This window comes from Dermacentor silvarum, chromosome 4 (genome assembly GCF_013339745.2).
Source record: "Dermacentor silvarum isolate Dsil-2018 chromosome 4, BIME_Dsil_1.4, whole genome shotgun sequence".
NCBI classification, from domain to species: Eukaryota; Metazoa; Arthropoda; class Arachnida; order Ixodida; family Ixodidae; genus Dermacentor; species Dermacentor silvarum.
The window spans coordinates 704,560-911,918 of NC_051157.2; the positions used below are offsets into that span (position 1 = coordinate 704,560).

The following is a 207,359-nucleotide window of genomic DNA, read 5'->3' on the forward strand; positions in this document are numbered from 1 at the left end:
GTTTCGTAAACGTCAATTTGACGTTGCGTGACGTTGCGCTGGGCCGCCATTGCACAGATTTTCCGCCATAATTTGTGGTGCGACGAGCCGCGCGAATTATGGTAATGAGCGGCCATATGCAGTGTCAGTCGAGAGGCATGGGCATGCGTATCGCCGCATTTTCCCTGTCATTTGGAGCCATGAAAATATTTTGTTCACAAGGCGTGCTCATAGCATTTGCATCGCTCTCGGGTGGTGTTGGCATTTGTGTTTTGAACCATAATTTCTATTAAAAACACGTTTATTTGAAATAATATTGGTGGAAACTACAAACTTTCTGCGACGTTTCGCACTTTTCACTATTGTGTTTGTATACATGGCTTGCACTGACGTCACTTCCGCCAATGCTGGGTTAGGTTTCCGCCATACCGGAGCACCCGGAGCACCACCATATGGCACCACGCTGTTAGTCGTATGCGAATGGCACTGTTTTGCAATGGCTATTTGCGCAGTTGTTGGGTGTTGCAACCGCAGTAATAAAAGCAGCTCGAGGAAGGAGTCGGCAAACACGAACCTTTTTCGGCTTCCGAAGGTTGTGGAATGGCAAGACGAACGAACGAAAGCACTTAGCTCGAAGCGGCGCAGCCTGTGGCTTGCGCGTATCAAGCGTGCTGATCTCAAGGGCGATCTCCCAAACATTCGAGTGTGCGGCGCCCACTTCGTAACAGCTAAGCCTGCGCAATATTACATAATGCGCACTTAACGCTGCACTAGAATCACATTTGTTTGCATTTGTAGGAAGACCGTCCAAGCTCTGTGAAGAAACGAACCCGGACTGGGCGCCAACGCTTTTGGTAGGCTACAAAGCAAATAATGAAGGCACTGCGTGCTACGAGCGTGCTGCAAGGCGATGGTTTAAACGAACGACTCCCGAGGTCGACGCGGTGACCGCTGCACCGGCAAGAGCTTTTGGAGTCGGCGCAACGCCACCCGAAAACCGCTACGACGACGGTGACGACGACCGCACATACACAGACAGCCCGTTGAAAACTGTTGAAATCAAAACATACATGTAAACAATGCAGAAATATCGATCCAAATAAAGCATGGAAAGTACGCACATCATTCTCCCAGCCACAAAACACTCGCGCAAGCTGCATATCCTGTTTGAAAATTTTCAGACCCTAGCACATAAACTCCGCTTTTGCGTGATTGTTAAATGGACAGTATCAGTCCGTTTCTTCTCTGCACCAAGCTCCAATCTTGCGTGTCTCCTGCACGCACCACCTAACCAGGGAATGCCTCTGAATGTTATAAACAAAATGCGGCATAGAAAACGGGGGCTGCAGCCTACATCTCCTAGTAGGAACACCTTTTCTCCTTGCAGCCACTTCGCCGACAGTGTTTTCACCCAACCGCTTGTGAAGTAGTTGTGGGATTCAAGCGATTTATAAGCCTTCATTTCCTCCAGTGTCGCGAAGCTTGAAGAGAAAACTAGGCAGTTTACAATGCATCCGTGCGAGACCTCGGGGAAAGCGCTAACGTCCATCGTCGTATCCGCACTCAGTCGCAACGTGTACGGGTCCACATCGTCGCACAGTTTCACTTTTTCTTGATATCGTGCACGCGCTGAACCGATCAGTCCTGCGTAAAATGCCTCGTTAAACGCAGGCATACTGTAAACGGGTGGCATTTCTCGCGAGGAGCGGTGAAATCCGCTTAGAAAACACAGTGCGACCGCATAAGCGCACGCGATCAGATGCGAAGGCGGCGCGCGCGGTGCTCCGGCATGGCGCGGACGCAGCGGCGCGGGCGGACGTGACGTCACGTGCAAGCCATGTATTGTAATCAATATTAATGACTTTTCGCGTCATCAAAGGCTATGACAACGGTGACTTTTTAATTTACAAAAAGAAATGTACGCAAGACGGCGCCTTGAAGTTTCCTCTCGTAAAGCCCCTATATTTATATCCTCTCGTGGTGCGAGTAAGCAGCGAAGTGCACAAGAGATGGCAGTGCCAGCGTTTGCGTCACTCAAGCGGATACCTGTGGCGCGCGCAACGCTATCGATGATATTCCGTCGCTTCTCAGCCAGACGAGTCGGGCTGAGTCACTTGCGGATCACGAGATAGCGATAACGCGGCCTAGAGCGTGCGCTGATCATCACTGGCAGGTCGCGTATATTGTCTCAAGGTAGGAAGCAAGCGCGTGGGCGCCAATATACGATGACTCATTCCGTTTCCCGAGGACACGCATCCTAGCTAATGAAGCAGACGATGCTTGTGCGCATGCAGACGACGGAAGCGAGAAACGATTTGGATGGGATAATCGTACGCTTTGAGCTAGCTGCTTTATTTTTACTGGGGAGGAAAACTATTTTGCTTTATCAAGAACGCTAGGTTTAATGCGTACATTACAGTTTCTTAGGCGAAACGTCAAATTTGCTTCACGTTACGAAAGCAAAACGGGGCCATCAGCGCCATTTTGTAAGCGTCGCGCCTACGTCACGCCTCGAAGAAAATGGCGGAATGTCCAGAATAGCGGCTCTAGTCATAGCCTCCTATATATTCTATGCCTGCCGGATTATCGGCGATCCCATTGATAGCGGCCGTCGTCGGAACTATGGCGGTGGCGCCACTTACGTAGGGTAGTCGCGTGCGAGCTTTTTACGTTTTTGGTGCTCATAGGTGACAAAAAATACGTGAAAGTAAATAAAAACTGTGTAAATACTTATATATCTTAGTGTTGTAATAATATAGCAATATAGAGCGGTCGTCGGCAAAACTTGGGATGGGGGCGCCACTTACGTAGGGGTCTAAGGTGCGCTTTTTGAAAGTTTTTGAAAGTAAACTTCGCATTTTCGACGGTATCGCTGCAAGTAAAAAACTTAGGGAAAGCAGCGAAACATTCACAGCGACGTTTCGAATTCTGCGGCTTCCAAAAAAGAAATCGTCTGCTACCACCGCAACCGCCGATTTAAACCTTTGTTATGACAAGAGTGTGAACAACTTTCGTCGTCTGCTACTGCTATCATGCGGCAGTTGCGACATCCCCATCACGAGGTTTGCCGCTCCCTTCAATATGCTGATTCCTACCCTACGTAGGTGGCGCCGCCATAGACGACGGCCTTTTCGGGCTCATCCGGCAGGCATAGATTATATAGGAGGCTATGCTCTAGTTCACTATAGCCAGCATGGAGGAAGGAAACCTTCCTCCATAATAGCCAGGCTAAACTAGAGTGTACTAGAATAGGCTAAACTAGAGTGTACTAGATAATGGTCGAGTGGGCCGAACGGCGCTCTCCCGCTGAGGCGCCGCGTGTGGAAAAATTTTGCGAGGGCGCTGCGAGCGAACTGGATTGGGGCGGAGACGCGCTCCGCGGCATATTCAACGCACTTTCGCTGCGGGCGCCGAGGCCGATTGCGCATAGTACGCTCTTAAAATAGTGCTTTATTTCAACTGCAAATTTATGTTTACACCATCTTGCCAAACATATATATTTGAGGGATGGATTATACAATGCGTCGTCTTCAGTTTTGCTGTCGTTGTCAAGCGCGTCGTCTGCTAGCGAGCGCGCGTTCGCTACGCGGACGCTGGCGGCGCCCAGTTTTTCTCGCAGAACGTCTGTGTAGTACATTTGTTTTTATGTTTTAGGTGCTTTGGTGCGCTCATGACTCTTGACGGCGGGTACCAAAGGTAGTTTCAGTCAAGTGAACCATTGTTTTTAACACTGTCTTCTAAAAGCAACTGGCATCTCTGCAACATGAAGCTACGTACGAAAATTTTATTATTGATAGCGTGTCATTTTAAGCGCGCTTCTTGTCGGTGGATATTGATCAGGAACAATGATCGAAGAAAACAATATTAAAGTGAAATAAACCAGGTTTATTAGCTGCGTGGCGCGAAGAATGACCGATGTATTTCTACGTAATTAAATCAAAGGGTACATTGAGAATGGTACAAATGGTACAGTGAGAACTCCCGACCGTGCACGTTTGCATACGAAACACACGTATTAGTGAATACTGCACATAAAACTCTCATTCGCAGAAATATTATTCATAGCAGGCAATTAAAACTATATATATATATATATATATATATATATATATATATATATATATGTATATATATCTATATATATATATATATATATGAAAGTGTTATTGATATGCTGTACGACGCCGAACAGTCGTTTCCGTACGAATGTAACGCATAACCGCACTATTGCAGTCTCAAAGGTGAGAGACCGATGCAAGTGCGGACTGTTATTCCGAATGATTGTGCTGCCGGAGAGTTGTGGCTGTTGCGCAGAGGCGCAGTTCCTGAGAAAATTAACGCAGGGGTGTTAATAAGTCCGGCTAATAAGCTGCTAATAAGCCATGCTAATGAGTGTAATAAGCTGTCATTCAATATAAACGCCCCCTTTTGGGGCAGCCTGTAAATCTGCTAACTTGATTCAGGCAAGGAAAACTTTTTTTTTTTTGACAGTCTCACCATCTTTGCAACCCATTAAAACTGGGTGCCCCATGTGGTACCACACTTATCTTCTTGAACGAACGCAGCAGATCTGCACATATCTGTACGTGCATGTGAGGTATGCCGTTTCTCTAATTGCTTCATTATTGTGGTTATGATAGTGCGTCGAATAACTGAAAGCAGCCGTTTATAATATACAAGCTGCTTAGTTGAGCGGACAGACATTTGGGAATGGCATTACATTTATGTATGAAATATAGGATAAGCGTAACATGTTTTTCTCGGAAATCAGACTCGAGAATAATTTATTTTGTTTACACTCCTAGCAAAAAGACGAAGAACGCAGCCACCTGTCTTTTTTTGTTTAGTTCAAACAAATTTGTGGGTTTTACGTGGCAAAAACACGATATGAGTATGAGGCACCTGGTTTAGATTTCCCCACCTGGGGCTTTTTAACGTGCACCTAAATAGAAGTACACGAGTGTTTTCCATTTGTTCCCATCGAATTCCGCGACGGATTGAACCCGCGAGCTCCAGTTGAGCAGCGCAACGCCGTATATCCACTATACCGGGTGTTCGAAATTTAGGTTTAGGGGATTTTTAAAAATCTCCTGTGGCAGTTAGCACAATTCTCATTGATGAGCTGGGTTATTCGAAGAGGCGGACATTAGTAGCACGAGAATCGAAACACCTATTCAACTTATTAACAAAATTGATTAATGAACTTCTTAGTTAATTACTTTACGACACATATTGCAATTTACTAATTGTAGCCGGTGAGGTTGCAAGACGCATCCACTTGAAATTAATTTCCAGAATGACACCGACCGCGATAAATGACCCCGTACCCATTACTCCGCATTCTGTTACGCGAGTAAGGCGGAAACTTGAATAGAATGTTGCGCTGCAGTTTTTTTTTTTTTTTTTTCAATAACAATGCTTGCCGTAAATCTGAGTACCCGCCGCGGGGGCTCAGTTAGCTAAGGCGTTGCGCTGCTGAGGACGAGTTCGCGGAATCGAATCCCGGCCGCGGCGGCCGCATTTCAATGGAGGCGAAATGCAAGAAGCACGTGTGCTTGCGTTGTAGTGGACGTTAATGAACCCCAGGTGGTCAAAATTAATCCGGAGCCCTGCACTACGGCATGCCTTATAATCAGAACTGGTTTTGGCACGTAAAAAACCCCAAAAGAAGAAAGAAATCTGAGTACAAGGTGCCGGATGGGGCAGATATGCTTTACTTGTTTGAAGCGGCAAGCAGGAAGGTTACATATGTTTCTCCGTTTGCGTTCCGCAAGACCTACTGATGGAAAACTATATGCGGAACAATACACACGAGAGATACATGCTGCTTGAAGAACGAGAAAAATATTTGTTCTCCAAAGCTAGGAACCGTACAATAACATAGTAGAATGAAAGCCGACACTGCGGCCGCAATGCACGGGCAATCACCGAGCGACATTAAAAAATAAAATGAAGAGAAAGAAAGGCATTTGTTCTTAAGACATATATACATGTCATATTCGATTATGAACACCATTTGAGAGGTCTGAACGCAAATACCAGCGCGCGAAGTAGCGCGATTGACCCTGCCGAGCAGTACCGCCAGCAGTTTCCAACGGCGCGACCTTGATGCGGCCCAATCCAGTTCGATCGCAGCGCCGCCATAGTATTTTTCCACGTCGGGCGCCTCACTGCAAAGCATGCGCCGCCCCAGCCGCTCGTCCCACTCGACCATATTCTAGTACACTCTAGCTAAACTAGTACACTCTAGCCAGGCACTACACTTGCCTACACGAGCCTGCACGAAGTGTAGTTTAAAAAAAAAATAGCCAAGTCTAGTCCAAGCTTGAGCCGGCTTCCTTTTCCGTCATAGAGGAAGCAAAACTGTTTTCGGTGTACTTTCGGTTAGGCACCTCACAAGTTCACAACAATGGGAAAACAAAGCTCACTCAAAATATCCTCTGCGCCACTGTACCTCTGCTACGCCTCTGCTGATTGCCGCCGCACGAAACTGAGCCCGTTGCCGCGGATGATATTTGTCGTGCATGCGTAAAATAAAAGTAAGCAGAACGAGAGTCATGGCTATACGGCGTGTCATGAGCGTCGCTGCCTCAATATTCGTTTTTGTTTTTGTTATTTACACTGCTGCCCGATTTGCAAGTTTCTTGTCTTGGAGTTACAGCAGTTCTCGTACTGCCGCGATCCAAATGTCTCACAGTAAGTATTTTATGTTGTATTTTGCTACAGATTGTAATGCTCATTTTAAAACACGTGCCACCCGAAATAATCCATGCGCTATGAGTGAACGTAACGTCTAACTGGAGCGCAAAAACGTGTGCAATGAACACCATGGGGTTCAGAGAAATTTTGCAATAATTCGTAGCTTTAGCAACGCCACTTAACGATTTCCTCACGGAAATTACGTTAACGCAGTCGTTAACATGAGAGTCGCATGGCAACTTCAGTAAAAATGTATTCGTATAAAATGAAACTACGTCATTATGACTAACATCAATGTATTAAACAGAGAACTCGATGGCTAATTGTATGAAACGAAGGCGCTATGTTTTACAACGAATGCAAAAAACAAAAAAATATATAAAAAAGGTGCCACAGTGCATTACCGCGTCGCGTAGTGCCGTTTAATAGGACATGCATCTATACAAAAGCGTCTTGGAAGCATGACTACGCTTTCCATCGTATTTCCAGTGTAGATCAAATAAATAAAATTAAAGCCAAGACAATTTAGTCCATTGCTGTCTTCATTTTTCAGCTGCAGGAAAACATTTCTATAGTTATCCTTTTGTCACACGGCCACTTCCGCAGATTGAGCAAAGAAGCCAATCGCGACCGAGGAATTCAATCCGGATCGGGCTTGATCGCGATCAAAAGTGCTCCATGTGACACCCGCATTACAAATACGTTGTCAGCAATATGGAGAAGAACAAAGCGCATATGCAAATAACATGATTCTTGCAATGCTCTGAATCGGCGCTTATTAAATGCGGATTGTAAAATTCCGCTAGAATAAACCATCAAGGAAGTGATAGCTTTCCAGTTACCCTTCAGCATTTCTCAAATGGAGAGTGTGTCATGAGTGTGTGGCGTGAGCGTCGCCTTTCTCACCTCCTATGTACGTTATGTGAGCGCCTGCGCCAACCAATCAGGCGCCTTCCCCTCCTCTGCGCCTCCTACTTCACTCTTTACTCTTCTCCTCACTCCTGCTACCCTCTGTCGTGTTAGATCGCAGTTCACCTGCACCAACCAGTTAAAGAAATCCAAGTCCTTGGATTAACATTTTTTTTCGATCTGGTCGTGAAACCTGTCAAATATTTTTCGTAATGCCATATATGTTTAAACAGGAAAACACAGAGAAACAAATTCTGTGCTGTCTCCCTGTCTGTGTTTTTCCTGTGTTCATGTTTCCGTACATAGTGCGCGAAGAAAAATATGAACAGATGTCATATAATGGACATATAACATATTGGCTTACATGTAGTCCCAATAACTGTTTTACACAATTACGAATGTGCTGGTTGCCAGCTCTGTTCTCTATGCAGTGGAACAACAAATATGCCCCTTCAAGAGCACTTCTTTATAAAAGCAAAACTTTCTGTGCCTTCTTTCCCATGGTTTGGCATGTCTGCTCAGTTGGTTTCTCGCTGAGTAAACCGACTCTATCCTGGAGATAGCGAGTGCGAGACTGAAATGTGCTGTTGCGTGGCTCTTGTGGCGGGAATATCCTTGTCATGGCGAGCTCAATCGCTACATGGAAAAACACTGTGCAGAATATTATGTAGCATTTTAGTAACTGCTTCATGATTGGAGCATTCGTTTCACATAGACTGGAAGATGTGCGTTGGATCTGGATAACATTTTAAAATTAATTTATTGAGCAACTATTGTATCAGGAGTGTGTTAGGGAAACGTTTGCTGCCCTCAGAAACTGTGTCTGTTAAAAAGCAAGTCACTGCGCGCACATGTTTGGTCAATGTTATAAGTAATTGGACAGAAACCTCATGTAGTAGCAGTTTCTCATGTAAATAACTGAAGCACTTATTGATGTTTGTTTGAATGCACTGTTTTTTGCGCTCTGTCCTCCAACACCGCTACAGGAAAGTTTACGCCATTCATTGTATGGTGACTTAGTCGCCTGCCCTGGCAGGCGACTAAGTCAACGATGCTGTGCCATGTCGCAGCGGCTTTGGGCGACACACTAAGCTTTTCCATAGGAGTTTCGAGACCAGAAAAAAACATTATCAAAGGACTCTGCTATCGCATTAAAAGTAGAGCCAACTGATAACAGGCAATATACATATACCCGAAGAACATTGTGTTTGTTATGCACACAGTGTCGTCCTTGCTCGCCGCAGTATTCTGCCTGTTGTGTTCCATGTAAGTGCACACATTCACCGCATTCCTCTCTCTCTATCTCTTGGCCCAGCATGTTTTTGACCAAGTGATGGAGAGAAATGTGGTGAATGTATCCCCGCTGATGTCAAATTGACATCTCTCACCCATTCTTCGTAGAATGGGCGGAAGAAAACACAGAAGTAGGTGCTGCTTTAATGTCTATTTATAAATTTGTGTCTACAAAATAAATTCTGGTAGTCACGAGCCTACCAGGAGGCCCAGACTGGTAGGCTCTCTCTTCCTTGTATTTCCCTTTCCCCAGTGTAGGGTAGCCAACCAGACACTTTTCTGGTGCCTTCTCTCTTCTTTCTCTCTTGCCTCTTGTGGCTTCCAAAACCCATGCACACATGCTACCGCTCTAAAAGTCTGTGTCACGCATAAAACCCGGCACGAACTGCCAATGAAAAAGCTCACTCTTACATTGTTGCCGGGGCACAAGTTTAATCTCCAGTAGCGGGTTTTCTTCGCTTCAGAATTAAAGGTGGCCTGACAATGGAAATGACTGCCCAGTGTGTCACCTCTCTCTTTAAATGCACCAGAATGCAACCAATGCAAACTTATAACATGGTGTTCAAGGGGTCACAAAAATGTTTCGACCGTTGTACACTAATGCATTAATTTGGTGAAAAATTATTTTACAGACATGAATCTATAAGTGGACTTAACAGCAACGCCTCACCATGTGTTCTTTTTTCTTTTCGCACATTCTATGAAAAATGGGTGAGTTTTGTCAATCAGAAATCAGCAGGGATACGTATTCTTAATGCTATATGTTTATTGTTTATTTGTTCATTTGCATGGTACTTTTTCTAGTATTCACTTAAGTTTGAAGGTGTTGAAATTAGAAACTGCTATATCGACTTACAGAAAAATGCTATATACCGAATCTGCCTTTTTGACAAGGACGTGCTCCTACTGATTCGTCTGCTTTGGTGAAAAACAAACAAGGCATATTACCTTGCGGCTAGCCACATTGGTTCTAGTGCCGTTGGTTACTATGAGTGCGGATTGTCAAAACCGTGGTGGCGTTGACACAATGTATGTATATGGGCGCTGCGACATGCCATGCCATAAGCTGGAAGGAGTTGGGATTACAGAAGCGCAACCGTTAGTGGTGGCACACATTTTCATTCCTGTGAAGTGCATATCCCTTGCTGTATGACAAGCTTTGGTATTGTGCTTTGTCTAGGCTTGCACAAGCTGTATCCAGATGCATTACCTAAGCGTCATCACTTGCACTGAACAGAAGGCAATGAACGCTCTCAAACGTCACGAGCACTGGCTCAAACAATGAATGATAATACAATTGAAGTAGAAAACGCACTGTCAAATATGGCCCATGGGCAACCTTCTAATGACTACCACCAAGAAGATGGTACTTAAAAGAATGTGTAAAAGATTAAGAATCATCTTACATATTCAACAGCAATTCATTGTAGCTGCGTGATTAAAAAAAAACAAAAAACTTCTGTCCAGAAAAATTAATGCTCTAATGAAATTGACATCATGTTGGTCTCCATCTCGTTGCGTCCAGACGCCGCTCTCTTCTTATTTGTCTGTCACGTAACAATATAAAGGAAAAACATTCTATTTCATAAATTCGAATCATAAAACTATGCAGTTGCGATATCAAACATATTAGCGAGAAAGCTCGACAATTGGGAAACAGTGCTTGCAAAGAAAAATCTATTGATGTTTACAACTAAACCACTCTCCATGTGGCTGCTTGCTTCCTCCGCAATGGAAGTATTGTGTACTTGCCCAGCCACACAATGTCAGTGAGCGTCGGTCACCATGCCTTCATCTCAATACTACGTTGTCACAATGCCACACGCCTTTCCGCATAGATGGCATGTACACGCCACGCTCAAGAGCATGTTGTTGTGTGCCTTCAGTACTTTTGTTATAGATATGTTAGACACCATGAGTTACCCATGGGGAGGGCTTATGCGGCCCCCTCCAACTCTCTCTCTCCTCGCTTGCCTCCTTACTTAGATGTGGTTTCCCATTCTCCACTCCTTCAGGGCACGGTTGAGGTTGGTGAGATATATACAGCACCTCTCGCCCGTGTACGATGCCGGGCAGTACAGTGAAAGCTCGTTAATTCGGCCCCCGTTAATTCGGAAATTCGGATAATTCGGCCTGCTAATTCCCTCCCTTCAAAAATGTACATATGTCTATGGCAGCGAACTCTCGTTAAATCGGCACGAAATTACGCGTGCACCGCTTAATTCGGACTGGAGACAGGCCAATACCGGCGCTGAAGTGAGTTTTTGGAGTTTTGGAGCGCAGAAATCAGTACTGGCACGTACACACTAGCCGCAAAACGCGCGCGGCGCGCCGCCGGCGGCCAAAACGCAGCTGCGGCAGGGCGGCCACACCAACCGGCGGCGCGCCGCTGCGGCAATCACGTGACAGACTAGACTCTTCCCCCCCTCAACGTTGCCCCCCTTCTCGAACTAACCGCGTTGTCATGGCAATCGTGGAGCTCTTAGGTGCCTAGGGACATAATCGCTTAGGGACTTTTGAGGCACTGGTCTCCGCTGAGCGTGGCTCTCTTATCTCCGGGACCGGGCGCAGTGACCTTGCCAAGCGCAGCTCCTACGTGCGTAGGGAGCGAATCGTTTAGGGCGCGTTGAATATCTGGCGGTGTCTGGGCCACGCCGGCCGCGCTGTAGCGTTTGTTCAGGGCCGTTTATAGTCCGACGTAACGCGAGCGTGCACGCTACGTCACGTTGGCGGAAACGAACCTCTCAACGTAACCGGCGGCTTCCGACGCGGCCCGATGGGCACGGCTCCTGACCCATTCGCGCGTTGGTCGCGCAGAATGCGCCAACCCACAATGCATTTAGCGCGAAGAAATAAAGGCGCCCACTCCACTTCGCCGATGGTCGCAGACAGCCCTTCAAAGCGGCGCGCGGGCTTGTGATCATATTGCGCATGCTCCGAAGATAACAGCCGACGCGCGCGCGTCGGAAGAGATGGCGTTTCGGCTGGCGCAGCGTGGCTGGCCGCGAACGATGCTGACCTGCGCGCCGATAACGTCGGACTAGAAACGAGCGGTCGGGCGGGTCCGCATGACACCAGTTTCCCGCGCGCACGTCAGGGAAGCGGACTGCTCTCATTGGTCTCCTTCATGCGCGGCACGCGGCAAACCGCAAGAAATCGGTCCTGGAGCGATCCCTTCTGCGGCTAGAAAAACCCGTTTCGCGGCTGCTTTCACGGCGCGCGCGTCTTGGCACGCCGCGACGTGAGCCGAAAGAGACGCGGCGCGCGCCTCGGCGCACGTCGCGGCACGCTTGCACTGGACGGGTTGGCGCATGTGCGAAAAGTCGACCTTGCCGCCCAGCTTTCGACGAAAAAACAAACAACCATCACGGACTTCTTTACGAAGTGAAGGTATGGAATAAAAGCCTTGTTCATATGCATATTTTGTTGTCCATTCGATAATTCGGCATTCGGATAATTCGGACATTTTTTTTACTCCCTTGAGATCCGAATTAACGAGGTTTGACTTATATGCGCATGATGCGCTGTGGGCCATGCTTTCTTTTTGTTTGGCTGGTCCTTCAGTCGCTGCATCCAAAGTGTGTTGCTTTCTTTGCATTCCTTTCTACCATACCAAAAAACATTGTTGCGGCGCAAGGACATGTTGTAACATGGTCAGACTTCAAATTTGTTATTTTTCTTCTTTGGTGGCAGCCCATCACTCACCCCCGAACAAAATTTCTGGCTATGCCACTGCCAGTGATGCCCTTGCCTGATGGTTGGTACTGCTGTGCGCAGGTACTGCCGTACCTGTTCTAAATGGAATTTGTTGACTTTGCCCATCCTGCCAAATTTAGAGAACAGAAAAGGCTGTTCTCATTCACAGTTTAGATGTGCAGCTGAAATAGCTAAATTAGCCCAAACAAACATGTGCAGCTGTTGTGGATCAAAAAGGAATTCACTCAAGCCAATGCCAGTGTGCAGCTGTGCACTCGGAGCATGTACGTTCATTTGCTTTCCACCACTTTACTAGCGAACATATTGCTGACCATGAGAGCGTGCCATTATTGATGAAAAAAAGTGGATTAGAGCGCTCTTTAAAGCATGTACTTACATTCACATGTCAACAACAATTACCCTGTATTGTGCATTTAATGACAGTCCATTCTGCTACTGCATAGAAACCTGGACTGTAGCATGTTGTCTGATTTATTTCAGTTCATGCACAGTACTGTTACTCTAGCTCAGTCCCCCTGGCACTATACTTAGCTCACTGAATATGGTCCTGGCATTCTGATGTATCAGCTAGTATGAAAGCCAAATCTTCTTTATGTCATAAACCACAGACAACTTAGTAACTCAACAAATACCCAGTTTTCGTTTGATACAATTTTCTTGTACCAAAGATGTATTTGAATTGTGGTAATCAAAGAGTTTGTTTTGCAAGTGTTAAACTTTGGAACACATTACTTACAACACTTAAAAACTTGTCTTTCAAATCTATGCACTGCAATTATACGGGGTGTTTTCTTAAATGAAAATTGTGAAAACACAATTTTCAAGATCACCCATGGCATATATAGCACAATTCTACGTATTGAGCTAGATCACTCTTAGAGCCGGATATGTTTTACTCAAGAAATCAAGATGAAAATTTGACTAATAAACAACATCCAACTAATTAACTTTCAAACTAATTTATGGCACGTATTGCAATGTATTAATTGTAGCCGATTAGTTGTGAAGTCATAATTAACCATTTGGAATGCCTTCTGAGGATAGCAGCAAGATATGCGGTCCCAAAGTTTACGACGAAATGCATTGGAGTTGCAATAATTTTTGAGCTTCAATGCATAAAAAGGCATTTGTTAAAGTGAGGTGAACAGCAGTGCATTCTAGCGCAAGTTTGACTGTGCTTTTCTTAAAACTGGTGCTAGTTTCAAAATTTGTTCCAAGTAGATGTGCCCTGTGAAATCACTGGCTTCAATTCCTGTATTGTTATACGTGCACCAACGTAATGTGTGCTAACATAATTAGTTAGAAATTTTATTAGTGAAATTTTGTTCATTATTCAATTATGCATCTGATTTTCAGTCTAAGTAATGTCTGCGTCTTTCAATAATCCAGCTCAATAAATAGATCTGTGTAATATGCCACAGGCGATTTTTTAAAATTCTGCTAATGAGAAAATAAAGCACATGGTATATTGCTTTAGTGACTTTCTGTAAAACAGCTTTTTTGTTGTTTGATGATTATAAAAAGTGGTAACCCACATGATTCATCTGTCATAGCTATTGCATAACTTTCTTTATAGAGTTTATCATGTATATACGAGTGTTTTTTATTTAGTCTTATTTTCTTTTCCAACTTGCATACCACCTGTTGCATGTCTTCACAAGAGGTCCTACTGCCAGTCTGGGATGTTATTCTGTATTTATATGAAATAAACATTGTAATTAGGAACAAACCAATGCAGCAAAGCTGCTTGAGCACGTGGACTGTGTGCTGCAGCTGTTCTCTGTATGAGTGCATGTGTGGAATGGGTTCTGAAAATCTGCAGGGAGACAGGGGGGGAGGAGTGAGAAAAAAGTCCAGCGAGGTTAACAATAGTGTGGGAAGGGATTACCTTTTGCAAAGAAATAAGATGCAGCAGCATCTGGCAAAAGGTATATAGCATATTTTCCAGTGTATAAGTCATTCTTTTTCTGAATTTTTTGTCGGTGCGTCTGATAGAACGACTTATATACGTTTGTCTTTCGGAAAAACTGCCATCAAAATCGGATTGTATGCTATGGCCTTGCGAAGTGCACTGGGTTGACCTCCTCTGCCACTTAATTGCTATGGGTTCTGTGCACGCTATGGAGGTACCGGGTTCTTCTCGTGATTGAGTTGCTGAGCGCCGTGCGAGAAGGACGGAGCAGCAGCGAAAGTGGCGGCAGGCCGACCGCAAGTCAACCGACCCCGAAGTAGGCACATCTGCAGACCGCTTTCAAGATCCGTGCAGACTCGCGTTCACGAAGTGAAATTTCACTGTAATTGTTTTAAATCGCTTACCGAATGAACAGGTGCATCTTATACACCGGTGCGACTTATATACGTTTTTTTCCAGAAAAACTGCCGTTTTGAGGTGAGATATTCGTTTTGAGGCGACTTATACAAAGGTGTGAGTTATAGACCGGAAAATACGCTACTACCTTCCATGCTATGGCTTGCCGGTCCTGTGCTCAAGTATGTATATCTACATTGGTTACCATACAAATACATTTTTGGGCCTGCCAAAGCCACAAAGGGCTTGAGGGGCAGTGCCTGGCATTGGTGGTCACAAAATGTACAATAAAACATTCAACAGCAGTCAGTCGAGAAAGAAAAACACACATGTAGCAAAGAAAGAAAAGAAGGCAAATGCTGTAAAACATGTGCACGAGTATACATGTTCAGTGATTGCACTTATTGTAGGCTCCTTCAATGCAATTCTGGAGCGCTTGCCGATTGACTGCAAGGCAGGCCGTCTGAGTCACGAGGTGAGAGTTACCGGCAGTGAGACTTTTGTCAGCCTCATCTTCGCACTATATCACCACACTCTGCTAGAGTAAAAAATAATAAACAAAAAGTTACAGAATGCTGGTAGTTATCTCTTCATGCTGTAGAAGTGCAGTGCATAAACTTCATTCTGAGAACACAGCAATGAGAAAAGAAATTCATAGAAAAAGGTTTCTATTTTTCCAGAACTAAATGGGGGAGGGGGTGCATATTTTTGTGATAAGTATTGTAGGGAAAAAATACAGAGTGAAAACAAATGAAGGTGGAGATGATACACCAAGTACAAAAACTTTGCAGGATTGAAATTTATGAAAAAAAGTTTATCTAAAATTTGGTACATTTAAAAAATATCCATGCTTGCATTGCTGTAAATTATTTATTCATAAGGCATATTTGTAGCCTATGAACACCACAGCAGTATGAAGTCTAGATTACAACAAGAAGCATGAAGCTTTAAGGAATCAAAGAAAGATTAAGGAGTTAAGAATGAATTTGCTCAACAGCACACTAGCAACCCAGTGAAAACACTTCATCCACAGGACATCCGAATTGTGTCCCAAAGATTGTGCACCGTTTTGGAAACAAATTGCACAGCCGTTGATGTCTAGTTTTGAATATCCTTCCACAGACATCCCAAGGATATCGCATAATGGACCTTTTTTGGCGTAAACATGAATATGTGTATGCCAAAAAAAGCTCCGAGTTTCCTCTAACAGAATTATTTTTTTGCAAGTTCGAATTACAATGTCAATGTTCTGACACAATTTACTTTGGAAACTTCAGTTAGTTCAATGAGCCACTTTGACGTGGTGGGAGGCCTAGAAGAATGAGGAGTATACTGCACTTTCGCTCAGGTGCACATGATGTATATGAAATGAATGATTGGACGACATCTCGTCTGGTTGGGGAGTAGATTTGTATTAGAAAGACAGTTAACCAAAATGGTGGTGTCATTTCGGCTTCCATGCCTTGTTCACGCTGAAGATGTATATGTTCTTGATGCAGGGGGGCTCTGCCTTCTGTCACACGTGTGCTGCGAATGTAAAGGACATTATAGCAAGCACTGAGCTAAAGGCCCTTGCACATAATGTATGCTGCATGTGCCCCTGATGTCACTCATGGACATGCAAAGGATGTTCGCAGGACATGGAAAGTGCAGCTAAACGATTGTGTGAGGCACATATTCAACACATGCCTAGGATACCCATGTCCTGACAGTAGATGTCTATAGGATATCCATAGAACGTCATTGTTGTAACTCGGGATGAAGCTTATAATTAGCCTATTTAAGGCGAACTGGCAAATGGCATGCCATTGTGGGAGTCAAATCGGCAGCTGACATCATGGAAAAATCGGTTATGCCAGTGAAAAACCGCCCAGGTGGCAACCCCCCCCCCCCCCCAAAAAAAAAAAAAAAGTCCTGATAAGGCACTCGGGTCAAACTGCAAGTACGAAAAAAATGAGGCCACGAGACAGTGATGTGCCAAAGAGCTTTATGCAACATGAGGAGAAATGTCAATGCTGTGAAGACAGTATTCAAGCACTTGTTTGCTGTAATGCACTGTCATAAAATTTCGTAGGAGTGCATTGCCTGAGAAATACTCTATATCTATAAAATGGCAAATATTGTTTCAGTGACCCTATAAGGAAACTATTAAGCATTCATGCTTATGAATATAGAGCATTTACATGAACTAGCTTACATGAGAGCCACACAAAAAAGCAGAAAAATACCATTCAAGAAAACGGTCAGGCAAGAAGACACAATCTGTCCAGTGCTATTTCTGCATGCCTAGTAGAAGTAGTCACACTATTAAACTGGGAAAGATTAGGGGTGAGGGGTGAATAACGAATATCTCACCAACCTGCAGTTTGCAGATGACATTGTCTTGTTCAGCAACACTGGAGATGACTTGCAACAATTGATTGAGCACTTTAGCCAGAAAATTGTAAGGGTGACAAAGGTAACAAATGTGATAACAAAGGTGACAAAGGTAATCTTCAATAGCCTGGCAAGAGAAAGAAAATTTATCATTGGGGCAGTCAGCCTTTAGTATCTGTGCAAGAGTATGTTTATTTAGGTCAGTTACACACAGACAAAGGAATGTTCCAGAAGAACAAAAATAAGTTTCAGTGCATACAGAATGCGTTACCAAGGCACGACCAGCAGCTTACCGCTATCCTTGAAAGGAAAAGTGTATAATCATTGCATTCTGCCAGTACTAACATATGGGGCACAAGTTTGAAGGTTAATAAGGAAGCTTGAGATGAAGTTAAGGACTGTGCAATGAGCGATGGAACAAAAGTGCAGCAGAGCCCATCTCATGATGACTGTCAACAGTAATGCGTTAGGATTTCAATAAATATAGCGACACAACGTATTGCCACCATCGAAATGAGGCCTGCACTGCAGCCGGACTCATCTTTCGCGCTTACCTAATAACACTCGGTGCCATCTAGCGTCACCATCACGAAGCCGGCCTCTGAAATGCATGGCACGCCGGTGCAGTGTGAGCACTGTGGCAACCATGCTCTCTGGACACGGTGCGCCATTTAGAGGCAGTCTGCACGTGGCCTCAGAGAAGCATGGCGCACCTGCAAACGCTGTTCCTTCCTCCTGGGAGATTGCGCTGACCCGCAAGAGCAGTGACAGCTGATCCAGCGGGGTGGCATGAGGGCCCTCAACTAAGGGCTCCATCCTACACCCCTCGCTTGCCACACACTCGGTAACCCAAGTTGGCGAGAGGTTCATTGAAGAGCGGAACGTACCGAGTGCATTCATGGGGCAGCTCGCTAAAGCGAAAGGTGTACATTGAAAAGCGGCACACACCCAGTGTATTTGTGGCACAGCCTGCTAATGCTTTGGGCTGCTGTCCATGAGGATCCCTTGTGACGTGGGTCTGCTCAGCATGGGAGAAAATTAAAGATCTTTTTCATCATTGTAGAGTAGCTCGTTCCCAGTGGCACATGCCTGGTTACCCAAGTTGGCGTGACGTTCATTGAAGAGCGGCACATACATACTGGCACGTACCCAGTATTTCAAGTATTCCAGTGCCGTTTGTACAGTGACCCATGTCGGCTTGAAAGAGGTGCGCTGAAGAGTGGCACGTATTTACACACTGCCACATGCTCAGTGACCCAAGTCGGTCCGATGATTGGATTTGAACCCTTTTACCTCAGCAGAGCAGCCTGATGCACTACCCATTCCACCACTGACTACCCAGTGACCTAGGTAGGCAGGAAAATGTAGATACAAACATAGATAGATATATACAAAGATAGATAGCCCCCGGAAAGTGTGTCAAGTACTCCAAGATTGCTAACACATTAAAAAGTGTCATATGTAATGTTAGGAGACGGGAAGACAGCAGTGTGGGTTACAAAGCAAACGAGGGTAGCGGATGTTCTAGTTGAAATTAACAGGGGGAAATGGAGCTTGGCAGAGGGCAGATAACCAGTGGTCTAGTAGAGTTTATCAATACTTACCAAGGAAAGGGACGTACAGTTGAGAATGGGGTCAGCTGGCTCAAGACAGGGGTAATTGTTGATTGCTGAGAAAGGCCTTGCATGGTCCTGCAGTGGATATAAATTGGCTGATGATGATGACAAAAGCCTATCTGAGATGTTGCAGTCATGAAAATGCTAGCCAGTTAGGCTGACCCTGCCCAATGCACTTGGAAGGCTCACGTCTGTAGTTTGCAGCCAGCAGCAGAGGCATGCTGCATTCACGCAGATTGGCCTGGTGAGCTGATCATGAGTTGGGCTTGTGTGGCGTGAGCATCCTTTCTGCAAAAATGGCCACAGGTCAGAGACTATCAAATTAGCATAGATTCGTTACCATTGCTTGTATTTACCATGGCACAGTTTCTTCACTCGTGAGTGCATTTGTGGCCCTTCCCAACTGATGCAGGCCCCCTTATGTGCACGCTGTGGGACGTTGGCCTTGCACTGCAGTTCTGCTTCCAGCACAGTGTTCTTTGCTGGCCAAAAGTGTGCAGAGCGTTGGAAAGCGTCTGTGGAGTTCTCTCGAGAAGTGTTTACTTGCTCGCCAGCTGCCTGTCACTAAAGGTAACAATGTCGGTGGTGGTCCACAGCCGGGTGTACAGAACAACACAGTTTCAGCTCCTGATTCTGCTGTGGCTGCCAGTGGACAGTCACATTCTGTGGGCCATCGAGGAAGGTTCTCCGCTCTGGTGGACACTTCCTGCCACCCATGGTGTCTGCTGGGCTGTCATCTACATTGGCTGCGTCATCACAGACCTTGGTGAACTGGCTGGAATCAAACAGGTAAAGCTGCACTGTATACTTCATTCATGTGTCCCGCACTCTTTTTCAGTTACAGAATAGTTCGATTCAGGTTTAGTGAGTGCACGACTGGCAAAGGCGACGACGTACTCATCGAAGCCAGCCTTACTCTGAGCGAGAACGACACCAAGGCCGACACTACTGCCATACGTGTGAATTTATGTTGGAGCGCTTGGGTCGAAATGGCGCAGGATTGGGGGAGATGTCAAGAGACGACGCAGCTTCGTGAATGCGGCATCGCAATCCAGTGACCAGGTCGAAAGGTTGTGGTCACCGCCAAGAAGCTGCGTTAAAGGTGCTATTATGATGGCAAAATTGCGGATGAAATGGCGGAAGTATGACGCTAACCCAATGAAGCTGCGCAGGTCTTTCAAGGCCTTTGGTCATGGAAACTGGTCAATAGCTTGTAGTTTCGCCAGATCAAGGAGTACACCTTCTTTCGACACAACATGGCCAAGGATGACCAGCTGCCGGGCAGCGAAGCGACACTTCTTCAAGTTAAGCTGAAGGCCAGCATCGGCGACGCATTTGAGAACGCGTTCAAGTTGAAGTAAGTGGGAAGGAAAGTCCGGTGAAAAGATAACGATGTCGTCCAGATAACACAGGCATATCTGCCATTTGAGGCGGCGCAAGATTTTGTCCATCATTTTTTCAAATGTGGCAGGCACGTTACGCAGGCCAAATGGCATCACGGTGAATTCAAATAAACCGTCAGGTGCGATGAAGGCCGTTTTTGGATGGTCTGACTCAGCCACTGGCACTTGCCTGTATCCGGATCGTAAGTCTAAAGATGAGAATTCGGCGCCTTGGAGGCAGTCTAGCGTGTCGTCAATGCGGGGTAGTCGATAAACGTCCTTGCTGGTGATCTTATTGAGGCGCCATGAGTCCACACAAAAGCGAATTGTGCCATCTTTGTTTTTGACAAGCACTACAGGAGAAGCCCAGGGACCGTGCGAAGGTTGTATGACACTGCGTTGGAGCATGTCTCCATGCTCAGCGATGACGCCACGCTCTGTGGCGGATACACGATACGGCCTCTGGCGTAAAGGCGCATGGTTGCCAGTGTCGATGTGATGGACAACAGTGGAAGTACGGCCTAAGCAAGATGGTTGTAGGTCGAATGATGTGCGAAAGCGGTCAAGGAGATCGACGATCTGGGCATGCTGACTTGGAGTGAGATTGGGATCAATACATCGGGAAAACGTTGGGTCACACGGCGGCGGCGGAGGAGAAACTTGAAGGGCCATAGCGTCAACCTGAGGAGAAGCCGGGTCGTCAGGCACATCATAAAGGAAGCTTGGCTCGATTGCATCAGCATAACCAAGACACTCATTGTGGAGCAGGCTAGCAGGGCAAGGAAACAGGTTCAACACATAAAGTGCGCTGGAACCTTGTCAAATGGCAAGAAGGGCAAAAGAAAGCAAGAAGGGATGACGGCGCGCAACAAGTTTAGACGGTGTGCCAAGAACTGTGAAGTCGGAAAACCCAACGCAGGAAACGGGTACAAGTGCGGCAGAGTATGGAGGAATCTCGGTGTTGGCGATGATGAACACACGACCAGAAGTGTCATCAGTATCTTCAAAAACGTTGGTGCCGAATGGTGACAGAGCGGGTTCAGCACGGGCACAATCTATAACGGCATGATGAGATGACAGAAAGTCCATTCCTAAAATCATGTCATGGGAGCAGCAGGGCAGAATAGTGAACTCAACACAGTATAAAGTGCCGCTTATAACAACACGCATGGTACACTTCCCTAAGGGTTCAATCGGCGCAGCACTTGCTGTGCGTAATGAAATGGCAGAATAGGGCGTCTCAACTTTTCTTAGTTGAAGACGAAGCTAGTTCGAAATCACTGATATTGATGCTCCCGTGTCTACAAGCGCATGAACGGCAATGTCTTCTGCATAAACTTCAAGGACGTTCGCAGGAAATAAATTAGGTCTTGAGGAGTTAGTTGATATCGCAGTTCTTGCCTCCGGAACTGCGTTCCTTAGTTTTCCTCTCGGATAGCTTCAGGGCGACGGACAAGCGGCGACAGAGAATGCCGACGGGGTGACGGAGACCGACGGGTATTGAAGGTTTGGGAAGCAGGAGGTGAGGCTGAGCGGCAGTAGCGGAACGGAACGGAGAGTCGAAACCGTTGCTTGGTGCCCTCGGAGAATCCAAAGGATACCATCTGCGCCGGTGCTAAACCGTGCTACATGCCCAGGCAGGCCGCACGAATAACAGATAGGGCAGTTGTCATGGGTGCACAGTGGATTGAGAACAGCGGGCTGAGACTGATGGAGATATTGGCGAGGTGGGCGCACGGGCTGCTGTGGCGGCCAGTAGCTGCTTGTAGGTGCATATGTTGCAGCTACTTGCGGAGGTGAGGGAAAGGCGCTGGTAGGTCTGGATTGAACAGCTGCAGATGGAGGCCTTGGATTCACGACAACAGCAGCGTACGTAAGTGGAACAGGCGTAGGAGGCCGTTGATGAGCAAGTGGTACGGCGTTAGCAACGTGTTCTTGTATCACCTGTGGAGATGGGTTTGCACAAGGCTTACCCTACGAGCGACGGTCAGAAAAGGGTACGACAGGGATTGTTCGGAGATCCAGGTTTGCAACACCTTCCACCAAATGTCATGAAGCAGTTGGGGAAGTCAGCATTCGTGACTAGAATGATAAAGCAACGAGAGGTAGCACAGCCGATCGAGCACCGAAACAAGGTCTCTCTCTCTCATAGCCACATCCCCACTGCTCCTTATTTCACAGTACAAAAGAAATAAATGCATAAATGATGTGCTGAATTATTGTTGCAACTACCTCTGTGATATGTTGAGGCTTGATCTTTAGGTGCTAAGTAAAACTCCTGAAAGAGGATCTTAAAACTGCATTGAAGCTATGCATAGAAGAAAGTACCCACTTCAAATAAATGAAATAGACATGTGCTGAATGAGTTCTGCTAGGTGGAACAAGTTTAATGTAAGATATCCTGGTTTCAAAATTCTTTTCAGCCAGACAGTCGCAGAATATCTGTAAACAAAGCCATTCATGAGCTGTGTGGCTGGGAGTCTGTATATGCACTGTGCCATGACAAGCTATATCTGGCAAGTCATGCCAGTCACTGTAGTGGCATCATTTAATTCCACCAGTGTGGTTTTCAGCTCCCATTTCAAGAAAGTTTGTTGCAGCAGATAAGTGCTCCCTAAATGTGCAAATTCATTTTCTATATTCAAAGTATACTTCTGACATTTCCTATATGTTCAGCACATCTAAACATTTTAAACTTAGAATTATTCAGTTACTTTTACGGTGTCCGAGCAAACCACTCAGTGCCAAAACTTCGAAAATATTTTTGATTCAGGATCCAAGTCAACTATTTCCTGCCTAGTGTACCTAAAAAGCACCTAGGCTGATAAACAATGCTATCAAAAGCAGTGATGCAGTGACGACACAGATGCACGAGTCAAAGCAACAAAATAGTAACAGCAATACTATTTTTCAGTTCAAATGCGGTTCGAATTCAGGCAAATTTATGAACTATCATTTTGAATACTATTCGATGCTCTGCCTGCAACACATCATATTGATGAGAAGATCGTGTGCTTTTTTTTTTTTTTCTTACTCAACAAAGACGTGAATGTTTATCCTTGAACACTGCTCCTGCCAATTACTGTAGTGACATAGGAAGAAAAATAAATGTGGGTGTTTGTAAGATAATAAAATGTAAAATGCAGCAGACCCAACGAGTTGAAATTTTCACTGTGACTAAATGTACAGAGAGCACACACGCACGCATGCACACACACACACACACACACACTATACCGAGCCTCTGTTTGGAATATTTCACTTCAAAAACTGAAACCAAACCGTGGAGTGGTGCATTTGTCATGCCTCTAGCAGACACCTATGAGTGACACAGCATTTACACCTCACCACACTCGAGCATGAAGCAAGCGTCCTTATCAACACACGATTTCACTGAATTGGTGTGGTATCGCATGCTGGCTTCTTTTGAGCTCAGCGCATGGGCTAATTGCGCCTGCTCAAAAGTGTCAGTCATCTTACCAAAGGTCATGATTAATATGCTGTGGCCACATTGATGCGCCCCTCAGCGTCCTAAATGTGAAAAGAAAAAGACTTCAAGGCACTGCTGCTGCGTCAGGTCGCAACAAAGTGGCTGTGAGCAGCTGAGCAAATGTGCACGTATAGGGGGAAAGATAAATGGCAAGCGTGGTCTGACGCGGCGTCCTGCTCGGCTAGCGAGCTGCCCAGCTAGCAAGCTGCCTCCAGGTGAAAAGTGAGTGCTAGCGACACTACTGCCCTGTTGCCTTTTCCCTAGTATTTTCCAAGTTGAGATTTCAAGATAGCTGGAGCCCAGTGAAAACACACATGGATTGACACCATGGGCGGAAATAAATTTCGACTTAACTAATTTTTCGAGATATCAGAGTTTGAGTTAACAATAGAGGGTTTACTGTGCCTTCTGTTGATCTCAAAAATGACACAGTGCTAGGTAGCATAAACCCATCTAGAAGACGTCTACATTTGAGCTTGTTCAAGCCAAGATGTTGTCTACAATCCGACTTGTACAAGCTGAGCAAATAGCCCTAGAACTCTACAAGCGTTCCTGTAGCCAAGCTAATGCTCCCTCCGTATTCATCTTGGGGAAGTCTTGGCAAGCTGTTAGTTAGACTATGTGTAGAACTTACGTATGAAGGCTTATTTTGCTTACCCAAGAAAATATGCAATCTGCACTGAAAAAACAAAAACTAATGTATACGTAATCGTGTAGGAGTCATGAGGGTGGTAGAAAACTAGGTGGGGTGATGAAGTTAGGAAATTTGCAAGCGCAAGTTGGAATCAACTAGCACAAGACAGAGATCGCAGGGAGAGGCCTTCGTCCTGCAGTGGGCAGAAATGTAGGCTGATGATGATGATGATGATGTAATTGTGCAATTATGAAGATCGCTGGTACTGGTATGCTTTTCTTGGATCCGGTGGTGTGATCCAGGATTTCTAGGAAATGTACTATCGACCAAAAAAGTTTATGGACCACGGGATCTCAGAAAACGCTAAATATCCAAGCAGCCTTTAAAAGTAGCTAATAAAACCTTACATCACAATGTTGTTCGCATATACCAGTAGAGGCTGGAAATGAGAATGCCAGGCTGCATTTTGAGGCTGTGGAGATATTCGGTTTTATGTCAGATCCTGTGGTCCGTAAACTTTTTGGGCCGATAGTACGTGTTGAATATGACTGGCTTTAACTTGAAAATTAAAACACAGCAAAAGCTACTAATCTGAAAGAAGTTGTGTATTATGTGCTGAATGCATGCTTTTGCAAAGGCACACATTATTAAAAGCAGCTGCATAGATTCCACAATTTGTAATAAAATCTGTCAAGGTATAACATGTTCGGAACGCCGTTGTATGACATGTATAAATATGGCAGCCATGTCACCAAAATGACATTGTATTCTAAAAGAGCCAAGGACTGGACATTTGGGAACTTCTACTGAGCCACAACAGCCCCAATATGAAAAGACTGCGATGATTCCTACACCATGATGTCATAGATCTGCTCAAGCTTCCTATGGGTAAATGTGAACTAGTTGTATTCTGAAAAAGCCATGTCGTGAGTGTTTACTGAACCACAACAGCCAAAATATGAAAAAAATGCTTTGTAATTTGTGACGCTGCACTGGCATACATGGGGGTTTCGGTGCGAAAGACAAAAATTATAGTACTTTGACCATCATTTTGCCTTCTAATAATCAACCTACTATCACAAAAACAATGGAAGTAGTTTTCCAACAATACTTTATTAATCTAGTCTCATTCTGTTTTTCACTTCAGTGTCGCTACGCACCCCTTGTGTCACCTTGGTGGTACATCCAATCTAGGGCCTCGGCCAAGAGTGTGCTCATACCAGTATCACATATACTACACAGTGAACCAAGTTGTCTACCACGCTGCAAGACCAGCTTCGTGGCCCAAGCTATAGCATGGGTCACTGGATATGCGATAGACTGCATACCGCAAACTGGATAAAGTTCCCAAAGTAAAAATGTGAAAACACTTTTTGAACCTCAGTTATTGATACTAGCTCTGCATCATAAACTCTGGCACTTGATATACTCCAGCCCCTTTGTTCTTGTACAACTACATCCAGCTGATGTCTCTCTTCTTTCTAGGTTTGGTACAGTGCAGAAAGCAGCAGGTACACCAGCTCAAAGTCATGGCAATTGGAGCACTTGCTGCAGCACATGAGGCATCCTAGCTTTGTGGCACTGAGTGTCATTCTCTGGTTTTACCCTCTGATGACCTTGGACCGGGCTGTTCTGGCACTTACTTTCACACTCTACCCTTTTGGCTGGTTCAAGGCTCAAGTGAAAGATTACGAATATTGCCACTGCTTCTGGAGATCCAAGCTGGCGGACCTGTTTCCCAAAGCTGCGTCACAGTGAAGCAGCTTTGTGGCTTCACTACGACTGTGGCTTTAAACCTTGAAGCCATTTTGTTGTAAGAACAGTTATCCTGCATCAAGTGATCATCATTTAGGTTGGTAGCAGAATGCTTGTAGGTGGCAACACAAATTTTATTGTTGCTTTCACGTGGACATTAGCCACTGTTGCTAGCTCCTACAACTTTAGCCATTGTACAGGACATGATTTGTGCACAAATCTCTGCATTATGTATGTAGTGTTATCCTTAGCTCCACACTGCCATTTGTATATTCCACATCAACCAAGCTTCCCCAGCTTTATTTATTAATTCTAAAACACACCTTTTCACAGCAGCTATATATCATTCTGGTGAGGCTGTGCCGATTTAGTTGTCTCTCTTGCAGTAAACATGCTGCACACATGACGAATTCTTATGATATGGGGAATTTTGTTCTTAAAAAAAGAGTAAAAGTGATACATTTCTCAATGAACTGCTTCCGACAGTTTTCTTTTGCGAGATATTCTGTTGGCACTACCAAGTGTGTATCACTGTCTTCGCGATAATTACAGCTGCCTAGATGTAAATGTTGTAGGAGTTTAGTGCATTTTATATAGGCCGTTACAAGGTCTTTGTACGAGTACATGCATCTCAATGGCTCTGCAGTAGTACGATCATGTGATTGACGCATGGCTTGGATGACTGACATGGCTAGCTTGTCGGCACATGTAGGACAGGAGTTGGTGGCCAAACATTTGTCTAAACCACAGCGGATGTACAGGTATGCAGAAAGCCCTACCAACAAAGCATGAATACTGCCTTCTTGTGTACTAACCAAATGAACACCGATAATTTTACCACATTTGTTTCACTGAAGTGCGAGCTGCTGGCTGTACCGTGTTGCACCTTTCACTTTGCATATCCAATAGCATAATAGTAGTCCATGATAGTATGGGCTAGTTAGCATGATTACCAACTAGCCCGATCCAACATGTGGCATCATAGTTCAATCAATCAATCAATCAATTGTTATTGCTTCTGATGCATTAATGACATGTTATTTTTATACGCCACATATAAGCAGTTGTGAGCCTAATCAATTTAATAAACATGTACGCATATTATAAAAATACATTTCCAGCATAGGTCGGCTCACTCAGTCACACCAATTTCAAAGGCGTGCTGATGAGAGTGCTGATGAGAGCGAGTGGACGTGAGTATGAATGTCACTGAGTACCTCTGAGTGTGAGTAGGCGTGAGTGTGAGCGTGAGTGAGTACCTGTGAGTGTGAATAGGCAACATGAGTGAGTGCCGGCACGTGTGTGAATGTTAGTGCTGGTGAGTGTGTGTGGACATGAGTATGAACATGAGTGAGTGCCGGTGAGTGTTAGCAGACATCAATATGAACCTGTGAATGTGAGTAGACATAGTTATAAACGGGAGTGAGTGTGAGTAGATGCGAGTATGAGCCTGTGAATGCGAGTAGACGTGTGAGTATGAGTAGACGTGGGTATAAACGGGAGTGAGTGTCGGTGAGTGGACTTATGAATGTGAATGAGTTCCTATATCAGCATAAACGTGAGTGACCGTCGTTGAGTGTGAATGTGAATGAGCACCTGTTGGTTTTAGTAGATGGGAGCATGAACAAGAAATGAAGAATATGAAGGAGCAGAATTTTAGACAGGCTTATTTCCCAAGTTCAAAGGTAGGCGTAGAATGCAAAAGACAATGCATGTCTTTCGGACTGTTTCCTTCTCCGTAAGAAGAGTTCCCTTGACATTTTTAAGCGAAAGCGACCGCACGTTGGATTTGGAAGATGTATAGAGACCATGAAGTGGGCGTACCACTTAAAGCTAGAGCTTATCATTCTATCATCATTGTGTTATGCTGTTCGTGGGGCTTCTCCCACCCAGCTTAAAGGGACTGCAGGGAGGCTTGGTTGGGAACAGCGTTCCTAACCCGGACTAGCTGGAGTCAATGGACGGCTTTCGCAATTTCCCGTGTGGCTCCAAAAATTCCATTGAGCAGACATTGCACAAAGCGGTGCCTCCTCTCGTATCTGCTCTGCGGCTGTATGTTGTGAAGTGCTAGCGTACATGACATATACGCTCGTCATATGTGCGCATACATTGTTCGCTGTTCTCACTCACTTTACTAGTCCCCACATGATGCTGTATAGCCATCCCAGGGGCAAGAGTGCATGGTCTCTGCAATGCATGTAAATTCTACTAGACGTCTTATGTGCCCGTAGAGCCTAAACAAGAAGGATGAATGTGAAAACTGTTCTCTACCATTGTCTATTCATCCTTTGTCAATGTCAGTGTTATTAGTGTAGCCTGTACAATATACTGTCTATGCTGAATGCCACTGACATTACTCAACGTATAAACATATAAGCGAGTGAAGAAGCCATAGCATTGCACTGTAGCGATAGAAGCGCTAAACACGCGATGATCACACTACTTGGCAGCTGAGCAAAGCTTACGTGCATCAGGAGATAGTGTAAAACACATGAATACACATGAATGGAAACACATAAAAACACATGAATCTGTAACCAGAACTAAGTCATAAGTGAAAAAAAAAATATGAATAAATAAAAAATTTACAACACATTATCATATGGCAGAGAATGCAGAAAATGCCATTGCACTCTTAATACAGCACTTTATTCACTGAGGACTGTATGTATACTCTTGTGGCGGCAGTGTGTGCGTGAGTGTCCGACACTTTGTGGTAAGTTATCAAAGTAAGAATGGGTGACTAAGTAGCCTTACAGTCAGTCACTTCCACTACCTCCTACCCTTTTAGCTCAATCCGACTGAAGGGCATGCACACTCTCATCAGGCTATGCACGCACGTCTCAATGCTCATTCACATAGAAAACAAGAGAAAGAAGGTGGGGGGGTGTCAAGCATAATAGCACGCAGCGAGGACAAGTGATGGCATAGGTCGGCGCACTCATCGGTACACTCACTCACACTCTTTTCAAAGGCGTGAGTTTGAGTGGATGTGAGTATAAATGTGAGCAAGTAGATCTGTGTGCGTGAGTAGGCACGAGTGTGAATGTGAGTGAGTATGAACGTGAGTGAGTAGGCGTGAGTGTGAACATGAGAGCGCCTGTGAGAGCGAACATGAACGTGATTATGAATGCGAGTGCGAAGCCTGGAAGAAGTGATTGTGAGTGAGTATAAGGGAGTGTTCACTTATACTGCCGACCTGTGTTGTCAGAATTTAACAATGGCCTAGCTTGCACAAAACGCAATGAATGTATTTGGCTGCATCTTGCAGAGCGGAACTCGGGCAAATTGACGATTTTCTTGTACATCATATAAAGCATCAAACCTTGACATACTGAAAGTAAAGCACACGGGCAGAGGGAATACTATGTGATGCGTGCCGTGTACTCTTCGTCTGCATGAGTTTTTGCGCCTTACTTTCAGTACATATTGTACCAAGAAGGCTGAATTTTTACCCTTATCAAACCTTGAGGTCACCACATTGTAAGAATAGTTATTTGTCATCAAGTGATCATGTAAGCGGGTCACACAGTGCAGTAGCGCACCCAGGATTTCTGCCAGGGGGGGGGGGTTGACAGTTTGCCAATACCATCTAAACAGCACTAATTTCGATTTCTTCACAGGAAATTGTCAAAAAAATGCGCTTTTTGCGAGTGTGCAGGCGATTGTGCGTCTTACATCTTATTTACAGTACTCAAATGCGTAAGGAAAGAAAAGGGGTTAAACAAAAGGGGGTTTTAAGTCGGCCTCAGGGGGGGGTTACAACCCCCGAATCCCCCCCCCCCCCCCCCGTCGGTGCGCCACTGACACAGTGCTAACAAACCTTTCACACTTAGCATTGTACCTTGGCATGGAGAAATCACTTTCAGGTCAACCGATTTAATGAAGTTCTTGATATCAATGCTGTCCCATTAAAGAAATTATGTCAAGGTACCTGCTACATCCTTCTCTGTAGCAAGAAAAGTCCATATCTTTTCTTGCCCAAACACCATTCTCTGTACAATTTAATTTTAAAATAAAACTGCGTTAATGAAATGCAGCGAACTTGAGTGTTCTGCAAGAAGAAACAAAAATTACCTCTGGGCATCCTCACATTCACTCGGGTGAATGGCTGTGCCTAGCACAATGTAATTTCGTCAGCGATTGCTGTTCACTTTATCACTGTAAGAGCATTTTTGTCATTCATCTAGCAGCTACATCATTGTTTTGCCATTCCAACTGTGAAGCACTGTTGTGAGCATGTTTGGCACTGTAGTGCAAAGAAAAGTGAGACTAAAAAAGTATGCAGTCACTTTAGCATATGCTAAAGAGGATGAAGGCGAAAGCCTGCGTGCTCACAAGATATTCATTAAATTACTTGACATTCTCATTCGAATGCGTTGTTACTTCCTATTACTTGTTTTCTCCCACCAAAGGTTGTGGGTTCGAGTGCCTTAATTAACTCTACCTTTAATAACTTCGCCCTAATTAACACCAACGGTCGTAGGTTCGACTCCCACCAAAGGTCAAGGGCTCAACTCCCACCAACAGTTGTGGGTTCGAGTGCCTTAATTAACTCTATCTTTCTTAAGGTGCGTCATGCCACACGGTGGCACCATGAATTTTGGTGCCATAACGCTGGACATTGGATTTTTCTACCCATGAGCCATCTAAGGCCTTAATAAAGTCTTGCTGATCAGCCTTTACTGAATTTTTGTATGGCAACAGGCATATGGGCGTCAAGCCCTCACACAAACCATGTGTGCAAGTGAGGAACTGCACCATTGCGCTCGGTTACATTAGGGAGTGAAATCACCTCAAAGATGTCTTGACTTCGTCAACTGAACATAAACCAGACATGTCATGATGCTTCACTGACCACACTAAAAAGCTCAGTGTCACCATATTATGGCTTGTCAAGACCACTGTGTATGAAGGAAGGTGTTCCAATGGCGCGGCGCCGCAGTGGGAAGAGGATGTCAAATAATGTTCGACACCGCTAGGGGGCAGCACCTGTTTTAGTGGCCTGTCGGTTTGTTGGTTTTTCTAGAGTGAACTATACTATATAGATAGGGGTAGTGCAAAACTCAGGGAAATTTTTGCGCGCAGCAAGGTGGTTCCACTGCGCCTTTCACCTGAGGCCGCATCCCCGCCGCGCGCATTCGGACAGGCCGCAATGTGTTTTCTGCTTGGAGTTGCACGTGCAAAAAATATGGTTTTGTTGGTGACGTGTACTGAACATAGCGCTGAGTTATGAGATGAAGAGACCTCGGCAAAAGAACTATTTCTTTACGCCTGGTTGTAAGACTGGGTACAGCAGAGTGAAAGATGCCTCGAAGTTATATCTGTTCAGTGTGCTCGAGGATGAAGAAATGCGCCCGACGTGGGAGCGGAATCTATATACCGTAAGGATAAGCCGCTGGAAGTCACTGACGCCGTGTGCGAGCTTCATTTTGAAGGAAAATATATACCGAGAGATTATGTACACACAATCGAAGGCAAAGACGTGCGTACACCACGCGGAAAGCCCTCTCTCTCTCAACAGATGCAGTGCCCAGAATTTTGCCTTATCTCCCCATGTACCTTTCGAAAACTCCGTGGCGCGAATGGCCCACGAGGAAGAGGGCTGCCTTGCATCTCCATGGCGACCATACAAAAGAAATGTCGCAGTTTCGCCCGAAAGGCGAAGCATCGATTGCGATAGCAACTTAGTAGAGAGCTATTCGGAGTAGGGATAGTAGTTTTATCGGTTGCATAAACTTGGACACATTGGCTTACTAACTGAATTAACAATTGTGGTGTAAGCACGCACAAGCAAACATGAATAGATCACACGGAAAGACCGCAGCCAACGCCTGTCAAAACGCTGGCAGCAAGCGCATAGTTCGCGCAGTCTATCGCTTCAACGAAAACTGAGCGGCGAATGCACAGCGCATACAAAGACCAGAGCCGTGTGGCGATAAGAGACGGTGCGGGTGATCGACACTGCCGGGCAAAGCGCAGAGAAGTTGTTGGCAGAAGAGAAGAGACTGAGCAGGATGAGCATGATATATAATGGAAAGGGGGACAAAGCCGACATAAACAACTACCGTCCCATAACAGTGACGTCAGTGGTTTACAGGGTGGTGATGCAGATTATAAAGGACAGACTGCACTTGCAGGCATGGGTGGAGAGCGAGGAGGTGCTGGGGGAACTACAAAATGGGTTCCGGAAACGAAGAAGGTTAGAAGATAATCTGTTCTCATTGACGCAGTGTATTGAAATAGCAGAAAAGGAACACAGGCCCCTATGGCTGGCATTTCTGGATATCAAGGGAGCCTATGACAGTGTAATCCAAAAAGATTTATGGGACATACTGGGCACTCTAAATGTGGAAGGTGGAGTAAGTAATCTTTTAAAAGATATCTATAAAAGTAACAAGGTGCTTATAAAATGGGAAAACAAGGTATCTGGTCCTATAGAGATACAGCAGGGGCTTAGGCAGGGGTGCCCTCTGTCACCTCTGTTCATGCATGCTGTATTTACAAGGATTAGAGAAAAAATTGGAGAGGAGCGGACTTGGCTTCAACCTTTTCTTTTATTGCGATAGCAATTATATGGACACTCCAAAGCAGATTTCTGCCGTCGGCGTCGCCGTGAGGTTCCGTATGACGTCAATAGAGATGAAATCGTCGCCGCGCGCCGCCGAACGCTGTATGTGCGAGTGAAAGGGCGCGAGGGACACGCGCTTTCACGGGGAGTGAAGTACGGCGGAGAACAAACGCGCGTTCTGCGCCGTGCTCCCTTAAAGGCTGCAGAAGTAGGCGTCTCTTTCCTCCTTTACAATCACCATATATGTAGAGCAAACGCGCCTTCTTCCGACGCGCGAAAGGCCGTGGGGGGGGGGGGGGGGAAGGGAAGGGAGGCGACGTTTAGCTGCGGCACCAAGTGCCTATTTATATCAAAGGTTCCAGCAAGTCACCAACGCCGCACACATTTTGTGCGAACGCGGGCAAAACGCCGACGGCGTCGACAACAGTTCTGCGTGTTGCTGGTGCTGCTGCATGTCCAAGTTTATACAGCTGATAAAGCTACTAGAGAGCTTTAGAATAGGGGCCCCAAAGAAATAGCGTCGACACCACTGCGCATGCGCGAGACGCTAACTGCGTTTGCGTTTTGCGTCGGGCACGCTATTTAGCGGGAGCCCCAAAAGCAGCCCCAAAATTTGTTTTGCGTCAACAAACATGGCGGCACCCATCGAAGCGGCGGCTCTCCGAGTACCAAACTCGGATTGATTCGTGGTAACGCGTGAAGTTCCTAAGCTAGGAGAAGTGTCTGCAGTTATCGCTTTCTCTAAACTAACGTGTGTAATGAAGATTGATTCATTAGACGCCGCTGATTCTGAATTCGATTGTCGATTCCATGGCTCGTAGGCCTAACCACGGCCGGGCTCGACTGGCGCGCGCGCGGCGCGCTCGCTTCTTCACCCGTCGGGGAAACAATGGGAGAGTTTCTCAGCACGTTTCGCCACCCGTCGGCCATAGAGAAAGCGTCGGCGGTAGGGGCGCTGCGACCCTGACCCTGCTGACCCTGCTGCCGAAAAGGAAATGAAATGGTGGGAATTCACCAAGGATTGAAGCAAGGATGCCCTCTGTCACCATTGTTGTTCACGCTTTACGCCAAGGGCATAGAAAGACGACTGGAAAACAGCGAATTAGGTTTTGATTTATCCTACATGCGTAATGGACAAATGGTGCAACAGAAGATCCCTGGACTGATGTACGCAGACGACATTGTGCTACTAGCGGACAATAAAAAAGATTTACAGATACTTGCGAATATCTGTGGGAACGCAGCGACAAATCTAGGCCTTAAGTTTAGCACAGAGAAATCAGGGATTATGATCTTTAATGAGCACACGAGTAACTTCGTGGTGTCAATTCAACAGCAAGTAATACCCATAGTGAAGCAATATAAGTACCTCGGCGTACACATAAACGAAGGAAAGAATTACTCAAGCAACCACCAAGATAATCTGAAAATAAAGGGGAAGCGGAATGCAGCATTAATGAAACACAGAGCACTGTGGGGCCACAATAAGTATGAGGTGGTGCGTGGAATCTGGAAAGGAGTAATGGTGCCAGCGCTAACATTCGCAAATGCCATTATATGCTTAAAATCGGATATATTGGCGGGTTTGGAAGTTAACCAAAGATCAGTAGGCCGGTTGGCTTTGGGAGCACACGGTAATACGACAAATGAGGCAGTGCATGGAGACATGGGTTGGGCCTCTTTTGAAGTCAGAGAAGCACAAAGCAAAATTAGTTTTGAAGAAAGGCTCAGGAACATGGATGAAAATAAATGGGCGGCTAAAGTGCACAAGTATCTCTACATGAAAAGCGTGGACACAGAATGGAGGAAGAGGTCAAGGAAGTTGGCAACCAAGTACAGGATAATCGAAACTGTAAATAGACAACCAGGGGTCATCAGAAAGAAAGTGAGAGAAATAGAGACCGTGAATTGGATGCAAAGAATGGAAACGAAAAGGACAATGGAGATTTACAAGAATGAGAAGAAAGAAATTAGAAGGGAAAATCTGTACGATAACACAAAGGGTAGTGCCTTGCTATTTGAGGCTCGAGCCGGTTGCCTAAGGACGAAAACATATCGGAACAAATATTCGGAATTAGATGAGACATGTGTATGCTGCAGTAAAGATCCAGAGACCACTCAGCACATCCTAATGGAATGCGACGGGATCCACCCAGCGAGAACCGTAGGTAACGTGCAACTCCCAGAAGCGCTTGGGTTTAAAGTGGAAGGAAACATAAACAGATCAGCCGTAGAGATCAGCAAGAGACGATTAGAGTACTGGTGGAAAAAAAGTAGGGAAAAGATGGATGCGACCTGATCTCTTAAAATCATAGGCAGCGGTACAAGGTAAATTTTTGAAAAAGAAAAATAATGATAGGTATACAAAAATGCAAGATAAAGAACATGTATAGTATACCTGATTAAATCAAGCAGGCTAGGTGACTATTTGTCGCCGCCCCGTTTCAAAGGGGATGCCAATAAATCATCATCATCATCATCATCATGCTCCGCGTACATGCGCTTGCCTTCGCGCTCGTACGATCGTTTTCCCGCGCATTTTATTCGGTGCTCTGTCAGTGTCGTTCAGTACATATGAAGTAATTTGTGGGCTCCGCGCCCAGAAGGACACTAATAAAGTTCTTCATTCATCCATCCATCCATCCATCCATCCATCCATCCATCCTGTAGACGGTCGTACAGCCTTTAGTACGCGCGGCCACAGCCAAGACTTGGCGCCGTTCATTGCAGATCGGTATATAACTGCTGTGTGATGGTGTATTGCTGTCTTCCGTATTGCAAGTCGCGTTCCGGGAAAACACCCGGTGTTTCTTTTCACCAGTTCTCAAGCAATGAGTTTCAAGCCCGAGTTTTTAGCGCTTTTGGACAACATATTTGGACAAGATAGCATCAACTAATAAAGGGGAATTATAAGATGGACATAACAAAGATCATAGCCTTCTCCTCCGGATGCGCTACTCGGCAAATACATAATTTCACTATAACTCCTTTTTCGTCACGCAGCAACTCTTTTAAGTATTCTTTTTTTACGCGCACAGTAGTGGACTAGAACCAGCTAAAAAATGACGTCGTCTCTGCGCCAACATTAACTTCTTTTTTATCATGTTTACAGTGACATTATTTCGTTTGTGCCATGTTTGCAGTGACAGTGTTTTACTTCTTTAGAGTAACGTTGCGTGTGACCAACCTGTACGCTTTGTATTTATTCAAATAACAGTTTTCTTTATTACCGTGTGCATTTTCTGTACATAACAATGTATTCGTTATGCTTGTACCACCCTGCTAAAATCACCGCATGGTGATTGCAGTATTTATAAAATAAAAATAAATAAATAATAGCGTTTTTTTTCTGTTTTTTTTTTTTTCGATAGAGCCTCCGAACACCTGCCACGCAGGAATGAACTAGAAGTACTCGAAAGAGCAGCCCAGCCCTATTTACAACGCGCTCCCATCTTGAGCTGCCCTGAAGGTGTTGACAACAATCATGCGATACGATCCGCAAATCTAATTACCGAGAAGTTTCTGAGAATACTCCTTGTAAATCAGTCAAACCAACTGACTGAAGAAAACAACAAGCCTTCGGCCTATATGTACACAAGCCGCCAAGGAAACCCTTCAGATTGTAATTGTGAATAAGACACATTTGTGAGCTACTGTGCCCGCAAGAGTTTTCGCCTGAAAGTATGGCAACCATTGTAAGTGCCATATACGAGCAATAAATATTTATTTTCTTTCCTCGAAATGCATTTGATGGCGGAGAGCTATTCTCCCGGCGCATGCATCCCCAGTGAAATTAAAGAAGCTTGATGTATTATACAGTTACACTGCATCCATTTATAAGAAGCCTAGATGAACCATTTACGAGTTCTCTACAATTAGGCGACTTGTTCTTGAATGCACGGTGAGGTAAGAAGCGCGCCCGACCCAATATTCCAGCGTTACGCGCCTGCATAGATCGGCTGGGAGCAGCTGAGCAAGGATGGATGGATGGATGGATGGATGGATGAGGCTGAACCCTTTAAATCGGGCGGTGGCATACGCCACCTAGCCATGGCTGTGATGATGATGATGATGATTTATTGGCATCCCCTTTGAAACGGGGCGGCGACAAATAGTCACCTAGCCTGCTTGATTTATTCAGGTATACTATACATGTTCTTTATCTAGCATTTTTGTATACCTCTCATTATTATTTTTCTTATTCAAAAATTTACCTTGTGTCGCTGCCTAGCTATGATTTTAAGAGATCAGGTCGTATCCATCTTTTCCCTGCTTTTTTTCCACCAGTACTCCAATCGTCTCTTGCTGATCTCTACGGCTGATCTGTTTATGTTTCCTTCCACTTTGAAACCAAGCGCTTCTGGGAGTTGCACGTTACCTACGGTTCTCGCTGGGTGGATCCCGTCGCATTCCATCAGGATGTGCTATTGGGTGGGGTCGCAGCGCCCCCCTCCAAGCAGCGGCGATAGGCATGAACTAGCCCCGATGCGAAGGCCGTAAGAAGAGAAGTACAGTGTACTAGAATAGGGGCAGTATAGAATGCAAAGAGGTGTGAATTCCTCGTGACAATTGCCACTGCTATCAGAAAACGCTGTTCCCACGTTTCTTCCGAATTTACCACAGTGCGTGACGAAGACGACACCGAAGCCCAGGAACAAAAGGAAAAGGTGTGAAAGGGGCGAAGCACCAGCGAAGAAAAGCCGAAGCGCACTAGACAGTAGCTATTCGGAGTTTTCACCGGCTGCTCCCGTCGCTTCCGGGATCATTCTTTATTTCGTTATAAATAAACATTGTTATTGCATAAATGTACACCCGTGAGCAAAAGTATACGGACCAGGGACTGCGCGATAAAGCTGATTTGTTTTCAACTGCCTGCGAATGCAACTTGAAATTGAGGACTGCAGTCCAAACTTGGCATTGCGAGCTTTAAAGTGTACTCGTCAATTTCAGTTTATGCATGTTAATTACGAATAAATTGAGTTTTTTCGGCGACCCTGTGGTCTGTATATACTTTTGCTCACGGGTGTACCTGGTATTTTCATCCTTTCGATTTCATGTCGCACGAAAGCTGTAATACATAAATAACCAGCTAACCAGCTTAAATTGTGCAGCAGTGATACCTAAATATTTAATTTCGTGAATAGATGGGGCAACGTGAAAATGTCTAAGGCGCTGCACGCCTTACCTGTGAAAAAAAAAAAAAAAAAAAAAAAAACGAAGTGATGGTTAAATTCGGCGCGGCGGTGCTGGAAACGCGGATGCGTGGTCGTTGTGGCGAAACCACACTGACCATTTTATCGATCGGCTGCAGAAAAAACTCGAGTGCCTCTTGCTACCGTGACTGCAGCGGCTGTATATCAAGCCTTTAGCAGAACAGCATGAATAGCAAGGATAGTTCATCCGTGCCTCCGGCTCAAAACATCGCCAACCCTCTGTAGATCAGCCGCAACAATAGTAATTTATTTCACTGCATACTGCGAAGGTGCACCATAAGAACTTTCGTGCGCTGCACGTCGTGCATTTTACTTTTATACGGCGAAAACAGCAGCACGCGATAGCTGTTTTACCGCGACGTGAAGGAAAGTTTCAGGTGACGCTGCGAACCGCGCCACCTTTACGCCACCTGTCGGCGGCGACACGAAGTGCGTCAAGCTCTGCCGCGTTGTGAGCGCACTACAACTCTTCTAGTATAAGAGAAGCGAGCGCGCGCGCCAGTCGAGCCCGGCCGTGGCCTAACGTGGATTAGCTTGGCTGGTGAATGGGGTGAATGCACGTCAAGTTGGTTACTCAAAATTAGGGGCAATAAATCGCTTGCTGCTGACAGAATAACATCTTAATTGCAATTAAACGCAAAACCACGAAAGTCAAAATTACTCTTCCTATCATAAAATAAAGTAGGTATAGTTTATTTTAATATTTAGAATAGTTTTTCTTTGACACCGTAGTGGCGCTGCAAGCGCAAGACGCTATTCGCAAACGCAAAGCCCTATTCTAAAACTCGTCACTCTTGCATGCCCCAACGCTAACACCCGCAAAGCTCTTTGGGGCCCCAAACTTTTGGGGCCCCTATTCTAAAACTCTCTGCTATCACTACTCCGTATAGCTCTCTACAAATTTGCTATCGCAATTGATGCTTCGCCTTTCAGGTGAAACTGCGACTTTTTTCAAGCAAGGAGAATGGATTAAACAGTCATTACCAGGACTGATGTACGCGGATGACATTGTACTTATGGCTGACAGCAAGGAAGACTTGCAGAGATTAATGGACATCTGTGGTAAAGAGGGAGATAGCTTAGGTTTGAAGTTTAGTAAAGAAAAATCGGCAGTCATGATTTTAATGATAATCAGGGCAGCGAGCATAGGATACAGGAGGTTACGCTGGAGGTGGTGGATCAGTACAAATATCTTGGAGTGTGAATAAACAATGGGGCTGAGTACCTAACGGAACATGAAAAATATGTAACGGCTAAAGGTAGCAGAAATGCAGCTGTGATGAAAAATAGGGCACTGTGGAATTACAATAGGTACGAAGTGGTGAGAGGGATTTGGAAAGGGGTGATGGTCCCTAGTTTGACTTTCGGCAATGCGGTCCTGAGATCAGAGGTTCGAGCAAGGTTGGAAGTTAAGCAGCGAGGGGAAGGCAGACTTGCTCTGGGAGCACACGGAAATACACCAAATCAGGGGGTACAGGGTGACATGGGATGGACGTCATTCGAGGGCAGGGAAGCCAGCAGCAAGATAGAATTTGAGGAGCGATTGAGAGAAATGGCAGAAAAGCGGTGGGCAAGGAGAGTTTTCAGTTATTTGTACATGAGGAATGTTGATACAAAATGGAGGAAGCTGACCAGAAAACTGTCAATCAAATATTTGGACTGCAGGAGGGGTGCAAACCAGGAAACAGCGGTTAAGAAAAAGGTTAAGGAAACAGAGAGGGGTCTGTGGAAAACAGGGATGCAGACGAAATTAGCACTGGGAACATACAGAAGTTTCAAGCACGAAATTGCTAAAGAAAATATCTATGATAATTCTAGGGGAAGCTCTTTGTTGTTTGAAGCCAGGACGGGAGTATTGCGGACTAAGATGAACCGAGTCAAGTACCAAGGTATAGACACACTGGAGTTTGAGGTATAGTAGCGGCGCCTGGTGGCGGCGAAAAACGTCATCTGGGTAGTACCAGCTTGCATGGATAGTATTGAGCCCTGGCTTTGGCGAAGTACGTTTCTAGCCCGCGTTTTGCGTCGATTCGCACTTTTTTCTGCCCTGTTTCGAATGCGAAAAGGCTCGTCACTTCTCACAGACCATGGCGACCAGGCTGCGAGCTGGCCGCAGCCTATAGTTTTACGAAAACGGACTCTCCGTGTGCCGTGGGACGTAATGCTGGAAGCAGAAGACATCGGCGACGCCGATCCGGAGAGACCTGGCTCACCCTCCAAAAAGCGTCTCCGTCGTTACTGCTGCGTCGTGGGCTGCCATGAACAAGAAGGCCTGAATCCCAACATCTGATTCTACCGTTTTCCTTCAAGGCTTCACGCTGCGGAGCGTCGGGCGCGCTGGATAACTGCAGTTCGTCGCGCTGCGTAAGCGAAATGGAAGACCGACATAGCAGCAGGCATGGCTGGTGATTCACGATTCGAGACCCGGCCACAGCGACAATTAACAATTCGACCGGTGCGAAGTGGTGAAGTGACCAGGTGTGTGCAAATGACCACAAATTGTCGGGCTGATTCGGTGACAATTCACTACCCCACTACGATCAGCACAGGTTAGAGAGTTGAATGTGCTCATCCTTGACCTCAAGCCAGCACGTTGAGGCAGCACAGCAAGGTAGTATTGATTATAGCACATCTATGTTCGAGCGCTGTCATTAAAAGCTACATCAAGCGAGCAGTGCACGAGCACGCGCTGCAGCGCGATTGGCACGTACGTACGTTACTGCATGCGAGCTTATTTATCAATTGCTAGACAGATGGCCGCTACTACAGCGCAGGCATAACTACTTGTCTAGCGGCATGCAGTCAACAAAGATTTCGACCCGCCGTTTCGCGGCATGTCGAAAGACCGCTGCCGTCGCGGCGCGTACCGTCGTGCGCTCGAGCAGTTCCGTACACATGTCTGCTTATCGCTGCTGTGAATTCATTTATAGAAAGCACTTCCTCGCGTTTGTGCGCCTGAATCTAGCAGCGTGCAAACCTTACCTGAAGTTCAACTTCGCACGTGCGTGACTCGCTTCACTTGCGATTGACAACGCGCGAAAACTTCGCCGCTTATTTCTTGAACGGCGTACACGTGTTCGGCGTTGCATAATTTCTTGCCTTTACGCAGCATGCCACCCATGGAAAAATCTTCGGCGCCCGATATTCGCTGCAAGCCGTGGTACAACACAACCGAAAGTGGCGGGTCCATATTGTAAACGTGCTTCCCGAAGCAGACGACCGAGCTTCGTACTACCCAGTTTCGAATTGAGGGCGCTTTTTAGCACCATTTTTGCAGCGCCCCCTGGGCAACGCAAGAGCCCCATAGACACGTACGTTGCGCGGTGCGTGTGGAGAAGAGGAGGAAACGGCTGAACACCGCATACTTTTCTGTAAAGGGCTTAACCCTACAGTGCAAAGCAACAGGGCTGATTTTTTCTGGGCATTGGGGTTTAGGGACAGTGAAGGCAAAATAGACTTCAAGCGGGTAGAAATAACCAAACGGAGGTTATCTGAGTGGTGGCTAAAATCAAGGCAGGGGTGAAATTTCACCCACCACAAAGCACAAAATATGTTAATAGCCATGGCTAGGTGGCGTATGCCACCGCCCGATATAAAGGTTTCAGCCTCATCCATCCATCCATCCACATGTGTTCCTTGGCCTTCGCTATCACCTCTCTAATCGGCTTTCCCGGAAGCGCGCTAACCTGGGGCTCTAAGCCGCTATTCTGGACATTCCGCCATTTTCTTCGAGGCGTGACGTAGGCGCGACGCTTACAAAATGGCGCTGATGGCCCCGTTTTGCTTTCGTAACGTGACGCAAATTTGACGTTTCGCCTAAGAAACTGTAATGTAGACATTGAACATAGCGTGGTTGATAAAGCAAAACAGTTTTCCTTCCCAGTAAAAATAAAGCAGCTAGCTCAAAGCGTACGATTATTCCATCAAAATCGTTTCTCGCTTCCGTCGTCTGCATGCGCGCTGGCTGTCGTCTGCTTCATTAGCTAGGATGCGTGTCCTCGGGAAACGGAATGAGTCATCGTATATTGGCGCCCACGCGCTTGCTTTCTACCTTGAGACAACATACGCGACCTGCCAGTGATGATCAGCGCACGCTCTAGGCCGCGTTATCGCTATCTCGTGATCCGCAAGTGACTCAGCCCGACTCGTCTGGCTGAGAAGCGACCGAATATCATCGATAGCGTTGCGCGCGCCACAGGTATCCGCTTGAGTGACGCAAACGCTGGCAATGCCATCTCTTGTGCACTTCGCTGCTTACTCGCACCGCGAGAGGAAACTTCAAGGCGCCGTCTTGCGTACATTTCTTTTTGTAAATTGAAAAGTCACCGTTGTCATAGCCTTTGATGACGCGAAAAGTCATTAATATTGATTACAATACAAACACAATAGTGAAAAGTGCGAAATGTCACAGAAAGTTTGCTAGTTTCCACCAATATTATTTCAAATAAACGTGTTTTTAATAGAAATGATGGTTCAAAATACAAATGCCAACACCACCCGAGAGCGATTCAAATGCTATGAGCACGCGTTGTGAACAAAAGATTTTCATGGCCCCAAATGACAGGGAAAATGCGGCGATACGCATGCCTCTAGACTGACACTGCATATGGTCGCTCATTACCATAATTCGCGCGGCTCGTCGCACCACAAATTATGGCGGAAAATCTGTGCAATGGCGGCCCAGCGCAACGTCACGCAACGTCAGATTGACGTTTACGAAACGGCCCTTCCTGTGACGCTCTTCACGGGATATTCTTTCAGCCAATCAACAACTGACATGCCGGCTATCTTGGAACACCACCACATATTCGCGAAATTGCAGATGCATTGCACGAGCTTCTGCACGCTACCGTCCACTTTCTTTTTAAAGCGCTAAAGTCGCAATATAGGTGCCAAGGACCACAAAAAGTATTAGTCGATAAAACTTGCAGCTCCACGTCACGCTTCGTCATTCTGACGAAAACGCAAATTGCATTTTGCAAAACTTCCGTTTCCCGGCACAAATTTCGAAACACGTGACCTCTGGACAGCCAATGAGACAGCCAAGATGGCGGATAATGGCGGCCGTGCAGGCGCCATGCGTGTCCAGAATAGAGCCCTATTCTGGACACGCATGGCGGCTCCACGGCCGCCATTATCCGCCATCTTGGCTATCTCATTGGCTGTCCAGAGGTCACGTGTTTTTAAATTTGTGCCGGGAAACGGAAGTTTTGCAAAATGCAATTTTGCGTTTTCGTCAGAATGACGAAACGTGACGTGAAGCTGCAAGTTTTATCGACTAATACTTTTTTGTGGTCCTTGGCACCTATATTGCGACTTTAGCGCTTTAAAAAGAAAGTGGACGGTAGCGTGCAGAAGCTCGTGCAATGCATCTGCAATTTCGCGAATTTGTGGTGGCGTTCCAAGATAGCCGGCATGTCAGCTTGTTCATTGGCTGAAGGAATATCCCCTGAGGAGCGTCACAGGAAGGGCCGTTTCGTAAACGTCAATTTGACGTTGCGTGACGTTGCGCTGGGCCGCCATTGCAGAGATTTTCCGCCATAATTTGTGGTGCGACGAGCTATAGTGCCTAGAATATACTTACTTATAGTATATTCTAGGCACTATAGACGAGCCGCGCGAATTATGGTAATGAGCGGCCATATGCAATGACAGTGGAGAGGCATGCGTATCGCCGCATTTTCGCTGTCATTTGAAGCCATAAAAATATTTTCTTCACAACGCGTGTTCATAGCATTTGCATCACTCTCGGGTGGTGTTGGCATTTGTGTTTTGCACCATCATTTTTATTAAAAACACGTTTATTTGAAATAACATCGGTTGAAACTAGCAAACTTTCTGCGACATGTATCACTTTTCACTATTGCGTTTGTATTATAATCAATATTAATGACTTTTCGCGTCATCAAAGGCTATGACAACGGTGACTTTTTAATTTACAAAAAGAAATGTACGCAAGACGGCGCCTTGAAGTTTCCTCTCGCGGTGCGAGTAAGCAGCGAAGTGCACAAGAGATGGCAGTGCCGGCGTTTGCGTCGCTCAAGCGGGTACCTGTGGCGCGCGCAACGCTATCGATGATATTCGGCCGCTTCTCAGCCAGACAAGTCGGGCTGAGTCACTTGCGGATCACGAGATAACGATAACGCGGCCTAGAGCGTGCGCTGATCATCACTGGCAGTTCGCGTATGTTGTCTCAAGGTAGAAAGCAAGCGCGTGGGCGCCAATACACGATGACTCATTCCGTTTCCCAAGGACACGCATCCTAGCTAATGAAGCAGACGACAGCCTGCGCGCATGCAGACGATGGAAGCGAGAAACGATTTTGATGGAATAATCGTACGCTTTGAGCTAGCTGCTTTATTTTTACTGGGGAGGAAAACTGTTTTCCTTTATCAACCGTGCACGCTATGTTCAATGCCTACATTACAGTTTCTTAGGCGAAACGTCAAATTTGCGTCACGTTACGAAAGTTAATCGGGGTTATCGGCGCCATTTTGTAAGCGTCGCGCGTACGTCACGCTTCGAAGAAAATGGCGGAATGTCCAGAATAGCGGCTCTGGACTCGATCGCCTGCACCTACCCTCTCTGTTATCGCCGGTTCTACTTTACGCCATGTTGGAATCCCCAACAAAGACAACTCGACGCTTTTCTTCCCCCGCACCGCCGAAAGCTGCCCCCGAGGTCACAATGCCCTCCTCTCCTTTCTTATACTTGCCCTTGGCTTTGTTTTCTTCCGCAGCCGCGTCAGTGGTATCCCCTTCGTGACTATCACCAGAGTCCTTCCATGTTCTGCTATCACTGACGTTTCCGCCACTGCTTCCCGACGCTTCCCGGCGTGGCGGGTTAGGCTGTCTCTGCACTCGCATCGGAGCTAAATAAAGGGACCTTAATCGGAGCCAGCTCCGTTCGCGGTGCTCGCCTCGATGCGTTCACCATTGCTTTGCGGAATGGTGGCCCTCAGCTGCATTTCTGCGTTAGCTAGCTTTTCTTCTACCTCCTTCCTCTGCTTTTGCTCGCTTTTAAGTTACTTTTCTAGCTGGCGCCCCCGCGGGCGCCCCCACGTACCAACGTTTTTAGATTACTTTAGTCTAATCTAAAAACCCTATCCTGTAAGAACCTAATCTAAAAACGTTGCCACGTACTGCGCCCCTTGCGGCACCGGTAGGGTGGCTAGCACCGGCGCTACTCTACCGGCGCCATAGAATAAAGAACCAATGGGTGGATAGCAAAATATCGGTTGTCGCAAGGGATAGTGGGGTACGGCGTATTCTGCTACAACTTTTGGTTCGAGACTACGACGCCGTCTATGCCTCCGTCACTTCATGCCCATGCTTCACGCGCTTTGTCTTTTATATAACTGCGGAACTTTGGTGAAAAACCACGATATAACCACCGCTGGGCAATTCCAAAACTTTTACTCTGCCAACAACCGCGCTCGTCGCTCGCCGCACCGTCTCTTATCTCCACTTCAGTTTCCGTTGAAGCGATAGACCGTACGTACCTTCGCCGCTGCGGCGTATCCGCTTGCTGCCAGACTTTTGACGGTCGTTGTCTGCAGTCATTCAGTGTGATATATTCATGTTTGTTCGCGCTCACACCACGCTTATTCATTCAGTTAGTAATAGTCGGGCCACATTTTCCAACGCACGCTACACATGCAATGCTGCCCGGATCGGCAGTGCAGAGCTACAGATGTGTCCCTTCGCACGCGCTGCCCACGGGAAGCGCTTCTCATCAACACCACCGTTTCACACGCGCCTTCTCGTGGTCATCGAGTCTCTCTTCATGTCGGTCTACTTACGCCGCAGCACACCTGCTTACTTAATCAGCTCATGTTTACTACAATTCATATTGCTACCAAAGCCGCTCACCTTACTTCGTATGACATTGCTGTGTTGCTATCGCATTCATTGCTTCGCCCTTAGGGCGAAACTGTGACATTTTTTTTTTTTTTCGCCTCAGAGCCATGTCGAAAGTCCTCTGCGCAGCCGCAGTCGCCGGCGGCGGCGGCGGCGCGCGCCCGGCCTGAAAGCTTCAACCACTGATCTCCACTATAATTTGCTGGATGCCGCATCGCCGCTCACCGCGGCGGGCGCAAGTGAAGTCACCGGAAGTTGGGAGACGACCGGCGGCTTGTCCCGGAAGGAGGTGTCTGCTGCCTTTACCAGTGCGCGTTTTAAGGGGATCAAGCTGCGTTAGAATGGTTTTTTTTTTTTCTGTCAGGAACATGCCGTTTTGCCAGTCTGAGCCTGTATTCTTGTAATTTTATTTACTTAAAACAATAATATTGATGACCAGCGTTCGAGTGTCCATCATTCACAATAGCGACGCGATCGGCGCGTGATTCCAGCTTTCGAAAGCAGCTGCATAGAATTACGTGAAACATGGCATCACATCAGGAACTTTCGATTGCAGTAGGGATGTCTCAGGATCGATCGCGATTGGGCTCGCGCAAAACGGCCAACCACATTCGAGAAATTCGTTCCCGATCACGCTTGAACGCGATCGAATATGCTCGTCTACTTATGCGCCAGCAAGGAAACATTTTCCATATTGGATATGTGCTCTAAATTCCGCTTTGCTGTTTTCAGACGGAGTTTATGTATGCTCGTGACTGATATAGCCAGTTTACAGTGCATGGTGTTATAACTCCTCACTGATGTCCTTCCTTTAACACATAGCAAACACGGAGTGGTGAATAACAAAAAGTTTGGTGAAGAAAACTCATGCGCATTTATTTCAAATCATATGTTAACTCTATTAACGGTGCAAGGATATGGTACAAAGGATGCAGGCTATTGCACAAAACATCTTGTTTACTATTTAAAAAAAAAAGCCGGCAGATCCCACGCCATGTGGGAATCGATGTTATGCGAAGCAGTGTGCGGGGAGCCTACAACGTTTCGACCATGAGAGCACCAAGACGTAGGCGGCTCTTTCATGACCTACATGACACGCATGTCATGAGTCCTCGGGAGTCCCTTTAGCTACACCTAAGAGACCTTAAGGCGAAAGCCATAGTCATGCTTATGACTATGACTTCGGCCATCAAGCTTTAGCCTTTTCCTTCACTTAGTACCACATCCGAACCCATTCCGTTGGTTTTTGAGTGTTGATTTTTTTTCGCTGAGTCGTCATTTTTGCTGAGCCATGCTCATGGCTGACTTCTACCAGCCCCCTTTAGTGTTTCCTTCACTTAGTACCCACGTCCGAACCCGTTTCAGTGGTTTTTGAGTGTTATTCTTTTCGCTGGGTCATTGTCATGACCTACATGACACGCATGTCATGACATTTGTGTCATGACCTATCACTTATGTTCGTCATACACTCCTGTCCTACTATGCCGATTTCGGTACCGACCAAGTTAACGAAACGACCATGAGGGCACCAAGACGTAGTCGGCTGTTTCATGACCTACATGACACGCATGCCATGACATCATTTATGTTTGTCATATAATCTTGTCATAGTATGCAAACTTTGGTACATACCAAGTTAACGAAACGACCATGAGAGCACAAAGACGTATGCAGCTAGATAGACAGATAGATACTGTAAAAGTAGCAAATGTTCACCAAGGAATGCCTCGCATTTAAAAAAAAAAAATTCTGGAATCTTTCTTTGTGCACACACTTCAGCAATGCTGATGACTACTGGTTGTGAAAAAGAATGTTAAAATGAATTGAATATCGTAGGGACAGCATCAGGTCATAGCCGCGTTCGTGCTCGCGTGCGGTCGAAGCACGACTCCGCGAAGTGGTCGCTACAAAGGCTGCTTCCCGGTGATGGCCTCCACTTGTCTCGCCTTAAGTTTGCAACCCATCGACTGCAAAAATCTCTCCGAGACCACGGGAACCTCTGCATAAAATGAACCAACTTGTAGTGCCTGTGGTTTGCAGTGTTGGGATGCACGCCGAAATGCCAGCGGTACAGCCTTGGTTTTACGCAACGCACAATGCAAATTACACTGATTTGAAAAATGCTTACGCGTGAAACATTTTTCCAAAAGACTTCTCCGGCCTGCGTGTGCAATTCACGGCACAACAAGCAGGCATTTTTGGGCAGAAAAAGAAAACACGTCGAGCGCATGCGAGCTGCAGAGCGATGCGAAGCCGCAAACGGCCGACTTCCGGGACAAGGCCTATCACTTCCGGTAGCTTCAGTTGCGCGCGCTCGAAGCGCCATCCAGCCCCCTATAGTACAGATCAGTGGCTTCAACGTGTACTTTCTAGGTGCGCCACCGTCGACTTGGCTTTCGCAAGCAAAAAGTAAAGAAAAAAAGCAAGCGCTTTAGGAGAGGAGGCGGCGGAGGAAAGAGTAGATGGCGGTACTTTTCTTATATAGGCTCCCTTCAATGGTCAGGCGGCGCAGCGATCGGCTCAGCCATCAGCGCCGCCGTGTCAGTTCCGCGAAACACCGAGGCGGCCACTTCTACGAAGGCATGCTTCTGCGGCGCTCGTTTGAAACAAGTCGGGCGTTCAAAACTGTGGTTTTTAAGGCAATTGAAAACATTGAGGCCCATTTTCGACCACCGACACTCGAGAAAGGACGTCAACTTTACGAAAACAACCATATATATCGTGTCAAAAAAGTAAACCGGACGGACATCGCAGCAAAGTTCTTGTCACACCAAATAAAGCACGTTCACGACGTCGAACTCAAAGTAAGTTAACAAATAAATAATTTATTCCGCTTAAGTGGGCAAATACGGCCGTAAACGTTTTTCAACTATCATTTGTAGCTTCAGTATACTTCGAGTGTGCCTTGTTCATCACATTTGTCGAGGTTTTGGCGAGTGGGAAGGTCACTTGAATGATTATGGAGCTTTTTTCTCCGTTGACAAAGTACCTCGAACATAGTCTGGTGTTGTCATTCGCGCTCCAGTGTGAGAGGTCATCACTGCTGAAACATAACAGAGAGCAATCAGCTGACACTCAACACCAAGACTGAATAAATGTGTGCTAGCGTGCGCGAGAGAAGTGCTAATTTGCGAATACTCGATGTGTGCTGCGGTGCACTCCAGCCTTAGTTCTGTTCTAAACGCGAGAGAACATCGGCATGAATGAGCCCGTTTTCAGCAGTCGCGTCTTGATCCAGGCGCAGAAAGGAGCTGCACGTTAACTTATTAATGCACAACAAGAACTACAGTGCGTACAAAGGCCCAACGCGGAGTGCTTACGAAGCTAGATTTGACACATAACAACGACTGCGCATTTGTTTCGGAGTGAGAATAGCTCAACAATTATCCAAACCAATTTACAAGAGCGGGAATCAGATCACGCGTGTTTATGCAGTTGTCGCTTTATTGTGCGTTTTCACGGATGCTGCCTTGTGTTTTTTTTTCTTTTTGTCCTTTTTTAAAGTTTGCGTTTGCGTCTTAGTTCATCAGAAATTCGCAAGAGCGACTCTTGACGGGCCGAACCGCGACGATCCACCTTCAGCCGCCGGGTTTCTCCCCACAGTCTTGAAGGGAAGCGGCACAATTTGATGCCGACATCCCCTTCACGGTTGTCAAAATACCTAAAACAGCAGTATATGCGCATGTTCTTTTTGTTCACACTTCTTACGGAGGAGCTGCCGAGTGGTCGCGGTGAATCCATTGAAAAATTGGAAAAGGAAGCTTTTAGGCGCGCCTGAGCGCAGTACGGACCAAGGTGAAATGGCAGTGAGGGCCTACTCGCGGGTGCTCACCGCCGCTGCTAGGTGGCGCGACATGTACAGCCAAACTGCATTGCAGGGTGCCTATAGGGACTTTATCCGCGAGCGATTCAAAGGGCCATGCTCAGCGTTCGTTCGCCAGTGCTCATGCTTCTCTTCCCAAGTGTTTTGCTCACGTTCAAGCCTTGATCAGCGCCTGCAGATACGGTGCAGTTCCTTACGGTACATATACGTTTACCTGCTACAACTTGCACGCCACTTTTGTTTTGGCGGGCCCGTGCTGGCACGAAGTTTAGACTCGAATATATTTGCATGCACGGTATGTAGCAGAACGTTCTTTTGTGATCTGGGAGGTAAAGGTGGAGTTTCACATAATTGGTTGAATGATTACAGAAATTCTAGCTGCGTGTGGCCTTTAAGATGGCAACAGCGTGCTGCATTGCGTAGTATATACTGGGTCTTAGCTCTCTTGGCTTCTCCTCTGCGTAGCCTCCAGCACGCTAGCAGGCAGGAAAATAGTCTTGCATTGGTGTGGTAACTTCACTTATAGTTGGAGGATTGGAAAACTTTTTGCGGCATGAGATTCGTGAGGCGACGTCCTTTAATACAGTGAGGCCATTCTATGATTAGTTAAGTGTTTACGGTCTCTTTAGGAAGAGAATGGTTTTATATACATGTACAATACCGCAGGGATATTGTAAGAGACACTCGGAAGGAGCAGTTGCCGGCCTTGATTGTCAGGCTAAGCCCACCTGTTGCTACAACTCACCAACACCACTACTTAAATAAAAGTAGCATACTCCTGTAAGAGATTTGTCTGCAAACCATCTAACCGCTAATGACCTACTACAAGTCGTGTGTGGATCAAACCATTTGTCAGTTTAATTTCACTCTACAGTAGCTTTTTCATATCATATCTGGAACATAATTCTGAACGTCATCGTACAGCATAAGATTTTGAGAGAAAGTATTGCTTAAATTTATAAAGTAAATGTGGCCGAGGTAAAACAACGGCACATATGTTGCTATTTGAAATACCGAATCGCACACCTTTATTGTAAATCAAGTGTGGCTTATTCTCTTTTTTCTTCACTGTTGTATTACAGAGCGAACTTCTGTGGGCGGCCAGCGGTATCCAAGAGGGAAGGGACCTGTATTGCTGTGGTTACTGCAGCTACGTATTATATTCTGTGGTCACTTTTTCTACTGTATTAAAAATTTTGTAAAATAATTCTGCATGTCCTTTAATTTATTAGTCAATAAAGCTGCTTTCTCACAAGGTCAGGTAATTTTTTTCTGCATGTTGTTATGCTCATTTGCTTTGGATGTGTATTGCACATTTGATATATGTTAAACAATTTTATGCAAGTTATTATAAATAATATAATGTAATGCTTCAATTTAATTTTCAGTTCTATGTAGTAACATGTGTACTATGAAGCTAGCATACGGATGCATGGTATGCGGAAGAAGTGGCCAATAATTTTGCTTACCACGTCACTGTAGAATGACAATGTATAAATGCTGCTTTAAAGAAGGTATAAAAGCTAGCCTGCATATTGTTTCTGAAGCCATTATACGTTATGACTTCGGAAACAATATGCAGGCTTTTATAGCTTAATTAATAATTTTGTTAGACGTCCCCAGAATTCTGTTATAATTTATAACAGAATTCTGGGAACGTCTAATAAAATTCCTAACTTGTTCTTGTCAAGATGTTTTATAAAAGCCTGCATAATGTTTCCAAAGTCATTATTACAGAATTCTGGGAACGTCTAATACAATTCTTGAAGTTGTTCTTGTCGAGATGTTTATTAGCCAACTTTTAGGGTAACGTTAGCAGGGCTTACTGAAGTACCTGTAGACGTCCACGGCCAGAAAATGTCTTGACCAGGAGAGCTATTAGACTTTTGAATTATCCGTTCAAGACATCTTTTAGACATCAAATAGCTGCTTGTGTGTTTCGTGGGACGGGCCGTCGCGCGAACAGATCGCTTGTTCTTGTCGCTAGATCGCTCGGTTCTGGAAATCTAGAATTTGTCGCTCGGAAGTGCTATGAGCGACTAGCCAATAGCGCGAAGTCGGAACTGGATATACATCAGTCAAGTACTACCGATTGTCGCACGGAACGAGCAAACGACTAGATTTTGATACGTGTAAGGATAATAACATCGTGCAAGACTTTAGAAATATTAATGCTACTCTTTAGACTAAAACACATCAACTTAAATTAATAAAGCACGCGTAACGCCAGTTTCGGCGAGTATTTGCTGCCTTCATACCGGCAACACCGGGGCGACGTCGCTCGTCTCGTCGCTCGCATGCGGTAGGACTTGTAGGCGACGAGTGAACGCGACAGACATCTCCATCGCGTCGCTTGTCGCTAGACGCATGTATTTTTATGTGGCAGGCATTTCATGCCCTAACGTGTTTGTGTCGCGTCAAATAGTCATAACGTTTATCAAGCGCAAACGTTTGTCGAGCGGATATAAACGTTTGTTGACTTAGTAGTTTTTAATAAGTGGTATGTCAACCTAATAAGTGGCTGTTGGTAACGCGTCCCATAACAAACGGTACAGTCGATCGCTTCGTCCGCTGTTTTGTCTGCAGCGGTGCCCAGCGCGCGCCATGTCGTCGGCTGCTGTGCCTTCGCAGTCTCCCGTTTTTTGTCAAGAGACGCATGTCGTGTATAACTGCAGAGAGAGAGCACTGATTTAAGTATCTCAAAAGTGCACGAATTATTTTGACGTTACCTCTCCTCGCTCTTTCGTGCAGCCTCAGTTGCCTTTTCGTTGTACCGGAATGAAGACGGCACATAATCAATGTGCTGAGGATCCTTGCTGGGTGCACCTGTGTGTATATTTACCTGATTGTTAAAAAGGGGTTATTTGAACTAGAACGTTAGTAGACGAAGTTATTCGCCAAAACACTTGCCTGTGGCAAAATGATCTTCACATATTCTGGCTCCTACGTTCGGTACCCACAGCTCGCCGTTCACGGTCGCTCGTTTGACGGCAACTGCCCATTTACGTTTGTGCGCTTCATTCCATGGAAAACGAAACACTTTTTTTTTTTTCCTTTCACGGAAGAGTTCGAGCGCCCCAATGCCGAGCAGCCAACCATAATCACGTTGCTGAAGCGTGTTTTCTTCGCGAGCAGCGGGAAATCGCACTGTAGAAACTGCTGGCAAGGCTGAACGAAGTAACAGAAGCGCTAACCCGCGAACCGGAAGTCGCTAGCTGACGACATCGTCATTTTGCTATCCACCTATTGGGGGCCGGTTTCCGCGGCCGCTTTTCACACCTCCCAATTCTAGCCACGCTATCTTGAGGTCGAATTTTCCTGATTAACGAAAAAACACTCTATCACTGTCGTATTTATTCATTCACTTTTATATTACTTTGAGTAAAACGCTGAAGAAATAAACATCGTCATCATCCTTGGTGTCATTACATTATTATAATTATTCGACATTTTATTTGCTGTTGGATTCTTCTTGCTAAAGCAAGGAAATTGCATATTATGCAAAGTGCTTGCTCCCCCCCCCCTCCCCCCCGGCAGAGATCCTGGGTGCGCTACTGAGGTGAGTACGCGAAAATATACTTTAGCCTTTGTATTTTAGTGGGCAAAGACCATGTGCAGCTAGAAATGTTTTATTCCTAAATTTCTAGCAGCAAGCTATACGAATGCATTTTGCTTTCATAAAAATAAAATATAAGCTGTAATATCTTTGACATCGTTTTTTTTCCCCCACGACCATACGGTTACGTAGTACGCCCGTCAAAACATTGTTTGTCTGCAATGACGTCTTCACACCAATATGTGAAAGAATTAAGTGCTTTGCGCCCCAGTACAGCAGTGGCTACGTTTCCTGCGATTAAAGAGTGCAGATTTTCTGTGCCCCGAAAAACAAAATGTTGTATTTAGAATACAGAGGAATGATGCATCCGATGCCTGAACATCATCTTCTTTATTTAGTGTCCCCGCGCCACCATCCTCATCTTCTTTCCTATACAACATTTTCCCGGTCAAAAAAAAAAAAAAAAAAAAAAAAAAAAAAAAAAAAAAGAAAAAAAACTATCGCTTGCGTAACGCATAGTCCCTGAACTTCAATGGAGTTCTTTTAACTCGTGCGCTCTTCCGTGGGGGTTGGCCGGTCATTCTGTCCTGCAGTGAAGACGGCTGAGTACTTGAGTCACTGCTGGCTTGTGCTGCTATTTCTTGCCGTGACGTAGATGGACAGTCAGCATGTTTTTCACTCACAGGAAATGCACTACCTTGAAGAGACTCGTCAGGTAGTGGTACAGTCCATTCTAGAATACCAGGTCGATTGCCTGTGAACTTCTCCGCAGCTTCAGGGTGCATCGCTTGAAATTTGGAAGCGTTCCACACTCGACCGTCATCCAAAAGAAATGAAGCTGGCCCTCGTTGCTCAATAATCTGCTTCGGTTTCGAAAAGCGCGAAGATATTTTCCCGTGAACTGACGACTTTCTCACGCGGACGTAGTCGCCGACGGCAAAGTGTCTTGTCCGGGCTCCGCGACGGCAGTCTGTGTAAAGTTTGGAAGATGCTTGGTTTTGTCTGACACGTTGGCGCAGCCATTTCATCGCTTGTGCTGGATTTTCGTGAAATGAAGAATCCGGTAATCCAACAATGCTTAAGCGTGTTCGTGGCAGTCGTCCGTGCAGCAAAACGGCGGGTGCAACTCCCGTTGTGGCGTGAGGTGTGCAGCGGTAGACCCCCAAATAGTCTGTCACGGCGACACGGATATCACGCCGCTCGTATACTGCCACCTGGACAACAGATTTGAGGACTCTGTTGAACCTTTCTACAAGCCTGTTTGCTTGCGGGTGATAAACAGAAGAAAAGCAATGGCGTATGCCACGTTCCTGAAGGAATTCTTCAAATTCAGCCGAGCTGAACTGCGGTCCGTGGTCGGAAACTATTTCACTCGGGTAGCCTTCACGAGAAAACACTTGTAGCAGAAAGTTCTTGACTGTCGCCGTAGAAACTTGTCTTGAAAAGAAAACTTCTGGCCATTTGCAGTGATAATCAATAAGCGTCACTGCATAACGGCATTTGATGGGAGCTTGCTCAAATGGGCCAATAATATCAATGGCAATCTTCTCCCAAGGGTTGTCAGGGAAAGCTACTGGTTGCATAGGTGCTACGGTTGGCCGTGCTGATTTGTCACATGACTGGCAAACAACACATGTTTTAACCAGTTGTTCCACGTGGTTATCCATTCGAGGCCACCAGTACAACTCTCGCAAACGGCTTTTCGTACGACTGATCCCCGGGTGTGATTCGTGTGCGACTTCCATCAAACGACGAGTAAGGGTACCTGGAACTACGATCCTGTCACCACGGTAAAGCAAGTCGTGTACAATGGATAGTTCTGCACGTACATGAAAATATGGCATTAGCTCCGCTTCCAGAGATTTTTTATCCGGCCAAGAGGACAAAACAAAGTCCATGACTTTTGCGATTGTACTGTCAGATGCACTCTCCGCTTGTAATTCTGCAATGGTTAACATCGGAGAAAGAAGGCAAACAAACTCATCTTCGGCAACCTCATTGGTTTCTCCTTGCAAAGGCAGTCGAGAGAGCGCATCAGCCACCACATTATCGCTTCCCTTACGGTACTCTACGGTGTAGTTGTAACAAAGAAGTCGCGCTGACCAACGTGAAATTCGCAATGGCCGATGTCCAACACCTTTGGTTGACAGCAAGGTGACAAGAGCACTGTGGTCGGTTCGCAAGACAAAGGGGCGACCCCAAAGGTACACGTGCCAATGTTCACAGGCCCAAACACATGCTAAGGCCTCACGTTCGCCTGCAGAGTACTTCCTCTCTTGTGGGCTCAAGGTACGGGAGGCAAAGGCAACCGTCTGTAGAATTCCCTTGTTATCTTGTTGCAGCACAGCGCCCAGTCCATACCCGGAGGCATCGGTCGTGACGATGGCGGGTAGGTTCAGGTCAAAGAAATGTAGAACCTTGCAAGTTGTCAGCAGTGATTTCAAACGAACGAAACTCTCTTCGGCAGCTGGCGTCCAAGCAAATGGCTCGTTGCCTCGAAGCAATGCCCGTAAAGGTTCCACAACATCCGAAAAATGGGGAACGAACTTGGAATAAAATCCCGCCAGACCAAGCAGGGAACGAAGTTCATTGATGTTTGAAGGCGCCGGAGCTTCTTTCATCGCTTGGATAGATGACGCTAGTGGAAAGAGTCCTTTGCCGTTCACAACATGTCCCAGAAACGTTAGTTCCGTGACGTCGAAAACGCACTTCTGGTTGAGTTTCAGGCCCGCTTTAGAAAGTCGTTGCAAAACGATGCGAAGATTTGAAAGATGGTCTTCTCGAGAACGACCATATACGATAATGTCGTCGATGTAGAAAAGTACACCTTTGCACCCTTTCAGTATGAGATGCATCATCTTTTGAAATGCTGATGGGGCTGAAGCCAAGCCGAAACATACTCTCTTAAAACGAAAAAGCCCGTCGTGCGTGATGAAGGTAGTCAGATCACGACTCTCAGGATCGAGCTCTAGTTGATGGTAGGCAGACGCCAAATCCAGTTTCGAGAATCGCTTGGCGCCAGCTAAGCTGTGCAGCAGCTCGTCTGTCTGTGGTAGTGGAAAGCTGTCAACAATTATAGCTTTATTGGGCTCTCGCAGATCAACACACATTCGTATTGAACCATCCTTCTTGCGAACAACCACTATAGGAGAAACCCACTGAGAGGCGTCAACGCGCTCGATTATGTCTTGGGCTTCAAGTTTCTGCAATTCAGCCGACACTTGTTCCCGAAGGGTAAACGGCAGCCGTCGTAGCTTGCTGGCAACGGGTGGCACGGAATCACGAACCTTAACTTTGTGTTTGAATCCTTTGGCAAGTCCGAGCTGTTTGTCAAAGAGGTGTTCATACTCTGAACGTAGCTCAGCTGGTAATGTAGGAGTGCTGGAGGCTAATGCAAGGCACTGAAGCGATTTACCTTCAATATTCATCTGTAGTGCCGCAATGGCGTCTAAGCCCAGTACAGTGGTGCCTTCAGATACCACATACAGAAGAATACAAGCAGTTCTGTCTTGGAACGCAGCTGAAGCGACAAAACATCCTCGAACTCTTATCTTGGACTTGGAGTAGTCGAAAAGCTGCACTGAGGTAGGTTTCAAAGGGTAAGAGCTTGCAAAAAACTGGTGATAGAGTTCTTCAGTCAGGATAGTGACAGAAGATCCCGTATCAACTAGAAACGAGATAGGGTGACCTTCCACAGCGACGGATGCGTAAATGCCATGCTTGTTTCCATTGACAACACAAACTGTTTTTCCGCTACTCTGGGAGCTAGCGTCGTCGTCGTCATCAACTTGTCGAACTTCAGCTGAATATCCAGACGACCTACACATAAAATCTAAGTGGCCAATCTTCTCGCAGCGACGACATCTGCGCTTGCGGGCCTTACATGCAGGACTGTTTGCAAGATGATCAGTCGCTCCACAACGATAGCAAGCTCGAAGGTTCGTGGCACCTTGTACGGGATGCTCAGATGCTTTGGCTTTGCACTTATTACAAGTTGTGCGTTCATTTGGTTGCTCAGAAGACCGAGAAGAGCTTTGCGCGGTTTTAACGTGATGAACTGAAGCCTCGTCGCAAAATTCCTTAGCATGACTCACGGCTTCTTCGTACTGATTAGCAATTGTTATAGCTCGTGAGAGCGTCAGTGATGAGCCCTCAAAAAGTAACCGCTCACGTAAATGATGATTCGTCGTTTTCGAGACAAACTGATCTCGTAGCATCTCATCAGCGAGGCTTCCGAAATTACAGTCTGCAATGAGGATTTGTAAAGCAGAGACGTATTCTTCCGCTGTCTCACCTGCATGCTGAGCACGGCGACTGATCGAAACGTTGTCGAGCCACGATGACGTTGACTGAACGCTTGAAATGATCCGAAAGCAGGGCGATTGCAGAGTCATATGCGTCATTCGTCGACCCGGTGTCACCTGTGCTCGAAGGACTAGTAGCGGGAGCAGAGCCAGACTGCAAGTCCGCTGGCTTCAGTGTAGAGAAGATCCGCTGCCCCTCCAGACCAAGGCATGTGAGCAGGATAGCTTTTCGGCGTTCGGCTGGAAGCTCTGAAGCTCCAGAAGCCACCATGTACGTCTGAAAGGCCTGCTTCCACTGGTCCCATGGGACAGCCGGATGACCAGGCGAAGGCAGGAAAGGCGGTGGCGGTTGCAATCCCGGAATGCTCATTGTGGTGATGCAGCAGGAATCACCAGGACTGTTGCACTTGCATGGGTTGAAATCTCGTCGCCAATATGTTGTATTTAGAATACAGAGGAATGATGCATCCGATGCCTGAACATCATCTTCTTTATTTAGTGTCCCCGCGCCACCATCCTCATCTTCTTTCCTATACAACACAAAATATTACTACAACTGTGAAAAAAGGCCATAATTCAACCAGCGGACTATGTCTGCGAAAAAAACTTGTGCCTTTTTCTTAACCAAGACGTGGACTGCTGGGCACAATGGTGTTGTGCTAGCAAGTGCCATCCGGTAAGTACATCTTTCAAAAGAGGTGTACTAGTTGCGGAAATATTTATTAACTGCAGAAGTTGCCTTTCGCAACAGCCTGCAACGAAAGAACCAAAGGACTCCGTAGAAATGTCTTAACTCAAGCGAGGCCTCCTCGATGTTCTACTCCTCTTGTTAGATCAGTCACACACCATAGCTAACAATGTGCTTGCGAGTTCTCAATTGACAACACCGAAGTCTGTCTTGTGAAAGTGGCATTAATCTGTCGCGTTCTGAATTCGAATTCCTTTTTTTTTTTAATCTCTCCCAATAATCGTCGCTTTGGTGTCGCAACTCAAATGAACTGCAAGGGGCGCTGCGAAAACTGGCCGCGTCTGGCTACACTGTGCAACATGGCGGCTATACGGAGGTCCTCCCGTCGCCGCAACCGCTGTGTTGGATGTACAGTACACTGTAGTTTGATGATTTTCATGCAGTGTGATGCAAGTTTGCACTGTTTTGTGGAAGGAAAGCGGGTAGCTTACGCCGACCAAGTCATTTTAGCCGATCTGAGAGAGGCACAGTGGGTAATGAGGCTGAAATGGTCGCACGGTGTGTGCAAACATCTGGCGTGACAGCGGACCCGCACGAGATTCTGATGAAAATCACCGATGTATTCTTGAACCCATTGGTCGTGGAACCGAAGTACTCGTGCACTGTAGGATTGTCGGAAAAGTACAAGCACGTTTCTGCTGCTTTGATTCACTGTGAAGGCGTGGATAGATAGTCCGGCGTTTCAAGCGTGCGAGACAGCGGCCGGCGAAGTTGGATACGTCACGCTGGCCTCGCCAGGATTGCCGAAGTCTTACAACCTGCTCAGTTTGGCACGCTTAACATGGCCCGCAGCAGCGCACCGACTTGCTCGATCAGCTGTTGCCGCTGTATACATGCGGACAAATGCGCAGCCGGCGCGCATGCACTTTCTCATTGTTGTTCGTTCGGCGAAGGCGCAAACTCTGCACGCTCTTTTCAGACCAGAGAGCAAGCGAACCTAAAATCAAGCTTTGCATTTTCTCGCGAGCATGCATATACTAATCCGTGGCGAACCTTTCCCGCTACTTTTGCGTTCCTGTTATCTATTTTACATTCAAGATTTGCGCAACGTGACTGCTGCTTTGCTTAGCTGTAGTTATTGCAGTAGTTGGCGCATTGTTTCTCTCGTAGAGAACAAAACGATAAATAAGAAACCGAAGATTTGCTTACTACAATAAAAACACATTTGCACACCATGTACAGGTATGGCTTGTGCTGCGTGGCCTGACCATGACTGATTACTCATCCCCGCTTTCTACGAACGTGTCTCTTATGGCTGCTGTGTAAACTAATGAAATAAAACAAATGTTTCTGTGTAAATTAATGTTAACTAAGCTACTGCATTATGAATCTAATTAATTTTCCATGTTATTCTATAATTGACGTATCCTGCACTTTAAGTGGCCAAAACTGTGTCCGCCTATGAACTGCCAATTTCCTTCATACACTGATAAGGGATACAATTGCTTTGATAATTACGCACTTTCAGATAAGCGCATGCTAATTTGAACTAGTTACACGGGTAGCATGTCCATGTTGCAATGAAGGCGTACCGCTATGCCACCCCATAGTTATTTTGCACGCTGGCACGTACATATTGTGCTCACATAGAACAATTTATTGACGTTACCCGGGAGTACCTGAAACTCCGATGTACCGATTTTCGCTGATGTACCATACGTGGTAGTTCCACGTTGTGCGCCGCATGTATCCGATATAAAAGCTTTAATCAAGGAAAGCTTGAGTACCGCGGCGACATTCGCATCATAAACTGCATTACCACACCGGCTATCACATGAAACTGCATGTTGCAGCACGCATACGCTGAACGTTATCGCGATGGCAGTAACAACCTCAACGCAAACTTCCTGAAGTTCGCTGTAGCACTTTATTGCAAACGTAGTACCAGCAACAAGGTCGCGTTCTCTTCACACAAATAACAAACCGACCCTCGCCTGAAAACAAAAAAAAGAACTTTCTCGAGCAAGATGTTGAGAACACAACTATTGCCGTTGTTGCAGCTTATGATAAGATTCGCAATCCATGTGGCTCTTCGGCGCCGCAAAACTGCAAAACGCAGCATAATTCCACGGCCGTGCGGAGTTACGTAGATGGTGGCTCCATCGTATCGTACTAGAAGCGCACCCGATCGCAGTACGAAGGCTACGGACGGAGCGTCTGCTCCGGCGCTCGCCGCTACGTGTCGCATGAATTGCTGGAGTCGCGACACACTCACCGACATTCAATAATAAAATATACTGGCAGTCGGAAGTCGCCACAGAATAAAGGAGTTTCGAAATCATGAAACGATTATTGAAATGTGATGCTTGCCCTGAACTCCAGCTCAAAACATTTAGGTAAACATAAAGTGCCATATGTGCGCAAAAAAGACTGACATGCCAGAGAGGGTCAAAATCCATGTTAACACTCACTAAATGCCAACAATAGGTGTGTAAGATGCTTCTATTGTGACTGATTTCCTGCACAAAGCTTTTGAATAAGCACAAAAGTGACGTGCACGACGAGCACGCTCCCATTGATGCCCCAGCAAAAACAGCCGACAGGCCGCCAAGACATGTGCTGCCCCTTGTGGCAGGGCTTGGCATAACTGAACATTTGTTGGACGCGTCGCACGTGCTTACCTGTCCTCCTTACACAGTGGTCAAGACTCTTAGTTTTTGTATAGGTTTTGAGACCTGTGGTCAACCCAGCTGCCGCAACCACTAAATGCGCCATGCAAAATGTATCACTAAAGCATTCAATGGCAACAGATTTTTTAAAGGGGCCCTAAAACACCTTTTGAACATTGTAAGAGAACATTCAATCTGTACAAGAGGCTTCTGTGAACATGTGAGCCAAATATTGCACTGTATGCAGCAGGGAATTTAAAATTTCGTGTAGAAAACAGTGAAAGATCGCTTGCTCTCACTTCCGCAGTGTTGTCATGCAGCATCATTGCAAGCATCTGGACCCACCAACAGCTATTGGCTGATTTCGGGATTGCAAGAATAGCAATGCGTAATTGCTAATCTTGAGTTAAATAAATGAGACATACGTGTCTGCAATCTCAAAAAGACAAGAAATACTTTCATGTTTGCGCTGCCAGTGTACGCAAGATCTAATCTGCCAGCGGAGAGCGAAAATGCTCCGCGCTGGATCGTACCGGAAGTCTGCGCACATACGTCACAAAAATCGACTTTCGCTCTGCATGTTTCCATGGCCACCAAGATCGCCGTCCCCCAGCAAGCAGAAGTGACGTATGCTTCTCGTCCTCTTTCCGCCCGAATCCGCGCCTCGGCAGCTGAGAGCGATCCGGCGCGGAGCGAGTTGGTCCGAAACGACCAGTGGAAAGCGTGAACCCACTCCAGCTCGACCAGTGAAATTCAGATTCGCAGCCGTGGAACAAAAGATCCTGCTCCAGATCGACCAGTAAAAAACTCCATAAGCACGACCACCACAGGGTACCACGATGAGCCATTTTGCCATACTTTCATCACCAAGACACTCAACTTTGGCTGCAGGGCTTTGCCCCCTTGGCTTCTTCCCTGTGTAGCTTCCAGCTTGCCATTCTTTACAGCGGAGACAAAAAGAAAGCAGTGTATCAGTGCGATAATTCCACTTATACTTGAAGGATTTGGCTGCATGAAATTCGCGAGATGACATCCTATAATAGTGAGACCATTATATGATTATTTATGGTGTTTTTCACTGGTAGATCTGGAGCGGCCGCCGAAATCCTGGAGCGAGTGCTCGCAATTCACCAACCCTAATCTGCCAGCGGAAAGCGAAAATGCTCCGCGCTGGATCGTACCGGAAGTCTGCGCACACACGTCACAAAAATCGACTTCTGCTCTGCCAGCGCCTTGGCTCTGCATGTTTTCATGGCCACCAAAATCGCCATCCCCCATCAAGGGGAAGTGACGTATGCTTCTCGTCCTATTTCCGCCCGAATCCGCGCCTCGACAGCGGAGCAAGCGATCCGGCGCGGAGCGATCGAGTTGATCCGAAACGACCAGTGGAAAGCGCGAATCCGCTCCAGCTCGACCAGTGAAATTCGGATTCGCAGCCGTGGAGCAAATAATCCTGCTCCAGATCGACCAGTGAAAAACGCCATTAGATAAGCGTTTCAGGGCCCCTTTAAAATTAGCCTTTATCCTATGTGATGCTCCTTTTTTGCTACTTTTCTTTCAGTACGCGAGTGGCCATCACAGTCCATTTTCTATTTAATAATGATTCACTAACTTTTCCATTAGTTTTTTTTTTTTTTTGGCAGCATTGCCATGGTGGTACTGGAGATGGACGCCACAACGGCAAAAGCAATTCATGTGATTTTAAAAATGCCATCCGCTGTTGAGATATACGTTGACAAAAATTCACCTTCTTTCACTCCCGAAGGCGTGCAAACAGAGCTGGAAGGTCAGATAGTACAGTATAGACCACTTATAATGTTACCGTTTATAGTGCAGAACTGGCTACAAGGCGGCCTTTTCTGACTCCCGTCTACCCTCCCATAGAACTCTATGTATACGCATACCGCTTACAGTACAGCCGCGCGAGACGAAATACCAATTATAATGCGGCTTCCGCGGGAAAATCTCGCCGACAAGGGAGGTAGCGAGCACGCTTCACGCTTCGATCTCAACGAGGTGCGCCCACCGATGGGAGAGAGATCAACGAGGGCGATGCGGAGGAGGAGCATGAGACGTGGAGCACGAGTCCAAAGGCGATAAAACCGTCGCCGCGCGCCGTATGTGCGAATGAAAGCGCTCGGGGGACGTGCGCCTTCACGGAGAGCGAACGCACAGCGAAGACTTCCGTCGCGCGAAAGACCCTGGGGGTATGGGAGCGAGGGGCGACGCTGTGCTGTGGCACCAATTGCGTATCTTGCAACCGGGCACAAAGGTAACTGGCGACGCAATCTCCCACGCGAAAGGAGCAAAGCGGGAATGAATGAATGAATAAAAAACTTTATTGAATAAAAAGAAAAGGCAAGGGAGCGGGAAGGGTGGGTCCCTAGTCCAGCTAGGACTCCAGTGGCCGTTGCCGTACGCTCAGCCTGGTCTAAGAGACCCTTCTGGTCAGCTCGAGCGAGGACGGCCTCCCAAGGCTCCATGAGTGAGGCCAGTTTCAGGGGCGAGGAAATGTTCGGTGGCCTACATATTGTAACGTAGATCGAAGACGGAGTCTTAGAAAATAGATGCTTCTCTTTAATGGCGGGCCAGAAGAAGAACGTGCAGCCTACGCGCTTCGTCGTCTTTCACGGCGCCGACCTTGGCGCGCGCCGTCCCGCTGTGCGTGAGCCCCACATCATTGTGTCAATTGCCCCCCGTGCGGAAAGCGACCGTCTCGGTCGCGTCAAAAAGTTCTTTCAGCCATGACAAGAAATGGAGTTCCTCAGGTGCATCTGGGCGTTCACGTACGCGCATGGTATGGTTTCATGCGTACTACATGAACAACTTCAGCGCGAGGACGACGACGGAGCGAACCGGGGTCGGAACTGCAGGGGACGACTTCGTAAGTTACGTCGCTGAGGCGGCGTGTAACCTTGTAGGGACCGAAATACCGGCGGAGCAACTTTTCCGAGAGTCCACGGCGACGGATGGGCGTCCAGACCCACACGCAGTCACCGGTATTGTAATGGACGTCGCGGCGACCCTGGTTGTATCGAAGGGTGTCGGTATGCTGTTGGCTCCGGATACGATGCCGAGCAAGCTGGCGGGCTTCTTCGGCTCTTTGTACGAACTCTTCCACGTGTTCGCTGGTCGGGCTATTATCATCCACAGGTAGCATGGCGTCAAGTGTTGACGTGACGTGGCGCCCGTATACAAGTTCGAACGGCGTAAACTGTGTAGTCTCCTGTACAGCAGTGTTATACGCGAAGGTGACATAGGATAAAATCTCGTCCCACATTTTGTGCTCTACGTCGACATACATGGAGAGCATATCAGCCAGCGTTCTGTTCAGACGTTCCGTTAATCCATTGGTTTGAGGGTGATAGGCAGTGCTCTTGCGGTGAGAGCTATGTGTTAGCTGGAGAACGTCCTGCATAAGTTCGGCTGTAAATGCTGTACCGCGATCCGTGATGACAGCAGAAGGTGCACCATGTCGCAGGACGATGTGGTGAACGAAGAACTTGGCCACTTCATACGAGTTTGCTTGCGGAATAGCTTTTGTTTCGGCGTACCGGGTTAAGTAGTCGGTAGCGACGACTATCCATCTGTTGCGCGAAGAGGTCACTGGGAATGGCCCAAGTAGATCCATTCCTATTTGTTGGAACGGTGCTTGAGGAGGGTCCACAGGGTGGAGAAAGCCAGCCGGTTTAAAGGGCGGTTTCTTGCGGCGCTGACAATCGCGGCAGGTCTTCACGTAGCGTTGAACAGAAGAAAAAAAACCGGGGCCAGTAATACTTCTGTCGTATCCTTGCTAATGTCTTAGCGAATCCCAGGTGTCCCGTGCATGGCTCATCATGGCAGGCTTGCAAAATGTCTTGGCGCAGCGCCGACGGCACGACAAGGAGGTACGTATTTGGACCGCTTCCGCAGTTTTTCCTGTAAAGGACGTTGTTGCGCAAACAGTACGATGATAAGCCGCGGACGAGCGAGCGAGGTAAAACACCTTCAACTCCTTGAAGGTGCTCGATCAGCGGCAGCAGCTCAGGGTCAGCGCACTGGTGCTCAGCCATCTTTACGGCGTCGACAACGCCGACAAATGGCAAGTCATAGTCAGGGTCCGACGATGTCGTAGGGAGCGGTGCGCGGGACAAACAGTCAGCGTCACTGTGCTTCCTTCCAGATCGGTAGACAACGGTAACGTCGTACTCTTGTAAGCGCAGGCTCCAACGGGCTAGTCTGCCTGAAGGATCCTTGAGGTTGGCAAGCCAGCACAGGGCGTGGTGATCGCTGACAGCCTTAAAGGGTCTACCGTACAAGTAGGGTCGGAATTTACTAATTGCCCACACAACCGCTAAGCATTCTTTTTCAGTGGTTGAGTAGTTTTTCTCAGCCTTGGTGAGACTGCGGCTTGCATAAGCAATAGTACGTCCCGCACCATCTTGCCACTGCACAAGAACTGCGCCGAGACCCGCATTGCTGGCGTCAGTATGGATTTCTGTGTCTGCGTCTTCGTCGAAATGTGCAAGTATTGGGGCAGCTTGCAAACGCTGGCGCAATTCATTGAACGACTGCTGCTGCTCGTCCGCCCAAATGAAAGGCACATCGTCGCGTGTAAGCCGTGTGAGAGGCTCAGCAATTCTCGAGAATCCCTCGACAAAGCGTCTATAATAGGCGCACAAACCAAGGAAGCGTTGGACAGCCTTCTTGTCTGTGGGTGGTGAAAACTCGGCGACGGCAGCTAACTTGTCGGGGTCTGGTCGGACGCCTTTAGGACCAACGACATGGCCGAGAAATTTGAGCTCTTGGAACCCAAAGTAGCATTTTTCGGGCTTGATGGTGAGGTCGGCAGTACGGATCGCAGCGAGGACGCTCTCGAGTCGTGCGAGGTGCTCGTCGAACGTGCTCGAGAACACGACGACGTCGTCCAAGTATACGAGGCAGGTTTGCCATTTGAGTTCAGCAAGCACGGTATCCATCATCCGCTGAAAGGTGGCAGGTGCGGAACAGAGACCGAAGGGGAGAACTTTGAACTAATAAAGGCCGTCAGGTGTCACAAACGCTGTTTTTTCACGATCCTGTTCATCAACTTCGATTTGCCAATATCCGGATTTAAGATCCAACGAAGAAAAGAACTTGGCATGTTGTAGACGATCCAATGCGTCGTCGATGCGTGGCAGTGGATAAACATCGCGCTTGGTGACACGGTTCAACTTTCTGTAATCTACACAGAAGCGTAACGCGTTGTCTTTCTTTCTGACTAACACTACAGGGGAGGCCCACGGGCTTGTGGACGGCTGGATCACGTCGTCTTGGAGCATCTCTTTCACCTGCTGCTTGATCGCTTCCCTTTCCACTGGAGACACTCTGTAAGGATGCTGGCGAACAGGACGTGCGGATTCATCCGTAATAATGCGGTGCTTTGTGATGGACGTACGCCGTACTTTGGACGACGTTGAAAAACAGTCGGCAAACTCGTTCACGAGACTCAGTAGTCGGTCTTTCTGATGGTTTGGCAGCGTAGCGTTAACGTGAATCCGTTCTTTTAGGCTGGGTAACTCAGATTGCTGAGACGATGCGATTTCCAATGTGCCAATGTCAGTAACATGAATGATTTCTCGAAGAAATGCGATTGTCGTTCCTCGTGGTACATGCCGATACTCGTTGCTAAAGTTTGTTAGCAAAACGACTGAACATTTGTTTTGCACCTCAAGAAGTCCTCTGGCTATGCAAATGTGGCGCTCAAGAAGCAGGGGGATGTTTGCCTCAGCAATTCCTTCGGCGACGTCCTCCATGTCGCATCGCACAAGGGTAAGCACACTGCTCTTGGGTGGCAACGTGACGTGATCGTCTGCAACGCGTAGCGCGATGTCATGGTCGTTGTCATTACTGTGCGCTATGGCTTGCGTAGTAGCGAAACTGACTCTTGCAGGTCGATGATAGCGCCGTTCGCCTGAAGGAAATCCATGCCGAGTATAAGGTCCTTTGAACATTCAGAAAGAATGACGAAGTCGCCGATGTACGTGAAGCCTCGAATGTTGACTCGTGCCGTGCACCGGCCCATTGGGGTTAAGAGGTGCCCTCCCGCAGTACGAATCTGAGTTCCGGCCCATTGCGTCGAAACTTTGTTCAGCATACGTGCGAGATTCTGGCTGATGACAGACGTGTCCGCACCCGTGTCGATTAACGCCGTGACTTCGTGGTCATCTATGGTAACTGATACGTCGCAAGATACTGACACCGAACTGCACCGATTTCTCTGCGTCTCAATTGCGTCATATCGCGGTCGTCGTAGTGGAGGATCTTCAGCGTTCGCAACGTCAGCGACCTCACCTCCGCAGGTCGCTGGACTCAGTTTTCCCGGGAAGCAGGGCTGGGTGAGCGACGCCTTGTTGCACTCGGCGTGAAGAGGGGGCTGGAAGACCTGTTTCGGGCGGGTGACGGTGACCGGGTGTCATGGAATCGTGGGGCAAACGAGGTCCTGGCGTCCGCGAGGTAGGCTTCAATCTCTAGGGGGCGTTCGCCATTTCGTGGGCACGGGGCGTTCAGTGAAAATCCACGGAGCCCAGCTCGGCGGTAAGGACATGCCCTGTAGAGGTGGTCGGCTTCACCGCAATGAAAACACAAGGGCCTCCGGTCTGCAGTGCGCCATACGTCGCTCTTGCGGGGTGGTCGCGCTTCAGCCATGAATGGCGTGCGGCGAGGCCTGAAGTCGCCAGTTGCTTGTTCCACGGCGCGCACTCCATGGAAGTCCGGCACGTCGCTCACACCGTGAAAAGTCGGCGACAACGAACTTCGCGCAACTTCCGCATACGACATGCGGGGCTGTGGCTGCCGTATCTCGGGCTGTGGTGTCTCGCTTCGCTCTGGGACTTGGACTGCCTGCCTGATTTCCTCTCGGATGACCTCAGCCAGAGCAAGTCGCGGTACCGATGCCGGAGCCACCCGAAGCTTCTGGAGCTCTTCTCGAACAACAAGCCGAATGAGCTCCCGCAAGGCGTCGGTATTGTCAACAGGTATAGTGAGATGGTCACGTGATAGGGTCGACACGTCGCGGTTGTACTGCCTTGTTCGCTGCTGCAGTGCCTTTTCCATTGATATGGCTTCCGCGAGAAACTCTGCAACGGTCCTTGGTGGGTTGCGTATCAGGCCTCCAAATAGCTCTTGCTTGACACCACGCATTAAGTTCCTGAGCTTCTTTTCTTCCGGCATGGACGGATCCGCGCGTCGGAAAAGTCGGCACATATCCTCGACAAACATTGTGACGCTTTCGTTCGGCCGCTGTACTCTCGCCTGAATTGCAGATTCAGCTCGCTCCTTGCGATCGAGGCTGGCATATGTGCTGATTAGCTGCCGTCGGAATTCGTCCCATGTTGATAGGGCCGCCTCACGGTTCTCAAACCATGTCCGCGCATAGTCCTCGAGGGCAAAGTAGGCGTTGCGTAGCTTGCGCTCCGGAGTCCAGCCGTTGAATTCTGCGACACGCTCAAAGTGATCGAGCCAGTCCTCAACATCCTCGAAGGTGTCCCCATGGAAGGATTTGGGGATTAGCGGCTGATTAAGGACGACCTCGGTCGGTGCAGTGGAGGAAGAAGACGGAACTGATGTACTCATCGTTCTGACTCGGTTGGGTAGAGGCTCGTGCTCCGGTGGCAGTCCTTGAAGTCGACGGCTTGTCCGTACGTGAACAGGAGTCAGCTCGACCGGACTTCGTACTGGGCTTGTAGGCGGGGTTCGATCTGGGAGTGGTAGCATGTACCCAGCACCTCCACCAGAAAAATGTAACGTAGATCGAAGACGGAGTCTTGGAAAATAGATGCTTCTCTTTGATGATGATGATGATGATGATGATGATGATGATGATCACAGCACAAATGGCACATACCCACCGTGGGGGATCGGCCAAGAATTGGGCGGTTTGGAGAAAATGGATTTAAATAAAATTAGAAAAAGATAAAAAGAAAGAAAAAAGGAAGATGAATTCTGCTTGGTCTTCTAATTACTTATTATAATTGACTATTTTAGGAAGGCAGTCGATTCGAATTAATGATAAAGTTTTGCATTGCAGTGCAAACATTCTGGTGGCTGTACCCCAATGTGGAAGCTCCAAACGAAAGCAAGACGGTAGCGTTCATACTGAGGCCAAGTTTGTTTACAGGGTCCTCAAGCACCCTTTTCCTTACTGAGGAGAATCGTCGGCAAGCAAGGAGAAAATGATCAATAGTTTCTGGTTCGCCGCACTGTATACACAAAGGAGATGCCGCCAAACCAGCCCTGTGTGTATAGAAATTTAGTGTCGGGATGCGGCAACGTATCCTGGTTAGTGTAATCTCTAATTTTCGTGTTGGGCAGAATTTACGATTCCAAGGGAATAGTAGATGGTGGTAGTCAGAATGCGAAGCCATACTAGAATTATATATCTCATTCATCATTGTTAATCTCCTAAACCTAGCGGCAGTGATATAGGCGGTTGGGGGAACGGCAGGTACTAAAGGACCCCCTAGGGAAGCCTTCGCTAATGAATCTGCACACTCATTCAAAGGCAAACCTTTGTGCCCGGGCACCCAAATTAAGCGAAGCAAACTCAAATGAGACGGAGCTAACAGATGTAACTCTTGCAAAATTTTTGAGTCACTACGCGTTGTAAGCGACGAACATAGAGAGAGTGAGTCGGTGATAATAGCAACTGATGAATGAGAGGGGTTCAACTTCCGTAATGCTAAAACCACAGCTAAGAATTCCGCTGTGTAGATAGGAGTAAAATCTGGAAGTCTAATCGAATAGGACCAATCTAGCGAATGAGAAAAAATTCCTACACCTGCCTTTTCGTGGTTCTGTGATGCATCTGTAGCTATTATAGCATTGGTCTGAATATGACACAAGTGATCATCCAGCATGGCATTGAGAATTCGTGAAGATAAAAGTTTTGCATTATTTGGGTAGATGTTATCAAAAATTATTTCTAGAGAGAGGGTAGCAGACTTTGTAGGAGTTATAGAGCTTAACATTCAACGGCTCGAGTATTGCCTGCGCAAAAACCACCTGTGGCGTGTGAAAACGGGGCCAGTGGACATTAAAAAATAAAGTGGGCTGACTTATGAACACTGTCTGGTGTCTTCTGAAAGGCGATTCGTGCAGTCGCAGAAAGGTTTGGACTGTTAGTAGTCTGAATCTAGCCATTAACGATGGCACTCGCGCTTCCAGGTAAAGCACAGCGTTCGATACGAATTTGGGGAGGCCAAGGCAGAGTCGGAGCGCATCCCGTTCTATTAAAACAAGGGGACGAATTTTGTACGCGGCACTTCCAGAGAAAAGAACACACCCAAATTCTAATACTGGCCTGACATACATTTTGTATATCCTTAGTAGTGTGTCTCTTCGCATGCCAGACCGATTGTTGCTCAGCCGTCGTAATATTCCGAGAGCACGGCCCCCTTTTTTAGCAATATACTCAATGTGCGGTAGCTAATTGAGTTTATTGTCATAAATCACCCCAAGGTACTTGGTTTGTTCAACTTGGGGGATGACTTTGTTCTGATAACAGAGAGTTAAATACACTGGACTACTTAGCGGAAAGGCCAGCACCGCACTCTTGTTAACGTTCAGAGATAGGCGAATTCCTTCCAGGTATTTTTCAAGTGTGTTGAGATAAGCTTGCAATTTTCCGTAAAGAGACTGAATGTCGTCTGCAGAAGCAAAAAATGCAATATCATCTGCGTAGACATATGTGTTTACATCAGCCTGACAAGGTATACCACTTAGTAATATATTGAAAAATAGGGGAGACAAAACGGCCCCTTGAGGTACACCCCTGGTCTGTGTAAACCTTCTAGAGGCGATGCCATTCCTAACACAGAAAAATTCTCTCCCCCTCAAAAACTCGGCTGTCCATCTTATAAAGTAATGTGGGAGATCTAGTGCATTCATTCTATCCAATAATATTGCATGCTCGACACTATCAAAAGCTTTGGCGATATCTAGCGTGACCAGTGCAGCACATCTCCCGTGGCGCCGTGCAATATGAATTCGACTTTCTATGTCTGCGTGCGCACACCAGATGGACATGCCTGGTCTAAAACCAATTTGGAAAGGGCTGAGCAGTTCTCTGGTGTTCACGAACTTCATGATTCGGACATTTATTATTCTTTCGATTAGCTTAACAAGGTTTGACGTTAATGAAATAGGCCGAATGTTCTCCAGTATATATCCACTACCTTGATTTTTGAGTAATAATATTACTTTAGCGAGTTTCCATTGCAATGGGATCCAAGCCTTCTCAATAGAATGATTAACCAGAGCCAATAAGACATCAGGATACTCCTTATACAAAATTTTTATCATTGCGGTGGTAACCCCATCCGGACCTGGGGCAGCAGCGGGCAAACTTACAATCACTGAGGCCAATTCCGGTAATGACACCTCTTCGAAATTGTCCACAGAGCCAAGCAATAAAGGCCGACAAGGGAGACAAGATGAAAAGCGGCTCTCAAGCCCTTTGCCAATTTTTTCCAAGAACTCAGTAATTTCATTCGGTGTAAGAACAAGTGAATCTGCATTGATTGATGGTTGAATCATCTTCAGTGATCTTAGAAAGCGGAACAATGCCCCTCTGTTGCGTGTTTGGGACAAGAAATCAAAATGTCTGATGTTAAACTCTTCTTTCGCTTTAGAAACTGCACGTTTAAAGGTGGCCGCTATGTATTTGTAATCATTCCAGTTTTTTGGACACTGGTTGTATAGGAGCTTTTTCCACGCAGCTTTCCTCCGCCTAAATTCTCTAGTGCAGTCGTCATTCCACCATTTACTAGGGCTATTGCTTTTACTCGAACAAATTACAAATTCAGATCGTTTTTTAGAATCCTCCAATATCGAACATAAACTATGAGCCTTTTGAATACAACTCATATGTCTCATTGAATTAAACGCTGTTTTCAAACAAGTATTAAAACGAGTATAATTAATAAAACTTCTCTTATGAAGCTCCGGAGAGGTTAGCGGGCCTACCACTTCAAAAACAACAGGTAGGTGGTCACTGTTTGTAGCGCAGTCAATCGTTGACCATGAAGACACAACAATATTTGTTCCAGAGAACGTCAGGTCTAAAACAGAGCGAGACTGTCCTCGGAGAAACGTAACGGCTCCAGTGTTCATGCAGGAAAGCCCATTATCTACTGCCCATTCCCACAGTCGTTTACCACACTGATCCGTTTTGTATCCCCATGATACATGATGCGAATTGAAATCACCAGCTAAGATTATATCTTTTCCGCAATTTGCTATAATTGAATCTAAGGAACTAATGTTCTGGACCCCAACAGGAAAGTAGGAATTTACGACTGTGAAAGGTCTACATCCGGGCAAATTTATTTCTACCGCAAGTATTTCGCTGTCTGGGGCCATTAACGTGAATGCTAACTTTGTTATGTGGCAAAATTTTGTTGAAATAAATATTACAATGCCTCCGCCTCTAGTAAGACGGTCCAAACGAAAACATCGATAATTTCGCAATGAAAAATTTTTTCCTGTATACAACCAAGTTTCTTGTAAAAGTATGATATCCGGACAAAATTTATGTGTGAGATGAAGTAAATCTGTTGAAGCAGCAAGTATAGAACGACAATTCCACTGAAGCACTCTCATCTGCCCTCGGGCGGCGAGAGCACCGCAGTGGCAATTGCTCTCTCCAAAGTAGAGTGTTAACTCGGCGCCATTAGGGCTTTTCTTGGGTTTAGAATGAGGGCGAGAATTTGAGCCAACATTAATGGGGGACCCGCGACGTTTGGGGGCCCGCGACTCCACATCCATAGTCGATACATCCTCCAACTCCAAGTTACTGGGACCAGCCATATTTGATTCCTTGTCCGTACTGACGATTGGCAGATTGGGCATGTTGAGCTCAGGTACCACATTAGGAAGAAGTACAGAAGTTGCCTGCAGTCAGACACACTTTCAACGAGGCGTTCCATGACCTTAGCCATTGACTTTTCGACCGCGGTTGCAATCGCTTCTGAAATGGTTGAATCCATGGCAGCAGGTTGCCGCGCCACAACACCAGCGTAACCATGGGATCTTTCCTTTACAGCTACAGTAGCCTCTCTGCGGGAGCAACGCCTTTTATCCATTACTTCAAGAATTTGAAGTTCTTGTGATCGAGAAGGGCAGTCAGAATTATTAGCCTGATGCGCACCTCCACATAGGCAACACTTCTCCGTTTGAGTTGCGCACTCATTGCCCGGATGTCCCTCACCACAGACGCAGCAACGAGGACTAGACTTGCAGCCACCCGCACTGTGTCCAAAACGCCAACAACTACGGCATTGTAACGGGCGCGATGCTAGAGGGTCTACACGAAAAATTAGTGGCCAAATTTTTAATTCTGAAGGACATGATGTACCCGCAAACGTGGCAATCACAGATTCTGTCGGTACACGTACGTTATCAGTCACGCGGTTGCACCGATAAATGGCAATAACACCTGTCGCAGAGAGCTCTTCCAGTGTTTCTGACGGACTCAGTCGAGAGTCCACACCACGCACTATTCCCTTCGTGCATGCCAGATGAGGTGGAATGAAAGCGTTCACCTTAATGGAGCCAAACGAGGAACATTTTAGTAGATCTGCTACACATGCCTCATCTGGCGATCTGCAGACGATGCCTCCTCGTCCAAATTGTCGAACGTCTGTGATATGCAGGTAGTGATGAGTCACAGACTTAAGATCCGCCTGAATTGCTTGCGGGTTATTGATTCGAATGGAGCCGCCATTCAAAGGTACCAGCGCCACCGGAATGCTGCTCACTCCACTACGGAAAAAGGCTTCTAGAGGCATTTGATTAGGAGGGACAGAAGCTGACCAGGGGCAGCGCCCCTGGCCAGGCGAGCTATTCGTCATGAGGACGAGCTGACTGTCTCAACCAAAACAGTACAGCCTTCTGTAGCTTATTGCCAAAAATCAAGCTTAAACCGCCCAACACTGAGCCGAGCACCCCACAGCGCTTACGTGACCACCAGATGCTTGCTTGTCTTCCTGGATCGAACGACTTGCAACGCGCTGAGCTTCTCTTTAATGGCGGGCCAGAAGAAGAACGTGCAGCCTACGCGCTTCGTCGTCTTTCACGGCGCCGACCTTTGCGCGCGCCGTCCCGCTGTGCGTGAGCCCCACATCATTGTGTCAATATACATACCCACATAATGTGGGGAGGAGAAGGCCGCCCCCAGTACCAGGGACATTCAGCGACATATACTGTTGGCCACATTGCGTGCCACAGTCCCAAGTGAGGAAAGATGCGAGTTTGGATTTTTTTGTACTTCTGAGCGTCTCCTACTCCGAGCTGCGGATGCGGACATGCGTAGATTTGTAGATCGCGACGCCATGGTGCCCCATGATGTCGTGCGGGCTGTGGTCCTTTGGTATTTTACTTAGGGCGTCGCCTGCTCGGTTCGCTAGTTTGTGAGCTAGTGCGTTCGCCCGTTCGTTTCCTGGGACTCCCGAATGTCCCGGGCACCATGTAATGCTATGTGATGCACCTAGTGTTTCGCCTAATAGCTTGAGGGTTATACGCGGTAGACGTCCATTTAAGAACATCCGGCACGTTGCTGGCGAGTCTGTCAAGACCACTATCGAGTTCCCACTTGCGTCTGCTTGTCTGATTGCTAGAGCTTTTGCAGTTGCTTCAGCTGTGCTCGTGCAATGGGTGCGCACTGAGGCCGAGATTTTGATGTTTGAATGTGTGGAGTAGTTTACTGCCGTCAGAACGTGACCATGGTGGGACTTTGCGACGTCCGTGTAAATGACATCACGGTGCCCGCTGAACTTTTTAGTGAGTTGTCTCGCTCTAGCCGCGCACCTTGCGCCATGGTAGAGTGGACTCGGAATTGGGGATCAGCTGTTCTCGTAAAGTCTCGGGGATAGAAACGAGGTCTTCTTAGCAGTAATGGGGTCGAAAAAAAATGTAAATCCGCAAGGACCCGTCTTCCTGCCTTAGAGCGGTCGAGGCGTTCCCTTTGCCCCAGCATAGTCGCCGCCCTCAGTTCCTCGTAAGTATTATGGAGTCCGAGCGCTTGTAATTTCTCGTTGGACGTGCTGGGTGGGAGTCCTAGTGCCGCTTTATACGCCATACGTATTATCACGTCCACTTCTTTGGTTTCGCTAGGGTTGAGCTCTTGATACGGCAGGCTATACGTGACCCTACTTAGTACAAACGCGTGCACTTGTCAGATGGCCTCCGCCTCGGTTAGACCTCTGCCTTTCCTCGTTACTCTGCTTATCATGCGAGCTATTTGTTTGGTGGTCGTTTTCAACGTTTTGATAGTGAAGTCTGCTCTGCGGTTTTCTTGTAGCCATAGTCCTAGGATCCGGATTCTTTGTTTTTCCTGGATTTCCGTGTTACCTAACCATAGGCTAAAGCTTTGATCTTTGCGATAGTGTCGGCCGTGTAGCCTTAGCCATTCTGATATGTCTGGCGCGCAGGACATACCGCTTTATTCTGCAAAATCATTTACAGTTTCTATCGCTTCTTGTAAGACTTGTTCTTTGTATCCTAGAGGACCTGTTGTCGCCCACAGGGTAATGTCATCCGCATAAAGCGAGAATTTTAAGTCTGTAAATTGCTCTAGTCGCCTTGCTAGTCTGTTCATGCCTAAATTGAATAAAAGGGGCGAGAGGCTGGCCCCTTGAGGGGTACCTTTACCTGGCATGTCGAATTTATCTGACCTGATGTCTTCTATTCCTATCGTGGCTTTCCTATCTGTGAGGAAGGAGCGTATGTAATTGTACATTTTCTCACCACATTCTACTCTTTCTAGTTCCTCGAGTATGAGCGTGTGCGACATGGTGTCGAAGGCACTTTTGAGATCTAGCGCGACTACCACGTGCTCCCCTCCCGTAGGTATACTGCTTAGGACCTCCTCTTAAGCCTGAGAAATACGTCACGAGTTGATAGGTGTTTCCTAAAGCCGTACATGTAGTCTAATAGGAGGCTACGATCTTCTAGGTGATTCGTGAGCCTCGTGTGAATTACTTTTTCGAAGAGTTTCCCTAGGCATGATGTGAGGGATATCGGACGTAAGTTCTGCAGACTGCGAGTCTTGCCTGCTTTTGGGATGAGTATGACGGTGGCGTCTTTCCACTGTTGTGGAAGGTGCCCCGTCTCCCAGATCTGCTCGTTGAAATAGTGTATTAAGCGCTCAAGCTGCTCATCGCTTAAATTGCGGAGCATGGGATTGGTGACCCTATCTTCCCCTGGTGCTGAATTTTTCTGAAGGGCTTGTGCGGCAGCAAAAAGCTCTGCTTTAGTTAGAGGGGCATCTAGCGCGTCGTTTTCTATGAGTAACCGCGCGTGACATACTCGGAGTCTTTTGTTCCAATGTATCGCTGGCTAAGTTCCTGAAGCAATCTGTCGTTGTTGCCTTGGTATGTGCCGATTAGCGTTCTGAGGGTTCGCGTATTTGCAATCTTCGTGTTTTCTGGATCTATCATACTTCTTAGGATGGCCCAGGTTTTCGCTGTCGATAGGGTTCCTCTAAGGGAATCAGTAAAGTGGGCCCAGTTTTCTGCTTGCAGTTTACGTGCGTATTCGCTCGCCTGGGCCGAGATTTCTGCGATCCTTATTCTTAATTTTCTGTTTAGTTTTTGTCGATTCTATCTTTTGGTGAGTCCCCGTCTGCAGTCCCACAAATGTAGCAGGTGCGGGTCGACCACTGGGTTTTCCGTCGTTTTTCTGGTAGAGGCTTCGTAGGCCTCTTTAAGGCCCTGCGCCCATTGCTCCGCATTTGCCGGCGGGTTTAAGGGTACTGGCTACTGGCGATATGCTGGCCAATCCGTCATAGATGCGGAACCGAGGACGCGTTTGAGTTTGGGAGTGGTGGTGGAAAAGCTTATTATGAAATGGTCGCTCCCCAGGTTTTCCTGTAAGTTTTGCCAGTGACCATCTCTAACGTTCAGCGAAAAAGTGAGGTCTGGATACGTGTCGGCGTTTAGGCTGTTCCCTGTCCTAGTAGGCGCCGAGGGCAGCGTTTCCAGCTGTAGGCCTGTATTTTCTATGGCATGAAGGAGTAATTTGCCCTTGGGTGTATCTCTTCTGTATCCCCAGTTTGTGTGTGGAGCATTAAAGTCTCCCACGAGAACTAGTCTGTCTTTCCTCTCCATGTTTCCCATGGCGTGGGTAACTATAGGCGCGAAATCCGTGCCTCTCTCTTTAGGTAGGCTATAGCCTATAGACATTGATTATTTGGGTTTTCGCGCGTCCTCTCTTTGTTGGAAAGAGTTCCACTATATGGTGTAGTGTGAGTGTTAGGAAGGTACCTAAAGGTCTACGCGATCCATTTGCTAACCAACGTCGCGATCCTGGGGTAATCCAGGTTGTGATGTGTATAGTAGTCGCGCAATTTAACTGTGCATTTGCCAATTTCTTGCAGGCATATAATGTCCGGCTTAACAATCGCCTTGTCGATGTAGCACTGCAGGGCCGCCGCCTTTTTTTTTTTTTTTTTTTGAAGGTGCGGCAATTCCAGTGCTAAATTTCAACGGTTTCGTGTGTTTTTGCCTGATTAGTGGCCATGGCCTGTGACACTCTCTGCATCCATGGAGTCAAGAGACTACTCCGTTTTTGGCTTTTCGAAGGGTGGGTGCATTTGGGCTACCTGCTGCACGCTTACGATTCAATTGTTTTTGATTAGTGGCTAGCTCGTCGACTTGCTCTTTTAATTTTTTAAATCGTCGTATAACTGCTCATAGAAATTTTGCATTCACTGCATTTGCTACATCATTTGATGTACGTAGCATCGCTTCTATCGGATTTTGAGACAACGGGATATTTTCTTCCGCTACTGTGGTTTTTGGTTGTTCTACTTTAGCCGTTTGTTTAATCTGTCCTCTGAGGGCGGCCATTTCATGTTCGACTTCTTCTAGGGTTTGTTTGAGCATGCGATTCTCTACTAAGACTCTCTGGTACTCGGGATTTGATGTAATGGGAGCACCGGTTTTGACCGTCCCCGTCCAGCTCACCTTTGTGTGATCGATGTTCTCTGCCTTGTTCCCTGGAGCCCTGGGCCTAGGGTTGAGCTGCGGGTGGTGGGGTTTGGGGCAGAGGATATCGACGTCCTCGTCTCTTCTGCTCGATCTTGACCGGGAGCGTGATGCCTTCTTGGACCTCTTCGGGTTCACTGGATTTGATGTTCTGATTCACCTCTGGGTGCTGTCTTGAGTTCTCTGTGTAGCGAAGGCCATTCATCCTCTTCGTCCTCCGAGCTGAGCCATCTTGGTCGTGGTGGTGGCAGCTTGGGTGTCTTTCCAAGGGTTCTTGCTACGTGTTTAATTTGACGGAGGCACCGGGGCGTGCTTGGGGCTTTAGACTTCTCTTAGATTCCTTGTCTCCTGTTAAATGTTCTCCACCACTAGAGTCACAGATGGGGAGGCATTCGTGGTCTGCCTGGGGTTCTTTCGTGCCACACGTGCGACAGACTGCCAGATCAGGCTGTGGGCATACATCTGTGCGGTGTCCGGTTGGTCGGCACACGTTACAAAATTGAAGAGTGTTCTTATACGGATAGCACGCCAACTCACCACCCATGTAATATACGTATCGTGGTATGACTGATCCGTAAGAGGTAATGACTGCGGTTTTGGTATCGCCGAGCATTCGCGCTCTGAGTATCTGGACTCCTCGCACGCGGATTCGTAGATTCGCCATCAGTGTTTCGGTAGGGGTGTGAGACGGTAGGCCGTGTATTACACCTTTGCCGGTGATTTCCCCCGTGGCCACGTATGCATTAACGGCATGCATTCTTCCATTAACGTTTAGGTTCGTTATGCGACGGATGTGGTCTGCCGTAGTTTCGTCCGGCGTCGACACAATAAATATGTTAGACCCTGGTTTTAGTCTCACGAGGAACTTGTCGCCACTTACTTGACCTCGGCAGGCTGTAATCACGCCTTCAGCGAGTTGTGGGCTTGTTAGGTTTTTCATCGGCAGTCCCTGATGCGGGCAAAACACCACTTTAAAGTCCTCTTTTGACAGTGGTGGTAGTTTCCGGGAAAAGGGTTTCCGTCTGGCGGTGGGTGTCGGCTTTGATTGTTGCGGCTGGCTGGTCCTGCCTTCGCTTTCTTCGACGTTTTTCTTCGGTTTCTTGCCCTGCGCCAAGGCTTTCTTCTGGCATAGCATTAGCACTGTTTGCCGTCCTCGTCACCGGCTGGGTTTCTCGCCCGTTTTTGCATGGGCGCTCGGGGGCATGGACGTTCGATCGGCTACCTTGCTCCGGTGTATTGGCGTCTTGGTATTCCATTAAAACACGTTGTGGGGCTAGTTGGTGCATAGCTTTCAAAAGATGAAGCGCCAACAGTGACAGCACATTAGGAAGGAACAAAGCCAAGTAAGGAAAAGAGCCGTGCCATATCTTTGTGTGTAGACCTTGGACTACAGAAGCTCGCGAACGGTGTCCAAAAAAGTCGGGAAAACTTTTTTAATGTATTTTTTACTGCAAGAACGCACAAGGATGGTATACCGTTCAAATGTATTGTGAGTGAAAGAGGTTCCTGGCAAAACAACGTTAGCCGTTACCTTCTCAAGCAGCTTAACACCTTGATTATAGATGACCCATTCATGGTAAGGAATAGCCTTGACATCATAGCTTTTTTACGTGAGACTAAGTCGCTAGGATGCTTGTTTTCAATAGATGTTGTTGATCTTTTTTACTCTATTCCGCTAAAAGAACTGTTAGCAGCCGTCCTGAGCTGCATTGAGATGAACGGGCAGGTGTCCTTACAGAATACCGCGGGAATTTCTGTGTATAACTTCATAGCACTCCTGGAGTTTTATCTGTGTTCAACAGCTGTTTGTTTTCAAGGCCAGTTTTATGTGCAAAAGAAAGGAATTTGTATTGGCTCGTGTGTGGCTCCCGTACTGTGCAACATTTTCCTTGCAGACATCGACAGAACGCTATCCATGGTGTTTGACGATGGCAAAGTGCTGAAGGTTTTTAGGTACGTTGATGATTTTTTAATTTTACTGATGGAACGTTCTCCCATGACTTACTCGCATACTGTGCAGGGCATATTATCTGAATTTAAACAGCACGGCAAAGGCTTAGATTTTACTTTTGAACTAGCCAAGAATAACAGCTAGCTTGCAGTTTTTATAGATCTTGACATAACCCCTACTGACGAAGGTTCCTGCTGGATGTATCGACCCCGTGCCCGCAAGGAATTGTTGCCGTATGAGTCTACACACTCCAAGACTGTTAAACGTTCGATTGCCACTATGTGCCTCGAATCCGCCCTTAAAAAATCGTGCTGCCATAAGGCACAAGCTTTGACGAACAGATTTTGAAATTGAGGGAGGCTGGCTTCCCTTGTTCGGTTTTAAGCGCAGTTTTGGAGGCGTTATTGAAAAAGGTGAAAAAAGAAAGAAAAAGAAGCACTGAAGAAGGTCAAACATTCGAAAAGAAAGCTAAACCAGTGGTGATTCCGTATTCTCACAAAGTGGCGCACAATCTTAAACACGTCGCCGTGAAATACGAAATTCCTGTGGTTTTTTCCGCACCCCGAAAACTTGCTACTTTGTGCCGCCTGATTGGTTCTGATAACTCTAAGAAAGCAGGGTGTTCCATTAAACATACGAATCCTTTTGTTAAGTGTGAGGAAGGAGTTGTATACCGCTGAAGTGTGGGAAAGAATACGTCGGCCAAACTGGCCGATGTATTAATGATCGCCTGCGGGAGCATAAGCTTTCATTGAAATATGGTTATGGCTCAAACTTGCCTCTTCATTGCAAGGCCTGCGGCAATGAAAATAAACAAGCATGTGAAGCAAGGCTTCAAGATACTACAATCTTGTTTAAAAGTAAAGACTCTGTGGCACGTGAATTGATGGAGGCCAACCAGATTAAGAAGAGAGGGGAAACATGTGTCAGCTCCCCCGTCTCTGAATATATACACAAATGAAAGTGTGTTTTTAGATAAGTTTTAGATTCGCCATTTCCTTCATGCATATCTTCAGTGTTCTCACGCGTGCGCATTCATACAATCAGTGTTCCGCCTTTTTCGTCCCCCCCTCTCCCCATGGCTATATATTCAACCCACTTTGACCACAATAAACAGTTGCAAGTAGCGCCTGTCCTGTCTTTGTTCCTTCCTAACGTGCTGTCACTGTAAGGCGCTTCATCTTTTGAAATGCTATTCCATGCATACTGTCGCACTCGGGATCGGAGGCGTCAGCTAGCCGCATCGATGTCTTGCTATTCGTCGGGTTCCCTTGCGCCGCCGCAGCTGTCGAGGCGGTCGCCATTGTCACCCTCTGTTGCAAGCACGCCATCGGCGTTCCCGCGTTGCAGCTGCCGCTTCCCTACTCGTTGGTAGGCTTAGCGGTGCCGCTACGGAGTGGAAGTCTTCTTAGAGTCGTAGCGGCGTGAAAACGGTCCCAGGTACAAAAAGTGATGTCCTCTGGTGCCGCTTGACGTCGTCAATGCAATGAAACTAATCTTTCCCGAGTGCTGAGGAGGTAACCCAGAAAAGCGCATCAAAACTGTGGAGCTCGATGCGGTGGCTTCCACACTAGTCGGCGCCCGCTCCGCGTTCCTCCAAAGCGGGAAGGCAGCGCGGGAGAGAGGGGGGGGGGGTGTAATCCACTCTGCCAACAAATGCGTTCTTGTACTTTGCGCCTGTGCCGGCTGTCGGTGTTGTCGTGCGCACCGTATCTTGAAAGCTCTGACCGTTGTAAGCGCTGTGCCTTACGCCGCTCAGTTTCCGTTGAAGCGATAAACCGCACGAACCTTCGCTCGCTGCGGCGGCCGCGCTTCCCCACGCCCGCGTTTTGACAGTGGTTGTCTGTGGTCATCGAGTCTATTGATGTTTGCTTGTGCGCGTTGACACCACGCTTGTTAATTTAGTTAGTAAGCGAATGTGTCAAGTTTATGCAGCCGATAAAACTACTATACCTACTCCTTATAGCTCTCTACTAATTTGCTATCGCAACTGATGCTTCGCCTTTCGGGCGAAACTGCGACATTAAGAAGAATATTACTTTGTCTGCTTCATGCGAAGATCATGGGTACTTGGACATTAACCTTTCAACGTTCGTAAATTTACACGGATGCAAAACTCCCAGTCACACGCTTTGATTCTCGGATACGCGCGGCTGCATGGTCTACATGTTTTGCATACGTGCATTGCTTGAAAATAGTTTTTGGTTATAGCGCGGTACCGCTTATAGTGCAGATATTCACGACTCCGGCGACTTACGTTATAAGCGGTCTACACTGTACTTAACTGAGCTAGTTGGTTCATAGCTAAGATGAGATTGAACAGCTGAACTGAAAAAAAAAAACAGCGACATCCTTGTCCGTCTTTCGTAGTCCTTTGTTTTTTCAGTACAACTGTTCAAACTAGTCTTAGCACTGGGAGCACTACCCACGTTATTGTTGATGCTATGATTGACACAAAGCAGCTTGCTGAGGTGACCTGCTGAAGCATCTAGTCCGTCGTCGTGTGTTTGCACCGCAAGCGACAGCAAGTCGCCGAGGCATGATATTAAAGAAATAAAATCACAAAGTCGTCAGCCCCATTATGTAAAGAAACCAAACAAGGCAATAAGAAACACGTGGGCAGTTCTTTTGGAACTCTTTGCACACCCAGTTTCAGTATTGAAGCGTGTGGGGACGGGTTTGCACAGGGCTTACCCTACGAGCGACGGTCAGGAAAGGGCACAACGCTCCTCGACTCCGCAACGCACAAAGGCTCTACGGAAGGGTGCGTCGACTCTCCGACACCGCGCAGAGAAGGCTCCGGAGTCAGATCGCCAACAAACACGGGTTTATTCACCCAAGATACAGCACAGTGCGACAGTCACGGCACTTACGGGCTAAGGCTCACCACAAGACCGATCGAGTATGCGCGCCCGCTGCGCTAGGGCTAACCGGGTAGCGGTCCGCCAAGCGCGAGAACGAGGAGTCGCGAGAACAAAGGTCTCATGTAACCTCCTCGTGCCTGTGAGCATCTGCCGTGGTAGTAGTAGTAAGTGGTTCGTTGGGAAAGGGAAAGGTTGGCGCTATCTTCTGCAGCTTTTGAGGGAGCACGGCTCAGCGCCAGAGCCGTGGCCCGCGGCGAGGAAGCGCTCAGCGGACGAGACCTCGGGTGGAGAGGGTGCCCCGGGGCCACCGCGCGGGAGGCCAATCAGGGCGCGTCCCGATGACGTGTTCTCGCGGGGCAAGTCCAATCCCGGAGGGGGGGGGGGGGGAGAAGCACGGTTTGCGCCGGAAAGTAGGTCCGGCGCGCTAGCCATGTCCACCATGTTGCTGTTACGGCGGCGGTTCCTGGAGATCAAGCTAAGCGCCACGCGCGAGCTGGGGGACGAGGCGCGGGAAGGCACCTCGATCCCCACAAGCAGGAAAAGGAGAATTTTCATTCATAAATACCTTAACAGCAGATTGCATTTTTAAAATTGTGTAAATTTCTTTTGATTCCTGCGGTTTCTGCCTCCAATACTACCACTACAACATTGGCTTTAAACACTTTACCAATCTTACTTAAATAGTGACCGGGCTGCGACAGCTACTCCACCATCTAGTGTTCGCCGTACTGAAAGAACGGATACATAGTGACGATAGATCATTGCATCGGTCAAATCCTACTTCTTATCTACTGTTTAAATTAAAACATATCACCCAATACGTCAACATACAATGTCATTGTGTTTTAATTAAGGAACTGCTAATGCCACATCAGCAAAAGTCTTCTTTATTTGCAGGTATGTAATTTCTACACCAGAGCTGACAGCCAGCCACATGGATTTCAATCAAGAATAACGGGCGGAGGCCTGACTTTCTCAAACTGGGCAATTTCAGGGTCGTAGTATGCAGCTTCACGGTAGTACTTGAGCTCGAATGGGAATCTGTCCTCCACGTAGGTGAGCGCCACCTTGAGGTCCTCTAGAGTTGGGTGCTCGTAACACACCATGTCCGATGTGTGCTCCTAGGAGAGGAAGAAAGCACAGGACTGCTCATTATTTGCACCTCCACAACTGGCTCATGCCTAGAAGCCTTGAGCGCTGCTTGCGATTATGTGATCTGCTACGCTCCAGCAGAGTATGCCTAGCGTGATGCCCACTCAGAGTGAGAGATATCAACAGTTTGCACAAACTTTCATGTTCAGCAAAAGGGGGCATTTACACACTCTTGCCATTGTCACCTGTACTGCTCTGTACTTCACTGTTAGAAGGATTTAATAAGTCTCAAAAATATTAAAAAATTACGCAGATCCAATTCACATATGAAGCGAAGGTTTCGTGAATTAGTTAATCAAACGCTATAAGTTTGCCCATTTTAAACCTGCATATTTGGTGCAAACAAAACTGCCGTGCCACGCAATGCGATGATCTCAAAGAACTAGTTGCTGTGATACATGCTACATGCTTCATGTATACATGCTATTGTGGCCGGATTGTTAGAGCACTGGGGTGCTGTGCTCAATGTTCAACCCAGGCCACCGAGCACGTAAGCCAATTTTTCTTTTATTGTGAGCTATTCGGCAAGACAGCAGCACCCATCCACGACGGTTTGTAAATTACACTTTGCTTTAAAGCTCCTGAAGATATCGCTGGAAAAACTAGGAATGGAGGCACCTCGTACACTATCTTCGCTCGTTCGTTACAACCATTTTGAAGATCATGGATTTTGCTACCCAGAGAATTCAAGCTTCCCAGGCATGGAGGAAGGAATAAAATTAGGAGGGAGTGTATCATTCGGCTAGCCTCGACAAGCCCACCTCCTCTGACACTGGCACCCTTTTGCCCGGGGCCCTTCTGTGCGGTGGCTCTCGGGAACGAATAGGCCTGCAAGGTTGCCGGAGCTTTCAAGAAATTGCTTGGCTCGTGGTAACGTTTACGAAGCAAGAGCCACCCGCTTCAGATCTATCACGTCCATTGTCCTGCACTGTTTACTAGATCTGTTCTCGGTTTCTTGGCCCATTAGGCTTAACAAGAGCGCCTGTAATAGCCGACCATAGCCTCTGAGATTCTACAGTGCCCGCGGCAGGCAAGGTGCACTGCCACATCTCGAAGGCCACACGTTACAAATGACTGCTGGTGCGATAGACGGCGCCAATACTCTTCGCATCTAAAGGTAACAAGCGAAGTCACTCAGAGGCATATACAAGGTGAAACCCCATTAACTCGAAGCTGTAAAAACTGGAGAAAATTTTCAGATAAGCAACTTTCAAGATAAGCAAAATTGCAAAACCTGGAGCCCACTGGCTGAACATAGCCCACATAAAAAGCCTTTCCGAAATACCACCAGTAATATATATCACGTTGGTCACGTTTGCGTGCATCAGCACAGAGACTACCTCAAGTTACCGTCCGCGATATCAGTGCCGATTTCTCCCCTAGCGGGCAAATTTCAACGTCCCCGGTCGCCTCCTTTCTAGTTGGAGCAACTGTGTGCCCGTTTACGTTGGAGTACGTTTAAAAACGTTTGCACCCTTTGGGGCTTATCTTGTCCCACAACATTAATCGTAATCTGCCTTGTGTTTCCCTTCTTGAAAACTGCGTTCCCTACTTTCCTGTCAAGAATGACATTTCATGCTGACTGCATGCATTCTGTTTGTGACCGAGAAGTACCTGGTGCACAGCATTAAAGAAAGGAAATGCATGCAGGATAGACAACTATTATTGAGCTTCTTTGATTTTCCACTTCTGGCTACCCGCGGGCTGCCAGAGCTACCCAGAGCGCCTTTGTTTTTCTCGGGTTGCTCCGCCCACCGCGTAAAGCACTTCCGTCGCGCGTTCGTTTTACTCGGGCTGAAAGCTTCTGGCGACCCGCAGGTTGCCAGAACAAGCCAGGACGATTTTGGTCTGGCAGCTCTGAGGAAGTTCTCTGGCTAGCAGACGACAAAAAGAGGCGATGAGTGCTCACCGCCATCTTTGTGCGGACTTGACGGATTGCAACGGGGGCGCTTCAGGACTTTTACCTCGTTCAACTAACTGGCTTGCGTCGAACGCTAGCGCGCGCCGCCCCCGGCTGGCGTGCTTTTGGACTCGCGTACTTGTTGGAGCGATTCCCGATGTCGGCGCGGTGCATGGATCACTGACTGCATTACTTCAAACATTTATCTTACTAGGATTCTAACGCACCGTTCCGCTTTGCGAGGCAGTGCCATATGAGTGGCAGCGAACCATTTGCAGCTTTCTTTTGTTTGTGTCCCGTGAATGCTTCTTCTCGGATGTGAACAGCGCGCTGCGCTCTCGATCATGCTTGCATGGTATCTTCATCGTGTTCCGCGCAAGTTGTCGAAGTTGTAGATGCTCATTCCCACACGTTGCGGCGCCTTTTCGGTTCATGTCTTTTTCTGGTGGTATCCGTTTTCACATTGCTTGCAAATACGCGGCGATATGTCTTTTCTGCAGTTAGCGTAGGCATCGCAGCTAACCCGTGTTCGCTCCGTCTCTCCGTCATATCTTGGGTGACAGCTTGAAACCGATGCGTTCTGACTATATATAGGCCATTGATGTTGAAGAAATGCACTGGTTGAGATGAGTAATGACCACACGTACATTAGCTTTATTATTGCTCTCATGATCGACCAATACTATTTTTCGTGTGAAGCTTTTCACGGGTTACAGGCGGTGTGCATTCCCACGTGCCAGCCGCAGCCCCAGCTCATTCAGCACAGGAGCAGAATTAGGAGGAGCACCATCAGGCGAAGCTAACTTTCTGAAATCGAATTCAAGCATGTACGAAATTTTATACATATAAGACGTACCCGAGATCCTGCTTTTTCGTGTTTTGTCAAATGGTGTCAAATGTTGCCAGTGGCTGATGTGATCTCTATACGAGCGATCACTTAGGTGCGATTTCACGTCTTAGAATCGGACGCGTAGCACGCCGTTTGTTGCGCTGTGCCAAGTGAGCTGCACAATGCGCATCCTGTGCCGAGTCGCGTGAAATCTCGCAAAAGTGATTGTATTCCTGAATGCAACTATATATTTCCAAGGTGGCAAGCAGAAATGGGCCGACTACACCGCGCGGGCGCGCCGGCCAAGCCGGTCGCTGCCATGCTGGCAGCATGTTTACATTTCTCCCGCAGCCGGCGCTGTCCCGGCATTTGGTTTTGCAAACTTTGGGCAGCTCCAGGTTGTCTTGGGATCTCAGCCCACGTGACTTCCTATCAAAACCGGAACTAGCTGGCTGCCAGAACTCCGAAAATCGAAGAAGCCCATTGTTGTGGGGCAAGATAAGCCCCAAAGGGTGCAAACTTTTTAAAGAGTGTACTGGTGTTTGTGTTTGCACTTCGGCAAGCTTGGCCTCGTCATCCTGTAATGGTACACAGTATTTTTTGAAGCTAAACATTTCGACAGAATTACCTGTCTGGTTGGGAAAATTGATAAAGACTTAGTTTTTTTTTTTGTGTCAATCAGTGCTAAAACAGTCTCGAAAACACGAAACATTGAGACACACCTATGATACTGCTTGTTCCAGAGAAATTCACGGATGAGACAAGCACCACGCTGCAAACAGTCAAATCACACATTTTTCTGCTCGTGCGCCTTCTTTTGATACATGTCTGGTGATAAATCAAGTGGCCCTTAGGTACACAGCGATAAAGCTTAGTAAGCTTCGTACATACAGGCGCATTCACTGAGTGCCGACCCTTTTCGGGATGAAGTGCGCTGCAGGACCAGCTGATGAGAAACATTGTCGTGGTCAAGTGGGCAGTGCAGAAATGCAGTAAAAGCAATAGCACGTTTTGGCAGCAATTTAAAGGGTAAGTATTAAGGGTATTTTCTGGAAATTCTACTCATGGCCTGCAATGCAAGTCTGTGAGGTGGCTGCCTAACAGAACAAGTGTAGTAGTTTACACAATTGTCAATTGTGCACTGTTTATCATAAAGCACTTGGCTTATTCTTTGCAAGCCTTTGCAAGTCACTGCACTAATAACTGCTGGTAGCCATCGCCATAACAAATATCATTCATCATTATTTTAGATATGCCGCTCACCAACTAAGTGACGAGAGAGAGAGCACGCACAGCGCGACTGAGCGCTGCGTGTACAACGAGAGAGACAGCATGCACGTTGCCGTAGAGACAATGGCGCACCGACATGACTTCAAAAAGACACTTTTAACAGCGAAGCTGTTTAAGCAGGCCGTCCGTCCGTCATGGACAAAAAATGTGAGCCAATCCTGGCGGCAGTGCAGAAAGGGTCCAAGCGCAATGCCACATACCCCTGTGAACCCCTGCGAAGCTGAGCCTGGCTAAGTCTAGCTGAGCATGGTTGGGGCTACTTAAGGGGCCGTATTCTGAAACGTTCCCACTTCGGCGAAATTTCTTTTTCGCTTTCAGGTGCGCGATGATTGGCTGTTTTAGCAAAATTGGATGAGCTGATAAGCTGGTTGAGCCCGACGTCATTCAATTTTGCTAGACCAGCCAATCAGTGCGCTCCTGAAAGCGAAAAAAGAAATTTCGCCGAAGTGGAACGTATCAGAATACGGCTCAAGGTTAGTCAGTCATCAATAGCCAATCAATAGGTAATCGATAATCAATCAATAATCAATAAATTCCGGAAAATGCTGGGGATGACTTGGTAGTGCTTAGCCTAGCCCAAATACGTGGCCAATACTTTGTGATAGCCAATCAATAGCTAATCGATAATTGATCAAAAAATTCCAGAAAATGCTGGGAATGACTTGGTAGTGGTTATCCTAGCCCAAAACCCAGGACTAGCTAGGTGCCCATCAGCTCCGCTGTCTCTTTAGCATTGCGCCTCCTGCGCAAGCTACGCTAATTTTTAACATCGGGGTCGCTTCTCAAGGGGCGCAGTAGTGCCACCTAGCCGAGGTTGTCTCGTGTAGGGGCAATGGCGTTACTGGCACTATGCCAATACGACCTATGTGCGTGGCACTGAGTCAAGGCGACTGATCCTAATGCAATATTTGAAGCCAGTCATTCGAGCACAATTGTTCCGGGCATCCAAAAAACTGACACTGCTACTTTCTACATTGTAATGAATTCCGGACAATTGCAGTTTAAAAACCAAAACTGAACTGCAGAAGTGCGCAATTGTCACGCCTGTAGCGGCTGCCCACGAGTGATGCGGCATTTACGCCTCACCATCGCTTGAGCGTGCTTATCAAGCCGTCGCTGAAACACTGTGGGCTCGTATATTGGCTTCTTTTGAGAGCAGCACGTGGGCTGAGCGCACCTGCTCAAAAATGCCAATCGTCTTGCTCAAAGTCACAGTTAAAATGTTGTGTTCTTCTTCTTCTTCTTTCTGGGGTTTTACGTGCCAAAACCAGTTCTGATTATGAGGCACGCCGTAGTGGAGGGCTCCGGATTAATTTTGACCACCTGGGGTTCTTTAACGTGCACTACAACGCAAGCACACGGGCGTTTTTGCATTTCGCCTCCATCGAAATGCGGCCGCCGCGGCCGGGATTCGATCCCGCGATCTCGAGCTCAGCAGCGCAACGCCTTAGCTGACTGAGCTACCCCGGCGGGTAGTTAAAATGTTGTGATCACAGTGATACAGCCAGGGGCCGGAAACTCTCTATACCACCCATGGGACGCTTGGTCCCATGCCGATACGCGGTGGCAGCGCCGCTTCCACCACTGGCGACTGCCGGATATTCTACTGGAAATAATTCACAAACAAAACAATGCCTCCAGACGTCACTGATGAGGTCAGAAAGTAGAGAGAGAGGGCGTGGAGCCGGGGGGAGGAGGGTTGCCACCGAAGCCCTCCTTTCCCACTTCGCATGCAAGCAGACTGTTTGTGCTCTCTTGCAGGTCCGCTGGCCGTGCGGCGACATTGGCCAAATCGTGGAGCAGAACCCACTAAAGTGTGTCATGTATTAGGAAGCGCTTTCTTCTTACCAGGTTTACCTTGCAAGCTGCTATTCATTTTCTAAACCACTGGGGCATTGCTCGTACGCACCAGTGCCAAGCAATTATAATGAAGAATATTGCTACACGCGTGTGGTATTTGGTTGTTTGAACGAGGCGCGCGGGCGCCTAGACGAAGAAGACGAACTGCTCTGGGCTCTCGAGCTATCGGCTGATCTGGCCAGAGCTGCAGCTATCTTTTGTAAATATACTTGTAAATAGTCTCCTGTACTTAATTCTTCGTTCGCGTAACATTTTTGGTGGTGCGTGCCGTTCCCCGTCCTCACCACGGAGCTCCGCAGCGGCCGCACCGTCCAGCTTTCCGCCATGGCTCCCGGTGACGACAACTCGTCTGCTGCTACTACTGCAACTCCAACCACAACGTACGTCACGGTTGCCACTCCCCGTGATCCTGGCTTATTCTCCGGCCAAGATAATGTTGACGTTGATGACTGGCTACGCATGTATGAGCTTGTTAGCCGCAACAACCACTGGGACCCTACCATAATGCTAGCTAATGTCCTCTTCTACTTGGGCGGAACTCCTCGTGTCTGGTTCCGGACACACGAGGAGGAGATCTCTAGCTGGGACGCTTTCAAGGAAAAGCTCCGCGACCTCTTTGGCAATCTGACCGGTCGGCAGCAGGCTGCCAGAAAAGAGCTTGCTACACGAGTACAGTCTTCCACTGAATCGTAGGATAGGAGGAATAAACTTTATTTGTCCAGCGGTTAAGGCTGTTGGTGCCCGGGGCTAGGCTGCCAGGGGTCCATCGCCGGAGAAAAATCTTTCGAGATCCTCGGCAATGGCCCTGGCCCGCTGGACGGCCCACTCCTGGTCCTCGGGTGCCTCGCTGAGGAGGGCGGCTTGCCATCTCTCAGCGAGGCGCCCCGCTTCAGAAGGTCCTGCTGTTATCTTCCCCCTTCCTCTTGTTCCTTCTTCTTCAGGGCGTTGACATTCCCAAAGTATATGGGCCATATCAGCCCGTTCGTGCTCGCACCACGGGCAGCCGGGCGATGGGTGCAGCGCGGGCCACAGGCGGTGCAGGTGATAGGGGTTGGTGAAAGTGCCCGTCTGCAACCGCCTCAGGTCGACTGCCTGGGACCTGTCCAGCCGCCCGTGGGGTTGTGGATATGTCATACGTTCTTGCCTATAGTGTGCAAGAACCTCTCGGTACGAGGCCGGAAACTCCTCGATATCACAGTCGGCGTCCCCGTGGCCCCCAGCTCCGGCCGCCGCGATTTGGGTTGTGTTGATAATTCCTGCGGTGGGGTCCCGCACAACAACGGCGGCTGCCCTCTGGGTGATCGCGTCGCGGCGGGTAAGTTGCCTCGCGACGAGATGGGCACGCTCGTTGTGGTTGGGCGGGATGCCGGTGTGTTTTCGGCCGTTAGTATTGTTGTTGCGGCTGTTGTCTTCTTTGTCACTGAATCGTATGTCTCGTACATACAAGACGTGCTAGCTCTTTGCCGGAAAGTCGACGAGAACATGGTCGAAGTTGACAAGGTTGGCCACGTTCTCAAGGGGATCGCGGACGACGCGTTCAACTTGTTGATCTTCAACAATGTGTCTACCATCGACGTCATTGTCAAGGAATGCCGCTGCTTTGAGCTCGCCAAAAGCCGCCGCGTAATTCCACAGTTCTCCCGGCTCCCTAACACGGCTGCGACGTCGTCCTGCGTCGCCCTTACCGCTTCACCCCCCTCCAATGAGATCGTCACACGTATTGTTCGCCACGAGCTCGAGGCTGCCAGTCCTGCCACGTTCCTTCCGCGCCCACTTGACCCCACCATTGACCAACCAGCCCCAGTGATCTCCCTCATTCAGGAGGTTGTGCGGCAAGAGTTTGCCAACCTCGGTTTTCCTGCTGCCTACTCCATCTCCCGAGCTGACGCCCGACTGGTGCCGACAGCTGCGCCGCGCAGCGATCTGTATTCCCGTCCCAGATACCGCAACCCTACAGAGTGGAGAACTCCGGACGACAAGCCCATTTGCTTTCGTTGCCATCCGCATTGGCTACGTCGCTCGCCACTGCCGCACCTCCTGGACATCGCCGTATTCGAGCTACTTTTCCCCGTCTCCTCGCCCATATGCCGACCCGACCCTCGCCCCTACTCGCCTCGCCGTATGCCTTCTAGCTCTCACGTATCCGTCGATGACAGTCGTCCCACTCGCTCGCCGTCACCTCAGCGCCGTCGGTCGGTTGCGAACCGTTTTAATTACCAATATTTGCAGTATTTATATTACATTTTGTCATTTCACGAAAGTAGTCGCTTTGAAAGTTCTAACTTTCGGTTACGTTTAGGGCTACACTTCAACTAGTCCACAGATATAGTGGGGTGTAGCATAAAGAAAATAACTTCCTGGCACCATAAATCGTTAATTTTGTTCTAGTGTTGTGAAGTGGATCAACTAAACCAGCCGTTTTCTCGGCCAGCCAAAACTCAACACAAGTAAAAGTTGAACGCTTTTCTTTTTATTCACATATTCGGTACTGGAAAAAGAGTGACCTCTACGCCGTGCGAAAGTGACAATGTACAGAAGCAACTTTCATTCACAACGGAAATTTGCACATAATGAGTGAAAATAGATTCCAGAAGATCCAAACCAATGCGAAAATTATTAACCACCACGGCATGCGTCTTTTTTTTTTTAACCTTGGCTGTGCATGTTGACAAAGAGTGAACAAAATGAATAGCCCAAAAACATGCACCCAAGCCATTCATTACAAGTATTTCACAGGCAACATGATGGCAACATGGCTGCCGTCATGACGAATGAGTTGAGCGACACTACTCTTATGTCAGTCCACTCAGGCTTGCACAGAACTGGTTTACTCATGCAAAATGAATACCTGCTCAGAAAATAGAGTGAAATACTTGTGCTTACCCATGGTCATTAGGAAACTTGAAAAATTTCATAGAACTGGAATTCCCAGTGTTCGAATGCCACAGAGCCACGCAACACATGTGATGCCTCAATTTAGCCATCTTCGTCTAATGCTTGGTCAACCTGGTTTCCTGCGTCTTCCGTTCGTTGCATGCCTGATCAAGCTTCTCTGTCTTATATTTCCTATCTTTACACTTGGGACACTCTAAGCAGACGACCAAGCGCGATCTGACTTGTGATATCGCTGAGCGAGTGGCAAGGGTGAGCGGAGGCAAGCTCGACGTACGCACGATGGCAACCACTTCTTCGCCTGATTTAAAATCCACAAAAAGAGAAATAAGAAAAATAACTTAGGATGTCCGGCAATCCCTAGGAGTGCGCATGTTCCTTGAAACCGAAACTAGCTTTACTTTCCGGGGCCTGATACAGCGTCTAATGTTACTAGACTGGCTTCAGTTGCAAAACTCTCCGCCCGTGTGCTTACCGCCGCTGTCGCCACTCCTTGGGCAGTCGCCAGATGGCGGCGCCGTTCCATCCCGCTCCACTGCAGATGCCTCGCCACAGCCTTGAGCTCGTGTGGACGAGCAGCTTGCGCGTGTTTCACGCTCGCTGGCATTCTCCCTATAGTCCGAATTAGTGATACCATGCGAAAGCGGTACCCACCTAAATCAATAAGATATATCGGGCTAGTTGGTTCATACTGACAGAAAGGTAAACTGCACGATAGGAAGAAACGCATATGACGAAGCGCAGAAGCTGTGTTTTTAAGTGTCGTGTGTTTCTTCCTGCCGCCTAAACCTTTCATGCAGTTTACCTTTCCCATACAGTAGCTTGGCACGTTTTCTCGCTGCTTTTACTTGCTTAACACTTTGGTCTTTGGCAGTTTATACACCAGCTAGTGAGACCAAATTTATTATCCACAAAAATACCAGCACAACTTTCTTGTAAACCAATGAATGCTTTATTAAAGAAAACGAAGTAAAAAACAACTGTGTGCCCTTATAGACCTACACCACGGCTCTACGTCACGAAAATGCGGTGGCGCTGTCATCGGAATTTAATTTCACTTGGTAGGCACTCCGCCACCGAGCCGCCGCCCGTGTCGCGCCTACCACAGCAGCCGCTGGGTTTCGCGGGTGGTTGTGCGGTTCCATCTGTGAGGTCTTTATTATACGATTTTACAATGAAAGAAACGCAGTATGTGGATGAGCTGAGTTGCGTTGAAATACGCAAGAGACTAAAGTTTTCATAGGTTTCCTGTTGATGAAAACAGTCGCAAGCAAGGGCCGCCGCGGTAAAAAGCGAAAGTTGGATTATGATACCAGATCATCCATTATGCGCAAAACATTTCGTAACCATTAAGCTTCTCTTTTATTTTGATTGGCGTGCATTAGCCGATCTTAGGATCCTTATTAGCGTGCCATTATCATTGCTTGCCGCACTGTGGGAAAGCTAGATTAGAATTAGCCTTGAATGTAGGTCGAGCGAGCAGATGCCCCACAAAACACGTCACATTCGAATTTGTTTTCATCTCAAAGAATTGTGCCACCAGCAGTGTAAATATCCTATTACACGTTCACATACGCAGGCAGCAGGGTGACAGCTGCGTTTATTGCAGTGTGGAAGTCATAAATGCGCCTAAATGTGTCAGTTAAATTTCGAGCGCGAAGCAAAATGTACAGTGTTAGTACAGAGTTGGAGCGATCGGACGGCTGCGTACAACAGCTAGCTCACATTGCATGGGCCTACACAGGCGGCGTCGCCGTAGGGCCGGTACCTTGCCGGTCCCATCACCGAGGCGATCGCTTCTATCGCCACTCACGGCGACGTAGAAATCGGTTACAGCTTGTTTTTACCATAAAATAGTTCTTAATAGAAAAACTATCTCGAATTTGCGCGTGTTTTGTAAAGCAGCGCCCAGTACTAAACAACTGGCGCGATCCGGAGCAACTACCCGACGGCATTTCGTCTGGCAGACGGAAACCGAAGCACCGGCCGTCTCAGAGAGGCGGCTCGGCTGGCTTGCAAGTACTACGTTTCGTTTGTTATTCACACCAACGACACCGACAAAACCGATTCATTTAAGCCCACGTTAATCGTGTTGTCGAAAATAAGCGCACAATGATGAGCAGCAGGCCAGGTCGCAAGCGCTGTCGGTCGTCACTGCGGCGGTCAACGAGCTAGGCCTAGCGTCTCGTTCGGCCGTATCCCGATGGGGGCGAGATGCAAGAACGTGCATTGGGTGCACATTAAAGAGTCTCACGTAGTCAAACTTAATTCGGTGCCCCCATTACTGTGTGCTTCATAATGAAATCGTGGTTTTAGCTCCCCCACCCCATTTAAAAAAAAGAAAAAAAAAAATGCGCCATCCGCACATGCAAGCGGTGGCGGCGAATGTGGGCGGAGCCAAACATTGGGCGGAGCCTACGCGACGTCACTATAGGGCCTAAAATATATCGACGGTGCCTACCGCTGTTTACAAACATGGTGTAGGTCTATATATAGCTAAGACTTAACTGTCAGAAGGGACATAATTTAGGCAAATGATTGCTATGTACGTGAAAAGCAACTCCACCTACAGCAGCTTGGCACATTTCCTCGCTGCCTTTACTTCCAAGACTGGATCCCCGCCGCTGCTCCAGGAACCTTGCCTAAGAATGCACTTTTATGCAAGGTTCCTGCAAGGTATGCGTGTATGCATGCGCGTGTCTAAATAAAAATTAGCGTAGCCTGCACAAGTGGCACAAGGCTAAAGAAAGAGCAGGAGCTGGGCCGACATTTTGCAGCGATACTTTACGACTTATTCTATACTAGTCTTATCATCCACCGCTCACGGCCGGCTGATCCCATTGATAACGCGAGTGGACCGTCGCTCTGACCAGTGACAAAGTGCGATAAGCGAGAAAAGGCATTAACACCGGAAAGGCATAGCTACAAAATACAGACCCTGATCAGCACTTAGCTGGTCCTGGCCTTACGGGTTATGCTTTTCCGGAATTTATTGGTTATTCATCGATTATCGATTACCTATTGATTGGCTATCGCAAGTATTGGCCACGTATTTGGGTTAGGCTAAGCACTACCAAGTCATCCCCAGCATTCTCCGGAATTTATTGATTATCGATTAGCTATTGATTGTCTATCGCAAGGTGATGCGAGGCGCAGCTGTGCGCAGTGACGTCATCGCTGGGCGAGTTTTTGCGAACACTGCGCGGGGAAGCAAAAAGCTTAAACAGCTCCGCTGTTAAAAATTTAATTATGCGTGCACTCAGTTCCTGAAAGTGCAAAGGGCACACCCAACACGACTCAGCGTATTCTCTGAAAGCTCTTCTAAGATGGCCCAGAACAGGTCACCAAACATCTCTCTTCGTTCCCCCGGTTGGTTCGACAGATACGAGGGAAGGTTCGGGAACACTTTCGGCACCGCACCATCGGCAAGTGTCCTCTTGTCTCGTGGCACCTCAACCTGTCTGTCCATTGATACTATGCAGAAACACTTTAAGATGTCCTGCTCATGAAAGTATAAATGACATACCATGGATTTCGCAGAGAGTTCCCGGTCGGCACGAGGAATCGTTCTGTTCAACGCCTCGTGAAGTGTCGCATTGCTGGGAGCACACAAGAAGTGGTGCGCCGAAATGTCGACATCATTTGATAGCCGCTTGTTGCAGTCAGAAACGCAGCGCGTCGGCATCGTCTGCTAATATCCTTAACAAACACAGCGAAGGCTAGTTTCGCGGATGACATGCTTCCTGAAATCCGCCGTCAACAACCAACCACAGAATACACCAATGCTGCACCGCGTGTTTCGTCCGGCCAGTTCGCGTAGCCGGCTAGTGGGGAAGTGAAGCTGGGTGCGACGGCAGCATCATGAAGGCGTGGGTGGGTGGCGGTTCCGCGCAACGCCGCCGACTTTTACAACTGAAGGTAGCCTAGTAACCTTGACAGCGCCCAACTGAGAGGGGGAAAAAATAGACTCACTGCTGCTACTGCTTGTATGGTGCTTGTATGGGTGTTCTAAAGTGCTACTACTGCCGGAGGTCACAACGAAGTGGCAGCGAGCAGCCCGCGCGAGCGGTGACAGAAAGAAGGGCGAAAGATAAGCGCGGCCCAGCGTGGAGTCTTTGTCTCAGCTAGCGAACTGCCGCCGAGGGAAAAGCATGTTCAAGCGATGCTGCTGACACTGCCCCGTTGTCTTTTCTCTTCTGGTATTTTCCGAGTGGAGATTTTGAGACATCCGGGGGAGATTTAGGTGAGAAACACCCGGGTTGACACCGTGGCCAGAAAAAAAATTCTACTTACCGTATTTACTCGATTCTAACGGGCCCTCGATTGTAATGCGCACCCGCTTTCCGTGACCGAAAAAAAAAAAGTCCTTTACAGTATCGCGCACCTCATGCTTTCATACAGAAATACAACTTTCTCTCATTTGGAAAAAACAACAAAGATTTACTCCCGATGCAGTAAAGTTGCGATGAATAGAAAAAAGTCATAGTTTCGCCCGAAAGGCAAAGCATCGATTGCGATAGCAAATTAGTAGACAGCTATGCAAAATAAGGATAGCAGTTTTATTGGCTGTATAAACTTGCAAACATTCGCTTACTAACTAAATTAACAAACATGGTGTCATGCACGCACAAGCAAACATGAACTCATCTCGCTAGTTGACCATAGAAACTAGCTGTCAAAACGCGAGTGACGAAGCGCGTCGAGTGACCTGACCTTCATGGTAGCACGCTTCTCGCTTCAACGTGAAATATAAGTGGTGAAAACACAGCGCGCGGCTGCCTCTCCCCGTCGCAGATCGCTTTCAAGATAAGGCTAACGTATCGCCGAGTGGATCGTCGCACAATACATTCCATTTCGGTCCACTGAAACCCTTCCGCGTTGCTTAGCTGGTGAAAATCCTCTCTTGTTTGTGCCAGTCCTGCACGCTAGTTTCGGATAAGCCGAACACTCGTGATGCAGCCCGATTTACGTCTGCCTCTGCGCACAAGATGTCTTTCCTTTTAAATGTGGCATCGTGATGAACTCGGCAGTTCATGCTGATAGAGCAAATGCAGAAAACGAGAAGACAGACGGTAGACTAATGCCCAAGCACAAGTACTGCAGCACATGGTGAAAGTTACGACAGCTAGGCTCGAAGCGAGCACGAGGCGGCCATTTTGAAATGCCAATGGCTATATGGTAGTGTAGATTTAGGGTCGTACTCGATTCTAACACGCACGCAATTTTTGGACCTGTTTTATAGGGAAAAAAGTGCGCATTAAGTTCGATAACTGATATTTCGAGATATCCGAGTTTGACTTAACGAGGGTTTACTGTATACCTACAAGGAGCGCTGCTGGCAAGCCCTATGACAAGCTTATTTATGCAAATCTTCGTTGGCGGTCATTCTTAGCACATTTTACACAAACCATATAAACAAAAATGCTCGGCGATCCCTCACTTAATTCATTCCCTATACTTCGCACGAGGTGTGGTGCCTGAAATTACAAGCCCTGGTTGACGTACATTTCCTTTGCATTGGGATCATTTCGATGTCCATTCTAGATCTGTCGGGGCATTGAACGTATGTTAGTCGGGAACATGTCCTCTAAGCATCACAACTACCTTTCGCAGTGTAACATCAGCGCTGCGTTTGCTAGGTTGGGGTAGTGAGTGGTGGTGTCCTGCCAGTAGGTTAGCAGCTGTTCTTGTGTTTTCGTTTTAGCAGGTATTGTTTAAACTCATCCTTTAGAAAATGCACATTGGGGTGAACTTCGGGAAAAAATCAGGCTTTAACTTGATTTTTATCAAACTTACCTGGGCCGAAAAAAAAAAAATTATCGAGTTCTAGCTGAAAACAATGGACCTTATTTATAAAGGGTGCAAGAAATATCTGTCTTTAAATTTCCAGAACTCCGTTAATGATACCACTCAGAGGAGTTTTCACATGTGCATTGTTCTACATTTCTCCCTGTGACTGTGTCCACTGCTAGTACTACAGTGTAGACCGCTTATAACGTAAGTCGCCGGAGTCGCGAATATCCGTACTATAAGCGGTACCGCACTATAACCAAAGCAACAATTTTCAAGGCCCGCACATATGCAAAACATGTCCACCGAGCCGCCACACGTATGCGACAGTCGAGGAATGCGGCTAGAATGTTTGCATTCAATTTACAGTCGAATCTCGCTAATTCGAACCAAATCACGCGGCGGCGCCTCCGACCGGCATTGCTCCGGCACCGCCATAGAGTAAAAGCTTAGGAGAGACCCTTCAATGTTGCACGCGAACGAAAAAAAAAACGCCGCTGAAATTTCACCCTCTCTCAAATGGCAAGGTCGCCAATCTGCGTTGCGCCGGAACATGCGTGTACGCGCCGACGTCTCAGCCACGCTACCGTAGCCACGTGTAGAAAATGGCAGTGAACCCTTCTTTCTCCTTTATGCTTCCTCTACTTTCTAGTCACATGTTGACCTTGCACCTGCGGCTACGGCTCAGAGGGAAGCAACGTCGCTGTCCCAGGCCGGCCAACAAAACTGTCCACGCCGGCAAACGCCCGCTTCCCGATAACGGCAGAAAACGAAACTTCGGGGAGCTGGCGCCTGCACGGCGGCGGGCGCGCACGGTGACAGTCGAAAGTGAGGGAGCTACAAGGCAGGGCGAGGGGAGCCACCGAAGCGGCGGCAGTTGCCGAGGCGAAATCCGCTTCCCTGCCGCCCTCCTCCCTCACATTCTACGGTCTCCGCGTGCCCCCTTCACCGTGATGTGCCGGCGCCGCCCGCTCCCTGAAGTTTCGTTTACTGCCGTTATCGTGAAGCGGGCGTTGGCCGGCGTTGGCAGTTTCGTGGCGCTCGCTCGCTATGCGCGCCGTGATATTTCACGACTCGCACTCAAGATTCTGGTTTCAGCCTCACTGGCTGTTCGTTCGCACCACGTGCCTTTCTCCTCCACTTTGTCTCTCTTTCTTCCTCGAGCACTCCTTGGGGCGCCCGTTAGAGGGAAGCGTTCGCCGTCTTCGCTGACTTCCGTACTCCCAGGCAGCCGCACTGTAACCGGTATTTCGTTTCCCGCAACTGCACTATAAGCGATACGTGTATACATGGAGTGCTATGGGAAAATTAACGGGAGCCTGAAAAGACCACACTATATCCGGTCCTGCACTATAAGCGGTTACGTTATAAGTGGTCTATACTGTAATTCTTTTCTTAGCATGCAAGAATCAGATGATGCCTGCCACCCAGATTTCCTCACAAGAATAACGTCAGGTCTTTCAGCTGGTGGCAAGTTGTCATTCAGCAAAACTGTTCTTGCTGCAGGCACTGATAAGTTGTGACCTCTGTCGGCCAATAGTTTCAGAGCACTTCTGAGTGAAAGCTCAAGTGTTAACATCTTTCTCCATGTGTTGACATCTTGCTCCAAGGCATGTATGTACAAAATACCTTATTCTGCACCCTTCGTAGGAACCAACTAGTAGCCCATAAATACGCACTGTGTTCAGCTACATGGCGTAACGCAGACAATGCAGAATTTCTTTAGCAAACATATTCGTCACATATAAGATATTGCACACAAAATATGAGCAATTGAAGTGATCAACAGCGATGTTAACAGTGTCTTAGAAACCAATGTAGAAACTACTACAACTGCGTAAATTAAATACACAGAACATACAAATTTTCATGCTCAAAAATTCATAAATCAAAGCGTGATGAAACAAGTGAAGACCTGCTTCCATCATTCCACCTTCAAGAAATTGCATGCGTGAGGATGCACGCCTTCAAGCATGAAACAAGCAGACAAAGCATACCCTTTCCAACCTTTCCCATGACAGGCGTGGATACTTGAAGCCAACCATCTCAAGAAACTGCACACGCAACCTAGGAGAACATGAATAAGAAAACAGGTCACAAGAAGTGCTTTACCAGGCCACAGACAAGGTAAGCACTGACTTAAGAATTCACTCATGCTACGCTGGGCAAAGATAATCATACTTACAAGAAAAAGGGGTCAAAGCGCATGTCGTAACGAATGTATCCAACTTCCTTTTCTCTTCGCATAACTCTGAACATGTAGTCGATCAGCTCCCCCAGCTCATAACGACGGGGCCTGCAAGGGTGTGCAGAGGCAAAGCTGAAATGTTGTCCCGCTGCCACGTCTTAACATTTGGATTCCTTTGTGCACATACCATTTGCTATGGCCCTTACACGAGCAGCACATTCAAATGATCGCTTGGTCCTTACTACTTTTTCTGAATGCAAATTGTTGCGTTCAAGAGAGTGATGGATTCCTACCGTAAAAGACCGATCACACGCCCCCACCCGTGCAAGCACCCACCCCTCCCATAATCTGAGAATTTCTAGTTATTGTGCACTACCGAACAAGCGCCCCCCCTCCCCAATTCTCTGGCGACTCGTCCCGGAACTTTCGAAACCGAAACCGTGCTTCTGGCTTCATTCTTGTCGAATCCAAAATCCAATGCAAGAACGGGCCACCTACACTGACGCTGGCAACCTTGACACTGGCCACGCTCACCATTTTATCATTGTTGTTTTACATTGCCAAATGTGGCTGTGACTTCGCGACATGCATTCATACACAGTGAAAAAGAAAATCGAAGTCGTGGAATGGCATCGCCACAACGGAAAGAATGTGCACACGACAGCTCGCCACTTCAGTCTAGATAGAAAGAGGATCCGTGAGTGGGAGAAGAAGTATGAGACTTTGCTGCAGCAGAACTTTGGCAAGGCCAAGCTTCGGCGGAAGTTGAGAAATGGAGCGCCGATGTTCAGCGAAGAAGTGGATGACGCTCTTTTTGAATTTCTCGAGTGAGAAAGAAGCACAGGGCGTGCTGTAAGTAACAGACTTCTTTCTGAAGAAGCTGTTAAAATAGCGCATAGCTTGCAGTTGGGAAATTTTCTTGCGTCCAGCCAATACATCAGGAGATGGAAACAGCAGTTCGGCATTACAATGCGCCATGCCACCAACGAAAGCCAGAGGACACCCGAAGATTTCACGGAGGCAGCAAAGGCTTTTCAATCTGCCATGAACACTCTCCGGATACGCCCCGAGTACACCTTCTTCAACATTTCAAATATGGACCAGACGATGGTCAGACTGGACTCTCCGGAAAACAGGACGAACAATGTGGTCGGCGAGAGCATTGTACGAATAGCGAACACTGGTTGCGTTCGGAGGGGCTTCACGGTTGCATTGGCAGCATGCGCAAGTGGACACAAGCTCCCAGCTTTTGTAATTCTTAAGAAACGGAGCAGAAGAATTCCACCCAAGGCGTTCATGAGTCTTCGCATACCAGGTGAGTGATGACTGTTGTGCACCAAGTTTTTTTTGCTTGCTTTCAAAGCGGAGAGTAACGCTAACGGAGATGCTCGATCACAGTGATTTCTGATAACTTATGAATTTTTCTTTTTGTAGCAAATGTCTGCGTCACCGCATCAAAAAATGGATGGATGACATCGGACAAGCTGCAGGAGTGGCTGACCAGGGTGTGGGGTCCGAACAGCGATGACGTGCGGTGACTACTTGTGCTCGATCAGGCACCCATCCACAAAACGCAGGCAACAAAGGACGCCTTAGAGCAGCGCAACACAGACGTCATGTACGTGCCTGCAGGGTGCACAAGCCTACTGCAGCCAGCTGACGTGTTCTGGAATAGGCCATTTAAGGCCAACCTTCGCCGTACGTGGGAAAGGTTCATTAGAAAAGAGGAAAGAACGCCGAAAGGCAATTTAAGGAAGGCATCGCGACAGGATGCCCTTCACTTTGTGTCAGAGGCATGGGCCACTGTCACGGAAGAGACAGTCACGTGCTCCTTCAAAGGGTGCGGCATCGCTAACGTGCTCGACGGTGCCGAGGATGGTCAGCTGCATGACCAGCTTTGTGACATCGACGCCGTGGCCTCAGAACTTCGCGAGGGCTTGCAGACAGAGTGCCTAGGCCTCGTTTTCGGATCAGACTCTGAAGACTCATTTGACGGCTTCGAAAGAGATTAAATGAATGAATAATAAAGCGTTTTAGTTCTAGTGCACTATGTGTGTGTCTTCCTTTTCTTTCGGTTCAGTTTTTCTCGACTATGCATTTTTTTTCCTGGGGAGGGGGGGGGGGGGATAGCATTTTTGGCCGCCATCTTGAATGTTGTGGCAGTACCGAGCAATAGCTCCCTCCCCAACATTCCCTGCATTATCCTCACGTCGAGGGGGGGGGGGGGGGGGGGCGCTTGATCGGTATTTTACGGTAATTAGCACTTTAGCCTTTTTTGCACTAATCGGCCTAAAATATTTAATTCTAAACACCAGCTTTACAACACACAGCACGACTGATAAATGTGCACCTTCTAGAGCAGACAAATATATTACAGGTTACCTGAAACTGCCGCTTAGCTTACACGAGCTAAGCGGCGGCCGCATTACACCCCATTTTAATGCGGTCGCCCTGGCCGGGATTTAAACCCGCGACCTCGTGTGAAGCCCAACACCATAGCTGCTAAGCCACTGCGGCAGGGGGTATGTGCGGTGTCTAAATACATGGTCTTCTATGAACAATAAGTTATAAAAAGGATTATACAGTCGAATCTCGTTAATTCAAACACGCTTAATTCGAACTTCCGGTTTATTCGAACTGATGCTGTAGTCCCGTCAAAGTTATGTGTATCCCTATGGGCGAAAACGTCAGGTAATTCGAACGTGAGAGCATTTGCGACGGTTAATTCGAACATACGGTGCACCGACAATGCCCTCAGCAGCGCGCCAAATCGCGCAGTGGCGCCTCCAACCGGTATCGCTCGAACACTGCGATAGAGCAAAAGCCTAGGAGAGACCCCTCAACGCCACGCGGAGAAAAAGAAAAGAAAACAAAACAAAAATGTGGCAAAAATTTCACTCTCAAATGGCAAGGTCGCCGTTTCACCGTCGCGCCGGTAACACGCGTGTACGAGCTGCCTCAGCCAACGCTGCGGCGCAGGCCCAGTCCAGCAAACTTCCCGATAACGGGAGAAAACAAAACTTCAGGGAGCTGGCGCCGGGGCGGCGAAAGTGGCGGCGCAGGCACGGCAGTGGGCGCGCACGGAGACAGTTGAAGGTAGGGGAGCTACGAGGGAATTGAGAGGGAGGGCGAGGGGGTCACTGCCATCGAAGCGAACGTTACCTAGGCCAAATCCGCTTCTCTTCCGCCCTCTTTCCTCACCTTCAACGGTTGCCGCGCGCTCCCATCGCCGTGCCGGCGCCGCCCGCTCCCTGAAGTTTCATTTTCTGCCATTATCGGGAAGAGAGAGCGTTGGCCGGCATGGGCAGTTTCGTGGCCCTCGCTCGCTACGTGCTTGCGCGCCGCATTTCACAACTCGCACCGTTCTTACATTGTGCACGAATACTTCAAAAATAAGTCCTTCCTTTAATTCGAACTTCTTTAAATTCGAACAAATTTTCGGGCCGCTTCAAGGTCGAATTATCGAGATTCAACTGTATAAAGAATTTCGTTATATTGAAGTTTATTATACTGAGATGTGACCGTATAATCTGGCCTTTACACATTCGAAACCTGTCTCACAATTCACCGGTCGCTCAATGTGAATGCATCTCGTTCCAATACCAACACTGCAAAGCAAAGCTAAAAAAAGAAAGATGAGATTAGACAAAAATTACAAGAATTGGGAAGAAGGCACGAGCTACAAATTAGGCGAATTCTAGCTCTCCTTGACCTCTATTGTGAGCAGCGTTCCAAATCTTTTTTGTTGATTTCCACAGAACACATTTTTTTGCACTTCCTTCATACACTAACAAACAACTTTTTTTTCTAAAAAAAAAGGATTTTTCAATGAAACTTTGTACTACACTTGTTTCTTACAGAGTCAGCTGCGCAACAAACCACCAAAAATAAAAACGTACAACAACCTGTAATATGGCTTTGTTTTATAGCAAGGTATACCTGTATCAGAAGAGCACGTTTTTTGAGGTTATTTCATCATGACACTCCCAAGATTTTTCAGGTCTTGTTAGTTTTGGTCCCACGCACAGATCAATTTCTCTCCTATGGCACTGCCAAAAAAATTGTTTCATTATGTCAAGCTAAATGTAAATGCTGCCGTCAGACCCAGTTAGTCGCCTCCCTGGGTCATTGTCTCACCACGTAATCAAACGTGATGACTCAGGTGGGTCGATCCTGATGCCAGTGCACGATTTCTCGCAAAATGTAATGCAGACCCCTCATGGTAATGCTCTTCCGTTACAGTCACTCAAATGTGGACCCATATTTGTGGGCAATTTTCTGTGGCAATGAAGAGAATGCTATGAAGACAAAGCATGCACAGATAAGAGTGCTCCTGAACAAGTCCCACATTCTCATGCTCATTAGTTTATGCTGGAGAAGATAAAACATTAACATCTTAATTACAGACTACACCGCTGAGTGTTAAATTTGACAAATTTTCCTGCATTTCTCTTCTGCGTTCCGGTGAATGTGAAACTGTCGCATGTGGAAGCTACGATGATCCAGTACCTGTTCTAAGAAACCAAAAGCACTGTCATACTCCACCAGAATGCTTGGAGCAGTAAAAGCTGGCGCTTGACAGCCCCCGAGTGGTGCCATAACGTTGTCAAACAAGCAGCTCACCCCACAGCCTGGTAGATCTCGCCTTCGTTACCATCTTCAAAGATGGCATTGACCACACCTTCGGCTACATTCCCCGTGTATACAGGCTGCTTGATGATCCCTTTGCCCCTCTTCCACACAGGCATGTATGTCCAGTTCCTGCGCACTGCATTGGAAAGGTGCCACATTCATAAACACTGTCACAGTGCTCTTTTATTTTGTGCCATGCTTGCTTTTTGTGTTCTTTAATAATGCCACTGATGCTGATGAATTTGGCGTTTTGCGGCACAAGGGCCAAGTATGCCCAAAAAGCGACAAGCCAGTGTTAGCGAGTTGGCAAAGGAGCAATGAATTATATTAAGTAGATGTGATGTGGCGGTACAGGGGCCTAAAAACAGTCGCAGTAAAGTGCGTAAAATGCATATGTAATGAAATAATGGCAATGACCAATGAGGTCTACTAGGAACATGAGAAATACATTACAAAGGGAGGATATGTAATATACTAAAATGTGTTAACGATAAAAGTTTGCAAGAAGCAGCACTGCCCTTGAAAGGGTCTGGAGACACGTGCTATGCAAAATGATAATATTGTAGCAGCATCCTGTGGTAAGAGGATGTGCTATGAATTTGTTGGGCTTGTAACATGTAAGGCAACATCATTTAAGAAACCTAAAAGTGCTTTGGTATTAAAAAAATGGTTATGAACCAAGAAACATTGCCAGATGGAGAGGGATATGCTGCCTGTATGCTACAGGAAAATTTTTCTTTCTCTTCGCTTCTGCTCTCCGATACTCCAGTAGAATGTGAAGGACGGTCAGCGTCTCATCACATCGACCACACATTGGGGGTTCACCACCAGTCAGCAAGTACAGTGTAGACCGCTTATAATGTAAGTCGCCGCAGTCGTGAATATCAGCACTATAAGCGGTACCGCACGATAAAAAAAAAAAAAAACTATTTTCAAGCCCTGCACGTATGCAAAACATGGAGACGAAGCAGCCGTGCGTATCCGAGAATCAAAGTGTGCAAGTGGGAGTTTTGTATCCGTTTAAATTTACGAACGTTGAAAGGTTAATGTCCAAGTACCCACGATCTTCGCATGAAGCAGACAAAGTAATAATTTTTAAAAAAGTCTCAGTTTTGCCCGAAAGGCGAAGCATCAATTGCAATAGCAAATTACAGTTAAACCTGCTCATAACGAACCTCCATATAACGAATTCCTGGATATAACGAAGTTTTCCTATTCTCCGCCGTTACTCCATAGAAGCACATGTATTTGAGACCTCTACGTAACAAAGTGGCAGCGGGAGACCCCCTCGAAATAACGAATTTTCCCCGCCGACAACCTAGAGATTTCGCCCCAAATTTTGTCATTTTTACGCGAGCTGTTGACCTTGTCCGCAGTTCGTCTTGAAGATAAGCCGGTGCGGGCGCATAGTTTTTCCACATCGCAGATTGCTTTCAAGATACGGCGGCCGCCGCCGACGTAAACGCCTCCCTTTCTCGCCTCCCCCGCCATGCCTAGCGCAGAAGCGCGCTTCCGCCCCCCTTCTCCCTCGCGCACGCGAGATTGAGTCAGCTGACCCCCGCAAGCTTTCACTCGCACACACAGCGTACGGCATGCGGCGACGATGTTGCCGTGTTTGGACTTTACACGGAACCTCAAAGCGACATCCACGGTGACGGCACAAATGCGCTTCGCAATAAAATGTGCTTCTGCGCGGTTACTACTCCGACGGCGACAGTGAATTCACACCCCCTACCGGCAGCTTCTCCGCGTTACCGGGGACTTATCTCGAAGGCCATGCTTTTCTGTGCGGCAATTGGCAACAGGTACGAGCAGGGAATACGTCATGGTGGCCATGTTGTAAGTTCACTATCGCTGGTGACTGTCGTTTGGGCGTCGTAACTCGAGAATCGAACGTCTGCGCACATGAGATTTTGCCGATTTTGTGCTTGTGCGTGTAGAACAAAAAAAAAAGTATGCACTAACCGTTTGGTGGGCAATGAGCGACTACGGCTTAAGCGGTCAGCATGGGGTTCAATGGGGGCTGGGTGGGGGAATTTTCGCAACTACGTTACTTCGTATCCTTACTTCTTATAGCTGTCTGCTAATTTACTGTTGCAATCGATGCTTCGCCTTTCGGGTGAAACTGGGACTTCTTTGTTCATTGCAACTTTAGTGTATTGGGAGTAAATCTTGAGCAATAGTACATACGGTACGCATTTCTTTTAAAAATTTTCGTGCCGAACCTGTATATAACGAAATTCTCTTTATAACGAAGTTTTCCGGGAATTTGTCAATTGCGTTATATCCAGGTTTAACTGTAGTAGAGAGCTATAAGGAGTAGGGATAGTAGTTTTATCGGCTGCATAAACCTGACACATTTGCTTACTAACTGAAAGCATGGTGTCAATGAGCACAAGCAATTAAATTATGGGGTTTTACGTGCCAAAACCAGTTCTGATTATGAGGCACGCCGTAGTGGGGGACTCCGGAAATTTGGACCACCTGGGGTTCTTTAACGTGCACCTAAATCTAAGTACACGGGTGTTTTCGCATTTCGCCCCCATCGAAATGCGGCCGCCGTGGCCAGGATTCGATCCCGCGACCTCGTGCTCAGCAGCCCAACACCATAGCCACTGAGCAACCACGGCGGGTAATGAGCACAAGCAAACAAAAATAGCCTCGATGACCGCGGACAACCACTGTCAAAACGGGGGCGTGGGGAAACATGGCCGCCGCAGCGAGCGAAGGTTCGTGCAGTCTATCGTTTCAACGGAAACTGAGCGGCGTAAACACAGCGCATACAAAGGTCAGAGCCGTGTGGAGATCGCTTTCAAGATACGATGCGCGCGACAACACCGACAGCCGGCACAGGCGCGAACGCATTTGTTGCCCTACCCTCCCTCCCTCCCATGCTGCCTTCCCGCTTTGCTCCTTTCACGTGGGAGATTGCGTCGTCAGTTCCCCTTGCGCCCGGTTGCAAGATACGCATTTGGTGCCGCAGCACAGCGTCGCCCCCCCTCCCTCCCTCTCTCCCATAACCCCACGGCCTTTCGCACGATGGAAGTCACGTTTGCTCTCCGCTGTGCGTTCGCTCTCCGTGAAGGCGCGCATCCCCCGTGTGCTTTCACTCGCACATACGGCGCGCGGCGACGATTTTATTGCCCTTGGACTCATGCTCCACGTCTCATGCTCCTCCTCTCTGCATCGCCCTCATTGGGTGCACCTCGTTGAGAAGCGTGCTCGCTGCCGCCCTTATTGGCGAGATTTTCCCGTGGAAGCCGCATTATAACCGGTAATTTGTCTCAAGCGGCTGCACTTTAAGCGGTATGCATATACATGGAGTGCCATGGGAAAATTAACGGGAGTCTGAAAAGACCGTACTACACCTGGTCCTGCACTATAAGCGGTTACGTTATAAGTGGTCTATACTGTAATTGTGTGTGTCGTAGGTGTGCCTTATTCCGAGATGACAGAAGAGGTCATCACTTCGTCAGGATTTTTTGGTTGATGGTAAATTGCCCAACTGTGGTTTTATTAGGTGGAGATTAGTAAGTTTCGGTATCCCACAAACATTGCCAGTAGCTCCTGTTTTTTGTGAATGAAAGGCTTCAAATCTACAGCAGAAACAGCTATGAAAGTGTTGGGTGATTTCATTGCTATGAATGTAGCGATTTCGTCTGCAAGCATATTACCTTCAATGCCTTCGTGCCCAGCATATGATGACATGCTGTTTTGACATACATGTCGTGCACAGTAATCAATATAACTCATTGAGCATAGGACTTTTGTGTTTGTGTAGTGATATCAGAGATCTTATGACGCAGAGTTTGTAAATACAGTAGAAACCCACTGTTACATTTCTTAGGGAACCTCGGAAAAAGAACACATGCTCCAGGAAAACTTCCAATAAAAATTCTGGTGGGCAGATACACAAATGGGACTGACATTTCAGAGTGCAAGAGCCGGGAAAACATAATAAACAGGAACGCATTAACAAAGTTTCACTGTATAATGACTTTTCGTAGCTTTGCTTTGCTAATATAATGCACAGCCAACATTACTGCATAGGCCTCTGCGGTGAAGATATTTGTTTTGGGGTGGAGAATGTCAGATTACTGAAAACGATAGACCGACAGCTGCATAAGAGACACCGGTATGTGACTCTGATGCATCTGTGTAAAATTCTGGGCAAGAGTATTTCTAATGGAGCTCTAGAAAGTACTTGAATGTGCATCTCAGGCGCGTGCTCAGCGACTTCAACAAATGACGTCTCGCATTTCATGAGCTGTCACTGCCACGGCAGTGGCAGTTTTGTCGAATACATCAGATTATATTCGAGAAATGGTAAACCCGTTACTTCACCGAGTTTCCTTAGGCGCAGTGAGAAGGGTTCTCGTCGTGAAGGCCTGTTTCGAAAAAGTACGGCACGTGAGGTATCCTTTATGATAGAATATGAAGAATGTGCACAATTTGAATATACTTTCACAAACTATGTAAAACTGGAATAGGATTTCTGCAGATGCAAAGACCACTCGTTCGGCTCTGTGAAGAGGCCCGCTGTCGAACTTGTCTTGAAGGCACCTGTGGCTAGCTGGATGCCTAAAGGCTCATTCATACTAGGCCGACACGACACCGATTTTGGTCCGCCGACTGTTGACGACAGCAGTTGACGACAGGGTCAAGCATCTTTAATCCTTTATGGTCCAAAACTTTTACCCACTTTCCGGTCGCTCCAGTCCGAAACTATTTCACTAGTTTTGGGCGCCGCGAAAGAAAACGACGATGAGAGAAAAACTGGCATGGTGTTTATTTTTTTCGTTTCTTTTTGTCCCCAAGTCATTTAGCGATACTTGGACAGTGTGTGGAAGCATTCAAAGCACCCTCCTGGGTGCAGTCCGGGATTTTCTGCAAGAACACTGTTTCCCTCCTGCCCCCTTTTGTTTTTGGGTCACTGCAAAAAGGACAGTCCTTGCTGCTTCGACCGGACATCTTGTATATGAAATGGTGCTTTCCATCCAGCCTTCCATCCAGCGCGAGCTCTGACGTCACCCACCAGCTGCTCTATCAGGTAGTGCTTTGAGTACTGCAAGTGTTGCTGCTCTTTCTCTCCCTGCTTCAGGAGCTGCATTCTCCTCAAAATGAAGCTGTTTACAATCGAAACTGCCAGAATCAAAAAAAAAAAAAAAGCTTCCTCCACCATTTCATCGACTTCCGGGAACATGCAAAAATTGCACAATAATGATCGTTGTTGTTGTTGTTGCCATTGTCTCAAGCTTCGTGTTCGTCATTGGCTTCTGTTGAATCCCTTTCCTCGTCATCAGATGGAGGCGGATAGTTCTTTTCTTCACTAAAATCGTCTTCGCTTTTGCTAAAAGCTTCCAAATTATCGCCGAAGAAGGCACTCGACGAGAAGGCGGCCATGCTTTGCTGCAAGCGGCGCCGAATCTGAGCTGTGCGCCACTCGAACAATCGAAAAGTTTAACTGCATACCTACTCCATCTAGTGTAAAAAAAAAAGAAAAACTCAAATCAAATCAGTCACTGACTTCTGTAAGAGATGGCGCAACATGCATAATGAGACAATGCGCGTGCAATTCAACCACGAGAAAGCTTGTCGGTGCTGCAGCCATGTTGCGTTGTCGGGAGGGGCTCGACAATAGACAGCAAAGGGTTAAGGCACTCGGTGTAGCAGACTGATACATTATAGTGCCATAGTCCAAATGTGCACGTATGAGGCTTTTGTACAGGTTCATTACGTGCCTCCTATCACTATCCCGTGTTGTGTGTGATAGAATTTTGAGAAAGTTAAATGTTTTTAAACATTCCTGTTTAAGACACTATATGTGCGGAACGAAGGTTAGTTGAGAGTCTAATATGATGCCTAAAAATTTGTGTTGGTGTGTTTAGGGATAACTGCTGTCCATTACACTTTAAATTGAGATCTGGACGGGCGAGAGTCATCGACGGTTGTGGTACAGAACGAAGACAAGGTGAGTTCTGCACGAGCGCAGTCGACAACTGCATGATGCGCTGAAAGAAAGTCCCAGCCCAGGATAACGTCATGCGATGCATGAGAAACGACGACAAATCTGACAATGTAGAGCGCATCTTGAATTAAAACACGAGCGGTGCAGGTGGACGAAGGCTTGACGTGCTGCCGAGCTCGCTGTGAATAGCGAAATATCAAAAAGCGGAGTCGTCACTTTGTTCAGTTTACAGCATAGAACTTCACTAATCACACAAACAGCTGCTCCTGCGTCGACAAGAGCGTTCATCGTGACACCGTCTTTAAACACTGCAATCTCGTTAGGCGGCGAAAGATGAGGCCTTGAAAATTTCGACGACAGCGCAGTTCTTGCCTCAGGAACTGCGGCTGTTTGTTTACCTCCTGGGCATGGTTGGAACGGTGAATAATGGGGTAACGGAGTGGCGGCGGGGAGAAGGAGATCGGCGGGAACTGAAGGCAGGGCGACGTGAATACGAGTCCGTTGTATCAGATGTAAGACGGTGTGTAGCTCGTTGAGGGACAAGGTTGGGAGCGCCATCACGAAAATAAAATCCGCGGTGGCGACAGAGGCGAGCAACATGTCCCGGAATACCGCAAGCGTAGCACACTGGCTGGTTGTCCGGAGTGCACCAGGGGTTAATAGGTGGTCTCGGATGCGAGAACGGTACGTAAACCGGCTGTACCGGACTTGGCGGCGTGTAGAAGTTGGTGTCTGGGCTGGATGGGACTGGCGTTGGTTGGGCAGGAGATCGTGTAAGGGCCTCAGCATAAGTGAGCGGCACCAGCGGCGAAGCGGGGGAAAGGAGGGCCTCAGCAACTTGTGTCTGGATAACCTGACGAAGCGACTGGTCCGGTGTGGTGAGAGGCTCGGTGACCGATGCCACAAGAGAGATCTGACGTGCAACTTCCTCGGGTACGTATTGCTGAATTTGAGGCAGCAAGGAGATGTAGTCAATACCAGCGCTGCTGGGAGCCAAAGCTGAAAGGTCAGCCGTTTTCCAGGGCGACGTGTGGAGATTCGCTGTTTATGCAGCTCGTCAAAACTTTGGCAAAGTTCAATAACTTGAGTAACGCTCTGTGGGTTTTTGGCCACGAGCATATGAAAGGCGTCATCGTCTATGCCTTTCATCATGTGTTTGATTTGTCAGGTTCCGACATGGACACATTCACCGGCCTACAGAGATCGAAGACATCCTCAATGTAGCTTGTGAAGGTCTCGCCAATTTGTTGAGATCGTCTGCGGAGGCTGTGTTCAGCGCGAAGCTTGCGCACCGCTGGCCGGCCGAAAATCGAAACAAGGGTCTCTTTGAAAGCTGACCAGGTGGTAAAATCAGCTTCGTGGTTCTTGAACCACAGGTTGGCCACATCGGTAAGATAAAAGATGCCATGAGTCAGCTTGTCGCAAGTCATCCCACTTGTGTGCGCTAACGCGTTCATACTCAGCCAGACAGTCTTCCACGTCGTGATCGTCAGTGCCACTGAAGACTGGAGGATCACGCTGACGAAGCACCCCAGAGCACACGACAGATGTGGGAGCGGGAGCAGCTCGCGAGGGGCCAGCGTCCTCGGTCATTGCGAAGGCAGATGGTAGCGTACGGCTGGGGAGTTCCAGGACGCTGAAGGGGACGACCCAGCACCTCCACCAAATGCAACAAGCATATTCTGCAGGTAGACTTGACAAAGCGGATAAACAACCTTGCTTGTTGAAAACCGACCTAGCGTGAACCACATGATCGTCAACGTCTTCTTCGACACTGGCACAGAACTGGTGCCAATGTGCTCCGGTACAATACACACAATGAAAAGGGAATTGAAACATAACCAGAAATAAATTGATAGAATTCCTTTGTAGCCCTTGAATGCTCTGCAGGTATTTGTAAACAAATAAAATTTACTTACGGTTGGACACATAGTATCGCAGGAAGTTGTCTCCATGTGAGTACATGTCTGCAGGACGAAAAATTATGGCTCCAGGAAATGCTTCCCTGACCACCTGCTCTCCAAGCCACTGCGCCAAAAATCCAAACAGACAATTGATAAACTTGCTGCTTCCTGTGACAGGCAAAGGAACTGCTGTGTGAGTGCTACCAGATTATTTCAGGCAGCATCCAGTCTTGCCTTGATACAAGTAAATTAAATTGTGCACTACAACAGTAATTTCAGCACACCCACTTTTTTCCTTCATAGTAAGCGCATACAAAGCAAATATTGCATAGAACAATATTAAATTGAGTAATTTTGGAATACTATAAGAATTAATTTTAATGCTTTTCAAATCAAATGAAAGGAAGACTGTTCTTGCAAAATATTATAACAAGTTTATTGTTATAGCTTCAAGTTTATTGTGCATCGCGTCCACTGTTGAGTTAGCAACAACATTGTTGTTGCTGGCCTTGGTGGCTGGTATCCTGTTGAGTAACCTCCAAGGCTCAACGTAGTCAACTGATGGCTCCATCAAGGATTCCAAAGTGACACTTTCTTTTAGTGGTTGCTGTTGCACATGTTACTGCTTCAGCTGACTCTGAGCATCTTGCTCTTGAAGAGGAGCAATTAATTGTACATGATCTGGAGCTGGGACAATAAGTATCAATTCATTGGTTGTATTGCTTATGTTCCCAGCTGCAGTCAGTGGAGCTCGTCTTGTTCGCCACAAAGGCGCAATAAAAAGTGGCGAGGCAAGAAAGCATGGCAGGCCAAATCAATGCGAATGCAACAGCCAACCAATTTCTGGGATGCACAATTTTCAGACCTGCTCGACTTCCCCGTGGTGTACAAGAGGGCTCTTACCTTACTGGCGTAGAATTTTGACCCTCCAAACTTGATGATGGGCTTGGGATTCTCCGTAGCATTGAGAGCAGAGAAGTGGATTAGCTTTTGTACACCACTCTCTCTAGCGATGCGAGCAATCCTTTCTGCACCTTTGACATGGACTTCGCTGAATGGGAAGTTGCTGCACATGAAAGGGGGTCTGAGCACACAAGACGATTGTGCATCTCTTGTACACAAGCAGGCCACCGAACACTTGATTTATCTCGGTTCAGATATTAGATGCCTACAACCTACATTCCACAAAATGAGTGCTCTCGAAAAATGCGTCATGAGTAAATACAAATAGCCATTTCTATTTCACGCATTAATATTTATTACAACACAAGCTACTGGAATCCTGAAATTCCTTTGGCTCGGCTAGCGGCTTTGCCCTGCCAAAATGTACTGAGCACAAGATGCATTGGGCACATGGCACAGTGTTGTTGAAACTGATCAATCCTTTCGCAATCTTCAAGGGCACTCGGATCATGGTGCCGTTTCAAATGTGCTGTCCATAGCCTAGAGATCACAGGAGAACAGTGCTCTCTCACAATGCATTGGAGACTTGGGCTTACCTGCTGGCATGACCTGACGTAACGATGCGCGCATTAGAATCATGGGAAAAACGTTCCATTCTGGAGTCACTGAGTGCATGCTGCTTGACGTTACCAAAGATTGGGAGGTCTCGCGCTCTGTCTTTACGTCACTGGCATGCAAAGCAGTAGCTTTATGTTTATAGTGACCATGCATGAAAATAACCTTGCCGATAAGCCCAGACAGCAACATGGCCCAGCACACACGAATACAGGAATTGGCCAGTAACAGGAATCATCATTCCAAGCATCATCATGTGTCTCCAGAAACAACCATTAAATGACATAAAACAAAGTTGCTGGAGAGGAGAGACAGAATACCCAGAGATGAAACAGCACTTCTAGAACTGAGCAAATGAGTGTGCTTGCAGATGGACACACAAAGGAAGCAGCCACCACTCAATACTTTCTAGAACAAGGAGAACAAGCGCTTCACACAATGAAGTACTTTCATGAAAAGGACATGCTGCAATTACAGAATGCACTACTGATGTCTAGACTCAAACATCATGTTCCATATATCAGGCATAACAAAAAGGATAAATATCAAGTGGACACAATTATACGCCAGGCCGCAAAGTTAGCCCTGGGGGTACCTATCAATGCAATCAATACAAGCACACAACTGCTCACTACAACACATCAGAATAGATTGTCAGCGTGCAGTATCTTAGTAACGCACCCAGGCATAGAAATCCTTTACGTTCTGGGTTTAGCATCCACCGCCACCAGAACTGTGCACCATACTGCCAAGAACAACTGCGCTTGTAAACATTGCGCCAATTCCCAAGCAAATGAACCCGCAGAAACATGTCACACATTGTAGAGAAAGGGTGCTACACCAGATACACATAGAACGTGTGAAAATGAAGCAACTCTGGCATGCTAGCCATGTCCGCCATGTTGGTGGCGGTTCCCAATGAGCCAAGCTTGGCACTACACAAGAGCTGGGGGGATGAGGCGCAGGAAGGGACCTTGATGCCCACAAATGAAACCCATACATAGAACACTTGTACATTGATGCCAGCGCCAATGTCCTCGCAATAGCTGTTGTACACCGCAGCATCAACTTCCATACAGGGTACATGCCACCAATAAAAGCGCACTGGGCCGAACCTCACAGCAATCATTAGAATCATTGAACACATGCCTAAACAAGCCACACGCACACTTTTAACGCGACAGCGTTAAGCGCCCTGTGTCGCAGAAAATCCGGCGTCGGCGTGCAATGTCGGCGGGTGGCGGAGAAAATCATCCCCAACCACGCAGGCCCTCCGAATATGTTTAGGTACATGTATATGCTACGCCTTCTTACATGACATGCGGTATATGCAGGTTATATTGCCACACCATTCTATCATTAATGTTGCTCTTACCTTGTCTTGCATTCTTGGCAAAGCTATTCTTCAGGAATTTTGAGAATGACAGCCCATAAACAAATGTCATGAAACAAAACACCGGCAGCGCATGCATTTTATGTTAAATCTACTCAGACTGAAATAATAAAAGTGCGAAACAATAACAGAAACCTGAAAATGATTTCATTTTTTTGGCGCGGCTGTGCAATATCTCTGGGATCGCCCCACGCAAGAGGCCGCGTTTCTACCAGAAAGCTCGCCTTCGTGCATAGCGTTCACCGCCAGTGTTTCTCGGTAGCCATTACTGTTGCTCAAGCTGCAGTTGTCAGGAAGCGTGAGAAGCAGTCGGAGATCTTTTAATGCTATCGCGTTCCACTCTTAAAAACGAAGCTTAAGCGTCCTCCAATTTTTTATTTACGAGCTCATAAACATGCGTGCAAGATTCCGAAAGGAAGGCAAATTTCTAAGGAACTAGCGCAAGTGCTACCAGATACCTCCAGATACCAACAGACATGGTCTGGATACCTGGGCATGAAGGGCTATCAGGAAATGAAAGAGCTACTCTGCTTGCCCATGCTACACTACACCAGGTGCCTGACATCCCTGGCCAAACCCAAGCAACCTTACAGCCTACGCGACTCCACTTATGCACTTATCAAGAGGATAGAAGAATATTGTCACAGGACCATTAGCCAAGTGCGCGCACGAGGACACAGTGAAACGAGGACGATGAAGGCGCACCTCGGCTCGTGTGTGGATTTCACCATATTGCCTGTTGTACACATATATAGGCTCCTGTAAGTACTGTGGGCATTTATTGTACACTTCTTCCTCATCTGTACTAATACAGTAGAACCCCGCTGTTACGTTCCCGGGTGCTGCGTTTTCCCGGCTGTTACGTCGTTTTCGGCCGGTCCCGGCACAGCTCCCATAGAACCCAATGCATTGGTAACCCCGCTGTTACGTCGCAACTGTGGGACCGTTCCCGCATCATACGTTGCGAACTGCCACACCGCGCCGGCCCGAGTGGCCATTTTGACTTTTCATGTCGCTTGGCTTGGTTGCTTGACGATGGCATTGGCCGCCCAAAGTGCTGGGGGCGACATTTATTACGTATTTTCGGTTTCCGCCAGCAAAAGTATGGCCTTTGATATCCGCTTTTGCTATCTAAAGATGATGTCTATGACGCGTTGCGGCCCTAAAATTGGTTTTGGCTCATAGATGTTCCAAGGGCGATAACGCCATCGCCGCGCGCCGTATGCTTTCTTTCGCGCGCGATACGCAGCTGTCGGCTCCCCTCGCACGCTTTCACTCGCACATACAGCATACGTCGCCGCGCGGCCGTATGCTGAATGTGCGAGTGAAAACGTGCGAGGGGAGCCGACGACCGCGTCTCGCGCGCGAAAGAAAAGCAGGGAGGAAGCGCGCCTCCTTCCGTTGCGCTCGAGGCACCAGCGAGGGAGCGAGGGGGGTAGCGGGCAGCGTTGTGCTCTGGCACCATACTGCGCGGCGGCGCGCGCGCGGTCCCGCGGGCCGTATCTTGAAAGCGATCTGTGTGGGGGCAGATTCTACGCAGTGTAGGTGCGTCGGCGGCTCGTGGCTTTGTGCATGCTGCGTGTTCTCGGCGCTCAGTTTGGGTTGAAGTGATAGACAACAGCACGAAGGTCACTTCGCTCGCTTCTGCAGCGGCGCTTAACTGCGCGTGTCCGCGCTCATCGAGTGTTATGTGTTCATGTTTGCCTGTGGGCGCTGACACCATGTTTGTTAATTAGTTAATAACCGAATGTTTACAAGTTTATACAGACGATAAAACAACTATTCTTACTTTGTATAGCTCATCGCAATCGATACTTCAGCTGTCGGGCAAAACTACTTTTTGTCGCACGTAAGAATTAAAATAATATTGTGTGTAGCTCAACACCTACTCCCATTTCTCAATTTTTCCTGTTTCCTGGCTCTTGCGTTTCCCGGCTCTTAGTTTTTTTTTTTTTTTACGGTGCCGTGAAAAACGTAACAGCGGGGTTCTACTGTATTATCATCATCATGTGCGTGCCCTTCATCTTCATCATGCGTGCGGGCGCATCGTCAGAGTGGACTGTGCTGAAGGCTGTTCATGTCGGTTGTGGACACCGCCCTCCTTCGCCGTGTCATCTCTCGGGCTCAATAAAGGTCCGCCCTTACTGTGACGTCACAAGTGGTAGAGGTGCTTCTTGGTTCTCCGTCCTCTACACCCCTGGCCTACTCCCTGGAGCTTCGTTCAGGTCGCCGCTTGTGCCCACTGGCCACCAGCACGTCGCAGGACGAGCAGCCTGGCGCTTCTACCCTAATCATCTCGCTTCCACAAGCCGCACCTTCTGTGATCATCAGCGGCCAGTGACACCCATCTGTTCGCTGGTCTTTGCGGTGAAGATGCTGAGGACTGGCTGGATGATTACGTGCGCGTAAGCTGTGTTAATCGGTGGGATGATCAAGCTCCGCCATGTCTCGTTCTACTTGACGGGTGTGGCGAAGACCTCGTTTTTCAACCATGACATTGATTTCTCCGATTGGATGAACTTAAAGCAGCAGCTTCAGCAAGTTTGTGGCACGCGGGTGTTCACTCCGCCCTTGCGAAGAAAACTCTGCATGCTCGCAAACAACACTCCGGCGAGTCCTACACATTGTACATTGAGGATGTGCTTGCACTCTGTCGCCGTGTCAATGATGCCATGGCTGAGTCAGACAGGATACGCCACATTCTTAAACGTATTGGGACTGTAGCCTTCAAAGCGCTCGCTGTCAAGAACCCAGCTACCGTCGCTGACATTGTCTTGATGTGCCAGCGGCTCGACAAGCTCGAGTCTGTACGCTTGCAGTCGAACTTCTGCGAACACCGTTCTAAGGCAGACCCAAACTTGCGTATGATGATCCGGGCAATCATACGCGAAGAACTCCAATCACTTGGCTTGTCATCTCCGTTGGTCATTCCTGCTCAGCATTCTAGTGCAGTGTTGCACGACGTCAACAAGAAGGAACTTGCATCCATGACCTACTCTGTGCATGTGGACCCTCCGGCCCCTCGCACCTTACCAACATATGCGCAGGTTGCTACCGAACCTCCAACTAGTTTACATTCAATGTTGCCTCTACCCACGTACGCGCAGGTTGGTGTCGCTCCTCTGGCCAATGTCCACTCATTACCACTTGAGCCGTCATCACCCCATCTGACTGCACTATCTCACAGCGCCCCGAGTGCCCCCTACTACCCGCTTTGGTGACTGTCTCGTCCTACCTGTTATTACTGTGGTTATCGTGGCCATATATCATGTTTTTGCCGCAAGCGCCAACAAGATGAGTGTCGCGGGTACGACGTGTGAACGCGATGCGTATTCTGGTGGGGGCCTCTTACCAAAGCCGTCGTTATGCTTTCCCTTCGTGCCGTTCCACATCTCTGCCTACAACAACCGAGACGCCGAATGGTTACCGCACTATCAGACGCTGATCACCTTCGCCCTTCCACTGCTCCTCGTCACCGCTTCAGCCTGCCTCGTTCACCTCTGACCGCCGCCCGGAAAACTAAGTAATACAGTTTTCAGAGGAAAAACTGCATTCACCGACAGGACTACAATTCCTCCAGCGCGCCCTTGTAATATTATTACGATACCATCTAGAGATGCTAAAGAGACGAGCCGCCGCGAGAAAGACGATGAAGTGTGTCTGGGCTTTTGGCTCGAGCAAGGTGTCGGCCTGGCGGTTTTGGTTCCAGTGTAAATATATTGTAAATAGCTTCTTTCGTGTGTGTCTTTCCACACGTAACATTCTGGTGGAGGATTGCGATACCGGTCCTCGCCACGGAACTCCGAGGTGGTCGGTACATCGAGCTTGTCACCATGCCTCTCGGTGACGAGACCACATCTGCAACGGCTTCGGCTCGTCCACCTGCTCCAATCGTCACGGTTGCCCAACATCGCGACCCCGGTGTTTTCTCTGGCCTGGAGGGACAGGACGTTGACGAATGGCTCAAGCTATATGAATACGCCAGTGCTAATAACAGGTGGGACCCAACGATTATGCTCGCCAACGCCATCTTTTACCTCGGCGGCATCCCACGCGTGTGGCACCAAACGCATGAAGATGAGTTAACCAGTTGGGACATTTTCAAAGAAAAGCTACGGGAACTGTTCGGCGACCCCATTGGGCGCAAGGTTGCCGCGAGAAAGGCTCTTGCGTCTCGTGTTCAGACATCTACGGAGCCCTACGTTTCCTACATCCTCGACGTATTGGGTCTATGCCGCAAAACTGACGACACCATGTCTGAAGCAGATAAAGTGGCACATGTGCTAAAGGGCGTCGCCGACGACGCTTTCCATTTGCTTGTTTTCGGCAACGTTTCGACTATCGACGCCATTATAAAAGAATGCCGTCGCCTTGAACAGGCTAAGAGCCGCCGTATCACACACCACATCACGCGGCTACCAAACACTGCTGCTACGTCGACATGTGAGGGCCGACTGCGTCAGACGACCACCTGTGACGACGTAACCCGTATTGTTCACCGCGAGCTCGAGGCCACCAGTTCGCCAGCCTTCTCCGCGACGCCTCCCGATCCGCCTGCAACCACGATTGCCATGATTCAGGCCGTCGTCAGGCAGGAATTTGAGCACATGGGTTTAAACTCCGTGTGTTCAACGGCTCAACCCAGCGTTCATCAGTTCTCTAGCGGCCCTCCTCGTCCCCGGCCGTCCTTTTCTGCTCCATACCGCAACCCGTCCGAATGGCGTACCCCTGATGACAAGCCGATCTGCTTCCACTGCTGTCGCATCGGCCACGTCGCTCGTCACTGCCGCAACCGATAGCCACCACCTACTCGGACGTACGCCGACGCTTATTCCCGTACCTTTCGACCTACTGTTCCCTATGCTTCCCGCCACGAACCTGCTGCCGCTGACGCCCCATCTCCGAACCTCCGCTACAGCCGCTCGCCCTCACCTCGACGCCATCAGTCTCGTTCGCCCCAACCCCGCCGCTTTTCTTCACCGCCCATCACCTCCCGGATCCAGCCGGAAAACTAACCACTGCAGCTTCTGGAGGTGAAGCTGCGTTGTCGACCCTGCCCTCAAATCCTCTGCTCACGTTGCCTACGAATCAAAACCTTCTTGACGTTGACGTCGACGGCTGTCCTGTCACTGCGCTGATCGATACAGGAGCCCATATTTCTATTATGAGTGCTGCCTTCCGACGACGACTCAGAAAGCTCCTCACCCCAGCGTCGGCACGTGTCGTCCGCGTTGCTGATGGAGGTACTGTCCGTATCGTCGGCATGTGTACGGCACGTGTCAGCATCGCCGGCCGCCACACTCCTGCCCTCTTCACCGTGCTTGCTCATTGCCCCCACGACCTAATTCTCGGCCTCGATTTTCTCTCTGCGCATTCTGCTCTTATTGACTGCTCTGCCAGTACCCTTCGCCTTGAGTTGCCGCTTCTCGCAGAACCTCCTGATGTACCCCAGTGCCGCTTACGCCCCACCGGCTTTATTCGCCTGCCACCAAAGTCATTAGCCTATATTGAACTGATGTCTTCCCCGCCTGTTCCTGATGGCGAGTACCTCGTCACTCCTCTGCCCGACATTCCACTGCAGTATGACGTCACCGTGCCGCACAGTATTCTTACTATTACTGATAACTGCACTCGCATGCCTATCTTTAACTTTGGATTGGCAAAGCAAATTCTCCCGCAAGGTATTTGCCTTGCCAACGTTGATTGTCTCGCCGACCATCAAGTGGCAGCTTTATCAGCCGATGGTTCTTCCGAACATGGTGGGCCCCTCGCACCAGCCTCGAGCGCCGATCCCAACATAAAGAAAATGGTTACGGCAGACCTGTCCTCTAAGCAGGCTGAAGACCTTTGCCAAGTGTTATCGTCGTACCGAGATATTTTCGACTTTGACGATCGCCCTTTAGGCCAGACACTCGCGGTCAAGCATCGGATTCCTACTGGCGATGCTACGCCTATTCACCGACGACCGTATCGAGTTTCTGCGTCGGAACGCCAAATAATTCAAAATGAAGTAAACGAAATGCTAGACAAAGACATCATTGAGCCTTCTTCGAGTCCCTCGGCGTCACCTGTGGTGTTGGTTAAGAAGAAGGACGGCACGTGGCGCTTCTGTGTAGACTACCGCCATTTGAACAAAATTACTAAGAAGGACGTCTACCCGCTCCCACGTATCGACGACGCCCTTGACTGCCTTCATGGTTCCAGCTATTTCTCTTCTATTGATCTTCGCTCTGGATACTGGCAGATTGCTGTTGACGATATGGACAGAGAAAAAACCGCGTTCATAACACCTGATGGCCTATACCAATTTAAAGTAATGCCGTTTGGATTATGCAATGCCCCTGCCACATTTGAGCGTATGATGGACTCCTTGCTCCAGGGTTTTAAATGGTCCACGTCTCTTTGTTACCTCGACGACGTCATCGTATTCTCGCCAACGTTCGACACTCACCTTGAGCGTCTAACAACTATACTTGATGTATTTCGAAAGGCGAAGCTGCAACTGAACTCGTCCAAATGTCGTTTTGGCCGCCGCCAAATTACGGTTCTGGGCCATCTCGTCGACGCTTCCGGAGTACAGCCTGATCCCGACAAAACTCGTGCTGTCCGAGACTTCCCGGTTCCGAAGACAGCCGCAGACGTTCGCAGTTTTGTTGGGCTATGCTCGTACTTTCGTCGTTTTGTTCAAGATTTTGCGGCAATTGCTAGACCCCTCACTAATCTGTTGAAGAAAGGCGTACAATTTTCGTGGGGTACTTCAGAAGCCACCGCCTTCTCTCGTCTCGTCACTCTTCTCACCTCACCACCCATTCTCGCCCACTTCGACCCTGATGCACCTACAGAATTGCGTACAGATGCCAGCGGTCATGGCGTAGGTGCCGTCTTAGCCCAGCGTCAGCGTGGCCAGGATCGCGTTATTGCTTACGCAAGCCGCCTCCTATCACCATCGGAGCGCAACTATTCCATTACGGAAAGAGAATGCCTTGCTGTAGTCTGGGCAGTTGCGAAGTTCCGGCCTTACCTTTACGGTCGTCCTTTCTGCGTAGTCACTGACCATCATGCCCTCTGCTGGCTCTCATCGCTAAAAGATCCTACAGGCCGGCTTGGTCGATGGGCTTTGAGGCTACAAGAGTTCTCATATTCCGTCGTGTACAAGTCTGGCCGCATGCACCAAGACGCTGACAGCTTGTCGCGTTACCCTGTTGACGACTCTGACTGCTCTAATATTGACAGTGCTGCTGCTTGCGTTTTCTCAGTATCCAAGCTCCTTAATTTCGCCGACGAGCAACGTCGTGATGCCTACATCAGAGCACTCATCGACCGTTTTGAACACGCTCCGGCCGATGCTACTCTACGCCTCTTCGTCCTCTGCGACGGTACTCTATACCGTCGTAACCTCCATCCGGACGGCTTTGAGTTACTACTTGTAGTACCGAAACACCTCCGCTCAACCGTTCTAGAAGAGCTTCACGACGCTCCAATGGCAGGACACCTTGGCGTATCTCGAACCTATGACCGAGTACGTCGCCGTTTTTTCTGGCCGGGCCTTGCATGTTCCGTACGGCGTTACATCGCCGCTTGTGAGCTTTGCCAACGACGCAAGAAGCCTTCCCAGCTCCCCGCTGGCTACCTGCAGCCGCTCGACATCCCTGCCGAACCCTTCCATCGTGTCGGCTTAGACCTTCTCGGCCCATTTCCGGAATCTACATCAGGAAACAAATGGGTTGCCGTCGCTGCGGACTACGCGACCCGCTACGCCATAACACGCGCTCTTCCGACCAGTTGCGCTACTGATGTTGCGGACTTCCTCCTACACGATATCATTTTGATGCATGGTGCTCCGCGTCAAATGCTCACCGACCGCGGCCGTATGTTTTTGTCCAAAGTCATTGACGACATCATGCGTGCCTGCTCAATACAGCACAAAATTACCACCTCCTACCACCCACAAACGAACGGCCTCACTGAACGTTTGAACCGCACCCTTACAGACATGCTATCCAAATATGTTTCAACCGACCACCGTGACTGGGACCTGGCTCTACCTTACGTTACCTTTGCGTACAACTCTTCCCGTCTTGAAACTGCTGGATTTTTCCCTTTTTATCTCTTGTATGGCCGAGAACCGACGCTACCACTAGACACTGTGCTTCCGTCCACCACGGCTTCAAGTAGCGATTATGCCCGTGATGCTATCGCCCGTGCTGATCATGCTCGTCAACTTGCGCGTGCTCGTCTGGAAGTGTCCCAAGACAAGCAGAAGCAACGCTACGACCTCCGTCACCGTGATGTGCGTTTTGCGCCCGGCACCCTCGTGTTGCTTTGGTCACCATCGCGTAAAGTGGGCCTTTGTGAAAAACTGCTCTCCTGTTACACAGGCCCATATCGCGTGCTCCGCCAAGTGACCGATGTCACATATGAAATCGTTCTAGCCACGCCCACTACGTCCTCCGCTGGGACAACCAGTGATATTGTCCACGTCGCCCGACTCAAACCCTACACCTCTCCAAGCGCCTTAGATATTTAACTGCACCGTGACGGTGCTTTCGCAGCCGGGGGGTAGTATTACGATACCATCTAGAGATGCTAAAGAGACGAGCCGCCGCGAGAAAGACGATGAAGTGTGTCTGGGCTTTTGGCTCGAGCAAGGTGTCGGCCTGGCGGTTTTGGTTCCAGTGTAAATATATTGTAAATAGCTTCTTTTGTGTGTGTCTTTCCACACGTAACAATATGATGTCCATATTCGTTAACGGTGCGCACGTTGAAGCTTTGGTGGACACCGGTGCGACTTTATCTGTTATGCATTCTGATTTGTGTAGGCGTCTCAGGAAAGTTACGACCTGCGCTGGTTGCAGCTCAAGGGAACACAATCCGCCCTTCCGCATTTTGTACAGTGCATGTATTTATCGATGGCATCATCCACTGCATACAGTTTGCTGTGCTGTCGCCCTGCTCCCACCAGCTCATTTTAGGATGGGATTTCCTTGCCTCTGTTTCTGCTGCTATATCTTGTGGACAAGGTGTCGTACATATGACCTATACCGACCATTCGCTCGGTGATGAACCGTATCAGCCACTTCGTCTGCTCGCTGCAAAAGATACCGAGCTACCTCTAGGCTGTCAGCAAATTCTGACCATTACGTCCAACGTCATCGACCATGGCGATGTATTAGTGTTACCTTCTGCGCGTCGGATCATAAAAGGGATAGCTATTGTTTCAGGCCTAGTTAGATTTGATAATGGTTCTGCATTTCTCGCCGCAAGAAACACAACACCTGAGAAAATTCTACTACCTAAAGGCACCACTATGGCTTGCGTTGCTGATTCAGAGCCTCTCTCTGTCGTTCCCCCTCAAGGCTGCTCCCTCTGTAATCCCTCCTGCTGGACATTCTGCCTCTACCTTTGCTCTTGCTGCTGTAATCAGCTCGGACTTGACCCCTTCGCAGACACAACAGCTCCTTGCCTTGTTGAAGCAGCATGAAGGTTCATTTGACGCCTATTGTTTGATATAGGGACAGACTTCCGTCAAAGTGCATCAGATTCAGACAGACGGCAGATCCATCGTGCGTCGCCGGCCGTATCGCGTGTCTCTAGGTGAGCGCAATATTATTGAGGACAACGTCGCCGACATGCTGCAACGTGAGATAATTCGCCCCTCTGCTAGCCCTTGCTCGTCTCCCATTGTTTTCAAGCAGAACTTTTTGTTGGGCTAGTTGTTGCATGTTACTGAAGTATTAAAGCGCCAAACAGACGACACAAGCGCCCGTCCGTGTCTCTTCTTGTGTCGTCTGTTTGGCGCTTTCATACTTCTGTCCCATTGTGTTGGTCCGAAAAAAAAAAAAAAAAATGGCTCCGTGCGTTTCTGTGTCGATTACCGAGCGCTCAACAAGATTAAAAATTATGAGGTTTTACGTGCCAAAACCAAAATCTGATTATGAGGCATGCCGTAGTGGGGGACTCTGGAAATTAATTTGGACCACCTGTGCTTCTTTAACGTGCACCTAAATCTAAGCACACAAGTGTTTTGCGCTCAACAAGATCACACGCAAGGATGTATACCCCATGCCTCGAATTGACGATGCCCTCAATTCCCTGCAAGGTGCCAAGTACTACTCCAGTCTTGATCTGCGTTCAGGTTACTGGCGAATTCCGATGCAGGAAGCCGACAAAGAAAAAACAGCATTTGCAACCCCAGATGGTCTTTACGAGTTCAACGTCATGCCCTTCGGCCTCTGCAATGCTCCCACAACTTTTGAGCGCATGATTCACACCGTTCTGCGTGGCCTGAAGTGGAAGTCTGCTTGTGCTATCTGGATGATATAGTTATTTTCTCATCGACATTTGCCCAGCACCTGCAACGTCTGCATGAGGTTCTCACGTGCATAGCCAACACTGGTCTTCAGCTCAACACCAAAAAGTGTCACTTTTATCAAGGTCTTAGGTCATATTGTGAGCAAGGATGGTATTCTACCTGATCCTGACAAGATTTAGGCGGTGCTTCACTTTCCTCGTCCAGAAAAGACCAAGGAACTACGCAGTTTCCTTGGCATTGCTTCCTATTTTCGCCGATTTATTCGCGACTTCGCCTCTATAGGTGCTCCTTCGCACAACTTACTTCGTTCTGGTGCTCCCTTCGTGTGGTCACCAGAATGTGAATCTGGCTTTTTGACCAGCTAAAGGTTGCCCTCACATCTGAACCTATCCTGTGTAATTTTGATGAGACTGCACCCACACTCTTGCACATGGATGCTAGCGGCCATGGCATCGGTGCTGTGGTCATCCAGCGAAACAGCTCTTCGCATGAGAGAGTCGTTGCTTATGTCAGCCACGTGCTCACACCTGCCGAGAAAAACTATACCATCACCAAGCAGGAGTGGCTAGCTGTCGTTTGGTACGTCAAGTTTCGCCCATATCTTAGCGGCCGCCATTTTACCATCGTTACAGACCATCACGCCTTATGCTGGCTTTCGACACTCAAGAAGTTGTCAGGACGTCTTGGTCGCTGGATTCTCCGTCTGCAAGAATATGACTTTGAAATCACCTACAAGTCAGGTAAGAAGCACCAAGATGCAGATGCTCTTTCTCGCTGCCCGCTTCCTACAGCCACACACGTCAATGGTTCCGCCACCACCTCCAGTGACGCACTCACTGACATCTCTTCTACGGCGGTTTAGTCCTTCAACGTTCTTGATCATCTCACTTCGCATGACCATGAATCATTTCGTCTCAACAACTCGCCGATTCGTACAGTCAACGTATTATAGACCACCGTCGTGGAGCTTCGTGCCCGCCTTACGTCCGGCTTCCGTCAACATCTGACACAATTCAAGCTGGAAAAGTCCGTGCTGTACCGCCATATCCACCATCCTGATGGACGACGCTGGTTGCCCGTACTACCTTGTTGCCTTCGTGCGCGTGTCCTTCAGTCCTTTCATGACGATTTGACTGCTGGCCACCTTCGCATCCAGAAAACTTACGACCGCATAAGAAGTCGCTTCTACTGACCTGGCCTGTCTACCAGTGTGGCGAGATACGTCGCTTCCTGAGCCATTTGTCAGCGTCGAAAACGACCAACATCAGCTCCTGCCGGGCAACTACTACCAGTCACATGTCCCTGCACAACCATTCGAGGTTGTTGGCATCGATCTCTATGGGCCACTTCCCATGACTCCCACTGGTAGTCAATGGATAGTGAAAGCCGTCGACCACCTGACGCGCTATGCCAAAACAGCTTGTGTAAGTTTAACATCGGCTTCCGAAGTCGCTGCCTTCATTCTTCAATCCATAATCCTGCGCCATGGCGCCCTTCATGTCCTTTTGAGCGATCGCGGAAAGACATTCCTTTCCCAACTGGTAGGCGAAGTGCTCAGAGCCTCTGGCACCACTCACAAGACTGCATGAAGTTTCGATCCTCAGATTAATGGCCTGACTGAGCTGTTTCATCATACGCTCTCTGACATGATAGCTGCCTATATTCAACCAGATCACAGAAATTGGGATACAATTTTGCCATTCGTCACATTCGCGTATAACACTGCCGTTCAACGCACAACCGGTTACTCGTCATTCTACCTTGTTTATGGCCGTTTACTCAGTTCTTTTCTCGATGTTTCTTTGTTATCTCTCCCTGTCGGTTCATCTACATCTTCCTGGGAAGAATATGTTTCCCGACTCGTCCATTGTCGCCAGCATGCCCGCGTCAACACCGCAGCCAGACAACGGAACCGCAAGGATCATTATGAAGTATCTCATCACATATTATTCTACCATCCTGGCGATAAAGTGCTGCTCTGGACACCAGTTCGCACTCCTGGGTTGTGCGAGAAGTTTCAGTTGCAGTTTATTGGTCCCTACACGGTCCTGTAAATTACTTCTGTTAATTATCGTTCGACTCCTGTTGTTTCCTCAAGTGACTGCCGTTGCCTGCTCTACCGAAGTCGTCCACTTTTCTCGTATGAAGCCCTTCATGCGGCATTCCCCGTACCTCTAGGCAGTGGCCAGGATGGCCGCTCTCGCACGACAGAAATTAATGTGGACATTTATTGTGCACTTCTTTCTCATCTGTACATTACTATTGTGGGGATGCGCGACTCTCACGCGTCCCCTGATGTTGTCTTCCCCGCATAGCTCGCGTCTCCTGTAGTCTGGCTTCTCCGCGTGACTAAGCGCGGGCGGCGGTCATGGTGGTTGCGGCGCATTGCGAGAGATGGCGCGAGTGTAGCGATGCTTACGCCACTGAACAGCGGGGTGACTTGGGAGAAAAAGGTCGAAGGCGCTTACTTTCGAAAAAGGTCAAAGGACGTCCCGCGCGACCATCTCGCATGGCTAGGAGCAGGGCACCGGTATGGACGAACACGGATCGTTCGAACGCGGTACCGTTCGCGTGACCGTACACGTGAACGATAAGGAGATTGTGTCATAGCATGGGGCGAACATATTCGCTCGCTATCCAGTCGCGGTGAGTCGGACTTTCTTGATTTGTCGTGTACCCATGTGAATGTTCTATTGGCAGTAATTCGGCTTGCATGCATTAGTGTATGAAAGGGGAAATAAATGCCCTTTTTGACTGTTTGCACTACTGTGTTGTCGTTCCTTTGTCCCAAGAGCACGTATGAGACCCCACATCTGGCGTCCAACGTGGGGCTCTTGGGGCATCGGACGGTCTCCTACAGTTGAAACTCCCTCTGCCCAAGATGCCGCCGATAAACCACTCGCGCACTTGTGCTCGGTCGAATTTGTTCAGCTGATGCCGAAAGCCTCTACGTACGTTACTTTGTCACCGACCCCACGGGTACCTGCTATCACCGATGCGCAACGTAGCCCTGCCGCATGAAGTTGTGACGGTTGTTGACAACCGCACGTACGTTCCTCTTTTGAACTTCGGCACCATTCCACATATCTTACCGTAAGGCATCTGACTGGCGTGTGTATCTGAAGAACACGCCAAGTTTGCTATTGATCCTGATACCGCCTTGCCGTCTCCTTGCCCCAACACACAGTCTAAGATAACCAACAACATCGGTAAAATGATAGCACCTGACCTTTCCGCGTCCAACTTTCAGGATCTGCACTGCTTGATAACCTCATACCGGGACATATTTGATTTTGACGGCGGGCTGTTGGGTTAAACCTCTATGGTAGCACACCGGATTAACACTGGTGATGCTCGCCCCATTCATCGGTGTCCTTATCAAGTGTCCACGACTGAACATCACGTCATTCAGAAAGAAGTCGACAAGATGCTCGAAAAGGAGATCATTGATCCTTCTTGCAGCCCTTGGGCTTCCCCTGTTGTCCTCGTAGAAAAGAAGGATAACAATTGGCATTTCTGCTTCAACTATCGTCACCTAAACAAGGTCTCTAAAAAGGATGTTTTTTCATCGCCGCAAATTGATGACCTGCTTGACTGTCTCCACGGAGCTACGTATTTTTCCTCGACCGACCTCCGTTCGGGCTATTGGCAAATTGCAGTGGAAGTCAATGATCGGGAAAAGACCACGTTTTTAACACCAATTTAAGGTCATGCTGTTTGGTCTGTGCAATGCCCCAGCGACATTCGAATGCATGATGGACTTTCGGGGCTTGAAATGGTCCATTTGCCTATGCTACCTCGACGATGTCGTCGTGTTTTCATCTACTTTTTCAAGTCACTTGCAGCGTCTGTCAGTGGTTCTTGATGTGTTCTGGAGAGCTGGCCTGCAGTTGAATTCCTCCAAATGCAATTTTCGTCGCCGTGAAATTACAATCCTTGGGCACCTTGTTGATTCTGCAGGTATCAGGCCAGACCCCGACAAGGTTCGTGCAGTGGCCGTGCGACGTTTCATCCATGACGTTCACAGCTTTGTTGTCCTCTGCTCGTATTTTCGTTCTTTCGTGAGACATTTTGCAACTATCGACCTGGCACTTAACAAACTTCATAAGAAAGACGTGCCTTTCTCCTGAGGTCCTTCGCAAACTTAAGCTTTTACCACGCTGATAACCCTGCTTCCGACACCCCCTATTCTGGCTCACTTTGATGACTCCGCCCCTAACGGAGGTCCGCACCGATGCAAGCGGTCATGGCATAGGCGCCGTTTTAGCACAACAGCAGCATGGACACGACCGAAGTGATAGCTTACGCCAGCCGCCTTCTTTCGAGATCCGAGTGGAACTACTCCATCACCGAGAGGGATCGTCTCGCTCTTGTCTGGGCCGTCGCAAAATTTCGACCCTACCTCTACGGCCGACAGTTCTCTGTTACTGACCACCATGCACTCTGTTGGCTTTCATCCCTGAAAGATCCAACTGGCCGACTCGGTCGCTGGGCTTTGCCGCTGCAGGAGCACTCCTATTCCGTCATCTACAAGTCTGGTCGATTACATCAGATTGCGGACTGTCTATCCCATCACCCGGTGGACCCATCGGACTGTGACTCCGGCGACACTACAACAGCCTGTGTCATGCAGACCTTGAATCTCACTCATATTGGAGATGAACAAAGGCGTGATGTCGCACTGCAACAACTTATTGCACGGCTGGAGTCTTTGCCTTCCGATGCCGACCTGCGCATGTCTTTACTCCGGGAGGGAATACTGTACCGTCACAGTATTTTCCCTGACGGCCCCGAGCTCCTGCTTGTTATTCCGGAATGGCTGCGGCCAACCATCATTGCTCAACTTCATGACATACTCATGGCGGGCTACATCGGCGTTTCTCGTACGTACGACCGCTCACGCCGCCGATTTTACTGGCTCGGCATGTATCGGCCGGTGCGCCAGTACCGTCGCTTCATGCGAACTCTGTCAATGCCGAAATAAGCCTATCATTTCCCCTAGTGGTCCCCTTCAACCCCTGGACATCTAGTATGCACCTTTCTTCTGCGTCGGTGTTGACTTGCTTGGCCCTTTCCTAGTGTCTTACTCTGGAAACAAATGGATGGCCGTCGCAACAGATTACACCACACAGTACGTGATCACGCGCGCCCTCCCCAAGCTGTGCCACTGACGTCGCCATTGCCACTGCCGACTTTTTGTCGCGCAATGTTATACTTCATCACGGTGCCCCTAAACAACTCCTTACAGACAGATGCCTGCAGTTCCTCTCAAAAGTAATCCCCGACATTCGTACATTGTGTCCAATCCAACACAAGCTCTCCACCGCTTATCATCCCCAGACAAATGGCCAAGCAGAACACTTAAATCGCACGCTCACGGACATGTTGTCGATGTACGTATCCTCGGATCACCGCGATTGGGACGTTAAACTTCCATTCGTGAAGTTCGCCTACAATTCATCACACCACGATTGTCACCGGTTTCTCTCCATTTTATTTGCTGTTCGGCTGTGATCCAGTTTTACCCATGGATACCCTGCTGCCTTCTGATATGTCTACCACCACTGAGTATTCCCACGACGCCATTGCTCAAGCTGATCACACCCGTCAGCTTGCTCGCCACCAATTAGCCACATCGCAAGCAAGACAGAAAGCTTTATAAGACAGGCATCGCTGGCTCCAACATTTCCCGCCAGGTTCCCCCGTTCTCCTCTGGACTCCAACGCGCCGAGTCCAACTCTCAGAAAAACTTCTGCTGCCTTGCACAGGCCCTTGCCGTGTTCTTCGGCAAGTCACCAACCTCACCTATAAAATGAACCCCTCCAACCCCCGACATCGCCACCCACAATGTGAAATTGTGCACGTTGTACGACTCAAACCGTACTATGTCCGTGAACCTTAGCCCATCGTTACTTGCCTCTCATGTCCTTGAACAGCACCGAGTCGGTGCTCCTGCCGCCGGGGGGTTGTGTCACGGGACCGCACGCACGAGGACACAGCGAAAGGAGGACAATGAAGGCGCGCCTCGGCTTGTGTGTGATTTTGCCATATTGCCTGTTGTATGCATGTATAGGCTCCTGTAAATACATACTTTACCTCTCGCTTTCCTTGTTACAATATTCTCCAAGATCGGTATCAAATTAAACTGGTACCAAACATTTTACAAACACTGGCTCGACTCCACACGATACGAACCTTGCCAGTGAAACTCCAAGCACACGCCCGCCACACACAGTAGCTCGCACACCTCCTGCACCTCACACTCTAACCCCAAACACTGGATGCTAACTCAAGTCATTACGTCAGATTACCGGTATCTGGCACACTTCATTAAGTCGGGACTGAGGAGATACTATAATAATCCAGCCACTTTATTAAATAGAGCTTTCTCCACGTTTCAGTAGAAGTATGTTTATGCTAAAAGCCCACAGGGAGGAACATTCCCATAGCTATGTATTTCTTGCTGCTTATAGGTTTATGCAGTTTGTGGTGTTAAATTGCGTTTATTGGCTAACAGTGTTTGCAATAGCACTATGGGCTTTTAAGGATTAAAGACAACTCAATGCAACATCACGAAAAATAAGAGGGGCTCCATCAAGAAAACGCACATTACATACACTTGTAGAGCAAAAGTGACGAAGAGCATCAAGCATGCATGCCGTCGCAGCAAATGCAAGACAGAAAAAAAAAAAGATTTAGAGGGACAGCATTTGCCATGGACAGTTTATTCAACTCGTAATATAAGTATACCTACAGTAGAACCTGGTTCATATGTCCTGAAAAAAAAAAAGAAAACACGAGAAAGAACGTACTAACCGGGAAAATGTACGAGCCTGTCACTAAACTATTTGACAGACTCAAATGAAGGCAACATCTACATAATGCGAAGCGTTGCGGAAAATGTTGCAGCACGAGACACACCGATGTGCACTGTACTGGTAGGGCCTGAGCGGCCAGAAGAAGGCTTCGGCAAGCTTACATTTGCGCTCCTCGCATTTGGCCCAGTTAAGCAGCTTCTTTGGGCGTGTCTATTTGGCGAGAGCAGTTGCAGCAGGAAGTGTGTTGAGCTAGTGAGGCCCAAAAAGCTGTTCCTATTGAGTGGTGTTTTAAATTGGCAACGGGAAACCGAAACGAAATCGAGCTGGTGGGTGATGCCAAAATATGATGCCGCCAGAGAAAGACGCTGACGTCACGCCGGCCGCAGCCAGAAACAGCGCTGTCAAACCGACAGGTGAACACTGGCAGTGATAGCTGTGAATGCGACAACTATGAGGAGATTTGCTGGTACCGGAAGAGGAAACTGAGTGCGTGTCGGCATTTTCAAGTGACAAGGTCGGATGAGTACTGCAGGGAAGCTGCCATGGCAGGCACCTAATGCTCTCGTGTCAAGTCCTTGTTCATGTGGGATCTAGCAGCTGGAAAAAGCATCAGACGATCGTAGTTTAGTGACATGCTTGACGTAGGTGCCGAAAGATTGCATTTTCCGGAAATGTATTATCCGGCAAAGCGTAAATTAAATGGATCATTTTTTTGTGTTCTCAGTCACGAACGTTGACGCTGGAAGATCATACGAAACAGGATCATATTGATCTGTACTCCGTGTCTCAATGCAACCACCATGGACTTACATTCTACACATGGTGCACACGACATGCATCCAGAATTGAAATTTCATTTAGGTTTTTGAGATATAGCAGCACATTGTGATTTACGAAAAGAGAGTGTAATGCAGCTCAAGTATATTTAGCATCTTTTCTTTTAACCACTTTTTAACTATGCCAATTGATGCTGCACAACACTGTGCGCATCTTCCAGAAGCAATCTCAATGCTGAGAGAGCTTTCAACACAGAAGCTGCCTTTCTGCAGTGGTGCAATCCTTTCTGCAATCCAACTAACTAATTAATGACAACAAAAATTTGCTTACAGACCTAGTCTCTACATCTTTTCCAATCAAGTTGATGACCACGTTGGAGTACTTCATTGCCTTGGCAATGCTCAGTTCATCTTTGAGGTTGAATGACTGCAATGTAAGAAAGGAACATAGTTAGTGAAGCTTTTGTGGGCCAACAAGACGAAACAGTGTCTCACTGGCATCTATACGGCAGGAGATCATATAGATGCTTCTGTGGATAACACAAACACTGACCACAGCATGTAAAACCGCTGAATACAGCCTCCCAACTGCAGCCACTTTTGTCTCACTGAAACTGCTGTTTGCTACTGCCCTATACAAAACCTCGGAGATTTAAAAATTTGTTTAACAGCAAGCAAGACACTCAATAAAAAAGATGTGCTGGTCTCCACCTTCTTACTGCTGAACTTGGGTCACTCACATTTATTTTTGAAGCATTTGTGATGGGGCACAAAAAGAAATCAGTCTTTGGACAAAACAAGAACAACTGACTCTGCACACGCTCCATAAATGATGCACTCCATGTAATGCAGTTTCCAGCACAGCGATTCCCTTGCTGTGACTTTATTATGACAAGTGGTTATAGTACTTAAGCCAGTTTAGGGCACATAAAACAGGGAAAAACAAAAGGCACCTTTGTGATGCTGGGCCTATGAAACCACCTTGCATATTATCACAGCTCTAGCCAAAATTTTTGCAAACTACAATGTTGTATTATCACTAGTCACTCGCTTACTCCTGTGGATCGTCACAAAACGTTCAGCTTTGAACATTCCTGTGCTGTAGTCTGTCAGCCATGCTTCGGTGCATTGAATCAAGCGTGCGCCCATTGGCTTGTTCTTGATACGTGGGCGATAGAGTGGGCGTAAATGTGAGTTGGGGTAGATGTGTGCATAGATAATGTGCGATAAACTTACTATGCCCCAGGAAGTGGCGCTACTTGATCCCTTTGTCACTGTGTAACGAGCGGTACTCACTCTTGCCGATGTTGAAGTTTTTTCGTTGGAGGTTAGCGATACAATGCTGGCGCATGAGTGAGTTTTTATCCTCGAGGAAAGCCACGCAACACACCAAGGGCCGGCAACACAGAAAGTCCTCGTGTAGCAGCGGTCTGTGAACTCGGCCACACCGGTTCATTGCATTCATTAATATGCCGGTCACTATACTCGTAGCCAAGCGCTGCACATCCTCTCTCTACCGTTCCACATTTTGCAGCATCAATGGAGCACAGTGCATTGGCGATCACCCAGTTGCACTTCCCACAGCTGATTGCACAGTAGCAGGGCAGAAGAGAGGATGGTTTTGCATACATGCGCTGTCGCTCGAGGAAGCACCACCTCGTTCCTCTAGAGCAAGCTACTCCACAGAAAGGGCCTATAATGACTGCTTTTTGCCGTTATCAAAGATTCGACGAACACAAGTTGCTAACCATTGCATGATAACTAAAGAATGCACTCAACCGCTAAGTCAACGACTGTACCGAGTTTCAACATGAAAACAACAAGCCATAAGGCAACAAGCAGATGCAATGCTGTGCATGGAAATCATCCAGCCGTGAATAGTTCGTGGCAGTCTCCAGTACTATTAGTAAAGAAGAATGGAATCCTGTGTTACTGCATCGATTATCGCTGCATAAAGAAAGTCACAAAGAAGAATGTACCCATCCCACAGATAGATGATGCACTGGATCAACTCTGCAATGCCAAGTATTTTTCGTCGATGGGTTTCAAGACTGGTTGTCGGCAAATCAAAGTCATCGAGAGGGACCGAGAAAAAAATGGCTTTATTATGTTGGATAGCCTCTACAAATTTAAGGTTATGCCATTCGGTCTTTGCTCAGCAACTGCCACATTCCAGCGCATTATGGAAATGGTCCTGGCAGGCCTGAACTGAAGTGACAGACCTGCCTCGTCTACTTGGATGACATTTTTGCAAATCTTGCCAATCAACCGAGATGGCTCGCAACAGTACTAAGAGCATTCAAGTCATCCGGAGTCGCTCTGAATCCGGAAAAGTGCCACTTCGTTTACAAACAGCTCCTGTTCCTGGGTCGCGTCAGTCTGGGATTCATCCTGATCACAGAGGACCGCTGCCATTGCAAGGTTCTCACTAGAGATGGACAAAACGGCTCACTTCAGTGAGCGGCTCGGAATAGCTCAGCTCACTGAAATGAACCGGTTCATTTGAACGGCTCACCGGTTCACTCAAACGTGTAACCTGTGTTATGCATATTCTAATTATCTGGCTATGAAAAAAATTATATATGCATAATTTAATAACTGTTTTATAGGTATTTTCGATATATTTTTGCAGAATATATTTACATATATTAAAAGCGTGAATTTTTAGTTGTAATGAAACTTTCTTTTCTAATATTGGGGATAAAATGCTTATGATACTGAACAGGCAGAATGCGACGTACTTTTTTTCAGAAAAAAATATGTAACTTTATCGTCATTACGGAAGCTTGTCTGTTTTTGTGGTAATTTAAAATTAACTTCCGTCAAAATAAGAACACAAAATGATTGTACATTATCTTTTAACTTTATTCATTTATTCACATACGTAAGTTTACTATAATATCAGTGAGCTGTAACGCCATGCAAAATCAATGTAGAAATCATTTCTTGAAGTACAATACAAAAATCATATGAAAGATCCACAAAACTGCCGCACGTACCTTTCGTTTTTTTTATTTTTTTTTTTCGTTTTTCTCTTTTCTTGAGCGCACGCGCGATACTGGCGATCATGCCATCATGCGCCAGGACAAAAAAAAAAAAAAAAAAAAACATATGAAGTTCTATTACAACACAAGAGATCATTGGCCTCGTTTTAATGACATGCTAATGATACACGCTCAGAAAATGCACTGAAGTGGATGTCATGGGCGACATTTCATGACTACACTAATTAGCACAAATGAAGACCAGGACGTAAACTGTACGTTCACCTGTTGTCTTGAAGGACACGGAAGACGATCTTCGACGTGTTATTGGACCAGCGGTGCACGATGTGCGATCGGTGAGAGTCGTGAGACATCGTTCGAACAGCAGCAGGCAACGAACGGTACCATCCTTTGCCAATTAACACTTCTTTACTTCTCCCCTCGGTGGCATCGGGTGCCATATGATCGGACGCACAAAAACCAAAGGGACTGCTGCACACACCACACACTGCGAGCGAGTACCAGTAGCGCGAGTCTACCCACACCGGCCACCATTCGTTGGTCCGAAATCGAAATCTCGAAACCAAGCCGAAGACCCGGCTCTGACGGAACGGTTCGGCACAGCTCATTCAACGATAGAGAACCGGCTTCCTCACTCCGAAAGAACCACCGCTCACTTACTGAACCACGGCTCCCTCTCTCTTCAAAAGAGCGGCTCAAAAGATCCGGCTCGCTCCTGAGCGCTGCTCGCTCAGCGCCGCTCGCTCAGGAGCGAGCCGGATCTTTTGAGCCGCTCTTTTGAAGAGCGAGGGAGCCGTGGTTCAGTAAGTGAGCGGCGCTCAGGAGCGAGCCGGTTCTTTTGAGGCGCTCTTTTGAAGAGCGAGGGAGCGTGGTTCAGTAAATGAGCGGCGGTTCTTTCGTTCTTCAGCCGAAGGCGAGGGGGTGAAGGCAACTCTTGCGAGGAAGGGCGGGAGGGCAGTTGCTTTCTCGTACCGCTAATAGATGGCGCGGAAGTCGCACCCAGCAGAAGACCCGGCTCTGACGGAACGCAATGGCACGGCTCAGTGAACGCGATAGAACCGGCTCCCTTTCTCCAAAAGAACCGCCGCTCAATTTTACTGAACCACGGCTAGCTCGCTCTTTAAAAAGAGCCGCTCACAAGATCCGGCTCGCTCCTGAGCGACCCTATCTCTAGTTCTCACAGCTCGTTCACAGAAAGCAGCACACAGATTTCCTAGCCTGTGTGCTATTATAGGCCCTTAGTAAAAAATTTATCTCGCATCACCGTGCCTTCAACTGTTCTCGTGAAATAGACGTTGAGTGTAAGAGAGAAGACACGCCATGTCGAAGAATTTCGCAAGCTGAAACAACACCTGCAGTCGCTACCGCTACTTGCACAGCTCGTCAAAGATGCCGATATTGAAATTCACATCGATGCAAGTAGCATAGGTATTAGCTCCATACTAGCAGAAGCGAATTATTCTGCAAAGGAAAGACGGTGCTTTGGCATCGTTTGGGATATGGCGAAATTTAAAACTACCTATGTGGCAAGCCCTTCAAAGTCTTAGCCACCTTGTGTTAGCTGGCAAATTTGTGACGTTCACTGGGGCACCACTTTTTTAAATTTCGATTCCTGTGCGTCGTGACCCACCGGTGAGTCACCAGGGAGTTGTGCTCTTTTGAAGCTTCTTCAAGGTGCATAGGTGCAGATGGTGAAGATGGCCACCATAACATGTCAGATCAGAGGCAAACAAGGATATGTCTGCTGTGCACTGTAGGAAAAGCTCTGTAAAGCCACAAAGGAGGAATAACTGCCATGACCCACCTGTGGCCCACTTCGCAGTGAACAGGAAGACGACACCTTCCTTGGAACAATTAGCGGAGACAAATTCACCGAACAGCAGTGAGCAGATCCGCTACTAAAGAGCTTTGTTGAGTACTTAGGAGGCAAGGCAAACCTAGTCTATAGGGAATTTAAATGTGGACTGCCTTTAATTTGGTTGCAAAACTATGTCCTTGTAAAGAAGAATTTCTCACCATTCCACACAAACTACCTTCTCGTAGTGCCCTCAAGCACTGTGCCCGGAGGTTCTGCACAAAGGGACAAAGAGATGACGACAAAATTGCAAGAGAAACGCACACTACGAATTGAGGCTAAGCCATGTGTTTAATGCCCTGTAAAGAGGCAAGAAAGCAAGGAACAGAATTGAGAGAAAATGTCTACTGCGAAGGACCGAGTCAGTGGGCCGTCAAGCCACATGGAAGCGAAAGGAAAGCAGCCAATGCAAGGAAATCCACTCCCTCAAAGGGGGTTGTGGTAATGATGACAGTAGGTGGAAAATCAAACCATAAGTGCAGCAGCAAGTAGCACCAAGGCCTAATGGACCAGCTGCGCAGTACCAACCAGAATTCGCCGATGCCAATGACTATGGACCAAAAAAGAGCTCTCCTAATGACTAAGTAATAGAGTCGACAACTGAAAGGCAGGAGCCACCAGTAACAACAAACTTGTCACTGGATGAACCATCTTTCACAGTCACCGCAACCCACTGTGATTGGAGAGTGAAGATAAGGCAGCCTCGAGGTTGGTTGGCCTTTGACATTGCAGTGCAGTGTTCAGGCTGGTGGCTCCACAGATGAAACCAATAAATTTAGCTACATTTTAACATTTGTCACTTGACATTTCTTATGTTTGAATGCTTGTCAGAACATTTCATTTATCTCTCTTGTTTCTGTGAAAGGAAGGAAGGTGTATCTGGTGTTAGCTATTCAGCTGCATGCCCGGATGTGGAGAATGAATAAAGATTCGCCGCCTTGCATGAGCCATTGCAGCTACTAGCTTAAGGTGTAAAATAACTTTTCTTTTCAATGAGCTTTTGTACTCGAAGACTGAAAGCAGAATGCCGCCCTTGCAAGATTTTGTTCTGTCACCATCATGCGATGGCAATGGCGATGATGCTGGCTTCGACGATAAATGTTGCGAACGCCACAAAATCATTTTATCAGCTGGAATTTTCGCTTGAACATCTTCCTAGGGCAGGCTGAAAATAGATGTTCTCAGGAGGAGGCAACATGTCTTTTAGGCATTGCCAAGCTGGACACAGCATCCATTGTAATCCCCACTGGGGGTCACCAATTTGGTCAGGCACATCAGTGCTGACCAGCCATTCTCAAATTACCTAGTGAGTACCAATTTCACCATCAAAATAAGTTTTAGCCCACAGAAATGTATGGGCACTGGCCAAGACCTTATGTCATTAACCGAAAAATGTTAATTAGTAGATAATGAATAAACAAAAGTTTACTATATAAAAGATTAATGTCCCAATTTGTTTAGTTTGGTAACACGCAGCCATCCTTAGCAGATTCGCTTCACCATAGCGCCCAGTTTTCGGATCACACTTATACTACAGTATCCATATTAATGATGCTGCTAAAGTTATGGAGCATGATTCTAGAAACAAACGGGAACCTTATCCTAAAGAAACCATGGGCAAAATCTGGAGTGCACTAATGAATTAAGGTACCTCAGCATGCACCTAACCTATTATTACACAGACACGTTGAGATAGTCGGCTCAAAGGCCCGTCATAAACAGAACGTGGCTCTCTTATCTCCGGGACCAACGCCCGGTACGTACATGCTTTCCTCTCGTCCGCCGACACCTTTGTGACTAGGACTGGAGCTCGTGCACGGTGCCTTTGCCCGTGCGGGGAGTGCGTACTTTGTGGTGATCCTTTTCCCGACGCTAAGCCGAAGAGCGGCGCCTAGCGCTCGCGCGAGGTCATACCACGCCGAGCCACACTTGCCGAAAGCCCAAGCCGAAGAAGATTGCCCGAGCTCTCGCGGGTTGGCCCATTGGTTATCGCCAGAGCAAGTAGTATAGCCGCCGGGACTTTTCCTAGCGGCGTGTCCCAGCTTGAGCCTGTGCTCTCGCAGCGACGTGCTATAGGCGCCTGTTATTGTATTTTCGCCCTGGTGCGGGACCCCTTTGGTTCCCCGCCGCGCGGGTGTTTGTGGAGTGCTGGTGCCGATGGATTCAACAAACGGTTTCCGTGAACTCAGGGCTTTACTGTGTTTTTGTGTGCGTCGCTCGGTAGCCCCTTGCGGCCTCTGAGCTCGCGCGCGAGCGGTGCTGGAGGCGATGGCTGACGCGGCCCTGTGGCTTGCTAAGCTCGAACCCGCGGTGGTTGGTCTCCTGTGGGACACCAAGAACTCACAAATCCACATGATCAAAATGGTGGAATCTGCTGAAAATGAATGTTTCATGCTTGTTTTAGCTTCACTGATGTTGCAAAGACGCTCATAACATCTGAAATCATGAAAAAGTGGTCATCACTCTGCTGTGAGCATTTATTTATATATTCTTGAAGCATTGCTATCAAGACTACACACTTTAGCACAGTGGAGTGAGTCTATTAAATGCACTCGTTGGTAAGTGCACTCCACAGCAAGTGTCCCTAGACCTTTCCGTCTGACAGCCTGCGCTACAGGCAAAGTGCACTCACTCAAAGCATCACTAAATTTGCCCGTTTGACTTCGTACAATTCCTTAGTGAGACACCTACTCGACTATGGCTCAGAAATCTGCATGCCTTATGTTTCTTGCAATATAGAAAGCCATCCAAAAGAAAGTGCTATGCTGTCATCCAACACACACTTGAGTCACTGGCCTCTATTAGTTCATCAGCCAAGCCGCACAAACACACAGAACCAACGAGAAGGACAACCGTGCACTGAGGAAACAATGAATGTGCCCGTGTTGTCTCAGTTCTGAAGCCACATATTCTGTCTCATTCTTAACAGCGAAGCTGTTTAAGCCAGCCGTAATTTGTGCCTGTGCCACGAAATGATCATCATCAGCATTGGCTCGAGCGTCGTCGTCTTCTTCCGCAGTTTAAGCCAGCCATAATTTGTGCGTGTGCCACGAAATTATGATCATCAGCATTGACTCGAGCATCGTCTTCTTCTGCATTTAAGCCAGCCGTAATTTGTGCCTGTGCCACGAAATGATCATCATCAGCATTGGCTCGAGCGTCGTCGTCTTCTTCTGCAGTTTAAGCCAGCCGTAATTTGTGGGTGTGGCACGAAGCTGCCACGCCGTACACCATACAGACACGGCTCCGCCGAACTCCCGCCATCTGCACGCTACTGAGCATGTGCTGAGCATGTGCCGGGCGCGTCTGTGCTCGCCGCCCGAGAGAAATAAATTAATAAAACAAAATGAACATTCTTGGCAAGGCAGGATTCGAACTCGGGTACCCACGGTTCGAAGATGAGCGTCATCGCCACTGCGCTATACACCAACGCTTGTATAACGTGCATTTATGGGAACGATATGGTTGCATTTTGCTGACGATTGCAACACAACTCCTTTTGGGAGAAAGAGCAAATGACAGCGCGCACGATAGAGATAAGGAAAGAGAAAGAAGGAGAGTGAAAGAGAGAGCAAGAAAGAAAGCGAGAGATAACCTAGCTACAACCAAGAGACACAATCAAGCTCCGCTGTGTCTTGAGCTTTGTGCGGCCTAGTGCAAGCAAGCTTCCCCCCCCCCCCCCCCCCCTTTTTTAGATTACATTTTTTCCTGTGTTTTTTGTGCATGCACCCACCTTGCAAAGTCTCATACAATGAGGCATTTGCGTAAAACGAGCTTGTATGGCTATGCCCTGCATGCTCACCGTAAACAGGACCTGGCCTAGGTCGCCACAAAGCTTCAATCGTTGCATATAGTAAAGGTTCGTCCTTGATGGTAAGACAAGCTGGGTGCCAATCTTGCCTGCAAGAAAAAAAACATGCACTGCCTGAGTTAAGGCAATCCTTCTGCCAATCCCTTCAACTACGGCCAGCATAAATTACACAATCCATAACAATACTCAAATGCATCAGCAAACTAAATCTCGTTTCAGATGACCCCACTGCATTCATACATCCACACAGTAAGAGCTATACCCATAAAGAAAAATGTCTGCACCTCTTTACCACAACAAGGTGAACATGCCGTGGCTCATCAGACACATTTCTCGTGATACAAAGAAAAAAGCTTAAAATATAGTAAAAGCCATTTTCAAGTCTCACCATACAGGGAATGAGCTATCCGACAAGACTTATCTTTAGATAGCATACCATAGTATGTTATATTAAAGGTCAACTGCAATGATAGTTCAGCCATGAAATTCTTTTGTTCATGATTCATGCTCATACCTTTTGCAATGCTATTGAGTGATGTTGTTTTAGGCCATCACTCCTTTAAAAGAAGCATTTATTTGAAATAATACTGGTTGAACATCTCTCACTACTTTTAGGAATTTTGACTACTGCATTCATATTGTGACCAGGATTAATTTTTACTATATCAGTAGCCATGCGTTTTCAAAGGCGGTGCTTTGAAGCTTCCCCATGTGGTGCAACAAAGCAGTGAAGTGAAAAAGACGGAAGTGCTGGTGCTTGCATTGTGCAATTGGCCGCCTGTGCATTGATGATATTTGGCCACTTTTCAGCCAGCTGAGCCAACACCTCCTAGAAAAGTTTTCAGGCCTGCACGCAAGAATATGATGTCACCAGCCACATTGCATTCGGAGGCCTTGCTGCAGCGAACATGTGCAGTTGTTGTCGAAGACATGTCTGTCTACGTTTGTGCAGCAGAAAAAAGTGCAAGTGTGCACTTTTTTGAAGGAACAAAACATGCAGCACAAGAGGATACACGTCATTCCAACAAACCATATTGCGCTAGTTGCGTGAATGAAATTGCACTTTTTATATTCGTACTTCACTGGCCATGTGAGCTTTATTTTTATAACTTAGAAGCAAGCTTAGAAGCATTTGGCCTGAGGACGTTTGTTTGCGGGCGTGTTGCTCGTAACGGTGGGCAGATAAGTTTCTTACTATGGCTACCATATGACACTTGGGCACATGTTCCATGCATGTGCAGGTGTGTGCGGACCATTTTCATTCATCCTGCTTGAACAGACATCTTACAAAGAATGGCAAAGGTGCTTAAAGCGGCATTGACAGTACCGCACTTGTGCCCTGTTTCTGTACAGATAATATTTCCTAGGTTCAAAGATAAAGGTCAATACAACCAACATTTGACAGTGATTTCATGCATAATGAATGCATGCTACATACCAGCCCATGCGTACAAATAACTCCAATCATCCTACTTTATGCAAACGTAGTGATGAAGGGTGGCAGTTTGGGCTAATTGGTATTCCATAGTGCCACGTGTACTTCTTTATCTTTTACCGGTGACCGCTCTTCACCGGCTCACAAACGTTAAACGTGATCGCTCGGCGCAGGACGCGCCTGTATCAGAAGTTTCTAGAACGTTATCGATGCTTCTTTCCGTTGCCTGTCTTCACTGACGCTTATGTTATCTGATTGTATGACCGACGCGAATTGTCTAGAACTTTCTGGAAGACACGCGGGCATCAGGGATTAATCTGGAACCTTCGATGACTCAGGTATAAAAGCCGACGCGTTTCGCCGCTGATCAGATTTTTCGACGATCGCCGACTGTGTTCGCCGCTATCGTTGTGCTTCGAGTGTAGCTTTCTTTTGTGGGCACAGGTTCGCCCAATAAAGAATCAGTTTCGTCACACACAGTTTTACGACTGTTTTCTTCACCGTCACTACTACGTGACATCTGGTGGAGGTGCTATTGCGTTCATGCAGCGAACGCCCCCACAAAGCCGCGATCCAAGCCCGAAACCGGAGGACAACACCAGCGTCGCCAAGGACCAGCGAGCTAGCCGCAGGCAGCAAGGACTTCTGCCGGAGTACGGACTTCTTCCCGAGAAGACCACAGCGATCAAGGCCAAGTCAACGACCCCAATGGCAGCCCCAGCGTCCCCCATCCTGCTGCAACAACCTCGGGAGCCACCGACCTTCCGTGGATCATCGGCTGAAGACCCGGAAACCTGGCTTGAGACATACGAGAGGACCGCGACGTTCAACAAATGGAGCGACGACGACAAGCTACGTCATGTCTATTTTTCTTTGGATGACGCTGCTCGGACCTGGTTTGAGAACAGAGAGAGCACTCTAGTGACTTGGGACCTATTTCGTGAGAACTTCGTGAGGACCTCCTTCACGAGTGTCGTACGAAAGGAAAGGGCCGAGGTTCTCTTGCAAACCAGAGTACAATTGCCGAACGAGAACATCGCGATCTTCACGGAGGAGATGACTCGCCTCTTCCGCCACGCCGACCCCGAAATGTCTGAAGAAAAGAAGGTTCGGTTCTTGATGCGGGGCGTCAAAGAGCATCTATTCACCGGATTGATGCGCAACCCGCCCAAGAGTGTGGCAGAATTTGTTTCGGAGGCCACAACGATCGAAAAGACGCTTGAAATGCGAGCCAGGCAATACAACCGCCGTGCACTGACAAACTACGCCGAAGCTCAAGCGCTAGGCGCCGACGACCTGCGCGAGACGATCAGAGCGGTTGTACGGGAAGAGCTGCAGAAATTATTCCCAAGGTCGCAGCCTCAGGTGACTTCGATCGCTGACATAGTTAAAGAAGAGATTCAGCGGTCACTGGAAGTGCCAGAAGTTCCGGCATCGCCTCAACCGCAGCCGCAAGCGATGACCTACGCCGCCGTCGCCCGTCGTCAAAGCCCCCCTCCGCGCTCGCGCCAGGGCCCCGTAACGCCGCAGTTCCGTCGTCCACCGCCGCCGCCGCCAGCACGCCCGCCCGTCGCCCAGCGCAGCTACCAGAGGAAGACGGACATTTGGCGCGCCCCCGACCACCGCCCGCTCTGCTATCACTGCGGGGAAGCCGGCCATGTCTACCGCCGATGCCCATACCGCGAGATGGGCCTACGAGGGTTCGCCGTCAACGCGCCACGTCCACAGGTTGGCGAGCGACCACGCGACATCGCTGACTACCTCGCCGGAGCCCAGTGGCAGCCACGACGACCCTCACGCTCACCGTCACCAGGACGTTACCTGTCGCCGCAGCGCCGACCATACACTGGCCCAGCCCGGGGCCGGTCTGTGAGCCCCTATCCGGGAAACTAAATACAGCAACCGATGGAGGTGCGGTTGCTGTACGACGCAATTCCGAAGATCCTCCGCCGCCGACGAAGAAGATTCGCGAATCATCACGACGACATATCAGTACGCCGCCCAGCAACAGCCTTGACAACACTTCGCCGCTGAAAGAAGACCTTCCGACGCGACGTAGCAGCAGCGGAGCAAGCCGACGCAGTCGTGATCCGACGCCACGACTTAACCGTAACGCCAGACGACGGTCTACCGACCTAGACATACTAATCGATGGCCATAACGTCACCGCTCTCGTCGACACTGGAGCCGACTATTCCGTCTTCAGTGGCGCGTTCGCCGCCAAGTTGAAAAAAGTGAAGACTGCCTGGCAAGGACCCGATATCCGGACAGCGGGAGGCCACGTAATAACGCCGGCTGGAATCTGCACAGCACGAGTCACGGTTAACAACCGCGCTTACCCCGCGAGCTTCGTAATCCTGCAGCAATGCTCCAGGGATGTCATTCTAGGCATGGACTTTCTAAGCCAACACGGTGCAGTCATCGACTTAAGGTCCAAGTCGATAACGCTTTCAACGCACAAAGCGATACCACCGGATACAAACATCGGTTACCATGCCTTAAATGTGCTTGAAGAACAAGTCACTGTTCCGCCTCGCTCCAGCGTAATGATTTCCGTCGGTACCGAAGTGCCTGCAAACATGGAGGGCGTCGTCGAGGGCGATCATCACTTACTGCTCGACCGTGAAATTTGCGTCGCTAGAGGCATAGCTGAACTATGTGAAGGAAAAGCAAGAGTGATGCTTACGAACTTCAGCCACGAATATAAGCACATTAACAAAGGAACCACGGTCGCCCACATCGACGAAATAGTACAAGCCAGCAGTGCTTTCGCATTCACGGATTCTGGTGCGCCTTCGGCGGTGGCTGTGGTGCCTGAACCGACTTTCGACGTCAATCAGAACCTTCCCAATCATAAGAAAGAACAGCTAAAAGCTCTGCTCCTGCAGTACAAGGACTGCTTCTCGTCGTCGTCAAAAGTTCGACAAACCCCTGTCGCCAAGCACCGCATCATAACCGACGAATATGTCCGCCCACTTCGTCAGAGCCCGTACCGAGTTTCGGCGCGCGAACGCGAGGCCATAAAGCAACAAGTCGATGAAATGCTACGCGACGACATCATCCAGCCGTCAAAGAGTCCGTGGGCGTCCCCCGTGGTGTTAGTGAAGAAGAAGGATGGAACCCTACGTTTCTGCGTCGATTATCGTCGCCTCAACAAGATCACGAAGAAGGACGTATACCCCCTCCCACGGATTGACGACGCCTTGGATCGACTCTACAACGCAAAGTATTTTTCGTCGATGGACCTCAAAACCGGCTACTGGCAAATCGAAGTCGACGAGAGAGACCGGGAGAAGACTGCCTTTATAACACCAGACGGACTGTTCGAGTTCAAGGTCATGCCGTTTGGTCTTTGCTCGGCACCTGCGACTTTCCAACGCGTCATGGATACAGTACTGGCAGGCTTGAAGTGGCAGACTTGCCTCGTGTATTTGGACGACGTCGTTGTGTTTTCCTCAAGCTTCGAAGAACACCTGCGGCGCCTTGAAACAGTTCTTCAAGCAATCAAAACCTCCGGACTCACGTTAAAGCCCGAAAAGTGCCGCTTCGCATATGAGGAGCTCTTGTTTTTGGGCCACGTCACCAACAAGTCTGGAGTGCGCCCCGACCCTCAGAAAACTGCGGCCATCTCCAACTTTCCTCCGCCCGCTGACAAGAAGGCAGTGCGTAGATTTCTTGGACTGTGCGCCTATTACAGGCGCTTCGTCAAGAATTTTTCACGGATCGCTGAGCCACTGACGTATCTCACGAAGGCCGACGTCGAGTTCAAGTGGGAGACGCCGCAAGTCGAAGCATTCGAAGAACTGAAGCGACGCCTGCAATCGCCGCCAATACTTGCGCATTTCGACGAAAACGCCGATACCGAAGCCCACCCCGCCGCAAGCAGCGTAGGACTCGGCGCCGTGCTTGTGCAGAGGACTGACGGACTAGAAAGGGTTGTAAGTTACGCTAGCCGGTCGCTATCGAAGGCGGAAGCAAATTATTCCACAACAGAAAAGGAGTGCCTCGCCATCATCTGGGCTACATCAAAGTTTCGCCCCTACCTCTATGGCAGGCCCTTCAAAGTCGTCAGCGACCACCACGCCTTGTGTTGGCTAGCTAACTTGAAGGATCCTTCAGGTCGCCTCGCACGATGGAGTCTGAGACTTCAAGCATTCGACATCACCGTCGTTTACAAGTCCGGCCGAAAGCACTCTGACGCCGACTGCTTGTCTCGCGCCCCCGTCGAACCGCCGCCACAGGACGACCAGGATGACGACACTTTCTTGGGACCCATCAGTGCCGACGATTTCGCCGAACAACAGCGAGCCGACCCGGAACTAAGGAGCCTTGTAGACTACCTGGAAGGCAAGACCATCACTGTGCCGAAGGTGTTCAGGCGAGGATTGGCGTCGTTTTTCTTGCAAAACGACATTCTCCTAAAGAAGAACTTTTCGCCTCTCCGAGCCAACTACCTCCTCGTTGTACCCTCAGCATTGCGTCCAGAGGTTCTGCAAGCTCTCCATGACGACCCAACGGCTGGACACCTCGGTTTTTCCCGCACGCTCTCGAGGATACAAGAAAAATACTACTGGCCTCACCTCTCTGCCGACGTCGCCCATTACGTAAGGACATGCCGAGACTGTCAACGACGCAAAACACCGCCGACAAGGCCAGCCGGACTTCTACAGCCGATCGAACCACCTCGCCGACCATTCCAGCAGATCGGGATGGACTTACTTGGGCCTTTTCCGACGTCGACGTCCGGGAATAAATGGATCGTCGTAGCTACGGACTACCTCACCCGCTACGCCGAAACAAAAGCCTTGCCCAAAGGCAGTACCGCCGAGGTAGCCCGATTCTTCGTTGAGAACATTCTCCTGCGTCACGGTGCTCCAGAAGTCCTCATCACCGACAGAGGCACGGCCTTTACGGCAGAACTAACTCAAGCCATCCTGCGATACAGCCAGACAAGCCATCGCCGGACCACCGCCTACCACCCGCAGACGAATGGCCTCACCGAGCGGCTAAATAAGACCATCGCCGACATGCTGGCAATGTACGTCGACGTCGAACACAAGACGTGGGATGCCATCCTTCCGTACGTGACCTTCGCATACAACACGGCCGTGCAAGAAACGACGCACATGGCGCCGTTCAACCTGGTCTACGGAAGGAGCCCAGCAACGACGCTTGACGCCATGCTACCGGACGTCACCGACGAAGAAAATCTCGACGTTGCCACCTATTTGCAGCGTGCCGAAGAAGGTCGACAGCTCGCCCGGCTGCGCATCAAGAACCAGCAGAGAACCGACAGCCGACACTACAATCTTCGACGACGCTACGTCGAGTACCAGCCCGGCGACCGTGTTTGGGTCTGGACTCCGATACGCCGGCGAGGACTTAGCGAGAAACTATTACGACGCTATTTCGGACCCTACAAGATTATCCGACGGATTGGCGCACTGGACTACGAGGTCGTGCCAGACGGCATTTCGCAATCACAGCGGCGCCGTGCACGACCCGAAGTCACCCACGTGGTGCGTCTTAAGCCTTTCTACGCCCGTTGACGAACTTGGGTACTTCGTTGCTTTGTTATTTTTTATTGTCTTTATTACACGTGGTTTATGTTTATGTTATGTTAGTAGCATCGGGACGATGTTTTTTTAAGGGGAGGGTAATGCCACGTGTACTTCTTTATCTTTTACCGGTGACCGCTCTTCACCGGCTCACAAACGTTAAACGTGATCGCTCGGCGCAGGACGCGCCTGTATCAGAAGTTTCTAGAACGTTATCGATGCTTCTTTCCGTTGCCTGTCTTCACTGACGCTTATGTTATCTGATTGTATGACCGACGCGAATTGTCTAGAACTTTCTGGAAGACACGCGGGCATCAGGGATTAATCTGGAACCTTCGATGACTCAGGTATAAAAGCCGACGCGTTTCGCCGCTGATCAGATTTTTCGACGATCGCCGACTGTGTTCGCCGCTATCGTTGTGCTTCGAGTGTAGCTTTCTTTTGTGGGCACAGGTTCGCCCAATAAAGAATCAGTTTCGTCACACACAGTTTTACGACTGTTTTCTTCACCGTCACTACTACGTGACAATAGTCTAATAAGTTTAAAAGCGCAAACGAAGACAGAGATGAACATATTCTTGTCTCGACAACTGTCACAGGATTGTGAATTCTTAAATGATAATTTTTTCCATTACATCTGCAGAAAGGAAGAGAATGACAAGAAAAGAAAGGCTTGCGTACTTGCTGACATATATACTTTTAGGTTAGGTTTGTGCACTTGTGCATATATACTTTTAGGTTTAGTTTGTGCACTTGTTCACAATGTTATGTACTTTAACAGGCAGGTGTTGTTTTCGACGAGTACTAATACGTAATTATTTATCACATACAGTGTTTCACCTCTAGGGCTTTTTCATTCTTTTTGTATTGTCATGTTTGTCTGTTTTCTGTATATAAAGGTTCTTCTGAAGATACATTGCAGAAACTGCTGCTTTCTTTTCTTTTTTTCAGCTGCCATGCATCAGAAGAATTTTTTGCATACAGTAAATGTTCTTTACAGCCATGCATCTTGTCTGTTTTATGAAATATTGTAGTTGAAAAGTTTTATAACACAGCCCTAAAAGTATATATGCATCCAGACGAATAAAATACCAACCAAGAATAAAGACTGCACTTAGTAGTGCACCTAACATTATTGGAAATCTACTAATAACTTCAGGCTTCAATAAATGCAAATGTTGCCTCAGAATACCTCAATTTCCTTTTTTTTGAAACATGCCTCTCTGCTGCTGGTTTCCGTACATGGACAGCGAAATATGGCTTTTCCTTTCTTTTCTTAGCCTCTTCCACCAATGCAAGAGGGTCGAAAGAACAGGCAGCCCGCAAACAGTGACTTAGCTGACGTCAAGTCCCATGACGCACAGGCCTGAAACTGGTCTAGGAGGTGTTGGCTTAGCCAGGCTGACTCACTTGCGTTTCACGAAATAGCAATAATGCGGCCTAGAATGCACGATGTTCACCATTGGTCAATCGCTTGTGCTGTCTGAAGGAAATAAACAAACATGTTGCCGCCAATCTACAACGACCCATTCCGTTTTTTCAGGGACACGTATAGTGCCTAATGCAGCGGATGACGGCTTGACAACGCAGATGACAGATGCAAGAAGCAACTTCAATAAAATAATCTTTCACTTTCAGCCGAGCGCTTACTTTTTATTGAGGAGGAAAACTGTTTTGCTTTGTCAAGAAAATTAGGTTCATTCTTTAATTTCAGTTTCATAGGTAAAATGTCAAAATTGTACCACATTACAAAAGCAAATCAGTAGCTTAGGTTTGCCATCAGTAGCATTATGTATGCGTCCTACCTACGCCACGTCCCGAAGAAAATGGTGGAATGTTGAGAATAACACCTAAGGAATGTTGCTTGCGGACGCTAACTGAGGCAAAGAAAAAAAAGAGTGTCCATGATGGCATCACCGACTGGCAGTATGGCAACAAGACATTTCAATTTCTTCTATCTTTTCTAATAATGAGACAATTCCTTAATTCTTGCAGTGAAACACACTCTAGATGGTGCTTCACAACTTCCAAATTATAACTAAAATTTCCAATGGGGCCTGGTGTTAAGCAGGGGAGAGGGCCCCTCACCAGGTCTGGCCATAGAACTGACAAGCTCAGGGCATACAATGCGCGGTAATGATCGTGTCTGCTAAGTATTACATCGCTACGCTCTGCGGAAAGAGCTGAAATTTCAAACCGAACGCAGTTTGCCATTCTCAAAGTGGGCGCGCGCACGCTACAAGCTAGAGGGTTGACCTATATGCGCAAGTGCGCCTATGTACATGTCTGTGCTCTGCCGTCACTCATAGTGACAGGTGACTTCGAGAATTATTCAAGGCAACATCCGTTATTTGAGTAATCTGTTGCTTCAATGGACGAATTAAAGTTTGCAGAAATGATAAACCAAATGTCTACGTGTTCTTGTCTTATTTTGCACCGCAGCAAGAGAGATGCACTTCCGTTTTGTCTGTTTGTTCCCACGTCGTGCAGTCGTGTGCGCACACCACGAAACTATGGCATTTTCTTCCATGCTTCAGCGCGTGTTCATGCTCTGTGATTCGCTTGTGCCTGCCTCAGTGTTTGTGTAGCACTGTGGTGTTGCATCGAACACAACCAGCGCTCCAATGAACGCGCACTAGAACGCATCAAAGTGCTCCGGTGTTCCAAGACAATTGCGTCGTCTGAGCTGGCTGGTGAGGTCACCACCCGCCAGGATATATAAAGGGCTTGCTGACAATAAATGGGCGCCTCTTGGTTTGGGGCTTGGATGTTGTTCCTTCATTGTGTCTGCCCCAACACGGGGGCAGCAACGCTACATGGTGTCAGAAGTTTCCGACTAATGTCAGGAAAGTAGCCTCATGCTGTGCTTCTTCTTCGCTGTGGATCTCTCTACAAAGACACACGACAACATCAGCATGCCTGGTGATGAGTCAAGACTGGCTTCCTCCGGAATTTCGCCATCCAGCCTCCATCAAACTTCAACTTCGAAAGAACGTCCGAATGGCCAGCATGGTCGCAAGAGTTCGACGACTACCGGTTTACGTCGGGATAGAATGAGCACAGCGAGGAAATTCTCCGGAGTCTGCTGTACACAATGAGAAGACAAGCAAGGACGATATTTCAAACCTTCGGCTTGCCAGTAGATGATGCCGAGGCAAGTTCGACAAGCACTTCGTAGCTGCTCGCAATGTCGTTTACAAAAGCGCTTTCTTTCACCGCAGAAGCCAGAATCTAGGCGAGTCCGTCGACAACTTCGTCACAGCTCTGCACACACTTGTAGACAGGTGCGACTTCGGCACTTCCGAAGAGAGAATGATTCGCGACTGCTTTGTCGTTGGCCTCAGAGGCTCGAAGCTCTCCGAAACACTGCAATTTGATGTCGAACTCACGCTGGCAAGCACTGTCGCCAAGGCCCGTCTCAAAGAAACAGTACACGAGCAACAGCACCAACTGCGGAACAACGACAGTTTGTCAGTTACGACAATGGAAATAGACGTGGACGTTGTCGAAAAGAAGAACACCTCTTCACAACCTCTACGAAAGGAGCATCTCAGGCATCACATAGAGAGCATGGAACCTCAAGGCAAAACTCAGCGGTGTCTGCTCTGCGGGCAAACGTTGCATCCAAGACCGGTGTGCCTGGCAAAGCAGCAAAGTGCAACATGAAGGGACACTTCAGCGCGGTCTGCCGCAAGAAGGGCTTCACATACAGCAATGTCTTCACTTGAGAAAGACAATAAATTGTACTTTCTTGGTACTGTTGACAATTACTCCGCAAGGGCCAAATTCATTGAAGTGTCTTAACGGAATGCCAGTTTCGCAAAGGTAGACATGGGCGCCCAGATATATCTGTTGTTCCTAGAACATTCCCTGGAATCCCATCAAAGTTAGATAGAATGGGCATAGTTCTAATGGGATTAAGCGGGAATCAACTGAAGGTTCTTGGAAAGTTCGCTGCAGTTATTAGTTGGAAGTAGGCAACTATCAAACAGACAGTATATGTTGCTGCGGTCCATTCTTCTTGGTATAGAAGCCTCAGAACGACTTGGGGTGGTTAAATTTGTAGACGGCGTAGCGTCTTCAGGACTTCGGCAAGATTGGTACCCTCAGCTGTTTCAGGGATTAGGTACCCTATTGGGAGGGTATAGCATCCGCTTGAAGCAAAACTCTGTGCCTTATGGCGTTCATGTGGCATGCCATGTTCCTCTTCCCATGAGAGATGCTGTGAAGCACGAGTTGGATGGCATGGAAAGACAGGGCGTAATAAGAAAAGTAGAGGGACCTTCAGAATGGTTCCTGTGTGGAAACCGTCAGGAGCAGTACGAATTTGCGTTGATTTGACGCACCTAAACAGAAATGTACTTAGGGTTGTTAAGTGGTGGAACAGTATTTTCAAAGCTAGACGCGAATTCTGGCTTTTACCAGATTAAGTTGTCCAACAAGAGTCAGCTGTTGACCGCTTTCATCACGCCGTATGGAAGGTACCTCTTTCAAAGGCTGCCTTTTAGTATCACATTGGCACCTGAGTACTTTCAGAAACTAATGTCCGAAATATTGACTGGCATGCCAGGAGTTGTCAATTTTATCGATGGTATTTTAAGTTTTGGGCGCATGAAAGCAGAACATGACCAGCATCTTGAGAAAACATTGGAAAAGCTGGAGAAAGAATGTGTAACTTTAAACAAAGTGAAGTGTTGCTTTGGGGTCACAGAAGTAGCATTTCTGGGATGCCTTATCAATAAGGAACGCATAAAACCAAATCCAAACTGGATGCGCTTAAAAACCTAGAACCACCTCGTGACGTAATCGGTGTGTGCAGACTTCTTGGAATGGCTAATCACCTAGCCAGGTTTATTCCTAATCTGTCAGAGATAAGCGCTCAGCTGCGCGAACTTTTGAAAAGGGTCGCGAGTGGACATGGGGTAAACCTCAAGAAGAGGCTCTGAGTAGCATATCAAAGAATTGATATGTTCCGATCGTTGCATGGCAAAATATGACCCAAAAGCACCCGTCAATAGTTTCCGCTGATGCCTCTTCAATTGGCCTCGGCGCGGTCTTGTTCCAAGAGCAAGGTGATGGTGAGTGCCGTCCAGTGGCGTTTGCCTTTAGGTCATTATTGCAAACAGAGTCTCGGTAGACACAGATCGAGAAGGAAGCTCTAGCCCTAACATGGGCAGCGGAGAGGTTTGAGTGGTATCTCGGAGGACTTGAAGTAAAGTTCAAGACTGGCCACAAACCGCTCGTGATGCTGCTGGGCAAAGCACTGCTTGATTTGCTGCCTCAGCGTATTCAGTGCTTCTGAATGAGGCTAATGCATTTCATGTTCAGGATTGAGTACATGCCTGGCAAAACTCTTGTCTTGGCAGACACTTTGTCAAGGGCTCCGCTCCGATCGAGCCAGAGAGGTCCTCAAGCGTTGTCTGTATCCGAAGTCGAGCGCTTTGCACAAAGTTGCGTCGATACCACAGCTGAAGTTAGTGGCTTTGCGAAGGTGAAGCAGGGTCAGGCAGAAGATACCATCTGCCAAACCTTGGTTCACTTCTGTCGAAATGGCTGACCACGATATCACTCTCTTCAACTCTGTATGCAACAATATTGGCAATATAGGGTGACAATCTCGGTTTGTAGTGGGGTTTTGATGAAAGACATGCGCCTTGTCATACCGCAGTGTCAAAGGGCATCAGTAAATGTCAAGCACGTGCGCGCGAGTCCATGTGGTGGCCGGGACTAAGCTCAGAACTAGCAAAGTTAGTAACATGCTGCCAAGAGTACTGTATGTCGCACGAACAGGCTGCAGAACCAATGATCTCGTCCGAAACCCCAATGCTGCCTTGGTAGAAAGTCGGCATTGATCTTTGCCAAATGAAGGGTGCGGACTATCCGGTTGTTGTTGATTACCTGTCATGATATCCAGAAGTTGCTCGTTTTGCAGCGACTACCAGTGACCACACATAAACCAGCTTTTAAGAGAGTCTTTGCAGGCCATGGTATTGCACGCCATGGAACACAGTTTATTTCATCAGCATTTTGCTGTTCTTCTCAAGACTATGAGTTCTGGCAAGTCACGTCCAGCCCGAGATATCCACAGGCCAACGGAGAGGTGGAGAGGATGGTTAAGACGATAAACGGTCTTATTCGGAAATCCCATGACCCATACTTGGCCTTATTAGGGTAAAGGGACACCCCTGGACCTTTGGGGAAAACTCCAGCCGAGCTCTTGATGGGCCGGCGACTGCAGACCCCGATTTCCCTACACCCCGTAAAGCTTTAGCCCAAGGTCGTCAACCTCAAAAGGGTTCACGACGAAGATCATGCTGTCAGGGAGAAGCAGAGGAAGAACTTCAATCGCCGTCATGTTGCCATATGGCACCCCTGCTGCCAGGGAACAGTGTGTGGGTGAATGACTTGAAAGCAGCAGGCTTTGTCCTACGAAACGCCAAGAGGCCAAGATCCTACGTCATCAGAATGAACTCTGGCGTACAAATAGAGAGAAATCGGAAGGTTGGTGACGAGGCAGGAAGTTACACGACTTCGCACAGGGCGTAAGCTCAGCCAGAAATTAGGTCCATCTGCCAAGCGAGCAGAACGCCGGGTCAGATAATGGTAAAGAGACAGCTTGTTCCGTCGCCTGCGGATCAACGGAATGCTTACATGACATGCTCTGGAAGAAGAGTGATTGTACTGGAACGTTACGGATACGAGCCGTGAAAATTTTGGTGTTGCCGTTCAAGTGTGCTTGTAGCGTGTCCAGTGTCTGAAGTGCTGTATTGTGTGACCAGTGTGACTCTTTTTGTACCTGTGCAGTGATATTGCCGGACAGCTCCAAGACTTAAATAAAAAGAAAAAAAAAAGGTAGATGCGGCGTAGCATTGAACGCAACCAGCGCTTCGATGAACGCGCACTGGAACGCATCTAAGTGCTCCGACGTTCTCCCAAGCGACGCCCGCGTTCCAAGACAACCGCGGCGTCCGAGCATGCTGGGGACGTCACCACCCGTCAGGATATATAAAGGGCTTGCTGACAATAAAGGGGGACTTCTTCGGTTGTCTTCTGTGTTCTTCCTTCAGTGCGTCTGCCCCGACATGGGGGCAGCAACGCTACAAGCACTGACGGATACAACGCTGCTTGGAAGTCATCGTGACGAAAGTAAGCTGCTCTCGTGCACAACGCGCAAAATAGTGCGCTGCATGAAAAGAGAAATGCAACAGCTCGCGCGTGACACCATCAGCGGAAGTACACTGTGCAGCAGAAAAGCGAGAAAAAAAAAATAAGGTGGGGCACGTGACGTATGCATCGCACGATCCTTGAGCTACGGTATGAGAGAACGCAGGGAAGGAATTTCACTTGCGGAGGCTAGATGGGGCAAGTGGAGAGAGTGTCTACGCTGGCGGTGAAGCTCGCCTCCTGAAATCATGGATTCGTGTCACTGAAATATTTCTATCTCGGCTATTAATGAACCAAGTCTAAAAATTCTTGCAATAAAATGCGCTCTAGAGTGCACGTAACAACTTCCAGCATGTAACTGAAATTTTCTATATGGCATGGTGAGGACCGCTTTATAAGGGCCCTGAAACACTTGGTGTCGACGTTAAAATACACCATTTCAGAAATATTTTCCAGCAAGAAGTACTTCAGTGCGTTCAGCAAACATTTCTTCTGATCCCCTTTGCCGTGCTCCCGCTCCATCTTAAGGCCTTGCGAAGGTTATGCGGAGCAGAGCAGTGCCCACAATGCCCCACCTACTGAACGTCGCCGTGGCACATAGTAGTTGCTATTTGACACCACTAATTCCGATTTTGGTGCCTACAGCACTCCAAACTCATAGGCTATCCTTCGGAGCGGCTCCACGGATGTCTCATCCCTTTGCTGTGCTACAGTGCACTAGATAGCTGCACACAACTGTGTTTTCTCACATCAAGTAGCATGGGTAGCACATTTCCTTTCACACTTATTTTCTAAGGCAATCACACAATTTCCGAGAGTCAAACAAAGCATCATCTTTTAAGTTCGCTCCTGAGAGTACATCAGCAGCAAACACATTGGCTAAGCAATGGATGTTGCACTGCAGACTCACGTTGAAAGGATTCCTAACGTAACGAGCTACGCTCATGATAGCAACACACCTCGATGGTGTGCAACTCGAGAAGCAGGCAACCTGCTACAATCAGATGTTGGCCCTCAGGACAGCTCGCAAAGTGCCTGGAGCCTCACGTAACTCACAGAGACCAATCACAGCATGCAATTATCCTCAGCGAGCTCATCGTGGCACCCCTCGGCGGCTGCAGTATTTACGCTATGCAGCAGATGCAGCTACATGTGCACGATAGGGCTGGAGTGCACATGCATTGCTCATGGTGGAGAGAATTGGTGGAGGTGCTGGGTACCCTCAGACAATCATCCTGGAACTCCGGTCCCGTACCCTACCGTCTACCATGCCCCAAGACGCCACCCAGCAAATGCCTCCTCCAGCACCCATTGCGTGTCCCGGGGTGCCTCATCATTGCGACCCTCCTATCTACACTGGAGCGGACGAATGGCGCACGGTCTACGACAGGGTAAGTGCCCATAACAAGTGGGACAAAGTGGCCAAACTGAGCCATGTTCTGTTCTACCTAGCTGATATGTGGCCAGCCTGTGGTATAACAACCATGAAGCAGAGTTCCAGACATGGTCCGAATTTAAGACTTCCCTCGCCGATGTATTTGGTCGCCCTGCTGTTCGCAAGCTGCGTGCCGAGCAGTGTTTGCGAGAACGAGCTCAACAGCCAGGTGAAACATTCACCAGTTATACTGAAGATGTCCTGGACCTATGCCAGAAAGTCAATTCCACCATAGTGCGAGTCTGATCGAATCCGAAACATCCTGAAGGGCATAGAGGATGGCGCATGTTGCTGGCCATCATGTTGCTGGCCAGAAATCCTCGCTAAGTGGCCGAAACTATCACACTGTGCCAGAGCTATGAAGAACTCCCCAGGCAGCGGTCACTGACCCGTCGATCTCTACCGCGTGACGAACACCTCACTCGCTGGTTTGGCTGCCATGTCCGATCAGGCAGCATTGCTTGCAGAAATGAAGGCGTTCGTCTGCGAGAAAGTTGCCCGGCAACTCTCATTGATGGATCTTGCACAGCTGCAGCCAGTACACCCGCCAACGCCGAGTTTTGCGCCTCCGCTTTGCCGCGCCATAGCACAAGAACTCAACGAGGTTTTGCCTGAGCACCACCAGCACACGTTCCTGCGGTTGTGCCTCACAGCTACGCCGAAGTCATGACCCGGCCCCAACAGATACCGACGGCTGCACCACTCAGCTACGCGGAAGTCGTCACCCAGCCCCAACAACTCCCTCAACAGGGACCTCTCACGTACGCCGAAGTCCTTGCTATGCCCTGACAACAGCCTGCCATGCAATCACTTCACTAGCCGCCCCCTCCAACATGGATGGGACCTGTCGCAGCGACTCGGTGACGTACAGCGGACAATCGGCAGATATGTATTGCGTGCGGCTACACAAACCACGTCGCACGCCACTGCAGTCGCGTGCACCATATGCACCAAGTCGTATGGTGGGTTCTCCGCGCCCATATTACGACGATGAACCTCAAGCTGCGTCACCACCATTCCGCCGGTCTGCCAACATCAGCCGCTTACCTTCTCCACGCCGACACTCCCTATCATCGATGCGACCTCGTCCCGTAGCTCGGGAAGAGGAAAACTAATCGTCGCAGTCCATGAGGAAAGGGCTGCGACGCCGTCGAAACGCGAAAGTCCTCAACGCAGCCTGACCAATGTGATAGACGTGTAAGTTGACGGTGTTCGCACATATGCCCTCATGGACGCCGGAGCCGCCGTATCAATTATGGATGCAAAGCTTTGTCGCTTCCTTCGAAAGGTCATGATGCCCCTTGCTAGATTCTCCCTCCGCACAGCAAGCCCACAGCATATTCACCCGATAGCAGCATGCACCGCTCGTGTTCTCATCGAGGACGTTGTATACGCTGTCGAATTTATCGTGACTTCATCATGCTCCCACAAAGTTATCCTGGGGTAGGACATTCTTGCCCGCCACAATGCCGTCATTCATTGCGCACGGGCTGAACTACAACTGTCGCCGATCTCAGATATGACGCTTGCCAGACAACAGATGGTGGAGAGATGCCGCTGAGAGATGGCAAGCCGCCCTCCTCAGCGAGGCACCCGAAGACCAGGAGTGGGCCGTCCAGCGGGCCAGGGCCATTGCCGGGGACTTCGAAAGATTTTCCTCCAGCGATGGACCCCTGGCAGCCTAGCCCCAGGCACCAGCAGCAATAACAGTTGGACAAATAAAGTTTATTCTTATCCTATACATGTGCTTCAGTCTGGCCATGCTACAAGGTGCGGACTAGCCTTGTCCTGCACCAGCTTGACCAACAGATAGTAGTCAGATCCAAATTGTGCATTGTGAATGGCTACCATTAACTCAATATAAAACGTTGTCTGCCAAGGCGTCTAGGCAGGAGTCAGACGGCTACAACATGAATAAGGGATGTTCTTTTTCTGGGGTTTTACGTGCCAAAACCAGTTCTGATTATGAGGCACGCTGTAGTGGAGGGCTCCGGATTAATTTTGACCACCTGGGATTCTTTAACGTGCACTACAACGCAAGCACACAGGCATTTTTGCATTTCACCTCCATCGAAATGCGGCCGCCGCGGCCGAGATTTAATCCCGCAACCTCCTGCTCAGCAGCACAACGCCTTAGCTGACTGAGCCACCGCGGCGGGTTGAATGAGGGGTGTGGCCAAAGTTTTATTTCTACGTGGGTGGCTGCGCATGAGCAGGTGAAAGCTGGCTTCTTACGGAAATATGTAATTCTTATCAAAATTCAAAGAGTAGATTTTTGCTTGATTGATGACAGCTATTGACCAATGGTAGCGCTCCATGGGAATATGCCCGCTTATGTCAAGGGGCAGCCATCAGCAGCCCCAAAACAGGTGGGGAGAAGGCCACCATTGAAAAGAGTGTTTGAGAAAAAGATGACTTCGCACTTAAATCGTGAGCCCCACATGCCGTGCATGAGAGCAATATTTGTCTGAGATGTTCATACCAGCATATGCTATTCGCGGAGTGCATTTGTTCACCAAGCCTGAGGAGTGGTTCAGGGAACTTTATGGGTTCCCTGCTGTATGCAGTATATTTGGCTTGCATGTTCACACCAGCATTGTCTGCAAATAGCCATATTTGTGTGGCACAGAAAATGACATGAACTTGCTAATGCCTTAAACTTTAATGCTATTTGCGGGGTGCCACACAGACATGCTTAGTGGCATTAAAGCTTAATGCCGTTCACGGCATACTGCATTCTCGTAACTCACTTGGTCATCAAATGCGTACTCTTGTTCCCAATGTATCCGCATTCTGATGATACTAAACAAATTTGTAGTGAAGAACAATTAATATATTCTTCACTTTTACTTTAAAAGCAGCTCTTCTTTCGCGGCATCAAATGCGTACTCTCTTTCCCAACGTCCCCCACCGTGGCCGTGGCACAAAAATGACATTCCGGAAGTAAACTACATAAAATACGCCTAATAATGTTTTTCCGGCCATTTCTTTAATGTTTGCTCCCTATATCATTTTTTCTTTGTTTTATCACGATTCGCAAGCAAACTTAACCATTTCATTGCAGCTGTCACCATCGCGATGTTTAAGGTCACTAAGTATGTGTGTATAGCAACGACTGAAATATAATGGCATTAAGAAACTGACACTTTAATGGCATTAACCTCACCCGTGTGGCACAGGTATCAGTGCCATTAAAGCAACATCTTAGATTGTTCAAGAACATGCACCTTGTAAGGTTTGCAGATGCCTCACAGCAGTCACAATGTCTCCTTTGCATGTTCCTTTTATGAGATGTATTCAGTGTGCTTGGTGGCTAGTTTGTCCAGTGATCGAATAGTGTCGTCATTATACAGGACAGGCCTTTGCAGTGATGTGTTTAGCACTTACAGTTGACAATGTGGAATACACGATGAAGACGTTTTCGATGGTGTTTGAGATTATTTCAATGAATTTACTTTTGTGCAGCCCTGCTTCTGTGATATTGTTTCACGGAAAAGAAAAGTTTAATCATTGGGTCATTGCACAGCCCGATGGTTTCAAAAGTAGCTCTTATCTGCAGCACGGCATGGGGGCCAAGACCCTGACCGCTTGTTTCTGTATTACTGTGCCTTAACAGTTTGGGGCTCAGGGTGACACCGTGATTACTAGAGACACACGTGTGTAGTAGATGCAAGCCCTCGAAACGGTATCTAACAGCTTACCCAGCTTGTTGACCAGGAAACGACCCAGGCATCCCGACGCTCCAAAGACTGTGCACACGAGTCCGCTGAAGGAGCTCCTTCCCCCAGAGCCCCGCTTGAGCGACGCTAGCTTTGTGCCTGTGCCACCGATGGCTGGCTTGTTTGAGCATTGCCTCCGGGACAAGACTTGCTCTGCGGACGAACACAACAGCATTCTACAAAGGTGCGCGCACATTCACAGCAACTTGAATAGTGAAAGGAGTCGTTGGGACGGAGAGGCACAATTAAAAACAGGGAGGGGACGGTAAAAAAAGCTGCAAGTCAGGACAAACAGAGAGAGAACAATTAAGTTATGTGCAATGCAGCGACAGCCCGGCGAACACGGATTCAACGCACAGTAATAAAAGTATGACCGGCGAACTTAACGCTCTCAAGCATGTGCGGGGAGGGCTAATATCTGGTTGCTTGTCCAAAAGTTTTCTTCACGCATGAACGACTAACAATTCCATCGCCAAATGTAGTACGGTGCCAGGGCATAACTGTGCCCTCTAGAAGGTCGTCCCGAGCGGGGAGCTCCGAGAATCGCAGGACCATACAGACACAGCAATGTTCAAGTACTGATCGCCGTTAAAAGAATTCAACTTGTGCAATCACGAGCAATAATAAACAGTAGTAATATGTGTAAATTAAGGGCTAAATAATTTCAAAGGGGCTTGAAACTGACTAGAAATAAAGCAAGACGCTGCTAGTAACACCGGCGCAAAATTGTAGCAACTCTTAAAATTAAAACAAGAATGAGGTAAGCACAGCTCTTTACACCACTGTGATGATTATTACACAAACTGACTGCCGTTATGAGCATATGCGAAGTAACGAAACATTTGCCAAAAAATAATACTTGGAAGTCTTGTTAGCAGACAAATCCTTAGAGCGGCCATGTTTTTGTGCTGCAGACCTATTATTTGTTAAGCAATAAGTAATAAACAAAATAATTATTAAATAAGTCTAAATTAAATTATTTTCAACTAAAATACGTTTTTGTTGATATAAATTTTGTTTGTTTGTTTGTTTGTTTGTTTGCATTAGTTTTATTTCTGCGGTGCAGTGTTTTTTTTATGGCGGCCATTTCAGTCGTTGCTGTATGGTTGCGCGATGTCCTGGTGAAGGTATGCTGGGCCGATGCCCATGAATCCGCGCACGGTCGGCTGGGTATGTCTCGCACTCGTCGTTCAGGCGTTGCTGTACTTGTACTTCACTCGGCGCACCATACTTCTCGTCGGTGTCCTCTCGGCTCGGGAGAACTTCGATCGGCGCGCAGCAGCGCGCGAGACGTGGCTGAGCGGCGCCTCTCGCGTCAAGTCCTTCTTCATCGTCGGCCGCGACGCGTGCAGAGTTCCGCCCGAAGACCGCGTCGATCCGTATGTTTGCCAGCGCTGGGAGCCGAACCTCACGGAGATCAACGAGAATCTCGAGTTTTACGCGGCCACGGCCAAGACGCGTGACTGTTTTCCCCGAAAGCGACCGCTGTACACGGGCTTCAGCTTCGAGGTGCACCACCCGCTGTCGGTGTCGCGACTGGGCGTGCTCGGGGACATTCTGAGCGGCAGCACCGGCGTCACGGTCGCGCTCATCGACGCGCACACACGGGAGATACTGCGCAAGGCAGTTATCAGCACCGAAACGGGCACCGAGGACGGCGGCTACTATTACCGCAACATTGACCGGGTCATCCTCAATAAGTGCGTCCACCTCCCGCGAGGCATTTGAAATGCGTTGTGGTAGGTCATGTTCACACTGAAAGCAATTTTTTACAGGTACTTTGAAGGGGTGGTCAGCCTCTCCGGCGAGATTGTGAGCGAGACATGTTCAACGCCTTTGGCTTGGAACAACGGCTCCAACCTGTTGACGTACGAAAGGCTCTACGTAGACCACGAGGACAGGAACAGCGTGGTCTGGACACCCATGGCAGTTTCTGGTGTGGGTATCCACTTTGTTGTGTCAGACGCACTGCCCAGCCTCTTGGATCATATGGACGATGCAGAAATGCGTCAAGCCGTATGGGACGAGCTTGTGGAGGAAGAACAACGCAAGCTGGACGCTGAGGCTCGGAGGTAACTGCTGTTTTCTTGCTAGGATTATTGAGCTAGAACAGCATTCGGCTCGGTCATCGTCTCTGCCAAGTGCAGAGTACCCAACTGGCTAACCTCTCCGCCTTTCATCACTCAGTGACGATAATGACACTGCAAATACAAGAAATCACTTGTCTTTCACAAAATGCTTCGTTTTTTTCCAAATGTCCCACAAAAGCTGTATGTTAGTGAGGTAGATTATGACAAATGACACCCATTTTTACCTCACTGCCTGCATTTGGCTGGCATACTTACGACCCAACTTTCTGGTTCTTTTCTGCCACTGGGTGTGGTGATCATAGATGGCGCTGAATTCGCAGAGCGCGATTGAGAGAGATGGCAGAAAAGCGGTGGGCAAGGAGAGCTTTCAGTTATTTGTACATGAGGAATGTTGATACAAAATGGAGGAAGCTGACCAGAAAACTGTCAATCAAATATTTGGACTGCAGGAGGGGTGCAAACCAGGAAACAGCGGTTAAGAAAAAGGTTAAGGAAACAGAGAGGGGTCTGTGGAAAACAGGGATGCAGACGAAATCAGCACTGGGAACATACCGAACTTTCAAGCAAGAAATTGCCAAAGAAAATATCTACGATAATTCTAGGGGAAGCTCTTTGTTGTTTGAAGCCAGGACGGGAGTATTGCGGGCTAAGATGTACAGAGTCAAGTACCAAGGTATAGACACGCCGTGCTGTGCGTGTGGAGAAGAAGAGGAGACGGCCGAACACCTCATACTTTTCTGTAAAGGGCTTAACCCTACAGTGCAAAGCAACGGGGCTGATTTTTTCAAAGCATTGGGGTTTAGGGACAGTGAAGGCAAAATAGACTTTAAGCGGGTAGAAATAACCAAACAGGAGGTTATCTGATTGGTGGATAAAATCAAGGCAGGGGTGAAATTTCACCCACCACAAAGTACAAAATATGTTAATAGTCATGGCTAGGTGGCGTATGCCACCGCCCGATTTAAAGGGTTCAGCCTCATCCATCCATCCATCGCAGGGTTTAGGGACAGTGAAGGCAAAATAGACTTTAAGCGGGTAGAAATAACCAAATTCATTTGGTTATTTCTACCCGCTGATTGGTGGCAAAAATCAAGGCAGGGGTGAAATTTCACCCTCCACATAGTACAAGATATGTTACTAGTCAAGGCTAGGCGGCGTGTGCCACCGCCCGATTTAAAGGGTTCAGCCTCATCCAACCATCCACCAGGGGGTGTGCGGGTGACCCACCTGTATCAATCGGCACAAGACCGACAGTTTGGTTTGGCTAATAAATGTGTTTCTTTTTATCTCATAACTGGTGATGAAGGTGGGACACATGGAATAGCTATTTTTGTATAACAATTCTTTTGTTTCGTAGTATTTGTCAGCTGCCCCCTGCTGTCGTGGTGAAGTTGAAAGCATGTTTAGGTGAAGTCAAAGAGTGTGAAGAAGGATTATGCTGAAAACTTTGAGGTATAACAACACTTCATCACCAAAGGCATTTTGACCACAAGAAATGAGCGATGTTCTTGAGCTCATGTGGATGGCCAACATACCTGTTACTGCGGCAGTTACTGGCACCCAGGCAGCCAGAGCCGCTATAGTGTAGCGATGCCTTTTGGTGCTTTTTGCGTTCCTAAGTGGCCGCGTTCAAAGGTTCACCCTAGGCGGAGCACCGCTTAACTGCTCATGAGCACAAAAAACACCGAAAGGCATTAAGCATTGGGAAAAGGCATCACTACAAAATTGCAGCCCTGGTGACGTTATGCTTACAAAAGCCTGTGGCTGCCGATGACATCAAAGTCTTTGGTAATTGTTCTGCGCCAGATGAGGGTATTTATGGTGCAACAGAACGTCTAGACATTGACAGCTTGTTGGCTGTAGTGCTGAAGTCGGAATTCTTTAGGTGTTTTCTTGGGTTGGTGCTCTGAGGATGCAATGTTGAGCTGAGGGGATACTTTGGGTGCCAGTTAGCCATCATTGTTAAGGCCGAGGTACTTTGCACCAGCTGTTAAAAAAAGGGAGCATTCTGGCACTGGGGGGGGGGGGGGGGAACTGGAGCGACAAACCGTATTTCAAAGTCTCAGTTTCGTCCAAAAGGCGAAGCATTGATTGCAATAGCAAATTAATAGACAGATATGCAAAGTAAGGATAGTAGTTTTATCGGTTGTATAAACTTGCAAACATTGGCTTACTAACTAAATTTACAAGCATGGTGTCGGTGCACACAGGCAAACTCGAACACATCACACTTGATGAGCGCGGACACTCGCTGTCAAAATGCTGATGTGAGTAGGCACGGCAGCAGCGAGCGAAGTGACCTTCGTGCTGTTTATCGCTTCAATGCAAACTGAGTGGAAGAACGCAGCACGCACGAAGGTATGAGCTGTCGAAGTGCCTAGACTTGTGGGGTCTCACACATGCTCTTGGGACAAAGGAACGACAACACAGTAGTGCAAACAATCAAAAGGGCATTTATTGCACCTTTCATACACTGATACGTACGCTATCCGAATTACTATGCATAGAACAGTCGCATGGGTGCACGACAAATCAAGTAAGTCCGACTCACCGCGACCGGATAGCAAGAGAATATGTTCGCCCCATGCTGTGACACCATCGCCTAGTCGTTCACGTGTTCGTCCATACCGGTGTCCTGCTCTTAGCCTGGCGAGACGGTCCCGCGAAGCGGGCCAGCGCACGCGCGAAGCGTTCGTGCGTGTTGGTCGCCGATTCCAAGCCAAAGAGGAAGCGCCTTTGACCTTTTTCTCCCAAGTCACTCCGCCGTTTGGTGGCGTTAGCATCGCGACACTCGCGCCATCTCTCGAAATGCGCCGCAACCACCACGACCGCCGCCGGCACTTAGCCACGCGGTGAAGCCGGATTACAGGAAGACGCGCGAGAGTTGCGCATCCCCACAGACTCTGCCCCCAACACAGATCGCTTTCAAGATATGGCGCACGTTGCTGCGGAAGTACAATGCCCCCCCCCCGGTGCCCTGCGCGTGACGGAAGACTTCTGCAGACGTCCTTGTGCATTACAATCATAGTTTACTGCTATTTCCTCACTGTGATGCATCTCCTTTGGCGTAGGAGGAGTTCTGGCACATCAGCTGGACTCTGGAGTTGAAAAGCCTGTGGCACTTGCATCAGGGCGCTAACTTCAGCTAAGAACTACAGTCGGGTGGACAAGGAAGCTTTGGCAGCGGTGTTTGGCATGATGAAGTTTCACCAGTTCGTCTGGGGGAAGGCAGTTGAGATATTCGTAGACCACAAGCCGTTGTTGGACACAGGTGTCAAATGCCCACACAGAGCTCGCCACATGTGCTGCATTGACCTTAAGTGCGTACAACTACAGGTCTGGAGCCAGTCTGGCTGAGTCCAGTTGCACGAGCTTACGGCATAGTAGTAGTAGTATAGTTTATTTTGACAGAATGGTCACTGTAATCAGCTAAAACACTTCTGCCAAAATACATATTATACATGAGCAGATATACATATACATATATATACACTAAAGATACACACACACACAACCATATACATACAGTAATACACAATAAATTTGCTCAGTGTAGAAACATTTTGATGAACTCTTTTACATATACTATGAAAGATATACCACCGACGTTTGCTACTAGAGAATAAGCAATAGTGATAAGAATAGAATGAGCTATTGTTTAAATAAGAGAAGCCTTTTTAGTTTTTTTTTTTTTTTTTTATGAATTGGGGGGGAAGGGGGGGGGGGGATTTACAACTGCATGCTGTTTTAACTGTCTCTGGGTTTAGGTTCAACAGTTCTACAGCAAGCAATTGGTGCTTCGCCTTTTGGGTGAAACTGCGACAATTTTTTATTCTTTCTACTAAATTATTATTCACCCAGGGCTTTGATGGAGGGCTGTTTGCTGCAGGGCAACCGTGTGGTCGTACTTGCATCATTGTATGTGGCACTGTTAGATCGCCTGCATAAAAGCCACCCCAGGGTTGAGAAAACGAAGTTGATGGCCAGCTATCAACAGGGGCATTGTAGTGACAGCGAGTGAATGTGCAGTCTGCCCGGTGCACAGGAAGGCTTTTAGAGCACTTCAGCAGACCTCATGGCTATTCTCCGAAAAGGTCTAGTCTGAACTCGGTGTGGATTTTGGCAGACCGTTCCAGAGTCTTGGTGGATGCATACTCAAAGTGGGTGGAGGTGTTGCGGATGCCATCAACAGAGGCGACCATAGCCTGTTAAAGGAGCATTTTGTCTGCCATGGGCTGTCAGGTGTGGCCGTGAGTGACATTGGACACACTTTTACTAGTGCACACTAAAGGAATTGTGGCTCGCAATGGAGTATGTCGCATCACCCAGCATCGAATCGCGCTGCTGACAGTAGTACAGACAGTAAAGGACAAGCTCAAGAAATTGCAGCCAGGGGTGGTGTTCTCTCACTGAACAACCTCGGGGGATGTTCTCCAGCAGAGCTGCTTGTGGGACGGTGCCTGAAGACTGCATTAGACCTGCTACAGCCAAACCATTGAGGCTGAGTGCAGCAGCTGCAGCAGGAGTTGCTGCCCAACGACGGAGCTATTACCCCAGCCTGGCAAGGCAGTATAAGCAAGGCCCTCGCCTGGTAACTGTCAGGGCACAGTTGCTCCAGCATCTCATCAGCTTAGCACAGTGCTACACATTGTCATCACTTCAACCTTTGGGCAAAATTTTTTATCCTTTGCCCACTGTTTATTTGCACTTTTTTATTTTTGCTTGGTCTACAATATGCTGATATGCAATGTTTACTCGATTATGATGCACACTTACTTTCTGGTAAAATGTACAAAAATGTGACATGCATGTTACATTTGTGTACGAAGCCTTAAGTACAATAGTGGCAAGCTGTAGACGTAAATTTCTGTAATCCAAACCAAGCCACACGTCGCTGCAGCTTCTGCAGCAGCTTTGTGCCCACTCCACAAGTTCTTCACACTGTCATAGTGAGCAAAGCGTCTTAAGAATGTGGTATCCCAAAAGCTATGGACAACACTAAAGATCAGTCTCTGTGCTGTTGGCTGTAATGAGGAGGCCTCCAACAGTCGTGATGCAGCATCCACTGTAGATTCTATGCAATGAATATTATCTTTCTAGCGAGAACAAATCGCCATTACTCTCACCCTTACCGTGAAAAACTGGTGATTGAAGAATCAAGGGCATTGCATATATAATTACATGAAATATGAAAATCAGGTGCAGGTTATAATCTAGCAAATACATTAATTTCCATTTTATTGTCTGTGTTTTCATGTGGCATGCGAGCCTGTTTGGCTTAAGGACCACCTCAATTCCACCTACATTTCACAGGCCTGGCTGCTCAGCAGAAATTGTGCTATTTCCGAAAAGTTGCAATGTCATGCACATGACTTCTTGGTGGGCAAATTAAACGTTTTCTGCCTCAAGCTTGTTACCCTAGGTCAGCTTTCTGATGCTAAGGCCTTTCACTTTATACGCATTAAAAGCAAAAGTCGCATGCTATAGTGATATGCTCCGAGACATACCCTAGATTTTCTAAAAATTCAATGCATATTTGACAAATGGTTAGTATATGGTTATATCATAGCCGTTTCTCTGTTTTTATTTATTTATTTATTTCCGATACCTCAAGGGCCCCCGAATAGGTTTTACATGAGGGGTGGGTGCGTACATTTTAGTTAAATAAGTTAGTTCTTCAATGACGTGTTCAAAATAAAGAGGGTTCTCATGAAGAACAGTTGAAGCTGGAAGGTCATTCCAGTCTTTTGAGGTACTAAGAAAAAATGAAAATAGATGAGAGGTGGTTCGGGCTGAAGGAGGATACACGGCCTTATTGTGGTTTGTGCGGTTGGAATGGCGGTTAGCTGGCGAAATGTAGGAGGTCCGGTGTGATGCATGGAATAACTTGTGGAATAGCGAGAGACGGGCAGCTTTTCGGCGAAGTACAAGGTTAGGTACGTTAGATCGTGACTTAAGTTCTGTAGTACTGGAAGGGAAGCAATAATTAGAAAATGAACCGCGCTGCGTGATTTCGGATTCCTTCTAACATGTTAACATGGTTGGTTTAATAAGGTTCCCATATAACACATCCGTATTCGACTTTAGGCCTGATGAAAGTACAATATGCTAGATGTTTGACAGAGGCAGGAGGAAGTCAGAGATTACGGCACAAGTAGCCAAGCATGCGGTTACCATTGTTAGTTATGGTGTTAATGTGTGTGAACCATGACATATCGGAGCGAAGACTGATATCAAGCGCTAACTGAGGAAATAATGGAACCATTGATTACATATTTGCGGACAGGATAGGAGGGCCTGCGGTGGAAAGATAAAATGGATGACTTGTTAGTATTCAAGCTCATTAACCATTTTTTGCACCAAGTTTCAATGAGAAAAAGATCAGTTTGGAGAGCTAGCACGTCATGATTATTATTAATTTGCCGATAGAGCATGCAATCATCAGCAAATAAGCGTGTTTGCGATGAAATGTTAGTCAGTAGATCATTAATGTTAATGTATACAAGGAAAAGCAATGGGCCAAGTACAGTTCCCTGTGGAACGCCAGAATCTATGGGGGAAAGGGCGGAACAGTGACCATTAGCAGAGACAAATTGTTAGTTAGAAAGCTACGTATCCAATCAAATATATGGGGCTTAAGATTTAGTAACAAAATTTTTTGAAATAATCAGTTGTGAGGTACTTTATCGAAGGCCTTCTTGAAGTCAAGGAACAACGACACATCAAAGGCAGTGTTAGTGTTGTGGGGATTGAGGGAGGCGCTGGCGCCATTGCGCGGGCTTCACCTGTTCTGCCGTCCCTCGCCATACCCGCCCGCTCCTAACCGGTTCTAGCGGTGGCGCTCCAGACGCGGTGGTTTGCGGTGAGGGCGGGGCACTGACATCGTTACGCGGCCGCGTCAGCTGCTAGTTACTGTGTGTAGCTCTCTTATCTCAAGGACCTGCGCAAGGTACATAGTACATGCTTACTTCTCCTCCGCGGACACCTTTGTGACTAGGACTTGAGCTCGCGCACGGTGCGGGGAGCGCCCGTGCGGGGAGCGCGTACTTTGTGCTGATCCTTTCCTGACGCTAAGCTGACGAGCGGTGCCTAGTGCTCACGCGAGGCCGTGTCACACCGAGCTGCACTTGCCGAAAGCCCAAGCAGAAGGAGATTGCCCGAGCTCTCGCGAGTTGACCCATTGGTTATCGCCAGAGCAAGTAGCATAGCTGCCGGGACTTTTCCTAGCAGCGTGTCCCAGCTTGAGCCTGTGCTCTCGCCGTGACGTGCTATAGGCGCCCTTTATTGTATTTTCGCCCTTGTTGCGGGACCCCTATGGTTCCCCGCCGCGCGGGTGTTTGCGCATTACTGTGTTCTTGCGTGCGTCGCTCGGTAGCCCCTTGCGGCCTGAGCTCGCGTGCAGCAGTGCTGGAGGTGGTGGTTGGTCTCGAACCCGCGGTGGTTGGTCTCCTGTGAGGCACCAAGACCCCACGGTCAGGGATATTGTCAGGGATATTGGACGGTAATCTTTAGGTGATGATGGGTTGTCTTTTTCGGAACTGGAATGACCTTGCTCACTTTCCAATCCAATGGGACTACACCAGAGGAGAGCGACTGCTGAAATATGCTCGACAAAATAAATCTTGTAATGTGCTTAGTACTTTTTCATATTTTCGAATTTATGCCAGCGACCCTTGCAGATGATGTTAGCTTTTAGAGAATCGATTATTTTAGAAATGCTAGGAGCGTCGAACGTAATTTCTGGCGTCAAAAGATGATCCGATAAGGACCGGGGAAGCAAGGTGTCCGAGTGTCCGATGGCTTGCGAGTGAATACTGAACAGAAAGCGGTATTCAGTACATGCGCAACGGTACAGTATTAGAGGGGGTGGGTTTCATATAAATCCAGAACTTCTTTGGATTAGTTCGTATCATATCGGGTAAAGGTGAAGTAAAAAATGATTGTTTAGCATCAGCAGTAAGTGAGAGGAAGAGCTTTTCAGTGTCGCGATACGCCTCCCCAGCACGTGCTGTGTCCACCAGTTTTGCGTGCCGAAATGGATGTTTCTTTTTTGTTCTTAAGTCGGTTTAACGTATTAAACCACGGGGAATGAGATCGTTCTGTGACGCTTATGGTAGGGCTTTGATTGTGTCGTGTAGCTCGTGTTTAAAGAGACACCAGTTAGTTTCAACACTGCGTTAAGAAAAATCAAGCAAGAACAAGTCCGAAAAAGTAGAAAGCTCGTCATTGATAACTTTGTAATTTCCTTTGTCGTAAACCATTAGTGTTTTCTTTTCCTTTTTAGTTTTGGGTAGCATTATATTAAATGAAGCATGCATTACAACATGGTCACTTGAACCTGTAAGGAATGAAAGGGACAATACACTATCAAGGTGGGATGTAAGTAGAAGGTCAAGGATGTTTGATGAATGTTCAGTCACTCTTGTAGGCGTTGAAACAAGTTGTGTTAGTCCAAATGTTAGGCACGTGTCAACGAAATAAGCTTCCTCGTCGGACTTAGACAACGATAGCGCTAGATCAGCCCAGGAAATATCAGGAAAATTGAAATCCCCAAAAAGCTACATCTATGTGCTGATGACTGAGTCCTATATAGCACTGTTACCAACGCTAATGGTCAACAGGAATTAAACAATGTTTTTTCATTGTTCTGCCAATGGAGTAATACGTGGCAAATGAAAATTAATTTCACTAAAACAGTCGCAATGACATGTGGTAACAAAAAAAAAAGCCACTACATTTTTCTTACAATGCCAGTGGTAGTTACTTGTCCCACGTTAATGACTTCAAATACCTGGATGTTATCTTTTCACATAACTTAAAATGGCATGCTCGCATTAATTACATCTCTGGGAAAGCACTTCGGAAACTTGGTTACCTTAAAGGAACTTTAAAAAATGCAACAAAGGAATGTAAATCAACTTACAAATCGTTAGTTTTGCCCGATATTGGAATTCGCTTCAACTGTTTGGTCTTCTCCTGTGCTTGTGATATTGACCTTTTGGAATCAGTTCAGAAAAAAGCAATCAGATTCATCTATGGTCGTTACGATCGCAACTTTTCACCTTCTTCATATGCTCCCATCTTATCATTGCAGACCTTAAAACATAGGCACACACGGGAACGAATCATCATGTTTCACAAGATCATTCACATGTCATCCAGCATTCACCCTTTTCTTTTAAATCTCCCAGCGCTTACACAACCCAACATATAGCTATGCACTATAGACATCGTTCCTTCCAGTACACATAGACTGTTTTAAATTTTCTTTTTTTTCCACTCAAAGTTTAAATTTGGAACAACTTGGGTGGTTCGCTACGCACATTGCCTTTTGCAGAGTTCATTGAGCAGTTATGTAACCATGTCACCTCTTAATCTGTTTGTATAATCTTAGTGTTTGTTCTTTTGTTTGTACTAAAATCTGTACCCACTTCTGCTCTGTCTCGAAATAGAGACAGCAGTATTTGTAAATAAATAAAATTAGGGTTTGATTTATCCTACATGCCTAATGGGCAAATAATTGTAGAAACGATTAAACCCAGCCTTCAGGACGCAAACACCAGAAGAGAAGTAGACGGACACACGCTGGGACTAGCAACAAGTTTAATGAAAACATCCTCACAGAAGTATGCAGGGAAGCCAGAACGCGCGTGCATCGTACATACCACGTGATAATCAAAGAAAAAAAAACACTAAATTACAACCTAGTAACCACATTTTTCTAAATAAGCTATCTTTTTCTTGGACAGCGATAACGAGGGAACACTAACACATTGATTGTGATGTTTTCGGATATGGTACGCTTCAATCAGTTCTCGTTCGTAACGAGTGGTTCCCCTGCCTATAATTTGTGTGTCTTCCAAAACAGGCGCGCAGCCGCACACTCGGCAATGAGAAGGCAGGTTTGCTCCTCCTCCTGACGTGACAGACGTTTCGTGTTCTTTGAAGCGGATATTAATGCAACGCCCCGTCTGGCCTATATACATGCGACCACACTTCAACGGTATGCGATAAACAACATTTTTGATGCAAGTTGTGAAGTTATGGCTGGTACTGCAGGCACTCCTAGGTTTACGGTTTTCAATCCTAGCACATAGACTTGACTTCTTGCATGGCGCCGAAAACACAACACGAACGCCGTGCCTTGTGGCAACTTTTTTCACATTGTGGGAAACCTTGTGGATATACGACTTGACTTCCATTCGCTTACGGTCCTCACAGGCAGTGTTGTGTGCTCTGCTTTCTGTTTCTTTTTTCAACTTTTTCAGTTTTGTCTCGACTACTGCCTTGAGAACAGTGTCAGGAAAGCCGGCCACCTGTAGACGCTTAATCTGCTGATGAAAACTTTGCTCCATTGAATGATGGCAGCTTCTATTCAGGGCATTGTTGATGCAGAGGATAGCTATGCCACGCTTCACTAGTTTAGAGTGCGACGACTCGAATGGCAGAAGCTGTTTCTGGGTACGAGGCGCATACATCCAGCAGACGTGACCATTGTCAGAGAAGGTTAGTTTTAAGTCTAAAAACCTAATAGCATTGTCCGATGCCAGTTCCTTCGTAAAATTCAGAGCCTTCGTGCATGCTCTGAATGAGCTAACAATATCGCTTGAAACCGACTCTAGTTCCAAAGGGTCCTTCAGGTTTAACAAGATCAAAAAATCATCAACATACCTGAAGACCTTGACTACTCTATCGTCATTTAAAGAGCTGCTGAAAGCATTGTCAAATTTTGAAAGAAAAATGGGACATAGGACGGGTGCCACACTGGACCCTATGCATATACCATTCTTTTGCACAAACAATTCATCCTGAAATTCAACAATCGTCGACGATAAGTACATGGCTAGAAGTTCCAGGAAGGAATCAATAGGAACACCACAGGCGTTCTGGATTGGAACTGCCCCGTTTTCTTCGATGAGCTCCCGCACAGCTACAAACAAATCAGCATGTGGCACTGAATAGAACAGGTCCTCGACGTCTAAGGAGAACGCCGTGTTGGCAAAGGGCTGTTTTTCACGCAGAAAGTTCACCACACAGTCCGATGAAGTGGCAGAAAACGGATCAGCTACAACGAGTGTTTTTAGCCAGCGTTGCAAGCAAAGGCCTACGGACTGCTGCCAGGTTCCATTCTCCGTCATAATGGCTCTAAACAGGCAGTCCACCTTATGGGTCTTTGCTGCAAAGAAGACAGTCAGCTTGTCCATCTTCGTTTTCCGCTCTTCCTTTACTAGCTTGACCATGTTATGCTCACTGAGTAGCTTGATAGCCTTTGTCTTAAGTTTCGCGGGTTTGTGGGTTACCTTTTTAAAGTTCTTTGCAACTGCTTGCATAGCTTTTTCTGAGAAAAGTTTTCGGGGAAGGACAACAAACCCGCCTTCTTTATCAGCCTGTAGTAAGCTGAGGTTATGCTCACGAAAATAACAAACAACGGTGCGTAGTGAGCGTTGCCGCTTCTACGTGGCCTCTCACCAGAATGCAGAAGGGAATCCACACCTTCAGAAATGCAGCGTTCCTTTTCTTCCAATGACGCCTTGCTGGCAATACGATGAACCATTGCCAAGAGACGCGATGGGGGCACGGTTGGTTCCAAGCTAAACTTTGGTCCCTTTTCTAGTAACGAGTGAATATCAGGTGGCACTGTGGGCACTTGCAGGTATGTAACAGATCCACCAGATCGTCATGTGGTATGTACGACGCATGTGCGTTCTGGCTTCCCTGCGAACTTCTGTGTGGATGTTTTCATTAAACTTGTTGCTAGTCCCAGCGTGTGTCCGTCTACTTCTCTTCTGGTGTTTGCGTCCTGAAGGCTGGGTTTAATCGTTTCCACAAGTATGTACCAACAGGCCCAGCAACAGACTCTTTTACGATTTGTTTCTTCTACAATGGGCAAATAATGCAACAGAAGGTCCCCGAACTGATGTATGTGGACGACATCATACCTGCCGAGTCTCCCGGATTACCCGGGAGACTCCCGGATTTGGACCATTTCTTCCAGTTGTACCGTTGACAGGGAAATCTCCCTGAAATTGTAGTTGCGTCTCGTTTCTATCTGCGTCCAGCGCCTTGTCTGGCCACATTGGCAAATAGAATCCAACACTCCTATCTAGTTGGAAGTTCATCGTGCAAAACATTAAGAAAGTAGTAGAGAAACCCTATACATGCGCTATTTCGTTAACCACAGAGCCGTTCCTACGCTGACGGGGTTTTGGGTACCCTAGTGGCCCTAGTCTCATTGCTCATTAAGCTATAGGCACCATACAGTGAACAGACGGCGCGGCTGCGCAGCAGCGGTGCCTCAATGCTGAGCGCCGCATGTGGCGGGCGGCGCAAAACTGGGAAGGTGGGAAGACTGCGACATTTCGAAACTACTTATATACGTCTCCAAAAGCCGCACATGGATCCGCGATCCACCGTCTTTTCTTTTTCTTTTTTTTTTTTTTTTTTGTGCATGTGTGTACTTGTGTACGTGAAAGTGCAAGCATGGCCCTCTGTGATGTCGCAAATAGTTTTTGCGTGGTTCAGGCCTATTAAAGGAATAGACGAGTACTTTCATGGTGCAGCGTTAACCAGTGGAGACAAGCTCTACGCTGCTTTGCATGTTACCTCTGGGAAAGAAGTGGACGGCATGGACGTCCACGCGAAGTGCCGTTCCCAGCAGGGAAAGCAACTATATGAAATCATCCTTCACGTGAGTAAAGCCTACTGTTACACTAAAATTGAAGTCACTAAACTGGCACCCTGAAAACATTGTAGTTGACCGATTTTTAATCGACGCCTCACTGTTGGCAATGCATGCCTCATTTCGCTCTGGTGCGTTGTACGCCGTGGCCTATCATTTGATGCCCCTGTCACACTGTTACTTTACACTGTTACTTTAGATTGTCATACAGCTCGATCTGGACCGCGTGTAGCTACATGCTCACTCATAGGCTGTCGTCAGCACAGTCATGTCGAGTGAGTTAAACTAACTCGATTTGGATTGTTGGACGAATCGAAGTAAAATCGGAAGAAAAATCGCACCATGCGAAACCGCGCCTCTCAAGCGCCAGCTGCCAAAACGAGGATCGTCTATGAATTAGCGCTCGCCAGCACAAAATAAGCTTCCTTGGCATAAAATATTGCTCATCGCACATGCCCGTGCAATGCTCATCATACTGAATGCTAAGGTGACGGCAAGCAGTCTTCAAATCAGCACAGTCGTGCAAATTTCTTTACAAAGCATGCGCCGGTCGTACATATCCATATGTACTTCCTCGAATTGCAGCACGAATACTCTTGTCCGTAATATTTTACTGACGCTTCCAAGTCACACACTGGTGTGTCTTACGTGGCGGTCGGTCCATCCTTTTGGCTGCCGGAGTTCTACATCAAAACACAACCATCTTTACAGCGGATGCCTACGCCATCCTGGCGGCGGTTAAACACATCAAACGGTTAGACATACCCAAGGCAGTCATCTAAACTGACACTTTTTTAAGCATGTTGAAATGTTTAAGAACTCTGAGTAGGCACGGAAACCCCGTAATTATAGCTCTTTATTCCATTATTTGCACTGCGTATGCATCCAAGCAGCAAATTGTACTGTGCTGGGTGCCAGGGCACCGCGAGTTCGAAGGGAGTGAGTTGGCCGACAAGTTAGCCACATCTGTTCATACGGACGCTGCCACTTCGCCCATAGCCATCCCTGTAGTGGACCTAAAGCACTTTATCAAGAAAAAGGTCAGGGCCTAGTGGAAGCGTCTGTGGGACAGAGAAATAAGCAACAAACTACACACTATCAAGCCTCATCTCGCTCATTGGCCACCAGAATCGAAGACACGCTGTACACAGATTACACTTTGCAGACTAAGGATACGACACATGTACAGTACACGTGCATACTTATTGTCCGGTGGCGATCCGCCTATCTGTGATGAATGTGGTGAGCCACTCAGTGTACTTCATGTCCTCCTGCAATGCCGTGAACTGGAGCCTCAGAGGAAAATACATTTTCCATTACCATTACGGCAAAATCTTCCATTACATCCCTGTATGTTTTTGGGCAATGAACCTCTTGTTAAATATCAATCGCTTCTCACGTTTTTAAAGGATATAGGTATATAATTTCCGTGTTATCTATCCCGGTGACTGGTAGCACGGCTTCTCTGCAGAGGCTGCTGCTGCGGTATTTTATTAAATAAAGCACGTGCCTCCTGGTCTTTGTCTACAAAGGCCTTCGGTAGGCGTCGTGCTACTTTTATACTTTTAGTTTTAGCACCATGACCATTTCTCATCAATTAACGACCCACAGATCATTCCACACGTCACGGCCATAATTCTATTCGATATATATTTTACGTTTGTATACCGCGATTTGTTCTTAGGCCCCTCTACAGCCACATTGCATCCTGTCATCGGAACTCACTGATCATGGCAAACATACCATTCATTGTCTTGGCGCTCTTTGGCCACACTTGGCCCTTTCGCCACAAAACACCAAATATCATCATCATCATTAAATTTCTTTTAAATGTTCAGCAGCTGGCCATGGCCACTGGCGTCGCACAACGAGCTGTGAAACGCGCATGTGTAGCATTATTTACAAAACAAACCCTTCTCACAAATATGAAAGAAGCTGACTTGCTTTACTCTTCTCACAGCTGCGATCCATTTCTTTCGCCGTTCGATTTCGTAAGACTTGCCAGGAAACCTGGACATTATCCCGGGCTGGCCTTCGTGGTTGTGACAGTCCTTTACGCACCAGTATCGCCGGTTTCACTTGCCTTTTTTTTTTTTTTTCACCTCTGTCAATTGTGACGCTTGCCAATGAAGCACATGCCATTGCACTGTCGCAAGACGTATCCAAAAAAACTAGGGAGGCTGGTGAACAAAGCAAAACGGCTTCAACTGTGGCCAAAACGAAGTGTAGCGCGTGGGAAAGAATACGCATCAAGCTGGCTGAGCTATGGAGCCACCTTCCCAATACTGTCGCGTCGCTGCGGCACATGGTGCCAGAGCAGCCGCAAACTCGACTGCACGGTGCCAAACGCGAGTGAATGCATGAACGCGAGTGAATGCCGCGTTCCACAACTAGCAACACTAGACTCTCCATCGTTCTCCTTGGCGTCAACCGCAGGTCTACGGTCAGTCATGGTTGTAAAAGCAAGGAGCGCTAGTGCAAAAAGTATCCAAGCATTTTTAATGTAGTGCTCAGCCAAAGTGACGTTGAGAGCAATACAGAGTGCAAGCGGCAATTTACCATCGGGAAAAATATGAGGACGCAGTGCCGCTCGTCAGTGTGTCACTCGTATAAGACGCTGGGAAATGTCATCCTCGCAAAATGTGAAAATAAAATTTCTTACAATCAAAGATTATCTGAAGAATTTTTGAACACCCGCCGTGGTTGCTTAGTGGCTTTGGCATTGCGCTGCTAAGCATGAGTTCGCGGGATCAAATCTCGGCCGCGGCTGCTGCATTTTGTTTGGCGGCGGCTTGTTTTTAAGTTCCCAGTTCCGCCTTATAGCATGCCTGGCAGTCTTGGCACGAATTTTTGTTGAACGATGCCAGGGTAATATCTTTTTTCAGGTGGTCTTTGACTCTGACGAGTTGCTGCATTATTTGCTTGTAGAGATGTGGCAGACTCGCACTTCGTAACCTTTGAAAATCCTTGAAATCACTCGCTCACCCCTCGTGCCTAAGGAAGTGAAGCCCGCTTCTTTGTTGTGCTTGCTCTGGCAGGAAGGTTAGCAGCACGCCTTTTTTCCATTGTTATAGGCTGGTTGGGATAGCCATTGTCGAGGAAGTCTTCAGCTCACGTTTTCGTGCGACAGCAGTGGAGCATAAAAGCGTAATGCGAAATATATAGGTGAAACTGAGAACTTAAAAAAAAAGGATACAACAGCGCCGCAATGATGTAACCAAGTGGCACACTGTGTCAAACGCACTGCCAGAGCATCCCGAAAAAAACAGGACATGGTATTGATTGGAAATCGACTTTCTTTATCGAAAAGGAGAATAAATTATCATCCCGCTTGTTCCTTGAATCATTTTGCATATAATCTACGGCACACACGATTGACCGGACACGGGGACTCCCCCTGAGCTAAACGCATTACGCCATTCACCATATATATAATAAAGACCGTCATGGTACCTCGTTCACTGTGAACAAGGCACCCGTATTGGGTGCAAAAACGCCAAAAGACATTCTCGTTTTTCTTTTTGTTTTTCGGTTGGCGAGTGCTAGTTTTCTTCAACCATCTCGCAATTTTTATGCGTTATACACGGCATTTAGGTGTTTTTTCCCGGTATCCTCGGCAAACTATGCGAGGAACGTTGCTTATATTTCTTATGAAGCAATGTTGTGAGTGAAGAGCGATAAATGTTTATTCTGTGTAGGTTCATTACAGAGTTTGTAGAAAGTTACTCATTCAAGCATTGCAGGGTGACATACTGCCACAAATTTAAATGTTTTCCAGACTCGTAAAACAACTGCACGTTATAAGAACATGAAATTTTGTCAGAATATGTAGAATTTTGAGTGAGATACATTGCTAAACATTCACGTTCTTGCTTTAAATGGAATTACTGCAGATAATTACTAAACCTTTATTTTTCCATGTGCTTCTTGTGCATCATATGAGATTCGTAATTTGTTTTTCCGGTGTCCTCGGTGAGCTAAACAAGGCATCTTGTTTACATCTGGGGAAAGCTAGAGGCATGGTATGGGTAATGTGTAGGTGATGTTTCAAATGAGTAGGTTAAACGCGCCTTTTCCAGTAAATTACGTATGCAAGTGGTCTATAGCGTTATTAGTCTGTTTTACGAGCGGTGTTAAACTTATACTGCAACACTGGCATAATTACAACTGAGGTCTAATTTTGCAAACATAAGGGGAACAACACGCCAAGTTTATGTACGATGGTAAATGCGTGGTGATCAAACACAGTTTTGAAACATCGCAAGCAAGCATTTGAAAATATCACACTACTGTTACTGGAGCGACAGCTCCAGGTACAAACCCAGAAAACGCCTGGTTCCGTAAATCTGACCTTCAAGCTCAGTCAAGGTCAAACTGGGACTACCACTACCGGTGGCTGCTGCATAGGCCGCGTCGGCGCCCATATCTTGAAAGCGATCTGCGATGTGGACAAAGTGCGCCGAGTGCTGGTAGCTTCGTATGAGCTGTGCTATCGACACTTAGTTCGCGTTGAAGCGAGACGCAGCATGAAGGCCAATTCGCTCGCTGCTGCTACCGCGCCGAGCAACGTCTGTGTGTTGTCTTGCGGTGCAATTGCACATGCGGTAGCTGCTGACGGCACTCAGCAGCGTCTGTGTCCTTATTTCTCAAAGCAAGCAAAACTGTGCTATCGTTCGACAAACTTGGTTTAACCGTGTTGAATCACGGCAAATGTTTAGCCAGGTTTCCCAATGTCCCAAGAGAACTCTGTGTTTCATAAATTTTATACTTTGAAAGAATAAGCAGCATTTTAAATGCAATGTGTCGCGAAGTTCTAACGTTAGTGGCTCATTTAGAAGTGTTACGAATAATTCTCCCACAACTCTCTTCTTGCTTGATATATTAGGCTCGCCTGGTGTTCTCACTAAACTAAAAAAAGCAGCTTCTTTATGTTCGGTAACTGTAAGGACCAGGTAATGGGTGATGTATAGGTAAAGCCTAAAATAGATAGGTAAAGAAGAAATTCCCTATGAAAGTGCTCTAAAGCGTCATGAGCGTGTCTAACGAGCGGGGCAGAATTGAAACCGCTACCCTGGCACACAATGGTAAATGTTCTGGCGAAGTAACATGTGTGTTGATGAATTACTGGCTTTTTAAAAATTTATCCCAACACGAAGAGCTCCAAAACATTACACGTGGGCATCGTTTCAAACGGAACAGTCATATATGGGCAACGTTTTCAAGCATGCGATATAATTACAGGAAACTGAAACTTTTATTGCAACTGCTCAAAAGAAACAACTTCGCTGGAAATGGGGTAGTAATTCTCCAAGTTTGCACACATCTGCTGTCTTTTTTTCTTGTGAATTATCGCAAGTAATTTATGTGTATTTTGTTGCGTATGACCTTAACAATACTATTACGTTAACTAGCGATACATTCGTGCTGTAGACTTCAACACCAAGTAGAATTCTTTGTCTAATTATTAAAATTGTTTCTAGAAAATGTGCTTTTTTATTTTTGTGCGCCATACTGCTGCTTGGAACCCTTGGAACCCTTTATGGGTCTTTTGTGACATTGGTATCTGTCATGGACGCGATTAGGCCTAAGGCTTTGCGGAGCTGCCGGTCGCAAGTTCGAAGACGACCATGCCGTCACATTTAGCGGGTGCAAACGGATTCGCTAGTTTTACTATACTCACCCAAGCGGAGAAACCTCGTTCGAAATAGAAAGCTTATTTTGTTCAGATGGACTCAATATTTTGCGGGCGGAATAACAGAAATCTCAGGGAACCATAGAGCGCTTTGTTCATACGAGCATCGCCCACTTTCACGCTGGATCAGGACCGGAAAAATTCGGTCGAAGCGAATAACTTCATTCAAACGAACTGGATTTTTTTTTTTTTTTGCCTCATAAAGCATAAACGGGTGGTTCAGCATCGTGTCAGATGGCCGACGCTGCGGCGACCTCTACTGCCTTAATTCTAAGTGTTTGTGGAGTGCATTTGAGCGACTTTGCAGAACGAGTGAAGCCGCCTGGACTTGCTATTGCTGCCATCGTCCACATCCCTGCCTGCTGCCTCGGCCTCAAATTGCAGCGGAGGCCCCTCCCTGTTCGCGGCCCGATGCAGTAACACATGGCAGCCACAATGAGGGAGGCCCACCATCATACACTCCCACGAGGATGCGTCGGTGCGAGGTTCATCGTGCCGGCGCGCGCGCCGCTTCGAGAAAGTCCTGACCCGCTGTTCCCGGGTGGAAATTGCGGCGCGCATCTTGAGAGCAAGCCATCGTCAACCACTGTGACTGCTGCCACATGTGGGCGGCCGCCACACAGGACTGTGCTGCCTATAAACGTAGATTCGGACATTTCCTGCCGGAGTTTACCATCGCATCTGCCCAGATACTTTGTCAATGCCGTCGTTCCAGCGATTTTTCCGCCGTAGGGCAATATTTAAGGGTGGAGGGATGTGGGAACCCTCGGGTCCCATGACCGCCGCACGCGCAGCGAACGTCGTTGCAGACGCATGCGCGCCAGGGAGAGGGGAAACTTTCCTTCCGCGGGTGGCGCACGGGAATCGCAAGCGCAATCAGCACCACCGGGTGAGTCACGTGAGATCCCGCTGACATCGCCCGAGTCTCTTGCCTACCTTGGGTCTCCAGCAAGCAGCGATGGCGGAAGTCTCTGCTGCCGCTCCCGTATTCCTGCACGTGGTTAGTCAACTGCATTTTTGCCGCGGCAATGGCCGCGGCCGCCCGTATTCCCCAGTGTGTAAGTCGGAAGCCCTTCTTTACCTAGTGTATTATTCTCTTCGAGGGAACCCTCAGCGATGTCAACTATTGACCCTTTTCGTGGAGCAGTTTGTTTTAGAGAAACGAGATGGCGCTCACGGCGGTGCGCCATACCTCTCCTCAGCGACCGCGCACGAATACGAAACCATTACCGCTTGCACCTTGCTTCTGTGCGATCAGCTGTCGGAAATGCAACTGAGTTTTCGCTAACACACTGTGCTCCAATCATGCTAGATTGAATCATGTGGATTGAAGACGTGTGCAGTAGTTGGCTGCAAAAATAGTGACTGGCATGTTAAGGAATAGAATGAATCTGTGTGGCCAAGTTCGCGGACCGCTGCTGCAACTGTGTTACCGGCACTTCGTGATGTACAGCTTTCCTCGAGGATACAGAAATTTGCTCATCCGCCAGCCTTGTATCGCTAACCTTCAAAGAAAGGGCTTCATCCCCAGAACGTCGGCAAGAGTGAGTACCACTCGTTAAACACAGGGAGTAGCGCCGCTTCCTGTCATACTAAGTTTCGCGCACATTATCTCTACACATATGTCCCAAATGGCAGGAAAACTTACGCCCGCTCTATCGCCGACGTATCAGGAATAAGTGAATGGGCGCACACTTGAATATATGCGCACTGTATACGCACAATAAATGACAGACTACACCTATGGCGCACGAATGGTCGAAGCTGAATGTTTCGTGACGGTCCACAAGAGTAAGCGAGTTACTAGCTGTAATATACATTTGCTACAAGGTATTAAAATGTACAAAACAGCTATGTTTCGTGTCGTCCATCAAAGCTTCGTGTCGTCCACCTAGTCACCGTCTACGATATCTCCGAAAAGAGAGGTTTTCTAAGCCGCGCCGGCGTCATACACTTCCATTGTAAACAAGGAGGCAACGGAGGCAGTTGAGGCAAGCAATGGACGCGTCACCACGTGATCAAACATCGCAGCGCCCACGGGATCGCCGCGAAAAGGGTCAGTACATGGGTTGCACGTGACGTCAGTTCCGGCTTACAGAGCGAGCGAGCGCCATATTTAAGAACACGACGTCGGGCTACAGTCGGGCTGCCGCGTGCTGCGCGTGCTGCTTAACGTGCACGCGCTTTGCCCTTCGTACTTTGAAGAGCTCGTGGGACCTGACCCAGGGTGCGTTACCGAGCGAAAATTGAAATGTGCGATGGCATCGACCCCTACGAACTGCGCATCGATGAGGACGCTGCACCAAACATCGATCTGCTGCCTGCCGTGACACACGGCGACATCGTAAATTATTTGGTGCTTTCAACAAGCCACGTCACTCTGCAGCAGATGAAGGCCTACAAATCACTGGACGGCCACAACTACTTCACCAGCGGATGGGTAAAGAGCATAGCAGCAAAGCAGCTTGCATCACAGCATGTCATTGTTCTAAGCGAGGTTAGTTGACGCTTTTTCATGTTACGGCCGAAGTAAATGTGCATTTTTCCAACGTCGGGCTGCAGTTGTGCTCGTTTGTTTTCCTTTTGTGCGCTACGGTTTTGTTGCTTACGTTGGCCGCACGCGGCAACAATAGAAATGATCCAGTTGTCAGAAAAAAAAAAGCATAAATTGTGAGGATATGACCAGCGAAATATCGGCAACCTTAATTGAAAGCTAGAGCTGAACGCTCATTTATGGAGGCTACTTCTGAGCTTGCCTGAAACTTGTAATGCACAAGTCAAATCAAAATCATCTAGCTCCTGTAACATTTTAAGTTAGTGTGTTGATAAGGCAGCATGAAACCACACAGCCAGCTCTGTTGTTGTATTCAGCAAATCTAAGCTGTCATTTGCAAAACAGTACTTATTGAGATTTCAATCAACCTTTCAGGTCAACCACTCCCAGCGCCTACGAGAGTCACCGCTGAAAGTGTGAATTTTGGCCAGAACAGATGGCACTGTTACTACAGCTCATTGCACTTGCATGGCAGGTGCGGGTGAAGCGTGTTCGCACGTTGCCGCGACACTTTTCGCCATTGAAACTGCTGTAAGGCTGAGGGACTCTGTGACTTGCACAGAAAAGAAAAATCAATGGCTACCACCCCATATCCGAAATGCCGAATTCAAGAGGCTAAGGGAGATTGACTTCTCATTAGCGAAAATGAAGAAGAAGAAAATGGACAGCAATACAACCAGCAGTTATGCTGAAGAAGCCCCATCTCCACAACCAATCCCAGCTCCAACGAAGGCAGAGATTGAGCAGTGTTTTGCAGCGATAGCAAAAGCAGGAACCATGCCAGCGTTGTTCATGCTACATGAAGAACATAGCGCACTTTATGAGCCACCACAAGAGAAAGAACCCGTGATCCTCCGCAACCTTACGTGTGAAGAGGCCACCTCCGAGGATTTGTCTGCCCTGGTGTGCCGGGCTGAAGTGTTTTTAAAAGAAATGGTAATAACAGAAGAGATGGTGCAGCATGTGGAAGCCACAACAAGAGAGCAGTCCAAATGTGCCAAGTGGTTTGCATATAGAGCAGGCCGGGTAACTGCTTCTGTTATGAAGTGTGTGTGCAGCACAAGTCTGAGCCAGCCGGCAATTAGTTTATTGAAAAGAATATGTTACCCAGAGAACAACAAGTTTTCTTCTGCAGCGACAGAATGGGGACGTAAGCATGATGGCACTGCCATCTCCGCCTACCAGAAACAAGCAGCGCAACACCACACCAATATGACACTGATGTTGCGTCCTACCGGCCCCAGGCCGGCAGCTACGAGATGAACCTCAGACCAGTATCGCAGGCACAAAAAGAACGCAGTTTATTTCCAGCTCGGAAATATATGTAACTAAGGGAGAGAAGCAGGAAGAGAGAGAGAGAGAACAGACGCATGCGCAGAGGCGTCATCCGGCCCAGACTTGTTATCTGCAGCAACTGAGAAGAGTTGGTGTTTGTTTAAGTACAAAGTATCCCCACCTTGCTGCATCCCCAGATGCTTTTGTCAGCTGTTTGTGCTGTGGTGAAGGCATTGTTGAGGTCAAATGCCCCTACTCTCTGGCAGAGTCTGGGATAGAAGCTGCGTTAGGAAGCAAAGGTTTCTGCCTGGAGACTAGTACAGACGGACTTCGCCTGAAGAGAACTCATGGCTACTTTTATCAGGTGCAGACACAACTGGCAATGTGTTGTGCAAAGTATTGTGACTTTGTTGTTTGGACACCTCTTTCAATGCATATTGAAAGGATAATGGAAGACAATGCATTCTTTCATGGAATTGTGGGATCTGCAACGCAGTATTTCACACATGTTGTCCTACCGGAGATGTTTGCAGGGTATTTCACCCGAGAAGATGCACCGGAGGCTGGCACTAGCTCCCAAAAATCTGTCTACTGTTACTGTCAAGGCCCAGAGACAGGGAGAATGGTGGCATGTGATGGGGAACTCTGCCGATACAAATGGTTCCACTACACCTGCATTGGACTAAAGCGAGCACCGAAGCAGAAACTCTGGTTTTGTGCAGATTGCGAGCCACTAAGGAAAGCATAGGAGAATCGCAAAGGCAGGCGTTCAGGTTTTCAGTGGACAGAAACAATTACGAGCACTATCCATTGATTTGTCTCTCCACATGAATGTTCACCATCTTGCCTAAATTTATATGTTGCATTGTACACATCCGCACTGGGCTCAAGTGAGAAAGTGCTGCATATTACTTTGTGATCACACAAGCTTGTAGCATGTGTAAAGTATGAGAGATTAGAGAAAAATGATCTCTGGTATGACAGAAAAATTGATGATGAAAGCAAAATAACAAGGCATACAAAAAGCAAAAATACGTTTAATGCACAATGAAAGCATCATATATACAGGATAAAACTCTGTGTCACAAAAGAGAGAGCGCATTCCAAGTGCTTGCCGCGTGTCACGCAAGCCAGCAAAAGAACACGCCAGCTCCACGGCAACTTCAACAGAGGGGGAGAGTGCATACGTGGAGTGCTAGCTCATTTGTCAGTCAACTGCAAAAAAATATCGGCTTTTAATGCGCGCTTCATTTAATTTATATATGTACTGCCAGCGAATTGCAATTGAAGTCTTTGAAGAAAGAATAAAAACATCACACTAGTCTCTGAACTGTCATTATTAGGTTGTGGCTTCAAGTACATTTGTTTTTATCACTCACATCATGTGACGCACATCAAAGGATTCGAAAGTGATGTCATTTGGAAGTCTAATTTCTTCTGCACATTTTTATGTAATTAAACAGTGCAAGTAAACATGAAGAAATATTTTCTGCATGCAGTCAAAATGGCCAGAATTACGGACACACTTCAATGAATGCATGCAAGTACTGCCATCTGCAAACTAACACGAATGTTTTGCAAACTTAGCCACATGATTTTGGATTAGGAGGAACGACAGACTGGCAGAAATTAGTCAGTGCACAGCACACGACAGCAATCTTGTCGAGTGGAGTGAACTGGTGTCCCGCTTTGCGAGTCGCATACTCCAGTGGCAGGACTGACTTCATTATAACATACTTGTTCCTAACCAGGCCGATTACCCTTTCAATATGTATTCTAACATTGGCAAGTTTCCTTGTTGTCTCTACATCTACTGCCGAGAGTTGCCCTTTGTGAATGCAGGAATGTGCAGCCTTGCACAGTACAGACCTACAGTGTCCGCAATGTTAAAGCCTCGATCAGCCAACACCACGTCCCTTGTTACAAATGGTCAAGAATGCCACTGAATTCGGTAATGTGCTTGTCAAGGGTCCTTTCTCCCCAGCCCTCAGAAATAAAAGTGATCACCCCCTGGGGGGGCATATTCCTATGAGGTACTTGGCTGTGTTACTGCACTTGTACTGAGACCAAGTCTCACTCCTTGGCTTTAGAGATGACGGCCGCTAAGTTTGATCTCGAAGCAATCGAGTACTACAGCTACCTTTTCTCCGAAAGAATCGAGAAACGCCTGTGGCATTGTCCTTTTTATAGCATGCCTTGAGGGCCATGCTATTAGAGGCTGAAGTCTAGCAAATGCAACATGCAGCCATTTGTCGAATATTCGACTTACAGTTGATTCAGACACACTGAAACGGTAATCAAGGTCTTGGAATGGCAGATTCAACCTCAGCTTCATCAGGAACACCAAAAATTCCTCGAACTTTCCCAATGAGTTCTGCGGTGTGTGCTTGACAAACACCTGCACAAGGTTGAACACTGACAGAAGGACCGCAAAATTCGGAAGTCCTGTGTAAAAGGCCACCTTCTCGGGCTGTTCACGAAGGGATACCTCTGACATTACTGCAGACTGTTTCTGGCTTTTCAAAGTGGCCAACTCGCTGGTTACTTTCTGGTAGTCCTCTTGGAGCGCCTGGAGATCTTGGCACGTGAGGTCGGTTTGCACTTCAACTTCTGCAAAAGGTAATGGAAATGAGTCAGAAGTGGCCCATCAGCGTGAAGCCCAGGCATAGACATAGGACAGCCTCAAACAGCACGAAGTACAACAAGTACAGTAATTGGGATTTGTGGTGGATTTGGATTTGTAATAATTGTGAATTATTACATTGTGATTTGTGGTAAGGAAGAGATGCTATTTTCTGCAGCCCTTGTAAGGAGCACTACTCAGCATCTTTGGGTGAAGGTGAAAGGTAATTAAAGAGCGGAAAGAATAAGAATTCCGTAGTGAAGGGCTCAGGAAACATTTGACCACCTGGGTATCTTTAATGTTCACCCAATCTAAGTACACGGGCCTTTAGCATTTCGCCTCCCTCGAAATGCGGCCGGGATTCCATCCCGTGACCGTCGGATCCGCAGTCAACTGCCGTAACCACTTACCCGATTTGGACTACAGAATGGGGCCTAATGGAGAGGGCTCATCGCGCTCTGGTTCTGTGTCCATGGCAGGCAGCACGAGCGATGTTGCAGACTCCGTGGACGGTCTGCTCGCTGCGACAGTGCTTTTCCGTCGCTGTTCATGGCGGTGAAAACGCACGGTTGTTGCGGCAGTAGTCTGGTCACAACGGCCGTGGCCCAGTCGTAGACTCGATGCCCAGTCGGGGTTTGTGTCATCCATTAAATTTGCAGGTTTCCCTTTTGAAAGAGGACACATACATGTATATCGCACAGTTAAGCCACAGTTAACAATTTGAGGCACGTTTTTTCAAGGGGAAAAGCTAGTCTGAACGTCGCTATGAATCTCGGCAGTAATGGGAGAAGCGACGCAAGTGCGTCAGTAAACTTGTTAAACCTGGGCATAACTCGAAAATACCCTTACCTGTGATGAAGTGAAGACTGCAGACACGGACATATTTCTCGTTTTTCAAGTCTTCTCTGTGAATGCGCGCCAGCCAAGCGTTCCGGCGCTTTTCGGACAACAGCCGTGTTCTTGCGCACTGATTTGTGATAATTGCTGGCAAACTAAACATTCTAAGGCTTGGCTGTGCCTTGTCTTTAGAAGAACAAGCTCCACTTCTTGTTCTGCAGCCTAAAATAGCGCAAATCGTCATGTTGAAGTCAGAAACGCGTCCGCAGAACAGATCTCGCCGATGTGAACCTCCCCACTACGACTCCAAACAGCTGCAAGTGTTCTCAAACATGGCGGTTTCCGGTCCTCTCGTTCCCGGATGTGACGTCCGTGCAACCCATGTATAGCTAGCTGGCCTGCCCGGAGTGTTAGTTGCAGTCGTAATAAATGCTTTCCGAGTGTACACGTGGTTGTCGTCTATTATTTCCTCGAGCTTGTACCGGACCGCGGTTGATGCGCAGGCATGCGCCAACCGCGGGGCTAGGTGTGTCGAGGCAGGTAGCAGTGGGCATCCCCCCTATCCCGACAAGTGTTGAAATTAGATCATTGTGGCAGAACAAAATTTTATTTACTTTAAATGTGTTTAGATGATTAACACCACTTGCATTCACTTGCTAAATCGAGGGATTGCTTGAAGTACCAATTTGGGCTGTCATGTTTCAGTATGATTGCAGGATTGCAAGAACTGATCTGGTTCATTTCATTTCATTTCATTTTTATTTCCTTAAAGACCCCCGAGGGGGTATTACATAAGGGGTGGGGTTTATTATTTTTTTTTTACACAGATCAGTGCGATGATACATCTGTTATGCTATGCATGAAGCTTGATGGGCAGGTGATAGTGACGATGTTGCGAGAAAGGCCGTTCCACTCTTTTGCTGCTCTGGGAAAAAATGAAGCAGAAAATGTTTTAGTACGCGCACGTGGGCGAGAAACTTGTAGTGCATGACCAGTGCGATGAGATATGCGAGCTGCAGGGATAATGTAAGGAGGGCAATTGAGTGGTGAGTGAAAGAACTTGTGAAATAGAGAGAGTGTTGCAATGCCTGGCAAGCGAACAAGAATTCAGGATCGCCAGTCAGCCTCTAGAATCTGTAAAGGAATATGTTTATCTAGGTCAATTACTCACAGGGGACCCTGATCATGAGAAAGAAATTTACAGAAGAATAAAATTAGGTTGGAGTGCATACGGCAGGCATTGCCAAATCCTGACTGGGAGCTTACCACTGTCGTTGAAAAGAAAAGTGTACAATCATTGCATTCTACCGGTGCTAACATACGGGGCAGAAACTTGGAGGTTAACAAAGAAGCTCGAGAACAAGTTAAGGACCGCACAAAGAGCAATGGAACGAAAAATCTTAGGAGTAACGTTAAGAGACAGGAAGAGAGCGGTGTGGATCAGAGAACAAACGGGGGTAGACGATATTCTAGTTGACATTAAGCGGAAGAAATGGAGCTGGGCAGGCCATGTAATGCGTAGGATGGATAACCGGTGGACCATTAGGGTTACAGAATGGATACCAAGAGAAGGGAAGCGCAGTCGAGGACGGCAGAAAGTCAGGTGGGATGATGAGGTTAGGAAATTCGCAGGCGCAAGTTGGAATACGCTAGCGCAAGACAGGGGTAATTGGAGATCGCAGGGAGAGGCCTTCGTCCTGCAGTGGACATAAATATAGGCTGATGATGATGATGATGATGATGATGATGCAATGCGTCGGCGACAATACAAAGGTGATAAGTTACACTCGGCTTTGAGGAAAGAAGCACTGATTTCATATGAATACGAAGCATGAATGAATCTAGCAGCACGGTTTTGAACGGATTCTAGGGTATTAGTGAGGCCTACTTCGGGTGGGTTCCAGATGGGAGATGCGTATTCTAATTTAGCCCTGACTAATGATTTGTAAGCAAGTAGTTTAACGTGACTCGGAGCGTTACGCAAATGACGTTTCAAGAAGCCCAAAGTTCTGTTAGCAGATGACGTGACGTTAGCAATGTGTGTGTTCCAGGTCATATTGTTAGATAAGGTGACTCCAAGATATTTATAAGTGGTTACTGATTCAACGGGGACGTTAGCTATGTTATAAGTGAAGTGAAAGGGAAATTGACGACGAGTGAAGGAAATGAGTTTGCATTTAGTAGGGTTTAGGGACATTAGCCAGTCATCACACCATTTTACTATGTGGTCGAGATCTTGTTGTAGGATCGTATGGTCAGATGGGCTAGTAACGGTTCGGTAAATGACGCAGTCGTCAGCGAACATGCGGATATTAGAAGATACATGCAAAGGTAGGTCGTTAATGTATATTAGGAACAGAAGAGGACCGAGGACAGAGCCTTGAGGCACCCCTGATGACACTGGTAGTGGGCTGGATAATTTGTTATTTGTAAACACTACTTGTGAACGGTTAGACGAAAATTCTTTTATCCAATTTAGTACATTTGGGTGCAAGTTTAAGAAGGATAATTTTAAAATTAGGCGTTTATGGGGTACTTTATCAAAGGCTTTCGCGAAGTCAAGAAATAAGGAGTCGGTTTGCACGTTAACATCAAGGTTAGCATGAAGGTCATGAACATAGATGGCAAGCTGGGTTTCGCAAGAGAGACCCCTACGAAACCCATGTTGAGAATGGTGAAAGAAGTTTTGAGAGTCAAGGAAATTCATGATGTAAGAGTAAATGACGTGTTCCATGAGTTTGCAAGGTATGCTGGTCAGGGAGATTGGTCGGTAGTTCAGAGGTGAGTTTTTGTTACCGGATTTGAAGATGGGAACGACCTTTCCCACTTTCCAGTCATCTGGAATGATACCTGTAGAAAGAGATTGCGAAAATATTAAAACAAAATAAGCCGAAGCAACGTGCCCTATATTTTTCAGGAGTTTCGCGTTAATTTCGTCTAGTCCAGATGCCGATGACAACTTGATCTTTTCGACGAGGGATGAGATACCACCAACAGAGAAGCTGATTTCAGGCATGAAAGATGTGACATGACATGAAAACGTAGGTAAGGAAATGTCTACTTCCTTAGTGAAGACAGATGAAAAGGCCTTGTTAAAAGCATCGGGACATTAAGTGTCTGAAATAACCTCACCAGAGTCGTTAGTAAGAGTAGTAGAAGCTACTGCTTGGGGATTAATTATCTGCCAAAACTTGCGGGGGTTATTAGCTAACATATTAGGCAAATCGGTGTTAAAGAAAGCGAATTTGGCGTTACGGATTTCTGTGAGATAAGCTTTTTCAGCTGCATAATACTTTTCCCAGTTTTGGGTGCCCCCTTTAAGTTTGGCATTCCGGAATAAACGTTTTTTCTTGTTATCTAGGCGGTGCAAAGTTTTGTTAAACCATGGTTTTTGGCTGTTTACACGGATAGTAGTTGTAGGGATGAACATGTGTATTAGCTCGGTTAGTTTCTGCTTAAAAGTAAGCCAGTTTTCCTGAACAGAATGATGGTGAAAATTGGTCCTCATATGTTGATAGAAAGGTGCAAAGTTCATTATTTATGGCGTCATAATTACCCTTATCGTATAATGTTATTGTTTTCTTATGCGAGGGGTTGGCAGTAGGGACAAAACTGAAATCTACATGAATTACTTTATGGTCACTAATTTCTTGGAGATAGTTGGCAGTTGTGGCCATCCACTCGCGTCGTGCCATGGTGGCAGTGGAATGTTGTGCATGGAATGCACCTGGGTTCAGCACATGTCCAAATTTACGCAGCAGAACTAAGTCACCACCATGAATCCCTTGTTGGTGGCTGTGTTTTGACATACATCTCTCTACCAGAAAACGTGTCTTCATACTCAGTGCACTACTGCAACCATTGTTCTCCAGGTGCTGTCCTGCATCCCTGATTGCACATCAATGTGCCTCTTGCTCGCCATTTTCCTCCCACACTGTGATGAGCCACACAAGGAGAAAATGGCACTGTTAGCACCATTGCTACAGTGTATAGTGCAATTTTCAGTGTAGCAAATGTTGAAAACGTTGGTGCACATGAAAACACATATATATTGTAACGGATACGAAAGGCAGGTACAAAAAGAGAGAAGAGAATGAAGAGCTTGAGAGGCCGGACTGCACTACGGTCACGCTCCGATCATCGTCCATCTCCTGTAAATAGAACCATTTCTTCACAACTCTTCGTAACAGTTGCGGTGGAAGGTGCGGGGTAATTGACACCCGAAGACGGAGGCTGAACCACAAGTTCTTCGACAGAGCCGTCGCCTTGCTGGACTCCCACCGAATACACCGAAGTTGAATATGCCCTACGACGCAAACGAACAACGGCCCATTCTAACTGCTGCGCCAACCAGTTCCGTTCAACAACTGAGAGATGCGCATCCCTTCGCTGGAAGACTGGACGAAGATGTCGAGGAATGCCTCATCGATTATCACTGGGTGAGTGCCGCCAACAAGTGGAACAGTGCTTCTCAGCTTTCGAACGTCGTGTTCTTTCTAACGGATACTGCGTTGGTGTGGTTCGACAATCACGCGGAAACGTTAACAACATGGGGCAGATTTGTTTCGGAAATCAAAGAACGATTCGGCGACTCCGCAACGAAAAAGAAAAGGGCAGAACAGACGCTACTGCAACGCGCGCAAGTGCCAGGCGAAACCTGCACGACCTACATTGAGGCAGTAATAATACTGCGTAGGATGGTAGATTCTGGAATGGTCTGAGGAAGACCAAAGTCGGGCACATCCTAAAAGGAATTGCTGAGGATGTTTACAGTTTCCTAATAGCAAAAGACACTCTGGCTTCCGTCACCGACATCATTCGGCACTGTCGCACTTTCGAGCAACTGAAGACGAGGCGCGTCACGCCGAAGTTTGGCAGGCTAGCCAATGTGACGACAGTTGCAAGCGTAGAGAGCAACCAGCCCCTCGATCTTGCATTAACGATCCGACAAATATTTCGGGAAGAACTCAGCCTGCACGCGCAAGTGACACACCCAGGCACTCATAGCTTCCGCCTACCACCAGATTTCGAGCCAAACGTGGCATCCTTCTCCCCGTATCCTGCAGCGAGGGGCATTGAGGATTATGAACTCGTGCCTCGACAGCAGCCACGTCTCTACGACAGAGGCCCTACTTATGACACTCAGCCACAATGAGAACAGCCGCGTTTTTACCCCCGAGGCCCTGTGACTTCTGTCAGGCCGCGCCCAGAACAGCACCGACCTTACTACCACGACGTGACTTAAGACCGATATAACGAATTTCAGCGAGCAGCAGAGACACATTATCCACATGACAACGAACTTTCTTGCTGCCCGCAGCAGGCTAGCATTCGCTTCGAGGAAGATTCTGTCAACCGCGACCCTCCCTGTGTGCTACAACTGCGGTTCCACTGGCCATATAGCTCGGTATTGTCGCCAAGGCCGTCAATCATGAAGGACACCACCGATGTTCTCGCCACCCGGAACCCGTACTTCATATGACTTGCGGACGACCGATTTGCTTCCAATGAACCGCTTCTCGCACGCGACCAGACGCAGCGATTCGTCAGCATCTGAGCGCAGTTTGACGCCACAAATTAACCGTCCCCGTTGCTCTCCGTCCCCTCGGCGCCGTTCTTCCTCACCACCACCGGGAAACTAGCATCCGCGGCCAATGGAGGCGAGGTCGCCGGACGGTCTTTGCAAGAAATACCTCTGCCTGTTGTGATGCACAAAAACAAAGTGAATGTGTTGATTGACGGAATACTGACCATGGCGTCAGTTGATACTGGGGCAACTGTGTCTGTGATGAGCCTCACTTTCAAAAACCGTCTAGACCACAAAGTTATGTTTTCTTGGAACGACGTTATTACCTTTCGTGGAGTAGGTGGCGAGTGGCTTCATCCCCTTGGTGTTTGTTCTGCGAGTGTTTTGTTGGCTGGGGGGGGGAAAGTGTTTGTGTCGGAATTCCTTGTTCTTTCTCGTTGTTCGCACGATGTTATTCTTGGTATCGATTTTCTTAAACAATGTGGTGCTTCCGTGGACTGCGGTTGTGGCGAGATATCGTTGAACAAGTTATTTATATCAACACATCCCGAACAAAGCTCGCGTGGTGAAGACAGGGACACAGACACACTCAATGCTCTTGACGAAGTGATTGTACCATTGTGGTGCCTGACGCCCGTTCGTGTTTTTGCAACTACTGTTGACGCTGATTGTGTTGATCTTGTAGCTAGGCCTCTCCGCATAAACTGTGCTTAAAAAAGTATACTTGTGCCGTGCTCTGTCGTGTGCATGACGAAAGGAGTCGCCACATTGTGGGCGCTGAACTGTTCATCCACGCCGGTTGCCCTCCCTCGCAGTATGAAAATCGCTGTCTTCGATGAAGCCGCATGTAGCTCAATAGCGGCACTAACTGCGGATGTCTCTACAGCTTGATCTTGCGATAATCGCCATTCTGAAGAGCTAATGCTTGGCATGATCAGTAAGGCTCTCTGTCCATCGGAACGGCAAGCACTGGTACAGGTCCTTGCCAGGCATGAGGCTGCATTCGACTTCACGCATGGAGATGCACCCCTTCATTTACCGTCGTCCCGCGCTCGTCACAGAATAGATACCGGCTCAGCCCACCCCATCTGCCAGAAGCCCTACCGAGTGTCATTCTCCTAGTGCAAAGTTATTGCAGAGCAAGTCAAGGAGATGATGAATGAAGGTGTCGTTCAAGAGTCCGTGGACAGCCCCAGTAATCCTGGTCAGAAAAAAAGATGGCTCCTGGAGAGTCTGTGTGGATTACAGACGTCTAAACGTAGTGACAAAGAAGGATGCTTATCCGCTACCGTGAAGCGATGACGTCATTGATTACTTACACGCTGCTTCGTACTTCTCAACACTTGATTTGCGATCGGGGTATTGGCAAATACCTATGGACCTTGCCGACAAGGAAAAGGCCGCTTTCGTGACTCCAGATGGCCTATACGAATTTAATGTTATGCCTTTTGGCCTTTGCAATGCTCCTGCCACCTTCGAAAGATTCATGGACACAGTACTACGTGGTCTAAAGTGGGAGATATGCATGTGTTACCTCGATGATGATGTAATCTTTGGCCGCACGTTTGAAGAACATAACGAACGCCTCAGCCTTGTTCTCGACTGCATCGAAAAAGCTGGATTTGTCCCTGAGAGTCTCCGCTTCGACGTTATACGTGCCATGCATGACGATGCGACATCCGGACATTTCGGCTTCGTACGAACGCTTTAGGCGTGCAGGAGCGCTTTTACTGGCCCAAGATGTACGAAACAACCAAGTGGTATGTCACTAGTTGTGAAACGTACCAACGTCACAAATGACCGACCACCGCAGCCCCGGGTCCCTTTCGGCCATTGACACCGCCTAAAACGCCATTCGAGCAAGTAGGCATTGACCTTTTGGGTCCATTCCCGTTATCCAGCAACAAGAACCATTGGATAATTGTGTGCGTAGACCATCTTACACGGTATGCAGAAACTGCAGCCATACCCTCTTCCACCGCTGCTTGCGTGGCGGTCTTCCTGCTGCATTCCGTGGTCCTTCGTCATGGCCCACCACGTGTCATCATCAGCTACCGTGATCGCCAGTTCACTGCTGATGCCATTGAAGAGTTACTTCGTTTGTGCACTTCACAGTTCCGTCATTCCATGCCGTATAATCCACAGACCAATGGCCTCGTTGAAAGGACGAACACAACGCTGACCAACATGCTTGCCATGTACGTCTCCTCCAATCATAAGAACTGGGACGACATGCTACCCTTCATCACTTAACGCATACAACACGGCGAAACACAAAACCACGAACTATAGCCAATTCTATCTCTTGTATGCAAGGTTACCACGAAGCCCTCTAGACACTTTCTTACCCTTCGTTCTGCACAATGACGATTCTGTATCGAAGACATTGTGTCTCGCCGAAGAAGCCTGTAGAATAGCTCGTCTTCGTACTCTGGCCTCTCAAAGTTGTGTGAAAGAGCGATACAACGACCGTCGAGTACAAGTATCGTTCGGAAAAGGTGACTTGGTCCTTCTTTGGACACCGCAACGCAAGCGTGGATTGTGCCAAAAGCTCTTGTCACAATATTCAGGCCCATTTTTAGTTGTGGACCGCCTGAGCGAACTCCCTTACGTGATAGCTCGCCTCCTGTGCAATGGTCAGCGATCAAGCAGAACTCAGCTGACTCACATTGCTCGCCTAAAGCCTTTCTACCCTGCTTGTCCATCCTGACTCCCCCCACGGGCTTCGTCTGCTTGCGGGGAAATGTAACGGATACAAAAGGCAGGTACAAAAAGAGAGAAGACGAGAACGAAGAGCTTGAGAGGCCAGACTGCGCTACAATCATGCTCTGATCATCGTCCATCTCCTGTAAATAAAACCATTTCTTCACATCTCTTCGTAACAATACATATATTTTATTGCGATAGCAATTATATGGACACTCCAAAGCAGATTTCTGCCGTCGGCGTCGCCGTCGCCGTGAGGTTCTGTATGACGTCAATGGAGATGAAATCGTCGCTGCGAGCCGCCGAACGCTGTATGTGCGAGTGAAAGGGCGCGAGGGACGCGCGCTTTCACGGGGAGTGAACGCACGGCGGAGAACAAACACGCGTTCTGCGCCGTGCTCCCTTAAGGGCTGCAGAAGTAGGCATCTCTGTCTGTTTCCTCCTTTACAATCACGATATATGTAGAGCAAACGCGTCCTCTTCCGACACGCGAAAGGCGGGGGGGGGGGGGGGGGGAGGCGACGTTTAGCGTCGGCACCAAGTGCCTATTTATATCAGAGGCTCCGGCAACAGTCACCAACGCCGCACGCATTTTGTGCGAACGCGGGCAAAACGCCGACGGCGTAGACAACAGTTCTGCGTGTTGCCGGTGCTGCTGCATGTCCAAGCTTATACAGCTGATTAAGCTACTATCATTACTCCGTATAGCTCTCTACAAATTTGCTATCGCAATTGATGCTTCGCCTTTAAGGTGAAACTGCGACAACTTTTTTTATTATGACAGCAGCGTATCAAGCAATACAGCTCAAGCACAAGCAGATAGGGGTGTGCAAATGGTAATTTTTAAAACCAAATCGAATATGAATTGAATAGTGCCAAAAGCAAATTGAATCAAATATCTAGTACTCCTTAAATAGCAGAGTAACCAGTTGGGCTTGTTGGTTTATTTTTATATAGTTTTTAAATGAAATTTAAAGTTTCCGACAGAAACCTATTTGGTTGGGATGAAACATTGTGAAGGGCAGGAAAAACCTGAGATACTATGCCGACCAAAGTATAGATTTAATAGAAAAGGACGTTACTGGTATTCGTACTGTACTCAAGTATCGCTGACAGCCAAAGGTATCGAGACATCTTTCTCGGATAAATCCCCTAACATGTGTTTGTGCACCTGAGCACTTTTTCTGCATGGTGCCAAAAATGCGCAGAATGTCTTCTGACTGGAACTACCGCGAATTGGGTTCAGGCTTATGACTCCCACACGGGGGCCTTGTTCACAGGTAAAGAAGTTCCAGGTAACGAGTTCCACATGTCAACAGAGTGAGCAAAAAAAAAAACTATTTCAAGACATTTGTGTGAAGCTATAAAACTGTTGTATTAAGGCCATGCTGGTGACGAGTAGATTTTTTTTATTTATTTATTTCAATACCCTAAAGGCCCTAGTGGGCATTACATAGGGGGGGATTTCAGGTGAGTACATAAATATAATGTATAAACAATATAAATAGAATACAACAATACTTAATACAAAACAGGAAAAAGAAAGAGCATGTTCATTTGAACCAAGGTGTCCAGAATAGCACAGAAAAAAAAATAATCTACAAAATACATTGATAACGAGTACACAGTGATTTGTTACATGGCCATTAAACCACTGATCATCAATACATTGGAAAGAAGACTGCATAAATATAGCGTGCAAATTCCGCATATGAAACAAAGACAGGCAGATACAGGTTAGGAATGTTTTCCATTTTGTAAGTAACCCAGCAGCGAAGAGTGAAACATTGAAGCATCTGATATCTCGGCTATTTTGGACGGCAGGGAGTTCCATTCGTTTATGCACAATACTAAGGGCGAATTTTGGTACTTCTTCGTGTGGGCGAAAATGGGTGATACTTTGTGCGCATGATCGAGACGGGTTGAAGTATGAGGGGCTGGAAAAATGTGCGATTGGGCGAACGTTGTGTTGCTGTGGTAAAGTGAGTAAAAAAACGATAGTCGAGCATGTCGCCTTCGCATGACAAGCATAGCTAGATCAAGTTCAGCTTTTAGTGATGAAACGCTTATGAAACGTGAGTAGGATGACGTGACAAACCGCGCGGCTTTGTTCTGTACCATTTCGAGCATGTTAGTCAGACCTGTCAGGTGAGGATGCCATATGATAGAAGCATATTCTAGAGAGGGCCGAATCAATGATTTGAAAGCGTGCAGTCTTGTATCTTTATTACTGAAATGCAAACGTCGTTTAAGTAGGCCGAGCTTCTTGAAAGCCTTATTGGTAACATGCTCGATGTGGGCAGCCCAGCTTAAATCGGAAGTAAGTATGACGCCCAGGTACTTAAACGACGTGACTTTTTCTATTACTATGTTATTTATTTTATAAGAGTTTGAACATGCAGAAGAAATGTTAGTAAATTTTAAGTGTTTGGTTTTTTCGACATTAATTTCCATTTGCCAATTACTGCACCATTCCTTTAACCTTGAGAGATCAGATTGTAGTTCTGCGACGTCGGCCATGCAAGTTATTTTCTTATAAATAACACAATCGTCTGCGAAAAGACGGATTGACGAACTTATGTTAGAGGCTATGTCATTTATGTATACTAAAAATAGGAGAGGACCCAACACTCCCTTGCGGTACCCCAGATGTTACTCGTGTCGGTTTAGATACGTAATCCCTAAGTTTAACTGACTGACACCGACTGTTTAGAAATTCCTGGATCCAAGCAGTCGTTCTCTCGTCGAGACCCAGACTACGTATTTTTAACATTAGTCGATTATGAGGAACACGGTCGAAAGCCTTTGAAAAGTCTATGAAAATGGCATCGATGTAGGCGGACATATGTAGGGCTGTGTGCAGGTCTGTCACAAGTTCGAATAGTTGTGTCTGGCATGATAATTTTTCGCGGAAACCATGCTGGGTGTTGAGAAGTAAATTGTTACGGCTCAGATGACCCATCACTTGTGAATATATGATGTGCTCAAGTACCTTACACGAAATGGACGTAAGTGAAATCGGCCTGTAGTTGTTAGGGTGATTTCTGCAGCCAGATTTGAATATAGGAACTACATATGCAGATTTCCAGTCGTCCGGTATACAGCCAGAATTAAGGGATTGCTGGAAGATTGATGCGAGCAGGTTAGCTGAATGGTGGCAGGTTAATTTAAGTAGTTTGGCGCTGATGCCATCTGGTCCGGGACTGGTTTTGTGAGGAAGCCGATTGATGGCGCTAGCAACGCCGTGTTCTGTAATTAGGATTGCTGGGAAAGGGTGCGAAAAGGTCAGCTGCGACAATGACAGCGAATCATTCAGTGGAAGTTCGTTAGTGAATACTTCAGTGAAGTGTTTATTAAATTTTTTGGCACACTGTTCAACCGCTAAAGTGCTGCCGTCTTCCCTCGTCAATACCGGTAATGAATGGATACTTTTAGGGTTCACGATATTCCAAAATTTTTTGGGGTCCGTTTTCATAAGGTTAGGGAGCGTATCATTAAAGTATTTGTCTTTAGCTTGGAGAATGACACTTTGTGTTAAAACAGCAATGTTTTCGTAGGCTGCCCAGTCTTGAGGACAGTTTGAGCGACTCGCTTTCCTGTAAATCCTTTTCTTCTTGTTAAGGGAACGTTTCACGTCTCGCGTGAACCATGGGTCATCTGTTCTAGAAGTTATAGTTACTTTAGGCACGCAAGCAGCTTCAATTTCTTTTAGTTTGTTCCGAAACAGGCACCAGTTTTGATGAGTTGTACGGTCGTCAAAGTACTCGTAAAAATCGGCTGCAGAATCCTGTAGCATACTGTTCAACTTCGTTATGTCGGCACGCGTGTAGTTCAGTAGTTGTTTTTTAGTTTTTGATTTGTTTGCAGGTGGAAGTGAAACCAAGCAATGGACAGCCCTATGATCGCTGATTTCCTCGAGTACGCGTGTGTTAGCAATTTCAGGACTGTTAGTTAGAACTAGATCTAAAACGCTATCTTTCCGCGTAGGTTCATGTACAAGTTGTGTTAAGTTTTGATAAAGAATCAACTGAAGAAAGCGAATACATTCAGGCCGATTATTATGATTATGGGTAGACAGAGTGGACCAGTCGATTTCTGGATAATTAAAATCACCGCCTAAGAAGAAAGGAGAATTCGGAAATTTGTGCATGACTTGGTCAATGGCATCGCTCAGAAGATCTGTGAACTCTGAATTGCTGTCGGGGGGTCGATAACACGCGCCAATGACACAAGCGATGTGACCAATATGACAAGAGGCCCAGACTATTTCGAGAGGAGAGTCTACTGGGATAAGAGAGGGGTGGTATAATTCGTTAATCGCAATAACTACACCGCCACCTCGGCAACCGATTCTGTCTTTGCGGAAGATAACGAATGAGGATGGTAACGAAAGCTCGCTGCTAGCGACGTCCTTCGAAAGCCACGTTTCGGTGCCGATAATTATATCTGCAGAACACGTGTGCACGATGGCTTTTAAAATGTCAGTCTTATGGTATATGCTACGAAAGTTAGCCAATAACATCGAAAATGAATCTATGGGTGAAGGAGCCTTATGCTGTGCCGCTGTACATCATTCGGCAGGTCGTTCAAGTCCTGAAGCTTGAGCCACCACGCCCCTGGCGGAGTCGAAATGGTAAACCTTGCCTTGTAGATGAAGTTTGTTAAAGCGCACAGAAAACCGTTCGTTGTCTATGCGATTGCTCTTGGCGAACTCCCGCAGCATTTTTCGTGCAAATTGAACACTTGGCGAAAAATCTTCTTCAAGCCAAACTTTTGGTGACTCCAGGTTTTTAAGCTTGTATGAGTTGCGCAGGGCATCTATTTTGGATTTATAGTTTAGAAACTTAACAATGATTGGACGCTGAAAACCGGGACGACGCTGGCCAAAGCGGTGTGCCCGTTCAATATCCCCAGCTGTGATTTTGAGGTGATTAGTGAACAGATTCTTGACGATTTGTTCTGTTTCAGTGTAACCTTCGTGATCGCCTTCAGGAAGGCCTTTGATGATAAGGTTGTTCCTCCTCATTCTATTGTTCATGTCGTCAACCACATCAACCAACTGTCCACTTGTCTTGCATAGATTCGATTTCACTTCATGAACTCTTTGCGAAAGTTCATCGCCATAACAGTGACAAGAAAGCAATTTAAGTTTGCAGAGTGGGAAGCACAGGTTGGTGAAAAGTCGTGGTCAAACCTATGGAAAATGAAATGAAACTTTTCCTTGTACGTCTTCTAACATATTCAAGGCCCTTCCTTATAAGGGTTCCAAGCCACGGAAGCATATTCTAGAATCAGTCAGACTGACAATTTATATAAGAACAGCTTAGTGTCTTTATGTGCACAAATGAATTGGCAAAGATAACCCAACCTTTTTAAAGCTTCATCACAAATAACTTGCCCTCCATGGAGTATGATAGGCAACCTTGGCCAGTTTAGCCAGCAATGCAAATTAACTATGCTGAGATCAGGTCTGGCCATAGATCTTTCCTTGTGTTTAACATCCCCCAATTGCCAACTTTTGAAACAAGTTTTTCTGATTGGATGCTGTTTGCTGTTGTACCCCATTTTACATTTATAGTTCAGATTGTGCCTAATCACATCTGAAAGTGAAATACAGTGCAGTTTCCATATAACAATAATAAGTGTACAATATTAACTAAATCTTTTGAAGTCGGTGTCTTGTTTGATTTTATCATAACAATATTATTTTCCATTAGGTTGGCACTCGGTAATAAATCAAATTAAATTTGGCCATGTTAAATCTATGGTTTTTTAAGGGGGCACTTTATGAAAAAATCATTAAGGGGCATGTCCTTTTGGTGTCGTCCCTTGCTTTTTTTGTCATTCTTGGCTCATTAGCATAATCTCGGAGGTAATAATACTGGTGCAGTAGTGTCATTGTAAACATTTGGTGATAGTTCTGCATGCCCCACCTGAGTCAAATAAAAGAAAGTTAGCTGCGTGTCATTTATAGTAGTCATCCATCCACCTTAGCGTAATAAATTTTTGCACTGACACTGTGGAGCAGTAAACTGCACATAACAATAATCATATCAGGCTTATGAAAATTTGGCTTTGCTTGGAAATAGGTCTTGAGATGACACTATGGACCTAGGTGTCCCAATAATTAAGTGCCATTTTCCTTGGTTGCAGGTATCGAGACATTGCCCTGGTGCCCATCACCGATGTGTACCGTAATCTTCCACATAAGCTGCTGCATTTCTTTGACTTCCTGCTCCAGCGTTCAATTGAATTTGACTTCCTTGTCAAGGCTGACGACGACTCTCTTGTCGACCTGGAAGGTATACGAAACAGTGTGCCACAGGGGAAGCACGAAAAAATTTGGTGGAGCACATTCAGGGAGAACTGGCCAGTCATTCGCTATGGAAAGTGGGGTGAAAGCACATACAGGTAAGCTTGGCTCTGCATGGCTGAAGCCTTAGGGCCTGGGTATATCCAAGAGTGTCATACTATATGGCCAAGCGATGCTGAACTTTGAAGCCATGCATTTTGCAAAAGCGCATGTTTTTTCTGCTTGTGCAGCACAGTACATATTAGATTTCCAGATAACCTGTGGGGGGAGTGCAGGTAGTGAAATTTCTTTGTGCTTGAACAAACGTACACCAAGTAGACTTTAAATATTGAATAAAGCAGAATAATAAATATGATCTGTTCTTATGGACAACTTCCTGTGGCAATGAAGAGAGGCAAAGTGCACACAAGTGAGAGTGCTCCTGAATGAAATCCCAGATTTTCATTCATGTTAGCCTGAGCTGGGGAAAGAAAACAAAACACCTTATCTACGACAGCAAAATACTCACCACTGAGTGTTGAATTTGACTTGTTTTACAGCGAAGCTGTATATGATCCTGCTATTCCTTCGTCTTCGTTGAAAGGAAACCATTCCACTAACTGAATCGAAAAGTGCCTATCTCCATTGCAATTACGCATGCAAGACACACCCCAGTTTTCGCTGCAATAAAGAAAAGCACAAAACAAGTGTCATGATAAGGCACGTTCGAACAATGCAAAGCAAGTAGCATTCGCTGCACGAGTATCCTGTTAAAGATTACGGTTGCATATGCTGCAGTTGCCAGGAAGCGGCAACTGTCGTATACAAAGCAGGGTCACTACACTTTCATATGCAAAAGAAGAGCCTGCCTAGCAACTGATTTAATTTGTGTTGTGATAGCACTATGGGAACGCCACACATAGTTACAAGTCTCGAAAATCAGCGTGAACACAATGGCAGGAACAGCAATGTCAATATACCCAATGGTGTCGTGCTTAGGCGAGGCAGGACGCAACGGTTCCTGCCCATAGCAAGCCACGCTAAGTTAGGAGGAGGGAACAGCGACATTCAAGGCTACGTCACATTGGTCTATCGGATCAGGTGATATCGCTGGCCAGCCACCTTCACAGCGTGGATATCTTCCACGCTTGGGCAAACACGAAATGTGGAAGGTGCACTGATTCAGTACCTGTTCCAAGAAACTAAAAGCAACACTGCCAGAATACTAGGCGCATGTCCCTTCATTTCCACAGAGCGAATGTAAATGGCCAAGCAGCCACACAAGAAATCATGCCCTGTTTTAAATGCCAGTGGTGGTGCTGTAAAACATCGTGTAATCTGTGCAGCAACGTTGATTGTACACTGTGCCCTTATTTTAAGTTGAAGAACCACATCTTTGCATTGTCATTTCTATGACTTACAACATGGCCTACGTAAGCAGCTCTATTCAACGGTTCAAATAACATGTATAAATTAAACTTGAGGTTAGAAAGCTGCATTATTCGGCCAGTTAGTGTATTTGATTCTTGCATCTGAGTAACGTTTTAGTTGGTGCTTTTTCTTTTTTTGTGTGGTGAATGGTGTAGTCCACAAGGTTAAGGCAAACAAGTTGTCCCTTGCAGTGCGCCAGTGTACCCTGCCTTCGCATGTGGTGCTGCATATGCTCTGTCAAGAGATGTAGTCCTCTGGCTCGCCAGGAATAAGGACTACTTGCACAGCTACCAGGGTGAAGACGTTTCCATGGGCATCTGGTTGGCTGCGCTCTCACCAAAGCGCATTCATGAACCCCGCAATTGGTCGTGCAGCTACGGCTGCCCTGATGGCGTCAATCGTCCGTACAACAGGGCTGAGCTTTCACCCAGTGAAGTGAAGACAGTGTGGGCGACTTTCAAGAAGCACAAGAAGCTGTGCTGAGTCTGGTATGGACCAACAAGTGTCAGAAAAAAAAAAAGAAAAATTTCAATGTAATGAGCGTAATTTCTGACCTTCCATAATTAATGCCGCTTGCAGTTCATACTTCAGCTTGCTTAGCCATTTTTGTAGCCACAAGATTGACCTGGCATTGAGAGTATCATTTCAAGTGCATTGATACTGAACTACTCCTAAATGCACACTTCCCAACTCTTCAGAATTTTTAGTCAAGTTTATGAATTGGGACTCGGTTTACAATTTTAAAATGTTACATTACGTTTTACAGAAAATGCTGTTTGCCAGTCAAAAACCGCAATGTCTTTTGATGGTGAAAAGATGCAAACAGGGTACTTGCTTCTATCAAGTTTATGTGGACAAGTTCCTGAAGCAGACAAAAATTGCAACAACATAGTCACTGTGATGCTAATAACAATGTTTTGCTTGTCAGAATTTGGCAGTGCTAAGTTTTTTGCTGCTTTTCTGCTGCATATAAACAATAAATTCTTGTCAATATATTACGTATGTGTCCCTGAATAAGCATGCGTTCAGAGCAAGCTCTAAAAAATATGCGTGCTATTCCCCCTCTCGTGCTTTTTTAGTGTGGTGTCTACAGAATTTTAACATTTGTAGGTTTGCAGGTATGTAATTGAGATTGGCATAGCCTCGGTTGCTAATGAAAAATATCCATGTTTTTATATGCAGTCAGCTTGGACAGGTTTGTATGTATCCTTGTAATGCATACAATTAGCATTCAAAAAAAATTTTTAACAAGATACTACAATAAGTACGCCATATTTCAGGACTCCAGGGTAATATCCAGTGTTGCTAAACAGGGCACGGTCATCTGTAAACTGCAGGTTGGTGAGATATCTCTCGTTAACCCTTAAACCTATTCCTTTGTAATAGTAGACTTCCGTTAATTCGACCCTAACAGGACTGCTGAAATTGGTCGAATTAAACAAGAGGCAAAAAAATTCTCCAGCGACTGCTTACATGTGGTGTGGGGTCTCACACGTGCTCTTGGCACAAAGGAACGACAACACAGTAGTGCAAGCAATCAAAAGGGCATTTATTGCACCTTTCATATACTAATGCATGCTAGCCGAATTACTACCCATAGAACATTCACATGGGTGCGCGACAAATCAAGGAAGTCCGACTCACCGCGACCGGATAGCGAGCGAATGTGTTCGCCCCATGCTATGACACCATTGCCTAGTCGTTCACATGTACGGTCTTGCGAACGGTGGCGAGATTGAACGATCTGTGTTCGTCCATACCGGTGTCCTGCTCCTAAGCCTTCTCGGGAC

The 207,359-nt window shown here is 47.5% G+C and overlaps 4 protein-coding genes across 6 annotated transcripts; 3 read left to right on the forward strand and 1 right to left on the reverse strand.

Annotated features, from left to right (window-relative positions):
- Positions 1-6,416: 6,416 nt before the first annotated feature.
- On the forward strand, positions 6,417-26,577 carry LOC119449328 (nurim homolog). Of its 2 annotated transcripts, none has more exons than XM_037712493.2 (4): positions 6,417-6,675; positions 19,310-19,467; positions 19,522-19,686; positions 25,889-26,577. In XM_037712493.2, exons 1-4 carry the CDS (start codon positions 6,504-6,506, stop codon positions 26,159-26,161), a joined length of 768 nt encoding a protein of 255 aa, XP_037568421.1. In that variant the 5' UTR covers positions 6,417-6,503; the 3' UTR covers positions 26,162-26,577. The 2 variants fall into 2 exon arrangements, with proteins under 2 accessions (XP_037568421.1, XP_049521131.1); XM_049665174.1 differs by having other exon boundaries at positions 6,487-6,518.
- Positions 26,578-83,530: 56,953 nt separating this feature from the next.
- LOC119449329 (NADH dehydrogenase [ubiquinone] 1 alpha subcomplex subunit 9, mitochondrial) lies at positions 83,531-162,797 on the reverse strand. The gene is made up of 10 exons (XM_037712496.2): positions 162,723-162,797; positions 161,846-162,016; positions 142,544-142,641; positions 134,217-134,308; positions 113,968-114,130; positions 113,080-113,188; positions 105,184-105,328; positions 100,558-100,668; positions 100,370-100,439; positions 83,531-83,780 (listed from the first exon to the last, which is right to left on the reverse strand). The coding sequence occupies exons 1-10, from the start codon at positions 162,760-162,762 to the stop codon at positions 83,601-83,603; spliced, it is 1,179 nt and encodes a 392-aa protein (XP_037568424.1). The 5' UTR covers positions 162,763-162,797; the 3' UTR covers positions 83,531-83,600.
- A 150-nt stretch (positions 162,798-162,947) lies between these two features.
- On the forward strand, positions 162,948-206,567 carry LOC119449330 (UDP-GalNAc:beta-1,3-N-acetylgalactosaminyltransferase 2). 2 transcript variants are annotated; one of them, XM_037712497.2, is made up of 4 exons: positions 162,948-163,563; positions 163,639-163,935; positions 204,000-204,257; positions 205,761-206,567. In XM_037712497.2, the coding sequence occupies exons 1-4, from the start codon at positions 163,004-163,006 to the stop codon at positions 206,050-206,052; spliced, it is 1,407 nt and encodes a 468-aa protein (XP_037568425.1). In that variant the 5' UTR covers positions 162,948-163,003; the 3' UTR covers positions 206,053-206,567. The 2 variants fall into 2 exon arrangements, with proteins under 2 accessions (XP_037568425.1, XP_049521132.1); XM_049665175.1 differs by having other exon boundaries at positions 205,748-205,984.
- Positions 182,889-187,895, forward strand: LOC125944637 (uncharacterized). The gene is made up of 2 exons (XM_049665176.1): positions 182,889-186,101; positions 186,298-187,895. Exons 1-2 carry the CDS (start codon positions 185,347-185,349, stop codon positions 186,899-186,901), a joined length of 1,359 nt encoding a protein of 452 aa, XP_049521133.1. The 5' UTR covers positions 182,889-185,346; the 3' UTR covers positions 186,902-187,895.
- Positions 206,568-207,359: the final 792 nt, after the last annotated feature.

What these genes read in the sequence shown, in the direction of transcription:
- LOC119449328 (XM_037712493.2), top strand. Translation starts at nt 6,504, where the DNA reads ATGCGTAAAATAAAAGTAAGCAGAACGAGAGTCATGGCTATACGGCGT. An exon ending in CCAGCTGCCTGTCACTAAAG is followed by an intron (nt 19,468 to 19,521) that starts GTAACAATGTCG and finishes ACACAGTTTCAG; the next exon opens with CTCCTGATTCTGCTGTGGCT. An exon ending in AACTGGCTGGAATCAAACAG is followed by an intron (nt 19,687 to 25,888) that starts GTAAAGCTGCAC and finishes TCTTCTTTCTAG; the next exon opens with GTTTGGTACAGTGCAGAAAG.
- LOC119449330 (XM_037712497.2), top strand. Translation starts at nt 163,004, where the DNA reads ATGCCCATGAATCCGCGCACGGTCGGCTGGGTATGTCTCGCACTCGTC. An exon ending in CTGGACGCTGAGGCTCGGAG is followed by an intron (nt 163,936 to 203,999) that starts GTAACTGCTGTT and finishes CCTTGGTTGCAG; the next exon opens with GTATCGAGACATTGCCCTGG. An exon ending in TGGGGTGAAAGCACATACAG is followed by an intron (nt 204,258 to 205,760) that starts GTAAGCTTGGCT and finishes TGTCCCTTGCAG; the next exon opens with TGCGCCAGTGTACCCTGCCT.
- LOC125944637 (XM_049665176.1), top strand. Translation starts at nt 185,347, where the DNA reads ATGGCAGGTGCGGGTGAAGCGTGTTCGCACGTTGCCGCGACACTTTTC. An exon ending in CACACCAATATGACACTGAT is followed by an intron (nt 186,102 to 186,297) that starts GTTGCGTCCTAC and finishes GCAGCAACTGAG; the next exon opens with AAGAGTTGGTGTTTGTTTAA.
- LOC119449329 (XM_037712496.2), bottom strand. Translation starts at nt 162,762, where the DNA reads ATGGCCGCTCTAAGGATTTGTCTGCTAACAAGACTTCCAA. An exon ending in GAGATCTACCAGGCTGTGGG is followed by an intron (nt 100,669 to 105,183) that starts GTGAGCTGCTTG and finishes ACACCCTTGCAG; the next exon opens with GCCCCGTCGTTATGAGCTGG. An exon ending in CGCTTTGACCCCTTTTTCTT is followed by an intron (nt 100,440 to 100,557) that starts GTAAGTATGATT and finishes ATGTTCTCCTAG; the next exon opens with GTTGCGTGTGCAGTTTCTTG.